The 288,358-nt window shown below is 39.3% G+C and overlaps 2 protein-coding genes across 8 annotated transcripts; one reads left to right on the forward strand and one right to left on the reverse strand.

Moving 5' to 3' along the window:
- Positions 1-32,562: 32,562 nt before the first annotated feature.
- HIBCH (3-hydroxyisobutyryl-CoA hydrolase) lies at positions 32,563-149,995 on the forward strand. Of its 2 annotated transcripts, none has more exons than XM_033230851.1 (14): positions 32,563-32,703; positions 41,769-41,811; positions 55,182-55,322; positions 57,523-57,607; positions 61,739-61,819; positions 64,888-64,940; positions 91,274-91,352; positions 100,164-100,309; positions 102,742-102,828; positions 106,219-106,277; positions 107,612-107,693; positions 141,256-141,375; positions 145,430-145,463; positions 149,386-149,995. In XM_033230851.1, exons 1-14 carry the CDS (start codon positions 32,669-32,671, stop codon positions 149,499-149,501), a joined length of 1,161 nt encoding a protein of 386 aa, XP_033086742.1. In that variant the 5' UTR covers positions 32,563-32,668; the 3' UTR covers positions 149,502-149,995. The 2 variants fall into 2 exon arrangements, with proteins under 2 accessions (XP_033086742.1, XP_033086743.1); XM_033230852.1 differs by lacking the exon at positions 41,769-41,811 and adding an exon at positions 135,453-135,521 and having other exon boundaries at positions 32,588-32,703.
- Positions 149,996-151,106: 1,111 nt separating this feature from the next.
- CUNH2orf88 (chromosome unknown C2orf88 homolog) lies at positions 151,107-219,348 on the reverse strand. Of its 6 annotated transcripts, XM_033230858.1 has the most exons (3): positions 219,236-219,348; positions 188,843-188,967; positions 151,107-154,888 (listed from the first exon to the last, which is right to left on the reverse strand). In XM_033230858.1, exon 3 carries the CDS (start codon positions 154,723-154,725, stop codon positions 154,438-154,440), a length of 288 nt encoding a protein of 95 aa, XP_033086749.1. In that variant the 5' UTR covers positions 154,726-154,888; positions 188,843-188,967; positions 219,236-219,348; the 3' UTR covers positions 151,107-154,437. The 6 variants fall into 6 exon arrangements, with proteins under 6 accessions (XP_033086749.1, XP_033086748.1, XP_033086747.1 ...); XM_033230857.1 differs by lacking the exon at positions 188,843-188,967 and having other exon boundaries at positions 219,236-219,320; XM_033230856.1 differs by lacking the exons at positions 188,843-188,967; positions 219,236-219,348 and adding an exon at positions 170,856-171,162.
- Positions 219,349-288,358: the final 69,010 nt, after the last annotated feature.

Consider the following 288,358-nt stretch of genomic DNA (forward strand, 5'->3'; position numbering starts at 1 on the left):
TTACTATTTACGTTTTATTGAGCAAACATTTTTTCCCACGATTCTGTGATGATTGATGTATCATAAATTAACTTCTTTTATGCGCTAGGCCATATTTCTGGATCCTCTATTTAGTTTCATTCATCCTTCTTTGGATTACTGTATCCATGGCATAGCATTTTAATAACAATAGGGTAATTTCCTGCTCAAATTCACTTTTTCAAAATATTTTTAATATTTATACCTTGAGGTGAAATGTATTTACTCTTTTCAAGTGACTTGTGTATGTTTATAAAAGTAATACATTGCACTATTCACAATAGCAAAGACATGGAACCAACCCAAGTGTTCATCAATGATAGACTGGATACGGAAAATGTGGTACATATGCATTATGGAATACTATGCAGCTGTAAAAAGGAATGAGATCATGTCCTTTGCAGGGACATGGATGAAGCTGGAAGCCATCATCCTCAGAAAACTGACACAGGAACAGAAAACCAAACACCTTATGTTCTCACTCGTAAGTGGGAGTTGAACAATGAGAACACATGGACACAGGGAGGGGAACAACATACACCAGGACCTGTGGGGGGTGGGGGGTTGAGAGGAGGGAGAGCATCAGGACAAATAGTTAATGCATGTGGGGCTTAAAACCCAGGTGACGGGTTGATAGGTGCAGCAAACCACCATGGCACACATATACCTATTTAGCAAACCTGCGTGTTCTGCACATATATCCCAGAACTTAAAGTAAAAATAAATAAATAAATAAATAAATAAGTAAATAAGTAATGCATTATGAATAAAAATTTGTGGAAACTGAAAAATGTGAAAAAGTATAAAGAAGGAAATAAAACCTACTCTATCTACTATAAATGTAACATTTTGGGGTATAACTTTCCAGTCTTCTGTCTGTGTTTGTATTGTTTTTACCAAATATTACTAAACATATTGTTTTGTAAACTGTTGTCTAATCACTACATATGAGCACTTCATTGTCATGAAGTATTCCTTCAAAATACATTTTTTAATGACACACTAGCCAAGGCCTCTAGAATAAGGAAGGGTGAATGGTAGCAATGTCAGTAGGCAACTCTCAACCCTTCTGGACTCAGTCATATCCTTTCCTCAATCATGTCAATCACATCAAACTAGAATTGAAGTTATCAACTGTCACGCAGATCAGCATGGTGGGCTTGCCACTGCTTCACCTCATAACTTGAAATCAGCTACTGGAAACTTGAAATGGGTATTGACTGTAGCTCACTGGACTATAATAAGTTTTGCAGGCCGGGCATGATGGCTCACACCTGTAATCCCAACACTTTGGGAGGCCAAGGCAGGTGGATCCCTTGAGGTTAGGAGTTCGAGACCAGCCCGGCCAACGTGGTGAAATCCAGTCTCTACAAAAAATACAAAAATTAGCCAGGCGTGGTGTTGTGTGCCTGTAGTCCCAGCTACTTGGGAGGCTGAAGTGGGAGAATCGCTTGAACCCAGGAGGCAGAGGTTGCAGTGAGCCAAAACTGTGCCACTGTACTCCAGCCTGGGCAACAGAGTAAGACCCTATCTCAAAGAAAATAAAATAGTTGGCCGGGCGCGGTGGCTCAAGCCTGTAATCCCAGCACTTTGGGAGGCCGAGATGGGCGGATCACGAGGTCAGGAGATCGAGACCATCCTGGCTAACCCGGTGAAACCCCGTCTCTACTAAAAAATAAAAAAAATTAGCCGGGCGACGTGGCGGGCGCCTATAGTCCCAGCTACTCGGGAGGCTGAGGCAGGAGAATGGCGGGAACCCGGGAGGCGGAGCTTGCAGTGAGCTGAGATCCAGCCACTGCACTCCAGCCTGGGCAACAGAGCGAGACTCCGTCTCAAAAAAAAAATAAATAAATAAAATAAAATAAAATAGTTTTACAGCACTTGTCACCTATATCTCTTTTGTTAAGAATATGTAAAAATGACTTGACCATAGGCTATTAGGTAGTTTAAAAATGTGGTTGACTCACAAGGGCCGGACTTGAACTGATATAGTTGTAAGAGATTCCTAATTCCATATTGCACAATCTTATTTTTGTGTTCCTTTTAAACCATTAACTAATATAAATCATTGATACCTGCCTTAGGAAAGATTGAATAACTGTAATGAAAGCAAAGCATATTTATGATTCAGGGAAGGAATCCTTAACATTTGTGGTAGAACATTTAAAACTCTGAGTGCTTTTAAGGTACAGTGCCAGGTTACTAACCCATATTAAACTAGTGGGAGTAGAATGTGGCCCTGAGGGATACAAGTAGCTGAGATATCAAAAGCAAAGGATACATTTCTAGTATAAGTCATAGCGGATATATTTACAGTCATGAAGGCATGGAAATATAGGCATCTCTCTAAAAGCTTTCATTGGGCCTTGAGTTTTCATCTTTATTTTATCACACTCTATCCACACACACATATGCACACACACACGCATATATGTTAAACTTCATAAAATAGAAATTATCTTTTTTTTTACTTACCTTTTCACAGAAGTGATGTTTACTAAATTCCCAGATGTTAAATATAGTAAATGCAAAAGCCTTGGAGTTTATGGATCCTTAGTATTTGAATTCCCCCATCTCAAGGCAATTAAAGGCTGACATCGAAGAGTAAAAAATTCAGGGAAGGATCACTGGACTGCCTTTCCCTGTGCTCCTTCTAGACATTCCTTCGTAAACTGCCAAGGCCAACCTCTGCTGATTAGATGTCAGTTCTCTGCTGTTTGGTACAAAGGTTATCCTCTGGAGCAAGCATATTACCAATGACTCATTTCCTCCCATTCTTAAACTTCCCTAGATATTTTCTTGTTTACTTTAGTTTTCCACAGACCACTCTAAAATCAACTTATTCTTGGATCCTCTCTGATACATTTTAGTTTGTAAAATAATTTTATTGCATACTTTGCTGTGTTGAATATTTACATCCTGATTGCTTACCCTGTTTTGTGTATTTTGCTTTCGAATAAGTTTGCCTAGCTTTATTTTTGGAACATTTTGGCAGTCTATCTTTCGATATTTTGTGGCAAGTATGAGTATGTATTTAATTTCATAGGGAATTGTGCATTTAAAAGTCATTTAATTTCTTAAGCATTAAAAGTTGAGCTTTAAGAGCCTTCTTTAAAATGTCCAATACTGTCCCGACCTGCAGGACAGTCGAACGGACCCTGGAAGGGGGAGTGGGAATGGAGGAGACAAGAAAACATGAGAAATGGAGACAAGACAAATAGCCTGATCAAGTCTCGTTTAATGGTGGCGGTGCAATGCCTTATATAGGCTGGCAGAGGAAGAGGTTGGGCCAGGGCGGTGACAGGAGGCTGGTTTTACTCAAATTACAATTGCGCATGCGCCCTTGGTTGATGATTTTCCCGGGCGTGGGATCGCGCCTGCGCTGTAGGCTGCATATCTTCCTGGGCGGGAAAAATGTTTGTGCATGCGCGGGAAATGTTTGCGCGCGCATGGGAAAGGTTTCTAATAAAGAACCCAGAAATGTGCCGTCTTGTCTCCGCTTTGCGGAGATCAAGCAACAGAGGTCGGCTAATTCCGGACCTCATGGCTCCGGACAGGTCCCCCCTTTTTTATATATAATTATGGCTAGAAGATTGTCCCTCAGGAACTGCGCCTGTCTTAGGTTGGAGTAATGCATCTCATCACTGGTACCCGTCATGGGATTAGGCAGTAGCTTATGACGGCCCTCCTGTCTTAGGTTAGTGGGAGATGATACTCTCTTACCCGTCATTGGCTGTCCAGTTCAGTGCATAGGGAAGGTGGTCATAACGGGTGTGAGTGTGAACCACCGCGATCTTCTTGCTCTAGGCGATGATAATGGACCTGTATAGGTTTCGCTTGGATAGCCTCGACCTGTTGCTTAATGAATGTCATGAGCTTATCGAAGACCAAAGGTCCTACAGAGAGTAAGAGCAATAGGCAAAGCAGGGGGCCCAGGAATGGCATAAGATAGGGAAGGAGTCCATGGAACCCAGTCCAAAATGGGTTATCGGTTATTTCTTTTCGTCGTTTTTCTAGGTCTTCCTGTAGACGCCTGATTTTGTCTCTGACGATCCCGGATTTGTTGGCATAGAAACAGCACTTCTCCTGTAAAGCCAAGCAGATGCCTCCCTGTTCTGCAGTTAGTAAATCTAGGCCTCTTCTATTTTGGAGCACTACTTCTGCCAGAGAATCTACCTGATCTTGTAAATCTTGTATAGTACTTGAGATGGCCTGCATATCTGAGATCAATTGGCGAGACAAATTGGTGTATTGAGTAACAGAGACCCCTAGGCCTGTAGCCCCAGTTGCTACGGCAGTAGTTATGCCTAATCCTGCAAGTAAGGGGATAAATTGTATTGCCCTTTTGTTTCTTCCTAAAAAGTGATCTATAGCTGGGATAGGTACAGGTTCATCTCCAGGGATAATGTCTATGTCTGGCAAAAGTGTGGCTAAGACACAGCGTCCTGTCCAGTTAGTAGGTAAATAGGTATAAGCCCTATTATTGCCACATATAAAAGCTGAGCTGTTTGGGGCACACACCGGTTGGGAAATATTTGATATGGTGGAACAATTATTGAACTCATTGAATCCTACATCGAGGTCGTAAGTGTTATTAAGGGGAGGGGAGTAGATGCAAGAGGAACTAGGAAATTCTAAAGGTTGTACTTTAAGGATGGTGCAAAGGGTACTGGATGTATAATTTAAGTCATTGCTGGGTATGGCAAGAGGAACGGGATCTCCTGATTGCAGATACAGCCAGCAGTCATTAGCTAGACTAGAGCTGGAACTGTTAAGCAGGTTATGAGTAGCAGTGAGGAGGTCAAAGATCTGGGCATCAATTTTCTCTTTCCCTTGGGCTTTGGGCAAGGCCAAGGGGTGGTAGTGAATTTCCGGGTACAGGGACCTTTGCAACTCCTCAAGTTTTTTGTATACCATAATTTCTCGGACCTTGTCTTGTGGTCCTCCTCCATCAGAGATATGAAGAGGGGGGCAAATATTCCAGCAGACAGGCTGTCCTACAATTCCAGTACAGCCAGCTGATATAAGGTTATTGGTATTTCCTAAAACTGTAGGGACATTGCTGGCCCCTATAGTGGGATTTCTAGTTCTTGTTAAGATAGCAGTATAGTATGTTTTACCGCCAGAGGTACATTCTTGATAAGTAGTGTAGCAGGAACTATGCATAGCAGCCTTAAATGTGTCACAAGGGCAAGTTGTGGTACCCCCTCTGCTAGATATTCTTGGGGTTGACACACACCTCCACTTAAGGGAGTTACTAGACAGGTATGCTGTGTAAGCAGAGCAGGACACAGCTGAGAGGTACTTATTTGGAGGGGAGGTCTCATATCCCCCCAAACAATCACAGGGCTTACCGTATCATTGTCGTATATGTGTACGGGCCTCATGGGGATTACCAAAGCCGGCATATACCTGGAATGCTTGGCAAATCAGCACCATGGTCCAGAGGGGCTTGTAGTTGAAGTTCATCTCTGCAATAGAGGAAAAGAGTACTCTCAGGGAGAAAATTACTCCCTGGATTGGCTATTGTTAGGTACCTGTCTCACCAGTCGCTCTGGTAGCCATCTGGCTGCATCATGAGTTTGAGAAAAAACACAAACTGAGCCTCTTCCCCAGATTAACACTGGGTCTGGACCATGCCATGTGTTGTCTAAGGGTTCTTTCCATTTAACCATGGCAAATTGTTTTTTGGACTCGGAATGCCAAAATCGATCTGCTGCTGATCTGTTCAGGTTGTCCAAATTTAAAAAATTTAAAATAAAAAGTGTGTGATTAAGGATATTTCTAGGGGTGCCCTTAGTAGGGTACCATTCTCCCTTTTTTATTTTGTCAATGGTGGTTTTTAAGGATAGGTGTGCTCTTTCAACTATTCCTTGTCCTTGTGGGTTATATGGAAGTCCAGTAATGTGCTTTATTTGTAATTTAAGACAAAGGTCTTGAAAGGCTTTGGATGTATAGCCAGGACCATTGTCTGTTTTTAGTTGTTTAGGCTTTCCAACTATGGAAAAACAGTGTAGTAAATGAGCTATGACATGTTTGGTAGCTTCTCCTGTTTGTAAGGTGGCTAGTATAAATCCACTAAATGTATCTATACATACATGGACGTATTTTAAGTTACCGAATTCTGAATAATGAGTGACATCCATTTGCCAGATCATGTTGGGAACTAGTCCTCTTGGGTTAATACCTAAGTGAGGGACTGGCAGGTATGTTATACAGGTCTGACATTGTTTAACTATTTGTCTTGCTTGTTCTCTAGTTATTTTAAAAATCAGTCTCAAAGTTTGAGCGTTAAGATGGTGTAAGGCATGAGTAGCCTGTGCTTGGGCTAGGTTTGTATTTGTAGCTATGGCTACCGTCTTGGTTGCCATATCAGCCAGTTGGTTGCCCTGGGATAGAGGTCCTGGTAATCCTGAATGAGCTCTAATGTGTCCAAGAAAGAAGGGTGTTGTTCTATTATGTATTAATTGTTGGCATTGTAAAAATAACTTGGCTATATGTGACACATGCTTAATTTGTGCTACTGTCTCAAGTAGAGGCATTGAGTGAACTAAGTATGCGCTATCAGTATAAATATTAAGAGCCTGATCAGGGAAGGCTAACAGCACCGCGATCAGGGCCTGCAGTTCTACTAGCTGAGCCGAAGTATGGCTGGTTTTGAATTTAACAGTGGTGTCAGCAAAGGTATATGCAGCAGTTCCTGTGGATGACCCATCAGTGAATACTAATAAGGCATTGTCTAAAGGTGTTTTACTGATGACATGAGGAAAGACAAAAGCATGTAGCTTACAAAATTGGACAAGCTTGTTTGGCGGGTAATGGTTATCTAAGTTACCGGCATAAGAGGCGCAAGCAATTGGCCACGTTTCAGTGTTTTGCATTAGCCAATGGATTTGCGGCTTAGAATAAGGTTGTATGATTGTAAAAGGTTCAATTCCAAAATATTTTTTGCTATTGTCTCTACCTAAGATGACTAAATCTGCTATGGCATCATAATAGGGGAGTAACACCTTTTTGGGTGATGAAGGCAAGTGGACCCACATAATAGGGTTATTTTGCCAGAATAAACCAGTAGGCGTCAGTGTTGTGTTAAATATTAAAAAGGTTAATGGCTGTGAATAGTCTATGTTAGTAACAAATTGCTCAGCAATGGCCGCCTCTACTTTATTAAGTGATAAAAGAGCTTCTTTTGATAACGACCTAAGGGACTTAGGGTTGGGGTCACCTCTCAGGGTGTCGAATAAAGGTTTTAAGTCTCCCGTGGTGAGTTTTAAGTATGGCCGGAGCCAATTTATGTCTCCAAGGAGACTTTGGAAATCATTAAGTGTTTGTAACTGATCTTTACGGATAACGGCTTTTTGATTGGTAATTTTAGGTCCATTTATTTGAAAACCAAGGTAAGTATATGAGTCTTGTAATTGTATTTTTTCTGGAGCTATTTGTAACCCTGCTGTGGTTAGTTCTTGCTTGAGTTGAGCAAAACACTGTAAGACTTGTTCTCCTACTTGTCCTGCTATAAGAATGTCATCCATATAGTGTATAATATACATTTGTTTCCATGTCTCTCTAACTGAGTGTATGGCTGTAGCCACATATTTTTGACACAAGGTGGGACTGTTGACCATACCTTGAGGTAACACTTTCCATTGGTATCACTTCATGGGTTCTTTAAAATTTATAGATGGTAAGCTAAAGGCGAATCGTTTTTGGTCAGCAGGATGAAGGGGAATTGTAAAAAAACAGTCTTTAAGGTCTATGATAATTTTAAAATATCTTTGAGGGATTGCAACTGGAGAGGGTAGTCTGGGCTACAGAGCACCCATAAGTATCATGGTAGTATTTATTGCTCTTAGATCTTGTAAGAGTCTCCACTTTCCGGATTTCTTTTTTATGACAAATATGGGGGTGTTCCAAGGAGAGTTGCTTTCTATAATGTGTCCTGCCTCTAATTGTTCCTGCACTAACTGTTGGGCAGCGGCAAGCTTCTCATTGGTTAGTGGCCATTGATCAACCCAAACGGGTTTATCTGACTTCCAAGTGATTGGGTCAGCACTTTTTTGGGGTGCAGGCATGTCAATGGCCACGGTTAAAAATTTCCAAGCCCCCTTTTATCCAATTTTCCTATGGCTGGGATTGGCTGTAAAATGCCATCTTCTCTTTTTCCTAACCCTTTCCCAGGGTGGTAGCCCTGAGCCAACATTTGTGCAGTGACTATATCATTTGGACTACACATCATGACCCTCATTTGGGAGAGAAGATCTCTACCCCAAAGGTTAACAGGCAAATCAGGGATAACAAATGGCTTAATGAGACCGGAATTACTTTCTTGATCTCTCCAGGTGAGATATTTGGAACTTTGTCTAGGGTTATTACTTTGCCCGATTCCTCGTAAATTTGTTAAGGTCTCTGAAGTGGGCCAACTGGAGGGCCAATCTTGTTGTTTAATAATTGTTACATCAGCCCCGTGTCTATCAGTCCGGTAAATAATTTTCTGTCTAGCCATAAGGTGAGAGAGGGTTTTTGATTAGTAATGGACTGTACCCAGTGGATGTCTGAGGATCTGAATCCTCCCTTTCCCCTTAAGGGTGATTGGACTTTATTAGCTGTTTTTAGCGATGGTAACAGGAGTAACTGCGCTATTCTATCCCCTTGAGGAATAATAATGATGTTGTCAATAGCCTTGGCCATGATTTTGATTTCTCCTATATAATCACTATCAACTATTCCCGGAAAGACCTGTAGGCCTTTCATGGTGATGCTGCTTCTCCCTAGGATTAATCCAAACATGTTTGAGGGTAGGGGTCCATATACCCAGTACCTAAGGCTTGGGGTCCCATTTCAGGGGTTAATACTGTGTGGGAGGCAGAACCGAGGTCCAATCCTGCACTTCCTGGGGTTGCTCTACTAGGTTGTGAAACGGGTTGTGGTTGGTTGGTACAAAACTGACCACCCCATAAGCTTGTTTCGGGGCCTGGGGCCGGCCCCTCAATCCGTTTCCCTGTTGAGGTGTTAGGGGATTTCCTTGATTGTCAGTTTTAGATTTACATTCGTTGGACCAATGTTTTCCTCTTTTACACCTAGGGCAGAGGCCTGGAGCTTTTGCCTCCAAGGTCTTAGCTAGCTCTCCCTTACAATCCCTAGCGACGTGTCCCATTTTTCCGCACTTAAAGCACCCCCTGCTATTCTTATTTTTACTAGCGAGGAAGTCTTTTATGGTTTGTCCACTAAAGGCAGCAGCCATAGCCAAGCCCTGTTGATATGAGGCCCTATGTCTGAACAGAGGCGGATGTAACCTGTTAAGTCTGTTTTCTTTCTATAAGGTCTGATTGCTGCCTGACAAGCCGGGTTAGCGTTTTCGTAAGCTAATTGTTTTACATAATCCACCCCTGCCTTGGCATTTCCAAATATTCTGCTGGCTGTGGTTAAAAGTCTATGTACAAAGTCTGCAAAGGGCTCATCAGGTCCTTGTTTGACCCCCGTGAGCGAGGCTCCTGGATCCCCCTTAACAGGAAGTTTTCTCCAGGCTTTGGTAGCCGCTGCTTGGATTTGAGAAAACAGTCCAGGATCGTACTGCATCTGAGCATCGGTTTCTGTGTAATTACCCGAGCCAGTTAGCATGTCAAAATCCCAACCATTTCTGGCTTGTTGGTTTCTCTTGGCCGCATCTCTACAATTTTCATAAAATTCTGACTTCCAAATCAGATGGTCGCCTCCGGAAAGAACTGCTCTCACTAAGGTATTCCAATCTATGGGAGTGAGCCAATTTTCGGCCACAGATTCGACTATGGCCAGGGTATACGGGACAGTAGCTCCGTATTGCGAGACAGCAGTTTTTAGTTCTTTTATTACAGTAAATTCAAACCCATTGTGGTGTCTCCAGGCTCGGCCCTGCGCATCTGTAGTTTCCGTTACTAGAAAAACATCTCGAGGAGAGGAATCCTCCCTATCCCTACTACCAAGCGACCTTCCTTTTGGGACATGCTGTCTGGGTCTCTGAGGGTGAGAGTGTTTCTCTATTCCTTTAGGGTATTGAACGCTCTCACTTCCTGTCCTTAATTTCTGCAATCTAGTGATTAAAGACTGATGTAGTTCTTCAAGCTGTGCAATTTTTTCTCTAAGCTCCTCTTTTGGGTCTATTACTGCCATAACTACGGGGGCAGAAGCCTTAATATAGGGAGGAGGATAAGCAAGAATTTGTGGCCAGTCAGAATTATGATATTTTGCTGCCCCTTCCTCTAAATTATCCCAGTTTACTTCTGAAGGGTTAAGGTTATTTTTACTTTTGCTTTCATTAGTTGTAGGTAAAACTGGGTATTTTTTAGCCTTTTCCTTATTTGATGTTTCTATATTTGTTATTGAGGGGACCCCAGCCTCTTCCTCGTCGCTTTGTAGCGATATAAGGTCTATTTCTTTGTTAGGTATGGATTTTTCGAGGTCGGTTTGGGAACTGCCTCTTAATATTTCCTCAGTCTGAGTAACCACCGCCATTACCTCAGGATCTTTTTCTTTTTCCTTTTTATCTATTATATCTTTGATCAGATTCCAATAAGAAAAGGCTGTTATCGGAACCTTTTCTGGTCCAAAAGTACTATAGTAATCTTGAAAACAATCTCCCACCCTACGCCACCTCTTTATGTCAATGGTTCCCTCTTGTGGAAACCAAGGGCAGGTATCTTTTACGAAATCAAAAAACTTAAATAAATCATTACTTTTAACCTTTACTCCTCGTGTTTTTAAGGCCTCTTTTAATTGCCCTACATAAATCTGATGCTGGCTTAATTCTTGTCCCATAATCAGACACTGTTACTTACCTCTGGTTCCAACGCGGCAGGTTCCCGCGACGTCCGGAGGAATTTCTTCCACTTTCACTTTCGGCCGACTTTAGTGCCTTCTTCCTCACTTTTTCCCCCGTGTCCAGGTCCCTGTTCGGGCGCCAGGTGTCTCGACCTGCAGGACAGTCGAACGGACCCTGGAAGGGGGAGTGGGAATGGAGGAGACAAGAAAACACGAGAAATGGAGACAAGACAAATAGCCTGATCAAGTCTCGTTTAATGGTGGCGGTGCAATGCCTTATATAGGCTGGCAGAGGAAGAGGTTGGGCCAGGGCGGTGACAGGAGGCTGGGTTTACTCAAATTACAATTGCGCATGCGCCGTTGGTTGATGATTTTTCCCGGGCGTGGGATCACACCTGCGCTGTAGGCTGCATATCTTCCTGGGCGGGAAAAAATGTTTGCGCGCGCGGGAAATGTTTGCACGCGCACGGGAAAGGTTTCTAATAAAGAACCCGGAAATGTGCCATCTTGTCTCCGCTTTGCAGAGATCAAGCAACAGAGGTCGGCTAATTCTGGGCCTCATGGCTCTGGACACAATACACAGAATCAAATTCTTTTACTAAACCACACCCATTCTATCTCCTCCACACTTCATATTACCAAATCATTCTGGTAAAAACTTAAGCCAACAAGAGACTGGAAAGGCAAGAGGAGACAAGAAGTAGATTTCTCATATGCTGATTATACTGTCTTATTAATTTGTTAAGTAATTTCCTTCTGTGATATAAGGTGTGTCATTTAGGTAACACTGTAGAGACATTTTAAATATATTTGGGAAAATGGGATTGTACTGTTACCTCTAACACGTCACAACTTAAAAACAATTTTAACTTTCAAATCCCTTCATATGTATTGAGTATTTGATCCTAAATGCTTTTCACAAGTCTTGTAATAGAATGTGCCAACAGTGAAATATTTACTTATTGTGATTAATCTAGTTTCCACAAATGAGCTCTTATAAATGGAAAGAAAACACTGGAAAGTCAGAAAGAACACACACAGTTATTTTTGAACTTAGTTCACATAGTTCCTTTCTCCATAACATTCCCCCTCCCCCCTACTCCCTCATACACATTTTTTCCTTCTTTTACTCTTTCCACAAGGTCATGAAGAAAGGTTAAATACAGTTACCCCTTGATATCCACAGGGTACTTAGTTCCGGGATCTCAAATATGGATACCAAAATCCTCCCACTATGGATACCAAAATCCGAGCATCCTCAAGTCCAGCAGCTGGCTCAGCAGAACCCGTGTGTACAAAAATTCAATCCTCCTTATAGGCAGGTTTCACATCCCACAAATATTGTAATTTTGATCTGTGTTTGGTTGCAAAAACTCCACTTGTAAGTGGACTCACGCAGTTCAAATCCGTGTTGTTCAAGGGTCAACCACATATTACTTGACCTATGTGGTTAAATTTTATCTTGGAAATAGCAACAAATGCAGTTATTAGTTACTTCTGTGAGGATCAAGGAGTTAATGAAAGTTAGAGACCCACTGCTTGATACCAAGATGAGGAAAAGGAAGCTAATTCCCTGTCACCCCTTACTTCACTGCATCTCTGATCTCCCATTCTCCATTCATTTAGATAATCTTATCTATGGGTGAGTACAGAGGTTTTGACTTTGACTTCAAAATACTCCGGAATCTGGGAGACGGTGTACAGCAGCAGCTGTGTAATTTGTTTTCAAACTTGGAGGGAAAAATGCTTTGATATTACCATTTATCATAAATCTTTCATCAGATGAAAATTATTTGACTTTGAATTTTTTTTTTTTTTTTTTTTTTTTTTTTTTTTTTGAGACAGAGTCTTGCTGTGTCACCCAGGCTGGAGTCAATGGTGCAATCTCAGCTCACTGCAGCCTCTGCCTCCTGAGTTCAAGTGATTCTCCTGCCTCAGCCTCCTGAGTAGGGACTACAGGCACATGCCACCACGCCCGGCTAATTTTTTTTTTTTCATTTTTAGTAGAGATGGGATTTCACCATGTTAGCCAGAATGGTCTCAATCTCCTGACCTCATGATCTGCCCGCCTCAGCCTTCCAAAGTGCTGGGATTACAGGCGTGAGCCACTGCGCCCTGCAACTTTGAATCTTAATAACACATATCAAACATTGCTGTCTTGCCTTCCACTGTCTTTGTGCTCTGATTTTTTTGCTCCTAAATGTAGGCAGAAATTATACAAATTAAATTAATTTTACCACTAGTATTGTGGGATGAGTCATTTTTCCTTTTTAATTTAGGAGTTTGAGGCAAGAGTTTCAAAGGAGGATTTCTGAACTTAGTAGGTGAATATCAGAAAACAGAATATCAATGTTTACTATTTTCTTTTTCCTTACCTCCTTCTTTATCTGCCATAGGAAAAGATAATATAGTATTTAGAATAGTAGAAAGCCTCAGCCACTTAAATACCAAGACAATATAAATGAGACTGAAAAGGACTCAACGTTTTCCCATGTAAGTGGAAAAACATACCATTTCAACACTCATTTGCTTTTATTTCCCCTTCCTGAAAGAAACAGCAAATATTGAGGAATCTAGGGTCCATCAGAGGGAAGTATATACATACTGTAACATACTGTAAAAAAAATTATATACCACTTACATATTATTGTTATGTATACATACATACAAACAATTACAGGGAAACCCAGTGGAGCTTAATGGCCATAATTTTTACAGAGGATCTTCTTGATTACACTTCCCTGGGACTTGCTAATATCAGAGAATTGGGTTGTTCTTTCTCTTTTAAAAAGTGTATTTACTTATTTTAGATTCAGGGGTACATATGCAGATTTGTTACATGGATATATTACTTAACAGTAAGGTCTGGGCTTCTAGCATACCCATTACCCAAATAGTGAACATGGTACCTAATAGGTAAATCTTTTTTAACCCTCACCCCCATCTCAACCTCCCCCTTTATGGAGTCCCCAGTATCTATTATTTTCATCTGTATGTGCATGTGTACCCTTGGTGTAGTTCCCATGTATAAGTGAGAACATACAGTATTTGATTTTCTGTTTCTGAATTATTTCACTTAGGATAATGGCCTCCAGCTCTATCCATGTTGCTGCAAAGGACATGATGTCATTCTTTTTTGTGGCTGCATAGTATTCCATGGTGTATATATACCACATTAAAAAAAATCCATTCATCCATTGATGGACACTTAGGTTGACTCTGTGACTTTGCAATTGTGAATAGTGCCATCGTAAACCTACAAGTGCAGGCGGCTTTTTGGTATAATGATTTCTTTCCTTTCGGGTAGATGCCCAGTAGTGGGATGGCTGAGTTGAATGGTAGGTCCTTTGAGAAATCTCCATACTATTTTCCATAGACATTATGCTGATTTACACTCCCACTAATGGTGTATAAGGGCTCCCTTTTCTCCACATCCATGCTACCATCTGTTGTTTTATAATTTTATTTTATTTTATTTTTATTATTATTATTATCATTATTATTTTGAGTCGGGGTCTCGCTCTGTCACCCAGGCTGGAGTGCAGTGGCGCTATCTCGGCTCACTGCAAGCTCCGCCTCCTGGGTTCACGCCATTCTCCTGCCTCAGTCTCCCTAGTAGCTGGGACTATAGGCGCCTGCCACCACGTCTGGCAAGTTTTTTTTTTTTTTTTAGTAGAGATGGAGTTTCACCGTGTTAGCCAGGATGGTCTCCATCGCCTGACCTTATGATCCACCTGCCTCGGTCTCCCAAAGTGCTGGGATTACAGGCGTGAGCCACCGCACCTGGCCTTATAATTTTTTAATAATAGCTATTCTTACTGGAGTAAGATGATATCTCATTGTAGTTTTAATTTGCGTATCTCTGAAAATTAGTGATGTTGAGCATTTTTCGTATGTTTGTTGGCTTCCTGTTTATCTTGTTTTGAGAAATGTCTGTTCATGTCCTTTACCAATCTTTTTTTTTTTAATTTTTTTGGCAAGAGATTGCCCTGCTATGTTGCCCAGTGTACAGTGCAGTGGTATAATTATAGCTCAGTGTAGCCTCAAACTCCTGAACTGCCCACTTTTTAATGGGATTTTTTTGTTTTTTTCTTGTTGAGTTGAGTTCCTTGTAGATTCCAGATATTAGTACTTTGTCAGAGGCATAATTTGCAAATAGTTTCTACAAGAGACTGAAAGGGCAAGAGGAGATAAGAACTAGATCTCTGATATGGTGATTATACTGTCTTTTAATTTGTTAAATAATGTCCTTCTGTAATATAAGGCGCCTCATTATTTAGGTAATATTGTAGGTTGTCAGTTTATTCTGCTGATTATTTCTTTTGCTGTGCAGAAGCTTTTTAGTTTAAGTCCCATTTGTCTATTTTTGTTTTCATTGCATTTGCCTTTGGGGTGTTAGTCATAAATTCTTTGCCTAGGCCAATGTCCAAAAGAGTATTTCTTAGGTTTTCTTCTGGGACTTTTATAGTTTCAGGTCTTAAATTTAGGTCTTTAATCAGCTTGTGTTAATTTTTGTATATGGTGAGAGAAAAGGGTCCAGTTTCATTCTTCCTCATATGACTAGATAATTTTCCTAGCACCATTTAATGAATAGGGTGCCCTTTCCCTATGATTTATTTTTGTCAACTTTGTCAAAGATCAGCTGGTTGTAGGTATATGGCTTTATTTTGGGTTTCTATTCTGTTCCATTAATCTATGTGTGTTTTTTTGTACCAGTACCATGCTGTTTTAGTTACTATAGCCTTTTAGCATAATTTGAAGCAATGTAATGCCATGCCTTTGGCTTTGTTTTTGTTGCTTAGGGTTGTTTTGGTTATTTGGGCTCTTTTTTGGTTCCATGTCAACTTTAGGACAGTTTTTTTCTAATTCTGTGAAGAATTACATTGGTAATTTGATAGGTATTATGTTGAATCTGCAGATGGCTTTGGGCAGGTTATTTTAAGGACATTGATTCTTTCAATCCATGAGCATGGGATTTTTTTTGTCTGTTTGTGTTATGTATAATTTCTTTCATCAGTGTTTTGTAATTTTCCTTGTAGAGATCTTTCACCTCGTTCGTTAAATATATTCCAGTATTGTATTTTTTTCTGTGGCTATTATAAATGGGATTGAGTTTTTGCTTTAGTTCTCAGCTTGAAAATATTTGGTGTATAAAAATGATACTGATTTTTGTACATTGCTTTTATATCCTAAAACTTTACTGAAGTTGTTGATCAAGTCCATGAGTCTTTTGGAGGAGTCTTTGGGATTTTCTAGGTATAAGATTATGTCATCAATGAACGAAGATAATTTGTTTGGATGGCCTTTATTTGTTTCTCTTGCCTGATAGCTCTAACTAGTTATTTCAGTACTATGTTGAATAGCGGTGGTGAGAGTGGACTTCCCTGTCTTGTTCTAGTTCTTAGGGGGAATGCTTTCTACTTTTCTACTTTTCCAGTATGAGTATCAGTTGGCTGTGGGTTTGTCATATACAGCTTTTATTATTTTGAGGTATCTAGTTTGTTGAGAGTTTTTATCATAAAGGGATGTTGGTTTATATCAAATGCTTTTTCTGTATCTATTGAGATGATCAAATGGTTTTTGTTTTTAATTCTCTTGATGTGGTTAATCACATTTATTGTTTTGAGAATGTCGAATCATCCTTGCATCCCTGGAATAAAGTCCACTTGATCATGATGAATTATCTTTTTTATGTGCTGTTCAGTTGGGTTTGCTAGTATTTTTGCTGAGGAGTTTGGCATCTATGTTCAACAGCGATATTGGCCTGTAGTTTTATTTTTTTGTTGTGTTCTTGCCTGATTTTGGTATTGGGGTGATACTAGTTTCATAGAACATCATAGAATTTGTAAACCAACTTATCAAATTTAGTAGGACAGATCAATTTACTCATTTGGGAATTTTTTTTCTTTTTTTTTTTTTTATTTTTCTTTTTTATTTTATTTTATTTTATTTTTTATTATACTTTAAGTTCTAGGGTACATGTGCATAACGTGCAGGTTTGTTACATATGTATACTTATGCCATGTTGGTGTGCTGCACCCATCAACTCGTCAGCACCCATCAATTCATCATTTATATCATGTATAACTCCCCAATGCAATCCCTCCCTCCTCCCCCCTCCCCATGATAGGCCCCAGTGTGTGATGTTCCCCTTCCCGAGTCCAAGTGATCTCATTGTTCAGTTCCACCTATGAGTGAGAACATGCGGTGTTTGGTTTTCTCTTCTTGTGATAGTTTGCTAAGAATGATGGTTTCCAGCTGCATCCATGTCCCTACAAAGGACGCAAACTCATCCTTTTTTATGGCTGCATAGTATTCCATGGTGTATATGTGCCACATTTTTTTAATCCAGTCTGTCACAGATGGACATTTGGGTTGATTCCAAGTCTGTGCTATTGTGAATAGTGCCGCAATAAACATACGTGTGCATGTGTCTTTGTAGTAGAGTAATTTATAATCCTTTGGGTATATACCCAGTAGTGGGATGGCTGGGTCATATGGTACATCTAGTTCTAGATCCTTGAGGAATTGCCATACTGTTTTCCATAATGGTTGAACTAGTTTACAATCCCACCAACAATGTAAAACTGTTCCTATTTCTCCACATCCTCTCCAACACCTGTTGTTTCCTGACTTCTTAATGATTGCCATTCTAACTGGTGTGAGATGGTATCTCATTGTGGTTTTGATTTGCATTTCTCTGATGGCCAGTGATGATGAGCATTTTTTCATGTGTCTGTTGGCTGTATGGATATCTTCTTTTGAGAAATGTCTGTTCATATCCTTTCCCCACTTTTTGATGGGGTTGTTTGTTTTTTTCTTATATATTTGTTTGAGTTCTTTGTAGATTCTGGATATTAGCCCTTTGTCAGATGAGTAGGTTGCAAAAATTTTCTCCCATTCTGTAGGTTGCCTGTTCACTCTGATGGTAGTTTCTTTTGCTGTGCAAAAGCTCTTTAGTTTAATTAGATCCCATTTGTCAATTTTGCTTTTGCTGCCGTTGCTTTTGGTGTTTTAGACATGAAGTCCTTGCCCATGCCTATGTCCTGAATGGTACTACCTAGATTTTCTTCTAGGGTTTTTATGGTATTAGGTCTAACATTTAAGTCTCTAATCCATCTTGAATTAATCTTCGTATAAGGGGTAAGGAAAGGATCCAGTTTCAGCTTTCTACTTATGGCTAGCCAATTTTCCCAGCACCATTTATTAAATAGGGAATCCTTCCCCATTTCTTGTTTCTCTCAGGTTTGTCAAAGATCAGATGGCTGTAGATGTGTGGTATTATTTCTGAGGACTCTGTTCTGTTCCATTGGTCTATATCTCTGTTGTGGTACCAGTACCATGCTGTTTTGGTTACTGTAGCCTTGTAGTATAGTTTGAAGTCAGGTAGCGTGATACCTCCAGCTTTGTCCTTTTGACTTAGGATTGTCTTGGCAATGCGGGCTCTTTTTGGTTCCATATGAACTTTAAAGCAGTTTTTTCCAATTCTGTGAAGAAAGTCATTGGTAGCTTGATGGGGATGGCATTGAATCTATAAATAACCTTGGGCAGTATGGCCATTTTCACGATATTGATTCTTCCTATCCATGAGCATGGTATGTTCTTCCATTTGTTTGTGTCCTCTTTGATTTCACTGAGCAGTGGTTTGTAGTTCTCCTTGAAAAGGTCCTTTACATCCCTTGTAAGCTGGATTCCTAGGTATTTTATTCTCTTTGAAGCAATTGTGAATGGAAGTTCATTCCTGATCTGGCTCTCTGCTTGTCTGTTACTGGTGTATAAGAATGCTTGTGATTTTTGCACATTAATTTTGTATCCTGAGACTTTGCTGAAGTTGCTTATCAGCTTAAGGAGATTTTGGGCTGAGACGATGGGGTTTTCTAAATATACAATCATGTCATCTGCAAACAGGGACAATTTGACTTCTTCTTTTCCTAACTGGATACCCTTGATTTCTTTCTCTTGCCTGATTGCCCTAGCCAGAACTTCCAACACTATGTTGAATAGGAGTGGTGAGAGAGGGCATCCCTGTCTTGTGCCAGTTTTCAAAGGGAATTTTTCCAGTTTTTGCCCATTCAGTATGATATTAGCTGTGGGTTTGTCATAAATAGCTCTTATTATTTTGAGGTACGTTCCATCAATACCGAATTTATTGAGCGTTTTTAGCATAAAGGGCTGTTGAATTTTGTCAAAAGCCTTTTCTGCATCTATTGAGATAATCATGTGGTTCTTGTCTTTGGTTCTGTTTATATGCTGGATTACGTTTATTGATTTGCGAATGTTGAACCAGCCTTGCATCCCAGGGATGAAGCCCACTTGATCATGGTGGATAAGCTTTTTGATGTGCTGCTGAATCCGGTTTGTCAGTATTTTATTGAGAATTTTTGCATCGATGTTCATCAGGGATATTGGTCTAAAATTCTCTTTTTTGTGTGTCTCTGCCAGGCTTGGTATCAGGATGATGTTGGCCTCATAAATGAGTTAGGGAGGATTCCTCTTTTTCTATTGATTGGAATAGTTTCAGAAGGAATGGTATCAGCTCCTCCTTGTACCTCTGGTAGAATTCAGCTGTGAATCCATCTGGCCCTGGACTTTTTTGGTGGGTAGGCTATTAATTGTTGCCTCAATTTCAGAGCCTGCTATTGGTCTATTCAGGGATTCAACTTCTTCCTGGTTTAGTCTTGGGAGAGTGTAAGTGTCCAGGAAATTATCCATTTCTTCTAGATTTTCTAGTTGATTTGCGTAGAGGCATTTATAGTATTCTCTGATGGTTGTTTGTATTTCTGTGGGGTTGGTGGTGATATCCCCTTTATCATTTTTTATTGCGTCTATTTGATTCCTCTCTCTTTTCTTCTTTATTAGTCTTGCTAGCAGTCTGTCAATTTTGTTGATCTTTTCAAAAAACCAACTCCTGGATTCATTGATTTTTTGGAGGGTTTTTTGTGTCTCTATCTCCTTCCGTTCTGCTCTGATCTTAGTTATTTCTTGGCTTCTGCTAGCTTTTGAATGTGTTTGCTCTTGCCTCTCTAGTTCTTTTAATTGTGATGTTAGAGTGTCAATTTTAGATCTTTCCTGCTTTCTCTTGTGGGCATTTAGTGCTATAAATTTCCCTCTACACACTGCTTTAAATGTGTCCCAGAGATTCTGGAATGTTGTATCTTTGTTCTCATTGGTTTCAAAGAACATCTTTATTTCTGCCTTCATTTCGTTATGTACCCAGTAGTCATTCAGGAGCAGGTTGTTCAGTTTCCATATAGTTGAGCGGTTTTGATTGAGTTTCTTAGTCCTGAGTTCTAGTTTGATTGCACTGTGGTCTGAGAGACAGTTTGTTATAATTTCTGTTCTTGTACATTTGCTGAGGAGTGCTTTACTTCCAATTATGTGGTCAATTTTGGAATAAGTGCGATGTGGTGCTGAGAAGAATGTATATTCTGTTGATTGGGGTGGAGAGTTCTATAGATGTCTATTAGGTCTGCTTGCTGCAGAGATGAGTTCAATTCCTGGATATCCTTGTTAACTTTCTGTCTTGTTGATCTGTCTAATGTTGACAGTGGAGTGTTGAAGTCTCCCATTATTATTGTATGGGAGTCTAAGTCTCTTTGTAGGTCTCTAAGGACTTGCTTTATGAATCTGGGTGCTCCTGTGTTGGGTGCATATATATTTAGGAGAGTTAGCTCTTCCTGTTGAATTGATCCCTTTACCATTATGTAATGGGCTTCTTTGTCTCTTTTGATCTTTGATGGTTTAAAGTCTGTTTTATCAGAGACTAGGATTGCAACCCCTGCTTTTTTTTGTTCTCCATTTGCTTGGTAGATCTTCCTCCATCCCTTTATTTTGAGCCTATGTATGTCTCTGCATGTGAGATGGGTCTCCTGAATACAGCAGACTGATGGGTCTTGACTCTTTATCCAGTTTGCCAGTCTGTGTCTTTTAATTGGACCATTTAGTCCATTTACATTTAAGGTTAATATTGTTATATGTGAACTTGATCCTGTCATTATGATATTAACTGGTTATTTTGCTCGTTAGTTGATGCAGTTTCTTCCTAGCCTCGATGGTCTTTACATTTTGGCATGTTTTTGCAATGGCTGGTACCGGTTGTTCCTTTCCATGTTTAGGGCTTCCTTCAGGGTCTCTTGTAAGGCTGGCCTGGTGGTGACAAAATCTCTAAGCATTTGCTTATCTGTAAAGGATTTTATTTCTCCTTCACTGATGAAACTTAGTTTGGCTGGATATGAAATTCTGGGTTGAAAATTCTTTTCTGGCCGGGCGCGGTGGCTCAAGCCTGTAATCCCAGGACTTTGGGAGGCCGAGGCGGGTGGATCACGAGGTCAGGAGATCGAGACCCTCCTGGCTAACACGGTGAAACCCCGTCTCTACTAAAAATACAAAAAACTAGCCGGGTGCGGTGGCGGGCGCCTGTAGTCCCAGCTACTCGGAGGCTGAGGCGGGAGAATGGCGGAAACCCGGGAGGCGGAGCTTGCAGTGAGCCGAGATCGCGCCACTGCACTCCAGCCTGGGCGACAGAGCGAGACTCCGTCTCAAAAAAAAAAAAAAAAAAAAAAAAAAAAATCTTTTCTTTAAGAACGTTCAATATTGGCCCCCACTCTCTTCTGGCTTGTAGAGTTTCTGCCGAGAGATCTGCTGTTAGTCTGATAGGCTTCCCTTTGTGGGTAACCCGACCTTTCTCTCGGCTGCCCTTAAGATTTTTTCCTTCATTTCAACTTTGGTGAATCTGGCATTATGTGTCTTGGAGTTGCTCTTCTGGAGGAGTATCTTGTGGTGTTCTCTGTATTTCCTGAATTTGAATGTTGGCCTGCCCTACTAGGTTGGGGAAGTTCTCCTGGATGATATCCTGAAGAGTGTTTTCCAACTTGGTTCCATTTCCCCCTCACTTTCAGGCACCCCAATCAGACGTAGATTTGGTCTTTTTACATAATCCCATACTTCTTGCAGGCTTTGTTCATTTCTTTTTCTTCTTTTTCTTTTGGTTTCTCTTCTTGCTTCATTTCATTCATTTGATCCTCAATCGCTGATACCCTTTCTTCCAGTTGATCGAGTCGGTTACTGAAGCTTGTGCATTTGTCACGTATTTCTCGTGTCATGGTTTTCATCTCTGTCATTTCGTTTATGATCTTCTCTGCATTAATTAGTCTAGCTGTCAATTCTTCCACTCTTTTTTCAAGATTTTTAGTCAAAGTCATTCTCTGACCAGCTTTGATCCATTGCTGGCGATGGGCTGTGCTCCTTTGCAGGGGGAGATGCGCTCTTATTTTTTGAATTTCCAGCTTTTCTGCCCTGCTTCTTCCCCATCTTTGTGGTTTTATCTGTCTCTGGTCTTTGATGATGGTGACGTACTGATGGGGTTTTGGTATAGGTGTCCTTCCTGTTTGATCGTTTTCCATCTGACAGTCAGAAGGACTGTCTGTTGGTCTGTTAGAGATTGCTTGAGGTCCACTCCAGACCCTGTTTGCCTGGGTATCAGCAGCAGAGGTTGCCGAAGATAGAATATTGCTGAACAGCGAGTGTACCTGTCTGATTCTTCCTTCGGAAGTTTCCTCTCAGGGGTGACTCCACCCTGTGAGGTGTGGTGTGTCAGACTGCCCCTAGTGGGGGATGTCTCCCAGCTAGACTACTCAGGGGTCAGGGACCCACCTGAGCAGGCAGTCTGTCCGTTCTCAGATCTCAACCTCCACGTTGGGAGATCCACGGCTCTCCCCAAAGCTGTCAGACAGAGTCGTTTGCGTCTGCACCGGCCCCCGCTGCTTCCCCTGTTGGACTTCAGCTGTGCGCTGTCCCCAGAGGTGGAGACTACAGAGACAGGCAGGCTTCCTTGAGCTGCTGTGAGCTCCACCCAGTTCGAGCTTCCCAGCGGCTTTGTTTACCTACTTAAGCCTCAGCAATGGCGGGCGCCCCTCCCCCAGCCTCGCTGCTGCCTTGCGGATAGATCGCCGCAGACTGCTGTGTTAGCAGTGAGGGAGGCTCCGTGGGCGTGGGACCCTCCCGGCCAGGTGTGGGATATATTCTCCTGGTGTGCCTGTTTCCTTAAAGCACAGTATTGGGGTGGGAGTTACCCGATTTTCCAGGTGTTGTGTGTCTCAGTTCCCCTGGCTAGGAAACGGATTTCCTTCCCCCTTGCGCTTCCAGGTGAGGCGATGCCTCGCCCTGCTTCAGCTCTCGCTGGTCAGGCTGCAGCAGCTGACCAGCACCGATTGTCCGGCACTCCCTAGTGAGATGACCCCAGTACCTCAGTTGAAAATGCAGAAATCACCGGTCTTCTGTGTCACTCGCGCTGGGAGTTGGAGACTGGAGCTGTTCCTATTCGGCCATCTTGCTTCGCCCCCGGGAATGTTTTAATGCTAAATTTAAATATTTATTTTAAATTGAGGTCAAGACTATATCTACATAAAATGAATATTTTAAAATAATAAAGATAATTTGGCATTCATATTAGAAATAAGTAAATTATGTTAAATCTACAAATGGACATTGTACTATTTCTGTGCACCAAGGCTTGTGTTCTTGGAAAATACAGTACAAAGTCTTTATGTCAGTGTTATGTTGTGAATGTGTTATGTATGTATTTTCATTTTAATTATTAGAGACATAATTTGGTATGCCATATCTCAAAGTTGAAAAATGTATTAAGACTTTCTTTTCTAAGAAATTTCATTTGGAGGGATTAGCTTATTGAAAAAATGGAAGCCTTTCAATCTTGTTTGATGTAGTATATTCACCATCTAGTGGCAACTCCCTAGAAATCAAGTGCATGTAGTAAAGACAAAAATTGTCCAAAAGGTATTTTGGGAATTAGCCATAGGAAAAATGTGGCAGATATGTGTAATGCTCCCTGATTTCCTTAAAAACCACTTTTATTTTTGTTACAAAACAACTATCTAGTCTCAAGTGACATAATAGAAAATGTAAATAATTATAGAGAAGAAGTGAGTCACTTGTATTTTCACCACCACCCAAGGATAACCACCGTTAACATTTTGGGTGTGCAGTTCTCTAAAATGTTTCTGCACATATATACATACATTTCTTGGTCTAACAGAACTATCTTTATTTAAAATTTTCCCAATTTTATAAATGCTCCTATCCTGATCAGCTGCTATTTGAATAAATACTCTAAGCATGGATACTGGTTGATGATCTGAGAAAAAAGCCATAATTGCCTGCCAGACCCACATAATCTTGGAACCTATGAACATTCCCAGTGTGCAAATGGATGAGTAAACTCCATGACCTCTTGATCCAAGTTGGCCTATGCACAGCTCAAAAAAGTTACACTAGGCTAATCAGATTGCTCTGCTGACTTCAGAAAATGAGAGACAGATTAATCAATTAGCAAGTGTGATAAAAACAAAATAGAAATGTAAAAAATAACTATTTAGAAGCAGTATTATGAGATGATGTTGTGAGGTAGAGTTGGACTCAGACAAGCCAAGGCAAATCAAAATCTCTTGCAAGTCAAATTAGTATGAAGGTACAGAAAACATATAGGGAGATCAGTTTCCTCTGGTCCACTGACCCTGCTTCAAAGTGATACTGATAGAAGTCAAATCCGATTATGTCATCTTTCTGCTTAAATACCCTTAAAGAGGCTTCATAGTCCCTAGAGACCTGATTCTTCCCTACCTCTGTTGTGCCACTGTCAAAATGCTGGAGTCACCTATTATGCTTCATCTGTGCAGAATTTCTCTATCTAAAACAGTTACCTTTCCTGGGAAGCTTTCTCTGATTCCAACACTATAACAAGTGGCCCTACTGTGTGCTTCCATGGCTCCATGTAAGCTTCAGAGCCTAACACTAACACATAACCTGGATCGTAATAGCCCCTCCATGATTAGACAAAGCACCAAATAGAAGCAGACATTCCACAAGTTTGCATGAGGTTCCATCTGGCCAACGAGAGAGGGAGATAGACAAGAAACGGCCCCAGATGTGGCTCCCCTTCCAAAGACTTTCAGTTCCCAGTTTAACCTATGTGATCCTTTCATTAATGCCACCATAATGCATGTGGTCCAGTCCTGTTCTTTGGGTTGCACAAAATTATTAGCACAAGCATACAAAAAGGCAAGAGTAATATTCAAAATGCTGAAGAGCTATGGTACATTAAACTGCCCTGGGGGTAAGTCTGTGTGTGCCAGCCTGCAGCAGGTAGTTTCAGCCCTGGAAGGAACAGCCTGATGGACAACATGCATCCCTTCTGGTGTGCAAGCACTATCGCAAGGAGCGCCATCTCCAAAAGGATCTGGGCCCACTGTGAACACATGGGATGGAGTCAAGTGTAGTCAGCTATGGCCAGTCACCTGGCAGGTGCCAGGTGGTTTCTTCATCAGTACCCTCTTGGGGATCCTTTGAGCCCGAGGAAATTGCTCACTGTCAGTGAGCAGCGGCTATTTACCAATCATTTTGGAAGTATTTCAATGTCTTAACAATCACATAGCCATACTGATGTTTATCTGATGAATATTAGACTCGCAACAGGGCTGATTTAACTTGCTTTGGATATGAAGCAAAAAAGAAGGGAAAGGATCCAGAGGAATTCATTACTTAACTGCTGGTACCTCCAAAACCCTGGGATCCATAAGGATACTCATTCATGCCCATAGTGAAAAGGAGGGAATGGCAAATCCCTTAAGTGCTATTGGGTTACAGCCCTCACAGTATCCCATACCACCTTTTTTGTGATTGATAAATTGAAATGAACATTGCTGTCTGGAGTCAGTGAATCAAGCTCTATTTTCCCCAGTTCTTGTCTGTAGTAGTTGGACAATGCCCTACTTCTTGGCCTTTAGTTGTATGACCCAGGTCTCTTTGTTTGGGATGACACCAGGGACTTCTTGCAGGTGGTCTACATTCCGTACATCCATGTATCCCACAGTTGGCCTTGGCCAAAGGGGTGACTCTGAGACTTCCATGCTTACATCCTTGGGGTGGTGACCAGTGAGCTCACTGTGGGTCAGAGAACCTTGCTCTGGCTTGGCAAGGAACGTTGGTGTCAAATACACTCTTCACTCAAAAGACCATTTTGTAAATTTTTGGAAAAACCACAAATGCAAAGGAAGGAAAACGAGTAGGTTTTAGCACATTTCTAAGAGGCATGAAAGGAGTAGAGGGCTGAGTCTTGAGATTTCCTACTCACCCCATGAACGAGGAGGCAGAGTAGAGTTGACTAGGTAACACAGCCCGTTAGAGTTAGGAAAAGGCAGGATCTCAGAGGTCCTTCCAGGAGTGGACTATTGGGACAATCAAAATAAGCATCTTGCATTTCATTCCTGGCATTCTCAGACATCCTTCATTGGTAGTAGAGCTTCAGGGAGAGGGGTATGGGACAGGGCTGGGTGTGCTGAGGGGCCTCAGTCCAACAAAAATGACTTTTTGGCGGGTTCTCCAGAGCCTTCATTGATTGCCAATCATTGATTTCCAAAAAAGGAAAGTAGGAGGGAGTCACTTTTCTATCCTTCAGCCCTTGTGCTGGATCCTGGATAATCTTTCACATGTTATGGGTACTTATATCAAGGAGCACTTGCATTCTGACAAATAAATTTTACAACCTTATTTTTTCCACATTAATGCCAGGTTTCTACTGGTTAGAAGATAACAAAGTTATTTGTACACAAATTTCCTTCATAATTAGTATATCAAATTTGTAAGCCCTCTTACCATGTCCCAGCACTAGGTTTTTGAAAGATTCAGACAAAATATAAGATACAGTTCATATCCTCAAGGAATGTACAATTTGAGAGACAAAATTAGCATTCAATTAAGACAAAAATTATGTAAGAAGTAAGTCATAAGCCAGGTGCAGTGTGTGTGGCTGTAGTAACAGCTACTGGGAAGGCTAAAGTGGAAGGAACATTGAGCTCAGGAATCCGAGTCCAGCATGGGCAGCATAATGAGACTTCATCTCAAAAGAGAGAGAGAGAGAGAGAGAAGTAATGAACTATGAATTAGAAGTATAATTGAAATTCAGGTAGGAGAGCTCAGTAGAGGTTACAGTAAAATACTACTGCAGAAAGGTAAGACTTGAGCCTTTAGGATTGACAAATTTTAGAGGAGGATAAAAGAAGAGTGGCTTTCCCGGTATAAGGAATTGCATGGACTGAGGAGCAGTGGCAGAACGTCAACATTATATACTCAGAGGCATCCAGGAGAGATGCATGTGACAGGAAGAAGAGCAGGTAAATGGTAAATAAGGTTGGGTAGCTAAGGTGAAGCCTCGTTTCTGGTGCCTTAAAAGCCAGTCAGTTTGAAGGGAATGTTCTAGACCACTGTTGTTTAATACAGATACAATGTGAGCTGCATATGTAATTTAACTTTTTTTTTTTTTGAGACGAAGTTTTGCTCTTGTGGCCCAGGCTGGAGTGCAATGGTGTAATCTCAGCCACTGCAACCTTCGCCTCCTGGGTTCAAGTGATTCTCCTGCCTCAGCCCTGGGAGGAACAGCCTGTGGCTTGGATTACAGGCATGTGCCACCATGCCCGGCTAATTTTTGTATTTTTAGTAGAGACGGGGTTTCACCATGTTGGCCAGGTTGGGCTTGAATTCCTGACCTCAGGTGATCCACCTGCTTCAGCCTCTCAAAGTGCTGGGATTACAGGCATGAGCCACCACCCCCAGCCATAATTTAATATTTTCTAGTAGTCCCATTGAAAAGGTAAAAAGACACGGGTAAAGTTAATTTAAATAATATATTTTTTCTAACCCAATACATCCAAAATACTGTTACTTTAACATGTAATCAATATAAAAATTTTAACACTGCTTTAGTTTTTAAATGTAAATTTTTAAAAATTCAGTTCCTCAGTTATACTAGCCACATTTTAAGTGGACAGTAGTCAACTGTGTCTAGTTTTGGACAACATAGCTATAGACAATTGTGAGATTATTTAGCAGCTGAATAATACATCAAAAGTTGTATCTTAGGAAAATTTATTTTCAGTAAAATGCAGAATGAATTGAAGGGTGTGATGGCTGAGGGACAAGAGAGAAGTTAGATCTGGAATGAGTTACAGGTAGGTACTAGAATGGTAGCAGTGGAGGTGTTGAAAGGATAGAACAAATCTGAGAGATCTTTCAAAGAAATAACTGGCATGGCTTGATGACTGATTGGCAATGAGGAAAGAAAAAATAAAATCAAGTGTGATAGCCAGGCTCCAAACAGCCTGAAAGGATCCTTGCATCTGAGTATTTGAACTCTTGTAAAATCTTCTATACTTTACCAGGGTTGGTCCACATGATCAATAAAATAAACAGCAGTGATGGTTACAAGATACCGTGGCTTCTGTCTTTGTGGCTCTTTCTCTGGGCTCTTTCTCTCCAGAGGAAGCCAGCTGCTACACTGTGAGCAGCCCCATGAAGAGGCCCATGTGGCAGGACATGTAACCTGCCAACAACAACATGAGTTTGGAAGCTGAGCATTCAGATGACTGCAATCCCAGCCAATGCTTTGCAGTCTCATGAGAGACTCTGAGCCAGAACCACCTGGCTAAGTCTCTCCCTGATTCCTGAGCCTCGGAATCTCTGAGAAATAATACACGTTAGTATCTTTAAGCTGCTAAATTTTAGGGGTAATTTGTAACAGAAATAGATAATTGAACAATAATTTAAAAAGACAATATCAAACATGAATAAAAAGATAACCCAATTAGGCTGGGTACAGTGGCTCACGCCTATAATCCCAGCACTTTGGGAGGCCAAGGCAGGTGGATCACCTGAGATCAGGAGGTTGAGACTAGCCTGACCAACAGGGAGAAACCCTGTCTCTACTAAAAATACAAAATTAGCCAGAAGTGGAGGTTGCAGTGAGCCAAGATCGCGCTATTACACTGCAGCCTGGGCAACAAGAGCGAAACTTTGTCTAAACAAAAAACAAAACAACAGCAACAAAAAAAAACCCAATTTAAAAATGGGCAAGAAAATTAAAAGAAGATAATAAGCATACGAAAAAGTGCTCAACATGGTTAGACACCAGGAAAATGAAAATTAAAATCACAAGGAGATAATACCACACACGCACCAGCATGACTAAAATTAAAAAGATTAATAAATACAAAATGTGACTGGGAATATGGAGCAACCAGAATTCTTTATTTAAAAATTAAGATGTAATTTACATACCACACAATTCATCCATATAAAGTATATGATTCAACCAACCATCACCACTATCCATTTTAGAATATTTTCATTACTCTACCAGAAAACCCTGTACCCCTTAGCTGTCACTCTCCAATTCTCCCACCTCCTCTCCAGCCTTAGGCAACCTGTAGTCTACTTTCTATCTGTACAAATTTGCTTATTCTAGACACTCATATAAATGGCATCATATAATATGTGGTCTATTATGACTGGCTTCTTTCATTTAGCACAGTGTTTTCCATGGTTACTCATGTTGTACCATGTATTGATACTTCATTTCTGTTTCTTGCCAAATAATACTTCATTGTACAGATATATAACTTTTGTTTTTACCTATTTATCAGTTGATGGACATTTGGGTTATTTCTGCTTCTTGGCAGTTATGCTGCCATAAACATTATGTACAAGTTTTGTGAGGACTATGTTTTCATTTATTTTGGGTATATACCTAGGTATGGAATTGTTGGGTCATATGGTCACTCTGGTTAGCCATTTGAGGAACTGCCAGACATTTTTCCAAGATAGCTGTACCATTGTACATTCTCACCAGTGGTGTCTGAGGATTCCAAATTCTTCTCACTAACACTTGTTTTTTAAAAAATGACGGTGGGTGTGAAGTCATTGTGGTTTTGATGTGCATTTCCCAGATGGCTAATAATGTTGAGCATCTTTTCATATGATTATTGATCATTCATATATCTTTTTTGGAGAGCTGTATAGTATATTCAAATGTTGTCCATTTTAAAATTCGGTTATTTAAATTGTGATAGTTCTTTACATATTATGGTAGCCTTTTATCAAATATATCATTTGTAAACATAATTCCTCATTCTGTGGATTGTATGCCACCAGAATTCTTGTCCAAAATGATACAAAAGGGTCTGGCTGTTTCATATAAAACTAAACATTGACATACCCTATAAACAAGACATTCTACTTACAGATAAATATACTCAAGAGAAAAGGAAACATATGTCTATAAAAGATTTACACAAGAATGTTTACAGCAGCTTTATTCATAATAGCTCCAAACTGGCAACAGCCCAGGAACCTATCAGGAGGAGCATAGATCAGTAAACTATGGTGTATTCATATAATAAAATACTACTCAGTAATAAAATGGAGCAAATTACTGATACACATGACACACATGATATGGACATTTTGCTAAGTGAAAAATGCTACACACAAAAAGTGCACACTGTATGATTCCATTTTATATGAATTTTTAGAAAATGCAAAACTAATTGATGGTAGAAAAAATCAGACTGGGTGCAGTATTTAACACCTGTAATCCTAGCACTTTGGGAGATCGAGGCGGGGAGATCTCTTGAGCCCAGGAGTTGGAGGCCAGCCTGGGTAACATGGCAAGACCCTATCTTGCAAAAAAAAAAAAAAAAACTAGCTGGGCGTGGTGCATGTGCCTATAGTCCCATCTACTCAGGAGACTGAGGTGGGAGGATTGCTTGAGCCCAGGGAGGTTGAAGCTGCTGTCAGCTATGACTGTGGCAGTATACTCTAGCCTGGATGTAGAGTGAGACCCTGTCTGAAAACAAACAACAGTGGTTCTCGAGACAGAACAGTGGTTGCTTCTGGGGTGGGGGTTGGGTGGGGAAGGCAGTGATAGGCAGAGAATGTCTGGAAAATCGTGAGAGGAAACTTTTTGGGGTGATGACAATGGTTTATATCTCAGGAATTTTGGTTACACAAGTGTATATGTTTGTCAAACTCAGTGAATGTACACTTAAGATTTGTGCATTTCATTGTATGTAAATTTTGTGTCAAAAGGGAAAATATGTAAACAAATATTTAACTCTAGATAATAAGACACATGCCATATTTTGGGAGAAGTAAAACGATGCCTGTAATTAACTTTGAAAAGCATTTAAAAATAAGGTATTTGGGATAAGGAATAAAGCAAGATAAAATGTAAATCTAGGTAGAATCTATGTGGTGAGCACATAGGTGTTTGCTTTAAATTTTTATAATTTTGCTATATGTTTGAAAATCTTCAGAATAGAATATTAAGATACTTTTTTTTAAAGGACTAAGGTTTCTAGAGCTGGAGACCAGAAGACGATAGCATCATTAGAAGAAATAGAGATTTTAGGAATAGGAAGGACAGCTTGGTGGAAGGTGTGGCATAACTGACAGGTCTTGATACCTACGAGGTCCTAAGTAATTTATGCACATATTTCCTTCTGTATTTCAATGGATCTTCACAAACACCTCTAGTCTTTAATCATCAGCACATCCATTTTCAGATGAGAAAATGGAGGTTCTGAAAAGCTATATAATTTGCTCAAGTCATTAAACTATTAGTGTGCTAGGGATAGGACTGATTACGTAATTTGCAGGCCTAGTGTAAAATGAAAATTTGTGGTTCCTTGTTCAAAAATTATTAATAGCACAACATTAAAACAAGCACAGGGCCCTTCTAATGATGAGGCCTTCTGAGACTCAGGTTTCATACACATGAAGCTAGGGCGGCAAGGAAGGTTTGAATCTCAGTCTGTCTAACAGGAAAGTCCATACTTTTTCCAGTAAACCATGCTAGGTCAGATGCCTGGTTCATTTCTGTCCTCAGTGAATGAGGCATGATGGTGATGTCAGATGGTGATGTCCTGTAGCCAGTTAAAAACCAAATTACAGGTAAGGAGTTCCTTCTGTGATGTCTGTTGTCTGTCCTCTTCTCAGTGGGCATTTGGTTATTACATTTGACCTAGGTTGGCAATGTAATTTTTGATCAAAGTCTCAACAGTGTATCTCTTTAGGTATCAAGGTACTAAGAATAACTCCTTTCATGTGTCCTCTCTGAAATTTGTCACCGGATTTCTTCTTTCTGATAAATGTTTCAGTACTTACTAGTGGCGATGAAATGTCTTCTGCTAGACATCTGGGTGAATCTGGAAGCAGAGGAACGTTTTCCTCAATTTAACAGTGGATCCTAGTAGTTGAGTTAAATGTTGGTTTCATTTAAGAGTAAGCTACTTCCTGAATGCATTTAGGTTTTCACTGATAACAGTAACTTTTACTTTAGTTGGGAAGACATATCTATTATCTCTTAATCAGACAACTCTTTTCTGTCTTTGAGGAAGAGTGGGGGGTCTATAACTTTTCCCAAGAAAACTGAAAATGTCTCAATCCTAATGTTAAAGGAATTAGGCTATATTGGGTTAGGAATGAATAAACTACCCCGATGTCCTTTATCAAGTGTAATTCCTCTACTTGATTCTTAAATAATACTAAGTTTACATTTTAATAAAAAATTACTAAAATTTGAGAAAAGTCTTTCACATTAGTTCCTGCTGGTCAAATTTGCAGGTCAAGCCCACAACAGGTTGCGCTTTGGGCTAAGACAGCCTCTAGAGGGCAATCTCCTTTCCTGCGAATCCGCCCTAGTCCGCTCTATCCTCCCTCTCCCCGCTCCGCCTCAGCTCGCTCTCCGCCTTCTCCCTGGCCCAGTCCCCGATTCCAGGCCCGCCCCGCACCCGTCCCATCTCCCTTCACCGCCCTCAACTATTTCCTCCAGGCGTCGTTCTTGCCCCGCCCCTCCCTGCCGCGTAGCGGAAACGGTCGCTCTAGCTTTCTGGAGGACTTGTCAATCTGTGCCCGGCGGGGGAGGACGGCGGTGGGCGGGGCTCAGGCGAGGCGCTGGAAGGGTGCGCGTGATTCGCGTTCCGTTGCTTTAGCTCCGGAGTGTTTGGCGATGGGGCAGTGGGAGGTTTGGAGGCTCATGTCGAGGTGAGTGAGAGAGCGAGCAGCCAAGGGCAGGCTCTTCAGCGGCGCTCGCCAAAGTGGGAAAAGGGCCGGGGGTGGAGACTGCTGGCCTCGAAGTTTCGAGTCGCGCTCAGAGGCGCAGTTGTGAGACCCCAACCTTGGCCCACCCCAACCTTGGCCCTCCCCAAGCCCCAGCCTCCGTCCCTGTCTTTCCTTTTTCCCCTCTAGCATCTTCTTGGCGGCAGCACTCTCGTTTCCTGCCACTCTAGCTCTTAATTCAGCCTTGTCCCCACACGACTTTCATTCTTTTGGCCTCAATTACTTTTCTTTCTTCAAAGTTGGGTGCAGTTTGGGGACACGGAGGGATTCAGCTTAGAGGAATTGTGCGGCATGTTTTGTGCAGCCAACACACACAGGTGCTTTGCCACTTGCTGCATCTCTCTCTGCCCGTGGTGTGATTTTATTCAACTTTCTTGCATGGCTCCAGCGTCAGTGCAGGCATCTGGAACTTAAAGGCTAGTGTTGAGGGACATTTAACGTGGCATGGGGGAGCATGTTTGCAAACGTTGTTTAGCTTTTCAAAAGTACCCCTCACTGCGTCTTGAGCTCAGCCTAAGAAATCTGGTAGCCACATCTTTAGGAAGTTAGGCTGCATGCGTCTTCAACAGCCCACTGTCTGGCCCTGTACTGTCATGTCAGGTAGCAGCTGTGCCCACTTGAAGGGAGAAGCATGTTTATTTCCTTAAAATAAGGACAACTTAAATTACTGGATTCTTTAAGCCTTAGAGTTTGCCTTCTGGGTTTCCTGAAAAGGGATGGAGGTGTTTCTTTGACTGAAGAATAGTTTCAGGGGAAAGTGTCTAGATGTCTAACACTGTATCCACAGACCTAATTCTCACTAAATATTTGTTATACATGTAAGAGTTGCTTTTCTGCTTGTTTTTTTAATACCTTAAAATTAGTCCTTGCACGAGCTCATGGAGAGATTTAGTAAATACTAAGAAAATCAGTACACGTAATCGTTACTGCCGCATTTTCAGTGTTGTCAGCAAATAGCAAATAGAGAAACAAACTGGAAAGACATGTTTGTTAAAGTTAACTGACTTAGGAAAGGATCTGCCATTTCCACAATTCAGCTTGGCTTTCTTCCACCCCACGTTCCAAGATGCAGACTCTGTAGGTGAGGCCAGGACCATTCTGGGGGCTTTGATCTGAGATACCTTTTCCAGACTCAGCCCTGGAGTGGGCATTATCTTAGAAAGCAGAGGCCAAGGTGGTCCAGTCCGCAGTAGCGTAACCCTCAAGCGTATAAGGGAATACGGTGTCACGGAAAGTGTTTCTGAGAGGAGAAAAGGCCTTGGACCATGGTTGACAATGTTAGGCAACCCCACTTGAACTCTGGCCTCCCTTGGCTTCTTTGGTACTGGCCTATTTTTCTAATGCCACTCTCCGCCGCCTCTCCTCTTACCCCAGTGCCAGTTTAGCTCTTGGACTTTTTTTTTTGGTTCTCAAATCATCTCTCTTAGCGTAACTCGAATCTTTGTCTAGTCTGACTTTCTCTGAGCTCTAGTGCTGGTCACAACCCTCTTAATGTCTCAGCTGCAACTCACATGTAAATTTACACTTAAGGGCTAGGCGCGGGGGCTCATGCCTGTAATCCCAGCACTTTGGGAGGCCGAGGCGGGCATATCATATGAGGTCAGGAGTTCAAGACCAGGCTGGGCGACATAGTGAAACCCCCCGTCTCTACTAAAAATACAAAAAAAAAAATTAGCTGGGCGTGGTGGCAGGGGCCTGTAATCCCAGCTACTTGGGAGGCTGAGGCAGGAGAATTGCTGGAACCTGGGAGGCGGAGGTTGCAGTGAGCTGAGATTGCACCACTGCACTCCAGCCTGGGCGACAGAGTGAGACTCTGTCTCAAAACAACAACAACAACAAAAAAAAAAAAAGGAAAAGAAAAACAAATTTGCACATAAATATAACCCTTATTCTTTATCTCTCTTGGCACTATCATTCTTCTAGATTCTCAAAGTTACCTAAGTTCTTCCACACTCCTAAACCTTAACCTCTTCCTGTGGATTCAAGTTTCAACAGTAGTCTCAAAGTTACCACTTTTTCCTCTTCCCAGTGTGAATTGTTTCCGTACAAGAGTGCCAGAGTTAATCTCGCTGAGGTTTTACTTCAGTGACTGCCATTCTTCTCAGAAGCTCACAGAGGTGCACTTCTGCTTATGCAACTAAATACAGTTTTACCAGCCTGAATTTCACAGATTCGACTCCAGTATATTCATGAATGAACAGTTACCTACTATTCTGTTCTACTTGCTGGGAAGCATGGTTCTAGGCATTTTTGTTATCCTATAGCCACTGTGGACTACTTGGTGTTCCTACTGTTCCTTGGAGTCTGAAAGGAGAGCAGATAGGAAACAAATAATTAGACAAAAGTAATTTTTAGTTACCAATTCTGATAAGTGTCTTAAGGGACACAGTTATGAGAGCCAGATTAGGTAGGGAGAGGGAGTCAGGAAGCCTCATCAGAGAGGTTGCTTTTCGCTGGGTGTGGTGGATCATGCCTGTAATCCTAGCACTTTGAGAGGTCAACGTGGGAGTTCAAGACAGTTCTGAGCAACATAGCAAGACCCCGTTTCTACAAAAAATAAGAAAAAACTAGCTGGGTATGGTGGCATATGCCTATCCTTCCAGCTTGGGAGGCTGAGGTGGGAGGATCACTTGAGCCTCAGAGTTCAAGTTTACAGTGAACTATGATTGCGCCACTGCCCTCCAGCCTGGGCAACATGGAAAAACCTAGTCTCTAAAAATAAAAATGACAGGAAGAGATTACTTTTTAGGTTGTTAATAGGCCTCATTGCCTTTTCCATCTGCTCTGTACTCTGCTGAACTCTATTGTTTTGGTTCTTGCTCTTTGACTGCCTCTCTTTTTTACTTCTACTTAGTTGTTTCTTAGTTGATCAAAGGCCCCATCTGTGATGCTCTGTTAGGTTGTTTTCTGTGTTAGGAATCATGAGCCTGAATGCAGAGGCTGAGAAGGAAGCATTGAAAGATGCTGGCTAGATGGTAGCGTGGGGAAACTGGTGAGCTGGATAGAGTGCTCTGGAGAGGAGGCAGCTTCTCAGCCGCAGGTATTGTTGCCCTTATGGAATATATAGACTCAGGGTTTCCATTACTACTGATTTTTCTGGAAAAGCTGGAAAAACTGCATTTTTAGGTGAAATCTCTTGATTTTTAAATGTTAGTCGTTTTCTTTTTCTTTTTCTTCTTTTTAATCTCTGCCGTTCCATCCAGATAATGTTAATAGTTTTAAAACACTGCTCGGCTGGGCCTGGTGACTCAAGCCTGTAATACCAGCACTTTGGGCAGCTGAGGCTGGAGGATCACAGCCCATGAATTCAAGACCAGCCTGGGCAACATAGACTGTGTCTCTACAAAAGATTTAAAAATTAGGTGTGGTATGTGCGCCTGTAGTCTTAGTTGTTCAGGAGGCTTTAGTCCAGGAGATTGAGGCTGCAGTGAGCCCATGATCATACCACTGCACTGCAGCCTGGGTGACAGACCCTATCTCTAAAAATAAATAAATAGAATACAGAAATGAAACACTACTGACCAATACCACAGTTGCAGTTGGCATCCTTCTGGCAGTTAGTTTTCAGCTGTCGCCTTCTCATGTATTCCTTACAGAAAACGGAGAGATTCCAATGCCTCAGTGATTGTACGTGCATGTGGCATGAGACATACCTTTAGTTCTAACTTTTCTTTCAAGCTCTAGTCTTTCTTCTGTTGAATATTTCTGCTTATGTTAGTACAAACTCAAGTTCAGAATTGAATTTGTATTTCATCCTGCAAACCAGCGAGCTTCTTTCCCTGTCTTTTCTATATTCTCCTAGTTGTTCTGGTCTGAAATCTTAAAGTCGTTTTTGACATTCTTTTCCAGTGAGTTTTTACTCTATAATAACTCATAATAATATCCCTCCCTTCTGTTTCCACAGCTGCTGTTCTTCATCACCCCATGCCTAAATTATTGGCCTCCTGGACTTGATTTTCTGCTCTGTTCACACCTTGCCTATTTCTGGGATAATAATTTTCTCTAAGCACTACTTTGTGATGTCATCTTCCTGCTTAAGCAGTTTCATGTAGTTGTTTAATTGCATGAGGCCATGTTTATTTTATTGGATAATTGCAAAAAGTTCCTGAGTGATAAAGTTCTCATCTAAGACAGTTGTTTATTTAAACTACACATATCATAACCACCTGGAGGGTTTGTTAAACACAGATTTCTGGGCCCCACAGTTTCTTGTTCAGTAGGTCTGGGGTGGGGCAGAGAATTTCAGTTTCTAGTAAGTTTCCAGGGGATGTTGATGGTACTTGTCCAAGAACCATACTTTGAGAATTGTTCTAAAAAAAAAAAGCCAAGTTAACATCAGCTGAAGGAAATAAGCCTGATAAAGTTAATTAAGAAATTAGAAGTAGCAGGCTGGGCGCAGTGGCTCACACCTGTAATTTCAGCACTTTGGGAGGCTGAGGCGGGCGGATCAAGAGGCCAAGAGATCATGGCCATGCTGGCTAACGTGGTGAAACCCCGTCTCGACTAAAAATACAAAAAATTAGCTGGGCATTGTGGCCGGCACCTGTAGTCCCAGCTACTCGGGAGGCTGAGGCAGGAGAATGGTGTGAACCTGGGAGGCAGAGCCTGCAGTGAGCCGAGATTTTGCCACTGCACTCCAGCCTGGGCGACAGAGAGAGACTCCTTCTCAAAAAAAAAAAAAAAAAAAAAAAAAAGGAGATGTGTGTGCCCTCTTCCTCTCCACCAGATGGCAGTTTTGGAGCCAGTAGAAAGGAAAGATCATAAATTCAGAATTACTTGGGGACACTGAATTCTCAATTACATTTTGAGATATAAAAGCTAATATCAAATTTTAAATGACAGCTGAATTTGAATTAGAACAAGTGGGCCAGGTGTGGTGGCTCACGCCTGTAATCCCAGCACTTTGGGAGGCTGAGGCAGGCAGATCACCTGAGGTTGTGAGTTAAAGACTAGCCTGGCCAACATGGAGAAACCTTGTCTCTACTAAAAATACAAAAATAAGCTGGGCGTGGTGACGCACACCTGCAATCCCAGTTATTCGGGAGGTTGAGGCAGGAGAATCGCTGGAACCTGGGAGCAGAGGTTGCAGTGAGCCAAGATTGTGCCACTGCACTCCAGCCTGGGTGACACAGCAAGACTCCATCTCAAATAAAATCAGTCAACCAACCAAATGGAAGCAATATGATTATGTAGTATTTGGCAAGGATATTTGGTTGTATATATGTATTTTTTTGTAATTGGTCCACAGATTTTTGTGACCTATAAATTTTGTGTACAGTGGCTTTGTTTGATAGGTTTACATTAACTTTGAGTTAAATTCTGCCTTATATATGAAACTGGGACTTGGAGTTCTCTTTGTTTACTCGTTAAAACACTGCAGTTAGTACTTAAACTATTACATAAGAGTTGCAAATCTGGCAACACCTTCTTGAACCGACATTTGGGTACTGGCCTCATCTAAGGAATCTAAAGTCATTCTGGATTTTTATACTTAAAATTTACAAAAAGATAAAATTGAGTCAAGTTGAAAACATTTTAGAAATGGTGTTTTAGGGTAGTGTAGTTCACACTTTAAAAGTAATTATGAAAACCTTATTTAGAAAGTATCCCTAAATAAGATACGCTTTGTTGCTTCAGTTTCATAATTATAAAGTGTTAGTGTTGATTTTTAATGACAGCTTCCTTCTTTGAAATCATTTAGGGGAGCTTCAAAGTATCTGTGCCTGTGCCCCACCTTCAGAGTTTGATTTAATTGGTCTTGGGTGTGACCTGAGCTTTGGAATTTTTACCTGTCTCCAGGTGATTTTTTTTTTTTTTTTTTTTTTTTTTTTGGAGACAGAGTCTCACTCTTGTCGCTCAGGCTGGAGTGCAGTGGCACAGTCTCAGCTCACTGCAACCTCTGTGTTAGAAATACCAAAATTGGGCCCGGTGCGGTGGCTCAAGCCTGTAATCCCAGCACTTTGGGAGGCCGAGATGGGCGGATCATGAGGTCAGAAGATTGAGACCATCCTGGCTAACACGGTGAAACCCCGTCTCTACTAAAAAGTACAAAAAAAAAAACTAGCCAGGCGAGGTGATGGGCACCTGTAGTCCCAGCTACTCGGGAGGCTGAGGCAGGAGAATGGCGTAAACCTGGGAGGCGGAGCTTGCAGTGAGCTGAGATCCAGCCACTGCACTCCAGCCCGGGCGACAGAGCGAGACTCTGTCTCAAAAAAAAAAAAAAAAAAAGAAATACCAAAATTGTTAGATCATTGGTGCTGTGAAGAAAAGTCAGCATAGAGACAAAAAGATTTCTCAGCAAGCCATTTTTACTTTCTACAGAAGGGTGCTCAATTGCAGATGGAACAATGGCGAGAGCACATTTGACAAAGGAAAAGCAGACATATTTATCCCTTACGCATTTATGTTGTCCTTACTGCTGTGTCGTGCTTCCTTTGGCTGGAGCGGGACCTCACACTCTTAAACTGATACCCAATATGCTAATAGCGTAAATAGGTAAGTGCAGGGAAGAACAAAGAATTTGCTTATGAAAGGTTTAAGGAAGCGATAACATTTTTAAATAAGGAAGGGGCATAGGCTGTGAGCTGGAACGTGCCTGTGAGCATGTCTAATAGTTATGCAGGATAGAGCTTAACAAGGAGTTATTAGCACAAAGCAAGGAGACTTGAAGAAAGTCTTTAAAATAAATTATTATTTCTAACACTTATGATTTATTCTTTAACAAGAAGAAAAACTTTGAAGACGAAACTTTTTACTTTCTACACTCTGCCTCCCAGGTTCAAGCTATTCTCCTGCCTCAGCCTCCTGAGTAGCTGGAATTACAGGCGCCTGCCACTATACCCGGTTAATTTTTGTACTTTTAGTAGAGACGGGGTTTCACCTTGTTGGCCAGGCTGGTCTGGAACTCCTGACCTCAGGTGATCCGCCTGCCTTGGCCTCCCAAAGTGCTGGGATTACAGGCATGAGCCACCATGCCCAGCCAAGTCTCCAGGTGATTCTAATGCACAGACTAGTCTTGGAATCACTGGGCTAGGATGAGAACACTTGTGGTGAGACAAATTCAAAAATGCTAGTTCAGGAATGTGAACTGTGACTGACTTAAATTGTGTAATTCAATTTGAATGTTATATAAAAAGAAAGAAATATAAATTTTGAAAGGTAAGTTGGATTACAAATATTTTTATAAATCCAGTCATCCAAGTTGTGGTTACAAGTGGTAACTGGTCATACTGCCTTTTGTGCAACCTCAGGCTGTTGGTTTTTTATAATCTCAGAGTATCCTTGAAAAATTAACAGATTGTCAGTTTATCAGTTCCATTAGATAGTATATGTATCTGTACATGTGCACAGCCCTTATCAGGCTGCTGTAGCTACTGATTCTAGCTTTGACCTCTTTCCATAGGTCTTAAATTTAGTTTCTTAAACAAAAAGCATGCATCTTAGTATATTCTAAGTATAGTATTTTTATGTGCACATCTGTCATTACATTGTGGGTTTCTCAAGGGCAAGAGCTATGTCTTTTAGGAAATTTTTTAAAAAGCCCAAAGCATAATGATACAACTTGATGAATTTTCACGAACTAAACATACCTAAATCACCAGCACCTGGATCAAGAAACAAGCTTTCCAGAGGCCCTCCTCATGCCTCTCAATCAATGCCCTTCCCGGTGTTGCCTTTTACTTTCTTATTATAATGTACATAAGGCACTTGAGTACACTGTTCTGAAGTTTATAGCTTAGTGAACTTATACCTGCAGTCCTGTAATTAGCATCGGGATAGGGACAATTTGCAATGTTCCATGTTTGTTCATGCCCCTTACCAGGTGACCCCACCCTCACCATTTTCATGTCCATTATCAGTGGTCACTTTGGTCAAGCTGTGTCTCGGGCTTTGTATTCCTAGCCTAACAAGCACTTTTAAAACAGCAAAAATAGAAGTGTGTTGTGTTTATTGTTTTGTAGCCTGCTCTCCTTTTGTGATTTGTCGTGACTGCTTTTCCATGTTAGTATTTTTAGTGGTTGTGTAATGGCTGTGTGTATTAATAGACACAGTCTTTAAAATAATGCTCTATTCTTAGACATTTACTTTGTTTTCAGTTTTTCCATCATGTAAATAATTGTGAACATATTAACCAAACTTTGGTCATATTTCTGAGATTTCCCTAGTGCACATGCTTGCAGAATTAGTGGATTGAAGGGTGTGATCATTTTAAAGGCTGTGGATTTGTGTTTCCAAACTGTTTACCAGAAAGGCAGTACCAATTTATACCTCTCTCTGCAGTGTCTGAGAATGCTGTTTGTATTGCATCTTTAACAAACGTTTTTTCTTAAGAGTAATGACTTTATTTTTTAGAGTAGTTTTAAGTTGATGGAAAAAATGACCTGCAAATTTGAGCAGAAAAGTTTGACAAATAATAAGGACATGTATCAACCATTACACTGTCGTACAGATAAGCTTCACTGCCCTAAACATCTCCTGTGTTCCAACTGTGCATCCCTCACTCACTCCCCCAAACCCCTAGCAACCACTGATCTTTCTACTGATTTCATAATTTTGCCCTTTTCAGAATATCATACAGTTGAAATCAGAGTGTGTAGCCTTTTCAGACTGGCTTCTTTTGCTTAGTAGTATGTATGTATTTAAGTTTTGTCCAGTTTTTTTTTTTGTGGCATAATAGCTCATTTCTCTTTTTCATGGCTGAATAATATTTTATATGGTTGTATTGAAATTGGTTTGTCTTCCAGCCATTGAAGAACATCTTGGTTACTTCCACATTTTAGCAGTTATGAAAAGTTACCATAAAATTCATGTGCCAAGTGGCTATACCGTTTAATGTTCCCACCAGCAGTGAATGAGAGCTAAACCTTTTAAAACTTTTTGTTCTAATAATACCTTTTAGAAGAGGCTGAAACAAAAGGTGATATACTATTTGTAAACTGAAGCATGACTACCCACATTACTGTTCTCATTTTATTCCACATTTGTTTCAGGTTTAATGCATTCAAAAGGACTAATACCGTACTGCACCATTTGGTAAGTTTTGTGGGCATTATTTGTATGTGTAACTTAAAATGTCATTGTTAGAGAAGTAGAGAAATACTGGTATGGCAGGTTTCCTTGACCTTGGTACATCATGGTTCTCAACTGTAGCGTCAAGACATGGCCCATATACCTTGTAGGAGGTGGCATAAAATTATGGTTAAAACCATGGTTCTTACAAGTCAGAATGCCTGGGTTAAATAATGGGTTCACTACTTCATCTTGGGTGGATTACTTGGTCTCTTACAGCTTCCCTTTTGATATATATAAAATGAGAATAATAATAGTGTCTACTTTAGAATGCTTTTAAATGATAAATAAGATAATTGTATTAATCAGCATTCTCTAGAAGGACAGAACTAATAGGACATATGTATATATGAAAGGGAGTTTATTAAGGAGAATTGACTCACATGATCACAAGATAAAGTCCCATGATAGGCCATCTGCAAATTGAGGAGCAAGGAAGCCAATGATGGATCACCCTGAGTCCTAAAACCTCAGAAGTAGGGAAGCTGACAGTGCAGCCTTCAGTCTGTGGCCAAAGGCCCGAGAGCCACTGGCAAACCACTGGTATAAGTCTAAGAGTTCAAAAGCTGAAGAACTTGGAGGCTGATGTTCGAGGGTAGCAAGCATCCAGCACCGGAGAAAGATGAAGGCTGGAAGACTCAGCAAGTCAAGTCCTTCCAACTTCTGCCTGCTTTTATCCTAGCCATGCTGGCAGCTGATTAGACGATGCCCACTCAGACTGAGGATGGGTCTACCTCTCCCAGTCCACTGACTGAAATGTTAATCTTCTTTGGCAATACCTGCACAGACACACCCAGGAAAAATACTTTGCATCCTTCAATCCAATCAGGTTGACACTCAATGCTAACCATCAAAATAATGCATTAAAAAATCTAGCATAGTCTTTGGGAGGCCGAGGCGGGCAGATCACGAGGTCAGGAGATCGAGACCATCCTGGCTAACATGGTGAAACCCCATCTCTACTAAAAAAATACAAAAAATTAGCCAGACATGGTGGCGGGCACCTGTAGTCCCAGCTACTTGGGAGGCTGAGGCAGGAGAATGGTGTGAACCCAGGAGGTGGAGCTTGCAGTGAGCCGAGATCGCGCCACTGTACTCCAGCCTGGGTGACAGAGTGAGACTCCATCTCAAAAAAAAAAAAAAAAAAAAAAAATAGCATAGTGCATGGCATGTAACAGTCATTTTATATGTTAGCTATTATTGTAATGGTACCCTTGCAAAGTTAAATATCCATAGTTTACCAGATTGTAAGGAGGAAATACATTTTATTCACTTTTATATCTCTTATAGAGGCTGACAAGTAAATTGCACATAAAAACAATAACAGGTCATCTGATTTCACTGTATTCTAGGTGGTACTGTAAGTATTTGTCATGTTATTAGCTCAGTTAATTCTCATGATAGTCCTCTGGGGTACATACTACAGATCTCTTATTTGCAATTCTAAAACCCTAAAACCAAAAGTTTTTTGTTAGTTTGTGGTAAATGCATTGGCAAAATCTGACCTGGATGTACTTGAAGCTCTTTTAGTTTTTATCCTAACTAGTGTGAACACTTATGGTTTGGTGCATAAATATAAAAACACTTTATTACTATGTAATCAAGTATTACAAGGACCTAGACTCCTCTTGGGGTATTTTATAAAGCATTTAGTATGTACTGTTTTCAAAATCTAGAAAATTTTAGGAATTAAGGGATTGTAGCCTTATCTCTGTATAACAGGGCAGAAATTGAGGGACAGAGAGGCTAAGTAACATGCCCAAATGTCACAGCTAGTAATTATGAGGTGTGATTTGAGTCCTGGCTATCTGTCTTCATAGATTTGCTTTGTACGCTCTATAGCCTCTGACAGAGTGAGCACTAAGTAACTATTGCAACTGTGCCTCTGTTAAACCTAAGTGGAGATGGGGATACAAAGCCTGGCATATCCCTTCCTAACTGTGTTAGTCTGTTTTTTTCTGTTGCTTATAACAGAATACCTAAAACCGAGGAATTTGTAAAGAAAAGGAACTTATTTCTTATAGTTAATGTAGGTTGAGAAGTCCAAGGTCAAGGTGCTGCATCTGGCGTGGGCCATTTTGCAAGTGAGTCCTCTCTGTAGAGTCCCAAGGTGGTACAGGGCATCATGTGACGAGGAGGCTAAGTGTGCTAGCCCAGTTCTCCCTCTTTCTCTTATAAACCCACAGTCTTACTCCCATACTAACCCATTGATTCATTAACTCATTAATCCATTAACCCATTAATTTATGAATGGGTTAATCCGCTCATGTGAGCAGAACTGTCATGCCCAATCACTTCTTAAAGGACTCACCTTTTAGTATTGCCACATTGTTTGGAGGGGGCAAATATTTGAACTACAGCACTACCCTTACTTATTTTATTCAGCTGTTGTACATGGAGGCTGAGGATTTTCCTAGAAAAAAAACTAGGAGCGGTGTCAGTGACTCATATTTAGACTAAGTACATAGGTGGAATGGGAAGACATGACAGAATCCAGATCACATGGCGACTATGGTGCATGGGGCAGAAAACACCTGGAAAGAAGATAAAGACTCTCAGGGTCTGGGGGTTGAATAGTTCTGAGTCTCAGTGTTTGCTTTTGTGAGTGCCTCAGGGGTAGAGAAAATGTATCCCAAGCAATTCTTCTGTGGCCTTTCTGAGAGAGTGAGAGAGAGAGAGACAGAGAGAGATCCTTTTTATTTCATGGTGGAGTGATGGAAGTATGCCATTGATGGCAGTATTGCAGGCAGAGTTATGAGAAGTGGACAGGATTATTTTGCGTTAATAGCGTGACATTCGTGGTGACGCTTCCGAGATAGAGGTAGGGAATAGAACCCAGAAGGGAGGACAGAATTCTGCATTTCTGCATATAAGGTTTGTCAAGCTAATGAAAGCCAGTGGAACCTGTCAGTGAAGCCTCATTTGTATCTGTAGACTAATTTGGAAATATTCTTACTACAAAAATAGGGAAATACTTTTTTTTCTTCTTTCTCCATAATCTATTTTAAACTCTTTTTTTTGTTTGTTATTGTTTGAGACAAGGTCTTGCTGTGTTGCCCAGGCTGGAGTATAGTGATACTAGCTCACTGTAGCCTCGAACTCCTAGGCTCAGGTGATCCTCCTGCCTTAGCCTCCCGAGTAGCTAGGACTACAGGTATGGACCACCAACCCAGCTAATTTTTAAATTTTTTGTAGAGATGAGGTTTCTACGTTGCCCAGGCTGGCCTCGAACTCCTGGGCGCAAATGATCTTCCTGCCTTGGCCCCTCAGTGTGCTAGAATTATAGGTGTGAGCCACCATGCCTGGCCTATTTTAAATTCTTAAACACCATTTTAATTTAGTGAGCAAAAGGTCATTTAATTTTGATCTGGATATGGAGAAAACTTCTATTTTCATTTTCTTTTTTTCCTTTTAGAAAGTAGTTCTATTCAGTATTAAGGGTATAGTGTTTGGAGTGCATGAAATGATACTGTGCATATCATTTTCATGACAGCACACATGTTCTTATTATATATGTCTAGATGGTGTCCTAGAATTATTCATAGCCCTTTTAATCCTACATCTGAATCTCTTTTCCTCCACATTTAGATTCCTAGTTCCCAAGAATACAGTGGATGATAGTGTTTTAGTCCATTTGAGCTGCTGTAACAAAATACTGTAAACTGGGTAGGTAGCTTATAAAAAACAGAATTTATTTCTCATAGTTCTGGAGGCTGGGGAGTTCAAGATCAAGGGGCCAGCAGATTTGGTGTCTGGTGATGGCCAGCTTCCTGGTTCATAGACAGCCTTGTTGGCCATCTTCTCTCTGTGTCCTCTTGTGGTAGAAGGGGTGAAGAAACTCTCCAGGATTTCTTTTATAAGGGCATTAATCTCATTCATGAGGGCCAACGTGACCTAATCACCTCTCGAAGGTCCCACCTCTTCTGCCATCACCTTGGGGGTTAGGATTTCAACATACAAATTTTGGAGGGACACAAACATTCAGTCTGTAGTACTATACAAGCTAATAGTTAGCTTGTTAATGTTTCATGGATGCTGGCAGAAGACGTGACAATCTTGGATTAGAAAAATAATTTTTTGTGAGTGGTAGAACGAGCAACACTGAGCAAGTTTTCTCTTGCTCCTCAAGCCTCAGGGGAGTGATACAGAGGACCCATATGAGTGTCTGCATTTGCAGAATATTGCATGACAGTACAACTGTCATGCGATTTGGGAAACCTGCTGGTTTTAGCAAGCTGTAAATAAGTCTGCTGTCTGTCTCAGAGGAAGACATTACCTTCTTCTTCATGGTGGCTCACAGCTAAGACCTTCTTCTTCACGGTGGCTACCTTGAAAATGACCTGGGCAAGGAGTGGTCAGGCCCTTGGGTTCATGGCATACCCATTCATAGCATACCCAGCAGTAAAGTACAGAGAAATTCCAGTGCTCATGCCAGATAGCATCTCTCAGCAGCTAAGTTCCATTTCTTGACCTAGGTAGTGGTTACAAGAGTTTTGCATTATAGTAATTGACTAAGTTCTGTATTATACTTTGGGTGGTTGTCTTTGTGTGTGTGTTTTATTTTACCATAGAAACATAGAAAAAAAATAAGACAGCTTTATCTGTAGTAGTGACATGGAAAGATGACCATGGCAGGTTGCTGAATTAACCATGAGAGGTGCAGAATAACGTACAGCATTCCATTTTTGCTAATAGTTTATGGAAAAGTGCCTGAGAAAGATAGACACTAAATCAGTAGTGTTGCAAACCAAGGCAATTTTGGTTTTCACCATTTTACCTGTGGTTGCCCCCTTGAGTTAAAAACAAAAAATCTTACTGAAATTATGCGTTCAGCTGGATGTGGGAAATCTATTTTGCTTATTAAGAAAATGTTATATTTTATCAACTGACTTTATAGAAATAAGTTTTTAAGATAATTTTTAAAATTATTTTATAGTTTTAGATCTACAGGTAAGTTTAAAAGATAGTACAGAGTTCTTACATACCTCTTACCCAGTTTCAGTTTCCCCTAATGCGTTTCTACATTGCTATTATGGATTGAATTGTGTCCCCCAAAATTCATATGTTGAAGTCCTAGTCCTCAGTACCTCAGAATGTGACCTAATCTGGAAGTTGGGTTGTTGTATGTGTAATTAGTTAAGGTCATAATTGAGTAGGGTGGGCCCCGATCCGATATGACTGGTATGCTTATAAAAGGGGAATTTGCAGATAGTCATGTACACAGGATAATGTCATGTGAAGATTGGAGTTATGCTGCCGCAAGCCAGAAAACTATCCGAAGCCAGGAAAGAAGTCTAGGATAGATTCTTCCCTAGCACCTTCAGCAGGAGCATTGCACTGCTGACCCCTTGATTTCAGACTTGTAGCCTTCAAAACTATGAGACAATAAGTTTGTGTTGGTTAAGCCACTTAAGTAGTGGTACTTTGATATGGCAGCCCTAGCAAACTGCCTAAACTTATCAAAACTGAGAACATTGGTGTTGTGGTTTGAATATTTGCCCCCTCCAGAACTCATTTTGAAATTGAATCCCCAGTATGGATATATTGAAATGTAAGGCCTTTGAAAGGTGATTGGGTCACGAGGCCTCTGTCCTCACGAAGGATGAATCCATTCATTGATTAATGGGGTTATGGGAGTGAGACTGGTGGCTTTGTAAGAGAAGTAAGAGAGACCTGAGCTAGCATGCTTAGCTTCCTTGACATATGATGCCCTGTACCTCCTTGGGTCTCTGCAGAGTCCCCACCAGCAAGAAGGCCCTCACTAGATGTATCCTTTTGACTTTGGACATCAGCCTCCGTAACTGTAAGGAAAGGAATAAATTCCTTTTCTTTACAAATTACACAGCTTCAGGTATTCTGTTGTGAGCAACAGAAAATGAACTAAGACAATTTGTGTATCACTGTTAACTCCAGACTTTATTTGGATTTTACCACTTTTTTTTCATTAATATTCTGTTCCAGGAATCAATGACACTGCATTTACTTGTCATGCTTTTTAGTCTCCTCTAGTCTGTGATAGTTTCTCAACTTAGCTTTCCATATTTTTCATGCCCTTGACAGTTGTAAGGAGTACTGGTCAGGTAGCCTGTAGAATACCATCTCATCTGGGCTTCTCTGTCGTTTTTTTCACAATTAGACTAGAGTTAAGGTTTTTGGCAAGAATATGACAGGGGAAAATTGCCCTTCTAATCACATCATATCAGGGAGTTTTTGTGAGTTTTGATAAATGCATCAGGGAGTATATGATATCTACATGACATCATTGATAATGCCAACTTTTATCCCTTTGTGTAAGTATCATTTATTGTTTTCCACTTACATTTTTCCCTTTCATGCTCTGCTTATTGAAAGCAAGTCAGTAAGTCCAGCCCACCCTCAAAAGGTGAGGGGACAAAGCTGTGTCTCTTGGAAGGGAGATAACTGCGTATGTCATTTAGAATTCTGTAAGGAAGATTATCTTTTCTCCTCCATTTATTTATTCTGTGTGGACTCATGGATATTTATTCTTTGGGCTATCATCTAATATCAAATTATTGATTGTTTCATTGTTCCAGTTCTGGCCATTAGGAATTCTTTCATTTTGGCTTCTGTATTTCTTTCACGTGACCCCATCCTTTTAATTTTTTTTTTCTTTTTGAACATTTCCTTTCTGGTGCTAGAAGGTGTGCTCTGGACTCATTTTATGTTTTCCCTATCTTAGTGCTGGAATCAGCCATTTCTCTAAAGAGCTCTGGTTGCCTTTATTGGAGAATTGCATTTAGAAATCAAGATCTAGACTCTGGGAGTGCTCTTTGCTACTGAGTGTCATGGCTTTCTCTCAGAGAATAGAGCTAGGATAATGTATGTATGTGTAATAGAATACATATACACTATGTACTTACCCATATATTCATGCATATCTATAATTGTTTCTGTACTTATTCTGTGTATGTATATTAAACTAAACATGGGTTCATAGTGATGTCTTTGTCTTTAATCCAGTACCATAGTTCAAGGTTCATTCTGTCTTTCTCTTCTTGTTCTAACTGTAACTCTGCTCCTGACAGTGAGAGCCAGGCTCCATTACTTACTAATTTAAGCCTAGTATATATGCAAAGCAGTTGCAGAATTGTTACCTGCTCCCCACTACCAGGAAAAGCCGTGTTGATAATAGTACACTGTTGATGTACAGTTCCTTTATCATCCATATAGTTTTCAGTCATTTCACTGATTTCCAAAGTTAGTTAGCTTCCTCATCACCACAGTCACTTCACTGAGGTTATGTCATAAAGTGTAATTCAGTTAGGTTCTGAGAAAGAAAAAATCCTGTTTCCTCAAATGACTAGATCCCCCTCTCAGCCAAGGGGACCCCAGAGAAAGCTGAAAAAATGAGTTCCTGGCCAAGATGGATTGGGAGTTTGGACACACTTTGTAATACCTCCTCCCTCGTTAGCCACCATTAGGCTTTCTTCCCTAAGAGTTACACAGAGACTAGCCTAAATTTTTCCCCTGCTAATTTCAAGCAACCACCTAACTGTTGTTCCTTCTTTTTGCAATTTTGACACAGCAGCTGACCAGCATTCCTTCCTAATAAAAGACCAGGGATGATGGGAGTGGTTCTGGCCAGTCTGTGGAGGGAGGCTGCACACAGTGGGACTCCATTTCCTCTGCTTCATCTTTTGATGTATAGGGCCTAATTGTGATACATTTAATTGTTAAGTCTCCACCCCAGAGTTAACATGGCGTGCATGTTGCATACATGTTGACTTACTGTACAAGCATGTGCCTCCTGTTTGTGAATATTCATAGCTCATCCTTAACTTGTTGAATATGTTTGTGTAACCAGCCAGTTCAGCATAAATTCCCGTTTCATCTTTCCCTGGCTAGAAATGCTTGCTCTTGGCTTCTGCCAGAGGCTGTGCTTCCCAGCCTATGGGTTGGTCAGCCTGCAGCCTCTTTTATGAGAAGTAAAACTGTCTTTTCCAAACTTACGAATCTCTGATTCTTCAGTTGACAGTTCATCTGTCATAGTCTGCATTCCATATTGGAATTCCCTGATATCCTGGGTAATTTTTTTCCTTTTTAAAAGATAGCTCATGCTATGGTTTGAGTGTATGTGTCCCTCCAAAATTCATTTGTTGGAGCCTAATACCAAATGTGATGGTATTAAGAGGTGGGGCTTTTTGGGAAGTGATAAGTCATGAGCACCCCACCCTTATGGATTAGTGTTCTTATAAAAGAGGTTGAAGGGAGTTAACTAATCCTTTTTGCCCTTTTCCTTCCTTGTGCCGTGTGTGGATACACAGAACTCATGAAAAATAGGGTCTTACCAGTCTCTGAATCTTGAACTTGAACTTGCCTTGATCTTGATTTTGAACTTCCTAGCCTCTATAACTGTTAGAAATAAATTTCTGTTCTTTGTAAATTACCCAGTTAAAGGCATTTTGCTGTAGCAACAGGAATGGACTAAGACAGTTGGTGTACATTAAAGTTCACTGTGATGCACATTTCTGTGAGTTTTGACAAATTTATAAATCATGTGCCTACCACCCCAATACCATGCAGAGGAGTTCCATTCCCTTACAATTTTCCATGCTTCTGCGTTGTAGTCAGCCACTTCTCCTTCCCCCAACTCCCTCTCCCTCCTCTGGGGATTGAGATTGACTGCCTTGTTAAGTTTTCCTTTTCTTTTGTCCCCAATTCCTTTTCTTCAGCTGTTGTTGACAAACACTAAGGTCCTTAGGCTATGGTCTTGAAGTGCTTCTCTTTTGAGATGAAGACTTTTATTTATTAGGCCTCTGTTTCCTTCCCCCACTGGAATGAGACATCAGAGCCCTAGGGCTACAAGCTTGAGGTTTTCCTTCCCCTCCCTGCAGATAAAGCCTTTTGTTCTGTATGGGAGATAAAGGGAAAGGATTTAGCAGTGATCTCTGTTTCCCTCCTGAGCCAGCAGCACCCTCTGGCTCCAGTCTTTGCTAGGAAAGCCTGGTTGGGTTCCAGGAAGAAAAGTCAGCAAGAGAGTGGGAAATGTTAACTAAGATTAACATTTTTAGTTAATCTTTCTTATGGCTTATGCAAACCCTGGTAAGCAGGGGCGGCTGCTTCACTTCCAATTACAACATTCATGTAGATTTCTCTTTAGACTAATTTACAGCCATTGAGACAGACAAGTGTCTAATCTTTGACAAACCTGACTAAAAGAAGCAATGACAAAAGGGTTACTTACTCAATAAATGGTGCTGGGATAACTGGCTAGCTAGATGTGGAGAGATGAAACTGGACCCCTTCCTTAGACCATATGCAAAAATTATCTCAAGACGAATTAAAGACTTAAATGTAAAACCCAAAGCGGTAAAAACCCGGAAGACAACCTAGGCAGTATCATTCTGGACAGAGGAATGGGCAAAGATTTCATGACACAGATGCCAGAAACAGTAACAACAAAAGCAAAAATTGACACATGAGATCTTATTAAAGAGCTTCTGTACAGAAAAAGAAACTATCAACAAACATACAACCTACAGAATGGGAGAAAATGTTTGCAACTATGCATCTGACAAAGGTCCAATATCCAGCATCTATAAGAAACTTAAATTTATGAGAGAAAAAAAACTTTTCAGAAGAAGATACACATGCGGCCAACCACATATGGAAAAAAAAAAAAGCCCAGTATCACTGATCATTAGAGAAATGCAAAACAAAACCATGATGAGATACCATCTCACACCAGTCAGAATGACTATTATTAAAGTCAAAAAATAACAGATGCTGGGAGGTTGTGGAGAAAAGGGAACGTGTATACACTGTTGATGGGAGTGTAAATTAGTTCCACCGTTGTGTGTGGAAAGCAGTGTGACGATTTCCTCAAAGAGCTAGAAACAGAACTATCATTCGACCCAGCAGTTCCATTACTGGGTATATACTAAAGGAATATAAATTATACTACCATAAAGACACAGGCACACATATGTTCACTGCAGGACTATTCAAAATAGTAAAGACATGGAATCAACCCAAATGCCCATCAGTAGCAGATTGGATAAAGAAAATCTGGTACATATACCCCATAGAATACTATGCAGCCGTAAAAAAGAAGAAGTTGTGACCTTTGCAGGAACATGGAGGGACCTGGAGGCCATCATCCTTAGCAAACTAATGCAGGAACAGAAAACCAAATACCGCACGTTCTCACTTATAAGTGGGAGCTAAATGACGTGAACACATGGACACAAAGAGGGAAGCAACAGACACTGGGACCTACTTGAGAGTCGAGGATAGGAGGAGGGAGAGGAGCAGAAAAAAATAACTATTGTATGTATTCTAAGTTTATGTGGCAGTCTGTACAACAAACCCCCATGACATGAATTTAATTATGTAACAATCTTGCACATGTACCCTGGAACTAAAATAAAAGTAAAAAAAAAAAAAACAAAAACTTAACACTGTTTCCTAGCATTTAGAAAAATAAATCCATGTGTATCTATCTGTGAAAAAAAGTATGAGACTGTTTTTTTCAGGTTCTGTAAGTTTATCCTTCCCCAGTACGTTTACTTATACTCAAGAATATATCAGATGTGTGTGTGTGTGTATCAGACTTTGATAATTGTCAGTATGATTACAAAATATATCTTATTATTGGTAAAGTTTTGATTTAAATTTCTCAGTAGAGAAACTCAGAAATTCAGATGAAATTGAAACACAACTTTTTCTGTTTAATAATTGTTCCTGTAACTTTAAGTGAATATAAATTATTTCTATTTTTATCTGATGATTTTTACAAAAATTAACTCCAATAATAAATGTGCAACTTGATTTCATAAAGGAGAACTTAAACATTGTGTAAACATGTTGCTTAATGCAGTCAAAATATGTACTTCTAGTTCTTAGATTTTTGCTAATAAGTATGCTGTTTAGTTTTAATTGGCATTCTCCAGTTAAAATTTTCCAATTTCAATTTTCAGTTTTACATTACACACTTTTCCCATGCAAGGTTTTAAGTGTTGCCTTTACATAAAGGAATGTGTTAAGAATGGTGGTGCCATCTTCAACATACCTGACACAAACAAGCAATGGGGAAAGGATTTCCTATTTAATAAGTGGTGCTGGGAAAACTGACTAGCCATATGCAGAAAGCTGAAACTGGACCCCTTCCTTACACCTTGTACAAAAATTAACTCAAGATGAATTAAAGACTTAAATGTAAAACCCAAAACAGTAAAAACCCTAGAAGAAAACTTAGGCAGTACTATTCAGGACATAGGCATGGGCAAAGACTTCATGACCAAAACACCAAAAGCAATTGCAACAAAAGCCAAAATTGACAAATGGGATCTAATCAAACTAAAGAGCTTCTGCACCACTAAAGAAACTATCATCAGAGTGAACATGAACAGGCAACCTACAGAATGGGAGAAAAGTTTTGCAATCTACCCATCTGACAGAGGTCTAATATCCAGAATCTCCAAGGAACTGAAACAAATATACAAGAAAAAACAACCCTATCAAAAAGTGAGCGAAGGGTATGAACAGACACTTCTCAAAAGACGACATGTGTACGGCCAACAAACATGAAAAACTCATTACTGGTCGTTAGAGAAATGCAAATCAAAACCTCAGTGAGATACTATCTCACGCCAGTTAGCATGGCGATTATTAAAAAGTCAGGCAGGCTCACGCCTGTGATCCCAGCTCTTTGCGACGCCGAGGTGGCCGGATCACGAGGTCAGGAGATTGAGACCATCCTGGCTAACACGTTGAAACCCCGTCTCTTTAAAATTACAAAAAATTAGCCTGGTGTGGTGGCAGGTGCCTGTAGTCCCAGCTACTTGGGAGGCTGAGGCAGGAGAATGGCATGAACCCAGGAAGCGGAGCTTGCAGTGAGCCGAGATGGAGCCACTGCACTCCAGCCTGGTCGACAGAGTGAGACTCCGTCTGAAAGAAAATAAAAATAAAAAAATAAAAAGCCAGGCAACAACAGATGCTAGTGAGGCTGTGGAGAAATAAGAACGCTTTTACACTGTTGGTGGGAGTATAAATTCAACCATTGTGGAAGACAGTGTGGCGATTCCTCAAGGATCTAGAACCAGAAATACTGTTTGACCCCGCAATCCCATTTCTGAGTGTGTACCCGAAGGATTATAAATCATTCTGTTATAAAGATACTTGTACACATATGTGTATTGCAGCAGTATTTACAATAACAAAGACTTGGAGCCAACCCAGATGCCCATCAATGATAGACTGGATAAAGAAAATGCGGCACATACACACCATGGAATACTAAGTAGCCATAAAAAACAATGAGTTTGTGTCCTTTGCAGGGACATGAATAAAGCTGGAAGCCATCATTCTCAGCAAAATAACACAGGAACAGAAAACCAAACACCATATGTTCTCACTCATAAGTGGAAGTTGAACAATGAAAACACATAGACATAGGGAGGGGAACATCACGCACTGGGGTCTGTTGGCGGATGGGGGGCAAGGGGAGGGAGAACTTTAGAACAAATACCTAATGCACGCAGGGCTTAAAACCTAGATAACAGATGGGTACAGCAAACCACCATGGCACATGTATACCTATGTAACAAACCTCCACATTCAGCACATGTATCCCAGAACTTAAAAAAAGAATGGTGATGCCATGAGTCCTGATGGTTGGGTATAGCAGAGTCCTGGGAAATCACTGTGTAGTTAAAACTGTTCCTTACAGGTGTTTTATTAGTACTGCAAAATCAATTATTAAGTCTGTCGTATTATAATCTGTCTGCAAACTACTTATTCTGCCTACCCTTTCACCACTCATTTCCTCAGCTAGCCTTTGTTCCACTAATGTTTTAACATCTTAACAAACATTTCCAAATAATCATTGCTTATGGCTTAGCATGTGCAGTTTCCTCTACCTGGAATTCTCATCTCCCCTTTTTCTTGGGATACATCAAGCCCCAACTCAAATATCATCTCTATTTTCAAGTTGACCATAGCTACAATAGTAAGAATTATTTGCCCTTTCTTATTCATCTTTGCTTTCTCAGCATGTAACGTAGAGCTTGATATACAGTAGTAAATTAAAAGATTTAAGAGTATTTCAAAGTCCAAGAAATTCTAGACTGGTGTCTATAGTAAGTCAGTTTATTAAGTTGGCTCAGAAATAAAAATTTAGGAGGTGTGTATGATTTGCTTTGGAATTGTCCATCTACATAATCTAAATAACTTTAGAAACTTGTAAGATGTACCTATTCATTCCTTTAGTTGCCATTAATATGCAAGATTTGCATTTGATATGTATGTTTTGATGTTGGCTTGTGATAAAAACTTAAGAAATTTTATCATAAAGTTATTCTTTGTTTATACAGAGAATGTCCAAGCACACAGATGCAGCAGCAGATGTGCTATTGGAAAAAAAAGGTTGTGCGGGAGTCATAACACTAAACAGACCAAAGATCCTCAATACACTGACTCTTAATATGATTCGGCAGATTTATTCACAGCTAAAGGTTTGTAATTTTCTTATTGCAGTTATATGGATTCTTCTCAAAGTATATCATAATAGGACACTTCTGGTATTTTCTCCCATAGAATCACATAATTATCTGGGATCTGCATCTCAGTAAGTCCCATTGATTCTTGAGGTTTCAGTGCTTCCCCTGTGCAGTTATTCTTGAGCATCCCTGGTGATAGGGAGCTCACTGCCTCCTGAGGCAGATTCTTTGACTTTTATGTAGCACTGATTTGTTTGCAAGTTTCTTTTTGTATTCTGGCACTGTGTATTTCTCTGACCTTTAAACTAGTGATACTTTTTCTGCCTCTGAGAGAATGAGTGTACAAATCTAATCTGCTTCCACCTGATGACCTTTTCATTTGAAGACAGCTGCTTTTTTTTTTTTTTTTTTGAGACAGAGGAGTCTTGCTCTGTCGCCCAGGCTGCAGTGCAGTGGTGCCATCTCGGCTCACTGCAAGCAAGCTCCGCCTCCCAGGTTCACGCCTTTCTCCTGCCTCAGCCTCCGGAGTAGCTGGGACTACAGGCACCTGCCATCACACCCGGCTAATTTTTTGTAGTAGAGACGGGGTTTCACCGTGTTAGCCAGGATGATCTCAATCTCCTGACTTCGTGATCCGCCCACCTCGGCCTTCCAAAGTGCTGGGATTACAGGTGTGAGCCACTGCGCCCGGCCAGACAGCTACTTTTAAACTGCCTGCTTTTTCTCAGAGAAGGCCATAAACTTTCGTAAGTGAACAGCGTGGAATAGTAGAAAAACAGGACTTAAAGTCGGACTGTCTGGTTTGAAACTCGGATTTCTATTTATTAACTGTGTAAGCTGGGAAAGTTAATCTGTCCGTGCCTCAGTCTCCTCAGCTCTGAAATGAGGATGATGATATGTAAAGATTAAGTGAATAGTGTATATAAGTACCTAATGTAGTCTGCCATGCAGATGTAGAACAAATCCTAGTTTTCCCCTGGCTACCAATTCCTTAATTCTTCATTCGATGAGTCTGTCTTCCATTCTTGTGTTTCTGTTTGAGATACCATTATAATATGTCTCAAAATGTGATACATAGAAATAAGCCAAATGTTGCAAATAATAGAGTTGGGCCAGAGTGGAAGAAATTAGAAATGTTCATGTTAGAATAACATTTCTATTAATGTAATTAATATAGTCCAGCATTGAACGAACCTTTTGGGCAATCACGTCTGTCCAGCTACGTCTTCCTTGTGCGTTACATATTTATTCTGTAGTACAGGTTGAACATCCTTAATTCAAAATGCTACAAAATTCAAAAACTCTTTAAGTGTCGACATGACGCCGCAAGTGGAAAATTCCACACCTGGCCTCATGATGGGTTGCAGTCAAAACACAAGTGCACAACACACTGTTTACTCAGCATCCCTAAGGGAAAAAATTAATTACCTTCAGGCTATGTGTATGAGGTATATATGAAACCTAAAGGAATTCCCAATCCCCAAGATATGTCATTCTGTATATGCAAATATTCTAAAATCTAAAAAAGTCTGAAACACTTCTGGTCCCAAGCATTTCAGATGAGGGATACTCAACCTGTATAGATTGATAGAACCCCTGTTAAGTTTTCTGTCTGTAGGAAACTAATTTTTCATTTCGTCCATTGTTCTGGACTTTCACATTTTCATTGGCTCTTGATTCTTTCATCCTACTTATTTGTTAGCTGTCTTTACCAATCCCAAATCACTTGGATTTTTTTATCAATATTATATGTGGTTTCACTCTGTTGCTTACACATTAAGAGTAAGACAGTGAGCCCTGTATCAGCACAGTAGAAAGGTTATTGCTATATTTATCAGCAGTCTTTGGGTTGATTTGTTCTCCAGATTTATACGTTTATGTAACATTATTATTATGCCCATATTTGTTCATCTTGGTATCAAAGTTATGGCAAAGATTTCAGGTGCCATCTTGAACTTTGGATCACACAGTGTACTCATCTAGCAACCTTTTGAAATAGCCTAAGCCTCTACTTTATCTGGGAAAAGCAAATGAAGTTCATTCAATGAAGAATGGGATGAGATTTGTTCTTCTGGATATCCCTTATATAAGAATATGTACTGTCACACACACATATGTATATGAATATATTATTGTGTATATGTGTATATACATATAACTTTAATGAGTTTGTGTTTATAATATGTTTATACCATCTTCTGTTACATTTGAATAGAAGTGGGAACAAGATCCCGAAACTTTCCTGATCATTATAAAGGGAGCTGGAGAAAAGGCTTTCTGTGCTGGGGGTGATATCAGAGGTAAAAACTTTTCCCTTTCACCTGAATGCTGTTCCCCGCCCCACTAAAACTGATCAAGTATTGTCAAATTTTTGTAGTAATTTGTAATTTGCTTTACTTCTTAGAATTTTTTATTATAAAGTTAATACATTCTTAACTTAGAAAAAAGAAAAATTTGAAGACTTTCTGCAGTTAGTATTAGCAAATGAGGAGAATAGCTGATTTTTTTTCTCACTACACAAATACCCTTTTGAAATTTAAATATGTTATCTCTCTCCCTGAACCATCACAAATAAAATGTCCAGTTAGGGTATATGGGTCCACTTTATATTTTAGAAGAGCTGATACTAAGCAGTTCTGTTAGTCTTATGACCTGACTATCTGGCCATGTTGACTTGCCATTCTCCAAAAATGACCTGCTCTCATATGTTCATAATTTTTCCTATGCTTCCCACTACTCATGATCCCAAACCAACCGTCTTCTATGTACTTATTTATAGCATTTATCCTGTTACATTGTAAATATACTTTACATGTGTTTAAACATGCTGAGATGAGAAACTGTCTTTATTTTTCATAATTGTTCAGGTCAGTCTGTCTATACACATTTAAATGTTAAAGACAAAAGAGAAGAAATGTCTGTTCTCAGCATCAGTGTCATGGTCATAATCACTATAATCATGATTGTAGTATAATCATGAGATTATCCTATATAATTTCTGATTATATATAGTATAATATACTATATATAATATACTCTGAGTATATATAGAGACACTGATGCTGAGAACAGACATTATAGTATAATCATGATTATAGTCATAATCACTATAATTGTCCATATTATATATACAGTATATTGAAACTTTTTACATTTTGTATTTTGTTCCTTGTGGAATTGGTAGAGTTCGGGGATTGTTTTTTTGTTTGTGTTTTAATTTTATTTGTTTGCTGTATTAAGACAACCATCTTTGGGCTTGTTCACCAAACTTAACGTAAACCATTACCTTAGGAATAGGAAAAAAGCTGGATTCAGGATATAATTTCAGATACTTATTAATGACTTTTAAAATTGCAATTTAATGAAAACTTTGCTTAAACTGATCTGTTAACCGAATTGTTTTTGAAATCTGTTGTTTTGCCTACAACATGCATTTTATTATCATTATTATTTTATTTATTTATTTTTTTGAGACAGAGTTTCACTCTTGTCACCCTGGCTGGAGTGCAGTGGCGCGATCTCTCCTCGCTGCAACCTCCACCTCCTGGGTTCAAACAATTCTCCTGCCTCAGCTTCCTCAGTAGCTGGGATTACAGGTGCCTGCCACTATGCCCTGCTAATTTTTGTATTTTTGGTAGAGACGGGGTTTCACCACGTTGGTCAGGCTGGTCTTGAACTCCTGACCTCAGGCGATCCACCTGCCTCGGCCTTCCAACAACGTGCATATTTTAAAAATACTGTTTTTCAGCCTTGAGTTAGCCTTTCGTCTGGCCTGTGATCTTGTCAGTGTACAGATGGGCAGAGCTTTGTGTGTTGAGTTTATTAGCTTCTTCTGACTGAGCTGTTTCTGCATATAGGCCTAATTTTATACTGATGTTTGGAAATAACAGTTACAAATTGTAGAATTATTGTAGTTTACACATATAAAGCAGTGGATTCAAGTCCAGGAAATGTAGTTTCTTGAAAGATTGTAGTCCAAAACGGTAAGTGGACACTCAGAAAATTTTCAAAAAATGATTGTAAAGGACATTTAATTTTAATTTAGATGAAACTAATTGATTAGAATAAAAATTAGGTCGGAAAAAGATTTGAAGGAAATTTGAGAAGGTTTTTGAGGTAAAAGAGTTTCATTCCAAAGGCGATAAAACTTATATTCCTTTCCTTTTAGAATTGGTAAGCAGTGATTAAGAGCTTAATAAAAGATGATAGACAATGACAGTCATTTTTTATTTGTTTGTTTAGGTATATATCAGTGAAACCTCAGAGTGGTAAAAGTAGATGTCAGATCTTTCTTTTAAAAACCAGTAAAAGGGCTGGGTGCAGTGGCTCACACCTGTAATCTTAGCACTTTGGGAGGCTGAGGTGGGAGGATTGCCTGAGCTCAGGAGTTTGAGACCAGCTTGGGCAACATGGTGAAACCCCGTCTCTACTAAAATACAAAAAAGAAAAATTATCTGGGTGTGGCCACCTGCGCCTGTATTCCCAGCTACTTGGGAGGCTGAGCCAGGAGAATTGCTTGAACCTGGGAGGTGGAGGTTGCAGTGAGCTGAGATCGCGCCACTGCACTCCAGCCTGGCGACAGGGCAATGCTCCGTTTCAAAAACAAACACCCCAAAAAACCAGAAAAAGAAGTCAACATATGAAACATTTTGAAGGAAGAGATACCAGAATTCTAGAGTTAGGAGGCCCAAGCCGGCAGATCACCTGAGGTTGGGAGTTTGAGACCAGCCTGGCCAATATAGTGAAACCCCGTCTCTACTAAAAATACAAAAATTAGCTGGGCTTGGTGGTGCATGCCTGTAATCCCAACTACTTGGGAGACTGAGGCAGGAGAATTGTTTGAACCCAGGAGGTAGAAGTTGCAGTGAGCCAGGATTGTGCCACTGCACTCCAGCCTGGATAACAAAGCGAGATTCTGTCTCAAAACAGACAAAAAACAAACAAGAGAATTCTAGAGTTAGTGTAAAAGTCAATAGACAACATTTTGTGTGTAATACCTACCCGTAAAGGAGGAAACATATTTATGAAATGTTTGGTTTGTGTTTTAATAGAGAAATCTCAAAGGACTTAAAGATAGGAAAGGCATATGAGTTGCAGTATATAGAAGAGGAAACTTTGTTAGCAGTCTTGAAATTGACTGGAGGAAGAAATATGGTAGGAGATGTGAACTCTGGGTAATAGAAGATTGCAATAGAAGTGAAACCATTTGATAGTGTTCACTATTCAGTAGATATTTACTGAGCATTTGTTTTTTAAGCCAGGTAATGGTATGCTGTAGCAATGTCTTTGAGAAGTTACATTTCTATTGATGTTAGTAAATAAGAATGTCAGTATATTATTTACCTGTCTAGCCTCACCTTTTCCCTTTGCCCTTTAGTCTTTTAAAACTGTTTGATTCTTGATTTTACTCTTCTTTCTTGACTTTGAGGCTTTGTAGGGTACTGCTTCCCCTACTCAGAATTTTTCTTCCTGTCATTTTCTAGGAAATTCCTATTTACCTTTTCAAACTTGGCTTAGGGTTACCTCTTCTAGGAAGCCTTCTTTTAATTAATTACACATCTCCTGCTCCCATTCTCACAGCACCCCAATTCTTATAGGAGAAAGAATATGTTTTAGTATCAATCTGAACTCCAGGACAGCCATCTTATGTTGCTGTCTTTATTATCTGCAACACCTAAAACATTACTTGGTGTGTAGTAGATGCTCAGTAAATGTTTCATGGGGGAAATGAATGTGACAGAAATATTTAAGGACATGGGATATGTTGTAGCGCTATACACATACATGTATAATACATTTTGTATTAAGATATATTACCAAAAGATATGTATGTCTAGCAAATGTTAATTTAAGTGCTAGAGAAAACAATCAAAAGAAAATGTGGTTTACTGCAATATATTATTATTTTTTTTAAAGAGACAGGGTGTCACTCTTCTGTCCAGGCCAGAGTACAGTGGTATGATCCTGGCTCACTGTAGCCTCAGTGTCCTGGGCTCAAGTGATCCTCTCAGCTCAGCCTCCTGAGCATCTGGGACTACAGGCACGTGGCACTGCAGCCAGCTAATAAAACATTTTTTGTTGAGTCTCACAAGGCTGATCTCAAACTCCTAGCCTCAAGGAATCCTCCCACCTGGTTTCTCAAAGTGCTACAATTACAGGTTTGAGCCACCATGCCCAGCCTGTAATTTCTAATCTAACATTTTGTAAGAAGCGTGGAAAACAAGAATAGGAATTTTTGCCTCAAAGCTTTGACACTGGACTATGGATCTGTGACTATAATATAATTTGTGTGGCAGGGGCAACTTCAAAACTTTAACAAGTCATTTTAGAGTACTCCCTTTCCCCCAGTATTTAATTATCTTAATACTTTTGATCTAGTTGACAACGTTGACTATTAAATCTTTTTTTTTTTTGTAATCTTTCCTTCCTAGTGATCTCGGAAGCTGAAAAGGCAAAACAGAATATAGCTGCAGTTTTGTTCAGAGAAGAATATATACTGAACAATGCTATTGGTATGTGTGTTCTGCTCAGAGCTTTGGAAATGGAATAAAGAAATGAGGTGGACAGCCGGGTGCGGTGGCTCACGCCTGTAATCCCAGCACTTTGGGAGGCTGAGGCGGGTGGATCATGAGGTCAGGAGTTCGAGACCTTTCTGGCTAACACGGTGAAACCCCATCTCTACTAAAAGTGCAAAAAATTAGCTGGGCGTGGTAGTGGGTGCCTGTAGTTTCAGCTACTCGGGAGGCTGAGGCAGAGAATGGCATGAACCTGGGAGGCGGAGCTTGCGGTGAGCTGAGATTGCGCCACTGCACTCCAGCCTGGGCGACAAAGCGAGACTCCGTCTCAAAAAAAAAAGAAATGAGATGGGTGTATGTACTTTGTTCAAAATGTAATCAATAGGCAGTCTTACTTAAACTTTTAATACCATGTGCCAGGCATAAATAAAGTTGATTAAACATTTTTGAGTGCTTATTTAAAAACAGTAACCCTTTAATATTAGTAGGCTATACTTAACTGCTGTTTGTTAAAAAATCAATATGAGGCCGGGTGCGGTGGCTCACGCCTGTAATCCCAGCAATTTGGGAGGCTGAATGGGTGGATCACCTGAGGTCAGGAGTTTGAGACCAGCCTGGCCAACATGGTGAAACCCCGTCTCTATTAAAAATACAAAAATCAGCTGGGTACGGTGGCACGTGCCTATAATCCCAGCTACTCGGGAGGCTGAGGCAGGAGAATCAGCTTGAATCTGGGAGGTGGAGGTTGCAGTGATTCGAGATCCCACCACTGCACTTCAGCCTGGGCAACAAAGCAAGACTCCGTCTCAAAATAAAATCAGTATGAGAATATGGATTTCTGATCATGTGGTAGCTTTAGCTTTCTTGGGGAAAAACCTTGGGTTCCAGTTTTCTCTATAAAATGAAGTATATAGTATCATTTCCTAATTCTTAAAGAACTTGGGAATAAAAATTTCTTTATATTCAAGGTTCAAGGTTTCATTGGAGGTGAAGCAGTGTTTTTATCAAGCATGTGTTTCAAAAGTTAAGATACAGGAAGTAACATAAGTACGTGTGTACCCTCTAGCCCAGAATTAACAGACATCAATATTTTATTTTTGCTTCATGATTTAAAATGTCTTCAAAAGAAATATAATACTGCAAGTCTGGAAGTTACATTTCAGTTCATTTTTTTGCTTTCCTCAGTGCCATTACTTTCCCCAGAAGCAACCATTTATCCCTCCTCAAAAACAACCATTGTCATTAATTTTCAGTGTATTCTCCTAGACCATATTTGACATTTTTACTAAATATTTGTGAACTAAAAGATTTTAAGTTAGAATTTGATTGAATACGTGATATTAAAGTATTTTGACATAGTTGAAAAAATAAATTCAGGTTTTCTCATGTGCCTTTTAGACAAACATTTATATATTGGCATAAAAACATGAATTAATATCTAGTAGATTAAACACATGGGGATATATATGTTTTTGTGAAAACATGAATTGATGAAAATAATTACTAAGTGATGAAAAAAGAAGCTGTGCAATAATTTAACATTTAGTAAAAGTATTTAGTAAAACATGTTTAATTTTATTATTTATTTATTTATCTTTCAAGACAGAGTCTTGCCCTGTCACCCAGGCTGGAGTGCAGTGGTGCGATGTTGGCTCACTGCAGCCTCTGTCTCCCAGGTTCAAGTGATTCTCGTGCCTCAGCCACTTGAGTAGCTGGGATTACAGGCATGCACCACCACACCCGGCTAATTTTTGTATTTTGATTAAGGACAGGTTTCACCATGTTGGCCAGGCTGCTCTTGAACTCCTGACCCTAGGTGATCCACCTGCCCAGGCCTCCCAAAGTGCTGGGATTACAGGCGTGAGCCACCGCACCTGCGGTGTATAAGTTTAAATGTATAAGTTTAAAGACAAAATAGAAATGCAAAACATTGTATCATATTTTATACAGCAAAGTAGACAAATAGAGGCTGCCACTTTTTGAACTTTCCAGTTCCTTTTGTTTTTTAGCTTTTATTTTAGGTTTGAACGAAAAGATTTTTACTTTGTGTTTAGAAATTTATATAAATACTATCTTACTGTGTATACCATTCCATAAATTGTTTTTAACAACATGGAATATAACTGTTCTGTGGTATCCAATATTATGATTATATCCCACATTAATTATCTGTTTTACATATTTAATGGATATTTTAGCTTCCAATAGTTACTGACATAGTTGTACTCGTGTATGTGCTCCCTTATTTCCCATGCGCAAAAGTTTCTCCAGAAATAATATGTAGAATGGATAGATCATAGTGTTTATGCATCATTACTTTGTTTCCAAATTCTTTAAGATGCGTTTTCTACATGTCTTTTGTCTTGGCTGCTGTTGGACTTTGGGTCTTCCATATGAATTTTAGAATTGTTTTACCTGGTTTCACAAAAGTTTCTACTGAGATTATGATTAGACTTAGAATGAATAGAGGGAGTTGACATCTTTCAGATTGAATCTTCTCAACCATAATTTGGCATAGCTCTTCCTTTTTTTTTTTGTTTTTTTAAAGATAGGGTCTTGGTGTGTTGCCCAGGCTGGAGTGCAGTGGCATGATCACAGCCCACTGCAGCCTCAACCTCCTATGCTTAAGTGATCAAGTGTTCCTCCCACCTCAGCTTTCTGAGCAGCTGGGAGCACAGGTGTTTGCCACCACACCTGGCTATATATTTTTTAAGAGATGGGGTTTTGCTGTATTGCTCAGACTTGTCTCGTACTGCTGACCTCAAGCAATCCTTCCACCTTGGCCTCCCAAAGAGCTTAGATTACAGGTGTCAGCCACCACACTGGGCCCTGGTTTTTTGTTTAAAATCAAAGATTAAGTTGTTAAATGATAACGAATAGATAGGATTGTGTTGGATTGACATTTAAAAATACGTATTTTATAAGCCATACATTTAGTCATCTTTGGTGTTTCTTGCTAAAATTTCCTAGGGAGAATCTTGAGTATATATAATGTGGGTTTTTTTTTAGAAAAAGGGAATGTATTATAAACACTGTAACTAAAATTACAGCTCTGTTTCTTTCAGGTTCTTGCCAGAAACCTTATGTTGCACTTATTCATGGAATTACAATGGGTGGGGTAAGTAAACTTTTTACTCTGATCATTGATGTGAGTTGTATTAAAAATAAGTTAATAATTATTAAACAGAAATGAGCTGATGAATGTAATATAATAGACCTCATTGAAACATAATTGTGTGGATTTTGGATCCTGACAGATTTGAGATATAATATTTGCTTGTAGCACTTTTAGACTATCCCAGCCCAAAAGAATATTTTCTGTTCTTAATTATATTATGTGGCTGGGCATGGTGCCTCACATCTGTAATCCCAGCACTTTGGGAGGCCAAGGTGGACGGATCACTTGACGTTAGGAGTTTGAGACCAGCCTCGCCTACATGGTGAAACCCTGTTTCTATTAAAAATACAAAAATTAGCTGAGCGTGTGATCTCAGCTACTCAGGAGGTTGAGGCACGATAATTGCTTGAACCCAGGAGGTGGAGCTTGCAGTGAGCTGAGATTGCACTGCTGCACTCCAGCCTGGGTGACAAAGTGAGACTGTCTCAAAAAAAAAAAATATATATATATACACACACACACACACATTATATGCTATTTTAATTTTTTGAATTAGCAAGTTATTTTAAGCAATGGAAACTGTTTTTATCTTTTAATATGTAGAGCCTTTTTTCTACTTAAACTGTTTTCAGGAGCTTCAGAAGAGAAACTAGAATGTTGAGTTGTTTTTTTTTTTTTTTTAATTCAGTATTAGAGATTTGGTTGCCTAAATTGTACCTATTACTCAAAATTTCACCTTAGTGGAAGTGTTTGGATTCTTTATGAAGTTCTCTATAACTGCATTTCTGTCAGTTGACAAATATTCTGCCTCTGTGCTATTACAGAGAAGTCTAAAATGTAACTGACATTGATTAACTTGACCTGGAGTTAGAGAAAACATGAAATAATTACAAAACAATTGGTAAATTGTAAGGTACTGACAAAGATTAGCCTTTAAAGAAGTGAGGGGTCAGAATGGATCTTCATGGCAGGAAAGGGCTGCATGAAGAAGATGGTGAATTGAATTGAGCCTAGAAGGGTAGTGGAGGAGAGAAAAAGTAATGTCTTTTTCTCACCGATTGCAGGAGTCATGGCCAGTATCCGTATTAACAAAAGACAGATAAACAATAGAGGAGCATAACACATTTATTTAATCAAAGTTTTACATGACATGGGAGCCTTCAGAAATGAAGACCCAAAGAGCCACAGATCCAGGGAAAACTGTGTTTTTGTGTGTAAGTTCGATGAACAATGGATGGTCACATAGAAGTATGATTGTACAAAAACGGTATTACTCATTAGTAATAAATGGGGGAACTTAGGTAGGCTTGTTTGTTGAGATTCTTCTTGGCCTCTCTGTGTAACATTCCTTTCCTCCAGGTATAGAATGGGGCCCTTGTCACATGAGGGTTTAATGACTTTCAAGGCCAGGTGTCGAGGCTCATGCCTGTAATCCTAGCACTTCGGGAGGCTGAGGTGGGTGAATCGCTTGAGGCCAGGAGTTCGAGACCAGCTTGGGCAACATGGCGAAACCCCATCTTTACTAAAACTACAAAAATCAGTTGGGTGTGATGGTGCGCACCAGTAATCCCAGCTACTGGGGAGGCTGAGGCACGAGAATTGCTTGAACCCAGGAGGTTGTAGTGAGCTGAGATCATGCCATTGCACTCCAGCCTGGGTGACAGAGCGAGACTCTGTATCAAAAAAAAAAAAAAAAAAAAAAAAGACATACTTTCAGAAGAGGTAGGTTAGAGAACTTCTTTATGGCCAACTGTCCCACAAAAAGGTGGGGGAAAGTCACAGTGGCCTCCAAGTGGCCATAGTTTGGGGTAGCATGTCCTGAGCCATGACAATAGGTAGGACATAGGTAGGTAGGGCCCAGGTAGGTAGAGTCTAGGTAGGTAGGTAGTATGAAGCCAGAAGGTGGAATTTTTGAAATTCCACCTGTTGAGTGTTTTAAGGAATGATTTGGAATACAGGTAGTTCCCCACTTTGTTCTAGTAGAACCACCCTAAATAAGGACCGGGAATTGCTTAGATCTTGCACATCATTTTGGGAAGGGATTCTACTAGCAAGGGCAATCTGTACCTCTGCTTGGCAGAAACTGAGTGTGGGTTGGTTGTGCTTTAACCTGGGGAAGATGAAAGCTCTCTGAAAAAAATACTGTAGAATAAGAGGAAGGGAAAGAATCTGAAGCATTGAAGGAAGAGCTGCCCTGTGAATGTGAAAGAAACCAGGAGGAAATGAAGACAAAAACAATGGGCATACCCAACAGCGTGAAAAATAAATGTGACCCCATTAAAACAGGAAAGAAATCCCATAAGGAGAGAGCAGACTCAGATGAAAGGGCTACAGGTTGAAAAAGGGAAACAGATAACAGGGAGGATGACGGGGAACTAATACACAGTAGCAAAACTGACATTCTATTTTAATGGCATTAGATTAGAAAGAGATGAATGTAATATTACAGATAGTGAAGTATCTGTGGAGAGTAAACTTGAGAAACTCTCACAAAGCATTAAAAAACAATACGTAAGTGATGAAAATGAGTGTTTTGAGGTAATGACTATGAAAGAAAATTACTGGGAACCCAAAAAAGGAGCGATAAATACTCCACTGAAAGTAAATCAAACACTTGGAACAGAAATAATGATCAGATATGATGAAATAAGACTTTAAGTAAAAACAAAAACTCCCAAACTCAGATATATATAATTAAAGGAAACACAGAATTTCAGATAAGCGAAAAGAGACCCACACTTAGATAAAAGCTCAGGTAAATTTTTTAAAATTATAAACCTTAAGAGAAAAAAGCTAACTGTGAGTAGTCAGGCCAAGGAATCAAGGTAAATGGGGTGATTAGTGAATGCATGTTATATACAGATTTCTTCAGATTGCTCTGTTACACAGTGTGACAGAATTCAATGGGTTGAGAAGTTGTGAAGTAGTTAGGATCCAGGAGTTTTCTCCCCAACTAAGTTGTTATTAGTGTAAATATAAAATAAAAATATTATCAGGAATGGTAAATATATTGCTGACATATTATTGAGAATATTTCAATAACTATTTGGTCTAGTTGACCAAGAGATCACTTAAAGTTATAACTCAAGACTCTTTCTGATATGAAAGGATTGGTGAACTGCCGTTGGTGCTATTAAGTGGGCAGAACTTCCATTTTTTTACAGAAGCCTGAGAATTATATTGCTTTAGCACAGCATGTCTGAATGCACTGGCCATGTTCTTCAGTACTGGGGCTTGTATAGCTTGGTATAGTGTTTGTATATTATTCCTCATGTGTAACAACCAAGAATATTTATTTCAAAAGAAAGACTGCAGTGAAACAGACCAAGATAATGTTGTCTTGAATAGATGAACATGCTGCTGCTGCTTCATACTGGTCTCTGTTTTCAGTATTTAAAGAGCATAAATAACTTTCAAATAAATATATACTTTATATCAGCCTTTCTTAACCAGAATTCCACCAGAGGATTAAGTCTTAATGCCCTAAAATGTTCTTGGGTTTGCCTAGAGAATCCGTCTCTAGACTGGGGCCTAGCAGTCTGTTTGAACAAGCCAAGCTCTCCAAGTAATTCTGAGTCATGTTAATTTGAGAAATAGGGCTCTAAGCCATCCTTGAATATAATAAATTATATTCATTCCTATTTCTGTTTCATTCCTATATTCATTCCTATTTCTATATTCACAGTTCCTATTTCTGTCCTGTGCTTCTTGAATGGTACTAGTTATGTACTGTCCTTGGAAGAATTGAGAATATAATCACATCATTTGCGGTGATCTGTGGTTCAGATGAGGAACCCCTGAGAAAGTTTGTTTTATACTATATTTTATCTGCTCCCTTAAAAAAATTGTGTCTTTTCTTCCATCAGGTATGCCCAACCACATGCATCCTTAAAGACTGAAGTTCTACCCTCTTTTTTAATAGTCATACATAGTATGGATTGAGCATCTCTTGTCTGAAATGCTTAGGACCAGGAGTGTTTTGGATTTTGGAATATTTGCAATATGTTATAAATAAAGTTTCAGTGCTGCAGAAGAAATAGCACTCGAATATAACATTTTATTTTTAATTCTCAGCAAGGTGATGTACTTCTGTAGAAGGGTGTGCCCTTACAGATGGAGCAGTGGTGAGCACACACCTGGAAAAGGAAGGGGGAAGGAGCTCTTATTCCTGATAAACATGGCCCCTGCTGCTGTGTCATTCCCCTGTTGGCTAGGGTTAGACCAGACAGGCTAAACTAATTCTGATTGGCTAATTTAAAGAGAGTGATGGTGTGAGTGGTTTGGCAGAAAAAATGGTTATGGCAGAGCAGTAAATTGGAATGAGTCAGGGTGGAGCAGGTAATCGAAAAAGGTTGCGTTATGGGGAAGTTAAGTTTAAAAGTAGAAGGCAAAGAATTGAACATACTGACACTGATCCTTTGAAGAGAAATTTAGAACTCATATCTAACAAATCTTAAATCCAAAAATCTGAAATCTGAAATGTTCCAAAATCTGAAATATTTGGAGCACCAACGTGATACTCAAAGGAAATGCTCATTGGAGCATTTCAGATTTCAGAGTTTTGGATTCAGGATGCTCAACTTACACTACAATTAGATGTGATTTCTTCTTCCATTAAGTCAGTGCTTTCAGTCTGTACTCTAAATTTGGTGTTTGTACTTTATTGTTACTTTATATCTCATCTTCCCAATTGTATTAGATGGTCTGGAAAGGGCAAGGATTATCCTACCTTTTTTTTGTTTTGGCCTTCCCATAACAACTAGGAATGTACAGTTATAGAGAAATTTTTAAACAATTATACCCTAAATAATAAACATCTTGTATAGCCTTTGAAAGGGTAAACAACAGGCTGGAAGTGAACAGTCTCTTTTTTTTAGTAGTGGGGTTTTGTGTTTATCTTGGTTTTGAAGGCCACACTTTTCATGTCTGATTTACAAACTTCTGTGATTTGAGCATGGGTTGTCCCCACCAAAACCCATGTCGAGGCTTGTTTCCAATGTGGTGGTGTTGGGAGGTGGTGCCTTTAAGAGGTGATTATGTTGTTAAGATGGATTAGTATCTTTCTTGCAAGACTGGGTTAGCTCTTGTGGGAATGTTAGTTTCTGCGAGAGCAGGTTGTTGTAACATGAGGTTGCTTCCTATGTTTTGGGCTTTTTACATGTGCCTGGTACCTCTTCTGTTTCTCTGCCATGTTTTCATGTAACATAAAGCCTTCACTAGAAGCTGCCAGATGCAGCCTCTCAATCTTGAACTTTTCGGTTTGTAGAACCATCACCTAAATAAACCCGTTTTTAAATTTTGTTTTATAAGTTACCCACTCTGTGTATTCTGTTACAGTCGCACAAAATGGACTGAGACGGAAAATTGGTACTGAGAAGTGTTGCTAATAACAAATACCTGAAAATGTGGAAGTGGCTTTGGAATTGGGTAATGGATAAATACTTGAAAGAGTTTGGAGGAGCAGGATAGAAAAAACCCTGTATCGCTGTGAATGGAACATAAGGGTGATTCAGGTGAGGCCTCAGACAAAGACAAGGCTGGGGAAAATGTGGAACTTCTTAGAGATTATTTAAGTGATCATGGGCAGAATGCTAACAGTAATGGCCATTTTGATGAGGACCCAGATGACAATGAGGAACAAGATATTGGAGTAAAGGGCATCCTTGTAATAAAGTGGCAAAGAACCTGGCTGGATTGGGTCCATGTCTGAGGGCTTTATGGAATTCAGGATTTTAGAGCCGTGAATTAGAATGCCTGGAAGAAGACCTATCTAACCCGCAAAGCATTCAGGCTGCTGCATGGCTACTTTTAATAGCTTACATTAAGCTGTGAGAGGGAAAAAAATGACTGAAGATGAAATTTATAATCAAAAGGGAAAGAAAGCAGAAAGATTTGGAAAACTCTCAGCCTGGCCTTGTAAAGAGTGAAAAAAATTTTTGGGAGAGGAAACCAAGGTGTGGCCCAGCAATTTTTGCTAAGGAGAGTAGTACTTAATAGAAGGGATTATCAAGACAATGGGAGAAAGACCCTCAAGGCATTTCCGAGATCTTTGAGCCTCCCTTTCTCATCACAGGCCCAGAGCTCTAGCACAAATGGTTTTGGGTCATGGACTTGGGCCTCTGCCTATTAGCTTACTGCCCAGGGCTGCTTTGGGCCTCTGCTCCCAGAATTACAGCACAGTGCTCCTCAGTTGTCCCCACTGTGGCTCAAGTGGCCCCAGGTGCAACTTGACCTGCAGCTCCAAAAGATAAAAGCCATAAGCCTTGGTGGCATCCATGTGGTGCTAATTCTTCAGGCTGTCAGAAAGCAGAGCTAGGAAGTCATGTGAGCCTCTACCTAGATTTCAAAGGATATATTATAGACAGTCTGGTGTCCAGGCAGAGACTTGTTGCAGAGGTGGAGCCACCACAGAGAGCCCATTCTGGAGAATGCCAAGTGGAATTGTGAGGTCAAAGCTAGAGCTGCCCTTGAGATTCTAGAACTGTGACCCACTGGCAGCACATGGCACCAGTTTGTAACTTCAACTGGAGAGAGCTGAAGTGTGGACTTGTTAGCAGTGGTGGATCCGTACAGGTCTGAAGCAACTTGATTCTTGCCTCCTCGAAGGAAAGAATTTGTCCAAGGGGCGTAAGGCAGAGTGAGAGACCAAGGCAAGTTTTTGAGCAAGAGTGAGAGTTTATTAAAAAGTTTTAGAACAGGAACAATGGGAAGTAAAGTATTCTTGGAAGAGGACCAAGCAAGCAATTTGAGAGATTCAGGTGTTCTGTGTAGCCCTTGACTTGGGGTTTTATACATTGGCGTGGTTCCGGGGTTTGAGTTTCTCCTGCCTTGATTTTTCCTTGGGGTGGGCTATCCGCATGTGTAGTGGCAGTGGCCTGCCAGCACTCCAGAGGGGCCACATCCTCAGTATGTTTACTCAAGTTGTGTGCATGCTCATTTGAGGCATTTCTGCCTTGTTAAGTTGAACATTTTTAGAGGAAGGTCATATACCAGTTAAACTCTGCCATTTTGCGTCTTAGTGCACATACTTGGGCCCACTGGCCCAACTCCTGAGATCTTAATGGGAAGCTGCTGATCACCAGGTTCAGGTGTTTTCTATCTGCTGGGAGACTGCCTTTCCCTGCTGCCAGCTGCGACCAGTTATTTTAGGAAGACAGTTTAACAACCACCTGACCATCACTTGATGGTCACCTGACATTCTGGGTGTGGGGGAGTCCTCTGCCCTGCTCATGTCTGCCTAGCTACCTACTCTTAACTGGTTGAGCTCAGAAAGCTCTAGGAGTAGGGTTGCTTGATACCTTGGGAGCCCACCTCCCCAACCCCACCCCAGTGTGCACAGGATTCAAACATGGAATGGAGATTACTCTGTAGCTTTAAGAGTTAATGTCTTCTTTCCCAGGGTTTAGACTTACTTGAGGCCTGTTACTCCTTTCTTTTGGCCTATTTCTGCCTTTTAGAATGGGAATGTTAGAAATGCTTGTTCCCTGGTGCTGCAAAGAAATAGCACTTGAACGTAAATTTAATTTTCTCAGCAAGGCCATTTTACTTTATGCAGAAAGAGTACACTTGCCAGCAGTTTTGCCATGAGAGTACAGCGAACAGAGGAGACAGGGTCATTTATAACCTGACAATTCACCCTACTGCTGTGTCTGGTTTCCATTGACTGGAATGGGACCTCACATTCTGTGTTTGTCCTGATTGGAACTTTCTAAAAGAAGCAAAGGCAGAGGAGAACAAAGGAAGGAGGAGGTAACTTGTGGAATGCTGAGCAAGGTAAAAACCCCTCCAAATAAGGAAGAGGAACAGGCTATGACCTAATGCTTGCTTGTGCCAGTATAAGCATGCCAGGGCAAATATTTAGGCTAAATTGTGGGAGCTAAGAACACAAAGTACATTGATTTCTTTATTAAGGCTAGCAGGTATCTAAGAATGTTAGCACAGGTCTTTGAATAAATTTTGCTTCTAAGAGAATTTACTACTTATTCCTAATTAGACAGGGAGGAAAGTCTCTTTGAAGAGGAACCTCTACTTTAGTTTTTACAGGAATGTATACCCTATACCTGTCCTACCATTGTATCTTGGAAGTAGATAACTTGTTTTGATTTCACAGGCTTCATAGATGGGACTCTGGACTTTGGAATTTCGAGTTGGTGCTGAAACAAGTTAATACTTTGAGGATATGGAGCTGGAGTGAATGTATTTGTATGTGAGAAGGATATGAGTTTGGGAGGTCAGGGATGGAATGCTATGGTTTGAATATTTGTCCTCACCAAAACTCATGTTGAAACTTAATCCTGAATATAACAGTATTAAGAAGTGAGGCCTTTAAGAGGTGATGGGGTCCTGAGGGTAGAGTAGTTTGATCCATTCTTGGATTAATAGGTTATCACAGGAAGAATGGTTTAATTACCATGGGAGTGGGTCTGTTTTAAAAGCCAGTTTGGCATGCTTTTGCCCCCTCACCACATGATGCCTTGCACTGCTGCTGGGCTCTGCAGAGAGTCCCCACCAGCAAGGAGGCCCTCAACAGATATGGCCCCTCAACCTTGGATTTCCCAATCTCCAGAAGAGCTGTAAGACATAGGTTCCTTTACTTTGTAAATTACCCAGTCTCAGATATTCAGTTACAGCAACAGAAAATTTAAGACACCAGCATTTCTTAATATAAGATGTTTTATGAACTCTAACTTCTGAAAATGTAATCCTCTAGATCAGTGGCACTCAACCTTGTTTGCACTTTAGAATCATTTGGGAGTCTTTTTAAAATTCCAGTGCCTAGGCTTTCCTTATCTCCCATAATCATCAAATTGAATAGTGGAGTGATACCTAGGCTTTTTATTTTTTATTTTTTATTTGAAATGGAGTCTTGCTCTGTCGCCCAGGCTTTAGTGCAGTGGCGCGATGAGACCTAGGATTTTTAAAGCTCCCTGGTGTTACCAATGTGAAGGTAAGGTTAAAAACTGCTGCTCAGCAGGTTCTTGTGTGTGGTTGTGTCTCCTGTGACTTTTTTCTAAATCTCCCAAATACTGTTTTTCACATTTTAGTTTGTATCAGAATAACCTGGAGGGCTTGTGAAAAAGCAGATTCTAGGCTGGGCACGGTGGCTCATGCCTGTAATCCTAGTACTTTGGGAGGCCTAGGTGGGTGGGTCACTTGAGGCCAGGAGTTCAACTAGCCTGGCCAATGTGGTGAAATCCCATCTCTACTAAAAATACAAAATTAGCTGAGTGTAATGGCAGGGTCCTGTAATCCCATCTACTCCAGAGTCTGAGACAGGAAAATTGCTTGAACCTGGGAGGTGGAGGTTGCAGGGAGCCAAGATTGTGCCATTGCACTTCAGCCTGGGCGACAGAGTGAGACTCCATCTTAAAAAAAAAAAAAGCAGATTATTTCCTTGCCCCATTTCTAGTTTAGTCTGGAATATGGCCCAAGAATTTGCATTTCTAACAAGTTCTCAGATAATGATGATTCTAGGGGGAGAGGAGTTCACTTTAGGAACAATTTTTGTAAGGTGTTCAGACTATAGTTTGTTAAAAAAGCCCTTATTTTCAGAATTTTTAGTAGAATTTTAGAATTACACATAATTGCTTAGTGTAGGCTTAGTATAGATACATTTTTAATCTGTTAAAAGAAAAACTTCATACAAATTTAACACTTTATCTGAGCAAAGAACAATTCATGAATCTGGCAGCATGCAGAACCAGAAGAGGTTGAGAGAGCTCCACCTTGCAACATGAGCAGTGAGCTTCCATAGGCTGAATGTGGAAGCAAATTAGAGAAATTACCTGATTGGCTACCACAAGGCATTTGCCTTATTTGGGCATGGTGTGATGAGATGTTCACCCTGTATGGGTATGGTCTGACCAGTTGGCTGCCTATGATTGGCTGAAACTTGGCTGTTTGTTACAAAACTATACTCTTAAATTAGGTTTCAGTTTATTTCTATACTAAGTTTGCAATTTTTTATGCAGGAACTCAAAGTGCAGAGAGACAGTCTCAGTTCAATGACTTCTGCTTATTTAACATACCCTAGTACAGAAAGAACTGTGAGAATAATATGGAGCTGGGATTACAGGCCCCTGCCACCACACCCAGCTAATTTTGTATTTTTAGTAGAGATGGGATTTCACCACATTGGCCAGGCTGGTGTTGAACTCCTGGCCTCAAGTGATCCACCCACCTTAAAAGGCATAGGAATAGTACTTGTTTGATTCTGGTCAATAAATTTTTTCTTACAATAATGTAAGAAAGAATTTTGTTAAGAATTTGTACGGTCCAAAAGATGGCGCCATAGAGCTTGGTTCCCCCTGCTTTCCTTTTGTTTTTATTATAAAAGGTATTATTTTTTTCCAGTATAGAAAATGACAGTTTTATTTTCTCTCGTTACCCACCATGAAGAGTAGCACAGCATTTTGTAGAGTCCCGGGATTGCTAAATTCTGTTATCTTTAAGATTTCAGAAATTCATTTACTCAGTTTTTTGAAATACAGTAAAATAAAAATGTTACTGAGTTCTCCACATGGTAGATCAGAATTATGTGAAATTATTCCAATGTTTCTGAAATAATTTTTTTATGAATAGATACTTAAATGACTAAATTTATTCTGTTTCTGGGGAAGACAAATTTTTTTATCCTTTTGCCCTTTATATAAAACATCTAGGGTTGCATTTTCTTAAGCTAATATGACGGGACTTCAAAAAGTTTGTGGAAAAATGGAATTAATTAAGATAGAAATAAAAAATAATTTTTTCCTCAACATAAGCTCCATCAAATTTAAGATACTTCTTTTGTCAGCAGTGATACCAGTCATTTAGTCCATCCCTAAATAAGTGAGGGTCCTGGGAATTTAAGTAAATGCAGTCTTTTTTATATTGGCAACTGAAGATAAAAGGGTGCTATTTACAGATTTTTAAAGATTGGTGTGTTACTCTGTTTGGGTTGCTATAAAAGAATACCTGAGGCTGGGTAATATATTTGGCTCACAGTTCTGCAGGGTGTACAAGAATCATGGCACTAGCATCTGCTTCTGGTGAGGGCTTCAGGTAACTTCCAGTTATAGCAGAAGGGGAAGGAGAGCTGGCATATCACATAGCGAGAGAGGGAGTGAGAAAGAAAGGAGACGCCACATTCTTTTAAACAGCCAGCTTTTGTATGAACTGATAGAGCGAGAACTTATTCATTACTGGGGGGATATACCAAGCCATTAATGAGCGATCTGCCCCCATGACCCAAACACCTTCCATTTGGCCCCACCTCTAATGTTGGAGAATAAATTTCAACATGAGATTTGGAGGGTACAGATATCCAATCTATATCAATTAGGAAACATAAAGGAGTCAGAAGGAACCAGATCAGGTTATAAGGTGGATGCCTAATAATTTCCCATTGAAACTCTCAAAATTGCTCTTGTTTGATGAGCAGAATAAGCAGGGGCATTTACATAGTGTATAAGGAGTCTCTGACGAAACTTTGGGCGTTTTTCTGCTAAAGCTTTGGCTACGTTTTTATGATAGTTCTTTGGTGCTCCAGGAAGTCAGCCAGCAGCCTGCCTTGAGCATCCCAAAAAATTGTTGCCAACCTTTGCTCTTGACCAGTCTGCTTGTGCTTTGACTGGACCACTTCTCTTGGTAGCCATTGTGGTTGTGCTTTATCTTCAGGATCATACTGGTTAAAGCCAGGTTTCATCTGCTGTTACAATTCTTCAAAGAAATGCTTCAGGATCGCAGTCTCACTCAAAATTTCCGTTGAAAGATCTGTTCTTGTCTGCAGCAGATCTGGGTCCAATGATTTTGGCACTCATCGGGTGGAAAGTTTGCTCCGCTTTAATTTTTTAGTCAGAATTGTGTAAACTGAACCAATTATAAAAGAATTGTGACATTAGCTATTGTTCATGCCATTAACCATTGATCATCTTCAGTTAGGGCACAAACAAGATGAATTTTTTTTCTCACAAATTAATGTGGATGATCTGCCATTGTTGGCATCTTGAACATTTTCTCATGCCTTCTTAAAATGAGTTATCTATTTGTAAACTGTTGATATCTTTGAGGCATTTTCCTCACAGACTTTTCACAACTCACCAGTGATTTTACTTTTCTTCCACACAAGCTTTACCATAAATTTGATACTTGTTCTTGCTTCAATTTTAGCAGAATTCATGTTGCTCTGATAGGGGCTCTTTCAAAAGCGCTGTCTTATCCCTCTTATGACCTCAAGCTAGATCTCCCTCTTATGACCTCAAGCTAGATCCTGTTCTGGTATGTTATGGCAAGTTAGTAAGAGTTTATGTTCATACAAAAAAATTTGAAGTTCATGCATAGTTTTTTTGTAATAATGCATATTCTGTGAACTTTTTGAAGATTCCTTGAATATAACAGAAATGCAGATTTGTTTAAAAAATAAAATTAAGTAGATATAGAACAGAGGAAAATCCTTAAATTTTTGTTTCATACATGTAGTACCACTCCTATTTCCCTCCGCAACTGAATTGGGTTTAAAGAACATTTTAGGTTCTTCTCTCCTTCTCTCTCTCCCTCTAGTCTTCCTTTTCTCCACCACCTCTTGCATTTTAGAATAGAAATGAAGTTGGCTACCCAACCTAACTCAAAATACGGCACAGTATGGTATTGTTTTTGTGATTCTCAAAGTGCTCTTAAGATGCTGCTAGTGAGAGGATTTTGTGATTATAGGAGACCACAATATGCCACCGTAAATATGCCACTTTGGCGTAAGGATTATTTTGAGCAGATTATTTTGAGAACCAGCAGACACAGGGTCATCTCTGAAAACAGTACAAGTTACTTTTTTGTAAGAGAAATGTGTACCTAGAAAGGAAATCTCTATTTGTAAGAGTGTCTCCCTTTCTGGGGAAGAGAAGGATGGCAAGAGACTCCTATCAACAGAGGCACCGACTTAAATCTGCAAAACAATCGTTTCTCTTATTTACCATGCTTTTTGTGGTTACCTTCCTTCACATTCTTCTTTCTAGTTGAAGTTGCTATGTAAGCTGGAGTTCTAGGCCCCCTCTTGGAGAGTTCTTCTTTCTTCCTGGATAATCTCCTATGTATACATGAGGTGTACATGTTAATAAACTGTTTTTCTCTTGTTGGTCTGTCTTATTACAGCAGTCCCAGCTAAGAACTCAGAAGGGTAAGGGGAAAATCCGTCCCCCCCCGCCCACAATCAATAATAGAAAATTAAGTTTTAAAGCGTATTTTAGAAAGGGCATGTTGTCATGACTAGAGAAGTGGGAACTGGAATGGAATAAAAATAATGAGCATATACATTACCCAAATGACTTTATTGCAGTACAAACCACCCACATGAAAGTTGACTAGTGCTCAGTTAAATGGGAACTACTGAATCAGATTATGTTTAGCCACTGATTAATGTCATTGAAGACATGTTCTTATTTTCATAAAAAGAATGAACAGTGCTCAAAGATTGAATTATGTTAATATATTGCAAAGATTTGTTAGACATAATAGGTACCTTTTTCAGTTTTAAAAGGTGTTCTGTTTTTTGCTATTAGTGACAGCTGAATAGAAGACATTTTAAGAAACCATTTTTAAATTAAATAATAAAGTGCTGCGTTTTTCATAACAACATTTATTTTACTTAGTATGGAACCTGAGAGGCTGGGTGCAGTGGCCCATGCGTGTAATTCCAGCGCTTTGGGAGGCCAGCATGGGAGAGTCACTTGAGACCAGAAGTTCAAGTCCAGCCTTGGCAATATAGCTCGACTCTGTGTCTCCAAAAAATTAACCAGGCATTGTGGTGCATGCCTGTAGTCCCCGCTACTTGGGAAGTTTGAGGCAGGAGGATTGTTTGAGTCTAGGAATTCAAGGCTGCAGTGAGCCATGATTGTGCCACTGCATCCGAGACCCTGATGCAGGGAAAAAAAAAAAAAAACCTGAGAGTTTATGAAAGAAGAGATGAAATAATTTTATTAAGTTAAGATTTTTAGAGAAACTTGTGAGTTCAGCTTCCTTTGGTATACTTCTTCCCACTCACCTATGTCATTTAAATCTCTTTTAAAAAAAAAAAAAACAAAAAGTGGAAGATAATGAAAAGAGCTTTCTTTAAGACTGAAATATCAGTAACACAGCAGGAGCTGAGAGAGGAAAGATAAAGGGAAATTTCCCTTGGACTTCTAAGTGTTTAGGGTGTATTTTTATATGCATTTGTTTTTATCTATATTGATTATTGAACTTTCTCCAACTATGGATGGATATCTTGTTTTGATAGAGAGCGGTAGATCTCTCCTCATTCCTAGATGAGATTCTCTTAGATTTCCTTCTGTCTTATTAGGGGAGAGTTAGGATTGCTTTTATTTATTTATTTATTTTTATTTTCATTTATTTTTGAGACGGAGTCTTGCTCTGTCACCCAGGCTGGAGTGCAGTAGTGTGTGATCTTGGCTCACTGCAACCTCCACCTCCTGGATTCAAGCAATTCTTCTGCCTCAGCCTCCCGAGTAGCTGGGATTACAAGCGTGTGCCACCACACCTGGCTAATTTTTGTATTTTTAATAGAGTTGAGGTTTCACCATGTTGGTCAGTCTCCCAAATTGCTGGGATACGCCTGGCCGTAGGATTGCTTTGAGTTGCGTAGTTTCTTACAGTAAATTTTCAGGGTCATTTAGTGTCTTAATGAGATTTTTTTTTTTTTTTAACAGGTAAGCATTGGGTTATATTGATTTTTCAAGACGTAATGGATTATCATCTAAGTGATGTTCCTCTGGTGCTTGGCAATATACCACAGATGGTCTGTTTAATTGTATTTTACCACTTGTCTTATTAGATAGAGCCCCGTTTTTTACTTTCCTATACCCCATTTCCATCTACCCTTTAGCCCAGGGATGTCTAAGTTGGAGAGCACTTTCATTTTCTTACCAAGAACTTGACTGCACTGCCTTCTGTCCCCCTGCCTCCCCATTAAGGTATTGTATTCTGGGAAATTTTTGACTTGCTAGGAGTATAGATATTCTTGGCAATTTTGACAGACTTACAGATTCTGAGATGTACAGGGAGTTTTTTTTTTTCCCCCGTGGCCATTTCCTGTGGCCATATTGGTCAAGTTTTGGGTTCCTTTCATTTGTAATATGAAACCACCCTAGATTCAAGGTCAAGTGGCAGGCACCTTTTGCCCTGTGCCGTTCTCATCTGGCCTTGATTCTGCCCCAACCATGTTGGTTTGGATGATTTTTGGTCTAGAGGTTTCTGTTTCTTATTGAGGCATGAAAGTATTTCAGAGAAGAAAAGTGAAGGAGAGCTCTTTGCCTGTAAAACGAGCTCATTCCCCTGAGGATATATGGATATGTGAGCTTTGAAACTAGCTAGAGCCTCATTATTAATGACTTTAGCCATCATTTGAGATTGTTCTCAACTATTTTACTCAAGAAAGGATGTCTACATGTGCTCGATACTGGTTGGGCTCTGGTGATAAAATGCTGAACAAAACAGGCATGTTTTCCTTTCTCCTAGAGCTTACTGTCCAAACAGGCAAATATGGGGTAGTCTGGAAATACATTAAACAATACTAGCCTTAACTGTGTGTATGTGTGAATAGTGTGATGGGGGTAGTGTAGGGAAAGCCTCTTGGAGGAAGTTATATTTAAGCTGAGACTTAAGGAAGGAGGAATTTAATGAAAAGTCGAGAGTAGTAAAAGAATGCAATATGGTTGGTTCATTTGTGTAAGGGTTGGATGCAGTGTTGAATGACAGTGTGTGAGTGGGAAGATAATAGCATATGTGAAAAAGAGATAAGAGAGGATTCATATTTGAGCAGAGTTCAGTGTGCCTACATTTTAGACTGTGGAGGAGATAGGGGTTAAATTCTGAGGCCATAGAGGTAAACAAGAAGCCAGATTAGCTCTCTTACAGGATGTGTTAAGTAGTTGATCTTCAGATCAATATGGAGAGCTAATTAAGTGCTTTTTAGCAGGGGCAATGTCTAGAACAGATTTGCATTTTAGAAAGGTAACTCTGGTGTGAAGAATTGACTGGAGGAGGGTGGGATTGGAAGTAAAGTGATTAGGAAGCTGTTGCAGGGAACTGGGTGAGAGATTATGGTGATTTAACGTAAGATAGAGGCCAGACTCGGTGGCTCACGTCTATAATCCCAGCACTTTGGGAGGCTGAGGCAGTGGATCACCTCAGGTTGGGAGTATGAGACCAGCCTTGCCAACATGGCGAAACCCTGTCTCTACTGAAAATTCAAAAAGTTAGCTGGGCCCAGTGGCACACACCTGTAATCCCAGCTACTTGGGAGGCTGATGCAGGAGAATCGCTTGAAACCCAGGAGGTGGAGTGAGCTGAGATTGCACCACTGCCCTCTAGCCTGGATGACAGAGCGAGACTCTCTCTCAAAAAAAAAGAAAAAAGAAAAGTAGGGTAGAGATAATGAAAGGGTAGATAGTTAGATTTAAGAGGGAGATTTTGGAGAAGACTTGATGGATTTTGATGATGGGTTGATTTTATGTGATGGATAAAGGTGAGTAAGAATGACTTTTAGGTTTCTAGGCTGGGCCATGGGATGAATGGTGGCACTATTTACTAAGATTTGAGAAGAAGAGTGGCTGTGGAGTGAGCTGGGGAGAGTGAAGGGAGATGAATTTAATTTTGGGCTGGACCTCCTAGAATAGTAGACTGTTAATACGTAAATAAGTTTAATATTTTCTCTCAATTATTTGTTGTTGGATATCATTTTTGTCTAAAAATAACATGAATTATATATACCCAATAGCAAAAACTGTTTGGTGCTAATCTCTATGTGTTAGTCTATTAAAATATATTATTATATAATCAATATATTAATATGTATTAAGATGCAATATGAGCCCATTAATATGAGAAACATAGTAAAAAGCCTTTGTTTTTACTTTGCAGCCTGCTGTTCTGTTAATCTAATGCATGTGGTCCCAGAGATTCATTAAGAAACTTGTTTAATAGTCATAATGGTAACTGTTATGCCATACTGAAAGCATGTGTGATGACAAATCTACTTGAATTTCTAACAAAAGAAATTGAAGTGGTGCTATTTCAAAGCACCATTTATCCTGAGTGATAGTGGTAGGCTATCACATACTCTCCAATACTGTGATGCAGTGTTTATTCTGGGCAGGAGCTTACTCATTCCCTCTGGTTAGATTTAAATCCATGACTTTTTGTGTAAACATCAGTCAGGTCGCCCCATTGTGTATCTTTCTGAGTTTGTTGTCTTCTTTACTCTGGTTATCAACTGTTTACTTTGGAATATTTACCTTTCGAGCACCAAGCTGAATTGTTTATGTGTGTCTGTGTTTATGCATTGAGGGATTAATCTTGCCATTAATATAAATCATGGGTGGTTAACTATGCCTTAAAATAACTTTAAATATCTTTTTTAAAAAAAAAAAAAACGTGTAATAACTAAATTCATTTTTGCTAGTACTTTTTAAAATTTTTATTTTACTTTAAGTTCTGGGATACATGTGCAGAACATGCAGGTGTACATGTCCCATGGTGATTTGCTGCACCTGTCAACCCATCATCTAGGTTTTAAGCCCCGCATGTATTAGGTATATGTCCTAATGCTGTCCATCCCCCTTGCTCCCCGCCTCCTGGCAGGCCCCCGTGTGTGATGATCCCCTCCCTGTGTCCATGTGTTCTCATTGTTCAACTCCCACTTATGAGTGAGACCATATGGTGTTTGGTTTTCTGTACCTGTGTTAGTTTGCTGGGAATGGTGGCTTCCAGCTTCATCCATGTCCCTGCAAAGGACATGAACTCTTTTTTTTTTTTTATGGCTGCATAGTATTCCATGGTGTGTATGTGCCATATTTTCTTTATCCAGTCTATCATCGATGGGCATCTAGGTTGGTTCCAAGTCTTTGCTATTGTGACTAGTGCTGCAGTAAATATATGTGTGCGTGTGTCTTTATAGTAGAATGATTTATAATCCTTTGGGTATATACCCAGTAATGGGATTGCTGGGTCAAATGGTGTTTCTGGTTCTAGATCCTTGAGGAATCACCAAACTGTCTTCCACAATGATTGAACTAATTTACACTCCAACCAGCAGTGTAAAGCGTTCCCATTTTTCCCCATCCTTGCCAGCATCTGTTGTTTCCTGACTTCTTAATAATTACCATTCTAACTGGTGTGAGATGGTATCTCATTGTGGTTTTGATTTGTGTTTCTCTAATGATCAGTTATGATAAGCATTATTTCATGTGTTTGTTGGCCACATAAATGTCTTTTGAGAAGTGTCTGTTCGTATCCTTCGCCCACTTTTTGATTATTTTTCTTCTTGTAAATTTGTTTCAGTTCCTTGTAGATTCTGGATATTAGACCTTTGTCAGATGGATAGGTTGCAAAAATTTTCTCCCACTCTGTAGGTTGCCTGTTCACACTGATGACAGTTTCTTTTGCTGTGCAGAAGCTCTTTAGTTTGATTAGATCCCATTTGTCAATTTTGGCTTTTGTTGCCGTTGCTTTTGGTGTTTTAGTCATGAAGTCTTTGCCCATGCCTATGTCCTGAATGGTATTGCCTAGATTTTCTTCTAGGGCTTTTATGGTTTTAGGTCTTACGTTTAAGTCTTTAATCCATCTTAAGTTAATTTTTGTATAAAGTGTAAGGGCAGTCCAATTTCTGTTTTCTGCACATGGCTAACCAGTTTTCCTAGCACCATTTATTAAATAGGGAATCCTTTCTCCATTGCTTGTTTTGTCAGGTTTGTCAAAAACTAGATGGTTTTAGATGTGTGGTGTTATTTCTGAGGGCTCTATCCTGTTCCATTGTTCTGTATATCTGTTTTGGTACCAGTACCGTGCTGTTTTGGTTACTTTAAATATCTTTGTAATTAACCAGTCTTTGAAAATTAATATTGGGCTACTCTGGGCATATTGCCTATGGGTTAGCCCTGCTCCACAAGGAGCAGTTATAAAAAATGGCTTTTTGTCTAGAATAGTAATATCTGGACATGTGGGAGCGAATGCTGATTCCTAGTTGCAGATGAACATATTTATATGTTTGAATGGATTTAATTGTCTTTTTAAAGTAATTATAATGAGATGTTCTTTTAAAGCCAAAAATAAAGCTGTGTCAGCTTTTTTCTCCTATTGAACAGTCTGAAAACTCATCTAGCTAGGTTTCTTAACTAAAAAGTAGAGTCTTAGGTTGCCTAAATTTTGCCTTTAGGGATGCCAACAACTTAAATAGGAAGTCATTTTTACAGCGACAGAGTAGGAGTTTGACTACATTCACATCCTTTTTCCATTTTTGTTCAAATGTTAGTTATGCTTGTCCATATTAACATTCTTTATGGTAGATTATATTACTACGTGAAGATGATTGTTTGATAATAACGCAGTTAAGAAACAGTGAATATCAGAGTGCTTGGGACACCATAAATATAAGGCACAGAAGGGTTAAAAGAAAGAAGATAGCATACCACACCAGCTAGAGGAAAGTGGTATAACTTTTTAAATATCACATGACGTACGTTTTATGACAAAAACTTTTATTTGAGGTAGGACATACCATAATTGCAGAATGGTTAGATAGTACCTTTAAATTTTAATGTCCTGTGAGTCTGTTTCTGTTGTGCCTTTAGCTGTGGTCTTTTCTCATATGTCTGATTATTTCTGAGTTATTTCTGAGTATTTAAAATGCAGATATTTTTGAGTCCTAGGATGATATTCTCTCTCCAAAGAAGATGGACCTTTGTTTCTGGTAGGTGTTCAGGCTAAGGGCGCTAGCAGTCCCAGATCATCTCAGTCTAGTCAGGACTTCAGAGAATTTGAAGCTGGACTTAATTCTAGGTCATCCTAGAATGATGGTTGAATTTAGGCTATCCTAGTTCCTAAGGTGTAGCCCTTAGGGACCAAACTTAGCAAGCCCTTGATTTCCATTTTTGCTCCTTTAGAAGATAAGGCTTAGCTCAATCTGTTTCAAACTTTATTCAGCTTTTTACCATTTTAAGATCACTGATTATTGAGTGCAGTCAATACTTTATAATCAATCAACTGCAGAAAGATACTTTGTAAGTACTTGTCGAAGAGCCTTGGTTTATAACTAAATATGAAGCAGAATTACTTAATGAGTTCCACAGTGAACAATACGACACTAGTACTAAAACGGAGAAGCTATAGGAGCAAACCTTTGCCTATCTGAAATAACTCTCCTGGTATGATATTTTCAAACATTTAAAAATGACTAATCTCGGTAGGGTGCGGTGACTCACGCCTGTAATCCCAGCACTTTGGGAGGCCGAGGTGGGCGGATAACCTGAGGTCAGGTGTTCGAGATCAGCCTGACCAACATGGTGAAACTCCGTCTCTACTAAAAATACAAAAATTAACAGGGCACGGTTACATGCGCCTGTAATCCCAGCTACTTGGGAGGCTGAGGCAGGAGAATCGCTTGAACCCAGGACATAGAGGTTGCAGTGAGCCGAGGTCACGCCACTGTGCTCCAGCCTGGGTGACAGATGGAGATTCTGTCTCCAAAAAAAACGGAACAAAACAACAACAAAGTCATGAGATTTATAGATGCTGTCTTCACCTCACTCTCCCCATCACCCCAGCCTCACCTAGAACATTCATACGCTGTGGACAGACTTGGTCTTCTAAAAATTAAAAATAAAAATAATAAAAATAAAAATGACTAATCTTGGCCAGGTGCAGTGGCTCATGCCTGTAATCCCAGCACTTTGGGAGGCTGAGGCAGTTGGGTTACCTGAGGTCAGGAGTGTGAGACCAGCCTGGCCAACATGGCGAAACCCCGTCTCTACTAAAAATAAAAAAATTAGCCTGGTGTGGTGGTGGGTGCCTGTAATCCCAGCTACTCGGAAGGCTGAGGCAGGAGAATTGCTTGAACCCAGGAGGCGGAGGTTGTGGTGAGCCGATATTGCGCCACTGCTCTGCAGCCTGGGCAACAAAGCAAGACTCTGTCTCAAAAAAATAAATTAATTAAAAATAAAAATAAAATAAAAATGACTCATTTTGTGACCAGGTGCGGTGACTCATGGCTGTAATCCCAGCTTTGGGAGGCCGAGGTGGGTGCATCACCTGAGGCCTGGAGTTGGAGACCAGCCTGGCCAACATGGTGAAATCCCATCTCTACTAAAAATACCAAAATTAGCTGGGTGTGGCAGCATACATCTGGAGTGCCAGCTGCTCTGGAGGGTGAGGCAGGAGAATCACTTGAGCGCAGGAGACTAAGGTTGCAGTGAGTAAAGATCGTGCCGCTGCACTGAAGCCTGGATGACAGGGTGAGACTCTGGCTCAAAATAAATAAGTAAATAAAAATGACTGATCTTGTAAACAAGTGGAAAGCTCTAAAAGGGGAGATATGTAAAACCACAATCATAAGAAAGAGAAGATTCAAACGTATTTCTTTCAGTAACAGATAAAACAAAGGCATATTGAGTATGTATATTTTCATGCACATATTTTATATGCACATATGTGATTTGAATGAACATTGTTTAATAAGCTTGACCTAATGAACATGCACTCAGTAACTGCAGAATTCACGTTCATTTCATGTGTGTATGAAACACTTGCCAAAATAGGCCATGGAATTCGTCTTAATATATTTTAAAGGATTAGTTTTACAGAATATATTATCTGTCCCCAGTGGAATTAAGGTTGCAATCTGTAATAGAAAGATAACAGGGAAATCCCAAATGTTTGCAACATGAGCAGTAACCTTATATGACATCACAATGAAATGATCAAAATACAAAAAAAAAAAAAAAATTAAAATCAATAAGCAGTAAATATCAAAGCTGAAAATTATTTTTATAGACTATTAAAATTGATAAATCCTTAGTGATAAGTTGTTAAAGACAAAGGTAAAAGCAGAGTGTGTTACAAATCTAGAAATGAAAAATAGCACATCCCTATAAAACCCATAGCCATAAAAAAGATTACGAGAGGATGTTATGTACAACTTTATGCTCATATATTTCAAAATTTTGATGAAATGGTCAAATTTTTATATAATCCGTAACTGTTAATGAAAGTAAATCTTTAAAAATGCTTTCACAAAGAAAATTTCAGTCCCAGGGGTTAGGGAGGGATTACTTAAATAATACACTAAATGTACCATAAGCAAAGTGAACAAACTGTAATATGTGAAGAATGAGAACTTCTGTTCATTCCAAGCCATCCTTGAAAGAGTGAAAAGGCAAGCCATAGACTGAAAGCATATTTGGTATACATCTGATAAGGGAATCATGTCTAGGATATATAAATTTCTACCAATTCAAAAATCCAGTTTAAAAAAAAAAGAGCAAAAGATTAGAACAGACTTTTCACAGCAAAAGGTTAGACATTTCACAAAGATACCCAGATAGCTAATAAACCTGAAAAGCTCTCAACTGCATTAATCATCAAGAATATGCAAATTAAAACTGCAGCGAAATACTAACATATAGTCATTAGAATGGCTAAAATGTGAAAGACATCTTGAAGTGTTGGTGAGGATGTAGAACAGCAAACTCGTATACAGCTAGTGGAGTAGAAATTGGTACTACCACTTAGGAATTTTGATATATTTTAAAGTTGAATGAGTCAAAAGTTTTGTTTTTTTTTTTTTTTTTTTTTTTTTTGAGATAGAGTCTTGCTCTGTCCTCCAGGCTGGAGTGCAGTGGCGCAATCTCAACTCACTGCAACCTCCACCTCCTAGGTTCAAGCGATTCTCCTGCCTCAGCCTCCCAAGTAGCTAGGATTAAAGGCACATGACACCATGCCCGGCTAATTTTTGTAGTTTTAGTAGAGACAGGGTTTCACCATGTTGGCCAGGCTGATCTCGAACTCCTGATCTCAGGTGACCCGCCCACCTTGGCCTCTGAAAGTGCTGGGATTACAGGCGTGACGTGAGCCACCATGCCTGGCTGATTAATAACTCTTTGACCTGACACTTTTACTCATATCTGACCAAAATGTGTGCACTTATGCACCAAAACATATGCAGAATGGCCACTGAATTGTTATTTGCAATAGCCAAAAACTGGAGACAACACAAGTAGCCATTCATATTAGAATGGATTAACAAATTGTTTATTCATACAAAGGGATGCTATACAGTGAAAAAGAACAAATTACTGCTATATGCAAGAACATAAAATCTCACAAACATAATGTTGACTGAAAGAAGTCAGATAGTAATATATATTCTGTGATTCTATTTATATCTAGCTAAGCCAGGAAAAGTTCTAATCCTTTGTTAGACGTCAAGATAGTAGCTACTTGAAGGATGGAGGGTGTAGTGACTGACAGGGTGCGTAATGCAATTTCTGATAGTTTTTATCTGAGTTTTGGTTACATGGGTGTGTTCATTTGGGGCTAACTCATTGAAACTATATGCTTGCGAACTTACTATTTGTTACTGTTTGTGTACCTTTGAGTGGATATTATACATCAAGAAAGTTTTTTTTTTTTAAAAAAAGGAAAGCCCGTGTGGCTTACTGGAGAGAAAGTGAGAAAGTGGGGAATGGTAGACTATAAAATCAGGGAGGTAGAAGGGGACCAGATCATATGGGACCATATCAGTCATGATAATATTTTAGTATGATGGGAAGTCATTGGAGACTTTTGGGCAGGAGAAGGACATGATATGTTTTACATTTGAATAAGCGTGTTTTGACTGGTATGGAGATGATAGATTGTGGCAAGAGTAGAAGCAAGATACACAGCCCAGGCAAGAAAGGATAAAGGCTTCAAGTAGGGTTGTAATGGTGTAGATGGTGAAAAGTGGCCCAGTCCAGGATATATTTTGAAGTTAGAGCTCTCAGGATAGTTCATAGATTACATTGTGGGGTAGGAAGGAAAGAAGGTAATGCTGAGATGTTTGACCTTGAGCGGCTTGGTAAATTGTGGTGCTGTTTACAGAGATGAAAACAGAGGGAGGAGCACACTTAAGGATAAATCAAGAGATATACTTTTGATATGTAAAGGTTGAGATACTTATTAGACATTCAAGATGAGATGTTAAATAGCTGAGTAGAGAAATCAGGGATGGGGAAATAATTTATTAGTGTTTTAGGTGGTGCTTAAAATCCTAGGGCTGGAAGAGATCTCCTAGGGAATGAAAGTAGACAGGACAGAGTTCAGTGGGGTAGAGTGAAGTGGAGTAGAAGGATGGCATCTAATCATTGTGGCAGATCGACACTTTGATATCAGGGAGAAATGAAAGAGCAACTAATGAGTTAGATTTTAAAACAGGGATGTATGGTGTCTCAAAACCCAGTAAAGCATTTCATAAAGTAGGAATGAGCAACTGTCAAATATTGCTGAGCTATTTAGCTAGTGGTCAGCTTGATGAAAAATGAGATTTGACTACTGGGTTTGGTAGGTTTGGGGGAGAGTATTTGGGGAGAGTAGGAATTGGAATAAAGTATTGTATTTGGAGAATGAATCTGTATAAAAATTAGCTAATACAATAAAACTTGAAGACTTTGGAGCCTTTTTAATCTAGCAAAGGAGTATCAGCTAAGATTAATGGTCAAATAAAATGTAAAATTTCAGAAGTTAAGGGGGACTGCTTACAAGTAACCTATAATAGATTCTTTGATGTAAGATAGAAAAATTAGTTATGAATTTGCCATTAGGGTTTTACATTTGAAATGGTTCAGCGTATTCCTAGTATCTTCAAGTGAAGTGGCTTGACTATTCTGAACCTTCATCTTTATTGAAAGACTTCGAAATTGGCTCTTAATGATACTTTTGTCTGTGGTCTCTTATTCTGATAGTTTTTCATTAATTAACTTTTTACTCATATCTTGATATATTTTCTTTAATTCACTATTATCAGCCAATGCTGAAACAAAACATAGTATGTAATACAAGATAACGAATGGAATCAATGGATCAGTTACCCTGCATGGATCTGTAGTTTCTATGTGAAGTAATATGGAGCTTTTAAGTTTCTTTTTCCATAGAGTTCAGGAGGTGGAGAGGGCCCTCTGTAGAGAATTTGGTCTGTTAGGTTGTTCTTTTGTAAAGGAATGAAGATTCCAGAAGATGTGATGGGAATGGCTAGTCAGGGACAGCAGTGTTAGGAGGTTGTGTTGGGAGGGAAAGCACAGGACAGTATTTCAGTGAATATATGCTGGGGGCCCAAATACTTACGTTGTGTGTTGCTGACGACAGGATCTGGGTCTAGTTCTAACTGAAAATGTGGTGAAGAGACATTTTAGTTGGAAAGAACAGAGACTCACTCAAAAAGATCCACAAAAGAGAATGGGGCAGTTATTAGACAAGTTCAGGGACCATAAGCATTGCTTATGTTCCTGAAAATTGGACTGCAGGTGTGGGCTTAAGGCAAATTTAAGTTGTGTGTTTATTTTTCTATCTCTGCTTCTTTTTATGTGTTTGTTTTGTCTTTTGTCTTGTATAGACTGCAGCATTCTCAGGGTTGTTTTTTTTTTTGTCTCTACCGCATATAGTAACAACTTTTACTTGGCTATCATGTCATCTTTAACTCAAATGTCAGATGACCTTTAAACTTCACTGCCTGTCATTAGCTGACAACTGCGCACTGTGTTTTAGTTTAAATACCTAGGAGTAAGAACCTTGTCTAATTCACCCCTGCCCCTTTGCGCCCTAGGCCTCTGAATTCTGGTTAGTCTCCATTGGCTGCCCTTGGGTCCATTGCCCATCCCTAGTTCAGCCCCTCCTGGGGAAAGGAAAAAAAAGTCTCTGGGCAGAGCAGATTCCCTTAGAGAAAAAACAGTGATTGAGCAGGCAGTGGCCTTCTCTAGTATGTCTTCTTATCTTAGAAGTTTTATGATTAATTGAAATTGTAAAAGCTTAAAATTTTGGAGGAATGGCATGAAGCCCCCATGGCTAGTGGAATGAGTGCGGGAAGAGTGATGGGAGATAAAGTCAAAGAGTTAGGCTAGGCCAGGTGATGTAGCCTTGCAGGCCATGGAATAGAGTGTGAATTTTATATATGTATAGTTGTATATATTATTATATATAAAATATGTATCAGATAAGTAGATACATTCGTTCAAATATAAGAAATACATAGGGAAAAAAATCTGTGGGTTACTTACCAAATTGATAATAGCTATGTGTCTCTGTGGAGGAAGAGAATGACCAGACTAGGATGGGAGTATGGTCAGACTTCATGTGTAAATGTTTAATAAAGGGGAATATAGTCATGTGCTGTTCGTGGAATTCAAAGTTAATTGAAGGAGGTGGGGACAACCTATCCCCTGAATCAAGTTCCTGTGGAGTATGAAGATAATTTACTTGCTTTGTAATGTTTGTGAATTTGTTTGCTTTTTAACAATATTTTTAATCCCCCCCTTTCTTTTTTTGCCTTTTTTCTCTAGGGAGTTGGTCTCTCAGTCCATGGGCAATTTCGAGTGGCTACAGAAAAGTGTCTTTTTGCTATGCCAGAAACAGCAATAGGTAAACAACCAGAATTTTTTTAATAATTACTTTTAGCATCATCATCTTTTGATACGTTTCAGAGTTTACTGTTGTTGAAGGAATTGAGGAATCTTGTGTGAGATACAACAATGAAAGGATTTTTAAAAAGAAATAGGAAGATAATTAGAAGTCAGTATTAGCTCAATAATTGTATCTGAAAACACAAAACTGAGAACATTAAAGGAGACATTAACATACTATAAATAAAACATTAACACTATAGATAAAATATCATTAAGGGAATATATTTTTGCCTTTAGATCTGTGCAGTTTTGAGTTGTGATCAAAACTCTCATATGATACTTTTGAGTTAATTTTTGTATATGGTGAGGGGTATGGATCATCTGTATAAGTCAAAGTTTATTTCGTATATGGAAATACAATCATTCCAGTACCAACTGTTGAAAGAGTATTGTTTTGCCACTGAATTGTCTGTGTAGCTTTGTTATAGTTGTCTGTAGATCTCAATCATGGTGTTAACACCATGTTGTCTTGGTTAGTGTTGCTTTATAGTAAGTCTTAAAATCAGGTGGTGATAATGTTCCACCTTTGTTCTTTGTATCTCACCAAGTTGCTTTGGCTGTATAGGTTCTTTATATTTCCATATGAATTTTAGAGTTACTTGTCAATTTCAACAAAAAAAACTGCAGATGAATTTAGAGAGAATTGACATCTTAACACTATCGAGTCTTTTCAGACCTGTGATCAAGATATATTTCTCCATTTATGTAAGTGGTCTTTAACTTCTCTGAGCATGGATTTTTAGTTTTCAGTTTATAGATCTTATCTTTTGTCATATCTATCCCTAAGTATTTCATATTAATGATATTTTTGAAAAAAACTTTCAGTTCTAATTGTTAGTTACCAGTCTATAGAAATACAGTTGATTTTTGTATTTACCTTTATCATGCAGACTTATTAAATTCACTTATTAGTTTTAGTTGCTTTAGAATTGAATAGAATTTTATTCTACTGTACTGGAATTCCTAAAGAGACAATTATGTCATTTACAAGTACGAGCAGTTTTACTTTTTCCTTTCTAATCTGGATACCTTTTATTTCTTTCTCTTGCCCTATTGCGTAGAATAGAACTTCCAATACAGTGTTGAATATAAGTGGTGAGAGTGGACATTTTTTCCTTGTTTCTGATTTTAGGGGAAAGCATTTAATCTTTTACCAATTAAGTTAGATATTAAGGTAAATATTTTTCATTTAAGATCAGGAACAAGACAGTGATTCCTGCTCTCATTGTTTCTATTCAATACTGTATTGAAAGTCCTTGCCAGAGCAATTATGCAAGAGAAGGAAATAAAAGGCATCCAAATAGGAAAAGCAGAGATGAAACTGTCACTGCTGATGACATGCTTTTATATATATGTAGAAAACTGTAACAGCTCCAACAAAAAACTCTTTGAACTAATAAATATATATAGTAAAGCTGTAGGATATAAAATCAACACATAAAAATCAGCATTTCTATACACTAACAGCAAACTATTTGAAAAATAAGAAAACAATTTCATTTACAAAAACATCAAAAATAATAAAATACTTAGAAATAAATGTAACCAAGGAGGTAAAATCTGTATGGCAAAACCCCATCTCTACAAAAATAACAAAAAGTAGCTGGGTGTGGTGACATGCGCCTGTGGTCCCAGCTGCTCAGGAGGTGGAGGTAAAAGGATGGTTTGAGCCCTGGAAGCAGAGGCTGCAGTGAGCTGAGATCATGCCATTGCACCGTAGCCTGGGCAATACAGCCAGACCATGTCAGACACATACACACACACAGACACACACACACCTGTATACTGAAAACTACAAAACTTTGATGAGAAAAATTGAAGACGCAAATAAATAAAAAGATATAGTCCATGTTCATGGATTAGAAGAATATTTTAAAAATGTTCATACTGCCCAAAGTGATCTACAGATTCAGTGTAATCCCTATCAAAATCCAAATGTCAGTCTTCAAAAAAATAGAAAAAACAATTCTAAAATTCATATGGAACCAAAAAAGACTGCAGATAGCTACGGTAATCTTGAGCAGAAAGAACAAAGCTAGAGACTTTGTACTGACTTCAAACACTATTGCAAAGCTTTAGTGATCAAAATAGCATAGTACTGGAATAAAGATGGATACATAGACCACTGGAAAAGAATAGCAAGCTCAGAGACAAATCCATATATTTGCAGTCAAGTGATTTTTAAGAAAGATGCGAAGAATACATAATGGTGAAAGGACAGTTTCTTCAATAAATGATGTCAGAAAAACTGGATATCCATGTGCAGAAAAATGAAATTAGACCCATACCTCATATTATATTTAATAAAAAACTCAAATGGATTAAAGATGTAGTCATACAACCTGAAACTGCAAAACTACTAGAAGAAAACATATGGGAAAATGATATGACATTAATCTGGGCAATAGTTTTTTACTTTGACCCCAAAAGCTCAGGCAACAAAAACAAAAATACACAATTTCCTTTGATTCCATCCAACATCCAGTCTACACTGATGCAAGGGGTGGCTCCCAAGGCCTGTGCACAGACAAGTAGAATTACATCATGTAAAATGCTTCTAGAAGCACAGCAAAGAAAACAGTTAGCAGAGTGAAGAGGCAACATCTTCCAATCTCTGCTTGTTGCCTAGTTCCTAAGTCACTTCTACATTTTCAGTTATCTTTATAGCAATACCCTACTTCTCTGGTACCAGTTTTCTGTATTAGTCCATTCTCACATTGCTATAGAGAGCTACCTGAGACTGGGTAATTTATAAAGAAAAGAGGTTTAATTGGCTCACAGTTCCACAGGCTGTACAGGAAGCATGATTGGGGAGGTCTCCAGAAGCTTACACTCATGACCAAAGATGAAGGGGAAGCAAGTGCATCTTCACATGGCTGGCAGGAGAGTGAAGGGGGAAGTACTGCACACTTTAAAACAACCAGATATCATGAGAACTCACTATTATGAGAACAACAAGGGGGACATCTGCCCCCATGACCCAATCACCTTCCACCAGGCCCCTCATCCAACACTGGGGGATTACAATTCAACATGAGATTTGAGTGGGGACGCAGAGCCAAACCGTATCAGGGCCTTTCAAGTAATTTGTCAATTTGTTAGCATAAAGTTATTCATAATTGCTTTTTTGTATATATCCCCTGAAGTTCATGTGTTGGAAACTTAATTCCCAACTCAGCAGTGTTGAGAGTTGGGACCACTAAGAGGTGAGTGGGTCATGAGGGCTCTTCCAGTTTTTGCAGGTTGGTTCCTGATACAGGGATGACTTCAGCCCCCTTTCCTCCTGCTCTCTTGTCCTATCTCACCCTTGCCTTTTGCCATGGATGATGCACCAAGAAGGCCCTCGTGTGATGTTGGCACCATGATATTGGACTTCCCAGCCTCCAGAACTGTGACAAATAATTTTTTTTTTTCCTAAATTACCCCAGTCTGTGGTATTCTGTCATAGCAACACAAAATGGACTAAGACAATAATATTCCCTTATTATCTTTTTAATATCTGTAGACTCCGTAGAGATTTCTGGCTCTCTTATTCTTAATATTGGTCATTGTGTCTTCTCTTTTTTTCCCTGATCAGTCTAGTTAGAGGTTTATTAATTTTATTGATCTTAAAAAAACAGATTTTTGTTTTCATTTATTTTTTATTTTGCTTATTTCTGCTCCAGTATTCATTCCTCCTTTTTTTCTGCTTATTTTAGATTTTGTTTGCTCTTCTTTCATTTCCTCAGGTGAAACCTGAGTTCACTTGTATGAGATGTGGGTATGGAATTCGATTCTACTCTGGTTTTTAATTTCAGTAATTTAAAGATGTTACTACACTGTCTTCTCATTTCATTTCCTACAAAAAGTCTTCTTTGTTTTTGTTCCTGTGTCTTTTTATTTTCTCTGGCTGCTCTTAACATTTTCTCTTGATCACATGTTTCAGGCCATTTGGTTATGATGTGCTTTGGTGTTCTTCGCATTTCTAATGCTTATGGTTGTTAAGCTACTTAGGTTTATAATTTCTGTCAAATTTGGAAAAATTTTTGCCATTATTTCTACAAATACTTTTCTTCCACCCATTCCCTTTTCAGGAATTCTGGTCATACTTCTGTAAGGCTCACTTATGCTTTGTTCATTAAAAAAAATTTTTTTCTCTCTTTCATTTTAGATAGTTTCTGTTCCTGTGTCCTTAAATTCATTAATCTTTTCTTCTACAAGATCTAATCTGCCCTTAATCTCATCCAGGTATTCTTCAGCTTATACATTCATTTCAGTTTTCATCTCTAGAAGTATGATTTGGTTCTTTTTTAAAAAAGAAAAATCTTCTGTGTCTCTATTTAACTTCTTGAATATATAGGTTATGTTTGTGATAACTGTGTTAATGTTTTTTTCTGCTAGTTTTTATATTTATGTCAGTTCTCTTTTTTTAAATCACCTCTTTATGGTTAGTATTTTCCTGCCTCTTTAGATAGCTCATAATTTTTTATCAAATTATAGATATTGTAAACTTCATTGGGTGCTGGATATTTTTGTATTCTTTTAAGTATTTTTGAGATTTCTTCTGAGATGAATTTAAATTCCTGGGGAACATCTTAATATTTTCAAGTGTTATAAGATTTATTATTAATTTTTTTTGCAGGATTGGAGCAATGCTTCAACTAGGGCTAATTATTTCCCACTACTGAGGCAAGATCTTTCTTTGTGTTCTGTGCAGTGCCCCATGACATCAATCATGAGTTTTTCTAGTCCAGATGGTGGGGAACATGCTGTATTTAGTCCTGTCGTGGGTTCCCAGTACTGTTCTCTGTAATCATTTTCTGTGATTCTTTCCTTAGTCTCATGTAGTGGTATGGTGAGGCGTTGTGTCCTCACCCAAATCTCATCTTGAATTGTAATCCCCATAATCCCCACGTGTCCAGGGAGAGATGTCGTAGGAGGTGATTGGATCATGGAGGCAGTTTCTCCCTTGCTGTTCTCATGGTAGTGAGTTCTTACGAGAGCTGATGGTTTTATAAGGGATTCTTCCCCCTTTGCTCCTCACCCTTTTCGCTCCTGCTGCCATGTGAGAAGATCCAAGCTTGCTTTGCCTTCTGCTATGATTGTAAGTTTCCTGAGACCTCCTTAGCCATGTGAAACTATGAGTCGATTAAACCTCTTTCCTTTACAAATTACCCAGTCTTGGGCATGTGAAAACTGACTAATCATGTTTCTTCACACACACACACACACACACACACACACACACACACACAGTCCATTCCTAAGCTAAGTACTTAAAAGAGACACCCTGCAGATCTCCAGAGCTTTTTCTCTGCAGCTCTCTCTGCTCTGGTACTCTGTTCTGGGAATTCTAGCTGTCTTGGTTTCCCTAGACTCTTAGCTTCATCTTCTCAAATGAGGGACTATACTGGGCCTGGGAACTCACTCAAGGCATGAAGTTGGAGCTGTTCTAGGGTTTACCTTGCTTGTTTTCTGATATTCAGAGACCACTTTTCTTTATTGCTTGATGTTCGGTGTGTTGAAAACACTATTAATCCATATATTGTGTTTGTTTTTATAGTTGTTTCAGGTAGGGGGATAAGTCTGGTTCCTGTTACTCTATCATGTCCAAAGTGTAAGTCTCCCAGATAGCTACTTTAAATTTGATGATTAAAGATGCTCTCAGAGGAGTTGTCCTTTAAGCTGAGATTTGAATGACAAGAGTCAGCTGCATGAAGAACTGAGAGAAGAATATTGTGGCATTGAGAAAAGTTAGCTCAAGACCCTTAGGTAAGAATGAACTTGGCCTGTTAAAGGAACCAAATGGAGGCAATCTGTGTCTGAATCGAGGGCAGGAGTGATGTAACATGCTCTCAAAAGGGTACATGGGGGCCTCTGGTGAGGAGTTAAGGTTTAAACCTAAATATGGGAATTTGTGGAAGAGTATAAAACAGGCAATGACATAATCTAGTTTGTATTTTAGTACCATGATTCTGGCTGCTTTGAGGATAATGGATTGTAGGGGTTGCAGAGTAGAAGCAGTGAGATTGGATAATAGGTTATTACATTAGTCTAGAGCTATATTGTCCAATACTGTATAGCCACTAGTCACAAGTGGCTTTTAAAATTTTAATATAAATTAATTAAATTTAAAGAAAACAAATTCAGTTCCTCAGTCACACCAGCCATATTCCAGGTGTTTAATAGCTACATATGGCTAGTGACTATCTTATTGGACAGCAGAAATTATAGATTTCATCATTGTAGAAAGTTCTGTTGGACAGCATGGTCTGGAGAGATTTTGGCTTTGGAGTAGTGTGGAGGTATAGAGTTGAATAGAGTGAATAGATTTGAAACATGTTTTGGGCTTAACTGACTTGCTGGTATGATGAATCAGGAGTAACTCCAAGGTATTTAGCTTGTTCTACTTGATGGGTGAGGCTGATTAGGGAAGGAGCAGGAGCAGGTAGTTGGAGGTTTGTGAATCAATAGTTGTACTTTTGCCATGTTAAATGTGAGATACTTATTATCCATGTGTTCTGTTTAGGTGGCAGATTTAAGAGTTCGGTATTCAAGGGAAAAGACATGACTGATTTCATAGTATATTATGCTTCTAGGGCCGCATAACAAAATACCACAAACTTGGTGGCTTAAACAGCTGAAATTTTTTTTCTCACAGTTCTGGAGACTAAAAGGCTGAGATCAAGGTATCAGCAGATGGTTCTCTTGAGCCCTCTCTCCATGGCTTATAAACTGCTGCCTTCTTGCTCTGTCCTCATATGGCCTTTTCTCTGTTCACATGCATCCCTGGTATTTCTTCCTCCTCTTATAAGGACACCAGTCCTGTTGGATTAGGACCCCACCCATATGACCTCACTTAACCTTAATTACCTCTTCAAAGGCCCTGCTTCCATATACAGTTACATCAGGGTTAGGGCTTCAACATAGGACTTTTTAAAGGGACACAATGCAGTCCATAGCAGGGAGTAATCAGCGTATAGATGCTATCTAAAGTCATAGGAGTTAAGGGAAATGTGTATGTAGGAAAGAGGAGATAGCCTAATATGGAGCTTAGGCGCAGTGAGCAAGAGGTCAAGCAGAGGAGGTGGTGTCAGTGAGGGAGACTGAAAAGAAGCAGAATTGGGGCAAGGGGGAAAAAAAGAGAGAATGTGGTACCCTGGAAGAGAAGAACGTGTTGTCAGGATGGAGCGTTTTTCCACTTGGGCAGCATGCTGCTAAGGCTCTGGGGCAGGAAAGAGTGTAGAATGTTAGGGAACTGAAAGAAGACCAGAGTGGCTGGAGTATAGGGAGTAAGTAGTAAGGGATGTAGTGGAAAAAATGGTAAGGGGCCTTGAAGACTTTGATAAAGGTGTTTGTTTTAATCCAGAAGAAATAGGCAGCCATGGGAGGGTTTTAAGCAGTGGAATGCAAGACTCTAGTAAGGATTTGTGTTTTAAAAAGATCAAATTTGGCTATTGTGTGGAGAACAGTTTAGAGGGGAAATCAATAAGATGTGATCACTGATGGGGATTAAGGGGATGGTGTGAGAAGGTGTCAAGGCTGGATGGTTGCATCCTTTATTGAGGTAGGTGATGCTGGAGGAAGATTGTGGGAATGGCACGGGGAGGTTATGAGTTTAACTTGAGACCTAGCTAGTTTGAGGTACTAAGAGATATTTCTGTTTACAGGAGCATGATGCTTTTTCTTTTAAGTCTAGAACCTTTTTGTAAAGTAGAACTGGAGAGAATTTTAGTGTTTGCATTTTTATCCCAACATAATTAAAGGAAACTTCAGAACAGATACATAAATTATAAAACCAGAGGGTCACAGTTGTTTAAGATCTTAAACACCCAAAGGAATATGCTGGTAACTACTTGTATATACGCTATTTTCTTTATTTTATTATTATTATTATTATTTATTTGACATGGAGTCTTGCTCTGTTGCCCAGGCTGGAGTGCAGTGGCGTGATCTCGGATCACTGCAACCTCTGCCTCCCGGGTTCAAGCGATTCTCCTGCCTCAGCCTCCCCAGTAGGTGGGATTACAGGCACGTGCCACCATGCCTGGCTAATTTTGGTAATTTTAGCAGAGATGGGGTTTCACTGTGTTGGCCAGGCAGGTCTCGAACTCCTGACCTCAGGTGATCTGCCCTTCTCGGCCTCCTGGCCTCCCAAAGTGCTGGGATTACAGGCGTGAGCCACGGTACCTGGCCTTATATGCTATTTTCAGTTGTTACCAGTAGAGAATTTTAAAATACTGGTGGTTAAGAAAAAGGTAAATGCAAATGATTTTATTAGGTATAAACCTGTTCATTTAGTAGGACTTGTGGTTATTGCATCAGTATTTAAACATCTTGAATATTAGATAATTGACTAAGTTTGGGAAATGATTTAAATGGTAATAATTTTGCTATAATAGGCCGTAGATTATGTATTTTTTTCCTATGCTGATTTGGAAATAGTTTTTTGAAATTTTTACCTATTTTGGAGATTCTTCAAAAGTAAATCAGTGGTGAGAAAATTTAGGTAACATATACTTCTAATATACAAAACATTGTGTCGTCAAATACTTTACTGACTTCTATAGAAATGAGACATGAAGGTTTTGAAAAATACCCAAGTTAAGTTAGCACAGTTTATAGCAAGTCTTTTGTGATATTGATTGCACTGTATAGTACTTAGTTTAATAATATTTGTAATGTATATTCAAGCTCCAGAGATGGTTGTGTGATCTACAGCAAAGAGGTTATATTTATCTTTTTCATTTGAATCACGATTATCTCTTCTTGTTACATTTAATTACAGGACTGTTCCCTGATGTGGGTGGAGGTTATTTCTTGCCACGACTTCAAGGAAAACTTGGTTACTTCCTTGCATTAACAGGATTCAGACTAAAAGGAAGAGATGTGTACAGAGCAGGAATTGCTACACACTTTGTAGATTCTGAAAAGGTACTTTTTCGGATGTTTGCATTTTGTATTGTTGGAATAACAAGACAAAATAGTGCGTGGGAAGGTACAGTGGGTGGTTGAGATCCACAGACATTTGGTGAAATCGTGGTGTGAATCCTGGACCTGTTAGTTTATAGCTGTGTTACCTTGGAGAAAGTGCATAAGCTCTCTAATTCTGTTTCCTCATATGCAAACTGGAAATAATGATACCTGGATTCAGGGTTGGTACCTTCAGTGAGTATTTTTAAGTGAACAATTAGAGTCTTTTAAATAAAAAGTCATGCCTACCTTAAGAAAATCTAATATGTACAAATCTAAATTTATATATAAAAAGATAGCCTTTATTTGAAGACATTTTGAAGGCTTCTTTTGGGTTGTGAGTTTCCCTAGTGCATTGAAAGTAATTGCATTTGACTTTTCTGAAATACATCTGTTACAAGGAACACATGTTACTTATCTTTGCTTTTTAAAAAAAAAAAAAAAACAGCGTGGCCAATTTTCTCAGCACAGGATAACATAGTGGAAAAGAATATGTAAATAGTCTGAGTTTAAATCTTAACTGGAACTTAGCCTCTTTTGCCCCCCATTTTCCCATCTGCAGAATAGAGATGACGCTATTACATAGTTGTTGAAACTCCTTGTGTTACATGTGACAGAAGACCCAATTCAAGGTAGTTTTGCCTCAGAATTCCCAGCAAGAGACTTAGGATGTATTTTGCTTCACCTGGCTTAGTTCACTCTGACTGAACTGGCTTATCTCATTCCTGAACCATATGAGTACGTACAATATACCTTCTGGACTATCCTAGGTAGTGCATGCTCTATCCTTGGATCTGTGGAGTAAAGTCAGCTTCCAAGGAAGCACATAGTCATCAGATGAATAGTTGATCTGAAGGGAAGGGTGTTTTAGGATATGGGAAGGAAAGCTATGAAAATTAAATTAGAAAATTTATGTTACATGCCTAGCCCAGTAACTGACATATAGTAAACACTCCAAATTTAATTATTATTAATACTTTTAATGCAGTTTTATATTTTTAGAGGTGACCAGATTTTTCATTGAGAGTCCCTTTTTTTTCACAAAGGATGGCCCTTTTTATCCTTATATCTGTAACAGTCTTCTGTTTTGGGTAAGGGTGCCAGAGATTATACTGACAGTTGGACTATCATGTGAGTCCCCCCAAGGACGTTTTACAAATAATGAAGATTTATTCTCACACGTCCTCTTTGGCCATTGAAGTAAAACAGCTGGATAGTATAAAAATGTACTGTTTGGTCACTAATAGAATTATCTTCACAAACTTTATAAATTGGCTGTGGAAATTTTTATGTTGATAAGCTTTGGTCTTGTTTCTCACACTGTTACAGATTCTGTAAAATGTATGAAGCATACAAAATTGAAGGTTGTCTCTGTACACTGTTACGAAGGCCTTCTGTCATGTTTGGCCGAAGATTCAGATCTTTGTGTTGTGGGCATCCTCAGTCACATTGAGTAGTCTCATGCTTCCCTTGAGCTATAACAGGAAGCAAACATGGGCATGCGATTATCCTGTCTGAAAGGGACACCCTTAATTACAGTGGAATTTAGTTTAGGATAAGAGAGAGCTGATGCATAACCCCTTTCTTTGTCAGTGTGTTCAATACTAGTATCTGCAGTGAGTAGACCGACATCCTCAGGGCCTATAGAGGATATGAAAAAGAGGAATATACTTTGGGGATGTGATTAGAAGTGGGTACAAAAGATCAATAAACATCTCTCTCATCTGGCAGAGGTAAAGTGGTAAGTGTAAAAACAATACAAAGAAAATACTCAAAGAATTGAAAGGAGGAAGAGCTTACCTAAGAAAGGACTAGAAGCCTTTTCATAAAGGTTGCAAGACAGCCGGCCTTAAGGTGAGTATTATCAGGAAAAGGTATTGTCAGGTAAAGGAAACTTTTAATGAAATCACAGGGGCAAGAAAGCATTAACTATGTTTTGGGAACAGTAAAAAGTCCTATTTGGCTCAGTGTAGAGTAGATTAAGTGAGGGATTAGATGGAGAAATAAGTGAAGCTGCATTATAGTGTTGTGCGTTGACTGTGATAACCACTAATCATTTGTGGCAATTTTGGTTAAAATTAATTAAAAATAAAATAAAATTTATGATGTAGGTCTTTGGTTCTAAGTACTCAATAGACTGAGAGAAACAAAGATAAATGTCTCTATTTCTCCTCCTTAATTTCTTCCATCTTTTTAAATTCCTTTGAAGGCTATATTTGCTGTGTGGGAATACCTGTTCATTCAACTTAAGTCAAAATTTCTTTCAGTGATTCACCTGAAGAGAGAGCATCATAATTTAAAGTCAAGAATTCTAAAAAAGAAGATGAGATTTTATAAAACTTTCTGTTTCTATTGGATCTCAGATCTTTCCTTTTTTTCCCCCTCCCCTTTAGTTGGCCATGTTAGAGGAAGATTTGTTAGCCTTGAAATCTCCTTCAAAAGAAAATATTGCATCTGTCTTAGAAAGTTACCATACAGAGGTAATCTTGTTAATATTCTAACCTCAGGTTTTAATTCATGGAGAGGGGAAGTGATTTAAAAACTGGCAATTGGTGAATATTATAGTTTGTAAATATAAATAAATGTACTAAGGATTTATTTAAAGCATGGTGGAAGAATCAGTGCTTCACAGTTGTTAGTATAGGCAGCTAATAAGATGACTTCTTTCCTGTGCAGCTGCATAGCTGTCTTCCCACTGCTGGTTAACTTCAGTGCATAGCCTTGTGATCAATCTTTGCAAAGGTTTTGGCATTTCTGTAAAAGGTGTTCAATGTTAACACTATTTGTGGAGCTGCAAACTCTTGACATTTATATTTAATAAAGCATATTGCGGCATGTATTTTTAATTCCTTACTTACGTTGTCTGACTTAAATTTTCTTGTAAGAGCCAAGAATCTTTAAAAATACTCTATAACTTCTAGTTAAACATGATTGAATACATGCTGCCTCCTAAAACACCATTCAAAATTGTAATAAGTGAAGAAAAAAGGCACAAACCCACAAAGACAAGTAGAACAGAAGAGGAGACAGTGGCAGACATGAGATGTTAGTATTTTGGAAGCTTGAAATCAGCAGGATGAGTGCTGCTAACTTAAACCAAAGAACTCTGAAAGCCAATAAGAAGTCAGCTGATTCTTGCTGTAGACCCTTTAAAAGGGACCAAGTCCCTCTGAAGACTAGGGTGTAGAATGGGGCAGAAAAACAGGAGGATTTACTATAAGTTTTTTTTTTTTTTGAACCAATCTAGCTCTGTCACCCAGGCTGGAGCGCAGTGGTGCAATCTCGGCTCATGGCAACCTCCGCCTTCCAGATTCAAGTGATTCTCATGCCTCAGCCTCCTGAGTAGCTAGGATTACAGGCGTGCGCCACCATGCCCAGCTAATTTTTGTATTTCAGTAGAGACAGGGTGTCACCGTGTTGGCCAGGCTGGTTTTGAACTTGTGACCTCAAATGATCCACCCTCCTTGGCTTCCCAAAGTGCTGGGATTACAGGCATGAGCACTGGGCTGGGCCCCTCCATAAGTCTTCTTGTACAACTAAGAGTAGCTATCTTTCAGTAGCCTGGCAGAAGAGTAGAGACTTACTCCTTAGAGAAACCAAATCAGGCAGGTCTAGCTGACAGTAGAGATTGGCGAAGTACTGTACTGAAGAGAGGTGAGACATACTGAATTGGAAGACCTCTGTCCCTTTTCCCTAGTTGGCTTGCAGAACCGCTGCATCCCACCCCACTCCTAAGTGATACATTGGAAGAAAAAAAACCCCATAGACATTGAAATTAATGGATCCCTTAACACATCTTGCCTGATCATCTTACAGTGTATCATACAATTGAGAATCCCATAACTGCAATTGACATTAGACACAAAGCTTCCTAATTTTAGTGTTTTGCCTAGAAAAACAAATATTCCTAGGCCAAAACAAACAACAAAGGCACTGGAAGGAAACAGTTAATGCAAGAAGAAGGAAACTTAAAAAGACAAACACCAATCTATAACTGTTATCTTGAGATAAGAGGAAAATGTTTTACCTGTTAACAACAGATGTTATAAAGATAATTCAAAGAATAATATAGGCATGCCTCAGATAATCTGAATTTGGTTCCACACCATGGCAATAAAACTAGTCACGTGAATGTTTTGGTTTTCCAGCAGTCATAAAAACTTTTACACTGTACTGTAGTCTGTTGAGTATGCAGGAGCATCATTTCTAAACACAGGTACATATCTTACTAATTTATAATTATAAAATAATTTGGCTAAAAATACTAATGATCATCTGAGTTTTCAGTGAGTCATAATTGTTTTGCTGCTGGAGGGCCTTGCCTAGATGTTGATGGCTACTGGCTGACCTTGGTACTGGTTATGCCTGTAAAATTTTTAAAATGATAACAAAAGTGGGAAATAAAAAACCCAGAACAGATGAAAATCCTTGGTTGAGGAAAACTCTAACAGAAAAGGATAATGAAATAGAAAGGGAGAGAATGGAAAACTAGAGGTATTATTCCAAGAGGTCCAAAATCTAATTATTAGGAATTCATAATAGAGAAGATAGAGGGGAGGAAATATTTAGAGAAATAGTACCAAAATAATTACCCGGAACTGAAGAACATGAGTACAGATTGGCGGGGCCACCAAGTACTTGGTGGAGAGAATATGAATACAGAGCGCATGAGGATTTCACTTGTTTTTATCAGAGCATTTGATAGTCTCCTGCTGTTGAATTGAGTAAATATGGGATGAATTATGGTTTGTGGAGGTTGACAGGCTTATCAAAGAGTTCTACTAAATGTATAGGAGTTAGTTTGTAGGGAAGTCATCTTAGACTTATTCAGTATTTTTCGCAAGTGATTTGGAGACATTTTGATCAAGTTGATTTAGAACTAAGAAAAATAAATTAGGAAAAAGAATATGGATGAAAAAACAACCCTTAGAGTTTAGAGTGATCTGCTCAATAGTAGCAATGTGAAATTTAAAAAAGATAAGTGCAAATCTTGTGTTTTAACCCAAAGTACTAAATTCATTAAGTACAGAGTAGAAGAAACAGGCTACATGGCACAGGTTAAAAAAAAAAAAAGTCTTATATAATTGGAGCTTAGTGTGAATCAGTTGCAATCATAGGCCTGTCTCAACACTAACTCAAGAGTTAGTCCAGTTAAGAAAAGTATATCCAAAGCAATCAAGGGCCTGCAGAACCCTCTTGTACTTTGCTACCATCCAGCCACACCTGCAGCTAAGATAAGTGTCCCGTACTTGGAAGAATAACCTTGATAAACTGGAACTTGACCATAAGAAGGACCTGGATCATGAGGGGACACAAAATTGTGTCATGTGAGAAGTGGTTAAGGTGAAAGAGATTAACTAGAACTATAAACATGGTAGCATTGGGTTTTGTTCCAGAATTAACAACAGAAACCTAATTATTCAATTGTTCCAGCATTTGTGAGCTCCTCCTTGAGAGGTGCTGTTTTCTCTCCCTGAAGGTCAGAGCTGTAGGCATACCAGGCATATGGTGGGAATTTCTGACTAGGATGGAAATTTGGGCAGGTTGACCTTTCAGGTGCCTTACAATCCTTAAATTCACAGATAAATTTTAGAGATAATGTATTAAATGTAATAGTGGTTACATATATTTATACATGTAAATAATAATACTAAAACATTTTTGCTGTTGATACTTTTAAGAGCTAGTCTAGAGTTCTACGTGCTGTCTGAATTTTGATCATACAGTGGTAGTTATTCATGAGACAGTTAGATGTAATTTGACTGAAAGTGACAAGTGACAATCTTTCACAAAGGGTATCATTAAATATGAATTTTTAAGGATTAAAAAATTGTGTTCAAAGTTATTAAAAATTTTTTCTTTTCAAACAGTCTAAGATTGATCGAGACAAGTCTTTTATACTTGAGGAACACATGGACAAAATAAACAGGTACCTAAAAAGAGATCTCAGTTATATATTCCTTTGGAAAGACTATGTTAAAATGAATTTGCTAACATTGTAATTACCATTTTAATTACACTGTGTTTGTTAGTGCACTGAATTCTGAGATCAGATAGTATAGAGTTTTCTTTCCTTCCTTTCCTTTTTTTCTCTTTTTTCTTTTCCTTCTTTCTTTTCTTTTTCTTTTCCTTTTCTTTTCCCTTTTCTTTTCTCTTCTCTTCTCTTGTCTTGTCTTCTCTTCTCTTCTCTTCTCTTCTCTTCTCTTTTCTCTCCCCTCCTCTCTCTCTCTTGTCCTGTTCTGTCCTGTCCTGTCGCTCTGTCCCCCGGCTGGAGTGCAGTGGTACAATCTCTGCTCACTGCAACCTCCGCCTTCCGGGTTCAAGCAATTCTTATGCCTCAACTTCCTGAATAGCTGGGACTACAGGCACCTGCTACCATGCCTGGCTAACTTTTGTATTTTCAGTAGAGACGGGGTTTTGCCATGTTGACCAGGCTGGTCTCCAACTCCTGATCTAAGGTGATTCGCCCTCCTCGACTTCTCAAAGTGCTGGGATTGCAGGCTTGATGCCTGGCCAGCATAGGGCTTTTTTTCACTTACCTTTGAAAGTAGCTTCTTTCCCTCTCTTTCTGGGTGAAATAAATTCATTATATTTAAGTCATCTACCATGAGAATTCATCTTAGTACAAAATATTTTTTTTTAAAGTGGGGAAAGAGCAGCTAGAAAATAATAATTGAATTAACTTTTATTTTTGTAAATTCATCTTCTCTGAAGATCTTAACAAGCTGAACAGCAAAAAGATTTTGTGCAGTGATTTGAATTTGTATTTGTGCAAAATATCTTTTTAAGTGGGGAAGAGAAGCTAGAAAATAATAATTGAATTAACTTTTACCTTTTTAAATTCATCTTGTCTGAAAGTCTTGACAAGCCGCTCAGCAAAAAAGGTTTTGTGCAGTGATTTGAGAGATTGACAGACTGGCTTTGGGAAACAAGGGGAGGAAAAGTATTAGAGAATAAGACAACCATCTCTACGATTTAGAAGCATCGATGTTTCATTGTTGAATTATCTCTTTACATGGAAATATAATAGATGCAAAAATGCAAAAGAAAAAAATAAAATTTAGATTTTATTTTGTTAGTGAAGGTAGACTGCAAATGCTTACCCAGGGAAGCAGTGCTCTCTTTCTTTTTACGTCCTATTAAAGAGGTAAGACAATTCTTCATTATTGAAATAGAGGTGGGGGAAAACCTATGTTCAGATTCATCAGTATGAAACAGGAAATCACTTACACATTGGTGAAGTCACATTTCGTTTTTTTATAGTTGTTTTTCAGCCAATACCATGGAAGAAATTATTGAAAACTTAAAGCAAGATGGTTCATCTTTTGCCCTGGAGCAATTGAAGGTAATATTGGAATCCTTTCTGCCCTGACTGAACACAGTGAAGTCCGGTGACAGGGAAGCCTCTCTAAGGGGGTATTCGTGCTCCATTGGTGGTGACATAGCCCACACATTGTGTTTTCTTTTTTCCCAAATTTAGGTGAGCTTCAGAAATCAATTCCACTAACCTTGACCTAAATCCAAGTGCCATGTCTACCTGCTGGTCGTTGAGGGCAAAGCCAATCTAGTTTTATCTCCTTTGAATGTAACAGAGGACTTTAGTAAGCATGCTTCATTTCCAAATAGTTCTCCTTGTCCTGTGGAGGAAGGTTTTTAGGGACACTTTAATTAGAAGGGCTGGGTCACTGGAGAATAGTCACCTTATGATACATTGCAATTGTGACATCAATCTATAAATTCTACTTAATATGGTCTTTCTAAACAGGAAGTTTAATTAAAAAGTGATGTTTTTAAACAAGTGAGAGACTCCATCTCTTGCCATAGCTGAGTCTTATGTAGTGTTTCTGTGTTAGGTACACTTTGATCTTTTTGACACATAACTGTTAGCAGAAGAGCCATTTTTGTATAAATGTGTACATACTAGGTATTGACATTCATGGACCTCTAGTATGATTATGAAACTTGGAATATTTCAGACTTCTAGACAAAGGAACGAAAAGATATGTTTCCTTTTACTTAAAAGGTGTTTTAGCTTGTCTTCATCTGATTGCATTTTTCATATATATATATATATAAATTACTTTAAGCTCTACATCATGATTCCATAATGTTTTTCTGTTTATAGATGTAATCATAGCATTTCAGTTGTCAAGAAACATATTGAGAAAAAATTTTAATAGTCTTACCTGTAAAGGTGAAAATATTTCCTCCATTGTCACTGTATTTTTTTGTTTGTTTTCCTTTTTTTGAGACGGAATCTTGCCCTGTTGCCCAGGCTGGAGGACAGTGGTGCAATCACAACTCACTGCAGCCTCAGCCTCCCAGGCTCAAGCAATCCTCACACCTCAGCCTCCTGAGTAGCTGGGACTATGGGTGTGTGCCACCACGCCTGGCTAATTTTTTGTATTTTGTTGTAGAGACAAAGTTTCACCATATTGGCCAAGCTGGTCTCGACCTCCTGGGCTCAAGTGGTTCACCCACCTCTGCTTCCCAGAGTGCTGGGATTACAGGCGTGAGCCACCACACCGGGCCTTTTACTCTATTCTTAGGGGGGAAATCCAAAATTAATTTGTTCCATGGGATCTTATACAGTATTAGAATTTTATTAAACTTTCAAGGATAGGCATAAATTAGAGCAGGTAGACCAGCCATTTATTTCCCTAACTCACAAAAGTAGATTGTTATTGTTAACAACTTCCAGGAATGTTTGCATAGATAGGCATTTTGTAATTCAAGGAATCGGACTTTAAGTTGGTGTATTAGGGTGCTCTATAGGGAAAGAACTAATGGCAGATACATATATAAAGGGGAGTTTATTAAGTATTAACCTGCATGATCACAAGGTCCCACAGTAGGCTGTCTACAAACTTGAGGAGCAAGGAAGACCAGTCTGAGTCTCAAAACTGAAGAACTTGGGGTCTGATATTCAAGGGCAGGAAGCATCCAGCATGGGAGAAAGATATAGGCTGGGAGGCTAGGCCAGTCTCTCCTTTTCACATTTTTCTGCCTGCTTTATATTCTCTGGCAGCTGATTAGTTTGTGCCCATCAGATTAAGGGTGGATCTGCCTTGCCCAGCCCACTGATTCAAATGTTAATCTCTTTTGGCAACACCCTCAGAGACACACTCAGGATCGATACTTTGTATCCTTCAATCCAGTCAGGTTGACACTCAGTATTCACCATCACAAGTCCACCCCTTGTCAACTTGAACCCATACACATCTCCTGAGGCTTCTAATAAAGACAGTAATAAGGTCATAATTATGCCTAACATAATGCAACTATCCTTTGTACAACCAGAAACGCACCAATTCCCAACCCAAATACTATTACATAAAGTTAGCAGTACTTAAATGCCAATATGAAGTCAGTAAATCTTTGTCACGTGATAAAGGAAAAGGAAATAAAGATATTTTCTTAGTACAAGTATATACATGCACAAACATGTTTTTAGCAAAAGATGGAGGAAATACTCATGACAATTATAGTCTCCATTTCTGCAGCTGATCACATGGTCATAACTAGTATTGATGACTTCCTCCTTCTACTACCCATTCTGTATTCCCTTTGTCTGCAGCAAGCACCTCACATCAACAAAAAGGACACCCATACAAAAAACCCCATTCAGAAGCCATCAGAATCAAAGATCAAAGGTAAATAAACACACGAAGATGAGGAAAAGCCAGTGCAACAATGCTGAAAATTCCAAAAACCGTAATGACTCTTCTCTTCCAAATGATTACAATTCCTCTCCAGCAAGGGCACAAAACTGGATGGAAATGAGTTTGATGAATTGACAGAAGTAGGCTTCAGAAGGTGTGTAATAACAAACTCCTCTGAGCTGAAGGAGCTTGGTCTAACCCAATGCAAGGAAGCTAAGAACTTTGATAAAAGGTTACAGGAACTGCTAAGTAGAATAACCTGTTTAGAGAAGAACATAAATCTTGAAGAACAAGTATCAATAATCGAATCAATCAAGCAGAAGAAAGGATATCAGAGATTGAAGATCAACTTAAATAAAATGTGAAGACAAGATTAGAGAAAAAAGAATGAAAAGGAATGAACAAAGCCTCCAAGAAATATGGGACTATGTGAAAAGACCAGACCTACGATTGATTGGTGTACCTGAAAATGACAGGAGAATGGAGACAAGTTGGAAAACACACTTCAGGATATTGTGCAGGAGAACTTCCCCAATCTTAGCAAGACAAGCCAACATTCAAATTCAGGAAATACAGAGAACACCACAAAGATACTCCTTGAGAAGAGCCATGCCAAGACACATAATCTTCAGATTCTTCAAGGTTGAAATGAAGGAAAAAATGTTAAGGGCGACCAGAGAGAAAGGTAGGGTTACCTACAAAGGAAAGCCCATCAGACTAACAGCAGATTCCTGTGCAGAAACCTTACAATCAGAAGAGAGTGGGGGCCAATATTCAATATTCTTGAAGAAAAGAATTTTCAACCCAGAATTTCATATCCAGCCAAACTAAGCTTCATAAGTGAAGGAGAAAGGAAATCCTTTCCAGACAAGTAGATGCTGAGGGATTTTGTCACTACCAGGCCTGCATTGCAATAGCTCCTGAAGGAAGCACTAAATATGGAAAGGAAAAACTGGTACCAGCCACTGCAAAAACATACCAAATTATAAAGACCACCAACACTATGAAGAAACTGCATCAACTAATGGGCAAAATGACCCACTAGCATCACGATGACATGATCAAATTCGCACATAATAATATTAACCTTAAATGTAAATGGACTAAATGCACCAATTAAAAGACACAGACTAGCAAATTGGATGAAGAGTCAAGACCCATCAGTGTGCTGTATTCAAGTGACCCATCTCACATGCATATACACATATAGGTTCAAAATAAAGGGATGGAGGAATATTTGCCAAGCAAATGGAAAGCAAAAAAGCAGAGGTTGCAATCCTAGTCTCTGATAAAATAGACTTTAAAGCAAAAGCAATAAAAAAAGACAAAGGCATTACATAATGGTAAAGGGATCAATGTAACAAGAAGAGCTAACTATCCTAAATATAGATGCATCAATACAGGAGCACCCAGATTCATAAAGCAAGTTTTTAGAGACCTACAAAGAGACTTAGACTCCCAGAGAATAATACTGGGAGACTTTAACCACCCTACTTTCAATATTAGATCAATGAGACAGAAAATTAACAATGATATTCAGGACTTGAACTCAGTTCTGGACCAAGTGGACCTAATAGACAACTATAGAACTCTCTACCCCAAGTCAACATAATATACATTATTTTCAGTACCACATAGCACTTATTCTAAAATCAACTATATAATTGGAAGTAAAACACTCCTCAGCAAATGCAAAAGAACGGAAATCATAACAAACAGTCTCTCAGACCACAGTGCAATCAAATTAGAACTCAGGATTAAGAAACTCACTCAGAACCACAAAATACATGGAAAGTGAACAACCTACTCCTGAATGACTACTGGGTAAATAACGAAATTAAGGCAGAAATAAATTAAGTTATTTGAAACCATTGAGAACAAAGACACAATGTACCAGAATCACAACACAGCTAAAGCAGTGTTTAGAGGGAAGTTTATAGCACTAAATACCCACATCAGAAAGTGGAAAAGATCTAAAATTGACACCTTTACATCACAGTTAAAAGAACTAGAGAAACAAGAGCAAACAAATTCAAAAACTAGCAGAAGACAGGAAATAACTAAGCAGAACTGAAGGAGATAGAGACACAAAAAAACCCTTCAAATAATCAATCCAGGAGCTGGATTTTGAAAAGATTAACAAAATAGACCACTAGCCAGGCTAATTAAAGAAAAGAGAGAAGACTCAAATAGACACGATAAAAAAAATGATAAAGGGGATATCACCACTGATCCCACAGAAATACAAACTACCATCAGAGAATGCTGTAAACACCTCTCCACAGATAAACTAGAAAATCTAGGAGAAATTGATAAATTCCTGGACACATACACCTTCCCAGGACTAAACCAGGAAGAAGTCGAATCCCTAAATAGACCAATAACAAGTTCTGAAATTGAGGCAGTTATTAATGGCCTATTAACCAAAAAAAGCTCAGGACTAGACAGATTCACAGCTGAATTCTGCCAGAGGTACAAAGAGGAGCTGGTGCCATTCCTTCTGAAAATATTCCAAACGATACAAAAAGGGGGACTCCTTCCTAACTCATTTTATGAGGCCAGCATCATCCTGATAGCAAAACCTGGCAGAGACACAAGGGTAAAAAAAATATTTCAAGGCCGGGTGCGGTGGCTCATGCCTGTAATCCCAGCACTTCAGGAAGCTGAGGCGGGCAGATCACCTGAGGTCCGGAGTTCGAGACCAGCCTAACTAACATGGAAAAGCCCCATTTCTACTAAAAATACAAAATTAGCTGGGCGTGGTGGCACATGCCTGTAATCCCAGCTACTCGGGAGGCTGAGGCAGGAGAATTGCTTGAACCTGGGAGGCAGACGTTGTGGTGAGCTGAGATTGCCCCATTGCACTCCATCCAGCCTAGGCGACAAGGCAAAACTCTGTCTTGAAAAAATATATATATGTGTGTGTGTATATATATAAAAACAGGCCAATATCCCTGATAAACATCAATGTGAAAATATTCAATAAAATACTGTCAAACATAATCCAGGGTCACATCAGAAAGCTTATCCACCACCAATCAAGTCGGCTTCATTCCTGGGATGCAAAGCTGGTTCAACATAAGCAAATCAATAAATGTAATCCATCACATAAACAAAACCAGTGACAAAAACCGCATGATTACAATAGATGCAGAAAAGGTGTTCAATAAAATTGACCCCTTCGTGTTAAAAACACTGAATAAACTAGATATTATGGAACATATCTCAAAAAATAAGAGCTGTTTATGACAAACCCACAGCCAGTATCATACTGAATGGGCAAAAGCTGGCAGCATTCCCTTTGAAAACCGGCACAAGACCAGAATGCCCTCTCTCACCACTCCTACTCAGCATAGTATTGGAAGTTCTGGCCAGGGCAATCAGGCAGGAGAAAGAAAGAAAGGGTATTCAAATAGGAAGAGAGGAAGTCAAATTGTCCCTGTCTGCAGATGACATGATTGTATATTTAGAAAACCTCATTGTGTCAGCCCCAAAACTCCTTAAGCTGATAAGTTCAACAGAGTCTCAGGATACAAAATCAGTGTGCAAAAATCACAAGCATTCCTGTATACCAATAATAGCCAAATCATGAGTGAACTTCCATTCACAAGTGCTACAAAGAAAATAAAATAGGAATACAAGACGTGAAGGCTGGGCACGGTAGCTCACACTTGTAATCCCAGCACTTTGAGGGGTGAGATGGGCAGATCACCTGAGGTCAGGAGTTCAAGACCAGCCTGGCCAACATGGTGAAACCTTGTCTCTATTAAAAATACAAAAATTAGCTGGCTGTGGTGGTGCATGCCTATAATCCCAGCTACTCAGGAGGCTGAGGCAGGAGAATCACTTGAGCCCGGGAGGTGGAGGTTGCAGTGACCTGAGACTGTACCATTGTATTCCAGCTTGGGCAGAGGAGGGAAACTCTGTCTAAAAAACAAAACAAAAGCAAAAACAGAAAAGGAGAACTGCAAATCACTACTCAAGGAAGTAAGAGAGGACACAAATGGATAAACATTCTATGCTTATGGATAGGAAGAATCAATATCATGAAAATGTCCATACTGCCCAAAGTAATGTTTAGATTCAGTGCTATTCCCATTAAGCTACCATTGACTTTCTTCACAGATCTAGAAAAAATTACTTTAAATTTCATATGGAATCAAAATAGAGCCCGTATACTGAAGAGAATTCTAAGCAAAAAGGACAAAGTTGGAGGCATGCTACCTGACTTCAAACTATACTACAAGGCTAGAGTAACCAAAACAGCATGGTATAGTGGTACCAACACATATAAATAGACCAATGGAACAGAACAGAGACCTCAGAAATAACACCACACACCTACAACCATCTGATCTTCAACAAACCTGACAAAAACAAGCAGTGGGGAAAGGATTCCATATTTAATAAATGTTGTTGGGAAAATTGGCTAGCCATATGCAGAAAACTGAAATTGGACCCCTTCCTTACACTTTATACAAAAATTAATTCAAGATGGATTAAAGACCTAAACATAAGACCTAAAACCATAAAAACTCTAGAAGAGAACCTAGGCAATACCATTCAGAACATAGTCATGGGCAAAGACTTAATGACTAAACCACCAAAAACAATTGCAACAAAAACCAAAGTTGAGAAATAGGATCTAATTAAATTGAAGAGCTCTGTGCAGCAAAAGAAACACTCATCAGAGTGAACAGGCAACTCACAGAATGGAAGAACATTTTTGCAGTCTATCCATCTGACAAAGATCTAATATCCAGAATCTACAAGATTCTTAAATTTACAAGATAAAACCCCATCAAAAAGTGGGTGAAGGATGTGAACAGACACTTCTCAAAAGAAGACATTTATGGCCGGGCGTGGTGACTCACGCCTGTAATCCCAGCACTTTGGGGGGCCACAGCGGGCAGATCACGAGGTCAGGAGTTCAAGACCAGCCTGACTGATATGATGAAACTGCATCTCTACTAAAAATACAAAAATTAGCCAGGCATGGTAGTGCACGCCTATAATCCCAGCTACTGTGGAGGCTGAGGCAGGAAAATTGCTTGAACCCGGAAGGCAGAGGTTGCAGTGAGCCAAGATTGCCCTACTGCCCTCCAGCCTGGGTGACAAGAGCAAGACTCTATCTCAAAACAAACAAAGACATTTACGTGGCCAACAAACATACGAAAAAAAGTTCATCATCACTGATTATTAGAGAAATGCAAATCAAAACCACAGTGAGATAACCATCTCACACCAGTTAGAATGGAGATCATTAAAAAGTCTGGAAACAACAGATTCTGGTGAGGATGTGGAGAAACAGGAACGCTTTTACACTGTTGGTAGGAGTGTAAATTAGTTCAACCATTGTGGAAGACAATGTGGCAATTCCTCAAGGATCTAGAACCAGAAATACCATTTGACCCAGCAATCCCTTTCCTGGGTATATACCCAAAGGATTATAAATCATTCTGCTATAAAGACACATGCACACATGTGTTTATTGCAGCACTATTTATAATAGTAAAGACCTGGATCCAACCCAAATGCCCATCAGTGAGATACTGGATAAAGAAAATGTGGCATATATATGCCATGGAATACTATGTAGCTGTGAAAAAAAGAATGAGTTCATGTCCTTTGCAGGGACATAGATGAAGCTGGAAACCATCATTCTCGGTAAACTAATACAAGAGCAGAAAACCAAACACCGCATGTTCTCACTCATAAGTGGGAGTTGAACAGTGAGAACATATTGACACAGGGAGGGGAACATGGCACACTGGGGCCTGTCAGGGTAAGGGGCAAAGGGAGGGAGAGCATTAGGACAAATACCTAATACTTGCGGGGTTAAAACCTAGATGACAGGTTAATGGGTGCAGCAAACCACCATGGCACGTGTATACCTATGTAACCTACACATTCTGCACATGTATCCCAGAACTTAAAGTATGTGTGTGTGTGTACATGTATATATATATGAACTTAAAGTGTCTGCGTGTGTGTGTATATATATATATGAACATGGGGCACCTAGAATTACACATTGCAGCAAGAATGCAGTTTGGCATTTTCTTATAAAGTTAAACTTACCAAGACCTAACAGCCCCACTCTGTGAGATTTATCCAAGAAAGTGTAAACATGAATCCACACAAATGCTTGTATTTACAAGTTCATTGGAACTTTGTTCATAATAGCCAAAATCTAGAAACAGCTGAATGCATATTAATTACTGAATGAATGAACTTATTGTAATTTATTTATACAATGGAATACTACTCTCTAAGAAGGAATGAGCTACTGATACAACATGATAAATCTTGGAAGCAGTATGTCAACAAAAGATGGTGTATGCAAAGGACCACTCCTTGTATGGCTTTGTTTTTATGAAATTCTAGAAAAGATAAAAGTATTTGAATAGAAAACAGATCAATTGCTAGGGGGTAAGGAGAACTCTTTGGGGTGTTAGAAATGTTCTATATCTTGATTGTGGGGATAATTATACAACTGTATACACTTATCAAAACTCATAGAACTATGCACTTAAGCTAAGTGAATTGTATTATATATAACATCAGTAGAACTATTTAAAAAATAAAATGACATACTAACAGTTTGACCTATAGATGTATGCATTATATTTGCTGAATATACCCATTATAATATACCATTTATTGCTACTAATAAGAGCAGTTTAATGCCAGTGTTGATGGATACATTGTGCTTTGGGGAAAGCGTATGATAAAGGGAAAAATGCATCAGTTGTATGTAGACAAGAAGAGAAAACAGTTTTCTAGTTCACTGATGGGCCTTAGTGACCTTTAAATGCTATCATTGGCATTTAGGAAACATAAAATAGTAGTACTTGCATCTTTAGGTAGTATCTTTTCGTTTTATATAAATTGTTAATATCTTTAAGAAGTTACCAGAAAAGTCTTAAGATCAGGTTGCAAAAGGCAGCCTTCTTGCACTAGCTCTAAACCTTTTAGTATAAGATACAAAAAAGAATATTAGTACCATGTTTTGAAGGTCTGTTTTGATCTTTGTATAGTAATATGACGTTTCAGATTGGTGAAAATATACTAAAAAATAGAAATACTTCTGTGAAACTGAACTAGTTAGTGAAATAGACATTAACTTGTTCTTAAGTATTTTGTATTTGTATCAGTTTATTGTCAGTCGGAACACTTCTGGAAATGATTTATAGATATATGTATATAAGGTATAAGATGATTACTTAGAAAAATATTTACAATTAAAAGCAGAATGTAACTCTTAAATATGGTTGATTTAAACTGGTTTAAAAAATTAAAGACCATTTGACAGAGTGTAATAGAGCTTTTGTCGCTTGGTTTTAATATAACAGATGATATGACTTGTTATTAAAATACTTGTGAATTAAATTTGACCTTCAGCTTAGTTTCATTTAACCCTGAGGACAAATGCCAAGAGACATTTCCCATATAAACCTTACAGCAACACAACACAGCTCCAGATCTTTAGTGGCAATATTGTAAAACACCTTAAAATGGCAATGTTACTCCATGAAGGTCTGTGCACCTCTGTCTGCTTGTCTCCATTCTATTATGTGTCTTTTTCTCTCAACCTTTTACCTTTTTGCTTTATTGAGTGATATCTAGCACACACCATTAACTCCTGGAAGCTTGCTTAACCCTTATCTCCTGGCACCTATGACAGAGTATTTACATGGTAGGTATGATGAATGAATGAATGGGTAAGGTGCCATAGCAGCCTCTGAAGTATGAAAATGACAATCCAGTATCTGTTCTCAGGGAGTTGGCAATCTAGTGAAACACACATATAAATGAACAATTACAATGCAGTGTGGCAAGTGCTGCTAAAATAGAGGCACAAATTATTATGGATGTCCATAGAACGATGGAGGGATTCTGAGAGGCCTCATGAGGAAGTGAAATCTGAGCAAAGTCTAAAAGATGAAAGTGAGTTGCCAGGTGCCAAAGGGTATTCCGGAGAGAATACCACATACACAAATGTTTGGAAAGTGCAGAGCAAGGAACAAGGAGTAACATACCAGGAAATACGGCCAAAAAGATGACTGGGGGCAGATCGTAATGGTCCTTATATTATACTTAACTGCTTGAATTCTGTGAGTTTTTTCCGAGTATGCATATTTTAAGAACTCACATTTTTAAAGTGTAACATACAGAAAAATACAGAAATCTTGTATGTATACCTCAATATTTTTTCACATGAACATAAGAAATGTTGGAGGCCAAAAGATTGAGAGTCGAGATCCACTCAGTATACCACTGGAGGCCATATGAGTAACAGCAAACTGTTCTCATAAACGCAGAATGTTGGCAAACTGACCAACTGTGTATGCCACCCATAAGGAATGCTGAGGGCAGTCATGCCCAAGTGCAGTGTTTCTTTTGATTAGGTACATCTGAAGCCTGTTAGTAATAATATGAACCTGTGATCAATTAAGCAGCTAACCAATCATTACCTCTTCCTCCTTGCTCTTGTTACCCAATAAATACAAAGGGCTGTAGAAGCTCAAGCACTGCCTTTGCTCACTAGAAGCAGGGAGCCCTCTTCTTCTTCCCCAGCCCCTTCCTTTAAAATAGTTACTTTTGTCTTAAGTTTTCACTTCTGTGTTCCTCCGCCTTCATTCAGTCTGGTAATGACAGTCTCAATTAGTAACAGTAGTAATTGTCATAGTGACGGTCTCAAGTAGTAATTGTGGCAGTCTGCCACAAAGAAACATTTACAGAATGCCCCAGATGTCTTACTTGTGTGCCCTCCCACTCGCCGCCTCTTCTTCAGGATAAATAACCATTGTACTGGCTTCTCACATGGTACATTTTGTTTGAGGGTTTTTTTTTTTTTAGGACATAGACTTGCTCTGTCACCCAGGCTGGAGTGCAATGGCACAATCTTGGCTCACGGCAACCTCCGCCTCCCGGGTTCAAGCAATTCTCTTGCCTCAGCCTCCTGAGTAGCTAGGATTACAGGTGCCCACCACCATGCCTGGCTGATTTTTGTGTTTTTTAGTAGAGATGGGGTTTCAACATATTAGTCAGGCTGGTCTCGAACTCCTGACCTCAGTTGATTCACCTGCCTTGGCCTCCCAAAGTGCTGGGATTACAGGTGTGATTGTTTGAGTTTTATATAAATGAAATTGTATCATTTTGTGTCTAGTTTCTTTTGCTCAGCATATTTGTGAGATTCATCCACATTGTACCTACATAACAGTAGTTTGTTCATTCTAAGATGCTCCATTGTTTGATGTGTTGCATTTCACTTACTCATTTCTACTGTTGGACATTTGAAGTTACTTGCAGGATTTTACTGTAAGAAATGATTCTGCTATAAACAGTTTTGGCCTTGTGGTAACATAGATACAAACTTCTATGGGTTATATACCCAGAAGTAGTGCTATAAAATCATCAGGTAGGTGTATATTCCTCTTCAGGAGTTATTGTTAAATAATTTTCTAATATAGTTGTATCAGTTTACATTTAAGTACTAGTTGCTCCACATTCTCACCAGCATTTTTGTTGTTGTTGTTGTTGTTGTTGAGATGGAGTTTCACTCTTGTTGCCCAGGCTGGAGTGCAATGGCGTGATCTCAGCTCACTCCAACCTCCGCCTCCCAGGTTTAAGCTATTCTCCTGCCTCAGCCTCCCAAGTATCTGGGATTACAGGCATGTGCCACCATGTCCGGCTAATTTTTGTATTTTTTAGTAGAGTTGGGGTTTCACCATGTTGGTCAGGCTGGTCTTCAACTCTTGACCTCAGGTGATCCACCCACCTTGGCCTCCCAAAGTGTTAGTATTACATGTGTAAGCCACCATGCTGGCCTGAAATTAAATTTTATGTATCGACCTTGTATCTAATGATATTGCTGAACTCACTTATTTTTTAAGTGAGTTATTTATGGTTTGCACATTACTTTGAATTTTCATCATTTGTATACATAATGTCATATTTCCTTCTTCCTTTATTCCTTCTTTTCCTTTTCTTCTCCCTTTCCTTTCTCCCTTCCTACCTCCCTTTCATACCCCTGTTATTTCCGCTTTCTCACCAGCTTCCTGTACTGGCTAGCACTGCCAACAAAATGTTCAACAGAGGTGATGATAGTGACAGCCATCTTTGTCTTATTTCCAGTCTTAAGGGGAAGGCTTTTAAGAATATTTAAAATGTTGATTTTTGTAGGTTTTCTGTGGATATTCTTCATCAGTGTGAATAAATTGATTCTATGCCTAGTTGGTGAAGAGCTTTTTCGATAATTATTGTTTTGAACGAGTGTTGGATTTTATCTTGCTTATTTTTCTGCATCTATTGAGATGATCGTATGTTTTTTTTTGCCCTTTATTAATGGAAATTACAATAATTTTTGATGATCAAATGTTTTTAACTTTGAGGAAGTCTAATTTATCTTTGTTTTTCTCTTTTATGGGTATTGATTTCTGTATCCTAAGAAAACTTTAGCTACTTACAGAATATCTTCCTGTGCTTCTGGAAGATTTCTAGTTACTGCTTTTTCGTTTAGGTCTAGATCTACCTCACATTAATTTTTTGTGCATAGTGTAAAATATAGAAGTCCAGGTTAATTTTTTCTCACATTGTTATATAATTGTTCCAGCACAGTTTGTTAAAAAGACTTCTTTCTCTTTCTTCCCCATTGCATTGCATTGGTGCCTTTTGTCAAAAATCAAATGACATTGTAGATAGATGGGAATCTGTTTCTGGGATAATGGCTTCTGAAAGAACAAATTTTTATATTTTTGGAAGAAGCCTTATTTTTTCATGATATGTGTTTTACATATTGTTGGATTTGATTTGCTAGTATGTTTAGGATTTTTGCATTATGTTTATGAGAGATTGGTCTATAATTTTTCTTGTAATTGTCATGTCAAGTTTTGGTAATAAGGTTATGCTAGACTCATACAATAAAGTAGGAAAGATTTCCTTTTTCCCCTGTTCTCTGGAAGAGTTTATATAAATTTAAAATACAAATTTTATTAGTAAAGCCATCTGGGACTGAAGTTTCCTTTGTGAAAAGGTTTGTAATTATAGATTATATTTCTTTTTTTTTTTTTTTGAGATGGAGTCTCGCTCTCTTGCCCAGGCTGGAGTGCAGTGGCGCAATCTTGGCTCACTGCAACCTCTACCTCCTGGGTTCAAGTGATTCTTCTGCCTCAGCCTCCTGAGTATCTGGGACTATAAGCACGCACCACCACACCCGGCTAATTTTTGTATTTTTAGTACACGCACCACCACACCTGGCTAATTTTTGTATTTTTAGTAGAGACAGAGTTTCACCATATTGGCCAGGCTGGTCTTGAACTCCTGATCTTGTGATCTGCCTGCCTTGGCCTCCCAAAGTGCTGGGATTACAGGCATAAGCCAAGATTATGTTTCTTTAATAAAGAATATGTGACTTTTTTTTAAGTTGTCAAATTTATTGGAGATGTTGTTCATAATATTTTTTGATGTCTGTGGTACCTGTAATGATTCCTTTTTTACTATTACTGTTTTTTTCTCTCTCGTCTACCCACCATCCCCATTTACTTTATCTTTCCATCTTTATATTTTCAGACTCTTTATTGGTCAGAATTCTTAGTTGTAGAAAAGAGAGTTCACGCCAGGTACTTTTAAGCAGAAAACGTTTTATTAAGGGACACAGACAACACAGACAACTTACAAAAGCATTAGGGGACCCAAACAGAAACTCTTTAATTTTACTGATTAGAATGGGGAGCTTACAACAGAGGCAAGTATTAACATGTGGAGACGGTATTCAGAAGATTGTAAGCAGGCATATATGAGAGATTTCATTACAAGCTCTCTGCGGTAACCAACCACAATGCAGAATAGAAATTCATTACTTTGGGCTTTTGCTACCTCTCAATTTAACTGTTACGTTTTTACAGACTTGTTAAAAAAGTGATTGGATAGACTTTTAGATGTTCCTTTAAAAAAAAAAAATCCAGCCATATAAGATGCTTCTAACAGTAGTGTCTCTTAGTTTAGTTTTATTTTCTATGCGCTGTTTGCCCTTGTAGAAAACATTGTTTCTGCTGAAAATGCTTTCAGGTAATGTATGTTTTGACCTGTTTTGCATTGATTTATTTCTCTTGTGCCTTGCAAGTGTTTAAAAAAATTGCAATTCATATTATTTCTGTGGTATAATATGAACAAATACTTTATCCTGCCCTCTGACCTCTGTAATGGGGAAAGAACATTCAATATTTCTTAATTGGTTGCCGTCTGTGGCTTACTTACACTTTTTTCTTGATGGTATTTTTAGCAGTTCAAAGAAAGTTTTTAGAAATAGTAAATTTGGTTTCTGAATTGAAGGATTAGAAAGTTTATCTCACAGCATGTTAGCAGATTTGAAATATTCTATGGCCTTTATTCAGAGGAGAGCAAAATTACATCCATGTATATATTCTTCCTACACCTTTAAGCGTTCCTTTGAGTTGGATAGGAGGTAAGCCAATTTTTTTTTTCTTTAATTAGGCTCTTAAGCCCTCATTTGCTGTTCATTGTCTCTATACTTAATGGAAGTTAATATCAGTTCTGTTTTTAATGCATTTTTTTAAAGTAAATTGCTCTTAAGTAGAAAGCTGAAACTGGATCCCTTCCTTACACCTTATACAAAAATTAATACAAGATGGATTAGAGACTTAAATGTTAGACCTAAAACCGTAAAAACCCTAGAAGAAAACCTAGGCAATACCATTCAGGACATAGGCATGGGCAAGGACTTCATGTCTAAAACTCCAAAAGCAATGGCAACAAAAGCAAAAACTGACAAATGGGATCTAATTAAACTAAAGAGCTTCTGCACAGCAAAAGAAACTACCATCAGAGTGAACAGGCAACCTACAGAATGGGAGAAAATTTTTACAATCTACTCATCTGACAAAGGGCTAATCTCCAGAACCTACAAAGAACTCAAACTAATTTACAAGAAAAAAACAACCCTATCAAAAAGTGGGCAAAGGATATGAACAGACACTTCTCAAAAGAAGACGTTTATGTAGGCAACAGACACATGAAAAAATGCTCATCATCACTAGCCATGAGAGAAATGCAAATCAAAACCACAATGAGATACCATCTCACACCAGTTAGAATGGCAGTCATTAAAAAGTCAGGAAACAACAGGTGCTGGAGAGGATGTGGAGGAATAGGAACACTTTACGCTGTTGGTGGGACTGTAAACTAGTTGAACCATTGTAGAAGACAGTGTGACCATTCCTCAAGGATCTAGAACTAGAAATACCATTTGACCCTGCCATCCCATTACTGGGTATATACCCAAAGGATTATAAATCATGCTGCTATAAAGACACTTGCACACATATGTTTATTGTGGCACTATTCACAATAGCAAAGACTTGGAACCAACTCAAATGTCCATCAGTGGCAGACTGGATTAAGAAAATGTGGCACATATACACCATGGAATACTAGGCAGCCATGAAAAAGGATTAGTTCATGTCCTTTGTAGGGACATGGATGCAACTGGAAATCATCATTCTCAGCAAACTATCACAAGAACAGGAAACCAGACACTGCATGTTTTCACTCATAGGTGGGAATTGAACAGTGAGATCACTAGGACACGGGAAGGGGAACATCGCACACCGGGGCCTGGTGAGGGGAGGGGGGAGGGATAGCATTAGGAGATACTCCTAATGTAAACGACAAGTTAATGGGTGCAGCACACCAACATGGCACATGTATACATATGTAACAAACCTGCACGTTGTGCACATGTACCCTAGAACATAAAGTATAATAAAAAAAAATAAATTGATAAAAAAAAAAGTAAAATGATCTAAATATACATGAATTCACGACAATTAGAGTTCTGTTTTAGGGTTCTCTAGAGAAATAGAACCAATAGGAGATACATAGGAACTCTCAGGATATAGCCTCTACCTTTGCATACCCCATACAGTATGCATGTCACACTGTGTGTTATTGGATGTTCTGGGAGACTTTTGAAGGGAGCGCTAAGGGCAATATCCTGAGTTTTCCTCTTTTTTTTTTTGAAATGTCCCATATCTTGATAAAACTTGTCAAAGGAAGGGTTCTTTGGGGTGTTACCCAGAGGGCAGTGATTATAGTTCTGATAATGCTCTTTAAGTGCAAGAACCACGTCCTGTTTGTTATTGTCTCCCCTGTAGTGCATTGTAGGTGCTCAGCAATATTTTTGAATTGAAATGAGAATATGAATTGTTTGATAAAGGAGAAAAGAAGTTGTCTGTTTGACAATAGGAGACAACTGATTTTCCTTCCCCCTAATTTTTAAACAAATCTTTAAAGGATCAGATAAATGGGTTGGGCCACTGACCAGTGTTCCACAAGAAGTAGAAATGTGTTTACTAGGTTGTGTGGGTACAAAATTATATCAATATACATTTCTGGCATAGCTAAAGATCCCAATAATTTATCAAATATTCTAGAACAGTCTATGTTCTGTTTTTAAAATTATACTTTAAGTTCTAGGGTACATGTGCACAACGTGTAGCTTTGTTACTTATGTATATATGTGCCATGTTCTTGTGCTGCACGCATTAACTCGTCATTTACATTAGGTATATCTCCTAATGCTATCCCTCCCGCCTCCCCTCACCCCACAACAGGCCACAGTGTGTGATGTTCCCCAACCTGTGTCCTAGTGTTTAGTTCCCACCTATAAGTGAGAACATGTGGTGTTTGGTTTTCTGTCCTTGTGATAGCTTGCTCAGAATGATTTGCTATTGTGAATAGTACTGCAGTAAACATACATGTGCATGTGTCTTTATGGCAGCATGATTTATACTCCTTTGGGTATATGCCCAGTAATGGGATGGCTGGGTCAAATGGTATTTCTAGTTCTAGATCCTTGAGGAATGGTCACACTGACTTCCACAATGGTTGAACTAGTTTACAGTCCCACCAACAGTGTAAAAGTGTTCCTATTTCTCCACATCCTCTCCAGCACCAGTTGTTTTCCTGACTTTTTAATGATCGCCATTCTAACTGGTGTGAGATGGTATCTCATTGTGGTTTTGATTTGCATTTCTCTCATGGCTAGTGATGATGAGCATTTTTTCATATGTTTGTCGCCTGCATAAATGTCTTACTTTGAGAAGTGTCTGTTCATATCCTTCATCCACTTTTTGATGAGGTTGGTGATTTTTTTTCTTGTAAATTTGTTTAAGTTCTTTGTAGATTCTGGGTCAGATGGGTCATTCTACCCCTTTGTCAGATGGGTAGATTGTAGAAATTCTCTCCCATTCTGTAGGTTTCCTGTTCACTCTGATGGCAGTTTCTTTTGCTGTTTAATTAGATCCCATTTGTCAATTTTGGCTTTTGTTACCATTGCTTTTGGTGATTTGGTCATGAAGTCCTTGCCCATGCCTATGGCCTGAATGGTATTGCCTAGGTTTTCTTCTAGGGTTTTTATGATTTTAGGCCTAACATTTAAGTCTTTAATCCATCTTGAATTAATTTTTGTATAAAGTATAAGGAAGGGATCCAGTTTCAGCTTTCTACATATGGCTAGTTGGTTTCCCCAGCACCATTTATTAAATAGAGAATCCTTTCCCCATTTCTTGTATCTGTCAGGTTTGTCAAAGATCAGATGGTTGTAGATGTGTGGTGTTATTTCTGAGGCCTGTGTTCTGTTCCATTGGTCTATATCTCTGTTTTGGTACCAGTACCATGCTGTTTTGGTAACTGTAGCCTTGTAGTATAGTTTGAAGTCAGAGAATGTGATGCCTCCAGCTTTGTTCTTTTGGCTTAGGATTGTCTTGGCAATGTGGGCTCTTTTTTGGTTTCGTGTGAACTTTAAAGTAGTTTTTTCCAATTCTGTGAAGAAAGTCATTGGTAGCTTGATAGGCATGGCATTGAATCTATAAATTACCTTGGGCAGTGTGACCATTTTCACGATATTGATTCTTCCTATCCATGAGCATGGAATGTTCTTCCGTTTGTTTGTGTCCTCTTTTATTTCGTTGAGCAGTGGTTTGTAGTTCTCCTTGAAGAGGTCCCTCACATCCCTTTTAAGTTGGATTCCTAGGTATTTTATTCTCTTCATGATTTGGTTTTCTGTTTATCTGTTAATGGTGTATAGGAATGCTTGTGATTTTTGCACATTGATATTTGTATCCTGAGATTTTCCTGAGGTTGCTTATCAGCTTAAGGAGATTTTGGGCTGAGATGATGGGATTTTCTAAATATACAATCATGTCATCTGAAAACTGGGACAATTTGACTTCCATTTTCCTAATTGAATATCCTTTATTTCTTTCTCCTGTCTGATTGCCCTGGCCAGAACTTCCAACACTATGTTGAATAGAAGTGGTGAGAGAGGGCGTCCCTGTCTTGTGCCAGTTTTCAAAGGGAATGCTTCCAGTTTTTGCCCATTCAGTGTGATAATGGCTGTGGGTTTGTCATAAATAGCTCTGATTATTTTGAGATACGTCCCATTGATACCTAGTTTATTGAGAGTTTTTAGCGTGAAGGGCTATTGAATTTTGTTGAAGTCCTTTTCTGCATCTATTGAGATAATGTGGTTTTTGTCCTTGGTTCTGTTTATATGATGGATTACGTTTGTTGATTTGCATATGTTCAACCAGCCTTGCATCCCAGGGATGAAGCCAACTTGATCATGGTGGATAAGCTTTTTGATGTGCTGCAGGATTCAGTTTGTCAGTATTTTATTGAGGATTGTTGCATCAATGTTCATCAGGGATATTGCTCTAAAATTCTCTTTTTTTGTTGTATCTCTGCCACACTTTGGTATCAGGATGATGCTGGCCTCATAAAATGAGTTAGGGAGGATTCCCTCTTTTTCTGTTGATTGGAATCGTTTCAGAAGGAATGGTACTAGCTCCTCTTTGTACCTCTGGTAGAATTTGGCTGTGAATCCGTCTGGTCCTGGAGTTTTTTTGGTTGGTAGGCTATTAATTATTGCCTCAATTTCAGATCTTGTTATTGGTCTATTCAGGGATTCAACTTCTTCCTGGTTTAGTCTTGGGAGGGTGTATGTATCCAGGAATTTATCCGTTTCTTCTAGATTTTCTAGTTTATTTGCGTAGAGGTGTTTATAGTTTTCTATGATGGTAGTTTGTATTTCTGTGGGATCGGCGATAATATCCCCTTTATCATTTTTTATTGCATCTATGTGATTCTTCTCTCTTCTTTATTAGTCTTGTAGCGGTCTATCAATTTTGTTGATCTTTTCAAAAATCCAGCTCCTGGATTCATTGATTTTTTTGAAGGGTTTTTTGTGTCTCTGTCTCCTTCAGTTCTCTCTGATCTTAGTTATTTCTTGCCTCTGCTAGCTTTTGAATGTGTTTGCTCTTGCTTCTCTAGTTTTAATTGTGATGTTAGGGTGTCAATTTTAGATCTTTCCTGCTTTCTCTTGTGAGCATTTAGTGCTATAAATTTCCCTCTACACACTGCTTTAAATGTGTCTCAGAGATTCTGGTATGTTGTGTCGTCGTTCTCATTGGTTTCAAAGAACATCTTTATTTCTGCCTTCATTTCGTTATGTACCCAGTAGTCATTCAGGAGCAGGTCGTTTAGTTTCCATGTAGTTGAGTGATTTTGAGTGAGTTTCTTAATCCTGAGTTCTAGTTTGATTGCACTGTGGTCTGAGAGACAGTTTGTTGTGATTTCTGTTCTTTTACATTTGCTGAGGAGTGCTTTACTTCCAACTATGTGGTGAATTTTGGAATAAGTGCAATGTGGTGCTGAGAAGAATGTACATTCTGTTGATTTGGGGTGGAGAGTTCTGTACATGTCTGTTAGGTCCACTTGGTACAGAGCTGAATTCGATACCTGGATATCCTTGTTAACGTTCTGTCTCGTTGATCTGTCTAATGTTGACAGTGGGGTGTTAAAGTCTCCTATTATTATTGTGTGGGAGTCTAAGTCTCTTTGTAGGTCTCTAAGGACTTGCTTTATGAATCTGGGTGCTTCTGTATTGGGTGCATATATATTTAGGATAGTTAGCTCTTCTGGCTGAATTGATCCCTTTACCATTATGTAATGGCCTTCTTTGTCTCTTTTGATCTTTGTTGGTTTAAAGTCTGTTTTATCAGAGACTAGGATTGCAACCCCTGCTGTTTTTTTTGTTTTCCATTTGTTTGGTAGATCTTCCTCCATACCTTTATTTTGAGCCTGTGTGTGTCTCTGCATGTGAGATGGGTCTGCTGAATACAGCACACTGATGGATCTTGACTCTTTACCCAATTTGCTAGTCTGTGTCTTTTAATTGGAGCATTTAGCCCATTTACATTTAAGGTTAATATTGTTATGTGTGAATTTGATCCTGTCTTTATGATGTTAACTGGTTATTTTTCTTGTTAGTTGGTGCAGTTTCTTCCTAGCATCGATGGTCTTTATAATTTGGCATGTTTTTGCAGTGGCTAGTACTGGTTGTTCCTTTCTATGTTTAGTGCTTCCTTCAGGAGCTCTTATAAAGCAAGTTTGTTGGTGACAGACTCTCTCAGCATTTGCTTGTCTGTTAAGGATTTTATTTCTCTTTCAGTTATGAAACTTAGTTTGGCTGGATATGAAATTCTCGGTTGAAAATTCTTTTAAGAATGTTGAATATTGGTCCCCACTGTCTTCTGGCTTGTAGAGTTTCTGCCCAGAGATCCACTGTTAGTCTTACGGTCTTCCCTTTGTGGGTAACCTGACCTTTCTGTCTAGCTGCCCTTATCATTTTTTCCTTCATTTTAACTTTGGTGAATCTGACAATTTTGTGTTTTGGAGTTCCTCTTCTCAAGGAGTATCTTTGTGGCGTTCTCTGTATTTCCTGAATTTGAATATTTGCCTGCCTTGCTAGGTTGGGGAAGTTATCCTGGATAATATCCTGAAGAGTGTTTTCCAACTTTATTCCTTTCTCCCTGTCTCTGTCGGGTATACTAATCAGACATAGATTTGGTCTTTCCACATAGTTCCATATTTCTTGGAGGCTTTGTTCATTTCTTTTCACTCTTTTTTCTCTAAACTTCTCTTCTTGCTTCATTTCATTCATTTGATCTTCAATCACTGATACCTTTTCTTCCACTTGATCAAATCGGCTACTGAACCTTGTGCATGCGTCACGTAGTTCTCATGCCATGGTTTTCAGCTCCATCAGGTCATTTAAGGTCTCTACGCTGTACATTCTAGTTAGCCATTCATCTAATGTTTTTTCAAGGTTTTTAGCTTCTTTGCTATGGGTTCGAACATCCTCCTTTAGCTCAGAGAAGTTTGTTATTACCGATCATCTGAAACCTTCTTCTCTCAACTGCTCAGAGTCCTCCGTCCAGCTTTGTTCTGTTGCTGGCGAGGAGCTGCGTTCCTTTTTAGGAGAATAGGTGCTATGATTTTTAGAATTTTCAGCTTTTCTGCTCTGGTTTCTCCCCATCTTTGTGGTTTTATCCACCTTTGCTCTTTGATGATGGTTTAGTACAGATGGGGTTTTGGTGTGGGTGTCCTTTCTGTTTGTTAGTTTTCCTTCTAACAGTCAGGTCCCTCAGCTGCAGGTGTCTTGGAGTTTGCTGGAGGTACACTCCAGACCCTGTTTGCCTAGGTATCAGCAGTGGAGGCTGCAGAACAGCAAATATTGCAGAATGGCAAAGGTTGCTGCCTGATCCTTCATCTGGAAGCTTCGTGTCAGAGAGGCACCTGGTTGTATGAGGTGTCAGTCGACCCCTACTGGGAGGTGTCTACCAGTTAGGCCACTCGGGGGTCAAGGACTCACTTGAGGAGGCAGTCTGTCCATTCTCAGATCTCAGACTCCATGCTGGGAGAACCATTGCTCTCTTCAGAGCTGTCAGACAGGGACGTTTAAGTCTGCAGAAGTTTCTGCCGCCTTTTGTTATTTTGAGGCCTATGTGTGTCTCTGCACTTGTGACGGGTCTCCTGCATACAGTACGCTGGTGGGTCTTGACTCTTTATCCAATTTGCTAAGCCCTGCCCCAGAGGTGGGGTCTACAGAGTCAGGCAGGCAGTCCTCCTTGAGCTGCGGTGGGCTCCACCCAGTTCAAGCCTCCCAGCTGCTTTGTTTACGTACTCAAGCCTCAGCAATGGCAGACTTCCCTTTCCCAGCCTCGCTGCCGCCTTGTAGTTTGATCTCAGACTGCTGTGCTAGCAGTGAGCAAGGCTCCGTGGGTGTGGGACCCTCCAAACCAGGTGCAGAATATAATCTGCTGGTGTGCCATTTACTAAGACGGTTGGAAAAGCGCAGTATTAGGGTGGGGGTGTCCCAATTTTCCAGGTACTGTTTGTCACTGCTTCTCTTGGTCGGGAAAGGGAATTCCCTGACCCCCTGTGCTTCCCAGGTGAGGCAGTGCCCCTCCCTGCTTCAGCTCACACTCCATGGACTGCACCCACTGTCCGACAACCCCAGTGAGATGAACCCGATACCTCAGCTGGAAATGCAGAAATCACCCTTCTTCTGTGTCGCTCACTCTAGGAGCTGTAGACTGGAGCTGATCCTATTGGGCCATCTTCTGTGTTCTCTTTTTTAACAATTGAAGATATATTCCATTAGCTCCTTTAGCTTTCTTCATCTTCCCTTCTTTGATTTTCTCTAACATGTCCCTCACTTCTTTGCCAAGGGAAATAGCTCTTTCCATGCTCTCATTCTATCCTTTCCTGTCTCCTCTAAGAACTAATTATATTAATTTTCTCCCTCTTTCAGTCTCTTCATTTTTGCCTTCTTGGATTAGTGGCACATTTTCTTCTACCATTATTTTCAGAAAGCTTTTGTAAACAAATCAAAAAGCCTTCCCTTGACTCTGTTTTTCTTCAAGCCTACCATCCCAACTCAGCAATATTTATTGAGTGACTACTACTTATCAGGCATTGTTCTTGGAGCTAAGGAAATAGTGGTGAACCAAAAAGCAGTTTTGGTGGCATGCATGTAGTACCATATACTCGGGAGGCTGAGGCAGGAAGATCCCTTGAGCCCAGGAGTTTGAGGCCAGCTTGGGCAACATAGCAAGACCCTGTCTCTTATTTATTTATTTTATTTATTATACTTTAAGTTCTGTTTTACATGTGCAGAACGTGCAGTTTTATTACATAGGTATACATGTGCCCTGGTGGTTTGCTGCACCCATCAACCTGTCACGTACATTAGGTATTTCTTCTAATGTTATCCCTCTCCTAAACCCCAACTCCCGACAGGTCCCAGTATGTGATGTTCCCCTCCATGTGTCCATGTGTTCTCATTGTTCAACTCCCACTTATGAGTGAGAACATGCGGTGTTTGGTTTTCTAATCTTCTGATAGTTTGTTGAGAAGGATAGTTTCCAGCTTCATCCATGTCCCTGCAAAAGACATGAACTTACCCTTTTTTATGGCTGCATAGTATTCCATGGTGTATATGTGCCACATATTCTTAATCCAGTCTGTCATTGATGGACCTTTGAGTTGATTCCAAGTCTTTGCTATTGTGAATAGTGCCGGGTAAACATACGTGTGCATGTGTCTTTCTCGTAGAATGATTTGTACTCCTTTGGGTATATGCCCAGTAATGGGAGAGCTGGGTCAAATGGTATTTCTAGTTCTAGATCCTTGAAGAATCGCCACACTGTCTTCCACAATGGTTGAACTAATTTACACTCCCACCAACAGTGTAAAAGCATTCCTGTTTTTCCACAACCTCTCCAGCATCTGTTTTTTGCTGACTTTTTAATGATCGCCATTCTGATTGGCATGAAATGGTATCTCCTTGTGGTTTTGATTTGCATTTCTCTAATGACCAGTGATGATGAGCGTTTTTTAATATGCTTGTTGGCTGCATAAATGTCTTTTTTGAGATCCTCACTTCTAATTATTACCTGATTCAATGTTCTCTTCTTGGGTTTTTTTCCCCCCTCCTTTTTGACGACTTCTGCCTTTGACATTCTTGAACCTTAGACAAATTCATATGGAAGCAGGAAATTTTCCCTGATGCCTTCATGGGTGGTAACTATAGTGCACAGGTGCTAGGACTAGCTGACCGTTTCTGTGCCAGCAGGGACAGACTCCATTCGCTTGGTCCTGCTACTTTCTACCCCTCACAGGAGGTGGGAAACGCAGGTGAGTGGGTGCAGAAGCTGGGGTGAGTGCTTTTGGGCACTGACAGGAGCAAAACTATGCAGCCCAGCAGCAGCGTCTTGAGGGGTACCTGTGACCCTTGAAGCCCAAAAAGAGTGCAACAGTCAGTGCTTTTTTAGCTTTGCCATCTGCTGATGGCTGAAGTGTTAGCAGCTCAGTGGAGGGTCAGTGTGCCAGACTTTGGCACCTGCATCTGAGTGAGTTCTTGTCCGATATCCAGGGGGAATGAGGTCTCCTGAACATACTGGAGATGGTAAATGCAGGAGATTTTATTGTTGATGGAAGTGTCTTTCGAGGAAGGGGAGTTGAAAAGGGAACAGAGCGGGAAGATAATCTTACCCTGGAGTCTGGCCGTCCCTGGCCAAATTCCTCTCCAAAGCAACGCTGTCAAGCCATCCCTCTGAAGTCAAGCGGCTTCTCTCCAGCGTCCATCTGTAGTCTCCGTCATCTTGCTGCTTCTCCTCTCTGCTGACTGAGGTTTTTATGGGAACTGGATGGGGGCCGGGGCAGGCCAAGGGTGATTCTGGAAGAGGCAACATTCGAGCAGAAAAACGGGAATGTGTATTCTCACTTTGGGCCATGGTTTCACGCTTGAGGGTGGGGCCCTTACGGGGGGACCCACCCCTTCCCAGAATTTCTGTGCCTCCTGTCCCTATCAGTATCATAGCCAGGTTTCCTCATCTGTAAAATTTGTATGCTGCCATGCCCTTTCCCAAATTGTGATTGAACATGTTAAAGTATCCTCATGATAGCTAAGGGAAATGTGTTTAATAAATATTTCTTCTCGTCCCTGTTTTGCCTGGTTTCAGTGCACTGTCATGCACTGCCATATCATTTTTATGAGGTTGGCAGTATTATTATCCCTGTTTTACAAATGAGGATACTGTGGTCAGTCATCTAGAAGGTGGTGAAGCCTAGGATTCTAACCCAGTGCTCTTTGACCGTAGAGTCCAAACCCGAAGCCTCTGCTAAATTGCCAGCATACTAAGAGTTGTTTACAAACTGTAAGGATCCTTAATTAGAATTTTATGAAATCTCTGAACGAACAGAGCTTTTAAAAGAAGGTTTTCTTCCTATTTGTGTGTGTGTGTGTGTATGAAACAAGCACAGATAAATGGGCCCTGTGTGGCCTTTCTTATGAAATTAATTGATAACCAACGGAGGAAATATAGCAAAAGACAGATTTTTGTGTTTTGAGAAATCCAGGTTACATATAAAGTGCCAAACCAAGAAATGGAAACCATAAGCAGTAAACCATAATGGTAGTGCTGAGGAACAGTTGTGTACTTGCACCTGGCAGCACTGTTAGAAAGGGTATTGGAGCTTCATTGACCTTGCAGATGAAGCCAGAAAGTGGTCATGTCACTCCCTTAAACACACCTTTTAGCATTGTCAGTGAAGTTCTTCCAGGTTTTCACCTAAGGTAATAGGGGTATTGTTCCCTGCTAAAGAAAACTAGTGATTTTGTCAGCAAAATGGATTCAGTGTCTTCTGCTTGCCTATGGAAGGGGTGGGGCCTGTTAGCACACTGTGCAGACTGTCATGGATGCCCTGCAACCAGAAAGGCCAGTGGAGTACACTGTAGTCAGGGGCATTAAATGAGATAATGTTCATAAAGCACCTAGGGCAAAGATTGAGTTCCATGAAGAACCAGTTTTATCAATGCCCTTAATCATTTTTCTTTCCTTCTCATCTTTTATCTTTAGCAGCACTGTGACTGTAGGTAGGATACTGATTTTCCTTGAACTTTTCCTGTACAGCAGTCATCTGTTTAAAGCTCTGGCAACTGCTGTGTAAGATACTGTCCTATCCATTTACTCTTTCTTGAATCTGGTTGCCAGAATTAAGGATGCTGCAAAGAATACAGAATCTTGAAGTAGGGAATTCTTGAACTCAGGTAAAGTCTAAACCTTTGACATAATCATTCAACAATAAACTTGAAAAGTATCTGTTGCAATTATAAAGGAAAGCACAGTCATCATATGTACATAGCATGTAATAACCTCTTGCAGCAGCTGTTGAAGTCACCATCATAGATACGTCTTGGAACTAGTGATAGCACATTTAAATTCAAAAGGAGTGACATAGCATTGTAGCCAACAAGTCAGGTCTGTAATTTTTATTTTATTAAATACTTAAATGCTATAGAAGAGTGCTGTATGCTATCTTGAATTGTTTTCTCTCTTTCCAAGGTGAGTAGATTTATTTTTAGGTGAAGACTATAGTTAAGACACTTCTCTGGAGTCACAGAGTAGGAAAGAGCTACTCTATTTCTACTCTTTCATCTTCTTTACATTGTAAAATAAAATATCCTCTGTTTGAGAAACAAATAAAACATCCTCTGTTTGAGAAACAAACTCACTCATCCAAACCCACAGAATGGACTTAGAGACCTGGACAATAGTGAAAGTGAGACTTTTAATGACGGTCTTGCAAGATTGTGTGTCTGGTATGCAGGCACACCCAGCACGGTTTTAACAAGCAATTTATCCCCTGGTGCACAGGACCCTCCCCCGATTCCTTATAGGCTAACTACTGTAGTAGGATCACAGTCTTCCCGGACGTCACCTATTGATTGTTAGGGCTTTAGGTGTGTTTTTAGGGTTGTCTTGCTGCATTTAGTTGCAGCCCACAATGCACTGCAATTCTAGTTAGCTCAGGGGCTCTTCAAGTATTTGATTTATGACCTAAGTTGCTGGGCAGGCTGAGAAGAACAGACAAAGTGAGCTATCTTGCAGACTAATAAAATTTTATTTTAGACTAAACTTAACTTGGTTCGGGTGAGGGAAACAAAGTGGTGGAGGAAGTGGGAGGCCGACAAGCAGACATCAGCTATCCAAGCAGGGGCCTGGTGTATCCTGTTTCTTCTGTGGTTTGCTGACCTAAGCCGATTCAGGGCACTTTGTTTTGGAAATGGACCATGGTATATGTTGTTTCCTTCAATTCTCTCCTTTTTATCTTTCTACTCCTATTTGTTCCATTTCTGCATTTATTTTTGTATCCTTTAGTTCTTAAATGTATTAGGTACTCTTTTAGGGACTCCTATTGAGTTAATATAAATGTTAGAATTAAAATAATTCATTAGATTTCTCCAAATTCAGTGGCCACGTGGATTCTTGGAGATTTTATGGAATGCCAATGTGAATGGAATGGCCAAGTGAACTAAGGTACAAGTCCCAGTCCAAATGGACGGTAACAGGCTACGAAGGTTCCCTTTCCCATAATACCACCAGACATTAGCCTGGGGTATATGAAGAGCTGAGTAGTTGCCTTTGTTTGACTTACCAGTAACATTTAGGATGTGGGTACAAGTTGAGAGTTTTCATACCGACTTACTGAACTCTGCCCCCTGTCTAGAGAGGCAAGAGGAGTGGTTTATGTTCCCTATGGAGAAAGAAGGGATTGCTCTAGGATTTGAGCTTTGCAAGGTAGGAAAGAGCAATAATAAACTTTTCCAGTCTCATTGCGCCATGCATCCCTATCCTGTTACAGAGCCAACATGCAATGTATTCCTTTGGGATTGGTATCCCATTTTAGGGGAAACGGAACTACCTGTGCTTGAGGCCGCCCAGCAGAGCATGTGTAACTGTTGAGCATGCTAGTACTGAAAATTTGACCCATTCAACCCAGGCAGTTACATCCCCATATTTTTAATTTTTAAAGTTTGCCTTAAGTTAGTTGTCTTAATTATTTTTACTCTTTTAGGGTCATTGTCTGGTAGGTTAAAGGAAGTAGTGAGACCAGGAGTTCTGGTAATTCTAGGTGGGCTTGGGGTGAAGTTGGTGATTTGTCTAAGAGCTAACCGTCCCACGGAATCCCTTCCTGAGATATTTATTCCTAATTTATACCTCCAGGGTTCCTGGTCTAGAGTAGCTGGGTTGTTTATGGTAATTAATATAGGATTGCATTTTAAATTTTTACAGCTAAGTAGCATAGAGCCCTTATCTTTTATTCTTTAAGGGTTTGTTTTCGGAAGAATGACTCAGCTGGCCTTAATATTGTGTGGTCCACCAGACTTGATTCCAGCTAGCACAGGGCTTTTTTGAGAGGGTCCAATAGCGGTCTGTTTTAGGACATAGATATTTGTCTGCTTGTGACAACTGCCTTTGGTTCCATAAATTCCCGCAAGGTAAGACTTGACAGGCATTAAATTTTATAGTTTGGGGGTTGGGGGTGGAGGTTTTAGTTATGTTGACTATTAGTTTGATTAGATGTTTCCTACTTTTCACCCCTAGTATTGGGCTCTATCCAGTACTTAGGTTTCCTTTCACCCCTTGTGTTAGGATTAATCCTAACTGTATCCATCCCCAGTGATGGAGCCTGCTCCTAGCTTCCTTTTAGGTTTTCCTTAGAGTTAGCTTTAAGGCTTTCTTAGGTGATTTATACACTCCCCATTCACCCTTTTTCCTTTCTTTTGGGGGTTCTTTTACCAGTCTCTTGACCCGAGTGTAATGTGCTCACCCCTGTTGAGCTGTTCCTATGGCTGTTTTAGTGATCAGGAGGACTTGATACGGACTTTCCCAGCTTGGGTGGAGCATGTCTTCTTTCCAGGTTTTATTTAGCAACAAGTCGCCAGACTGGAAGTGGCTAACTGTGAACTCAAGAGGCAGGGTTCAAGTTAGAAGTTTTTTTAACCTAAGGGATGACAGGGTGGAGGATATGTCGAGTATATAATTCTTAAAAAATTGGTCATTGGTTTTCATAGTAGAAAGGTTAGTAGTCCTGCCTAAATATGGCCTTAACCCAGGAGGTCTTTTTCCAGTAGTCTGTTTTTGTTGTTGTTGTTAGACAAAATCTCGCTCCGTCGCTCAGGCTGGATTGCAGTGTGATCTCGACTCACTGCAACCTCCAGCTCCTGGGTTCAAGCTATTCTTCTAACTCAGCCTCCCAAGTAACTGGGATTACAGGCACGTGCCACCACACCCAGCTGATTTTTGTAGTTTTAGTAGAGACAGGGTTTCGCCGTGTTGGCCAGGCTGGTCTTGAACTCTTGACCTCAGGTGATCCACCTGCCTCAGCCTCAGAAAGTGCTGGAATTACAGGCTGGAGTTAGATTAGGCACTTTCCCAGGGCCCATTGCCCCCAGAAGGAACTTGGGGAGGCAAGGGACTGATCAGCTGACTTCCCAGGGTACCTTTGATCAGGCCCTGCTGGGTCTGGCACTGGGCCGAGAGCTGCTGGTTTGAAGAACTAACAGCCTATGGCACCTTTCCCGAGGAGCACTTTCATTAGTAAAAGCATCCCCAGCTCCACCCTCACTTCCTCTCTCTCTGCTTTGAAGACACCATTCCTCTCCCTGGCAGGCCGAGAGCTGCAGTTTGTATTCCACACCACCCTTGCTGGTGACCCAGCAACTGCAAAGGGTCTCCCCTTTGTCCTGCTCTGGGAGGGGACTTAGTGGCTTTTCCTCCTCCTCAGCTTCAAGGATCCTCCCCCAGGCCCAGCCAAGCTCTGGGAAACAGAACTTTTATATATCCCACCTAAAGCGTCTTGGCAGACTTCTCCCCAGCAAGAGCTCTGTCGACTTCAGGGATTGCAAACTGGCATCCTCTTTTGCCTGTATTGGGTTTTTAGGTTTTTTGAACTGATAACCGGCATTTAAAAATCCCATTTTACATAAAAAGTTAGAATTCTGGCCTCTGACAAAGCAGACAATTTGGCATCACAGCCGAGCAGCTGTGGCCCCTTTAACAGAGTGTGCCCTCTTCAGTTAGCCACAGTCCCCACACAGCCCTGCAGCCCTCCTTCTTATCATTTACTGGCCCTATAGTCATTTGAGTTTACAACCCTCTAATCTAATTTATGTAGCCCCCCAGACCTTCTGCAGCCTTACTGACAGCTGCCCCTGGTGGACTTACAGCCTCTCAGTAAAACAGCAACAAAACCTTAATGGTCATTTCATCCATTTACCCTTCCATAACCTGAAGCCTTTCTACCACCTTCTGACAAACAGCCATCTAGTCTTTGCCATATGCAACCCACTACTCCTGATCCTAAACTTTCCTCCACATCCCTTTCTCACTTGCATCGCCTAGTTCCCGGGCTCTGTCCCTCCTCAGTGGCCACATTGCACCCTTTCCCTGCACCTCCTTGTTGCTTGAGCCTCTAGAACCTTCCCCCAGCCCTGCCAACCTCTCCACATTCTCTCACCTCCTCTTGTACTTTCTTCCTTTTACATTATTTCTCTCCCCAGTCTCACCTGTGTCTCTCTTTGATCTTTGTCTTTTCCAGTCTCTCTCTCGCTCATTTTCTTCTTTTATCTGTCTCTGTCATCCCTTATTTCCTTTTTCCCTCACACTCAGTTTCTTCTTTCCCTCTCTGGGCATGAGCTGAGCCTTGCTGTGCCCTGGCTCCCCCATGTCTGACAGACAGTTCTGACTCTTTTTCTCTGGGCACCCAGTGCACCTGCACAGTGTCTTACACTGCCTTACACTGCCTTCCCTGTCTTGGCTGCTTAGTCCAGTAGCTCCCCCACACACAGCTGTGTACCGGGCTTTCCCTTGCTTTCAGGGTCACCAGCTTACCTCTTTTTCTGGCCCTCTACATTTGCTGTTTCCTCCCCTTTATCTTTCCGATTTCCTTTCTTTGTATTTTCTCCCTTCTTAAAAAACCTTCTGAGCTTCCCTTAGTAATTCCTTAATTGGTTTTTCATTCCATCTATTAACGTTTTGCAGTTTCTTAGTAATATCAGGCCAACTTTTAGTCAGAAAATTAACCTTTAAAATTAAAGGCCTTGCCCTACTGGGTCCTCTGGATTTAATCCTGAATATTTTCTCATTTGATCCCTGAGCCTCTGCAGCAACACAGAGGGAGTCTCCTCTTTTTTGCTGTTGAATCTCAAATGCTTTTGAGACGTTTTATGACGGAGGAGTGGACTTTTTAATCCCTGTAATTATTAGTTCCCTTAGGTCCTGCATGTGGGCCCGATCTCTTTATTGTTATCCCATCCAGGATTTGCATTTGGGAATTTCTGCTCAGTTAGCAGGACTTCTTACCCGGGAGGATGCTTTCTTTCCCAGATGGTTATGGCTGCCCTTATAATTAATCCCCTCTCTTCCCCAGTAAACAGGATATTCATGATTGATGTCATCTCAGCCCAAGTATAAAAATTGGGTCCTAAAAATTGATCTAGCTGCTTTGCTAAACTGAGGGGATCTTCCAAGAATGGCCTCATTTCCTTTTTAAAATTCCTAACCTCAGTACTTGTTAGAGGCGCGTTCACAAACCCAACTCCTCCCTGTCCCATAGGGACTTTTCTAAGAGAGTACATATTAGATGTCTACTGTTCAGAAGAAATAGGGAAATTCTCAATGTCCTCCTTACATTGTTCTAATTCTTTCCTCAAGTTTGGATAAGGATTTAAGGAGCATTGGGTTTAGCTCCTTTATGACCCCCAGATTTCTCTTTCTCCAATCTTCCTGTTGCCCCCTGATCTCTCTGTCCTCTACCTTGTGAGATGTTTGGGGGAGGGGCAAGCGTGTTAGGGGATCCTAGGGCTTTTCATTGGGTGAGGGCTCTTTGCTCTTCCTCTTTAAGGGGGAACAGGGGGTTCATTCACTAATCCAACAAAGAACATAACCCACATCCTCTTGTGAGGATGGGTTTTATCATTCACGTAGAAAATTAAAGCTTGGCACACCCAATCCTCATCTGAGCCAAACTTAGGCCAAAAGACCGAAGGCTGACATGGGCTTTTTGGGCCAGATAAAACAGCAATACTGTATCATTTTTTTGCTTTTCCTTGTTCCTGGTTTGAGGATTATCCATTCACACCTGCAGCATTCTCCCCAAGGGACTATCTGGGAGAATGTCAGGGGGTCTTTTTAGTTCCCGCTTTCCTTTGTTCTCTAGGCCTAGAATTCCTGTTTCACATTTTCAGTTAGTCTCTGTGTCTGAGATTTTCCCTGTGTACTCAGCGCCACTTACTGGAGGTTTCTTGCACACCCCGGGTTCTCTGAAAATGCCCCACCACCAAGGCAGGGCTCATAGTCCAACTTTTCTACCTTGAATCATGCACAAAGTTGGCTGGTTGCCATGGTGCCTGCATTTCTCCCTGTGTCACCTCCGCTGCCTCCTGAATAAGTCTCGGGTTTGTGGCTTCTGTAGGGAGCCAAGACATCCAGAGCAGGCCACATAAATCAAGTGGGTTGCGTCTCCCTTCTCGGCTGGAGTCTTAACTCCATACAGGCACAGAGATAGCCATATGGGCCACCAGGTTGTGAGAAACAATTCACCCGTCCAAACCCACAGAATGGACTCAGAGACCCAGACAATAGCGAAAGCGAGACTTCTAATGACGATCTTGCAAGATCGGGTGTCTGGCGTGCAGGCACACCGGGCACAGTTTTAATAAGCAACTTACCCCCTAGTGCACAGGTCCCTCCCCTGGTTCCTTATAGGCTGAATGCTACAGGGTCATAGTCGTCCTGGACGTCACCTGTTGAGTGTTAGGCAGTGGCTTTAGGTGTTTTTTGGGGGTTGTCTTGCTGCATTTTGTTGCAGCCCACAATGCACTACAATCCTAGTTAGCTCAGGGGCTCTTCAAGTATTTGACTTATAACCTAAGTAGCTGGGCAGGATAGTAAGAACAAACAAAGTGAGCTATTTTGCAGACTAGTAAGCTTTTATCTAGACTAAATTTCTTTGGTTTGGGTGAGGGCAGCTAAGTGGGGGGAAAGGGGATGAAGGGGGAGGCTGACAAGCAGCCTTTGGCTGTCCAAGCAGGGGCCTAGTATATCCTGTTTCTTCTGTAGTTGGCTGACCTATGCCGATTCAAGGCACTTTGTCTCGGAAGTGGACCACTGTATGCATTATTTCCTTCACTCCATGAATATGATTGGTTTGTAAGGTGTGTATTGATTTTATTTAAGTGTAATTGCTGTTTGCTTAACTAGTTGGCATAATTTATGCTAGGCAGACTACAAATATGGATTTATTTTATTTAGTCACAGGTACAGAATTTATTTCACTTGTGGAATGATGTTTCGTTTTTGTAGCAGATTAGAAAACTTCTGTTTGGTGCTTTGGCAGGATTAAGCTAGGGTATAATCTTTTATGAGATTTTTGCATTTTTTAATATTGTTTACATAGATACTCTGCTCATTTATTATAGACAATAAAGGAACTATTGGACTAACAGTAGTACATTTTTTCCCCCAAAAGGTAATTAATAAAATGTCTCCAACATCTCTGAAGATCACACTAAGGCAACTCATGGAGGGGTCTTCAAAGACCTTGCAAGAAGTACTAACTATGGAGTATCGGCTAAGTCAAGCTTGTATGGTAAGAATTTAAAAAAAAAGTAATTGTCATTTTTTAGTTCTGAAAGTAACACACGTTTATTGTAGAACTTGTAAAATATACAAGTGCAAACAAGAAAATTAAAACCACCTGTAAATTTACTCTACAAAACCACAACGGGCCAGTTAGTTTTAGATGTGTGGAAGTATTGCTATCCAGATTGTTAGTAAGCCTTTATAAAATAGCAATTACATTTGCATGGCAGTGTAAGAAGCTGTCTAACTTCATCTTAGAGGAATTCAAAATAGAAATTAATGTCTTTCAGTGATGGTCTCTGTGACCTTGGGCAAGGCGTGTAAACTCTGTAAATGTGAATTCCCTCATGGGTAAAATGAAGAGGCTTATTTGTAAGCAGATATATATAAAGTAAATGCACAAGTGGAAGTTATTCGTCTGTTACGTGTTTAAAATAATGAGCATTATTAAAGTACCATTGTAAACATAAAGTGGACAATAATCACATGGAATATTGATTTCATGAAACATTTCATATTTATATTTGTTTCTTCTTCCAGATGACAAACTCTTTAAAGGCAGAGTCATCCTTTATTTTCAGAGGGCCCCTAAGAAGCATCTTATTATTTAGACTAATATATGGACTAAAGGGAATATTTGGCTTAATAGCCAGAAAGCAGACATTCCTAATGACTTTAATTGTTATTAAGATGTTCAGTGTAGTTCATCTAGTTAGAAATAACTCTATCAGCTATGTCTTAAAGTTACTCCTTGTGGGATGTAAATGGCAGCTGATGTCTATTGTTTATTATGTGCAGGTACTATGCTAGGCACTTTATATGCATTTGCTCTATTAAATCTTACAGTATCTCTAGAAGGATAGGTACTGTTACTGATTCCATTTTACAGATGAAGAAATTGTGATATAGTGGTCATAGTGGTGTGACCGGCCTAAGGTTTTGCTGCTATTAAGTGACAGAGATATGGCATATGAAACCAGATAGTCTTACTCCAGTGCCCGCAGTCTTGACTACTGTCCTGTATACCTCACACATTCCATGTTTTTCATTACACTTTTACTGCACTTTCTAGATTGATTGATTCTTGCCTTCATTCTCTCAGCAAATATGTTAGCTATATGCCAGGCACTATGCTTAGTGTTAGCCTTATGTTGTTGAATCAGAAGACAAGTCCTTTATTTTCATGGAGTTTAGTCTACTGAGACTATAAAGAACAAGTAAACTAAGTAAAATAATAATAAATTGTGGTAAGTACTTTAAAGGAAAACATACAGGGTTGGTGATAGATTGATGCAGGGACAGGAGGGAGTTGGGGGGCAATGGGAAACTTCCTTTAGGTAAGTAGGTCAGGGAAGACATCTTTGTGATGTCACTTCATTTGTGACCTAAAGGATGAGAAAGGAATATGTTGAGAAGCCTCTTAGGCTTAAGCAGGAGGTGATTTGATTTTTCATTTGATTCGGTTCAATTTGCTTTAAGAAGGAAATTATTGCTGCTATGTGGAGATAGAGTTGGAAAGGTTCAAGAACAGTTTAGAGACCAGATATAGATTTCCTGCAGTGATCCAGGTGTGAAATAGTAGTGCTTAGACAAACGTGGTGGCATTTGAGAGAAGTAAATGGATTTGAGACACATGTAGGAGATAGAATTGATAGGACATGCTGGATGTGAGGGAAGGAATGCATTTAGGAGTTAGAGATTAGAGGAATGCGTTGGAGATTTAAATCTGAAAGACACCAACAGCAATTAAGAAAACCTTGGGGATTCATTATTTACTAAACAAGAGTGCTTACTATGTGGTAGACATGTTAGAGATACCCAGGTACATAGGTTCCAGGTACATAGGTGTGCTCCAGAGGTAGAGGCTGAAAAGGCAGAAAACAGTTTAAATCATTATCTTGGGGAGTAGGGAGTAGGTTAACAGACAAAATCCCTGCCCTCATGGAACTTACTTTATAATGGGGAAATAGACTGTAAACAAGATTAATACATAAAATATATATTATATGATTGTAACTATTAAGGAGAAAAAGGAAGCAGGATATGTGATATAGGGTAATGGGGATGAATTGTAGATGGGATGATCAGAGGAGGCCTCACTGAGATGTTCTTTGAGTGAATTCCTGGAAGAAGTGAGGAAGTAAGCCATGCAATTATCTAGAGGAAGAGCATCCCAGGCAGAGGGAACTGCAAGAACAAAGCTCTGAGGCAGAAGCATGACTGCCTATGCTAGGGACCACAAAGAGGCTGTGTGGAAGGGGGTGGGGGGCGGAGGTTGTGGTGAGTGAGAGATGAGGCCAGAGTAGAGAAAGGCTGTGCAGAGCATACAGAGCCTTGAAGGTCTCTATAAGGACTTTGGCTGAGTAAAATGGGAAGCCACTAGATGATTATGAGGAGAGGAATGCCATGATCTTACACTTTAAAGAACTGATCACTCAGGCTGCCATGTTGAGCACTGAATAGATAAAATCATATAGAAAGAAAATGAGAGTCCAGACCTGAGCCCTAAGGAACTCCAACATTTTGAGGTATGGTAGAGAAAGAGCAGTAGGAAGGAAAAAAAGGATGGAGAGGTAGGAGGACCAGAGAGTGTGGCGTCACAAAAGAAAGAGAGGAATGTTTCGGGGAGGAGGGTATAATGGACAGTGTTGAACACTGTTGAAGTGTAGATGAGGTTAGAAGTGTCATTTGACCTTGGCAATGTCGACATCATGGGTGGTTTTGGCAAGCCATTTTAGAGGAGTGGGGGCAGAAGTTAGAGAGTAGTAAGTTGGAGAGGGAAAATGGAATGTGAAGAAGTGGAGAGAATATGTGTAGATGAATACTCTTGAAAGTGAAATAGGAAAGAAACTGGGACTGTGGAGTCAAATGAAGTTCCTTTTTTATTTTGTAAGATGGAAGGTACTAGAACATGTTTAAAAATGATTGGGAATGATCCAATAGAGAAAAAAGATTATGTTGATGATACTAATGGTAGTTAATATTTACTGAACACTTAGTGTCAACCACTGTGCTTGGATGTGGATTAAAATAATCCTACGATGGATGTATAAATTACCTTTTCATGTAAAGAAACTGGGGTTGGAGAAATTACTAGTCCAAGGTCACATAGTTAATATGTAGCTATCAGGATGTGAACCTAGACATTTGAACTGCATGCATTTAGCCACTCAGTTATATTGCCTACATTGATGATTCTAGGAAAAGAAAAGTGAATGACCACATCAAGCAAAGTCCGTCCTTGAGAAGGCAAGAGGAGATGTGAATTGGAATGCAAGGGAGGACTGGTCTTTGAAAAAGGGTTGGTCCTTTCCTCCACGACATTGAAAGGGAAGGCAGGTGCAGATGGCCGCAGTTGCCTACAGGCGTTTTAGTGGTGGGAAGACAAGACTTCATATCTAAGGGCTTCTTGTATTTTTAAAGAAGTCAGAGGTTAAGGAATTGACTGAGACTATAGTAAGAGTGTGCTCTATGGGTAGAGGTTGAGAAGGCAAAAAACACTTTAAATCATTATCTTGGGGAGTTGGGAAGAGATCTTTGATTGTTTGGCAGTTTTCTGTGCCTGTTTGAGGTTTTTGATCATGAATTTTAAATGAAACCAGTCACAGATGTATGATTTTCTGCAGCAAGACTTAGCTGCTGAAGTGCAGGCAGGGGCACGTGGTAGGGTTTAGTTGTTGCCAGGATTTTGCTAGGATTGTAAACAAGAGAAAAAGGTTTGAGGGAGATGATGGCATTTTGACAGGAAAGTGACCATATTAAAGGACTGGTGAAATTGGGCTGGATGAAGAGCAAAGTGAAGCCAGCCCAGATGGGGAAAAAGTCATAGGATCAGTGGACCTCAGTAAGATCAAGGATTTGTAGCAGTGGAGATACTTGAGCAAATAAGATTAGGAGGTGGTGATCAGAAAGTGGGCTATCAGAGGTGGTTCAGTCTCTGAATGTCATGATTCAGGTTGTGGCCGTGGGAGTGGAAGGCTGAAGTGAATAGAGGAGAGACAAGATAACCCAGAATAAGGATACCCAGAAATTATCCCCATTTAATCTCAATTTTCTTTCAGAGAGGTCATGACTTTCATGAAGGCGTTAGAGCTGGTAAGTGGCAAATGGGAACTTACCATTTTGGGGAAATGGGATTTGTGAGCATATGCTGTTAATTAAAGAAGATACAGATTGTGCATCCCAAATCGTAAAATCCAAAATGTACCAAAATCTGAAACTTTTTGAGTACCAACATGACACTCAAAGGAAATGTTCATTGGACTGTAAGTATAATGCAAATATTCCAAAATCTGAAAACAACAAACAACAAAAAACAAACCTGAAACACTTCTGATCCCAAGCATTTCAGATAAAGAATATTCAACCCATAGTTGTTTTAGTAGTGAATGTTAAACTTTTATGAAGGTTGAAAAATTGTGTATGTTTTTAAAAAATATGTTACCATCTGGGATATGAAAAGGAGGATCAGTCTTTGAAACTGATAATTGTTGTAAAAATTCACATAACTTGGCCACTGTTCCCTAATTTATATATAAGGTAATCCTGCCCCTACAATCATGGACTACCTCTTATAAGTGCAGCATTGAGCTTGTAAACTCATCCTGCTGCCATCCTGCTGCTGTGGCCTTTGAAACATGCATTTATTCCCTTACAGAAAGCCCTCAAATCCCCTTCCCTTTCTCCCTCTTTTGTGCTGGCCTGGCAAAACTGACCAGTGGACTAACCCTACTTTCCACCTGCCTGTACCTCAGCAGTTAAACATTGCTGGGGAAAAAGACTGTATGACATCATTAGTAACATCTGCACATTGTCTTATTAATACTTTCCATTTTGCTTATTATCTCCAGTGTCAGCAGATTTAGAAAAAGTGAAGTGCTTGACTGTTTTTTCTAGCAAACTTGCAATAATTCCTTTGTATGTGTTACTCTTAGCCCTATAAAAAGCTGTTATTTATGTTGTATAAAATGAGTTGTTCCCTCTCCATGTATTTTGCATATCTAATGTTCCTGTTTTTATTATTTTACTATAGCAGTGCAGACTCTGGATAAATTTTTTTTTTTTTTTTTTTTTTTTTTTTTGAGACAGGGTCTTGCACTGTAGCTCAGGCTGGAGTGCAGTGCTGCAGTTTCGGCTTACTACAAACTCCACCTCCCTGGTTCAAGTGATTCTCTCATTCCTCAGCCTCCTGAGTAGCTGGGATTACCAGCCCGTGCCACCATGCCTGGCTGATTTTTGTATTTTTAGTAGAAACGGGGTTTCACCATACTGGCCAGGCTGGTCTCGAACTCCTGATCTCATGTGATCTGCCTACCTCGGCCTCCCAAAGTGCTGTGATTATAGGCGTGAGCCACGGTGCCCAGCCTGGATATATTTTTTTATCTTAATAAAAGGTTATGTTATGTTCTCTGAGCTCTTAAGCTTTGATAGACAATCACTCTTCATGGAGTTATTTTCATTTCTGACATGATACAATATCAGAAATAAGGACTTGATTGAAATCTTTTTAGGATTCAGCACATGGAGTTGATCAGAGGAGATGGCAGTGTGTCTTGTAGAAACTAAGTAACATAGGCGTTTTCCTCACGAATTCTCTGCACATTCTTGCTGCATGTGGATTACAGCCTAGACCTCTGATTTTAGAGGACCTGTAAGCATACAGGGTTATGTTGTTAAAGTATTCATTATATGTTATAATAGCCCTTCTTTAAAAGAAAGATATGTTTTTAGATAAATACTGTTATTTTGAGGAAAAAATGTTGAAACCAGTCAGCATCAAAGTTCAGATTCATAAAGGAAGTGCTTATTATGCTACTTTTTTTGTTTTGTTTTTTGAGATGGAGTCTTGCTCTGTCACCTAGGCTGGAGTGCAGTGGCAAAATCTCAGCTCACTGCAAGCTCCACCTCCCGGGTTCACACCATTCTCTTGCCTCAGCCGCCCAAGTAGCTGGGACTAGTAGCTTTTTTTTGTATTTTTAGTAGAGACGGGGTTTCACCATGTTAGCCAGGATGGTCTCGATCTCCTGACCTCGTGACCTGCCCGCCTTGGCCTCCCAAAGTGCTGGGATTACGGGCGTGAGCCACCGGGCCTGGCCTATGCTGTTTTTTAATGAAGAGCAAGTATATTGCCACCTCTTTCAGAAAGCAGTGTCTGTTCTTGAGAGTGAAAACTGTAGTGTTCTTACATAGGCAAATGTTTGCTGCAGTTTGCTAATAATAAAAACACATTAGCAAGTTAAAGTAAGTTAGCAAATTTAACCATTGTTAAAAATTCTTACTGTTAACATCTAGAACAAATTACTTTCTGGTTATAGAAGGAAAAAAAAAGACTATCTTACTGTAGCTGGATACTCACTCAAACTCCATGTAGTGCTATCTCAGGAGACTTGCAAAACCTGAGCTGCCTACATGGCACAAACTTATGTTATATCTATTCTAGTAAAAAAATTGTTAGCTTGAAATAAAATAACAAATTTGATTAATAGTCTCTTTCCTCTGGTCCTTCAGTGGGATCTCAAGGAGACAGGTAGTATTGACCAAAAGACTTAACAGTGAAAGGGATTCTGTGGAAAGAATGTGCCAGGGTTGTTCTTCATTTATACTGTCCATGGAATATAAAACTTTCAAATAGTAGGGGTCAGAACATCAGTATTCAATATCCCACTGATCTGATACCAGAATCTCATAGTAGGCAGTTAAATCTCAAAAACAAAACCTCCAGTATCTGCATTTAATTGTGTGTAAAAGCTTCCCTCTACCTACCAAGGCAGCCTTCTTCCTTGGTTCCCATACTGCTTCTTTAACTATTTTAGCCTTTAAATGCTAAATTAGGTTTTTCTAATTCACTATAGTTTGCACATTTAAATATTTCCATTCTTCACAAGAATTATGTGCATTTTAAGCATGGTTGAAATTTGCTGCCACAACCATAACTTTAAAAATTTGAGATCATTGTAGATTCATGCGGTTGTAAGAAATAATATAGAGATCTTGCATACCTTCCTCCCAGTCTCCCAAATGATAACGTTTGTATAACTAAAGTATACTGGACATTCCTCCCCCCTTTTTTTTTAGAAGTTACAGATTGCCTCATAATCCTGTGGGGATACTATGTGGCTATAATAAGTGATGACTACACTGAAATAGGAGAACTAGAAGGTTTCATGATAACCTGATTTTTTTTAAATCCATAGCTGTCTGAACTGGAGGATTCAGCAGAACAACAGTATCCACATTTAATTATGCATGAAGTCCCCTTTTGTCTACCTTAAGCAATTAATTTCCTCCCAAAATTCAGTGTGGAGGAGGTTAGAAGGCATACCTGGTCCCTCTGCCCTCCCCTGCCTTTACTTTAAACCAGTGGTTTTAGCTGTTTTGTAATGTGGAGGTTTCATATGCAATTTTTTTTCAAGAAGAAAAAAAGAATTCTAGCCAGGCACAGTGGCTCAAGCCTGTAATCCCAGCACTTTGGGAGGCTGAGACGGGTGGATCACGAGGTCAGGAGATCGAGACCATCCTGGCTAACACGGTGAAACCCTGTCTCTACTAAAAAATACAAAAAACTAGCCGGGCGTGGTGGTGGGCGCCTGTAGTCCCAGCTACTGGGAGGCTGAGGCAGGAGAATGGCATAAACCCGGGAGGCGGAGCTTGCAGTGAGCTGAGAACCGGCCACTGCACTCCAGCCCGGGCGACAGAGCGAGACTCCGTCTCAAAAAAAAAAAAAAAAGAAAAAAAGAATTCTATTGTTTAAACCACTGAATTAATTTAGTAGGCTTTATTAAAGCTAAGACATGAGGCTTAGGAAGTTAGAAAATATCCACCCAGTCATCAAAAGTATATTGCTGTCCATCCCTGGAGGTTTAATTTAAAATAAAAATAGAAAACATATAAAAACTTTGCAGGAAAAAAGTATTATAGAAAAATGTGCCTAGTATAAGAATTTCTGTCAATTCAGTAAGTAAAATCTGGTAATATTAGAAAAAAAAATAGTACTAACATTTGTATCTTCTCTTGACAGTTTTAATTGATAAAGACCAGAGTCCAAAATGGAAACCAGCTGATCTAAAAGAAGTTACTGATGAAGATTTGAATAATCACTTTAAGTCTTTGGGAAGCAATGATTTGAAATTTTGAAGTGACAGGCTTTTAAGGTGTATTTTGTAGCATGGGTTGGCAATCTACAGCATGTGGCCCAAATCCAGCCTGCTGCCTGTTTTTATATACCCTGCAAGCTAAGAATGGTTTCTGCATTTTTAAATGGTTGGGAAAAGAAATCAAAGACTAATATTTCATAACATGAAAGTATATGAAATGTCAGAGTTCACAAATAAAGCTTTATTGGAACTAGCTATACTCATCTGTTTATACATTATCTGTGACTGCTTTGAAATGAGTAGTTGCAATAGAGAAGGTAAAGTCTACAAAGCCTAATTATTTACTGTCTGGTTTTTGTCAGAAAAAGTTTGTCAATCCCTGCTTTAGAAGATGGAAAAATGTGAAGGTCTTTAGAGATTCTCTAGAGTAGTATATCTAGTTGAAATGGGATCTTTGGCTTTTGGTAGTGGCTTGTATGTTGATGAAATCAGGTATAGAATATAAAAAATAAAGACCCTGAAAATTGTTTTGGATACTGTGTTAATGCCTCATAGAATTTTCTCCATATGTGAGTGTTTTAAAGTAACTGAGTTACTGTAGCAGAAGAGCTCCTTTTATAAACATTAGAGCTCCTTTTATAAATATTAGAAACCAAAGGGAAAAGATTTTTATTAACGTCCCTCTTCAGTATTAACTCAGACTTGGTCTTCCCTAAAATAATCAGAATACCATCCCATGGTGAAACTGAAAGCATTATTTTCGTGTTATTTGTGATATTTGTTAATCTGGTATAATGAGAAATTAGGAATCTCCAATCTCTTAGAGACACTCTTTTTTTTTATAATTTACATAAGACTTTTGTGTGATAATTATCCTTACAAACAAGGTTCAAGTCAGGAGAAAAAAGTTAATTGAAAGCAAGAAGACTTTCATTCAAAAGATACATTCAATAATTGATATTGTTAATGAAATAAGTACTTTTTAAGGTATGAAAGAACTAAAAGGTATTCCAGACTCAGAATCTTAAAGTTCTAGGCAAGAATAATTTTTAAAATAAAGGTAAGTTTATAAATTAACAAAATAAAATTTATGATTTTGTTTTTTGTTTGTAATTTTTGTTTAATTTTAAAAGTAAGTTTATAAATAGACAAAATTTATAATTTTTTGTTTGTAATTTTTGTTTATAAACAAAATAAATTTTTTGTAACTTGTTATAGTTTCTCCTTCATCCCATACTCTTTAGAAACTAAGAGAACTTCAGGTTTGTAAGAACAAAAAGCCAACAGAACTGAAAAAGACATTAAAGATCATGTCCTGCACCCTTCTCATAGATGAGGAAATGGCAGCCCAGAAGGTACTGCTTTATGTTTTCTCAGTTCTTACTCCGTTTTACGTGAAGCATTTTTCTTTCAAATAATTCAGTAACAGATCTGGAATAAAGATGCCATGATATTGGATACCTTTACGTTTATACTCTTAAAGATCCTAAATTGGACCTGAATGATCTAAGAAATTATTTGTATAAATGGATTTTTGTTTTCTGTATTTATTAACAATGCAGAAAATGTCTTTTATATTGTTAAAAAATTCAAAGTACACAATGTCAGAAAGCATTTGCTTCAGTTAAATAAGAACTCACACTACTTAATTGCAACTGGACTTTTATTGTGCAGTTACAACAACAAATGTTTTCAGAAAAATATTTGGAAAAAATATACCACTTCATAGCTAAGTCTTACAGAGAAGAGGATTTGCTAATAAAACTTGAGTTTTGAAAATTAAGATGCAGGTAGTACTTCTGAACTAATGCCCATAGCTCCAAGGAAGACATGTCCTATTTAGTCATTCAAATACAAGATGAGGTCATTGTGATTAAGCAAACAATGTATTTGTTAGAACTTTGTTTTTAAATTACTGTTCCTTGACATTACTTATAAAGAGTCTCTAACTTTTGATTTCTAAAACTATGTAATACAAAAGTGTAGTTTCCCCATCTAATAAAAGGCCAATGATACTGAGTAGAATATATGCGTATCATGCTACTTCGTTCAGTGTGTCTGTTTTTAATACTAATAAGGCAGTTTGACAAATTATTTTTTTGGGACTGAGGTGATAATTATTTTTGTCCCCTTGAAAATTGTGCTTTAAGTGCTAATAACCACAGGCAGATTGCAAACTGATAAGGCAACAAAAGTAGAGAATTTTAGGATCAAAGGCATGTAACTGAAAGGTAACAAAAGTACGTAAGAGACAACTGGGGAAGGCAGCAGTGAAGCATATTTGTGGGGTTGAGTTGTTGTAAATAAGGAATTTGCACATTTATTTTCTCTGATAACCTGCTTCAACAGTTGCCACCTGGAGGTTCTTTGTTGTGCTGGTAGAAGCCCATTTGCCCTTACATTGGATGTTCCAAATGTTTCCCTTTCCAGGAGATAGTCTTTCAGATTTCAGTCATCTGTTTTATATGTCTCCTGCCTTCTCAGACTGTCCTTCTACTCTATTTTATTGTTCATGGAAGACCTTCAAATTGAAGTAAAACCCATGAAAGAAGGCTAATATCCTATTAGTGATATTCTCATCCATCTTGTCATGAATGCCAACCTATATCGTGATAACTGTCACATGTAATGTAAATTTGTTTATTCATCTCTTATTCATTTATTCATCTTTTTTAATTCATTTGTTTGTTCATCTTTCTCCCATCTATTCCTGTCTTGATTTATCCACTAGCTCACTGATTATTCAAGCCTTGTAGTTCATGTATGTCATGGGTTGACATATAATACAGCATATATTTCAGACGTAAGTTTTTTGGAAATATTGTACACAAAATATCGTACTCTATTAAAATGTGATTCAGGGACAAGGGAATGGTGCTTGGTGATAAAACTATACTGCCATAGTTGCTGAGGAAGGGCAGCAACAGAGATCAGACTTCTAGCTGATATGGATCTGGCAGGCATTCCCTGTTACACCCCTGGGAAATAGTGGCCCAGGGCACAGAAGGAACCTGAAATTAAAATATTTAGATACAACCAAAACTCACTTGTCTCTGTCCCTATGTACACTGAAAAATTTAGTGGGACATGCTGCTTTATGTGGCTTTGTGTTTTCACCATTGTACTTATTTTATATACCTAATCGTACATTTTAAGCAGCAAATGACCTTGCAGCAAAAAATGTCTTGGCGTGAGATGCAAAATGAACGAAAAACAACCACACCTATGCTTTTGTCACTGAACCTAAACTACTCTTCATGACCTGGAAATGTTTTATACTTATGGGAAACTTTCTGCCCTTAACCTTATAACTTCAGATCCTTGTATGAATGGGTTTGGTTGTTTTTCTATTATATAAATCGTAGATTGCAAGTACAATGGGACAGTACAAATCCCGGGACTTGGTAAAATTAGAGTTGAATGATAACGTGTCCAAAGGCAACTGAAATATGACATATTTCAAATAATGTTTTCCTTGCTCATGCAACTTGGAGAATTCACTCTATTTGATTGTGGGTTTCAAAGTATTAGTGTTAAAATTAGAGGTAGATTTTCTGCCTGCTTACAAGACAAATACATATTTATCTCATTAAAGAGGTAATAAGCCTTTTTTTAACCTTTATATTTTCAATACTAGTGGTGTATTGTGGATCTAACACACACAGGCTTAAATAATTTCCTTTCCATTTAAACTCATAGTGTACCAAATCTTGATGAAAAGATAATTCTAGAAAGTCAACTCTTAATTTTCCAACAAGTTATGTCTTAATTTCTTCTTCCCCCTTCTAAATTTTCTTTTACCACTGATCTTCAAACAGTACTTAATCCTTTAAAACAAAAAGGTGTGTATGTGCCGTGACAGTAAAAATGAAAAAGAAAAAATAGCTTTCCTAAAAGGTAGCTAGGCTTATGGAAACGGTATAATAGGTGACTATAAATGCCCTATAGGCTTGTGTTACCACTAAAAAATAACAAAAACCCAGAAAACGAGTACTCTCCTCAGAGGACAGTTTTATCTTTTCCGTTTTGCAATACAACTGTAAATCTTCATGCATCATCTGGTCTCAGTAATTTTAATGGCGACCACCTCACTAGTCAAGAAAAAACTGGGAATAAATGCCCATATTCCAGCTCTCTGTACCTCTGAGACAGTAAAGCTTAATAAACACACAAAACTGAAACTTTCTACCTTGCAGACTTAAGTTTCTGTTATTTTTAAGATTCACTGGATTGCTCTTTATAAACGGTACCCATACTTGTTTTCTTGTATAGTTATATCACTGGGCTTCTTAATTCAATGCAATAAACACTAATGTCATGGCTTCTATAAACTGTTATCTTTAAGATGGCTTTAGGCACAAAGTCGGCAAAGTCTGAGTTGTCCAATAACAGCTGTAATTAGTTAGGGCCCTGAGGTCCAAGGTGATAGTTACACTTCTCATCTACAAAAATAAATATCTTATTAAAGACAGGGTTCATTTGTGTCAAGAAGGAGAGATCCTTGACAAAGACTTACTGTTAATCACTATGATTTGAGTGCCATTCCCGAGCCAAGAAATTTTAGAAAAGCCCTTTTCATGTCTGGACTTTTTTGGGTATAAATTAACAAAATTGTCATTTTAAAAACCTTTAAAATAACCATTGGAATTTGGGGCAGTTTTTATTCCTTAGCATTTTCTTTGGTGATGCCATTACTTAGGAAGAAGTGCTATGACATTCAGTTGATTATTGGGTATCACAGGACCTCTGTTCAGCCCTTCAGATGACTAAAATCTAAGACTAAACAGAGAGAAATTGTTGTTAACATGGAAGTACTTAAAATACATTTCATCCTAGGTGTTCTTATACTAGTGACATTATCGTAGACACATTTTTAAATCCAGATAAGTATTTGTACTTTTTCACACCAGTTTTTGCTTTTGTCGCATGTATTCAAACTAGCACCTCCACAGTCAAAGTGTTGTCATCCTACAGCCTCAAGGCCCCTCACTCTCAATGTATGGAATGTCATGGTACTTGATGTTATTGCATGCCCATTGCTGCAAGGCATCACACAAGATATCCTGAGACAGGCGGTGTGCATATTCCAAGATCACAATATTGGTCCCTGGGGGTTCCTTCACTTCCTCTTTGACATTAACTGGAGAAGGCATCCTAGGTAGACATCTCTCTTCTGGCATAAAGGGTTCTTCACTCTCATGCTGCTTCTCACCTTCATATATGGTAGGAAATGGGAAAGTTTGCTTTGATTTCATGCAGCCCATGTTATGAAGAGCTGTTTGTGGAGGAAGCAGTGGCAGACTACTTCCAGGCCATCTTTAGAAAACAATGAAATTTGTCCATGTGATGTTGACCAGTGCTTTCCCTCTCCAGGCCACTTCAGTATTCAATGTTCCCCTTTCACCACTCTTCACGTGTAGTGTTTACCTGTCAAGAGAAGGTAGGTTTCATTTTGAAGTTATAGAATGCAAAATAGTGTATGATTGAGTAGCATGTAAAAATCCTTTCATCACTTTGGTCACATGGAAGAAATCTGAGGTAAAAACAAACAGCTTTATCTTACCAGTGGAAGAAAAAGATAATCACTCAATAAAAATGGCAACTTGCAAAATAGGAAAACATGTTTTTCAAGATCTTGCAAATTTTATAAAACTGAAAACAATTCAATTTTTGCTAGCTTAGATTTATCTATACCAAGGGTTAGCAAACCATTGGGCCAAATTCCAGCTACCTATTTTTATACAGCCATGCTCACGTGTTTACATGTGTCCATGGCTGCATTTCATACTACGACAGCAGAAGTGAATAATTGTGACAGGCTATGTGCCCCACAAAGCTTGAAATATTTACTGTCTGACCCTTTACAGAAAATGTTTGCTGAGTCCTGATCTATACTGTCAAGCAAAACAAGCACATCAAAATTTGTTCCTCCCGAAACCTCATGAGCCTACAGACCTGCGACTACTGTAAGAGTCTGGCTTTAAAACCCTGGTCACATATTTACAACTAAAAGAGTAGTAAACAATGTTTGCTTTACTCTAGTGCCACTTCTAAACAATATAGGTTACATATAGCAAAGCCACCTGTTTTTCCTTCTGACTGTTCCCTGTGAAATTGTACAGAAGCTCAGATTAAAGTTAAAGGTTTTTCCTCCTAAATATATCATTCCTACCCTTGTTTGATGTTTGGTCAGTAAATAGATGACAATGTTTGTGACGTGCCTTCTAAGCCTCCCAAGTGTGTGTTATCACAGAATGAACTTCTCTTAAGGGACTTAAGGATAACTAACACAATATAAGACCAACTTCATTTTAAAGAGGACTAACCTGTAAGAAGCACAGGTAATCTCTATGAATGAGATTAATGGTCCCTGACTGTATCTTAGTTTTGGGACTAAAAACATAGCTCTAAAAATTCTAAAATTTGTTTCTGAAAACACTTTTTTTTTTGAGACAGGGTCTTACTCTACTCTGTTACTCGGGCTGGAGTAAAGGATGCAGTCATGGCTCACTGTAGCCTGGACCTCCTGGGTTCAAGTGATCCTCCCACCTCAGCCTACTGGGTAGCTGGCCTGCAGGCACAAGCCACCATGCCTGGCTAATTTTTTGTAGGGACAGGGTTTTGCTATTTTGCCCAGGCTGGTCTTGAACTCCTGGGGTCAAGTGATCTGCCCACCTTAGCCTCCCAAAGTGCCTGGATTACTGGCATGAGCCACTGTGCCTGGCCTGAAACCACTGATCTTAAGGCAAAAGCTTGCGTGCATCTAATTCATTTTTTTAATAGTTTGTAATTAAAGGTGTCCAGAGGAGGTGATGTTTGCCAGGTCTACCACCATATATTATTCTATAAATTCTACCCAGTTTCTCATAATACTATATCTGTTTCTACCCCTAATAAGAGTGATATGAGAGTAAGAAAGGAAAGGCAGTCTTCTGCTTTTAATTGCCTTTAGTTCCGTATGCCCTGCTTCATGCTGCAAACTCAGAGACGTTAATTTTAAAAAGGAAACAGATATATGTGGTGTCTGTCTTGCTTACTAGCCGGAACTGAAGATGGGGACTGTCTTGGTTGTTCATCATCACCGTGTTAAGATTTTTTGTAGTGTCTATTTTTTACTGTGAGTGATGGTTAAGGGAATTGGACATGGTTAACCTGAAAAAAATTACTTAGAGAACTCAATGAGTGTCAGATAAATGAAAGGCTGTGAGTGGAACCATCAGTGGAACCATCAGAATATTCTGTGTTTTTTAAGACCTTTTGTTTTGCAAAAACAGCCTTTTCTTACCCTAACAAAGTAACTAGTGCCAGATTTGTGCATTTGCCAAAACCAGTTTTAAAACTGGACAAAATATATGTTGCCATGTATTTTCAGGCATAGAGCAACAAGCAACACTGGATTGTGATCCCTGAGAGAAGAAAAACACAAGATGTTAAATCCCCCAGATGGTCATTGTGGGATTCTACCTGGGGGTATTTTCCAGCATTACCATGGGAGTTGAGCCCCAGGAGAGTCAGAGAGTGGCAACTCTGATGGAACAGAGGTTTGGGTTACTAAAACAGCTGAAACTTATAAGATAGAGTTCAAGATTGGGAAGAGAGGCAGAAATCTGCATGAGACTTGTCAAAGGTACTGGGATGTGCATGTCCAGGATGAGGCTCTGCAAAATCTTAGCAAACGATTACTTCCTCTAGGACTTAAGGGTTGAACAGTGACACCAGCAGTTATACAGTACTTAGAATCCTTGGAATTGCAGCCTGAGTGGAGCAATCTCATTGAACACTTCTGTATTTAGTTACTACTCAAGAAATGTGACACCTTAGGAATCAGTAGCATACCCTATGCAAGGGTTGGCAAGTGTTTTCTTAAAGGGCTATGACTTAGGCTTGTGAGCTAGGATGTTTGTGGCTTCTCCAAATTCATATATTGAAACCTAATCCCCAACGTGGTGGTATTTGGAGGTGGGGGCTTTGGGTGATGATATTAGAGTATTAGTGCTCTCATAAAAGAGACCCCAGAGAGCTCCCCTTGCCCCTACTGACATGTGGGGCCACACTGAAAAGCTATGAACCACAAAGCAGGCCTTCACAAGATACCATATATGCTCATGCCTTAAACTTGGACTTCCCAGCCTCCAGAACCATGAGAAATAAATCTGTTACTGATAAACACTAAGTCATAATAAATACTCCATACTAGTCTCTGGTATTTTGTTATACCATCCTGAATGGACTAAGACACATAGGGTCTATGTCACAACTACTCAGCTCTGCTATTATAGCACAAAAGAAGCCAGATAATATATTAATATTAAACAAATGGCCATGGCTATATCCAATAAAACTTCATTTACAAAAATAGGCAGCCACCCTATGGACCACATTTGACTAAGTTCAAACAGAAATAGTCCCCTTTAACAAGAAATAAAACAATACCATTTAAAGAAAGATAACATAAGCCAGATGCCTTACAAGTTATTATTCACAATGCCTACCGTTCAATTAAAAAATTACTAGCCATACAAAGAAGCAGGAAAATCTGACCCATAATCAAGGAAGAAAAAAAAAAAGACCCAGCATTTCTTAATAGAAATGAATAATAGAACTTTAAAGTAGCTATTTAAGTATGCCCAAGAAAATAAAGGAAAAAACTAGTGAACAAAAAAAGAATTTCAGAGAAATGGAAATTTTAAAATAAAAATGGAAAATCAATAACTGAAATGTACACGACATGAAATGAAAAATTCATTGTGTGGACTACTGAATGTTGGAAAAGATAGGATTAGTGAACTTGAACATAAATCTATAAATGTGTCCAATCTGAAAAATGGAGGGAAAAGATTTTAAAAATAGAGCAGCAGCCACTAAAGAGATAATGCACGTATGACTTATGAGGAAAGGAATTAGACACGTTTAACCCAGAAGAAGACAGGAAAGGAAGAACATTGGGGGTTGGGAGGGACAATTAGAAAACCACCATATGAAAAAGCCTTCTATATATAATTACCTGAAAGAAAAATGGACTAAAAATAACAATTGAAAGGCAGAGATGATCAGACTAGTTTAAAAATCCAAACCACACATATATAGTCTTTTCAACGAGTGCTGGAACAACCAAATCATCCATATGCCAAAAAAAAAAAAAAAAAAAAGCCGGACACAGATCTTAAATCCTTCACAAAATTAATTTGAAATGGATCACAGACCTAAATATAAAATAGGACTCCTAGAAGATAACATAGGAGGCAATGTGGATAACCTTGGGTTTGGTGACAACCTTTTAGATTCAGTGCCAAAGGCATGATGTGTTAAAGAAATAATTGATAAGTGAGAGCTCACTAAAAATCTGCTCTGTTTAAGACATGGTCAAGAAAATGAGAAGACAAGCTACAGACTGGGAGAAAATATTGTAAAAGCATATTTGATAAAAGATTGTTATCTATATTTGATAAAATTGTTATCTAAAGTATACAAGAACTTCTAAAAGTCAGCAATACAAATATGAACAAGCTAATTGAAAAATGGGCAGAAGATCTGGACAGACACCTCACCGAAGTCTTCTTACATATAGATGGTACATAAACGTATGGAAAAATGTTCAGCATCATGTAATTCAGGAATTGTAAATTTAAACAGTGAGATAATGGCAAAAGCAACAGAACTCTCATTCATTGTTAGTGAGAATGCAAAATGGTATGGTTATCTTGGGAGGACAGTTTGGCAGTTTCTTACAAAACTAAACATATTCTTACTATACGATCCAACAGTTACACTTCTTGGTATTCAACCCAGTGAGTTGAATGCTTAAATCCATGCAAAAATCTGCACATGGATGTCTGTAGCAGCTTTATTCATAACTTTGAAAACTTAGAAGCAAGCAAGATGTCCTTCTTGGTGAATGAGTAAACTGTGGTACATCTAAACAATGGAATACATTCAGCATTAAAAATAAATGAGTTAGGCTGGGCATAGTCGCTCATGCCTACAATCCCAGCATTTTGGGAGGCTGAGGCAAGTATCACTTGAGCCCAGGAGTTCAAGACCAGCCTAGGCAACATAGCAAGACCCCGTCTCTACAAAAAAATTAAATATGAAAAAAATTAGCCAGGCATGGTGGTGCACACCTACAGTTTTAGCTACTCAGGAAGCCGAGGTCGCTCAGGCCCAGGAGTTGGAATTGAAGGTTGTGGTAAGTTAAGATTGATTGCACCACTCTACTCCAGCCTGGGTGACTGAGCAAGACTCCATCTCAAAAAATAATAAGCCAGCCATGGAAAGAAATGGAGGAACCGCAAATGCTCATTACTAAGGTAAGCCAATCTGAAAGGGGTGCATGCTGTATGATTACAACTATATGACATTCTAGAAATGGCAAGACTCTGGAGGCAGTAAAAAGACCAGTGGTTGCCAAGGGTTATGGAAGAGGCTGAGATGAATAGGTGGAACAGACAGATTTTTAAGGCAATGAAACTATTCTATATGATACTAATAACAGATTTCTGTCATACATTTGTCAAAAACCATAGATTGTACAACACCAGGAATGAACTCTAATATAATGTGGACTTCAGGTGATTGTGATGTGTCTAGTGGGAGATGCTGCGTGTGTGTGTGTACACAGGATATGTGGGAACACTGTATTTCCTGCTCCATTTTTCTGTTAAAACTACTCTGAAAAACAGTATTATTTAAAAAAAAATACACCCACTATATGCTATCTATAAAAGATACACAACTTAAAACTGACAAAGAAACCCAGAAGCATAGCTGGAGACTTAAAACATTACTAGAATATTCAAAGAAAAAATAATAACGCATTCTGAACAACATTATGCTCCAACTTGAGTTGATATTCACAGAACACTATACCCAACAACTATTACATATTCTTATCGACTGCATATGGAACATTCACCAAGATAGACTATTGATAGTCTCAGCAGATTTCAAAGGCTTAAAACATTACACAGTATATTTTCCAACCACCCCAGATAGTAAAATATCTAGAAAAGCCTCATATATTGGGAAACTAAACATATTTCTAAGTAACCCATGGGACAAAGAAGATAATCACAGGAGAAATTAAAATATATTTTCAACTAAACGAAAGCCGAAACATCAGAATTTTGAAATCCATTAGTTAGAGCTTAGAAATAAATTTATATATTTAAATGCTTAGAAAAGAAGAAAAGTTTAAATCAGTGATATAAGCTTTTACCTTAAGCTTAAAAAAGAAAAGCAAATTAAACCCAATATAAGTAGACAGAAATAGGTAAGAACAGAAATCAGCATATGATAGAGACAACAGAATGAATGCTGGTTCTTTAAAAATATCTAATAGATACATCTCTATACAGACTGATCAAGAAAAATAAGTCACATATTAAGATGTGTAATGGGTATTGACATCTATATACATTTAAAAGGCAAACAGGAATAATATAAACAATTTTATGCCAATATCAAATTACCAAAATTGGCACAAGAAGAAAATCTGATAGCTCTCCATCAATTAAAGAAATTGTATATTCAGCAAAATTCTAGCAGGCTTTTCTGTAGACATTGACAAATGGATTCTAAAAGTCCAATCAAAATCCCAGCACTCTGTTTCTTAAAAAGTTAACCATGCACTTATCCTGTGAACCAGCCATTTCATCTCTAGATATCTATCTAAGACAAATGGAAACATAGGTATTTTAAAAATCTGTATACCAACATCCATAGCCTCTTTATTCACAATAGCCAAAGCTGGAAACAACCCAAATGTCCATCAGTAGGCAAATCAAATGGATAAACAAATTGGGGATATCCTTAAAATGGAATATAGCTTGACAATAAAAAAAGGATTGAACTATTGGTATGTCAGACCACATGGATGAATCTCAGACATGTTGAGCCAGATAAAAAAGATGGATCATATGTGAATTTCAAGATTGGACAATAGTGACCCTATGAATAGAAATCATAATAGTGATTCCCTTTGGGTGGGAGGTAGTAAGGACTGTTTGGAAGAGGCCCTGAAATACTTTCTAGGCTATTAAAAATATTCTGTATCTTAATTGGTATGTTAATGAGGTATATGTTTGTTAAAACATGTTGGATCGTACCTTTAACATCTGTGTACTGTATTTCACTGTAATTTTTACTTTAAAAGTATAAGAACAGTTTTTGAGAACATTCTGGGGCACCTAAATCCAGGGGACTGATGTATTTTATCTGAAAAAGACTGTCTATGGGCAGCATCCAGAGCAGACTAGCTCCCGGTGCTGGAGGATTCCAGTGTGAGGCCTGCTGCTTCCTTTCTGCCCCGGCCTAAAACCAGCCCAACTCAGTGGTCATAGTCTTCTGGGCCTACCGAAGAACAAAAGCCTACTTCTAGTTCTTCCAGTTGCCAGTTAAAGGGCTTTATTTATCTGTCACTTCCTTTGGGAACAGGTAGAATGCTTTGATTTAGAATGATGGCAATAAATGAGAAACCAATTTGAAATTGGATGTGAGAGTCTTCTGTCCTTTATTGTGCTGTTCCTGAACTTGTAGCTAAGGAGGGTAGAGTAGGGAGAGGGATCTATAACCTTATCCAAGGAACCAGATTAGTAATACTTCATCCCCACCACACTTTAATTTGCACATATTTCTAGAGTATAGGACATCAAAAATACCTAGATAGTAAAATATTTATGTTGTTAACCTTCAGATGGTTTAGCCATATCAAGTATAGAGAACAACCGTTCTTCAGTTACTTATCAAATCTGCTTACTAATTTATGTTGTTTATCATCTCTTCCCATCTAATAGATGAAACAGGCAGATAGGTCTAGCTCTTCCACTTGCTGACCCAGAGTTCACATGGCAAATAAGAATGGAGCTGTCAGTGCTCCAACAGTACTTTATCCAGTCCAGCCTATGTTTTTAAGTGTTAACTTTCTCTCTTTCTTGAACTTATAGAACCTCTGTCCCAACTTTGAAGTTAATTCTTGCCAGTAAAGACCAAGATAGCTCCTTCCCAGGGTCTCTGTTTCTCTCTTCTCATTGCCCCTGTCCTTGACCTGATCTCTGGACTATCAGCAAGAACATGATGGCCCAGACCTTCCCAGTCTCCCAAACAGGTCTCTGGGTACTACTGCTCCAGGACTAGCTGTCAAATCTAGCCTTCAAGTCCTGTGTTGGGAAAAATGACACTGATATATTCATGTAATTAGGTAATCATCTGATCCAGTAACTAGCTATCTAATGGAATTGCTCGTGGCATGTTGAGAAGATGCAATTGCCTTAATTGAATGGGATTAGTAAACTGCCACCACATATTTGTTAATCAGATTTTCATGCTATAGTTTCCATCCCACAGAAGCCTCTTAAGTTTTATCATGAATAAAAAAGCATGATCCTTAAAGTAAGGGCCGGGGGGCAAAAAGGTTCATGTGCAGCATCTACTGTTCATGGTAGCAGCTGTTTAAATACTTTTAAATACTTAAAAGGCAGTTACAATACAGAACTTTAAATACTTAAAAGGCAATTACAGTACAAGCCTGCACACCACTGAAGAACAGACTTTGTATACTTTCAATCACTTCTAATAAGATAGTTGATTCATAAGGAGGAAATAAAGTTTCAACAATGTTAGCCATTAATGCAAGTCAGTGGCTAGGCAGCTATGATTAGCCTTAACACACAGCCTTAACAGGTGTGATCAGCTATCCTGAATTAATTTTTAGTCTTATTTGGGAAGTTACTATGGTCATCAGTTGAAGGTGTGATACATTAAATGCTGCAGATCAACTAGAAAAAGTGTTTTGGCCTTCTTGTCATTTTAACTGGCTAATTACAGAAATATAAAATGTTTAAAAAACACAGTTTCTCAAAAATATTTAAATCAACCTTTTATACCTTAGTTCTCAAGATACACCAAAAAACTATCAGAGCATCCCTTAACCATCCAACCAGTCTATATTGAGTGTCTACTATGTGTTTGGAACCTGTGTCCATAGAATGTAAGTGCTTCCAAAATTAACAATCAAAAGGAGAAAGGGAATATAATTTATTCAGGCTGTAAGTAATAACATCTAACAGTGCCCTTCCACCCACCACTCCCTTTCCCTCTGACCCCTACCCCTCAAATCACAATGCACAGACACATACATACACATTGCAGTCATACATAACGAAAAGAACGCCCCTTTATGTGTTTCAATGTTATTTGAAGCCTCAAAGCACTAAAAATATAGAATGAGCCCTGACACTATCCTCAGGAAGAGATCTAGTAACAACTGGGGCTTCTGTTGGGTCCGTCAAAGAAAAAATGTGATTTACTACAACTCCCCACCTTTTTTCCTCCTAGAGCCAGGATCTCAGTCCATCGCCTGGGCTGGAGTACAGTGGCCAGTTGTGGCTCACAGCAGCCTTACAAACTCCTGAGTTCAAACTGTCCTCTGGCTTCAGCCTCCGAGTACTTGCGACTATAGGTACATGCCACCATGCCCAGGTAAATTTTTATATTTTTTGTAGAGACAGGGTCTTGCCATGTTGTCCAGGCTGGTTATGAACTCTTGGCCTTAACTGATCCTTCTGCCTTGGCCTCTCAAAGTGCTGGGATGATAGGTGTGAGCCATCATGCCTGGCTAGCCCATTCTTTGTAGTTAATTTTGTAGCTGTGTTCCTCCATTCTGGGTGCAGTGTCATCAAAAGGAGTAAATTTCTTGGGAATATGCCAGTGGAAGGTATCACAAAAAGGCCATAATTTGGACATGAGCTGGACCCAAACACAAAACTAGCCAAAAAAAAAGTAACTTCTAAAATCTGCTCTGTAAACGCATAAGCTGCTACCTCCCGAGAAGCCCATCTTAAACACTAGATTAACAGAGATGGTTTGTTTTACCATTGTCCCATTTTATGTCATATTCTTAAGCCTTTACACAGGTTTCTAAGATGCCTTATATCTCAAGTTATGGCTTAAAATTGGTCTCACCCTGAATTAATGTAAATATATAATAAAAACCATGTTATGGTCTTTCAAAAAGTTTTATGCATATATATACATATATATATTTTTTTCTTTCCAATTTTTCCAATTTCAGTCTTTCCAATTTCAGTGTAGATGTGATTAATAGAAATACCAATTCATTAAAACATAACTCAAAGCGGGCAGATCACCTGAGGACAGGAGTTCGAGACCAGCCTGGCCAACATGGTGAAACGCTGCCTCTACTAAAGATACAAAAATCAGCCAGGTGTGGTGGCAGGTGCCTGTAATTCCAGCTACTCAGGAGGCTGAGGCATGAGAATCGCTTGAACCTGGGAGGCAGAGCTTGCATTGAGCCACTGCACTCCAGCCTGGGTGATAGAGTGAGACTCAGTCTCAAAAAAAAATAAAAATAAAAAATAAGTTTATAAAAAATATACATAACTCAGTTTCTAGTAACATGTTTGTCATTATGTGTTCTCTAATAATGGATACTGAGAAAGAATATACTTTCTTGTAGGGCTCTGAAAACTGGACAGTAAATGGAAGTCTTTGTACTGGGAGTATTGAGAATCATTCACTTGGACTATAAATTCACAGCAGGATCCAATGACATTGGTTAAACTGGCAAACAGAAATGGACACAATTTAAACGTAATGTTCTTTGTCTTTCACCAGAAAGTAAAAGCTACAAAATACTGTAAATATGACTTTGGTCAGTATGAAGGTCACCAAAAGAACACTACTATAGGGTCCTTAGAAATGGAGAATTTGGTTTCGTCCTCAGGCAGTTAGAGCACACACAGTGTACAGCTGCTCACTGACAGGACGGGCTCAGGATGACTCCATGTGGTCACTCTTGGGGCCAAAATTTCTCAATAGAGAGGCAGAGAAAATAACCTTGTTAAGAAATGAGACAATGTTTGAGATTCTAATAAACCTGAATAAAGCAGTATGGTATGATTTTATCTGTAAACGGCTCTACCTCAGTCATCTAAAAATTGTGATTTTGGTCGGGCACGGGGGCTCACACCTGTAATCCCAGCACTTTGGGAGGCTGAAGTGGGTGGATTACCTGAGGTCAGGAGTTCATGACCAGCCTGGCCAACATGGTGAAACCCCATCTCTAATAAAAATTAAAAAATCAGCTGGGTGTGGTGGCACACGCCTGTAATCCCAGCTATTAGGGAGGCTGAGGCAGGAGAATCATTTGAACGTGGGAGGGAGAAGTTGCAGTGAGCCGAGATCGCACCACTGCACTCCAGCCTCGGTGACAGAGCAAAGACTCCATCTCAGAAAAATAAAAACTGTGATTTTATATGTAAAGCATCTAGAACTTCCTTGGAACATGGAACATGTTCTGTGTTATTTCCATTCCTTATCTCTCCAGATTGTCTCCTAAAGCTACTAACATCTAATTATTAAGTGTTCTATTATATCTCCAGATTATAATTGAGGAAAGAGAAGTATAATCTAAGAATGACAACAGTAATTTAGGATTTTGAACAATTAGATGATAGACTAACTGTTGAACAGGTGATAGATGTCTTAAGTCCAGGTATCAATACTTCATCTTATTTACCAGGTCCTCCAGGTAGAGGATAAAAACCACACACATACACAAGCAAGTATTTCCCTAAGCCCTTCTGGGCTTCACTCTGGCTACCAGGTGGCTTCATCTGGCCACTCCTATTTATGACCATGAATGTTGACCTTCAATCTGCAGCAACTCCTCCAGCACCATAATATAAATCCTCACAGAAAAATGAAAAAGAGCTCTGACCAACTAGTTAAGAAAACCTCATCTAGAACCTCTCCCCGTTTTATCATTTTGTTAAGTTGATAGATAAGCCCCAAATTATAACCACCTCCTTGAGTCACATTTCTTTTGCAAACTCCTGTGCATATGTGTGTTTAAATCTGTTCTATTTATGCCATTACTCTTTTATCAGTTTGATTCACAGGCCTTGGTCACAAACCTAAGAGGCTAGAAGAGCTTTTTTTCCTCCCCTACAGATTCAATTTCTATTAGTCTTTAGTAAAACCACTTCATTTTAGAACAAGTAGGAGGCATAAATTAATAAAAGTGTTAAGTGCTATGCACTGAATTAAGTTCTAGGCAGCAGTATATGTAATTTCGAGCACTGAAAAGAATCATTACTCTGGTATAGAAACGTGGAAGAACATAGTATTCAAATTCACTAGGACTCTAAGTCAGAGGACCAAGAATTCAGAAAATTTTGCCATTTAAAGTTTCATAGTTCTTTCATGATCCATATACTCCACTTCTTTACCTAAGGAGTTATTGTAGGGTTTCTATTTTCTGTGGCCAACAGTACAGTGTCTCGGGGGGAAGAGAGGTACATTTAATATAAACCTTTTTTTAAAGCTCTGTTTTTACCCAATGGACTTAATTTCTCACTAATACAAGGAAGTTTCCTCTCCCATCACGTGAATCTCCTTGGCTCACCCATGCTCATTTCCTACTCCTAGTCCTCCTTTAAGCTGAAACACACCACCTCGCCTTTATCTCCACCCAGCACCCTTTTCCCTGTTCCCTACTTAAACCCAAGTACTATCTTTGAGGATAGGGGAAGCCACATCTCCTTCCTGCAGACTTTCCAGTCCTCCTCCCACCCTTCCTCAGAATTCTGTTCTTGAACTGAAGTCTCGTCTTTAATGTATAAATGCTGTCTCCCCAAATGAGATTAGATATTCCTCAAAGGCAGGAGTTTATTTTTTTCTTTATTTTGTACAGAACAGTTCTCTACATCAAGGCGACTAACGAATGCTTATTAAAGTTTTCCCATTTGTCAACTCTCCATATGCCTGTAGTATGTTAGATGTTGGGAATAAAACAGTGACATTTACATAGTTCTGCCTCTTGCAGGCTGTTTACATGCAAAGGCTACAAACTTGCAGTAGTGCTTGGGCCAGTGTTTTGTTGGGCCAGTGCAGTGTTGAAACTGTTCTGAATTAGAATACTTCCAAGCTAGGCATTCACTCTTGGAGTCACATATCTGTTACTCCCTCCCATTCAGCTTCAGTAATTTATGTTACCTTCAGCCCCTTGTGAAACACTCCTAATTTCACAACTTTTAACTTACAAGGAATAAATTCATTCTTAAAATACGAGGCTCTTCACATGTGAGGTACTGATTAGAGTTATTTACTGCTGCCAAAACTTTCAACATTGTAACACCTTGAGTGGTTCTATTTCTCAACCACCGACTTAGTGCATGTTGTGCATAGTATACTTACTATACGGAAAGTGTAGTAAGAAAGGCTCATTTTAAAATTCTCAAATCCAAGGATAGATGGCGTATTAACTAATGAGAAAGAAAACAAAACTGCTCAGCAACTGTTTTGCTCCCTTAAAAGCAAATGATTTCAAGCTGGAAAGCATGGAAACCTCACTAAGAGATAACTAAGGTGCAAGAAGAAGAGGTCAATTTAAAAGAATCCATGCCTTGACATTCTGGTGATATTCCAGGGTACCAAGAGAACCTGCGGATGTCAGCACAGAACTATCCTGGCAACCTCTGGAAAAACATGGAGAAGACGGGCAGCCTCAAGAGGCTAGAGATTCAAACACAACTTTTTTCCCCCAGTGTGTTTATTTTTAATATTCAAAGCTAAAGGAAAGAATTAGAATTCCTAGACTTTACAGACTAATAGTTTGACATCTATCTCTAGCAAAATTCAAACTTAAACATTAAACAAGGAACAATGGGGGTTGGGGGGGAAAGACTGGGGATTTCTAGGAACTAGCAATGTGCTAAGAATCATTCATTTTTTAACTAATGTTATTTACTTTTGTGGTAGATCAGGGAATATGCAAGATCTTTACTTTTCAGCAAGACATTTTTCTCATAATGTCTTTATGGAGAAGACTGCTCTATGGACTAGAATAGTTTGATAAGAAAGGGCTGAGTCCAGCTAATTCATTAGTTCAAGCAAAATCTACTGAAGGCCAACTAGATGTCCAGCCAGTATTATACTTGGTGCTTTCATTACTTTGAATTTTGACAACCACCCTGAAAGGCAGATGTTACCTCATTTTATTGATACTGAAAATAAGTTTCTCAAGGTCACAAAGCTAATAGGTATCAGAGCCAGACTCCAAAACCAGCCTCCAAAAATCCAGGACCATTCCTACTGTGCCACAGGTTTCTAGAGGTACCACGGTCATAGCAAAAGGACTTGTCCTATCTGTTGTCAGTGACTTGAATGTCTGGTGAATAAACTCAGCAAATGTGTAGGTGACACAAACCTGAAAAGTAGAATTAACATGATGAATGACATAAGATGAAAACATCTATCTAACAAACTGCAAATCATACAGAGGCTTTAAGTAATACAAGCCAACAGAAAAAAGAAATTCAGATTCAAGAAATGCTTCACTGCATAATTTAAAAATTAATAAGGCCTACCTTTATTTTTGTCTCCTTTGCTTGATAGCAAAGCACACGGGGTATGGAGGTGAGGTTTTTAGTCAACTTCTGTGTATTTACTACAAATGCCAATTAAGCAATAGATGATTTCATTTGAAGATGGCAACTCATTGCACCCTGCACTATTTGGGTTAGACTGACTTATATTGAATTCAATTTTAGGCTAAGGATCTTTAGCACAGAGAAGGGTCTTAGGTAAGGAAGGAAACATAAACTAGTATTTATTGAAGATAACTAACATTTACCGACTCCTAGGCACCTCTACTAAGTACTTTATTATTAATTTAATCCTCACAGTAACCCTAGGGTTAGACAAAGCATATTATTCCCGTTTTACAGATGAGAAACTGAGGCTCAGGGATCTGAAAAGCTGTCAAGCAAAGGAGACAAAAATATCATTTTGTATCACTTTAGACCTTTCTTTTTTTTTTTTTTTTTTTTTTTTTTTGAGACGGAGTCTTGCTCCGTCGCCCAGCCTGGAGTGCAGTGGCGGGATCTCAGCTCACTGCAAGCTCCGCCTCCCGGGTTCACGCCATTCTCCTGCTTCAGCCTCCCGAGTAGCTGGGACTACAGGCGCCCGCCACCTCGCCCGGCTAGTTTTTTTGTATTTTTTTAGTAGAGACAGGGTTTCACCGTGTTAGCCAGGATGGTCTCGATCTCCTGACCTCGTGATCCGCCCGTCTCGGCCTCCCAAAGTGCAGGGATTACAGGCTTGAGCCACCGCGCCCGGCCGACCTTTCGTTTCTTAACTATTTCTGGGTCACGGACTCTTTTTAGACTCTGACTAAAGTTTTAGATCTTTTTTGCAGAAAAATCTTGTTTCTAAGTTCACAGTTGGAGCGCTATTGGCCAGGTAGGACTAATGAGAAACAGGTACTGCTTCCTAAGCGGTTGTCAGTTCAGTGTAAACAAGGCCTTGCTAACAACAGAAAAGGAGGAACCCCTCAAAATGTAATGAGCTCCCTGTTACTGAAGTGTTCAATCAAAATGTGGCTGGCCTGTCAGGAGTGCTACAGAGGAGATAATAAAATGGATTGGAGGTTGGTTTACAATTTTAAAGCACCTTTTTGTTACAAGATTGTGTGGACCTAAATAAGTAATGCTTATAATTTTTGTTTAATGGCAAAAGAAAATTAAAAACTGAAATTATTCTTCCAGACCATGCTCCTTGAAAGCAGAATGCGTAAATATTATTTCCCATCTATTTATGATAGCCATATTAAGTGCTTGAAAACAGCCTCATCCAAAGGGAAAAAGGAAGAGCCAACTGTTGATCTTGGTTTGATTTATACTTTGTCATAATACAAGTAGATTCCATATTCCTCCTAATTCTTATCTAAAAATTTCCCTGAGAGAGCTGCCACATACACTAGATCCTAAAAAGATGGTCTTTGATAAGAACCTTTACTAGTTTACAATTTTATGTTAATTCCCTAAAGGATAGGGGAGGGACTGGTGTCAGACCAGAGACAACTCCAATTGTTCTGCTTTGCTTCTTTGACCCCTTCACTCATGGCAGGATCTTACCTGTCTACTCCTCTTAATTTCTTATTTGCATCATTTCACCTCAATATTCAGCCTCCCACAGCTCCAAAGAGCACAAGAGTTAATACTTTGCTCATGATATGCCATTCAGAGCACAAGCCTGACAGCTTGGCATATCAATGCAATGTTCATGGGCAAATCTCTCACCTGAAAATCTTCACTCACTCTTCAGGTAGGAAGCAGGGTGGAATTGCAACTCATAATGAGATACCTTGCATTGGGAAGCCCAGAACAAGATTGAAGCGGTGGGGGCTAACTCTTCTCCATTAGGGGACGGAGATGTGAGGCTCTATCCACGGCAGCTGGCTGAGAAAGGTCTCGTTTAATTAAAGCCTCCTGTAACTTATGGGTTTCTGCCATTGAAAAATCTAAAAGGCACAGCTGACAAAGACCGACACACACTCGCCCTTCATCAGTCACCCACCTCCCAGATGTTCACTTACACATCGCCTGGCAGCTGCGCGCCCATGGCACGTCCGGACAGCCGTGCGGACCCCGGAGGCAGCCTGCGATCAGGCCCGGGGCGGGTCTCCGAAGCTCCCGGGGCGGCGCTGCAGTGTGAGGGGGGCTTGCTGGCGTCTGGGCGGGCGGCAGCTGAGGCCCGGCGGGGGCAAAGGGCAGTCCAGCTGCCAGGGCAACGGCGCCGCCTTCTCGCCGGCGCCCGGCTCAGCCAAGTGGCAGCATGTGGAGGACGGGGCGTCCTTCGGCTGCGCTTGGGCTCCCGGCCCCTCCTCCTGCCGTCGCCGCCGCGCCCGCCGCGCGCTCCTCGCGGGTTTGCGCCCCGCATCCGGCCCCAGACGGCCGCCTAGGGGCGCTCAACTTCAGGGCGCGCCCTCTGGGAGCGGCCCACGAATTTCGGGTGGCAGAGGGTTGCCTCCATACTTCCTCAGGCGCAGGGTCCGAGGCAGGGACGGGAGGGGCGGAGCTAGGTTGTCAGCCGGTCGGTCTGGGCCACCGCCCTCACGCCCCCCGGAACTACCAAGCAGCTGCCGGCGCCGCAGCGGGAACAGACCCGCAAAGATCAATGAAAGCAGAAGCCAGCGAGGCATCGCACAGGTCAATGAAAGTAAGAGCCAGGGAGGCATTTCGCTGTCCCGGCCCCTGGCCTTGCCCCTGGTCTCGGCCACCTGGGCTGCGAACTCTCCTGAGCTCCGCCCTGGTGGGAGGGGGCTCTGCCCTCCAAGGCCTCTCCGCCGCGGGGCCTGCCTTGGGACAACAGGTGCTGGGCCACGGCGCTGAGCCCGCCTGCAGGGGGCCCTGCAGCCTGGCCGCGGCCTTCCCAACTAAGGGTTCCGCGCTTGGGCCGGGCTGAGCTGCCAGACCTGCTTTGACCTGAAACCCCACTCTTGCAGAGCTGGGCCAGGGATTCCGCCCTTCCACCTCGTTTGCACCATGAGTATGCAAACCAAAAGTGTTGGAAGTACTTAAACATTTAAAGGACACATCCATTTTATACTTTTCTATACAGAAATACTCAAGAACATTTTCCAAGCTTGTTTCTCTTTCAAACAAAGTATCTCTAAAGGCCATTTTCTCACTTTTTAAAGCATTGAATATCACTGTCTCAAAACATGGCCATTATTCAGTTACACTTCCCCGCACAATCCATGTGATGCCTGCATCTGCCCAGCATGATTCTTAGCAATAGTAAAAGTCCCAAGAGAACTACAAAAGAACCATTATTTTCCTTGTGTTCTACAAGGGATTATTCAATGCGAAATTCATGCTTGAAGGGACCTTAGTGATAATTTTGACTCCACATTACAGATGAGGACACAGAGGCCCAGAGTTCAGCAGTACAATGAAAGAGAATGGAACTTAAAAAACTAACAATCTATAAACTGAGACTTAGCTCTTTGAAGGTACATTATAGTAAAAAATAAACCTAGATTGCAGAAGAGTTGAGAAATGTAAGTTATAAAAAAATCTAGCTCAGAATCTCTTAGATTTTAAATGAATCAAGCATTCTTATTTTTCTCCAGGCTTAAATTAGCTAAGGTTATATTCAAACGCAGTGGCCCAGAAATGTAATTTTTCTTCATGCTAGTATGATTAATGGGATTGGAGTTGGTACATCCTGGCAATCATAGAATGTGAGTATACCTATATTAATTGATTTGTCTGATAAGTATCAATTCTTTTTTTCTTTTGAGACAGAGTCTTGCTCTTGTCACCCAGGCTGGAGTGCAATGGTGCGATCTTGGCTCACTGCAACCTCCGCCTCCCAGGTTCAAGCAATTCTCCTGCCTTAGCTCCTGAGTGGCTGAGATTATAGGCGCCTGCCACCATGCCAGGCTAATTTTTGTATTTTTAGTAGAGACAGGGTTTCACCATGTCGGCCAGGCTGTTCTCGAACTCCTGACCTCAGGTAATCCACCCGCCTCGGCCTCCCAAAATTCTGGGATTACAGGTGTGAGCCGCAGCGCCCAGCCAGTATCAGTTTTAATGTATACAAATTGATTATACTTACATAAAACAAATTATTCAGTTCTATGTATTTCAGGCACACCATGCTAAATAATTATGCTCAAATGCAAGGTTCCACTTTTAGGCCTAGTTCTTCACTTAAGTTATATAATTTTCTTGTGCTCTTCCTTCCCCAGCTTTAAACTTCTATCAACCTAGTGCTGGAATCATCCTTAGGAGACCCCTGGGTTCCACACTGAGGGGACGGTGTCAGTTCTTGATGTGATCTAGGCAGAGGAGACACTTAGAAATTTGTGTTTTTTACTTCCCAGTTACCAGGTCAGAAGGAAAGAAAAAGTGGGTGAGAAGGTCTCTGGCCTCCATCAAAAGAGAAACCCATGAACTTGCAAATTTCTTTCACTCAGTTTGAGAACAAACTGGACCAAGTGTTAGTCCTAGTCAGCCTTTGGTCTACAAATGAAGCGGGCCACGAGGGAGCGAGGCCTACACATCACGCCGAGCTGCTCCTGCCAGGCTGGAGCCGGACCCTTCCTTCACCATCTCAGGGCTGGCCAAGGCGATCAGGTCTGGCAGGGATGACTAAGGGAGGACCTAGCCCGTGGCCTCTGCCATCTGTCTGGCTGTCCTCATGGGTGTGCACTGGAGAGAGTGGAGCAGGGGGGACAAGCCTGGGGCTGGTGGGGAGACGGCACTACCACCCTTCTGTGAGCGGCCCTCTCCACTCTCCTCTCTGTGGAGCCTCCCTCAGGTCCAGGCCAGTGTGAGCAGGTCCTTGCGGGTTGGGCCTGGAAAAGAGCCTTGACTTCTCTCCTCAGGACTGCAGGCCATGCTTCTGGTCAAGATGGTGCCATGTAAGACTTGGAGGGAAGATGCGTCGAGGGAGCATGGCGCCCTCTGCTGCTGGGATTCGGGAAAGCTGACTCTCCTCCCAGCCGCCCAGCCTAGAACTGGGAGTCATGGCACAGCATTTCTGCCCCTCTGTCCTCACCTGGGCTTGAACAAGGATAGAGGCGACAGGAACCAAGAACTCCTCAAACTGGTAGTGGCAGAGACCAACTGCAGGATTTTGAAAGTGCTGATACAACTTTTTAAAAGCTGGGGAATGAAGTTGGGGTGAGGAAGGACCCAGCAATGGCCTGAGGCGAATGTGGTTAGGGCGAGGGGCTCTAGCAAGTGTTTAGTGGTTTTGTTTTCTCCAGAGTTCATGGGAGTAAAAGCCATAAAAACAGCAATGATAAAATCCTGGAATTTGAACATAAGCAATCTCACCCTAGGGTCCATGCTGTTGACAGGAAAGAAGTACTCAGCTGGATTGAGGATTGCGTGTTAAATAGTAAACTTGCAGTTAACAGAATCAAATCAAGGCACTCACTTACTCTTTGCTCTGTAAAGAACTCCCATTTCCATCCCCGGCCCCATAAAACTTCCACATCAGACAGACCACAGAGGTACATAGCTGACTCCCTCCACTGGTTTCTCTACTTAAAGGAGCGTCTTTAACTTCCATTTTTGCCTCAGGGAGACCAGTCAGAGCTTGCACCTCTGGGAGAAGCAAGGGAGGTTATGCCAGTGAGGCAGAAGGGACCTCCTTTCTAAAAGTACTCTAAGCAGTGAGATGATGTGACCTTGTCAGGAAGGATCCAGGCCCTGGGATTCTTACAAGCATATCAGAGAGTCAAATGTCTCAGTTGTTTTCTGATAATGAAGTGGTGAGGACTGGATAGGGGGTTGGCATAGTTTGCGAGTGTTCATTCACATGGAGGCTAGAGAATTCATGTACGCTAGAGAGAGGTAACGCAAATCACAGAAAAGATTTATAAAGAATAGAAAATGACACTAATTCCCCACCTGCTCCCACCACCTCCACTCCTACCCCCAGAACTTATTTCAGGTTACAAAATAAAAAGCCAAAGCCAACTGAGCGGACAGATGAAAATTTAAATGCAAACAAGATAAACTTACTGAGGAGACAGAAAAAAAAATACCATTATGGGATATGAACCCTGATAGAATAGCGCATAGGTATGACCATTGAGGAAAGTCATTTTGAGATTCTACCTCTTCATTTCTCATATAATAATAGTCCACTGGTCTAGGGGGAAAAAAAAAAAAAACTTTTAGTGGTTATTGGAAAACATGGCTATTTCTTACATATATTTCTCATTGATCCAGGTTTTATGTGCTAGTTTTTGTGTGTTCAATCTAAAATGATCTCTCCAAAACAGTGAACTTATCTCATATTTGCTAAGATTTTATTTGGATTTGGCTGAGAGGCCCAGATATCTTCTCTGAGTAGGCAACAGACACATTTTCATGTCAGACCCTAATTAAGGTTTTAGGATACAAAACTTTAAAAATTCAGAAGCAAAAATAGTGTATTGATTCTTTAACACTTTCTGTAACTCAAGACACCTGAAAATGTTTCTTGATGCAGAACTAGGAGTAGGTATGAAAATGATGTCTTGGCTGGATGTGGTGGCTCATGCCTGTAATTCCAGCACTTTGGGAGGCCAAGGTGGACAGATGACAAGGTCAGGAGTTTGAGACCAGCCTGGCCAACATATTGAAACCCTGTTTCTACTAAAATACAAAAAATTAGCCAGGCGTGGTGGCAGGCACCCATAATCCCAGCTACTTGGGAGGCTGATGCAGGAGAATCGCTTGAACCTGGGAGGCAGAGGTTGCAGTGAGCCAAGATCACGCCATTGCACTCCAGCCTGGGTGACAGTGCGAGACTCTGTGTCAAAAAAAAAAAAAAGAAAGAAAGAAAGAAAAAGAAAATGATGTCTTATCCTTTACTCCTGAAATTTTTCCTGAACTCTTTTTTACTACTCCTAGTTGTTTCTATGCCAAGCAGTCTTTAAAACCTTGCTGTCGGCCGGGCACGGTGGCTCAAGCCTGTAATCCCAGCACTTTGGGAGGCCGAGACGGGCGGATCATGAGGTCAGGAGATCGAGACCATCCTGGCTAACATGGTGAAACCCCGTCTCTACTAAAAATACAAAAACTAGCCGGGCGAGGTGGCGGGCGCCTGTAGTCCCAGCTACTCGGGAGGCTGAGGCAGGAGAATGGCCTGAACCTGGGAGGCGGAGCTTGCAGTGAGCTGAGATCCGGCCACTGCACTCCAGTCCGGGCGACAGAGCGAGACTCCGCCTCAAAAAAAAAAAAAAAAAAAAAAATCTTGCTGTGAACCTTAATGACACTGTCGGAAAGACCTCTTCTTATTTACCATTTTCCCAGTATCAAATTGGAAATCATTAGATTACCTTGTATAGGTACAGCCAAACAAGTGAAAATGTAAACCTACCAGCAGAGTTTCTGTTCTAGTATATTCTGTGCTACTGTGACAGAATACCTGAGACTAGATAATTTATAAAGAATGGAAATGTGTTTTCTCACTGTTCTGGAGGATGGGAAGTCCAAGATCATGGCATCAGCAGGTTTGGTAGGTTTTCTGGTGAGGGCTGGATCCTCCAGAGGTGGGGAACCCCAGCTAAATGCTACAAAAAGCCTCGTTTAAAGGGGTCTTAATCCCACTGACAAGGGAACAGCTCCAAAGGCCTAATCACCTCTTAAAGGCCCTACCTCTTAATCCTATCACATCGGCAACATCTGAATTTTGGAGGGAACATTCAAACCATGACAGTTTCCCATAATATTTTAATATATATCATGATATGATTAAAAGCTCTTATGAATTAAATTTTCCAAATGGTACTGTAGGCCCTTGTAGTCTTATTCATTATGTCACTGAAGTGAGAAGTGATTGACATTATCTTCCTTATGTGGAAGACAAAAATCAAATAGCCCCTCCAAGCTTCTCATTCCTGAAGAAAAAAAAAATTCTCTAGTTTTTCTCACAGAATTTTCTTTACTCCCATTTGTCAGCCTTCTCTAGACCCATTCTGGTTCTCCAAGTGTAAAAATGTCTGGCAACCCAAACTAGGGAACAGTTCCAAATAAGAGTTTAATGCAGAGCATGAGAGTATTGTGGAACAGTATCCCCTGACCGTGTCATGTATAATCCAGTTCTGTTCATTATATTTACAACTCTATAAGCTGTCGACTATACTGTCAGTCTATTTTCTATCACTTGTTTGCTTCTTAAAGTTGTTCTGCATTCATTTTTCTGTTGAGTTTGGTCTTTAAGTTTACTGATGTGCATCTGTCAGTAAACAAGCCTCATGTTCCTATACAAGATCTGTCAAAAGATCTTTATGCTGAACTTAAATACATTTTGAAATCTTTAAATCATCATTAATAGACACTATATTTCTATGGTATAAGTAGATTTAATAATCCCCAAAGAAGTCGACATGCCTGGAAATAAAGAAGCTTCTGATATTGTTGTTACTGTTGTTGTCTTTTATGGTTACCTATATGTGTTCTACCATTCCCCCCAACCAAATTCTGAGCATCTTGAGGATAGGAACTATGTGCTCTATGTAATCTATGTATCTTATATACTTATTTCCAGCACCCAACATATGGAAGGTATGAAATGTTTGTGGAGTTGAGCATGATTCTTTGCTTTGGTGCTTTATATCATTTCATCTCAGTTTAAACAGAGAAGAAAAGCATTACTGCTTAGGCCCATGAATCCAAACTTCTATAAGTCTTCACCTACATTTATTTTGATAACCATTTTTGGCGTTAAGATGGGGCCAACTTTTATTTGCTTACAAATGTGAATATAAGACATAGTTAAAAATCAGATAAATACTGCAGTAACCATTGGTCCAAAATTTACTATTTCAAATTTCATATTATATTGCATGTTTTGTTTTTTTACTTAGGGCATATGTGCCTTTCAATATGAGTCACTTTCCATTGTCTCACTGCCTTGGGTGTTAAAAACAATCTGTCCCAATTTGATCAAAATAGTTTAGCTTCTCCTTGGAATTATGGACTCTCACATATTTATTAGCTCATGATTTTTAAATTAAATATTTGACTAATATACCTTGAAAGGGGCATAGCCACATAACTGAAGACATTCGAATATTTATCCTGAAGAAGTTAAGGGGAATGAGAAGAGAGATCTGAGGGGTATTCGTATGGACAAGGGACTGTATTTAATCTACATTGCTCTGACGGGCAGTACTAGAACCAGCAGGAAGAAGTCATGGCAGTGTTGGAAGTAAATGCTCAGTGCCACCAAGTGAAAATAGCACTCAGGCAAAAGTTTTCTCAGCAAGGCAATTTACTTCTATAGAAGGGTGTGTTTTGCAGATGGAGCAATGGTGAAAGCACACTAGACAAGGGAGGGGAAGGGGGCTTATTCCTAATGCAGCTAGTCCCTACTGCTATGTCTTTCCCCTATTGGGTAGGGTTGGACCACACAGTCTAAGCTAATTCTGATTGGGCTATTTTAAAGAGAGCAAAGGTAGGAGCCGGAGTGGCAGGGTGAGTAGTTTTGGTGGGAAGGATGGTTACAAAGCAGGTGACTAAGAATGACTAAGGACAGAGCAGGTGACTAAGGATGACTAAGGACAGAGCAGGTGACTAAGGACACAGCGGGTGATAGAGGCTAGGAGGGGGTTGTTTACTGAAACTAGGGGCAAAGAGACGTAAAGAACAAGAAAGCCGAGAAGGGCGGATCACGAGGATAGGAGATCGAGACCATCCTGGCTAACACGGTGAAACCCGTCTCTACTAAAAAATACAAAAAACTAGCCAGGCGTGGTGGCGGGCGCCTGTAGTCCCAGCTACTCGGGAGGCTGAGGCGAGAGAATGGCGTGAACCCGGGAGGCGGAGCTTGCAGTGAGCCGAGATCCGGCCACTGCACTCCAGCCTGGGTGACAGAGCGAGACTCCGTCTCAAAAAAAAAGAACAAGAAAGTCAGACTTTAAGATGGAGAACAAAGAACAGGGAAGCTGAATATACTGACATATTGGTTCTTTGGAGAGGAACTCAGAACTCATTGTACTTAACAATTTTCTCCGTGTTGAATTTTAAAGGAAGTTAACAGGCTAAACTTTGAAGAGGAATTTACTGTATCCTACAGCAGGAAGTTCTGGATTTAATTAACAGAAGACTGTCTATTGGTTATAACTTAGAAGACGATGGTCTGGTTTGTGAAATGGTGAGCTTCCCCTTCAACCAGAAGTCAGATGATCTATCTGGGAAGCTATGAGGGAGATTTTTACAAAGAAGAATAAAATTTCTCAAAGCCAAGATTCTATCATTTTAGGAGTTGTTTCGCAATATAAATTCATGTGCACTTGGCATTTGAAATGCATTCATCCCAGCACTACAGGCATTATCTTGACGTCTTACAGTGTATGCTCTCTATGAGGACAGAGTGAGTTCTGCTGTGGTCCTTGGCTAAGGAGGCAGTTTTCAATCTTTTGAACATTTTTCCTTAGAAAGCAAACCAACTGCCAAATGTTGAATGAATTGGTATTCACGAATTCCAGATAATTCAACATAAGAAACTATCTATGTAGTCGTATTTTATGGCGTGTGATATTTCACCTAACTGCTAACCTTATTGGATATAGTGGAGAATTAACTCTAACTTAGAGATAATAATAATAGTTACTACTTATTGAGCATCTACTATGTGCTGAGAACCATAACAGCCCTTCACATGCCATCTCATTTTTATTTTATTAACTTAATTTTTTTTTGAGATGGAGTCTCTCTTTGTTACCCAGGCTGGAGTGCAGTGGCATGATCACAGCTCACTGCAACGTCTGCCTCCAGGGTTCAAGCGATTCTCCTGCCTCAGCCTCTAGAGTAGCTGAGGTTGCAGGTGCCCACCACCACGCCCAGATAATTTTTTTGCATTTTCAGTTGGGATGGGGTTTCGCCATTTTGGCCAAGCTGGTCTCCAACTCCTGACCTCAGGTTATCTGCATGCCTCAGCCTCCCAAAGTGCTGAGATTACAGGCGTAAGCCACTGCACCCAGCCATGCCATCTCATTTAATCGTCACACTAGCATTGTGAGGTATGTATAATTTCTGTTTTAAATATGAGAAAATGGAAAAAAATAAGGTAACTGTTAATATGTACTAGAACTTGAATTTGAACCCAGGCCTGAGTCCAAAGCCAGTGCTCCTTCTATTATTCTATGTTGTTTTCCAACATCTCAGGTGTCCTCAGAATGGCCTGCTAAATCTGGCCCTAGTTCTAGGCAGCAAACCTCCTATCTAATTCCTAATCCCTTAATTGTTATGAGCGGTATCCACTGTAAAGGTGTGGAGATTTGGAAAAATGATGGGTTGTCAACAAAACTGGTAGACTTCTGATGGTAGAATATTTGGCTTGAATAGGGTGATAAAGTATTCTGAACAATGATATTTTCTAGGTTTTCTGTATTTCTGGACAAGGATCTATACCATGGATATTATATTTCATATTACATGGGCAATTCCAACATACAGCCAGCCACAGAGATAAGATAGTTATAAAATAACTAAAGTGTAGCTATAAGCAAACAAACTAGTAAATGCATAATAGTGGGAGAGGACAGAAAATACTGTAAAATGCAAGTAACAGGTCAATGAGAAGTGGGTAAGTTTGGATCTGAACCATGAGGCAATCCTAGCATTTAAATTGTTGAAAGAAGGGAATGAGTGCATATAGCCTATGCCAAAGAACAGGTGTGGCAATGAGCATAGAGCAGATAGAACACATATGGACAGGAAAAAATGAATCTATGAGAGAATAAACTAGCAAGGCATGTTCAACCCACTGGTGCCAAGCTAGGGTGATTTGTTAACATAAGTAACAGACACCCACTGAAGGTTCTTAAATTGTAAAAATGATGTAAAAAATTGTTCTTGAATAGATTTAGGGTTAATCTGGCAACTCTGAGCATGTGGGTAGAGATCAGTGGCATGAACCAATCATGCCACAGAAATCCAGATGAAAAAGTATATTGACCTGGCCTACCACAATGCCTGAGACAATAACAAAGAAATCAAAGAAAATGTTTTGTTTTCCCTAGCAAGTTATTTCCCTCCCTAAACTTAGTCTATTTGTGGATATTCTTACCACTAACTACCAAGATCTGAAGCTCTTAAAACTTAATGGAACCACTGTCCATTGAGTTTAAGTATTTCCAGTAATATGAAATTTTTTCTGGCCAAAAAAAGAGAAATAAATATCCACCAATTATATATTTATTGAATAGAGTTGAAAAAAAATGGAATCACATCAGTGCTCAGTAAAGTAAGGTAAAGTTATTAGCTGAGACTGAGGGAACTAAGAATTTTAGAGAAAGGCTTGTATTTTTTGAACTTATAAAAAATGTTTACAACACAGATTGATTATACTTGTAGTCAGAAGAAAAGTGCAATAAAATGATTTTCATTTTGAAAAGTTGAATAGAATAGTTTTGAATTGCCTCTAAGAAAACCATGATCATTTTAAGGGGTCCTTAGGTGGGAATGAGCTACTAGTGCAGTTTTCCCACCTCTTTTGGCCTCATTTTCAGGCCTTCCTTCACCTTCACCTTCAGTAAAATATTTGAAACAGTATGAGAATTGCACTTTTTTTTTTTAACTTTTTTTCTATTTTACTTGCATTTTGTAATAAAGAATTGGAATTATTGTTACAAGAGGCAATTTATGGATAACCCATTCTCTATATGAAAGGACACAAGGTGCTTGTTTGATTGGCTTCCTAGAGGTCTTTCTAAGAACCCAAATATACTTCCTGGTTTTGAACTAAATTACCATCTCAATTTAAAGGACTAGCCACCAATTAAAGACAGTTCCTGGGAACCCATCAGATAGTTAAATTAAAATTTTACTTCCCAAGAGAGTGGTTAGCTCAGTTCCAAAGATAGTTCAATTCTTGAGACATTGCTACTTTATCTGATCTAAGACTACCCAGTTTTTATGTACAAGGAAGTTCAATGTACACAGTCTCTTATCACCATTCCAGACTCCCAACCAGCCTGATCTGAAAACTGAGTTTGACTCTACACATCTAATTTACGTAAAGTGATGAGAAAGTAGTGAATCTAACCTCTTTATCACAATATATCATCCCAATTTGAGATTACATGTGAACAATTAGGCTGCTGTCTCATTGAAAAAAAAAAAGCTTCATAGGAATTTCTATGATTAATATCAGTTATCTTCTCTTTTCTAAGAGCAAAAGTAAAACCCATCAATATGACATAGTCCATCTTTGGGTCCTGATTGGGATGGGGGATGGGAGACAGCAGGTGAGGAGACAGAAACATAAGGAAACTAACATTGCTTGGATTGAATCCCCAACAGCAAAAACCCGAAACCATGAAAAACAGGTAATAATATATGCATATATAAAAAATGAAAAAACAGTTCAGAGAGCTAAGTATGTCTCTTCCCAGTTCCAAAGTTGATGTTCCTGGCAATATGCCACTGACAGAGAAAATCTATACCACATCTGATCATAATAACTCAGCTAGGAATCAGCCTTGTAAGTCTATGATGGCCTAAGTGTTTGTGTTCCCCCCTGCTCCCAAATTCATATGTTGAAACCCTATGTGATCATATTTAGAGATGGGGACTTTAGGAGGCAATTAGGTCATGAGGGTGAAGCCCTCAGGATGGAATTAGCACCCCTATAAAAACAGAAACCAGACAGCCTGCTTGCCCTGGCTCCTTGACAGCCCTCACTAGAACCCAATCATGCTGTCGCCCATGATCTCGACTTCCCATCCTGCAGAACCTGGACATAAGTTTCTGTTGTTTAAGGCCACCCAGTCTGTGGTATTTTTGTTACATTAGGTTGGTGCAGAAGTAATTGCTGTTTTTGCCATTACTTTTAATTGCAAAAATACATTTGAACAGCTCCTATCTGCTTATGTTCTCTTCTTCAAGGACAAACAAGTGTCTTGGCAGGCTTAATTTCAAAACAACCTGTACCAGTTTAAGGCTATTAATATTTCTCCCACAGAATCACATCTGATAAGTCTTACCACTTAAAGCCATTTGTTCTACTCTTAAGCATCCAGCTAATATGCTGTATCTTAAGCCCAAACCACCTAAGCCTAATCAGTGTTACCACGTTGAGTCATGCTAACCCAAGTCCCCAAAGGCAAATGCATATTACCTCACTGAGGGAGTAGCTGATCATATTTCATAATGCTTAAACATCTTCTCCTAAAATGTGGTGGAATAGGAAATGCAAATATCCAACGTGGCTTACCTGTTATTTGTTCATAAGAAGCCTGGCTACCTAATTCTCTAATGTCAAATTTTGGACCTTTTCTCTATCTTATAAATCACAGCAAGTGTTAATTACTCTGCTATCAGTGAAACTGAGACGGTCAGGCCCTAATCTTCCATATCTTTATCAGAGTGCCTCATGCTCTTAGTGAGATAGTCCCTCACATTCAGAGCACCTCAGGAGCTTGAGCTGCAGGATACAAGAGACTATACAGCAATGCTATATGATATGGTTTCGCTGTGTCCCCACCAAATCTCATCTTGAATTCTCATGTGTTGTGGAAGGGACTCGGTGGGAGGTAACTGAATCATGGGGGCAGGTCTTTCCTGTGCTCTTCTCCTGACAGTGAATAAGTCTCATGAGATCTGATGCTCTTGAAAAGGCCTTCCCTTGTCCAGCTTCCCTGGACAAGCTCTCTTTTCTTTTGTCTGCTATCATGTAAGATATGCCTTTCACCTTCTGCCATGATTGTGAGGCCTTCCCAGTCATGTGGAACTGTAAGTCCAATAAACCTCTTCCTTTTGTAAATTGCCCAATCTCACATATGTCTTTATCAGCAGCATGAAAATGGACTAATACCGGTAGAGTAGGGCACTGCTGAAAAGATACCTGAAAATGTGGAAGCAACTTTGGAACTGAGTAACAGGCAGAGTTTGGAACAGTTTGGAGGGCTCAGAAGAAGACAGGAAAATGTGGGAAAGTTTGAAACTCCTAGAGACTTGTTGAATGGCTTTGACCAAAAATACTGATAATGATACGGACAATGAAATCCAGGCTGAAGTGGTCTCAGATGGAGATGAAGAACTTGTTGGGAACTGGAGCAAAAGTGACTCTTGTTAGGTTTTAGCAAAGAGACTGGTGACATTTTGCCCCTGCCCTAGAGATCTGTGGAACTTTGAACTTGAAAGAGATGATTTAGGATCCCTGGTGGAAGAAATTTCTAAGCAGCAAAGCATTCAAGAGGTGACTTGGGTGCTGTTAAAAGCATTCAGTTTTATGAGGGAAGCAGAGCATAAAAGTTCAGAAAATTTGCAGCTTGACAATGCGATAGAAAAGAGAATTCCATTTTCTGAGGAGAAATTCAAGCCAGCTTCAGAAATTTGTATAAGTAATGAGGAGCCAAATTATAATCCCCAAGACAACAGGGTGGGGAGGGCAGTGGAGGGGTGGGGGTGGGATGTCGCCAGGGCATGTCAGAGGTCTTCACAACAGACCCTCCTATCACAGGCCCAGAGGCCTAGGAGGAAAACATAGTTTTGTGGGGCAGGCCCAGGCTACCCATGCTGTGTGCAGTCTGGGAACTTGCTTCCCTGCGTTCCAGCCACTGCAGCCATGACTAAAAGGGGCTAAGGTATAGCTAGGGCTGTTGCTTCAGAGGGTGGAAGCCCCAAGCCTTGGCAGCTTCCACATGTTGTTGAGCCTGTGGATGCAAAGAAGTTAAGAATTGAGGTTTAAGAACCTCCACCTAGATTTCAGAAGATGTATGGAAACACCTGGATGTCCAGGCAGAAGTTTGCTGCAGGGGCAGGGCCATCATGGAGAACCTCTGCTAGGGAAGTGTGGAAGGGAAATATGGGGTTGCAGCCCTCACACAGAGTCCCTACTGGGGCACCACCTGGTGGAGCTGTGAGAAGAGGACCACCGTCCTCCAGACATCATAATAGTAGATCTGTTGACAGCTTGCACAGTGTACCTGGAAAAGCTGCATACACTCAATGCCAGCCCATGAAAGCAGCTGGGAGGGAGGCTGTACCCTGCAAAGCCACAGAGGCGGAGCTGCCTAAGACCATGGGGACTCAGTTTTTGCATTAGCATGTTCTGCATGTGAGACATGGAGTCAGAGGAGTTCATTTTGGAGCTTTAAGATTTGACTGCCCTGTTGGATTTTGGACTTGCATGGGGTTGGTAGCCCCTTTGTTTCAACTAACTTCTCCCATTTGGAACAGCTGTATTTACCCAATGCCTTTACCCTCATTGTATCTAGGAAGTAACTAAGTTGTTTTTTATTTTACAGGCTCAGAGGCAGAAGGGACTTGCCTTGTCTCAGATGAGACTATTGACTGTAGACTTTTGAATTAATGCTGAAATGAGTTAAGACTCTGGGGGACTGCTGGGAAGTCATGATTGGTTTTGAAATGTGAGAACATGAGATTTTGGAGGGGCCAGGGGCAGAATGATGTGCTTTAGCTGTGTCTCTACCCAAATTTCACCTTGAATTCCCACATGTTGTGGAAGGGACCCAGTGGTAGGTAAGTGAAACATGAGGGCAGGTCTTTCCTGTGCTGTTCTTGTGATACATCTCATGAGTACTGATGGTTTTAAAAAGGGGAGTTTCCCTACACAAGCTCTCTTTTCTTGTCTGCCACCATGAAAGATGTGCCTTTCACCTTCCACTATGGTTGTGAGGCCTTCCCAGTCACATGGAACTGTAAGTCCAATAAACCTGTTTCTTTTGTAAATTGCCCTGTCTCGCATATGTCTTTATCAGCAGTGTGAAAAACAAACTAATACCCTATATTTTTCTTATATTTTGGATGGTATCCAAACTTGCTGAACTTTCAATAATTCTAATACATCATCTGTAATTTAAAAATTTTCGATGTAGACAATGTTCCATCAAATAAATAATTGGTCTTTCCTTTCTAGCCCTCATGTCATTCATTTTTCTTTTCTTTTCTTTTTTTGCTGGCTATAATTGCATAGTAGTAGCAATGGCAGAATTATTTTTGTTCCTGCTTTTAAAGGGAATATTTCTGTTTTACTACAATGTTTGTTGTAGGATTTGGCAGTTAAGAAAATCAGATTAAGGAAGTCCTATTCTATTCCTAGTTTCCTAAGATTTTTTTATGAATGGGTGATTTTTAAATGCTTTTTTCCATCTGTAGAGATAAGCAAATGGCTACTCTACTTAGATCTGTTAATGTGATAACTTATATAGATTTTCAAATGCTAAACCATTTATTCATTTCTAGAATAAACCAAACTTGGTTGTAATTCTTTTTAATACATTGCAGGATTTGGTTTGCATATGTATTTTCTATTTTTGTATGATCTTCATGAGTGATATCAGCCTATAGTTTTTAAACAGTTATCCTGTATTGGTATTAATGTTATAATGGTTTTGTAAAATAAGTTGGAAAGCACTTCATTTATTTTAGTCTTTGGAACAGGTTATATAAGATAGGAACAATCTGTTTTGCAAAAGTGTAGCAGACCTCAGCAAAAAAAAAAAAAAAAAAGAAAAGAAAAGTGGATTTTTTTCTTTTTTTTTAATTCCTTCACATATTCAAGTTTCATACTTGCTGGGTCAATTTTGGAAATCTGTATTTTTCCAGAAGATTTCCCATTTTCCCTAAGTTTTAAAGTCTATCAGCATTACATTGCTCATTTTATTTTCTCATATTTTAAATAACTGCTTTGCATGTTTCTCTTTTTCACTTATAATATTAATTTCTTTGTTCACCAGTGCTTCTTATATAATATTCCTTTGTTCTAGATTTAAGTTACTTCTGCAGTTAGTACATTCTTTAGTAATCTTTCTGTCAAGATCTAAGTGGTAAACTCACTTTTTCTTTTTTTTTTTTTTTGAGACGGAGTCTTGCTCTGTCGCCCAGGCTGGAGTGCAGTGGCCGGATCTCAGCTCACTGCAAGCTCCGCCTCCCGGGTTTACACCATTCTCCTGCCTCAGCCTCCCGAGTAGCTGCGACTACAGGCGCCTGCCACCTCGCCCGGCTAGTTTTTTGTATTTTTTAGTAGAGACGGGGTTTCACTGTGTTAGCCAGGATAGTCTCGATCTCCTGACCTCGTGATCCGCCCGTCTCGGCCTCCCAAAGTGCTGGGATTACAGGCTTGAGCCACCGCGCCCGGCCAACTCACTCTTTTTCTAAACACAACTTTCTTTGACATTCTTTCTGAAATATTTTAGCTGGCTTTTCAAGCCTAGACCAATAGGAATGTTCCCTTGGCTCTTTGAAGATATTATTCCATTCCTTCGATTCCTTTGTAGGTAATCTTTATAGTTTCTTTAATATTCTTTCTATTTGGTGCTCTAAAATTTTATGTGTAGGTATGGGTGTTTAATTATTCCGTTTGGAATCTGCTGAGTTCCTTAAATCTGAGGATTAATGTCTATCATCTAACATAAATACTGTTCAGCTATTATCTCTTTGACTATTGCTTCCCCCCATTCTCTCCTCCTGGAACTTCTCTCTGACATATGTTGGACCTTCCCATTCTACCTTCAGTGTCTCTTAATTGCTCATATTTTCCATCTTTATTTCTTTGTGCTGCATATTGAATAATTTCCGTAAATTGAAAGTTCTATAAATTGTCTTCAGCTATGTCTGATTCTCAACTTAGGTCATGCTTTGGGTTAATTTTTGTTACTGTTTTTTTTTTTTTTTTCCGTTTCTTGAAATTCTATTTGGTTTTAGTTTTAGTTTTGTTTCATTTTGTATTGTTTTGGAGATTGAGTCTTGTTCTGTTGTCTAGGCTGGAGTACAGTGGCAGGATCTCAGCTCACTGCAACCTCTGCCTTCCAGATTTAAGTGATCCTCCTGACTCAGCCTCGCAAGTAGCTGAGAGTAGAGGCGTCCACCACCATGCCCAGCCAATTTTTGTATTTTTAGTAGAGATGGAGTTTCACCATGTTTGCCAGGCTGGTCTCGAACTCCTGACCTCAAGTGATCCACCTGCCTTAGCCTCCTAAAGTGCTGGGATTACAGGTGTGAGCCACCAGGCCTGGTCTCTATTTGGCTTAACTTTTTAAATTTAATTCTAATGCTAATAATATAATCAGGGTTCTGGCTCTTATAAGATGAAATAAATGCTTCTGGAATTCTTTTATACCATAAATGAGAGGAAAACTTGGGGCAACCACTTTGGGAAATGCTTAGTGTTATCACCTAAAGCTAATACATACCTATGATGTGATTTAGAAATGATAATTTTCAGATGTATAACCAACAAAAATCGTGCACATGTACTCTGAGAGGTAAGACTATCCATAACATCTGTATTTATAATAGTTCCCAAACTGGAAATGCCTGCTAACATTAGAATATCTGGCAAATATTGTGCACTCAAGGAATGTACGTTTTATTTTTATTCTTTTTTATCCTATGAAAGTTTTTCCATACTTTGTATATTCCAAAAATCTGCCCATCTGAGAACTAATAGCATTCCTCGAAAATATCTGATTAAATATATTTGAAAATGGCTAAATAATTCTTAACTGAAGAATTATTAAACATTTATGGTAGATTGAATCACTGAAAAAATTTATTTTCAAGTACCAATATTCTAAATAAATCACAAATAAATTTTATTTGCCATTAATTAATTAATTAATTAATTTGAGACAGAGTCTGGCTCTGTTGCCCAGGCTGCAGTACAGTGATGCAATCATGGTTCACTGCAATCTCCACCCCACGGCTCAAGCAATCCTCCCACCTCAGCTGCCCCAGTAGCTGGGACCATAGTGCCAACATGCACAGCTAGTTTTTTGTATTTTTAATAGAGACAGGGTTTCACCATGTTTCCTAGGCTGGTCTCAAATTTCTGAGCTCAAGTGATCTGCCCGCCTCAGCTTCTCAAAGTGCTGGGATAACAGGCATGGGCCAATACATCTGACTGATTTGCCTTTATTTTTAAGACGCATACTTTTATCACACTATAGTAAAGCCTTTTCTTCCTATTGAATTGCAGGACTTTTTCAAATAGATATCTTGTAAGGAGACAAAACAATTTTTAAATGAATTTTTTTCACTATAAATCACCAATTAACCTATTCTGTCTTGCAGTTAAAAGTAAGAAAAAAACCCCTGAAGTTACCAGGTTCACTAAACTGTCTCCACCAGTCAGTCTCATTCAGTAGCTGTGAGCCCAATATACGGTTTCTGTGTAGAGCACAGTGCCTTGCTTTTCAGTGCTTCTCATGCTCCCTTTCTAAGTGAAGGCTGAAAAAGATTTAATAGATGCAATCTGAATCCTAAAATCACTGGTTTAAAAACTTATACAATGCAAACATATGAGTACATGGAACTTAGTATAATGTTATTGTTAAAATTCATGCATATTCTTTCTGGAAAATGGGGAAATGAGTCATTCAGCTAGTAGTAAAGGGCCTAGTTATACTAAGTCATTGATTTAGATCTTTCCTCTGTCTTCCTACTACATTTTATGTATGTATCAATAACAATAAATAATTATAATAAATTGTTTGTATTTAGTATCCTCACTCAAATGGCAGAAATGATGTATTTTAAGTATTCCCAGTTCCTAGTTGAGTGCCTGGTAATCAGTGGAAACTCAAGATATATCTGTTAAATAGATGAAAACTAAAGGAAGTTGTAAATATATTAGGAAGTACTATGAATTTCAGGCTAAGATCTCAGATTTGTAAATCACAGGGCAAGACTCCATTTTATAGGACTTGATATCTCCTGGATGATCTAATAAAAATCTAATTTCTACAACTATAAAGTCAAGAAACACATCGGTTGCATAATGTTTACATCAAGATGATCCAATAATCTGGTGAGGTCAATCCTGAAACAGGCTTATACATATTTAGTATAATGCACTCCACTTGCTTTTTAATAGTATTTGCTTATATAAGAACTTTTATTCTTTTATTTTGGGTGGAATATGAAAAATAGATTTACTCTCAAATATCTAGACAAATACATAATTTCTCAGCTATAAATTTACCTTCATTTTTTTCCAGGCAAGAAATATTCTTGTTAAAATATCAAAAAATTGCTTCCATGTGCTCAATGTCTTAAATAAGAAAACTACAAAGGAATCCTCTGATATGTCCATCGGAGCTTAAATTTGAATTGTAATTATTATTGTTAAACCTTAAATAAGGCTCTTAAATAAGCAGCTTACTATTTTCCTGGTATTTTATTAAGCAAATATGGGAATATTATCATTCTAGTTTTACTTATGGAGAACAAAAAAGAAATAAATCCTTATTGCCTTACCTCAATAGTCATAAATGTAGTAGCAGAGATTACAGTAGAATTTGCTTCTCTCTTTTGTGAGAAGCACGGTATTGTTTTTGTGGCACTGTTAGCAATTCTACTTTTCCCCCAAAGCTTCTTTTCATTGACTTTTAATGACAAGCTTCTCTTCTGTATATATTCAACATTATTTTGGGCCTTGTTTTGCTCCAAAAGATTTTAACTCTGTTTTTCCCCAACTTAGACTACTATTACCAAGAGTGGCTGGGGAAAAGAATATTCTGCTTAAACAGAAAGTGGTAAAATCAATATGTGTATAAGCAATTTAAAATATTACTGTATTAGAATTTTAAAATTACTCATATTTACAAGATAATAACTTCTCTATTTCTTTTAAGCTATCCTAGTTAATCTTGCTTATGAATCTACTACTCTACTCGTCATAAAGAAGGTAAGGGTAAAATTATGAGAAGAAAACACGTTTGCTCACATAATCATCTTAATCCAGAGGTATTCTCTGGATTTAAATGTCATGTCCTTTGCACCAGAAAGGAGCATCCTAGGTCACAATTACTTTGAGGAAATTTGATTAATAGAGATGTCAATTATAAACTAGGTGAAATGTCTACCAAAAATAAACACCTTGACTTTAGGATAGTTGATCTGAAGCCATTTTCTTCTTTCTGGCAGTGATTAGAGAATAGAACCAGTAGTCTCTAAGTCACTCCTAGTTCCAGATAATAAACTCATATCATCTGAATATAGGTCTTTGCTTTTTGGTGGCTGACAGGGAAAAAAGTGAATGCAATTTGTTTATCCAAAAGTAAGTCCAGAACACATTCCTATTTTAATGAACTGGCAAATATTTTCTTATCCAACAAGAGAATACTTCTACTGCTCAGTTCCTGCTTCTGCATAAGCATCTGTAATGGGGGATCAATACTGAGCTACTGCATTTTGTTTTATAACTGATTTCTAAGCCAGGAGTCAAAGGCTGATGAAAGATCAACAAAAATAAAAAATAAGGATATTTTATGTTGAGTCTAAGAGATCTCTCTATAAGATGACATGACAATAGTAAATAATGGAATGGGTATACCTAGAGTCTACTTACTTGCTACTTGTTTAGAATGTAGGTCTGAGAAGCTGGGATGTGTTGCTTATGGAAAATAAATTTGGTATGATTTTAGATGCCTATTAATAGGTGTGCTACTTGATAGGGTAAAGAAATGCCTTTTAAAAGCTGGTATAAACTACATTCTGAGTTCAGGCCTACTGGACCATCCATGTAGGACTGATTAAGGCAAATAAAGTGACAAATTAATATGTCACTGTAGGAAGTGACATATTGGTAATTTCTGAAGGCAAGAATTTCCTAGCATGAGGTCTTTCTTTAAGCACCAGCACAAAGACCTTACTGCAATTCATGGAATTCTCTTTCCACTATGTATATTTTATTTTAACAAGTTTAATTTAATGATATCTAATAATCCAGAGAACTGAGTTGAAACCGGTTTTGGCCCTAAATTATTGGGGAGCTTTAAAAAATGCTCCAGTCTCTTAGAGACAGTTTGCTTATCTATAAATCAAGGATTTTCTAATGAATCATCTAAGACCAAATATAAAGTTACATTTAGTGTTCTTCATCTGTAAGTACTCAATTAGATTTCATTTAAAGCAAGTATGATTAGACTTTCATGTAAATGTGAATAAGAAAATGTCACTGTTATATTATGAATTAAAAGTTACTTATCCATGCAATTCTTATACTTTATCTGTCTTGGAATCTTTCAAACATTTCTTATCCCTCATACTGAAATCCTTTTATAGTTAGTATTTAGTATCTGTCTTTAATTTTTCAAAGTTTCTTCTTTTTTAAAAAAAAATCACAAATGAAGAAAGAGAGTTAATTACCTAAAACGTTTGCCTTAACATCACTTTCCTGAATCAGTGTAGGTCAAAAGTCTAGTCATACTTTCATTAAATGGGAAAGAAGTATATCCCAATATTCCAATTTGTTTCCCATTCCATGAGTTAAAACACGAGTTTCATTTAGTCATGTTTTATAAACCTCATGGGAGAAAATAAATTTTAAAGACTACTATTTTAGCACAGATGAGCTATGCAATTTTCATAAGAACTATAAACAAAAGGCCAAGAGACTAATATTTGGGTTTGGCATTTTGACATAGGGATCACTACAGAGAAACATGGACGAATATTACTATGACCATGGTTAAAAAAAAATCTTATTCTAAGCCTAGTGCCAACCAGACAGGTAGGAAAATCAGATAGGAGCAGAGTTTGGGGATATTAGAATAATGTCAAATAGCAGCCCATAAATGACCATGTTATTTACGAACTCTGAGACCATTAAATATGTAGCTGTTTGCAAAGCAACTTAAGAAATAGAAAGAAAAGATCAAAATCACCTAAGATTGAAAGTCACATCAAAACTAGATCCATGAAAACCTCAACTAGGTCCTGATTGTCCCTCTCAAATTCTCATAACTTATATCTTCAAAAATGAACTTCCCCTGCCTGGATCTAAAGAAATGTTTCAACTCTACACTGAAATACTAAAAGAAAGTATTTGATGATGTTTTATTGGCAATGACATTTTAAACTCATAAAATTGCTTTCAATTTGGCATTGGCAAATTCTAGTTCATAATAGCTTAATGTTTTCAGATACAAAGACAGCAGTTTCAAAAGTTAAAAGAACAGACATTTAGAAGGGGCCAACAATGGCTCTTAAGAACAGATTGTTGCAACTTGTCTTTTCACATACTTTCTTCATTGGCTTCCATGTATGCCAAAAGACTGGTTTTATGAGTCAATGAATTTAGCCTTTTTTCTTAAAGTGATCTCTCAGAGATCACAGAGTTACTGGCAAGCTTTGTTGGTTTACATCATGTTGGCTAGAAGAATGTGGTTACGAAGCAGTCATCAGCCAGGGACCTTAGGGACGAGAGAACTTGGAACACTGAGCTTCACAAAACAAAGGGAGCTCAAAGAAATGAGTTTCACTCACAGCCAAGTATGACAGAACCACGACACTCTAGCAGTCCACATCCCAAGTTGAAGTAGGGCACGTCCTGAATTCAGGGAAGAAAACCAAAAATCCCCAGAAATTGAGTCTAAAGAGTTTAACTTGTAAGTAGAGAGTAGATGTTTTATATTCACGAAATAATCATTGTAAGTGATTATATAGACAGTGAGAATACAAAGGCTCAGCACAACAGTACTCATCAACCCAGAACCCTAGTGAGCCTCCTGGGAGACTTTGCCCTTCCGCTCCACTGCTGTAACCGTGCCCATATAACAAATACTGGCGGCAGGTCCAAGTGCCTGGGACCCTTAGGCAGTTATGGCACCAATATCATTTGTACACAGTTGGGTGGAGGCCAGTCCGTGGTAATCATAACTTTCCTTTACAGGGTGAAAGGCAAGTGCCTAATCCCAGCTTAGACCTCCTACCTTGTCTAGTTCCCTACACCCTTCTCTATTTTCTCAGCTTTGGTAACTCCCAATATTATCCTTCCACTGCAGCCTTTGGAATCCTAATCCCTTGCTAATCAACTTCCTACATCCTCATCTTGTCTTAGAAGTCTCTTCATCTCCAGGCTCTACAGGAATCCTGGGCCTCCCCTGAGGACAGCCCTTCTCCTGCAGCCTTCTCTCCAAAATGGATAGCAACAGAAATTCTCCTGCCCACTCCTGACTCCAAACAGGGATGTTTCCCCTGCTTCTGTGAGGCTTCTGCCCTGTGATCATATCTACTCTGCCTCATCACTTTTAGATCTGCCTCTTACACGTGCTTTGCCATTCAAAGAGAACTCTGGGACCTGGGTCCACTATTTCTCTCCCCCACAGGGTCTGCATAATGCCAAAGTGATGATAGCCAGGGAGAGCAGAATCAAAAAAGAAAAAAATATCTTAAATGATAACATGATACTATGAATCCCCTCAGAAATTTACAATGTAATCAATATCATTAAAAGTAATGTAAATACAGCTTGTTTATGGCAAAATTCATTTAAAGTATATAAATATTTGCATAGAATCTATATACAAATTCTTACCATTTCCTATTCAATAGGTTAAACACACTGTTAAATTTACTTCAAATTTGTTAATGTGAGAAATATATCACCAATTTTTTAAAGGAAACTGCTTGTTTGAGAGGTCTGCATACACTAAAATGTAGATTAAATTTTACTTCTGCTAAAAAACCCTGCTTTCAAAACCTGATGTTTGGAGCATTTCATTTTAAGTCTTATATGTAATAATGAAACCTTTTCTTGTCAGCATTAATTTTTTAAGTTCTAGAGACATGGGAGACATAGTCTTGAGGCGAAGTTATAAAATTATCATTATTATGTCCCCATTAATATAAATTTTTCCCACAATGGGTATAGTCTCCCCTTCCCTCAATTATCTATGCTCATTAAAAAAAAATACAATTAAGTAATTAAAAACAAAAGTAAAAATAAAAATTATATAGAATCCATCCCCATCAGATAATCATGAAAAGTGGTCATTCCTTTATACAAAGCTTTATGAAATTATATCCATCATTTTTTTTTACCATGAAGAGTAAATGTAGTTCTTCCAAAAGTAAAAATGTTAAAAACCTAATATTTAACCTTCTTTTCTGGAGTACAAACCTACTCTAGATATATAGCATCCTGTGATGTGTGTGTGTGCGCGTGTGTGTGTGTACAAGTTTAGGAAGTCATTTGTTTTATAATAATGTGATCTTATTTTCAACTGGCATAAAGAGAAAATGGAGAGATTTTGAATGTAGTTCTGTGAGGCCTTGGGTACGTTTTCAAAAACTCTCTGTGCTTTAGTTTCCTATCCGGTAAAATTATTACCATCTACCACATAAGGTTGTGGTGAGGATCAAAAGAGGCCTAGCTCAGGGGAAGTCCTTAATAAGAACCAAATTGATTTCTTTTAATGGCTGTATGATACTAATGATATGAGTGTGCCATAATACAGTATATTGAGCCATTTGTCTACTGAGGGGCACTCTGTCTCCAGTCTTCCATTAGTACAAACAATGATGCAATAAACGTAACTGTGTGCATACCTTACCTAGTAGTGATTTTATTTCCATGGGATAGATTCCTATGATGGGATAGGTAAATGTATTTTTAATTACAATGGATAATACCAGATTACATTTTTGAAAGACTGAAACAATGAACATTTCCACATATATGAGAGCACTCCTCTCCCCCAACCTTTTCAGCAGCAATTTTCACTGTTGATTTTTGCTAGTCTAATGGCTATGACATTATATATTGTTGTTATTTTATTTGCATGTCCCTTACTCCCAGCAAGGTTGAGCGTGATTTCATGTTTATTGGCCATTTGGTCTTTTCTGCAAATCTCTTTTGCCCATTGTTTCTTTTTGGTTATTTATGTTTTATTCATTTGTAAGCACTTTTGTGCAGTCCAAATCTTCTCTGTCATGTGTTTCAAATAAATAATTTCCCCTAATTTATCATTCCCTTTTTAGAATTTTTCATTGAAGCATAGCACTCATTTTCTTTTGATTTAATCATCTGTCACACAGATTTTGAAATTATGTGTGTCTTGTCCTTTATAACTTCTAGGTCCTATCTTGGTTAATCAACAACTTGAAGGATGTTTGTATGTATATAAAATCTATTATTTCTTTTTTCTTTTCTTTAATCAATCTGGAACTTATCTCAATATATTAATACTTTTTTCCAGATTAACAGGATGTTGGATCAGCACCATTTTTAAAATAACTCATCTTTTCTTCTTTTAACTGAAATACCATTTTTATTAAATATCAAATATCCACACGTACTGGGTCTATTTCTGAGCCCTCTATTCTATTCTTCTGACTTATCTTTGTTTAAGCGAAAACCAAGGCCAATAAGGAGGTCATGATATGCTACAATCTGGTGAGGCAGGTCACTCCTCACCAGCTTTCCTTTTTACATTAATTATTCCATATAGCCTTTAAGATCACTTTATCTAATTCCCCAAAACCCTATGCAAATTTAAATTAGAATTGTATTACATTTACTTAATTTGGGGGAGCATTCATGTTTTTATGATAATAAATATACCTAAAAATTTATTATTTAATGTCCTTATGTATCATTTTACTATTTTTCAGGAGGTCCTTTAAAATTTTTTCCTCTTTTATAGCTTGTTGCTAGCATAGAGAAAACTATTTTTAATCTATCCACCTTAGGTTAATTTCAACCTTAGTATTCCAATGACCATTCTAAAGCTCCTCGTTGTTCAAGCTACTCTTTCTCCCCATTCTTACTTCCTACTTCATTAAAAAAATTGAAGTTATTAGCTTTCCAGACTCCTGTCTGCACAATCACACTGAATAGCCATCAATGTACTCTGAGGAGTGCAAGTTCAAGTGCTGGCTTTCTCTTCCAGTGCATGTATGGTTCTTAAGAAAGCCTTAGAAAAGCAGTGGCAGTGTCTCCCTACTGCACATTTTACTCAAGTAGGAGACCTGCCTCCAGACACAGATCTCTTTTATACTCCCCAGTTAGCTCTTACACAGGCAGTCCACCTCACAGCCTGAAGTAGATCTGGTCCCTACCCAAATGGCCACAATATTGTGTAACTTCTCCCTAAGAGTGAAGTTTATTTCTACTCTTTGAATCTAGACTGCCAGGTAACTTGCTTTGGTCATTGGAACATAGTTAGATGTGAATTTTGGGGTTTGTGTGCATGCAATAAGTCATATACTTCTATCATAAAGCAAAATGTAGCCCTGGGTTGTATACAAGAGACACTTCTAAGACATTACAACGATTAATAACAACTCAATTAAGATAACACTATGAGCAAATATGAAGTAAAAGAAAGCACAGGCAGTGATTTTAATCAGTAAATATAGGACCCACACCCAAAAGCGATTTATAAAGACTTTTAAAAAATGCTAAGGGGCGGAGCAAGATGGCCGAATAGGAACAGCTCCAGTCTCCAACTCCCAGCGCCAGCGACACAGAAGACCGGTGAATTCTGCATTTTCAACTGAGGTACTGGGGTCATCTCTCTAGGGAGTGCCGGACAATCGGTGCTGGTCAGCTGCTGCAGCCTGACCAGCGAGAGCTGAAGCAGGGCGAGGCATCGCCTCACCTGGAAGCGCAAGGGGGAAGGGAATCCCTTTTCCTAGCCAGGGGAACTGAGACACACAACACCTGGAAAATCGGGTAACTCCCACCCCAATACTGCGCTTTAAGGAAACAGGCACACCAGGAGAATATATCCCACACCTGGCCGGGAGGGTCCCACGCCCACGGAGCCTCCCTCACTGCTAACACAGCCGTCTGCAGCGATCTATCCGCAAGGCAGCAGCGAGGCTGGGGGAGGGCCGCCCGCCATTGCTGAGGCTTAAGTAGGTAAACAAAGCCGCTGGGAAGCTCGAACTGGGTGGAGCTCACAGCAGCTCAAGGAAGCCTGCCTGTCTCTGTAGACTCTACCTCTGCGGACAGCGCACAGCTGCAGTCCAACAGGGGAAAGAGCCAGGGCGGTGCAGACGCGAACGACTCTGTCTGACAGCTTTGGGGAGAGCCGTGGATCTCCTAACGCGGAGGTTGAGATCTGAGAACGGACAGACTGCCTGCTCAGGTGGGTCCCTGACCCCTGAGTAGCCTAGCTGGGAGACATCCCCCACTAGGGGCAGTCTGACACCCCACACCTCACAGGGTGGAGTCACCCCTGAGAGGAACTTCCAAAGAAAGAATCAGACAGGTACACTCGCTGTTCAGCAATATTCTATCTTCGGCAACCTCTGCTGCTGATACCCAGGCAAACAGGGTCTGGAGTGGACCTCAAGCAATCTCCAACAGACCAACAGACAGTCCTTCTGACTGTCAGACGGAAAACTATCAAACAGGAAGGACACCTATACCAAAACCCCATCAGTACGTTACCATCATCAAAGACCAGAGACAGATAAAACCACAAAGATGGGGAAGAAGCAGGGCAGAAAAGCTGGAAATTCAAAAAATAAGAGCGCATCTCCCCCTGCAAAAGAGCGCAGCCCATCGCCAGCAACGGATCAAAGCTGGTCAGAGAATGACTTTGACGAGATGAGAGAAGAAGGCTTCAGTCCATCAAACCTCTCAGAGCTAAAGAAGGAATTACGTACCCAGCGCAAAGAAACTAAAAATCTTGAAAAAAAAGTGGAAGAATTGACAGCTAGACTAATTAATGCAGAGAAGATCATAAACGAAATGACAGAGATGAAAACCATGACACGAGAAATACGTGACAAATGCACAAGCTTCGGTAACCGACTCGATCAACTGGAAGAAAGAGTATCAGCGATTGAGGATCAAATGAATGAAATGAAGCGAGAAGAGAAACAAAAGAAAAAAGAAGAAAAAGAAATGAACAAAGCCTGCAAGAAGTATGGGATTATGTAAAAAGACCAAATCTACGTCTGATTGGGGTGCCTGAAAGTGAGGGGGAAAATGGAACCAAGTTGGAAAACACTCTTCAGGATATCATCCAGGAGAACTTCCCCAACCTAGTAGGGCAGGCCAACATTCAAATTCAGGAAATACAGAGAACACCACAAAGATACTCCTCCAGAAGAGCAACTCCAAGACACATAATTGCCAGATTCACCAAAGTTGAAATGAAGGAAAAAATCTTAAGGGCAGCCAGAGAGAAAGGTCGGGTTACCCACAAAGGGAAGCCCATCAGAATAACAGCAGATCTCTCAGCAGAAACTCTCCAAGCCAGAAGAGAGTGGGGGCCAATATTCAACGTTCTTAAAGAAAAGAATTTTCAACCCAGAATTTCATATCCAGCCAAACTAAGCTTCATCAGTGAAGGAGAAATAAAATCCTTTACAGATAAGCAAATGCTTAGAGATTTTGTCACCACCAGGCCTGCCTTACAAGAGACCCTGAAGGAAGCCCTAAACATGGAAAGGAACAACCGGTACCAGCCATTGCAAAAACATGCCAAAATGTAAAGACCATAGAGGCTAGGAAGAAACTGCATTAACTAACGAGCAAAATAACCAGTTAATATCATAATGACAGGATCAAGTTCACACATAACAATATTAACCTTAAATGTAAATGGACTAAATGCTCCAATTAAAAGACACAGACTGGCAAACTGGATAAAGAGTCAAGACCCATCAGTCTGCTGTATTCAGGAGACCCATCTCACATGCAGAGACATACATAGGCTCAAAATAAAGGGATGGAGGAAGATCTACCAAGCAAATGGAGAACAAAAAAAAGCAGGGGTTGCAATCCTAGTCTCTGATAAAACAGACTTTAAACCATCAAAGATCAAAAGAGACAAAGAAGCCCATACATAATGGTAAAGGGATCAATTCAACAGGAAGAGCTAACTCTCCTAAATATATATGCACCAATACAGGAGCACCCAGATTCATAAAGCAAGTCCTTAGAGACCTACAAACAGACTTAGACTCCCATACAATAATAATGGGAGACTTCAACACTCCACTGTCAACATTAGACAGATCAACGAGACAGAAAGTGAACAAGGATATCCAGGAATTGAACTCATCTCTGCACCAAGCGGACCTAATAGACATCTATAGAACTCTCCACCCCAAATCAACAGAATATACATTCTTCTCAGCACCCCATTGCACTTATTCCAAAATTGACCACATAATTGGAAGTAAAGCACTCCTCAGCAAATGTACAAGAACAGAAATTATAACAAACTGTCTCTCAGACCACAGTGCAATCAAACTAGAACTCAGGACTAAGAAACTCAATCCAAACCGCTCAACTACATGGAAACTGAACAACCTGCTCCTGAATGACTACTGGGTACATAACGAAATGAAAGCAGAAATAAGATGTTCTTTGAAACCAATGAGAACAAAGATACAACATACCAGAATCTGGGACACATTTAAAGCAGTGTGTAGAGGGAAATTTATAGCACTAAATGCCCACAAGAGAAAGCAGGAGAGATCTAAAATGGACACTCTAACATCACAATTAAAAGAACTAGAGAGGCAAGAGCAAACACATTCAAAAGCTAGCAGAAGGCAAGAAATAACTAAGATCAGAGCAGAACCGAAGGAGATAGAGACACAAAAAACCTCCAAAAAATCAATGAATCCAGGAGTTGGTTTTTTGAAAAGATCAACAAAACTGACAGACCGCTAGCTAGACTAATAAAGAAGAAAAGAGAGAGGAATCAAATAGACGCAATAAAAAATGATAAAGGGGATATCACCACCGACCCCACAGAAATACAAACAACCATCAGAGAATACTATAATGCCTCTATGCAAATCAACTAGAAAATCTAAAAGAAATGGATAATTTCCTGGACACTTACACTCTTCCAAGACTAAACCAGGAAGAAGTTGAATCCCTGAATAGACCAATAGCAGGCTCTGAAATTGAGGCAACAATTAATAGCCTACCCACCAAAAAAAGTCCAGGACCAGATGGATTCACAGCTGAATTCTACCAGAGGTACAAGGAGGAGCTGGTACCATTCCTTCTGAAACTATTTCAATCAATAGAAAAAAGGGAATCCTCCCTAACTCTTTTTATGAGGCCAACATCATCCTGATACCAAAGCCTGGCAGAGACACAACAAAAAAAGAGAATTTTAGACCAATATCTCTGATGAACATCGATGCAAAAATCCTCAATAAAATACTGGCAAACCGGATTCAGCAGCACATCAAAAAGCTTATCCACCATGATCAAGTGGGCTTCATCCCTGGGATGCAAGGCTGGTTCAACATTCGCAAATCAATAAACGTAATCCAGCATATAAACAGAACCAAGGACAAGAACCACATGATTATCTCAATAGATGCAGAAAAGGCTTTTGACAAAATTCAACAGCCCTTTATGCTAAAAACGCTCAATAAATTCGGTATTGATGGAATGTACCTCAAAAAATAAGAGCTATTTATGACAAACCCACAGCTAATATCATACTGAATGGGCAAAAACTGGAAACATTCCCTTTGAAAACTGGCACAAGACAGGGATGCCCTCTTCACCACTCCTATTCAACATAGTGTTGGAAGTTCTGGCTAGGGCAATCAGGCAAGAGAAAGAAATCAAGGGTATCCAGTTAGGAAAAGAAGAAGTCAAATTGTCCCTGTTGCAGATGACATGATTGTATATTTAGAAAACCCCATCGTCTCAGCCCAAAATCTCCTTAAGCTGATAAGCAACTTCAGCAAAGTCTCAGGATACAAAATTAATGTGCAAAAATCACAAGCATTCTTATACACCAGTAACAGACAAGCAGAGAGCCAAATCAGGAATGAACTTCCATTCACAATTGCTCAAAGAGAATAAAATACCTAGGAATCCAGCTTACAAGGGATGTAAAGGACCTCTTCAAGGAGAACTACAAACCACTGCTCAGTGAAATCAAAGAGGACACAAACAAATGGAAGAACATACCATGCTCATGGATAGGAAGAATCAATATCGTGAAAATGGCCATACTGCCCAAGGTTATTATAGATTCAATGCCATCCCCATCAAGCTACCAATGACTTTCTTCACAGAATTGGAAAAAACGGCTTTAAAGTTCATATGGAACCAAAAAAGAGCCCGCATTGCCAAGACAATCCTAAGTCAAAGGACAAAGCTGGAGGCGTCACGCTACCTGACTTCAAACTATACTACAAGGCTACAGTAACCAAAACAGCATGGTACTGGTACCACAACAGAGATATAGACCAATGGAACAGAACAGAGTCCTCAGAAATAATACCACACATCTACAGCCATCTGATCTTTGACAAACCTGACAAAAACAAGAAATGGGGAAAGGATTTCCTATTAATAAATGGTGCTGGGAAAATTGGCTAGCCATAAGTAGAAAGCTGAAACTGGATCCTTTCCTTACCCCTTATACGAAAATTAATTCAAGATGGATTAGAGACTTAAATGTTAGACCTAATACCATAAAAACCTAGAAGAAAATCTAGGTAGTACCATTCAGGACATAGGCATGGGCAAGGACTTCATGTCTAAAACACCAAAAGCAACGGCAGCCAAAGCCAAAATTGACACATGGGATCTAATTAACTAAAGAGCTTTTGCACAGCTAAAGAAACTACCATCAGAGTGAACAGGCAACCTACAGAATGGGAGAAAATTTTTGCAACCTACTCATCTGACAAAGGGCTAATATCCAGAATCTACAAAGAACTCAAACAAATATATAAGAAAAAAACAAACAACCCCATCAAAAAGTGGGGAAAGGATATGAACAGACATTTCTCAAAAGAAGACATCCATACTACCAACAGACATGAAAAAATGCTCATCATCACTGGCCATCAGAGAAATGCAAATCAAAACCACAATGAGATACCATCTCACACCAGTTAGAATGGCAATCATTAAGAAGTCAGGAAACAACAGGTGTTGGAGAGGATGTGGAGAAATAGGAACACTTTTACACTGTTGGTGGGATTGTAAACTAGTTCAACCATTATGGAAAACAGTATGGCGATTCCTCAAGGATCTAGAACTAGATGTACCATATGACCCAGCCATCCCACTACTGGGTATATACCCAAAGGATTATAAATACTCTACTACAAAGACACATGCACACGTATGTTTATTGCAGCACTATTCACAATAGCAAAGACTTGGAATCAACCCAAATGTCCATCTGTGACAGACTGGATTAAGAAAATGTGGCACATATACACCATGGAATACTATGCAGCCATAAAAAAGGATGAGTTTGCGTCCTTTGTAGGGACATGGATGCAGCTGGAAACCATCATTCTTAGCAAACTATCACAAGAAGAGAAAACCAAACACTGCATGTTCTCACTCATAGGTGGGAACTGAACAATGAGATCAGTTGGACTCAGGAAGGGGAACATCACACACTGGGGCCTATCATGGGGAGGGGGGAGGAGGGAGGGATTGCATTGGGGAGTTATACATGATATAAACGTCATGCACATGTACCCTAGAACTTAAAGTATAATAAAAAAAGAAAAAAATGCTAAGTACGAGAATTCACAAGGAAGATAAGTTATGAATATCTGTGTACCAAACAACTTAGCAATTACTTGCATGAAGTCAAAGCTATAGAATATACAAGGAGAAACAGAAATACACTAAAAATAAGACAGATGAATTCACTTTCCAAACTAAAATACAGCAAATGGTTAAAAAAATAAGAAATGAAAAGAATAACAGAAACAAAAGGGATTATGAAGCTGCTTTGCACAACTCTGTGCAAATAAACTTGAAAACCTGGAAGATGAAACAAATGATTTTTCCAGAAAAACTAAATCATTCAAAACTCACCCCAGCAGACTTAGAAATTCCACAGGGGTCAATTACTACAGAAATTAATATATTATAGAAGCATAAGCATAATCAAAAATATCAAGGTTAAATGCTGTAAGATAATACTGAAATTTTGTGATGAAATTGAGGGAAATCCTAAAGAAGAGGTTGCAAAATAGCTTAATTATTGCTTATATATGTTGCAAATATCTCTTCAACTCCAAAATGTACCCATTTCATCTCACAGAGGAATCTTTAGAGAGTAGGCAATGCTATTTGAATTGTTCCAGATTTTAGAAAAATGAACAATTCCAGACTATAAGTTATAACACTGATGATACTAAAACCTAATAGATTGCAAAAAAGAATTATCAATTTTAGTTATGAATATCAATTCAGAAGACTCAATAAAACATTAACAAATTAGCACATTAAGAGAATAATATACCATGATCAAGTGAGATTCCTTCTCAATGCTTGTGTAAGAATACAAGAGTAACTCAATAATACAAAATATATTAATGTAATTTACCATATTAATAAATTTATGGTGGAAAATTGTGTTTATATTTATAGTTGCTAAAAGGAATTTAATAAAAATCAAAACTATTCTTGATTTTTTTAAAAAGCACTCAAAATAAGAATTGATGAAAACTTTATACTATTATACATATTTTATCTTAACTTTAAGGCTAGCTGATTTCCTAGTGGAGAAACACTTAAGATACTCTTCCTAAAGTCTGGAACTAGAAAAAGATGCCCAAAATCACTACTACTAGTTAACATTGTCTAATTGATTCCTATACCTCCAATACCATAGAAAATTAGAGATATAAATATTGGGGAAAAAATATTTCTGTATTTTCAGATGGTATGATTGTACAACTGAAAAATCCAACAGATACCAAATGAAAATGATTATAAGAAAATTCAGCAAAGTAGCAGGATATAAAATTATCAATACACATAAATTAATAGTCTTCATATATGTAAACAATGACATAGAAATAATGGGCACAGTGGCTCATGCCTGTAATCCCAGCACTTTGGGAGGCTGAGATGGGCAGATCATGAGGTCAGGAGATTAAGACCATCCTGGCTAACACAGTGAAACCCCATCTCTACCAAAAATACGAAAACTTAGCCAGGCGTCTTGGTGGACGTCTATAGTCCCAGCTACTCGGGAGGCTGAGACAGGAGAATGGCATGAACCTGGGAGGCAGAGCTTGCAGTGAGCGGAGATAGCCCCACTGCACTCCAGCCTGGGCTACAGAGCGAGACTCCGTCTCAAAAAAAAAAAAAAAAGAAAGAAAGAAAGAATGGGCGAGTAAATCCCATATCAATAACAACAAATGACAAAGTATTAAGAATTATTTAAGAAATATTCAGAACTTAGAGGAGAAACTTTCTAATTAAAAGGATACAAAAGTTAACTTAGACAAATGTAGACTGTGTTCTTTGACAGACTCATTATCATAAAGCAGTTGTATTACATTTATAAGTTACTAAGGAACAATAATAACAAAAAATACAGATTTTCTTTCCTGGAACTAGACAAATCAATTATAAAATTCTTACGGGGTAAAAAGTGAACAAAACATAGCCTATGAAATTCTGATTTAAAAAAGCAATAAAATTACTATTCTTTTTAGGGGTTTAAACATATTATAATGCATCAATAATTAAGAGTGTGGGATTGGCTTATGAAAAGACAGACTAATGAAACAGAGTAGAAAAAGTCCAGAGAAAGACTTAAATGCATATGGGGATTTAGTGCACAATGAAGACTGAATGCCAAATCAAAGTTACAATGGACTTTTAAATAAATAAATAGCATTGGGAAAATGGAGTGGCAAGTTGAAAGAAAAGAAAGCCAGTTCTGTACTCATGCTATGTTATGGGGATACAGAAATAGGTCCAAATGGAGCAATGATTTGAATGTAAAAAAATGAAATGTTAAAAGTATTAGAAAACAACATAGGTGATATTTATTAGAATCATGGGAAGACCTTTCTTTCTTAAATCAAAAATATTTTTAAATTTTTTGTAGTGATGGAGTCTCATTCTGTTGCCCAGGCTGGTCTCAAACTCCTGGCCTCAAGCAATCCTCCCAATTTAGCCTCTCAAAGCACTGGAATTAGAGGAGTGAGCCATGGAGCCAGGCCAAGACCTCTCTCTCTCTCTCTCTCTTTTTTTTTTTTAATTGAGACAGAGTCTCACTCTGGAGTGCAGTGGTGCAATCCCAGCTCACTGCAACCTCCGCCTCCCAGGTTCAAAGAATTCTTGTGCCTCAGCCTCCCAAGTAGCTGGGATTAAAGGCGCCTGCCACCATGCCTGTCTTATTTTTTATATTTTTAGTAGAGACAGATTTTCACCATGTTGGCCAGGCTGGTCTTGAACTCCTGGCCTCTAGTGAACTGCCCACGTTGGCCTCTCAAAGTGCTGGGATTATAGGTGTGAGCCACTGTGCCTGGCCTGGCCAAGACCTTTCTAACTATAAATCAAGTCTGGATAGTTGCTTGGTTTGTTCATTGCAGCAATATTAACAATAGCAAAGACATAGGATCAACCCAAATGCCCATCAATAATAGACTGGATAAAGAAAATGTGGTACATATACACCATGCAGCCATAAAAGAATGCTATGCAGCCATAAAAAGAAACTAGATCATGTCCTTTGCAGGGACAGGGTTAGAGCTGGAACCCATTATCCTCAGCAAACTAACACAGGAACAGAAAACCAAACACTGCATGTTCTTGCTTACAAATAGAAGCTGAACAATGAAAACGCATGGACACAGGGAGGGGAACAACACACACTGGGGCCTGTCATGGGAGATGGGGAAAGGGAGAACATCAGGATAAATAGCTAATGCATGTGAGGCTTAACACCTAGATGATGGGTTGATAGGTGAAGTAAACCACCATAGCACACATTTACCTATGTAACAAATCTGCACATCCTGCAAATGTATCCTGGAACTTAAAATTAAAAAAAAAAAAAAAAATCTGGATAGCATAATAGTCAAATGTAAACACAAATAAACCAAACATTTATTATGTCAAAAATATCCCATTAGCAAAATCAAAACAGAAATGACAAATAGGAAAGACATTTGCAATTCATAGCACAAACTGAGTGCTTATATGTATTCTTATATAAAAACTTCTAGAAATAGTGAATGAAAAGGCCAATTTTATAGATAAGTAAGCAAAGAATATGCACGAATAGTTCACAGAAAAAAAGAAATACAAAGAGACAATAAAAAAATGAGATGATGCTAAACTTCACCGATAAAAATGCAAATTAATATTACACTGAGATAGAATTCCTCAACTATCTCAGTTTGGCAAAATCCAAAACTCCTACAGTACATTATTGGAGAGGCCATGGGGAAACAGACGCTTTTAAATATTTCTGGTAGGAGTAGAAAAATGGAATAATAATAATAAAGAAAGCAGGAGATCTTGGCAGAGGGGAAGCAGGACTAGATTGCAGCTCCGACAGAGCAGTTTGCAGAAGCTCTCATTTGAATTTTAGCTCCAGATTGGCTGCAAGAACAAATCCGCAATCCTGAGAGGACCCACAACCCTCTGAAGGAAGTGGACTGATCCTGCAGGACCCAGGACCCAAATACCGTAAGTGCCCCAACTGCAGAATTGGGAAAGGGAGACCCTCCTCTCCTAAACACCTCCCCACTGGGGAGACTGAAGGTCTGTTTGTGGGAGAAATTTCTGACTTTACCTGGAGCTGAGTCAATGTGGAGAGCCGAGTGATGTACAGTGGTAGAGGAAGCTGCAGAAAGGACCTGGGAGCTCGCTGCATCCCCTAGCAGGCCATTCCTGCCTGGCACCACAGAGATCCATCAGAAGGGTGACCAGAGGAGCAGGGGGTGAAACTCCACAGGGAGAAGGAAATCTCTAGCTGAACTTTGTAACAATTTGAATGGGTTGAGAAGCCTCCTGGCCAGAACTCAGGGGAGGGTACAAATCCAATGTGCAGACGCCACAGGTGGGGGAGGAGCTAAGCTCTTTTCTTTTGCAGCTTGAAGGTGGGTAGCCCAGGGCAAGTTTTCAAACCTGTTATGCTCTCTGCCTGGAAAAAGACTAGGGGCTGTTGTGGGGGGCACAGTGGGAGTGAAACTGGCCCTTCAGTTTGCATGGGAGCTGGTTGAGGCCTGTGACTGCCAACTTTCCCCGACTTCCCGGACAACTTGCATGACTCAGCAGAGACAGCCATAATCCTCCTAGAGATAGGCAGCAACACAATAATAGTGGGGGACTTCAATACTCCACTGACAGCACTGGACCAGCCATTGAGACAGAAAGGCAACAAAGAAACAATGGATTTAAATTATACCTTGGAACAAATGGACTTAACAGATATATACAGAGCACTTCATCCAACAACTGCAGAATACACATTCTATTCAACAGTGCATGGAACTTTCTCCAAGATAGACCATATGATAGGCCATAAAACCTCAATCAATTTAAGAAAACTGAAGTTATATCAAGCACTCTCTCAGACCACAGTGGAATAAAACTGGAAATCAACTCCAAAAGGAACCTTCAGAACCATGCAAATATATGGAAATTAAATAACTTGCTCCTGAATGAACAGTGGTTCAAAAACAAAGATGGAAATTTAAAAATTATTTGAACTGAATGACAGTAATGACACAACTTATCAAAATCTTGGGATACAGCAAAGATGATGCTAAGAGAAAAGTTCATAACCCTAAGCACCAACATCAAAAACACTGAAAGAGCACAAACTCACATTCTAAGTTCACGTCTCAACAAACTAGAGACAACAACAAACCAAACCCAAATCCAGCAGAAGAAAGGAAATTACCAAGATCAGAAAACTAAATGAAATTGAAACAAAAAAATACAAAAGATAAATGAAAGAAAAAGCTGGTTCTTTGAAAAGATAAATAATGGGCATAGTGGCTCTTGCCTGTAATCCCAGCACTTTGGGGGCTGAGGCAGGTGGATCGCCTGAGGTTGGGAGTTTGAGACCAGCCTGACCAACATCATGAGACCCCATCTCTACTAAAAATACAAAATTAGCCAGGTGTGGTGGCACATGCCTGCAATTCCAGCTACTCAGGAGGCAGAGGCAGGAGAATTGCTTGAACCCAAGAGGCAGAGGTTGCAGTGAGCCGACATTGAGCCATTGCACTCCAGCCTGGGCAACAAGCGTGAAACTCTGTCTCAAAAAAAAAAAAAAAAGAAAAGAAAAGTAAAGAAAAGGTAAAATTGATAGACTATTAGCAAAATTAACCAAGAAAAGAAGAGAGAAAATCTAACCTCACTAAGAAACAAAACAGGAGATATTACAACTGGCACCACTGAAATATAAAAGATCATTCAAGGCTACTGTGAACATCTTTACACACATAAAGTAGAAAACCTAGAAGAGATGGGTAAATTCCTGGAAAAATATAATGCTCCTAGCTTAAATCAGGAAGAACTAGATACCCTGAACAGACCAATAACAAGTAGCGAGATTAAAATGGTAATTAAAAAATTATCAAAAACAGTAGTCCAGGACCAGATGGATTCACAGCAGAATTCTACCAGACATTCAAAGGAGAATTGGTACCAATCCTTTTGACACTATTCCACAAGATAGAGAAAGAAGGAACCCTCCCTAATTCATTTTACGAAGCCAACATCACCCTAATACCGAAACCTGGAAAGGACATAACCAAAAAAGGAAACTACAGACTGATATCCTTGATGAACATTGATGCTAAAATCCTTAACAAAATACTAGCTAACTGAATCCAGCAACATATCAAAAAGATAATCCACCATGATCAAGTGGGTTTCATACCAGAGATGCAGGAATGGTTTAACATATGTGAATCAATAAATGTCATTCACCACATAAACAGAATTAAAAACAAAAATCATATGATCATCTCAATAGATGCAGAAAAAGCATTTGACAAAATCCAGCCTCACTTTATGATTAAAACTTTCAACAAAATCAGCATACAAGGGACATACCTTAATATAATAAAAGCCATCTATGACAAAGCCACAGCCAACATAATACGGAATGGGGAAAAGTTGAAGGCATTACTGAGAACTGGAACAAGACAAGGATGCCCACCCTCACCACTTCTCTTCAACATAGTACTGGAAGTCCTAGCCAGAGCAATCAGACAAGAGAAAGAAATAAACGGCATCCAAATTGGTAAGGAGGAAGTCAAACTGTCACTGTTTGCTGATGATGTGATTGTTTACCTTGAAAACCCTAAGAACTCCTCCAGAAAGCTCCTAGAACTGATTAAAAAAAAATCAGCAGTTTCCAGATACAAGATGAATGTACACAAATCAGTAGCTCTTCTGTACACCAACAGCAACCAAGCAGAGAATCAAATCAAGAACTCAACCCCTTTTACAACAGCTCCAACAACAACAAAACCTTAGAAATATGCCTAATCAAGGAATTGAAAGACTTCTGCAAGGAAAACTACAAAACTCTGCTGATAGAAATCACAGACAATACAAACAAATGGAAACACATCCCATGCTCATGGATGTGTAGAATTAATACTGTGAAAATGTCCATGCTGCCAAAAGCAATCTACAAATTTAACACAATCCCCACCAAAATACCACCATCATTCTTCACATAGTTAGAAAAAACAATTCTAAAATTCACATGGGACCAAAAAAGAGCCCGCATAGCCAAAGCAAGACTAAGCAAAAAGAACAAATCTGGAGGCATCACATCAAACTATACTATAAGGCCATAGTCTCCAAAACAGTGTGGTACTGGTATAAAAATAGGCACATAGACCAATGGAACAGAATAGAGAATCCAGAAATAAACCAAAACACTTACAGCCAACTGATCTTTGACAAAGCAAACAAAAACATAAAGTGGTGAAAGGACACCGTTTTCAACAAATGGTGCTAGGATAACTGGCAAGCCACATGTAGGATAATGAAACTGGATCCTCATCTCTCACCTTATACAAAGATCAACTCAAGATGGATTAAGGACTTAAACTAAAACCTGAAACTATAAACATTCTAGAAGATAACATTGGAAAAACCCTTCTAGACATTGGCTTGGGCAAGGATTTCATGACCAAGACCCCAAAAGCAAATGCAATAAAAACAAAGATAAACAGCTGGGACCTAATTAAAGAGCTTTTGCATGCCAAAATGAACAGTCAGCAGAGTAAACAGACAACCCACAAAGTGGGAGAAAATCTTCACAATCTATACATCTGACAAAGGACTAATATCCATAATCTATAATAAACTCAAACAAATCAGTAAGAAAAAAATAATCCCATCAATAAGTGGGCTAAGGACATGAAAGGACAATTCTCAAAAGAAGATACACAAATGGCCAACAAACATGAAAAAATGGTCAACATCACTAATGATCAGGGAAATGCAAATCAAAACCATAATGCACTACCACCTTACTCCTGCAAGAATGAACATAAACAAAAAATCAAAAAACAGTAGATGCTGGCATGGATGTGGTGAACAGGGAGCAATTCTACACTGCTGGTGGGAATGTAAACTAGTACAGCTGCTATGGAAAAGAGTGTGGAGATTCCTTAAAGAACTAAAAGTAGAACTGTCATTTGATCCAGCAATCTCACTACTGGATATCTACCCAGAGGAAAATAAGTCCTAATTTGAAAAAGATACTTGCACATGCATGTTTATAGCGGCACAATTCACAATAGCAAAATCATGAAACCAACCCAAATGCCATCAATCAATGAGTGGATAAAGAAACTGTGATATATATAAATGACAGAATACTATGCAGTCATAAAAAGGAATGAATTAACAGCATTTGCAGTGACCTGGATGAGACTAGAGACTATTATTCTAAGTGAAGTAACTCAGTTATGGAAAACCAAACATCATGTGGGAGCTAAGCCATGAGGACGCAAAGGCATAAGAATGATACAATGGACTTTGGGGACCTGGGGAGAAGATTGGGAGGGTGGTGAGGGATAAACACTACAAATATGGTGCACTGTATAGTGCTCGGGTGATGGGTGCACCAAAATCTTACATATCACCACTAAAGAACTTATTCATGTAACCAAATACCACATATGTACCCCCAATAACTTACAGAAAAATAAAAATAAAAACTTAAAAAAAAGAAAAGTGGAATAACCATCAGGAAGGGGTTTCTGGAAATACCTACTAAAATTTCAGATGCATTTACCTTTATTTCTAGCAATCTCATTTTTAAAATATATATATATAGTTATATATATATTTTTATATATACACATATACATATACATATATATATTACACCCACATATATATATATAGAGAAAGAGAATCATGAGTTTCTTAATAACAGAAATACATTCTGAGAAATGTATTACTATGAGGTTTAGTCATTGTGTGAACTCACAGAGTGTACCTACACAAACCTAGTTAGAAACTTAGGCTGTAAGGTATAGCCTATTGCTCCTAGGCTACAAACCTGTACCACATGTTACTGTACTGAATACCAGAGGCACTTGTAATACTATCTAAGTATGTGTGTATCTAAACATAGAAAAGGTACAGTAAAAATATGGTATTATAATCTTATGGGATGGCCATAGTATATGCAGTCAGTCGTTGACCAAAACATAGTTATGCAGTACATGACCGTATATTAGATAGACAGTATCTGTGCTAATATGATAGTTGTACAATCAATTGCAATGTTTTTGTTCGTAAAGCAAAAAAATTAGAACACAAGTATCTGGCAGTAGGGAACTGGCTGAATAAATCACAGTATATCTGCATCTGCAAAAAAGCAAAAGGAAGAGTTCTATCTACTACTGACTCAGAAACATCTCCAGAACAATGTCTCACTTTGTCACCCGATCTCTGCTTACTGCAACCTCTACCTCCTGGGCTCAAGTGATTCATCCGTGTCAGCCTCCTGAGTAGCTGGGACTACAGATATGGGCTACCAGGTCTGGCTAATTTTTAAACTTTTTTAGTGGAGATGAAGTCTCACTATATTGCCCAGGCTGGTCTTGAACTCCTGGGCTCAAGCAATCCTCCCATCTTAGCCTCTCAAAGTGCTGGAATGGATTACAGATGTGAACCACCATGCCCAGCCTTTCCAGAATAATTTTTTTTTTTTTTTGAGACAGAGTTTCACTCTTGTTGTCCAGGCTGGAGTGCAATGGAGTGATCTCAGTTCACTGCAACCTCCATCTCCCGGGTTCAAGTGATTCTCCTGCCTCAGCCTCCCAAGTAGCTGGGATTACAGGGGTGTGCCACCATGCTTGGCTAATTTTTGTATTTTTAGTAGTGATGGGGTTTTACCATGTTAGTCAGGCTGGTCTCGAACTCCTGACCTCAGGTGATCTGCCCACCTCGCCCTCCCAAAGTTCTGGGATTACAGGCATGAGCCACCACTCCCAGCCCAGAATAAATGTTTATGTTAAAACAAAAGCAAAGAATACAATAGTGTATATTCTAGACTACTTTTATATAAGACCTTTTATATAAGACAGGAGGGAAAAGGATGCATTTATATTTGCATAAAGAAATACTGGAAGAATAAAAAATACATGAATACAAACGTTAAACTATACCAACTAGAGAGAAAAAGGGTGGAAAGGCAAATATTGGAAGGAGATTCCTGTGTTTTTTTTTTAAACATATTTTTATATTTGAATCAAAGAATTAAAATGAATAAAATAGAATATTTTCTTAGAATTTGGTGCCAAGTTTTAGAGCAAAGATATGTGAATAAACTTCAGCAAAGTAATGTGGTTTAGATTACAATACAGGGAAATTGCCAGTTGTTTACAGCCAATTTGCCAACTTTTTATTAGAGTACTTTATTTTTTAGTGAGACTTGAGAACTCAAAAAATCTTGAAGAAATCCTTTATGTCAGACACTGAGAACACAATAATATGGATAGAAGTTCTTGCTCTCAAAGAGTTCAAATCAGGGAGACAAAAACATAAACATATGATTGTAAGGCACAAGAACACCAAGAGCTATACACAAGGTGTAATGTGACTAACTACTCTCATTTGCCAAGGAAGGCTTCCTAGAAGAGATGAGAGCCAAGCTAGATCTACAGGATGACTAGGAGCTTGAAGGTGATCCTGGAAAGGGGGGACATTTCAAGCACAGGGAACGGCATGTGCCATGGTGTTTAGGGAACTATAAAGTTCAGGGTTGATTTTTTTTTTTCTCCCTACAGGATAAAGTTTGACAGGAATAATACAGGGTGGTTTCAGGAGAATAAAAACACTCCAGGCAGCAGTTTTACATGACTAGAGACTATGGGCTGATAAAACCCTGAAAAACAAGGTGTGGACCAAACTGGCTAAGACTGACTGGACCCAACATGGCACTGGATTTGACCTAGGTTTCACAAATAGGACCTTATTATATGCTCATTAACATACTAAATCACACACCCCTGCCCCCCAGTGCCATGACAGTTCCAAGAACATCCATATTTAGTATAAAAATGGGTGGCATTGCAGTTCCCGGAAATCTCCACCTTTTTCCAGGAATTTTCATGAATATTCCACCCCTTGGTTAAGGAAACACATAAAGGTAGCAGCCCCAAATCCCCTTGTGGGTGACTCTCTCGAGTACGCCCACATCCCTTTTATTGAGGGTGTACTTTTCCCTTTGCAATTAATCTGTGTAACCTTCACTATTTTCTGACTTGTCCTTGAATTCATTCTTGCAATGGTATCAAGAGCCTGCACAGTGGCTGCAGTCAAGGTCCTACCAGCATTTGGGGACCTCCCCCAGCCTACTGGTATCAAAAGTACCAGTTCGTTAGCCTCAAAGCAACCCTTCACAACTTGGCTTTCTTTTCACCTCATTTCTTACCACTGTGGAGGCCTACAAGTTTACTGGCATATAAGATTTCACAGATGGCCGGGCGCGGTGGCTCAAGCCTGTAATCCCAGCACTTTGGGAGGCCGAGACTGGCGGATCACGAGGTCAGGATATCGAGACCATCCTGGCTAATATGGTGAAACCCCGTCTTTACTAAAAAATACAAAAAACTAGCCGGGCGACGAGGCGGGCGCCTGTAGTCCCAGCTACTCGGGAGGCTGAGACAGGAGAATGGCGTGAACCCGGGAGGCGGAGCTTGCAGTGAGCTGAGAGCCGGCCACTGCACTCCAGCCTGGGTGGCAGAGCAAGACTCCGTCTCAAAAAAAAAAAAAAAAAAGATTTCACAGATAGGGAAGCCTCTGGTCCAGGGAAGCTCCAAAGAGTGGCCCCTTGGAATTGTGGATGTCAAGGAGTTCTGAAGTGGGAACACTGGCGAGCTAATCCAAGTGTGGTGGCAAGAATTTGGGTAGAGAGCAAAACTGTGACCCAGGTACATTATACCTCATAAATATTGGAAAGCAAGGCCCATGTGAATATAACTTCATTTACCAAGTAAGTATTGTGTTCCAAGCACTGTCCTCAGAGATATTTTAATTGCATAAATGATATTACACCTTTACTTAAAATCATTGCTTCTCATGACATTTTAAATGGAAGTAATGAAACTGTGCCACAAAGAGTTAAAGAAGCCCATAACTAAAAGAAATTCTTGAGTTTGCAGGATGGCAGATAAGAGAAACAACTTGCTGAAACACTGAAATTCCCTCCACTTGTAAGATAATGAAGCCGGCTGAAATCAGTTGGAACCAATATGACCGATTGGAGTCTGCACAGAACAAGCCTGCTGACATCACAACCTGAATTTCCACTGCATGTTTCATACTAACTTGCTCTTGAATATGCACATGGGACCCATGAAGTAGCATGAAGAGGTAACTGCACATGCCTGAGGACTTTCCCGACCTCACCTTTCCTTCCGCCAATCACCTGCTAATCCCAGAATCCTCCCACTAAACCTTTTTAAATAAAATTACTGCCTTAAAGTCAGCATGAGGAGAAAGATTTGAGCATGACTTATGTCTCTTGTGAGTCAACTTGCAATATAAAGCTTTTCTCAAAAACCAGGTATCATATTATTGGCTTCTAGCACATTGGGTAGCAAGCCCCCTTTACTCAACAACAGTAAAACTCCTTTGATATGGTTTGGCTGTGTCCCCACCCAAGTGTGATCTTGCATTTTAGTTCCCATAATCCCCACATGTCATGGGAGAGACTCCGTGGGAGGTAACTGAATCATGGGGGTGGTTACTCCCATGCTGCTGTTTTCTTGATAGTGAATGAGTTCTCATGAGATCTGATGGTTTTACAAGGGGTTTTTCCCTCTTTGATTAGCAGTGCTCCTTGCTGCCACCATATGAAGAAGGATGTGCTTGCTTCTTCCACCATGATTGTAAGTTTCCTGAGGCCTCCCCAACCCTGCAGAATCGTGAGCCAATTAAACCTCTTTTCTTTATAAATTACCCAGTCTCAGGTATTTCTTCACAGCAGTGTGAGAAGAGACTAATATAGTAAACTGGTACCAGTAGAGTGGGGTGCTGCTATAAGGATACCTAAAAATGTGGAAGCGACTTTGAAACTGTGTAACAGGCAGAGGTTGGAACAATTTGGAGGGTTCCAAAGAAGACAGGAAAATAAGGAAAAGTTTGGAGCTTCCCAGGGACTTGGAAGGCTCAGAAGACAGGAGGATGTGGGAATGTTTGGAACTTCCTAGAGACTTACTGAATGGCCTTGACCAAAATACTGATAGTGATATAGACAATGAAGTCCAGGCTGAGGTGGTCTCAGAGGGAGATAAGAAACTTGTTGGGAATTGGAGTAAAGGTCATACTTGCTATGCTTTAGCAAACAGACAGGTGGCATTTTGCCCCTGCCCTAGAGATCTGCAGAACATTGAACTTGGGAGAGATAATGTAGGGTATCTGGCAGAAGAAGTTTCTAAGTGGCAAAGTGTTCAAAAAGAAGCAGAGCATAAAAATTTGGAAAATTTGCAGGCTGAAAATGTGATAGAAAAGAAAAACACATTTTCTGGGCAGAAATTTAAGCCCGTTGCAGAAATTTGCATAAGTAATGAGGAGCCAAATGTTAATCCCCAAGACAATCAGAAAAATATCTCCAGGCTATGTCAGAGACCTTCACAGCAGCCCCTCCCATCACAGGCCTGGAGGCCTAGGAGGAAAAAATAGTTTCATGGGCCAGCTCCAGGGCTTCCCTGCTGTATGCAGCCTCAGGACTTGGTGCCCTGTGTCATAGCCATGGCTAAAAGGGGCCAAGGTACAGTTTGGCCTTGGCTTCATAGGGTGCAAGCTCCAAGCCTTGGCAGCTTCCACATGGTGTTGAGCCTGCAGGTGCACAGAAGTCAAGGATTGAGGTTTGGGAACCTCTGCCTAGATTTCAGAAGATGCCTGGATGTCCAAATAGAAGTGTGCTGCAGGAATGGAGCCCTTGTGGAGAACCTCTGCTAGGGCAGTGCAGAAGGGAAATGTGGCATGGGAGCCCACACTGAGATCCCACTGGGGCACTTCCTAGTGGAGCTGTGAGGGGTCCTCTAGACCCCAGAATGGTAGACCCACAGATAGCTTGCACTGTGTACCTGGAAAAGCCACAGACACCCAACAGCAGCCCATGAAAGCAGCCAGGAGGGGGCTATACCCTGCAAAGCCACAGGGGTAGAGCTACCCAAGACAATGGGAATCCACCTCTTATATCAGTGTGACCCAGAGGACATGGAATCAAAGGAGATCATTGTAGAGCTTTAAGATCTGACTGACCCACTGGATTTCAGACTTGCATGGGGTCTGTAGCCCCTTTGTTTTGGCCAATTTCTCCCATTTTGGATAGGTGTACTTACCCAATGCCTGTACCTCCATAGTATCTAGGAAGTAACTAACTTGCTTTTGATTTTACAGGCTCATAGATGGAAGGGACTTGCCTTGTCTCAGATGAGACTTTGGACTTGGACATTTGGGTTAATGATAGAATGAGTTAAGATATTGGGGGACTGTTAGGAAGGCATGATTGTGTTTTGAAATGTGACAACATGAGATTTGGGAGGGGTTGGGGGTGGAATGATATGGTTTGGGTGTCTCCACCCAAATGTCATCTTGAATTGTAGTTCCCATAACCTCCACATGTTGTGGGAGGTAATTGAATCATGGGGGTGGTTACCTCTATGTTGCTGTTTTTGTGATAGTGAGTTTTCATGAGATCTGATGGTTTTATAAGGGGCTTTTCCCTCTTTGCTTGGCACTACTCCTTGCTGCCACCATGCAAAGAACAATGTGTTTGCTTCCTCTTCTGCCATGATTGTAGGTGTCCTGAGGCCTCCCAGCCCTGAAGAACTGTAAGTCAATTAAACCTCTTTCCTTTATGAATTACTCAGCCTCAGGTATTTCTTCACAGCAGTGTGAGAATGGACTATATAGCCTTCATATTCAGGTCCCATAAATTCTGCCCCAGCCTACATCTCTGACTGCACTCTGTAACACCTCTCCCTTTCATAATGGCCTTTTTTCAGTATCTAGAAAGTGCCAAGCTGCCTTATGTCTGTAATGCCCTCTATCCTTTGCTCCTTTGCCTAAATCCTACTTATCCTTCTATTGTAACTTTAAATGCCACCTCCTAACCAAGCCTTTCTCCTAACCAGCTCACCACCATCTAAATTTTACTTCCAGTTAAACACTTGATATACTTTCTTTCATATCAGATTTTGTCATTGTGTTGATGTATTTACTTGTTTAAAGAAGATTTTATTCCCCTCATGAAACTACAAGCTTCATGAGAGTAGGAATTATTTGTTTTGTTGAGTACTTTAAAAAGTGCCTGGCACATAGTAATCCACAAAGGCTTGTGAAAAGAATGTATAAATTTAATCCTCGTAACAACTTTGCCAAATGATATTGTTATCCTTCCTTTCAGATGTGGAAATTGAGGCTCAGAAAGGTTAATATCTCCAAATAAGGGTCTATATCCAAATCCTATGCTCTTAAGTCATATATTGTCTCCCAAATGAAGAGAGGCTTCTCGTGAAAATGGCCTAGAAGTGGCATAGGGAGCTAAAGATGGTAAAACCTATCTCTTGGCTTTGGCTTATGAGGTATGGACAAAGAACAGCCTCTGTTGGAGGGAACTGAAAATGAAGGTCCTTGGGGTTCCAATTTTAAAAGATGTGATGGAGTGCCCTGTAAAAAGGTTGGGGGCACAGAGGAAGTGGGTTTACAGATAAATAGGAATGAGTTTGGAGATTGGACAGCTGTAAGAAAATGAGCAAGGAGAGTGGATGAGACTTCTCGGCAGTCATGGGGATAAAAGGATGAATGCATGGTTGACTGAATGCAAGTGTACACTTAAGTATTTAGTGACTGTGTGAACAAGAAGCTTGGACAGAATTAGAGGAGCTAAACTGCCTAGGAGCATCAGGAAGTACTCAAACAGTATTAGGCTATAGTACTTACTGTATACTCCTTCAATTTTTGTGAGCACTATTCTCCCTGGAGGGACTTCTACTCCACTAATGTGGCCCATCTGCTCCTCATCAAGTTCTGGCATAACCTCTAGTTACTCTACCATCTACTGCTTCACTTCTGTTAACTGAGCTCTATCCTGCTGCAAGGGTCAGGGGCAAGAAAATAAATCATGATCAGTAGGGAAAGTAGTAACTACACAAAGAAGGCCAGGAATGAATTTTTCAAAGGATTAGTTAAAAGTTTCTGAAGGATGTTTCATACCACCTCTTACACTCTCAGTAGTAGGTAGAAACCTGGGTGTAGTCCTAGACCACTTAAGAATGTGCTAGAGTTTAGGCCTAAAAGGAATGGACATCAATGGTTTTTAAAAATATGAAAGTACCCAACTTCAGACATATATTCCATTATAGTTAAAAAGCTGTATAGTTTTTACATTCAGAGATGGGTAGAAAGTGAGGGTTTAGTGTGTCAATCACTAAAAAGCAAACTATTTAGTACTGCCTTAAGAGTTGCTAAGAAAAACTGTACCTTACAACTGGAATCCAAATAATCCAAAACAGATGTAAAGTATGTAGAAATAGGCTGATAGCTCCTGAATGATGACAACAGCTGGCTCCCAGCCACTCTGCCTAGAAACAGTTGCTAGGCAGCACGAGATTTGCTCACAAATGCACTTTTCACCCAATAATCAGTATTATAACACACATGCCACTCTCCAGTTTTTCTGCTCCTGCGTAGTTTAAAGGCAAAAGACTCTGGTAAACATTATTCATGAAGGCTAATGGTCTCAGGGACAGTAAACCAGGCTAGGCTATTTCCTGCACAAAAAGATGAAGACCTTTGTCTTCTAGGTCTAGGAGTGCTTTAGAAAAGTCTGAAAGCTACATATTTAATTTGTTCTTAATTTATTTCAGGCTGAATATAAATGGTATCCAGGGACCAGGATAATGAAATAATAGAGCTGAAACTTACTCTCTTTCAAGTTCTTTTTTTGGTTCACAAAAAGCCAATACTGCAAACCATTTCATTTAAATTCATTTAAAACATATTTAGGTAGACACAATTTGAGAATTTGAACAATACAAAGGAAACAAAGACATAATCATTCCAGAATTTTAAAGTTTTCCTTTGTTTTATATTTTCTTACTGCTCATCAAAAATTTGAAGTTCAAATTTTTATAGATTCAACCATTTTCCGCACAAAATTGACATTGTTAGGATAAAGCAAAGCTGGATTGCCTAGCTTATTGATTATATGGATGACATAATATGACAATTTTGAAAGTTTGATGCTAGTAATGTGCTCAATAATACAAAAAATAAAAGGTAAACGTATGATTGTCCCTGTTCTGAATGAAGTGCATTCTGCTACATCAACACATTTACTGGAAGTACTACCTTCAACACTTCCAAAAGCAATCTTTTCCTCAAAGGAGCTTTTACTATATTCCCATTTTTGCCAAAAGCACCTGGTCCTTCAGACTTAAAATCTTAGAGTCATAATTGCTTCCTGCACTATGTATTCTACAAAATCTAATAACCAAATCTTGGTTCTTATCCCTTTTACTTTCTCTTCTACTAACCCATTCCATCTACTAATGCTTTTCTGTATTTACTTTATTCTATTTGCCAGAAAAGAATACAATTTCTCTATTTCTCATAGTTAAATGTGGGAGATTGGTCAGAGTGGTGGGAGAAACTATAGAGAAAGGAGCAGGCCTTCTGAGCGGTCAGAAGGCTCTGGCTCTGCATGGCTTTGGGGGAGAATAGCTGAAGGCAGCTGTTCTCTGACCCTGAGGCAGAGGGCAAGAAGTAGGTACAAGGAAGTGTAGGGGAATTTATCTGAAACAGGCTTGTTTACTTATGTTGTCCAGAAACCAATCTTTGATCATCTATGTGCGTGACTGCTCCCTGAAAGTGGGAACAATAATGTTAATTACCTGCAGATTGTGTTTGCTCCAGGCTTTTGGCATTATGTCTGTGCTGAATGAAGCAAGCAGCTCCAGCTTATGGAGATACTCACTCTTGGGCTGCTAGAGCTGGGCAGTCCCCTAGCTGCTCTTACACTTCATACCTGTGTCTGAGTACTCCTTTCATCCATTGCTTGGCCAGGGTCTGTGGGACGGACCTGGCAGTTAAAGCTAACATTTTTAAGTTTGGAATTAAGATGATTCAATCTTAGCCCCTTAGCTGCCTAACAAACTTTCTGATTCTAGCCACTCTATCCCTTCCTCAAAATTCCTGACACATAGTAGACACCCATATATTTATTTGTTCACACGTAGTAGACACCCATATATTTACTGGTTCCTTAGAAGGAAGACACCAAATAAATAACATCATTGTCTACTACATGCCAGGAATTTTTGTTTCACCTGGAATGCCCCTAATGCTTTTTTTTCTAATCAGTCTCAAATTTAGTTATCCCATAAAACTGCTCCAAATTTCCACTTTCCCCACGGCACTTTCCTCACTCCTTCAAACTCATACTAATGATGAGAATGCCCCAACTAGTATCTTTCAAGTAAATTGGCGTCTTTATGTGTTCTAGAATGCTAGTCAATCAAGAATCTTAAATTATGAAGAGTTCATGTTTGTATAGTGCTTACTCTGTACCAAGCACTAATCTACATACTTTACATCTATTACATTTAAATATCACAACTTCTTGAAATAGATACTATTATAATCCCTATTTTTCAAATGAGGAAATTGGAGCATGGAGATGCTATATGATCTGCCCAAGGTCACACAATAAGCAGTAGAGCTGAGACTCAAACTCAGACAACACTGGTTTCAGAACCCATGCTCTAAACCAATAATCCTTATTATGAGTTCCTTCCAGTTTTAAAATTTCTACACATTATTTGGCCAACCCCATCATTTGACTGAAGAGAAACCAAGGAGGAGAGAGATTCAGTGACCTGCCGAAAGTTGCATAACACAGAATTTTTCAAAATTTAGTGTGCATATAAATCACACAGAGATCTTTAAAAATGCATATTCTAATTGAATAGGTATAGGATGAAGGCTGAGATTCTACATTTCAAACAAGCTCCCACATGATACTGATTTTACAAACCATGTTCCACACCTTGAGTAGCAAGAACAAAGGGAAATGCTAGCTGAGACTGGAACTCGGTTCTGATTTACAGCATCCAGTGCATCTAGCATAGTAGGTAGGAGGAAGAAAATGTGACTGAGAAGTTACTGGGAAAAAATCTACCTCATTTTCAATCACCCTAAATTTATTCATGCCAAAATAGATAACAAATTCACCTTTTAGTCATCCAAATACTAAACATAAAAAAGTTGTTTAAAATGTTTTTGATTATTAAAGTAGTGACAAATGAATAGTAAATAAGATGCCTTCAATGAAGACCCTGTTAAAATTTTAAATCCTGAAAGTCCCTGAAATTTAAATGATCCCATAGCTTTGAAGAGTTATAATATCAATAATTCTCCTTATAGGAATATATCATAATAAATACTCCAAATAAAGAAAAATATTTATGCACACTGATACTTATCACTGTTCATAATCATTTATAAACAACTGTAAGGCAACTTCAGTATTTAACAATATAGAATAGTAATACAGAAAGATGCACCCTTGGGAAAACATAGATTAACAAAATAGATCAAATTTAACTTAACAGAAGGATAAATTAAAACACACACATTTAAAGTTAACTTCCCTTCAGAGACTTAAATAACCATTGGCAATCTGGGAATAGGAAACAAGATTCTTATTTTTAAATCCATCCTATTTCACTATGCCTTTTAAAATTTAAGAATTTTCTAAAAATATTAAAGGTTTTATTACTGGCTTCTGTGTAAATAATTATAAGATGTAATGGTTACAATAACCTTATGACATTAAGTATTAAACTAAAAGGTACCCATGTTATAAATACATTTTTAAATCATTCAACACCTTTGGTAATAAATAAATTTATTACCAAATAAAGGTATTACATAAATACATTTTTAAGAGCATTTAATAAAATACCAATAATTGATAAACTTAAACCAACCAGTTCTATGTTAATCTTTTCTCAATTTGTATAGCTTATTTTAAAGCTATATCCCACAAAGCATCATTTAATAAAACTATTGCATCCCTGGTCCCAGGAGTAACATCAATTTCTAGCAGGGTTCACCTTTAACAGTAGTATTTTATATTTTCAATGAACGAGACCCCATATAAGTTCAAACACCTTTCCTATGTACCATGTCTTCTAATTCTGTTTTTAGTTCATGGGTTTCATTTGTACACTCTCACTAACCAGTCCTAATACTACAACTATTTTTTAAAAATTGACAAAAATTATATATATTTATGGTGTACAACATGATGTTTTGAAGTATGTATACATTGTGGAATGGCTAAATTAAGCTAATTAACATATGTATTACCTCATGTATTTGCGATGAAAACACTTAAAATCTACTCTCTAAGCAAATTTCAAGTGTATAATACATTTTATTAAATACAATCACCATAATGTACAAGAAATCTCTTGAATTTATTTCTCACAACTGAAATTTTGTGTCCTTGACCAACATTTCCCCAATATCCACTTTCTACAACCCCAGACCCAGGCAGCCACCATTCTGCTCTCTGCTTCTATGAGTTCAACTCTCCTAGAGTCCACATTTAAGTGAGATCATGTGGTTTTTGTGTTTCTGTGCCTGGCTTATTTCACTTAACATAATATCTTCAAGGTTTATCCATGTGATTGCAAATGGCAAGACTATCTTCTTCTTCTTCTTTTTTTTTTTTTTGAGACGGAGTCTCGCTCTGTCGCCCAGGCTGGAGTGCAGTGGCCGGATCTCAGCTCACTGCAAGCTCCGCCTCCCGGGTTTACGCCATTCTCTCGCCTCAGCCTCCCGAGTAGCTGGGACTACAGGCGCCCGCCATCTCGCCCGGCTAATTTTTTGTATTTTTTTTAGTAGAGACGGGGTTTCACCGTGTTAGCCAGGATGGTCTCGATCTCCTGACCTCGTGATCCGCCCGTCTCGGCCTCCCAAAGTGCTGGGATTACAGGCTTGAGCCACCGCGCCCGGCCACTATCTTCTTTTTTTAAGGCTGAATAGCATCCATTCATCTGTTGATGGACACTTAGGTTGAATCCACATCTTGGTTATTGTGAACAGTGCTCAATGAACATAGGGGTGCAGATATCCCACCAACATACTTTCCTTTGCTGGATCATATGGTAGATCTATTTTTTGAGGAACCTTCATACTGCTTTTCATGCTAACTTACATTTTCAGGAACAGTATATAACATTTCCCTTACCTTCCACACTTACCCATTTTTTTGATAATAGCCATCCTGATAGGTGTCAGGTGGTATCTTATTAGAGTTTTAATTTGAATTTCCCTGATGATTAATGACGTTGAGCTTTTCTTTTTTCATATACCTGTTTGGTCACTTATATGTCTGTTTTGAGAAATATCTATTCAGGTTCGTTTGCCTTTTTTTTTTTTTTTTTTGAGATGGAGTCTCACTCTGTCGCCCAGGCTGGAGTACAGTGTTGTGGTCTTGGCTCACTGCAAGCTCCACCTCCTGGGTTCATGCTATTCTCCTGCCTCAGCCTCCTGAGTAGCTGGGACTACAGGTGCCCGCCACCATGCCCAGCTAATTTTTTTTTTGTATTTTTAGTAGAGATGGGGTTTCACCGTGTTAGCCAGGATGGTCTCGATCTCCTGACCTCGTGATCTGCCCACCTTGGCCTCCCAAAGTGCTGGGATTACAGGCCTTTTGCACATTTTTTAATTGGCTTATTTGCTTTCTTGCTATCGAATTGTTTGAGTTGCTTATATATTTTAGATATTGACCCCTTATCAGATGCATGTTTTGCAAATATTTTCACCCATTCTGTAAGTTATCTTTTCACTCTGTTGATTATTTCCTTTATGTGCAGAGCTTTTTAGTTTGATGTAATCTCATTTATCTATTTTTGCTTTTGTTGCCTGTGCTTTTGGGGTCATCTCCAAAAAAATCATCCCCCAAAGCAATGTCGTAGAGCTTTTCCCCTGTGTTTTTTTCCTAGTAGTTTTACAGTTTCAGATCTTATGTTTAAGTGTGTTTCATCTATTTTGAGTTGATTTTTTATATGGTGTGATCTAAGGGTCTGATTTCATTCTTCTGCATGTGGATATTCAGTTTTCCCTACACTATTTATTGAAGAGATTGTTCTTTCTCCCACTGTGTATGCTTGACATCTTTGTCAAAAATAAATTAACTGTAAAGGTGTGGATTTATTTCTGGGCTCTCTATTCTGTGTCTGTTTTTAATGTCAGTACCATGCTGTTTTGATTACTGTAGCCTCGTATTATATTTTGAAATCAGACAGTGTGATGCCTCCAGCTTTGTTTTTTTTTGCTCAAGATTGCATTAGCTCTTCAGGGTCTTTTGTGGCTCCATACAAATTTTAGTATTTTTTTTTCTATTTCTGTGAAAATTGTCATTGGAATATTGATAGGGATTATGTTGAACCTGTAGATCACTTTGTAATATGGACATTTAACAACATTAGTTCTCCTAATCCATGAACACAAGATATCTTTCTGTGTCTTCAATTTATTTCATAATGTTTTATAGCTTTCAGTGTACAGATCTTTCACCTCTTTGATTAAATTTCTTGCTATTTTTTGGTAGCTACTGTAAACTGGTTTTCTGGATTTTCTTCAGATAGCTCATTGTTAGTATACAGAAATGCTATAATTTTTTATATGTTGATTCTGTATCCTGCAAAATAACTTAATTTATTTTTAGTGCAAATTTTTTTTTGGTGGAGTCTTTAAGGTTTTCTATATGTGAGACTGTTGTGATATAGAAAAACCCGAGTGTTTTTCCTACTCTCTACTTTCACACAGTCACTCAACACCTCTGACGTCAGATGTGTGGATATTTTTTTTCCTCTACATACCAAGCAATTTTCTGGCAGATTCTGTGGCAGACACCAGCTCCAATTCAGTTTAATTCTGATACTGTCCCACAGGAGATAGTATCAGATCCTACAGGTTAAGGGTTTGATCCTACAAGACTGCCCCAACTTCAGATGCCGACTGCAAACCCCAGGCTGTTGCCTGATCAGCTGGCTATAAATTGGAGTTCCAATGACTCCCACCTTGAATTCCATTAATTTGCTGGAGCAGCTCACAGAACTTGGGGAAACACTGTATTTACTTCCACTCATTTATTATAAAGAAAGGATACAAAGAGCCAGATGGAAGAGATGCATAAGGTAAGGTATGTGGGAAGGCACATGGAGCTCCCATACCCTCTCAAGTCACTTCACCCTCCAGGAACCTCCACTATCCATTCTGCTATCCAGAAGCAGTTCCCCAAACCCCATAGTTCAGGGATTTTTATGAAGGTTTCATCATGTATGCGTAATCAATTATTAACTCCATTTCCAGCCTCTCTTCCCTTTCCTGATAATGGGGAATAGAGGAGTGAAAGCTCCAATCTTATAACTATGGCTTAGTCTTTCTGGTGACCACTGCCCATCTAGGAGCCCACTAAGAGTTGCCCCATTAGAACAAAAGATGCTCCTATCACCCTGGAAACTACAAGGGATATTTAGGATTGCTGTGTCGGGAACCAGGGTCAAAGACCAAATATTAGAACAAAAGATTCTCCTAGCATCCCTATCACTCGGGAAATTACAAGGATTTTAGGAGCCTTGTTCCAGGGAATGGGGGCAGAGACCAATACATATATTTCTTATAATTTCACAGCCTTCACTCTGGTCTCTGGCCATGGACCCCTTACAGCAAAATGATCATATCTATCTGAGCATTTATATTTAGTGTCACATTTATACAACAGATATAGCAAATACCTAACATTTGGAGAAGCCAGTGTAGGGTAGGGGTAGATTTAAAGAAACAATGAATTCTCCCTAAAAATCCATTATATACAATTTCATATTCTGGCACTAATTTGCTTATTCTCTTTCTCTGTTGATCTACTGCTGTTTGTACCTTACGATAAACTTGTGCAGAACTATTTAGCATAGGAATAAACTGATGGCTAGCTAGATCCAGGTCCTTCTCAAGCCAGTCATTTTCTATAGATATTATATCCTAAGGAGGCTTTACTTCAATCTCTCTGTACATCTGATCATCAATATGGTATTATCCTAAGACTTATTTACATGAGGTAGTTGAATCTTACCAACAACACCTATATTCCACCATACTGCAGGGGCAGCAGAAGAAAACCAGCATGATTTAGCTTTTTAAATTTTTTTTGCACTGCAACTACTGTACGTATCTACTAAATTAGAAACTTGCATCTAACTAAAATGATATGTTTGAATATGACTGGCTTGATGAACGAAAAGATTAGAATTTGATGTTCTCTGTCTCCAATGTGTCTTCCTCCTTATTTGTTCCCAACATCTAACTTTCAATTCTAGTATTAGAAAGTTTCCAGGTCAAGGCCTTTTCCCCAGTTAAAATTCAAATACCTTAGAGACACTAAGACCTAGTCATCAATTATTACACTCCCTCTTTGAGAAATTGAGAAAGAATTTCAGTAGATGGGTGAGAAAAAAATATCTGGAATGAACGATAGAGTAGTAGTTATAAAAACAGTTTATCAAATCTCTCTGTATGATCTGTGATAGGTCACTTAGCCTCCCCTGGTTTCATTTTGTTCATCTGTAATATGAAAAAATTGAACTAGAAGTCTATTCCTGTTGTAACATATTACATCTTCAGGCCCCAAACTCAGCCCAGTTTACAAGAATGAGTAAGCATAGTAAAATAGAAGGGGGTCCCTGTAAACCAAGTAACCACAAGATAGAAAAACATCCTGGGCTGGATGGGAAGGGATCTCTTAAAAGGAGGAGAGGCACTCAGAGGAAGAAGAAGGACAGAGAAGGTTCACAGTCATACCTAGAGCCAGTTCTCTTTAGAGATAGGTCTATCTTTGTGAGATTATTCATGTAGGTATTCTGAAGGTCCTGCTAGCCATAGGATCTTCTGATCCCATGATCAGAAGACTTACACAAGACTCGCATCTCTCTACCTCTCCACTTGTCTGGTTTGGTTACTTGCTAATATTATTGCCTCTGTTTTCTTCTCTAACAGATGCTGAACGCCACCAAGAAGAACATTAGACTATACTATGCCCACATTAATTACTTTCCCCCTCATCACCTTAGAAAATCCTTTCATTTTTCAGTATTGTGTGGACACCTGTGAGCTGGTTGTTTTGAAAAAGGAAAAACCCAACCAATTAAAATGGACTGCTCTATTAAAGAACATAACATGATCATGGCAGACGGCAAGTATTTATTTGTTTTTAAAAATAAGTATGTTGAGGGATGGAGGTGATTCTGACTATCAGATATTTTACAAAGATATTCAGAAAATCATTTATATTTTGTCTGTGAATAAATTTTAATTACACAAATAATTTATGGGTCCAATTTTCTAACTGAAATCTTCCAGCATAACTTTTCACGGTTGCAACTACCCTTTTATAGAAAAAGTTTAGATGTAATCCAGACATCCATAAACAAGGAATTAAATTATGAGGCATCAGTAAATGGAGTACTCTACAGCTATTAAAAAATGAGGCAGATGTACATGTACTGATTTGTACAGAAGCCAAATATATGCCAGTTGATGTACATGTACTGAATTCTAAGACACTGAAATATATGCCAGTTGTAGAACGTTATGTACAACCTAATTTCAATTGTGGTAAACACAGGTATACACATATAATGCTAAGTCATATCATTAAAAATATTCCAGGTTCATAAACAGAGCTACCATATATGGCAGGTGTTTTCTGAAGTGCGAGGAGACATCATTCATAGTCTTCTATGATAATCAATTGACTGGCATCCCCTCAAGGGGGATATGCAACATGGAAATCCTATAAAGATACATAGCTCTTAAGTTTAGTATGTCACCTTTAGATTGTTATACTATTAGAGACTTTTCTTCTTCATACATTTCTACGTTGAGGGGTTTTGTTGTTTGGTTTTGTATAATATGTATTACATCAGTTTTATGAATATATACACATGCAAAGAGGCATGTAAACAAACCAAAAATCTATAATGGCAAATCTAAGTAGGAGGAAAAGCAATGCATTTATTAAGCATTCATTGAAGATGTACATCATAAACATGTATTATCTCTGTGTTTAAAATATCCTGATTTAAATGGGGCTGCCCTGGGGCATATGACCAATCTTTGGCAGAACCAGCATTGGACTCCAGTGCCATTGCGCTCCCTCTCCTTCTCCGTTACAGTTCCTGTAGCACTTGCCCTTTGTCAAGACCACAGATCAGCTGAGTAGAGGTTGGCTGCCTTCTGTGCCTTCTGAATAGGTTTCTGATTAATCCATCTTTAGCTCTAAACACTCTTGGTATTACCATGTCCAGATTCCCCGTAAAAATACCCTCTATATATTCCAAGCATTTTTAAGTTCTTTAGATGCATTGGTTTCTTTTTTGACCTCTCATTGGATTTTTACCAGTTTGATTAGATAGGGCGTGTGGACCCCCTAAATAATGCTCTCTAAGACCCCAGTGAAAATTGCTATTTCACTTTCCTAAAGAGGCATGAGCTCCATTAGAGGACAAAGACACAAATGCTATTTCATACTAAGAATCAGTTTCTTTCTCTATAATATATAGCTGTATTTCCACATTGAGTGCCACCCTCACATTTTTCCCCTCTGGGTGCCACCCCTACTGTTATTTCCTTATTACTTTATTAAATTGACTCACTTTATTTTGTATAAACTTATTTAAATTTTATATCTGTGAATTTGCAGGTTGATGTGTTTCATTATATTGTTTTATTATATATATTGACTGTAAAAGTAAAACCTCCTTGAACCACATAAAACCATCTCAGGTACCATCAGCACCATATGTACCACGCTTTGGGAAACATTGTTTATGGTCATCTGGGACTGCTGGTGGAATGGCCAGAGAAAGGAGAAATAAAAAAGATACGAAACAAAAATGATGTTGATATAAGTTTACAAAAATATAACTCAACTTATAAAATAACTTCAGTGGTAGTAAACACTGCCTTCTTGGTATGGTTTGACTCAGATTTAGATTAACATATTATTCATGTTCTAATATGATACCCAAATACAATTTCCTCCTACAGATCTTGAGTGGCTAATAAACTTTATGGTGCTTTTTTACATATATTTTTATTTCATAGTAGTATAAAAGCTACATTTAGACAGCTTTCATATTTGCCACGTCTCTCAAGTATGCACAAGTACTCAGCTTGTCCAGGATATATTATCCATAAATCCGCTATTCATTTCTCAATACCCCATTGACTTATAACTCTTGGTGGTCATTTGGGGATATGGGGTTAGAGGAGGAAAAACTCTGTGGGTGGAACTGGGCTTCCCAAGATCCTAGAAAGCTAGAGTCAGGACACCATTCACCGATATATGAGCATTCATTCTGCTTTTTCCTCTGAATAAGCTTTCTGCCAAGTTTGGCTTGAGAACCAGAGTTCCAGATGTCTTATTTTCTTTTTTCCAGTAAGGGCACATATTGTTTAAGTTCTTTCTAAATAGTAATCTACATCCCTGGTATAAAAAAAGTATAAGACAAAATTAAGCTTTCCAGATCTGGAAAGACTTACCTTGTGCAGCTATATATCCCTTAACAGTGCTATACCTTGTTTACAGCTCTATATCCCTCTTCGGGCACTCTGGTGGCCAAAGGAAGCTGCATTGAGATATGCTGAAGATGTGGCCAACTGGCTTCCACTAAGCTTGTCTGTCCTTAGCCAAATACATCAGAAACTTGAGGAGAGTGTGTGTGTATACCTTCTTTCCAAACATTTATAGTCTATTTAAACTTACAAAGTTAAGAGAAAGAGAGAGAACATGACAAGTCTTTTGATGTATTTTATTTATCCCTATCATTTAAGTAAAAATCATCTTCACTTTTTTTTTTGCTTTTGCCTGTCACTCTTGCCCCTCCCCAAATCTGTAATTTTGTGGGTCAAAATCTATTTGCTTTATCTTTTCTTACCTAAAGTCCTAATAATGTGCTCTGAAACAATTATGTATTCAAGACTTATTGTAGATAAGTAAATTAATCACCAACTGAAGATTTTATTTTTATAGAACATAAAATAGAACAGCATTTCTTACATTTCTTTTATATGTATTTAGAATGCCAGGTAAAGCTCTTTAAGACCTGAAAAATAAACTCTGTTGATTTATCTCATATGAGAGTCATGGATTAAGCTTTTTTCTTCTCAGGGATATTGTAAAGAATGCTTTCAGATAACTATGCTATTTTATACATATTTACACAACACAATTTTTGTCCGGAGCCATGAGGCCCGGAGTTAGCCGACCTCTGTTGCTTGATCTCCGCAAAGTGGAGACACGATGGCACATATCCGGGTTCTTCATTACAAACCTTTCCCGCGCGCGCCTAAACTTTTCCCGTGCGCGCGCAAACCTTTTCGCGCCCAGGAAGATATGCAACTTACAGCGCAGGCGCAATCCCGTGCCCAGGAAAATTATCAACCAACGGTGCATGCGCGATTGCAATTGAGAAAACCCAGCCCCCCCTCACCGCCCTGGCCCAACCCCTTCCTCTGCCAGCCTATATAAGGCATTGCACCGCCACCATTAAACGAGACTTGATCAGGCTATTCGTCTTGTCTCCATTTCTCGTGTTTTCTTGTCTCCTCCATTGCCACTCCCCCTTCCAGGGCCCTTTCGACTGTCCCGCAGGTCGGGACAAATTTTCTGTTAAGAAAATTGTACCTATATAGTGATAATTTCTAGTGCACAATATACCTTCTCTCTCTCTTTTTTTTTTTTTTTTTTTGCAAGACAGAGTCTTGCTCTGTTGCCAGGCTGGAGTGCAGTGGCTCAATCTCAGCTCACTGCAACCTCCACCTCCAGGATTCAAGCAATTTCCCTGCCTCAGCCTTCTGAGTAGCTGGGACTACAGGTGTGCTCTACCACGGCCGCCTAATTTTTTTATTTTAGGAGAAACAGGATTTCATCATGTTGGCCAGGATGGTCTCAATCTTCTGAACTCATGATCTGCTCACTTCGGCCTCCCAAAGTGCTGGGGTTACAGGTGTTAGCCACTGTGCCTAGCCTATACCCTCATTTTTAATACATTACTTCTGAGATAATTAATCTGAATTATTAAAAACATTATTGTTTTTAAAAAGGCTTTAAGGGTCATTAAAAGTATCTCATGCCATGCATTTTTTATAGCTTTATGTAAGTAATCTGTTGAAAATCTATACCTCTGGGAATTGCCATGCTGTTTTATTAATTTGCCTCCTCCTTCCAAAACCTAATTAAGTATGGTGGGGAAGCATTTATTTTTTTCCTTTCAGTATTACATTCATGACTCTATAGAAAGGCATTTTGCTCCATTAACTTTTATTTCACTAGAAACTGCCTTTAGAGTGCCATGTTATCCACCATGATCTTTGTATGACAGATTTCCCAACAAAGATCCCAGACTGTTTCTCATAGATGGAGTTGTAGGAAAAGAGAAAGCACTTCAGACAATTCACTATTCCAGCATTGATTTTTGTATTGATTACAGAGTGGCTGATTTCTTGGTTTGCCTCATTTAGATCAAATCCAAAATCAAGTGAAAAAATCTGTACTTTGCAGAAAGCTGTTCTAAAGACCAATGGAGATCCAAAACAGCTTCATTAGAATGACACTGGATATAATCTCTGAATTACGTACAGGGCATCTGTATCAGCGTTCTCCACTGAGACAGAACCAACAGGACATAGACACAGTCATGTACCATATAACTACGTTTCAATCAACAACGAACTGTATATATGAGGTTCCCATATGATTATCTGCAGCTGAAACATTCCTATCACCTAGGGATGTCATTGCAGCCATGTTAATGTCATAGTACAATGCACTACTCACATGTTTGTGGTGTTGCTGGTGTAAACAAACTTACTGCACTGACTTTTCATCATTAGAGTGTATTCCTTATACTTCCAAAAAAAAGAAGTTAATTGTAAAACAACCTCCGAAAGGTCCTTCAGGAGGTATTCCAGAAGCAGGCATGTTGTCAGAGGGGATGGCAGCTCCATGTGTGTTACTGCCTCTCAAAACCTTCCAGGAGGACAACATATGGAGGTGGAAACAATGATATTGATGATTCTGACCCTGTGTAGCCTAGGCTAATGTGTGTGGTTTTGTCTTAGTTTTTAACAAAAAAGTTTAAAAGTAAAAATAAAAAATTTAAAATATAGAAGAAAAGTTTATAGAGTAAGGGCATAAAGAAAAAATATTTTTGTACAGATGTATAATGTGTTTATGTTTTAAGCTAAGAATTATTACAAAAGAGTAGAAAAATCTTTAAAAATTAAAAAGGTTTCATAAAGTAAGAAAGTTACAGTAAGCTAAGAGACAGGGTCTCTGCTATCCAGGATAGAGTGCAGTGGTTTGATCACAGCATACTGCAGCCTTGAAATGCTAGGCTCAAGTGATCCTCCCATCGCAGACTTCTGAGTAGCTGGGGCTACAGGTGTGCATGACCATGCCTGGCTAATTTTCTTATTTCTTGTAGAGATAGGGTTTTACCATGTTGCCCAGGCTGGTCTTGCGCTCCTGCCATTTTAAAATCTTTTATACTGTAGTTTTAAAGTATTTTTTCTCTATTTAGATACACACATACTTACCACTGCATTACAGTTGCCTATAGCATTTGGTACAGTAACATGGTGTACCGGTTTGTAGACTAGAAGTTATAGGGTATACCATATAGCCTAGGTGTGCAGTAGGCTACACCCTCTAGGTTTGTGTAAGTATACTCTGTCATGTTTGCAAAGCAATGAAACTGCCTAACAATGCATTTCTCAGAACATACATCTGTTGTTAGGTGACACATGACTGCATAGATATGACAGGGGACTTATCAGGGGAATTGGCTCACACTGTTATGGTGATTAAGAAGTCCCATGACAGGCCATCTGCAATCTGGAGACCCTGAGATGCCGGTAGCGTGGCTCATAGTCTGAAAGCCTCAGAACCAGCGCAGCCGATCGTATAACTCTCAGTATGAGGCAGAAGACCTAAGAATCAGGGAGACTGCTGGTGTAAATCCTTGAGTCCAAAAGACTTGAGTCCAGAAATCCATGGAATTCTGTTGTCCAAGGTAGGAGATTAGTGTATCTCAGCTCCAGGAGATAGATCAATACATTCATCATTTCTGTTTTTGTTCTCATGTGGTCCCCAGCTGATTGGATGGTAGCCACTCACATTGAGGGTGGATCTTCTCCACCTACATGCGCTCAGACTCACATGCTAATTTCCTCTGAAAACACCCTCTTAGACACAACCAAAAATAATGCTTTACCAGGTTGCTAGATTTTTCTTAATCTAGATTAGTTGGCTCCTAAAATTAGCCATCACAGCATCATTTCACTGACAGGGGTGGGCTTTCTGTACAATTTACTGTGGTAAGTCTTGCAATCCTGAGCTATCAGCAAAGCTATGGATTCACATCTTCCAAACTTAGAAGCATATACATTTGAGATAATTTGACATTTTCTGAAAATGCACTTAAATTAAATGTGGAAGATCTGAAGTGGAGAAAGAATTTAAAAGCTAATAACATTATCTTTTGATAATCCTTCTGAAAGCACAGGACTGATTTTACAGTATACAGAATAACCAACCTTCACACCTAAATATCAAGCTTTGCCAGGGAAAAAGATTTGGAAGGAGGAAACAAACAAATCACAGGTAGTTTTGCAGGTAAAATAAAATTATATAAAGGAAAGTTAATATAAGCTAAGTCAAAATCAGAGTGCTAAGGAGCAAGGATGATTTGACAATAAAAATCAAGAAATGGGGGGGCGCCTAAGATGGCCGAATAGGAACAGCTCCAGCCTCCAGCTCCCAGCGTGAGCAACACAGAAGACAGGTGATTTCTGCATTTTCAACTGAGATACCGGGTTCATCTCACTGGGGTGTGTTGGACAGTCGGTGCTGGTCAGTGGGTGCAGCCCGACCAGCAAGAGCTGAAGCAGGGCAAGGCATCGCCTCACCTGGGAAGCGCAAGGGGGAAGGGAATTCCTTTTCCTAGCCAAGGGAAACTGAGACACACAACACCTGGAAAATTGGGTAACTCCCACCCTAATACTGCACTTTACCAAGGGTCTTAGTAAACGACACACCAGGAGATTATATCCCACACCTGGCCCAGAGGGTCCCACCCCCACAGAGTCTCCCTCGTTGCTAGCACAGCAGTCTGAGATCTAACTGCAAGGCGGCAGTGAGGCTGGGGGAGGGGCGCCCACCATTGCTGAGGCTTAAGCAGGTAAACAAAGCCACCAGGAAGCTTGAATTGGGTGGAGCCCACCTCAGCTCAAGGAGGCCTACCTGCCTCTGTAGACTCCTCCTCTGGGGACAGGGCATAGCTAAACAAAAAGCAGCAGAAACCTCTGCAGATGTAAAAGTCCCTGTCTGACAGCTTTGAAGAGAGCAGTGGTTCTCCCAGCACAGAGGTTGAGATCTGAGAACGGACAGACTGCCTGCTCAAGTGGGTCCCTGACCCCTGAGTAGCCTAACTGGGAGATATCCCCCACGAGGCGCAGATTGACACCTGACACCTCACACCACTGGGTACACCTCTGAGACGAAACTTCCAGAGCAAGAATCAGACAGCAACACTCGCTGTTCAGCAATATTCTATCTTCTGCAGCCTCCACTGCTGATACCCAGGCAAACAGGGTCTGGAGTGGACCTCAAGCAATCTCCAACAGACCTGCAGCTGAGGGTCCTGACTGTTAAAAGGAAAACTAACAAACAGAAAGGACACCCACACCAAAACCCCATCAGTACATCACCATCATCAAAGACCAAAGGCAGATAAAACCACAAAGATGGGGAAAAAGCAGTGCAGAAAAGCTGGAAATTAAAAAATCAGAGCGCATCTCCCCCTCCAAAGGAACGCAGCTCATCGCCAGCAATGGAACAAAGCTGGATGGAGAATGACTTTGATGAGTTGAGACAAGAAGGCTTCAGTCGATCAAACTTCTCAGAGCTAAAGGAGGAACTACGTGACCAGCGCAAAGAAACTAAAAACCTTGAAAAAAGAATGGATGAATGGATAACTAGAATAATCAATGCAGAGAAGACCATAAAGGAACTGATAGAGATGAAAACCATAACATGAGAACTACGTGACAAATGCACAAGCTTCAGTAACCGACTCGATCAAGTGGAAGAAAGAGTATCAGCGATTGAAGATCAAATGAATGAAATGAAGTGAGAAGAGAAGTGTAGAGAAAAAAGAGTAAAAAGAAATGAACAAAGCCTCCAGGAAATACAGGATTATGTGAAAAGACCAAATCTATGTCTGATTGGTGTGCCTGAAAGTGACAGGGAAAATGGAACCAAGTTGGAAAACACTATGCAGGATATCATCCAGGAGAACTTCCCCAATCTAGTAAGGCACACCAACATTCAAATTCAGGAAATAGAGAGAACACCACAAAGATACTCCTCGAGAAGAGCAACTCCAAGACACATAATTGTCAGATTCACCAAAGTTGAAATGAAGGAAAAAATGTTAAGGGCAGTCAGAGAGAAAGATTGGGTTACACACAAAGGGAAGCCCATCAGACTAACAGCAGATCTCTCGGCAGAAACTCTACAAGCCAGAAGAGAGTGGGGGCCAATAATCAACATTCTTAAAGAAAACAATTTTCAACCCAGAATTTCATATCCGGCCAAACTAAGTTTCATCAGTGAAGGAGAAATAAAATCCTTTACAGATAAGCAAATGCTTAGAGATTTTGTCACCACCAGGCCTGCCCTACAAGAGATCCTGAAGGAAGCACTAAACATGGAAAGGAACAACCGGTACCAGCCATTGCAAAAACATGCCAAAATGTAAAGACCATCGAGGCTAGAAAGAAATGGCATCAACTAACGAGCAAAATAACCAGCTAAGATCATAATGACAGGATCAAGTTCACACATAACAATATTAACCTTAAGTGTAAATGGACTAAATGGTCCAATTAAAAGACACAGACTGGCAAATTAGATAAAGAGTCAAGACCCATCAGTTTGCTGTATTCAGGGGACCCATCTCTCATGCAGAGATACACATAGGCTCAAAATAAAGGGATGGAGGAAGATCTACCAAGCAAATGGAAAACAAAACAAAACAAAAAGGCAGGGGTTGCAATCCTAGTCTCTGATAAAACAGACTTTAAACCATCAAAGATCAAAAGAGACAAAGAAGGCCATTATATAATGGTAAAGGGATCAATTCATCAGGAAGAGTTAACTATCCTAAATATATATGCACCCAATACAGGAGCACCCAGATTCATAAACCAAGTCCTTAGAGAATGACAAAGAGACTTAGACTCCCATAACATAATAATGGGAGACTTTGACACCTCACTGTCAACATTAGACAGATCAATGAGACAGAAAGTTAACAAGGATATCCAGGAATTGAACTCATCTCTGCACCAAGAGGACCTAATAGATATCTACAGAACTCTCCACCCCAAATCAACAGAATATATATTCTTCTCAGCACCACATCGTACTTATTCTGAAACTGACCACATAGTTGGAAGTAAAGCACTCCTCAGCCAATGCAAAAGAACAGAAATTATAACAAACTGTCTCTCAGATTACAGTGCAATCAAACTAGAACTCAGGACTAAGAAACTCAATCAAAACCGCTCAACTATATGGAAACTGAACAACCTGCTCCTGAATGACTACTGGGTACATAATGAAATGAAGGCAGAAATAAAGATGTTTTTTGAAACCAATGAGAACAAAGATACAACATCTGGGACACATTTAAAGCAATGTGTAGAGGGAAATTTATAGCACTTAAATGCCCACAAGAGAAGGCAGGGAAAATCTAAAATTGACACCCTAACATCACAATTAAAAGAACTAGAGAAACAAGAGCAAACACATTCAAAAGCCAGCAGAAGGCAAGAAATAACTAAGATCAGAGCAGAACTGAAGGAGATAGAGACACAAAAAACCCTCCAAAAAATCAATGAATCCACGTGCTAGTTTTTTGAAAAGATCAACAAAATTGATCGATGGCTATCAAGACTAATAAGGAAGAAAAGAGAGAAGAATCAAATAGACACAATAAAAAATGAGAAAGGGGATATCACCACCGACCCCACAGACATACAAACCACCATCAGAGAATACAATAAACACCTCTACGTAAATAAACTAGAAAACCTAGAAGAAATGGATAATTTCCTGGACACTTACACTCTCCCAAGACTAAACCAGGAAGAAGTTGAATCCCTGAATAGACCAATAGCAGGCTCTGAAATTGAGGCAATAATTAATAGCCTACCTACCAAAAAAAGTCCAGGACCAGATGGATTCACAGCTGAATTCTACCAGAGGTACAAGGAGGAGCTGGCACCATTCCTTCTGAAACTATTCCAATCAATAGAAAAAGAGGGAATCCCCCCTTACTCATTTTATGAGGCCAGCATCATCCTGATACCAAAGCCTGGCAGAGACACAACAAAAGAAGAGAATTTTAGACCAATATCCCTGAGGAACATCGATGCAAAAATCCTCAATAAACTACTGGCAAACCGGATCCAGCAGCACATCAAAAAGCTTATCCACCATGATCAAGTGGGCTTCATCCCTGGGATGCAAGGCTGGTTCAACATACACAAATCAGTAAACGTAATCCAGCATATAAACAGAACCAAAGACAAAAACCACATGATTATCTCAATAGATGCAGAAAAGGCCTTTGACAAAATTCAACAGCCCTTCATGCTAAAAACTCTCAATAATTTCGGTATTGATGGAACCTATCTCAAAATCATAAGAGCTATTTATGACAAACCCACAGCCAATATCATACTAAATGGGCAAAAGCTGGAAAAATTCCCTTGGAAAACTGGCACAAGATAGGGATGCCCTCTCTCACCACTCCTATTCAACATAGTGTTGGAAGTTCTGGCTAGGGCAATCAGGCAAGAGAAAGAAATAAAGGGTATTCAGTTAGGAAAAGAAGAAGTCAAATTGTCTCTGTTTGCAGATGACATGATTGTATATTTAGAAAACCCCATCGTCTCAGCCCAAAATCTCCTTAAGTTGATAAGCAACTTCAGGAACATCTCAGGATACAAAATCAATGTGCAAAAATCACAAGCATTCTTATACACCAGTAACAGACAAACAGAGAGCCAAATCATGAATGAACTCCAATTCACAATAGCTTCAAAGAGAATAAACTACCTAGGAATCCAACTTAAAAGGGATGTAAAGGATCTCTTCAAGGAGAACTACAAACCACTGCTCAGTGAAATAAAAGAGGACACAAACAAATGGAAGAACATACCATGCTCATGGATAGGAAGAATCAATATTGTGAAAATGGCCATAATGCCCAAGGTAATGTATAGATGCCATCCTCATTAAGCTACCAATGACTTTCTTCACAGAATTGGAAAAAACTGCTTTAAAGTTCATATGGAACCAAAAAAGACCCTGCATTGCCAAGACAATCCTAAGCCAAAAGAACAAAGCTGGAGGCATCATGCTTCCTGACTTCAGACTATACTACAAGGCTACAGTAACCAAAATAGCATAGTACTGGTACCAAAACAGAGATATAGACCAATGGAACAGAACAGAGCCCTCAGAAATAATACCACACATCTACAGCCATCTGATCTTTGACAAACCTGACAAAAACAAGAAATAGGGAAAGGATTCCCTCTTTAATAAGTGGTGCTGGGAAAATTGGCTAGCCATAAATAGAAAGCTGAAACTGGATCCTTTCCTTACTCCTTATATGAAAATTAATTCAAGATGGATTAGAGACTTAAATGTTAGAACTAAAACCATAAAAATCCTAGAAGAAAACCTAGGTAATACCATTCAGGACATAGGCATGGGCAAGGACTTCATGTCTAAAACACCAAAAGCAATGGCAACAAAAGCCAAAATTGACAAATGGGATCTAATTAAACTAAAGAGCTTCTGCACAGCAAAAGAAACTACCATCAGAGTGAACAGGCAACCTACAGAATGGGAGAAAATTTTTACAATCTACTCATCTGACAAAGGGCTAATATCCAGAACCTACAAAGAACTCAAACTAATTTACAAGAAAAAAACAAGCAACCCCATCAAAAAGTGGGCAAAGGATATGAACAGACACTTCTCAAAAGAAGACAATCATACAGCCAACAGACACATGAAAAAATGCTCATCATCACTCGCCATCAGAGAAATGCAAATCAAAACCACAATGAGATACCATCTCACACCAGTTAGAATGGCAATCATTAAAAAGTCAGAAAACAACAGGTGCTGGAGAGGATGTGGAGAAATAGGAACACTTTTACACTGTTAGTGGGACTGTAAACTAGTTCAACCATTGTGGAAAACAGTGTGGCGACTCCTCAAGGATCTAGAACTAGAAATACCATATGACCCAGCCATCCCATTGCTGGGTATATACCCAAAGGATTATAAATCATGCTGCTATAAAGACACATGCACATGTATGTTTATTGCAGCACTATTCACAATAGCAAAGACTTGGAATCAACCCAAATGTCCATCAGTGACAGACTGGATTAAGAAAATGTAGCACATATACACCATGGAAAACTATGCAGCCATAAAAAAGGATGAGTTCCTGTCCTTTGTAAGGACATGGATGCAACTGGAAACCATCATTCTCAGAAAACTATCGCAAGAACAGAAAACCAAACACCACATGTTCTCACTCATAGGTGGGAATTGAACAATGAGATCACTTGGACACAGGAAGGGGAACATCACACACCAGGGTCTGTTGTGGGGTGAGGGGAAGGGAGAGGGATAGCATTAGGAGATATACCTAATGTAAATGACGAGTTAATGGTTGCAGCACACCAACATGGCACATGTATACATATGTAACAAACCTGCACGTTGTGCACATGTACCCTAGAACTTACAGTATAATAATAATTTTAAAAAATGAAGAAACACTGAACAAATTCTTAAATATATGCTTAAAAAGGATTGATGAGAAAATGAGAAAAATTAAACTAAGATAGATTTTAAAACTCAGAATAAGTTATATAACAATTAAAATATTCAAGTTCTTATACTATATTTCTTGAATATTCTATATTTAGTGTGTGGGGGAGGCCTGTAATCCCAGTGCTTTGGGAGGCTGAGGCAGGAGGATCACTTGAGGCCAGGAGTTTAAGACCAGCTTGGGCAACATAGTGAGACCTTGTCTCTATAAAAAAATTTTTTTAATTAGCCGGGCATGGTGGCATATGCCTATAGTCCCACCTACTCAGGAGGCCAAAGTAGGAGGATAGCGTGAGCCTAAGCGTTCAGGGTTACAGTGAGCTATGATCATGCCACTGCACTCCAGCCTGGGTGACAGAGCAAGTCCCTGTCTCTAACAAAAAAAAAAAAAAGAGAGAGAGAGAGAGGTGATCATCATTAAAAGAACAAAGTCTGAGCATTACCATGTCAATAATATTTTCCATATTAATACAACTCAATGTGAAAATAATAAATATAGTTAGTAATAAGTGTTTGCAAGGAACAAAGGCTACATTAAACAGTAAAAACCCAAGGACTATTGGGGAGTCAAAGAATGAGAATGACATTTAGAATCATCTTGGAATCCTCTCACATGAAAAACTTACTGGAATTAAAGAAGAATATGATCTGAATTACCTTAATTACAAAAATAAAAGGAAACAGAAGTCTGTTGTAAAGTGAAACTGATTAAACAAATAAACTAAGTTAGTGCAACCAGTGTGAGAAGATAAACTACGGTGGTTTTGTCAAGGTCTTCATCTTTAAAGAGACAAAGAAACTGACGTAAGTGAGCAGAACCTTCAGATAAGGTAGAAAATACACAAAATTAACAGCCTCAAGGATATAGTAACAGCCATCCTTTCCTCATTTTTAGCCCTGCTCCACCATGATTTCAGATCAGTCTTCAGAAGGGCACAATGGACTTCTGCCTGTTCACTCTCATCTTGAATTCAAATGACCCTTTTATCAATGGCCTAGAATGAATGCAGTCACTTTTTTTCAGTTACAAACTCACCACTAGGTTGCAGTCTTAGCTCAACTGCTTCTTTTAAAATATCTATCCACAAGTACTTTGCCATTTTATTAGTTAAATAATTGTTACTTCTCCCTTAAGACAAAAGCTGATACAAGCCATACTCAGTTTATCAATCAGTTCAGTAGCCTACCTAGATCCTGTTAACAGATACATTGTTTTTCAAGAGCATTAAAACTCACAAATTTCCCCTCAAAGAAGTTCTCATCCATCAGCAAAACACATGATCATGTAGTTAAAAAAAAAAAAAATCCCATGGGTATTTTAAGCTTCTAATTTCAATATAGGGCCAACTTCTAAGTAGTAAGGATATACTTACTGCTCTCTTTCTTTCCATTGCTTTCTTTGGGTCCTAAAATTTCCAGGTAAGAATCAGTCTTGCTGACCAGATTCCTTTGAAAAGTCTACCTGTCTATAATCATTATGGTACTTCCATTAGTAGTTCCCCAAATGAGCTTCATGCAATATTAATTCCTTAATCCCCAAAAGCATATTTTAAAGGAACTTGGCACTTTTTATTTTTAAAGGGAAAACCCAGAGATAAATGAAAATAAAGTAAGGAAATGAAACAATATCATATTTATAATTCATTTGAATACTTTTCTAATGGAAGTGCCCATAAATGTGGTGTTTCCATTCCATGAATAACTCATAAGTTTTGTGAATATTTTGGAGGGGGTAGATAGCTATCAAAAATTGTTCTGAAGAAAGTAATAGACTAGGCCTGGTGGCTCACACTTGTAATCCCAGCACTTTGGCAGGCCAAGGCAGGAGGATCACTGGAGCCCAGGTGTGCATGACCAGCCTGGGCAACATAGAGAGACCCTGTCCTTACAAAAAATTTAAAAATTAGCCAGGTGTGGCGGCACATGCCTATAGTCCCAGCTACTTGGGAGGCTGGGGTGGGAGGATCACTTGAGCCTAAGAAGGCAAGGCTGCAGTGAGCCGTGATACACCACCGCACTCCAGCCTGGGTGACATTGCAAAACCATATCTAGAAAAAAAAAAGAAAGAAAGAAAGAAAAAACTTAGATTTTTAGTTTGGAATACATTTTTTAAAAAATCCGACATTAATAATCTAACAAATTTTAATTATCAAATAGGTCATACATAATCACACGAACTCCCCCAAATTCCTAAAAGAATAAGCCACTGGTAATAGTCACACAAAATAGAGAACACTCATAAGAACCTAATGCATATCAGATCTCATAGTTGGTGTTGACATGCACTACTTCTTTTAATCTGCCCAACAATCCTGTAAAGTAAATTCCTTTAACATCCGAGCAATCTCTGCCTTGCATGGAAGTGTGGGACTTTAAAAATGACTGTGCAACCTGAAACTGTGCCAAGAGAGCTTAATAATCAAAGTCAAAAATTAGAGTTGCTCTACAACTTCAAAAACTTCTGTCAAAACTTTAAAAAATTTCCTACTGCTGGTTATAAATATATAGGGAAATTAAAAAATTTATGAAACAAGTTAGCATACTGCAATTTAAAGCATCAAAAACATAGAGAATTAAAGTGATTTATGTCTTCGAAAATAATCAAGAGTAGTTTGGTTCCAGTCTTGTTCTTCCTATCATGTAACACAATACAGAGCAGGTATTTCTATGCCTTGGCAAATTTTTATACTCCTTTCTAAGTTTGTATCAGCTTTAATTTTATCCTTTATGCTTTCAATGTCATCAAATATCTCTAAGACTGCCTTTCGTGTGAAGTTTTCTTGCCAGCGCCACTTCCTCTGAGACAGGGCCCTCCAACCTTTTTGGCACCAGGGATTTGTTTCATGGAAGTCCATTTTTCCATGAAAAATTAGGGGGTGGGAGTGGTTAGTTTCAGAATGAAACTGTTACACCTCAGATGATCAGGAGATTCTCATAAGGTGTGTGAAACCTAGATCCCTCTAGGGGTCTTTAAATTGTAAAGCAGTTTACAATAGGGTTTGCCCTCGTATGGGAATCTAATGCTGCAGCTGATCTGACAGGAAGTAGAGCTCAGGCTGTAAACAAACTTGCCCGCTGCTCACCTCCTCTTGTGTGGCCTGGTTCCTAACATGCCATGGACTGGTACCCGCCCGTGGCCCTGGGGCTGGGGACCCCTGCTCTGAGACAGCATCATCTTTTCCATTACAACTACTTTACTCATTTGTGTTGATAAGTTTGCCTGTACAAAGTTCCCCTAGTTATATAACTAGGGTCTTTCACATGGCAATAATAACAACATTCCCTCAGTCTACTATTTCTCCTATAACTCCATTTATGTTCGATTTGAATTTCATTTCCAGCATTACCACTTTTCATTTATTTGCTGCACTTCATCTTTTTGGCCAATTTTTTCTTTCGAATATCTGTTTTTTTCAAAATGTCACATGGGTTTGTCACTGGGAGCCAAGGAGTTAACACTAACTGTGGTAGGAGTTAACAAGAAATTATTTTAGGCAGAGAGAGAGGAAAAAGGAGTCCTTGGAAGGTTTTTTCCGCAGCTCTTGTCTAGCATGAAAGCCCTGGCTCTTAGACTCAGGCTGGCAATCTTTAATATGCAAATGCAAGCCCTTAGAAACTGGGTCCAACATGGCGATTCCCACTGCTGTTCTCTTCCCTTGCCCCGACATGTGCCTGGCAGCATGGCCGCCCCCACATATCCCTAAGTGTATGGAATATCATGGTGCCCTGCATTTGCGTATTAAAAGACTAAGGTGGGAGGGCCAGTTTTTTTCCAGGGGGGCGGCTACCTGAATGATGTGTCTAGTCAAAGCAATACCCTGAGCCCTATGCAAATCAGACACCGCCTCCTCCAGTCATCACATATAACTGGCTGATATTACCTAAGCGCGGGGTTCCCCCTTTAGGCTTTGGAGCCTGCCTCCCTCTATCTCTGTACAGGGGAGCTTCTTCCTTCTGCCTTCTCACCTATTAAACTTTCTGTTCCTTAAAACCACTCCACGTGTGTTCATGTCATTTTACCTAATTCCGCGTGAAGACCAAGAAACCTGGTGTTCCTCCACTCATTGGAGCTGTATCACAACTGCATGTTTTACTGTTTGAGTGTGAACTGAATGATAGATGCACAGTGACTAATGGCCATCAGGCTTTTAAAAAAAAAGATGTGACTTGTCAAGATATGCATTATTATTTACATAGTGATTCGAGGACTTAAGGAGCTGGTAGCAGTTTGTATTTTATGCAATTACTCACAGTTAATGTATCATGGTAACCAAAGTTTGAATCTTGCTGTTGGGCACTGGCATTATTTCACTAAACCATGGTAACTGAACTGCACACATAAAAGAAATGTGAGAAGTGAGGATCACCTTATTGATTTTATGTAGTAAGGAGGATTAAAGAAATTAAGTCATTTTCCCAGTATTATACTGCAAGTAAGGGGCTAGGATTCAAGCCTAAGTCTTTCTAGCTGTAATACTCAGGTTTTAATAGTTTTAATTGCTTTGATGATAGTTGCCTTTTATTCCTAGAAGTACTTGAGTTCTGTTTAAAGATGTGCCTTTTACCTTTCAGTTTAACAAAGTGATAATATCTCATATTTTGAGGAATATTGAACTATTCACTAGCCTGTTTTCCAATCTGTGTTCCCAGGAAGTTACTAATAGTTGTGGCAAAGGCCTTAGGGCAGTGTGCCTGGGGGTTCAAGGGGGCATGAAGGAGGCCAGTGCGGCTGGAGGAGGGAACATGGAAAGAACTAGGGATGCAGGATCAGAGGTACCAGGGGCCTAGGGATGCAGGATCTTATAGGCCTTGGCTTTTATTCCGAAAGAGATGGGAAACTACTAGAATATTTTTAACCGTCTGGGCATGATGGTTCATGCCTGTGATCCCAGCACTTTGGGAGGTCAAGTCAGGTAGATCACTTGAGGCCAGGAGTTTGAGACCAGCCTGGCCAACATGGTGAAACCCTGTCTCCACTAAAAATAAAAAAAAGTAGCAAGGCATTGTGGTGCATGCCTTTAATCCCAGCAACTCGGGAGGCTGAGGCAGGAGAATCGCTTGAACCCAGAAGACAGAGGTTGCAATGAGCTGAGATCATGCCACTGCGCTCCAGCCTGAGTGACAGAGTGAGACTCTGTCTCGAAATAATAATAATAATAATAAATAAAAACAAATGATTATGGTGTAGAAAAAAATAAAAGAACATCCTTCCCTTTCTCAGGTCTGGTAGTTAAGGGAAGGAGATGCAACGGAGAGAGGAGGAGAGTGACAGAAACAAATATGTGAACCACCTTCTGCTCTCTTGGCTTTGGCCTGGAGATGGAGAGGAGTGTTCAAGAAGTGAGGGGAACACCATGGGCAGAGGAGCAGCTCTTGTCCACTAGCAGGCATTCTCTCAGGCTTCCCCCAGGCCAACATGGAGCAGTTGTATCCAGGAAACCTTGATATGGCATGGTCAGGCAGAGGGAAGCCAAGAGGTCGAGCTTTCCTGAGCTACCTTGAATCCTGGGTGTTACTTAGTCTGGCTGAGAATCTTTCCAACGGTGGTTGTGGCAGGGAAGGTACCACGAAGCACCATAGCCAGAAGGTGGCTAGAAGGTGGACTTCTTAGGCAGGCCTTTATGGGAGTCACAGGTTTCAGAGGGGAGCCTTACTATCTGGAAGTATGCAGAAAACTTTTATTTTCAGTTAGCATCAGCATCAGCATGACCTAGGAGCTGCTTAGAAGTTTAAATTTGCAGGCCTCACCCCCAAACCTACTTCATCAGAATCTGCAGGGGTAAGGCCCACGAATTTGTGTTTTAATTATTTCTCCAGGTGATTCTTATTCATGTTCAAGTTTGAGAAGCACTAGTCTATAGCACCAACAGGAGCTAAAAGGCTGTTAGTCAGTGGGTATCATAGGAAGCTTTGCCTAATCCAAAAGTACCAGCAGCCTGCGCTAGCAACCAAACAAAAACGGGACCTTCCCAGACTACAAAGGAGACAGCGAATGTAGCACATTCATTGTGGATCCAAAGAGTCCCTCTTCCCATATGCCTTCAGATTCTACAAGCCACACACTTCTCTCCTCATATATCTGGCTTTCTTGGGGGAGCAAGAGGCTAGATAAGAGACCGAGGCTAGATAAGAGACAGTATTTTATGCAAGAGAAGTTTAGTGCTATCTAAAAGAATTATTTAAAATATTGGATAGAACTTTAGATTGGATTGGGCATTGTTGTTTTTGTTTTGTTCTTCTAAGCAGTGGATGATGGGCATTGGGAAGACCAGATCCACTACAAAGTAAAGAAGCTACAAATTATCTGCACACTTAAATTACTGTGTTACAATTACAATATGTTAACATGTATTGTGAAACTCTAAGAATGAAAGACTGTGTGTGTAGCATTTCCACATGAATTTAAACACAGAATCCTACTTTTTTTTTCCTTCAAGAATAATGAAAGCTAACCCTATCGTATACTTACTATTTGCCAGGTCTATATTAATTAAAAATATTTCACAAAAACATTATAGGATAACACTAAGTTAGAATCTATTTTCATTCCCATTGTAGCCTAGGAAATTTGCAGTGAGGCTCGTGAAGATTTCAGTCTCGGGGGTTCTTATTTGCACAGGCCCTTTTATAATTTTGTAGTTTTCTCTTTAAGAAAGCCACTATATTTCAGCTCCACAACACCTTGCCACCTGACTGCTGCCTACATGATACAGAAGGTCCACAACACAGCCTAGCTGGTAAAGAAAAATAACAAGGGGAAAAGATCTGTATTAGCCACTTACATTTTAGAGATCAGAAAACTGAGATCTAGAGAGATTAAGTAACTCCCATTAATGAGTCTCATGAGCTGGGATGTGAACCCTGGTCGGCCATCTGACACCATACCTTCATACCATTAATCACTAGGCTATACTGCCTCTCTTCAGCTGGATCTATTATTTTCATAGTAAGCTAGTTTTTAAATTCATGTAGTAGAGTAGTGTGATAGGTCTTGGGGAAAAAGTATGAATCTGCCTAAATATATTCCTAGAAAATTAAATAGCCATACAAGAGTTTAAGAATAAATCAAAACCAGTTCTGGGCCAGATGGGAAACTAACACCAGGCTGCCAGTTCCTGTCTCACACCCAACTCTGGGCACACCAGAAGAGAGAAATGGAAATTTGTAAAACCCAGAGCCATGCTCGGTAGTGAAAACAAACCCTGTGAGTGGTCCTTAGGAATTAAAAAGTAGTCCCAATGTAGAGAGAAAATGATGGTGAGGATGGAGGGGAGGGCTAGCAGGCTACAACTGGGATATGGATTGAGGTAGAAAATGTGCTATAGTTTAACTGTGTCTCCCAAAAGGCATGTGTTGGAAGCTTAATCCCCAATGCTACAGTGTTGGGAGATGGGGACTAGTGAGAAGCATTTAGGTTTATGAGAGCTCCACCCTCATGAATGGATAAATGATGATTATAAAAGGGATTGAGGCTGCGAGTTCAATCTCTTACTCTCTCACATGTACTCTCTTGCCCCTTTATTTTCTGGCAGGGAATAACAGCAAGAAGGCCCTCACCAGATGCAGTTCCTTGATCTTGAACTTCCCGGCCTCCAGAACCATGAGCCAATAAATTTCTGTTCATTATAAATTACTTGGTCTCAGGTATTTTTTAATATAAGCACAAAATGGACCAAGAGTGCTAATGGCATACTGTTATTTTTCCCCTTTTTTTTCCTGTGGTATCACAATACTGGAGGTACAATCAGAGTCAGTCAAGCTGTGGCCAGAGTGAGAACATACCTCTTCTATTTAATGTTGAAAGTTTGACAGGGGATTGCAGGTTTGCATAGAAATTAGAGCTGTGCAAAACAACATTTGGAAGGCATCAACATGTACACATACACATGCATATAATGCATGAGTATGAACTTCCTAGAACATTGCCCATTACTTTCATCTCATGAAGATGGAAAGCAAGAGTATCAACTGGGGGTGGCCATGTGAAAATAGGATAGAGCCTGGATCTAGCTGGAGTGAGAAGTCAGAAGAGGTGTTGCCCCATAGGCCCCTGACCATTTCTCCCATTCCTCACCTCATTCTCTGACGAGGAAAGGACATCACAAAGAAAGGCATTGTTCTGAGACATGAACAGTGTCTCTAGTGGAGGGACTGAGAATATTCCAAGGGTTAAAGAAGTAGACCCTTGAAAGGGAAAATAGGAAACAATGGAATCCAGATTAAAATATATGCTCTTGCCTTGTCTCTCCTTCCCTCTCCTTTCTACTTCTCCTTCTCTCCCTCTGTCTCTCTCTCCCCCCCTCTCTCTCCTCCTTCTCCCCCCAACACACACTCACACACACATACACACACACATACACACACTCTCTCTCTCCCCCCACCTCCCATAAACCAAAGCCTAGGCTTTTGTTCCAGGTAAATGTCATTAACCAAGGGAGTAGATTATGCCAAGGAATAAAGATGATCCTAAGGTGAAAAACAATTAGATGTCTAAGGAACATGAGCATTTTGAAATAAAGATAACAAATTACAACAAAATTTAACAATATGAAAGACTAAAAGAAAATTCTAAAAGCTTCCAGGCACAAAAAGAAGATAACAATTTCAAAAAGATCACATTAAAAAAATAAAAATTAGGCATTAGACTTTTGAATAGCAACACTGGTTAGAAGAAGACAATTATATTTTCAAAGTTTGGAAGGAAAATACATTTACTCTTAAAAACTTTCTTTTTGGCCAGGCGTAGTGGCTCATGCCTGAAATCCCAGCACTTTGGGAGGCCAAGGTGGGTGGATCACCAGGTCAGGAGATCAAGACCATCGTGGCTAACATGGTGAAACCCCGTCTCTACTAAAAATACAAAAAAATTAGCCGGGCGTGATGGTGGGCGCCTCTAGTCCCAGTTACTCGGGAGGCTGAGGCAAGAGAATGGCATGAACCCAGGAAGTGGAGCTTGCAGTGAACCAAGATCACGCCACTGGACTCCAGCCTGGGCAACAGAGTGAGACTCACCTCGAAAAAAAAACAAAAAACAAAAAAAATCCAAACTTTCTTTTCTGGCTAAACTATAATTTAAGTGTGAGGAGAAATAAATTTCAGAAAATGTATTATACATCCCTTTTGAAATAACTATTATAGGCCATACTCCAGGAAAAAAAAGAGAGATGAATCCAGGAGTAGGCAGTGAGATATGAGTATGAATGAGTAAAGAATTATAGAGTTTCTTATTGTCTAAATGAGAAATTACTACAAATAAACCCACTCAATCTTTATGAATCCAGAATTAAAATGCTAAATGACACAAACAGGAACTTGGGGCATACGGATATAAACCAAAGTATAAGAACCAATGAAGCTTATTGATTTGTTTGGGGAAAAGACTGAGATATCAATAAGCTTCAGCTATTTTCCCTACTCTTAGGTGGTGCAGTGACCTAAGAGTAACCACCAGAAGAATAAAAGTAAAATAAGAGTAACTTTCAGAACAACGTAAGCAAATTGATTATCCATTAGATGGTAGGAGAGGAAGAAAAGAAACAAAACCCAGGAAGAAAGCAGTGTCTCATCCTAGTTTCCTTTAAAAAGAGAGACTGAATCAGGGTCTTGTATGCAGGCAGATTACTTTGTAAAAGTATCTCAAGGAACAGGGGCAGGGGACTGGGAAGAATGAAACAGGAAAGGAAAGCCAATTTATGGGTGCATCAAGTTGATTACCATAGTGGGCAAACTAGGACTCCATCCTCTACGGAGGGACTTCTGAGGAATCATGCAGAATGCACTCCAGAATTGTCAACTCCTGGGATAGAAAAGAGGAATGTTTATCTCCTAGCCCCTATACTTCACTGAGTAATGGTTATCCACGGGTGTTAATTCCCCTGCACTTCTTGGTTTGTCCATATGTCGTAAGGGTGAGAGGTTCTTGCAGGTATGCCAGGCAGTAGTGATAAAGAAGGCCTGAAGTAGAACTCCAGAGATCCATAGTGCAGTTGAGACGATATGCTGCCTGGAGTAAAATGATGACCCAAAAGATGAGAGCAATAATTATAACGCTGTTAATGGGCTCAACTGATCATACTGTTAAAGAAATGCAGTACTACGTTAAACTTTGAAGAATGCCTACAAATATATTAACATACACACACACATAAGTTGAGTGTCTTTTGTGAATCTCTTGCCCATTCTATTAGATTGACCCTCTCTCAGTTACTGATTAAAGAGATAACAAATTAAGGAGAACATCACGAGGAAAATTTCAAAAGACTTCAAACTAAATGAAAATGCTAAACAAGAGAAAAAGGAAGGAAGGTGTGAATAAATAATATAATGCACAAAAAAGTGAAAATAGCTGAAAGACTTATAGGATTTCTTAAATTTTGAGAGAATACCCTGAATTTTAAGTTAGTAAATCTGAAAAAACAATTGATGAAACAGAAACAAGTTTTAGAAAAAAATAAAATTTCAAAATTTCCCAAGGTGAAAGGAAACTTGAATAGACTAATGGAACTAAGAAAATCTGGCCAGTTATTTAATAATAAAAAAGATCTTCCAAAATTGGCCACGTCTAGACTGTTTTACAGTTTTCCCAATTAGTGGGAAAGCTACTCAATTCATTTTGTAGTACTAGTATAGTCTTCACACTAAACCTGATACAGATAAGAGAAGAAAAGAAATTATGGGCAATTTCACATATAAGCATAGATGCAAAAGTCCTAAAAATATTAACTGAATCCAAAATGCTGTAAATAATAATAACAATAACACCACATCATGATCAAGTATGGTTAAAATCAGAAAGGCCAGATCTAAAGGAGGAAAGTCGTTTGACTAACTCAACAGATGTAGAAAAAGAATTTGATAATGTTCAACAACTACATGTAATAAAAAGCTTATCAGAAAATTAAAAATGGAAGGGAATTCCCTTACTTTGATACTTATCTATCAAAAACCTATTAAAAATCATATTAACAGAAAAACCTTGGAGGCATTCCCTTTACATTCAGCATTTGGGAATAAGACAGGTCCTTATTTTTGACACAGAACACTGTAGGTCCTGGCCAAAAAAAGACAAGCCTGAAACTAAGTAAATACAAAGAAATAAGAAGTAAATTTGGGATCAACATATAAGAATCTATAGTGTTCCTCTTTCTGACAATTAGAAAATAAGATATCACTTACAACTGTAACAAAAACATTAACAAGTCTCCCTACATAAATCAACAACAAATAAATATAAAATTATATTAAAGGTTACAAATAAGGCCAACATAAATGGATGAATATACAATGTTCTCATGCAGAAGTAGGAAGAAAATACTTTTTTGTAAATCTAACAATATGAAAAAATTTTAAAACATGATGTTGATCCTGGCTAACACGGTGAAACCCCATCTCTACTAAAAATAGAAAAAAATTAGCTGGTCGTGGTGGTGGGCGCCTGTGGTCCCAGCTACTCAGGAGGCTGAGGCAGAGAATTGCTTGAACCCGGGAGGCAGAGGTTGCAGTGAGCTGAGATCGCGCCACTGCACTCCAGCCTGGGTGACAGAGCAAGACTCCATCTCAAACAAAACAAAACAAAACCAAACCATGATGTTGAATAAAATAAACAGAAACAAAGTATATAATGTGTGTAAAATTTAAAACAAACACAAGAAACAATTGTTTTTAGGTTTTGTGTGTGTGTATATGTGCACATTCTGGTATGAACTCTGCTACTTTCCCCCACACCCCCAGGATATAGATCCTGAGAACTCTGCTTCTTGATATCCTTCTCTTTTTTTCTCTGTCTCTCTATCTGTCTGTCTGTCTATCCATGTAATTTTAAGGCAGGGAGGCTTATTATTGCCTGCATAAGTGCCTTAAATGGTAACCTAGGCTGGTCCTGGAAGACTTAATCTCTCAAAATACCTAGCGCAGTTTATCTAAGGTTGAAAGAGACTATGCTGGCACTTTCGTTAGGTTAGAATGATAATAAAAATTCTCCCAATGCATTTACAGTGTAATATCATACCTCTACTTAGGTTTATTAATGTAATATCACTTGATGGCTAATGGACACTGGGCACTCTAAGGCTCAGTCTTCTATTTGAGATGATGCACCACTCAGTAATTTGATTACTGAGTCCCAGTATTGGGACTCAGCCATGAGAAGGAATCTGATTTCATTTCTGGGGTGGAAAGAAGCAAAGCCACAGATATGTTCCAACACAGGTTTTGTTTTGTTTTCAAAGTAGGCATTTTCGTGTGATATCTGGGTCACCTGGTAGATCCTATGCCTTTCTCAATTGGTAACCTCCTTGCTGCTAGCAATCCCCTTGCTATGCCCATGTATGCGTCAGGGCTTTCCCTGTGCTCTGGTGGAGGAGGAGGCGGGGGGCTCTCTGCTCTCCCAGAAGCCTAAATCACCTGCCTTTGGCACAAAATTAGAATCACTGCTTTCCATTTCTCTACCCATTCCCTTAGAAAGATTAAGAGTCATAAAGAAATAGTTCTGATCTTGCACCCTGTCTTTAAGCTTCTAAGTGCTTTGAGATTAGCACCTGGGGCACGGTGAAAGCTCTCTGCCCTACAGTGACAGCACCCTACATTCTTCATCTCCTCCTTATGGTAGACTTAAGAGTGCGTAATAGAGACGAAGGACATTCTCAGAGATGGGCAACACGGCATCGCAAAGTGCCAGCATACATTAACAGCTGTAAGACATGACCAGAAGCATTTCATTCTCCAACTTTATCTTCCTATGTGTCACTGATTGCAACTTCTAGATCATTCTTGAGACAAGGTAAATCTGTGATAATAAATGGTGATGTTATTTAAGTGACAAAATTGTCCTATGTAAGAGAAGGAAATAAATGGCCAAGTTTTCTTACTATTCTGTTATCTAAAACTGAATTTATTCAATAATATTATTATTTATTCTCTTTATTATAACTCTGGTTTCAACTTATATCTGAGCAGAATCTGGGCTAACTCCAGGATTAGCTATTGGGAAAGAGCCTTTAAAGAAAAACATGCTTAATTCACTTCCTGATACACAAGGGAAAATAGTATTACAATAGAATGCAAAGACCACTGTTTTGTATGGCCCTGAAAAACAATGCTCTTTATTCTCTGTGAAAATTTGAGTACAGTTGATGCAATGGGGAGGCTTGGCAGTTTTTGAGATGACTCACCATCTCATACTGTGATATTTTATCTGAAATGTTTTCCGTTTTTAAGATAAAGGTAGTTTTCAACTTACTGCAAACAGCTTTACATTCCTTGGCTAAATATACCCTCACTATGTGACACTTACGAAGCAGAATGTTTCACTGAGTAATCCAGACATTCTGATGTTGAATTACTACATTTTGTTGTGATTTTCTCTAGATCTCATCTACACCAGGACTAGAATTTTTCAAAATGTGGTTCTTGAGCCATCAGGATCACTGTCATCTGGGAACTTGTTAAAAATACAACTCTCTCACCCTACCCCAGACCTACTGAATTAGAAGCTCTGGAGCCGGAGTTCACTGATTTCTATTTTGTAAACATTCCAGGTGATCCTGACGCATACTAAAGTTTGAAGTAAGTCAGGCAGTAAGATACTGCCCTAGGCCAATCATACCTTCAATTGTGGCACCTAATAGTAGCACCATGGATATCTAAGTGAACCAGATTTTCTGATGTTGGATTATTTCATTTTGTTATGTGAGCCCTGTTTCCCTAGGGCTCGCAGGGCAAGTCCACACTCTGAAGTTACAGGTTTCTTTAGAAGAAAATGGACAGTACCATTTTAAGGACTCTAGAAAGAGGCAGATCCTGAAATAGGCAATAGTGACCAAGACACCTTAGCTTGCAGGTGAGTGGAGATGATTTCCTTCTCTCTGGACTTGATGATTATTTCGGCCTTGAGGAGTGGAGGGGAAGTCCCCTTCCTGCTTAGGAAGGGTGACCAAGTCGGCAAGAGTCCCCCTCCCAAGAGGCAGGTGTATGGTGGAGCAACATCCCCAGCAGAGGATCTGCTGGAGTTCTGGAGTTCTGAAAGACACTGTCTACCCCATGCAGAGGGATTGCATGAGGCCACTGTCAGCGGAGGGGGCAGCATGGAGGTCTGATTAGGAAGGTGTCTGTGTGACAGTTCTCTTTCTGACACTGTCAGAAAAAAAAAAGCTGAGAAAAAATAGAGGCTAAAGACAGGATGGTGGCTGCAGGTATTGTAATATTGACATCATAAATAAATGTTACACCCACAGACTGGTGAAACCCAGATATACTGTTTACACCTGCTGAAATGCTTCATCAACACAAATTCTTTCACTTCTAGTTTGTTGACCTACAATTCTAACTCTTGATGCCTAGAGTTGGAATCATAGCTTACAACACGCCTATCTTTTCCGTTGGCCCTGGCATAACATAATGCAAAATCAATGAGAATTGAAAGGCAGAAAATATAATTTCACAATTAAGTCAAGGATACTATGAAAACAGCTCTTATTAATACAGATTCTTCCTTCATTTCTCTCACAATATTACAAACCGACACCTATGAAGTAATCAGAGCCAAAGAAAGCAGAAATCTCACACAAGAATTTTGTCAACCTATGAAGTCTTTGACTTTTCTTTGTAAGTTAGTCTTCTGTTTAAAGTTTTTTAGAGAAAATATTTTCTCCTATATCTTGAAATGAGGGGTTTATGGAATTTTACTAAGAATTCCAGAAGTTCAAAAAACAAACAAACAAACCACAAACAGGCAAAATAGCCTCTACTACCAGCTCTATCACTTCCTTTCCATTCTAACTTCTTAATCTCCCATTCTCCTTCTGATTCCAACAGACCACTCTTAGAGATTTATTGTGGATTTCATATCCAGGCTGCCAAGACGAAGATCTTATTTGAGACCTTCTCATACTCATTGCCCCTGAATCCAGTCATTTAAATCACTTGAGCATTCTTTCAGGAGATAGCCATATTCTACAGGGAGAATCTGCCATTTAAGCACCAAGGATAATCATAGACAAATCACACCCAGGCAAATCATAAACAATAGCTTGTGGTCTTTGCAAACATTTACAAGAAACTTTTGGCCGAGCATAGCGGCTCACGCCTGTAATCCCAGCACTTTGGGAGGCTGGGGTGGGCAGATCACCTGAGGTCAGGAGTTTGAGACCACCCTGGCCAACATGGCAAAACTCCGTCTCTATTAAAAACATAAATTAGCCGGGTGTGGTGGTGCCTGCTTGTAATCCCAGCTACTCAAGAGGCTGAGGCAAGAGAATTGCTTGAACCTGGGAGGCGGAGGTTGCAGTGGGCCAAGACGGCACCATTGCACTCCAGCCTGGGGACAGAGTGAGACTCAAAAAATAACAACAACAACAACAACAAAAAAAACCCCAGAATTTTTTTACAATAATCAATTTAACAACCTTTATATAACTAGAAATGATTGCATTGGTTTATTATCGTTTTGAGTTTCCTTATGTAAAATTTGGACAACTTCTTAAATTTCTACAAGGACCAGAAATTGTTTCATCAGAAGAGTTGCATGGCAAATGTACTGGATTGTCAGTAAAGAGAAATGCCTTTGTTAACTTGAGCAAGTTACTTAACTTCTCTAAGCCACAGTTTCTTCATCCATAAAATGAAGGCATTGGGTGCTGAAAGGAAGGCATTGGACTCTGACCCTTCACAATGTTTAAAATCTAGGAAGTCTAGTCCAAAGATAAATATTTTGAAGCTATAAAATTATATTATTTGATCTGTTCTTTTGCATCACTTCACGTTGTCTAGTTAAGTTTCTTTGCACAGAATAGCAATAAATGTTACTGGATGACCCATGTTTCCAAAACTGTGCCCTGGCATTGATTTCTTGAGATACCCACGCCTGACTTTGTATGACCCCACTCTTTCAGCAATACACTTCTGGAACAAGCAGTACTCATGCTGCTGAAGGATGAGGCTGGACATCATCCTGAAATCAAATAGACTCATCTAAATAGCCTACTCCTATTGGCAAACCAGTTCATTTCCATATTTCTTAAACTACAATGAAAATCCATTTAACTTCCTTCTCCAACTTGAAATGTTGAGACCAAGTACATGTGGATGAGTAAGAAGACAGAAAAAAAAAAAAATGAAATCACAACTTGAATGAAAACTTGTTTAAGTAATTGCCTATTTTGTACCAGATGTTCTGTCAGGCACTTTGAATTTCTTTTAAAATTATTATCTTAGCAAGCCAGTGAAGTGAGTATTTTTTCCCATTTTACAGATAAAGACATAGTCTCAGAGAAAGTTGGTGGCTTGCTAAAAGTCACACACCTAGTAAATGTCAGAATCAGTTAGAACCCAGGTCATTCTGAAGGTTTTTTCCACTACATCACCCTCCTCTCACATTTTAGATATTGAGTAATAAACATTTAATATTAAAATACAGAAGAATATCACAGATATTTGAGTAAGAAGAGCATTATTTCATATAAATATGGCTCTTCTCCTCAGTACACCTAGATGTGGCCCACATCATTGCCAAAGATTACTTGGCAGTCTCTAATTTCAACTCTTCTCTCTCCAGCTTATGTTTCTTGCTGGCAGAATAGTAGGATCTAGGAATAGAATCTCCTCAGTTGGTGAATTTAAGCTGTTCCTCAGTGATGGTCACCACTTAACATTACCACAACAAAAAACACACTTATTGAGTTGCTAGACGATTGTTTACCCTAAATCCTAATGAGAAAATATACATTATAGTGAAGTAGTAGTACTTATTTTTTTAAGATTTTTAGACACAGACAAATAATATAGTCCCTGAAAAGCATATTGTTGAATCTGCTGAATTTCCTGGATATTTAGGATGATGATTGCAATAAGATACCTCAGTTGGACTATGACTAGGATTTGCACAGACAAGAATTAATCTCTATCAAAGAGATAAACGCCCCATGGTTAGCAAATTCAGAATAATCTAGAAATTCAGATAACTGGTGATAAGGAGAGAGGCCAGGAATTTAAGACTACTAATGGTCAAGAGCTTGAAAACAAATTAAGAACAGGAAAGTCACCAGAGGTAGGATAGGAAAAACAAACAGTGAACAAGCAGAATTAGGATTAGGATTAGCCTGAGTACTTCCACATAATGGCCCACATGGTTAGAAATGTAAGAAAGAGATTTTCTTAAGGTAGAAAGTAGAGCAACCCAGGAAAACTGAATGTATTTTACAAGGTTGAGAATATATTTTGAATATATAAGCTAGCAACCTCCAGTGACAAAATGTTCAGATATCCTTGAGTCTCAATGTAATGTAGGCTCCTCAGAACAGATATCATAGAGGCATATGAGGCCATTTAGATGTAAGCACAAAAATACAGTTAAATCCTATGTTGATGTAACTATACTTTCAATTATTATTATGTCTCACATACCTTATAAATAAGAAACAAAATGTATGTTTGTCTCTTTTGCCATAGTTTGAAAAGTTTGTCAGGTGTTAATGTTGTCACACAATATGAAAATTGCAATTAACTTCTTTTTTCTTACTTATGCTTCTTGCATTAGTACCTTGTTATTCATTCCAGTCCTCATTCATTCATTTTTCATGCACTTATTTCTTGCACTTACAACGTGCTAGGAAATGTGCTAGATGCTAGAGGAATAAAGATGAATAAGAGAAGGGCCCTATCCCCAAGGAATTCTGTTTAGTGTGATAAACAGATTTACAAACACAAACCCCAAAACAGTGTGATCAGTGCTAGGGCAGAGTCATGTCTGAGGTTTGCCAGGATTTCAGAGACAGGAACCACATGGGAGCATTACCAGGAAGCCCCGAGAGCTAAGCTGAGATCGGAGACAATGAATTCATGGTGACATCAACTCACTCTGCTGCTAAAGAAAAATTACAAAATATATCAATGCAGGTAAAGAAGCAAAGAAATCAAGTGTATTATTTCAGACACAGAGATTTTGCAAGGTTGTAAGGCAGAGGAAAAAAACAGGAATAGTGAAATATAGGGTACTTTTCAACAAAGAGCTCAGTCTAAACTGGCTAGGTAAGAAATAAGGCTAAAAGATGTCTGGGGAGAGTTTGTAAATTAGAATAAAATAAGAGGAATCCAATAAATCAGGAGTCTCAATGAGGTTTTATGAGAAGGAATAGGAGACAACAAATTAGGTATTTTGGTTCAATAAATCAATCAGCCAGTAATTATGGTGTTCATACAACTTATTACTCAAATTGAGTGAAAAAGAGTGAAAGAGACTATTAATAATTAGTTGAGGCAGCCAAGTAGAAGCTGGGATGATCCCAGGTGTATACGTTAAGTTGTCCAGGCCAGGTGTGGTGGCTCACACCTGTAATCCCAGCACTTTGGGAGGCCAATGCCAATGGATTGCTTGAATCCAGGAGTTCAGAACCAGCCTGGGCAACATGGTGAAACCCCGTCTCTACTAAAAATACAAAAAGTTAGTCCAGGATGGTGGCACATGCCTGTAATCTCAGCTACTCAGGAGACTGAGGTGGGAAAGTCACCTGAGCTGGGAGGTTGAGGCGACAGTGAGCCAAGATTGTGCCACTGCACTCCAGCCCTCTAGCCTGGGAAACAGAGTGAGACCCTGGTTCAAAAACAACAAAACAAACAAAACAAGCTGCCCTGTCAAAATTCTGTGTTAGGCACTGGGCATAAAGTGGGAAACAAGGCAGAAATTGTCACTGTTATTATGGAGTTTACAGTCATCCAGCAGACACACTTGGAAAAAGAAAGTATAACTGTAATAAGTATTACTAAAAAGAGAGGTTAAGGAACCACAGGAGTTCATAACAGAGGAAACCAACATCTTCTTTCCAAAGGGTCCCCTTAAGAAATGACATTTAAGCTGAGACTACAAAAATGAGTGGAGTTTGAAGGTGAGGAAATGAGGCGTTAAGTGTCTGGGCAGAGGGAGGAACATTTACTACACTCTTGTGATGGGACAGAACATCATGTTTGATTTCTCAATTTTCTACCATGTTTTTTAAAAATTATTTTTTCTTTTTTAAATAACTTCAACTTATATTTTAGATTCAAGGGGTACATGTGTAGGTTTGTTGCATGGAAATACTGCATGATGCTGAGGTTTGGGATATGAATGATCCTATCACCCAGGTAGTTAGCATAGTAGCCAACAGTTTTTCAACCCTTGCCCCTACCATTGGTCTCTAGCTTCTATTGTCATATTTATGTTCATGAGTACCAGATGTTTATGTCCCATTTATAAGTGTGAATATTGGCATTTGGTTTTCTGTTCCTGCATTAATTCACTTAGGATAACGGTCTCCAGCTGCATCCATCTTGCTGCAAAGGACATGACTTCATTCTTTTTTATGGCTGTGTAGTATTCCATGTTGTATACATACCACATTTTTCTATATCCAATCTACCATTGATGGGCATAGGTTGATTCCATGTCTTTACTACTATGAATAGTACTGTGATTAGCATATGAGTATACGTGTCTTTTTGGTAGAAAAATTTTTCTTTTCGATATATACCCAGTAATGGAATTGCTGGATCAAACAGTAGTTTTAAGTTCTTTGAGAAATCTCCAAACAGTTTTCCATGGTGGCTGAACTAATTTAGATTTCCACCAACAGTATATAAGCATTCCCTTTTCTCAGAAGTCTCACCAGCATTTGCTGTTTGTTCATGTTTTAATAATAGCCATTCTGACTGTCATGAAATGGTATCTTATTGTGGTTTTGATTTGCATTTCTCTGATGATTAGTGATATGGGGCATTTTTTCATGTTTGTTTGTCTTCTTTTAAGAAGTGTCTGTTCATGTTCTTTTCTCACTTTTTAATAGGTTTTGTTTTGTTTGAGACAGGGTCTTGCTTTGTCACCTAATCCAGGGTGTGGTGGTGCAGTCATGGCTCACTGCAGCCTCAACCTCCCAGGCTCAAGCAATTCTCCTACCTCAGCCTCCTGAGTAGCTGGGACTACAGTAACACACCACCATGCCTGGTTAATTTTTGTATTTTTTGTTGAGAAGGAGTCTTGCCATGTTGCCCAGGCTGGTCTCAAACTCCTGGACTCAGAGATCCAGCCACCTTGGCCACGCAAAGTGCTGGGATTACAGGTGTGACACACTGTGCCTGGTCAGGGTTATTTGTTTTTTGCTTATTGAACTGTTTAAGTTCCTTATAGATTCTGGATATTAGACCCTTGTCTGATGCATAGTTTGTGAATATTTTCTCCAATTCTGTAGGTTTCCTGTTTACTCTGTTAATAGTTTCTTTTGCTCTACAGAAGCACTTCAGTTTAATTACATCCTACTTGTCAATGTTTGGTTTTGTTGCAATTGCTTTGAGGACTGAGTTATAAATTCTTTCCTAAGGTCAATGTCCAGAATGGTGTTTCCTAGGTTTTCTTCTAAGATTCTTACAGTTTGAGGCCTTGCATTTAAATCTTTACTCCATCCTGAGTTAATTTTTGTATATGGTGAAATGTGGGGGTCCAGATTCATTCTTCTGCATATGGCTAGCCAGCTATCCTAGCATCATTTGTTGAATAGGGAGTCCTTTCCTCATTGGTTATTTTTGTCAACTTTGTCAAAGATCAGATGGCTGTAGGTGTAAGGCTTTATTTCTGGGGTCTCTATTCTGTTCCATTGATCTGTGTGTCTGTTTTTGTACCAGTACCATGCTGTTTTGGTTACTGTTACCTTATAGTATAGTTTGAAGTCAGGTAACGTGATTCCTCTGGCTTTTTGTTTTTGTCTTTTTGCTTAGGATTGCTTTGGCTATTTGGGCTCTTTTTTGTTGCATATGAATTTTAGAATTTTTTTTCTGATTCTGTGAAAAATGACATTGGTAGTTTGATAGGAATAGTATTGAATCTGTAGATTGCTTTGGGCAGTGTGGCCATTTTAATAATATTTATTCTACCAATTTATGAATATGGAATATTTTTCCATTTGTTTGTGTCATCTATGATTTCTTTCATCAGTGTTTTGCAGTTCTCCTTGTACAAATCTTTTACCTCCTTGGTGAGATATATTCGTAGGTATTTTATTTTTTGTGTGGATATTATAAATGGACTGTGTTCTTGATGTGGCTCTCAGCTTGAACAACATTGGTGTATAGAAATGCTACTGATATTTGTACATTGATTTTGTATCCTGAAACTTTACTGAAATTATTTACCAGTTCCAGGGCCTTTTGGCAGAGTCTTTGGGACTTTCTAGGTATAGAATCATATGGTCAGCAACGAGATAGTTTGACTTCTTTTGATATTTGGATGCTTTTGATTTTTTTCTCTTCCCTGATTTCTCTGGCAAGGAATTCCAGTACTATGTTGAACAGGTGTGGTGAGAGTAGGCATCCTTGTCTTGTTCCACTTCTCAAGGGGAATGCTTCCAGCTTTTGCCCATTCAGCATGATGTTGGCTGTGCATTTGTCACAGATGGCTTTTATTATCTTGAGGTAGGTTCCTTTCATGGGTAGTTTGTTGAGGGTTTTTATCATTAAGGGATGTTAGGTTTTATCCAAGGCTTTTTCTGCAACTATTGAAATAATCATAATGCTTTTGTTTTAAATTCTGTTTATGTGGTAAATCACATTTGATTTGCAAATGCTGAACCAGCCTTGTATCCCAGGAATGAAGATAGTTGATTGTGGTGAATTAACTTTTTGATGTGCTGCTGGATTTGGTCTGTAGCATTTTGTTAAGGATTTCTATATCTATGTTCATCAGGCATATTGGCCTGTAGTCTTCTTTTTTTCCTGTGTCTCTGCCAGGTTTTGGTTTCAGGGTGATGTTGGCTTCATACAATGAGTTAGGAAGGAGTTCTTCCTCTTTGATTTTTTGGAATAGTTTCAGTAGAATTAGTACCAGCTCTTCTTTGTATGTCTAGTAGCATTTGTCTGTGAATCTATCTGTTCTGGTGCTTTGTTTGGTTGGTAGCTCTTTTTCTTTTGAAGCTCAGTATTGGTCTGTTCAGGGTTTCCATTTCTTTCTAATTCAATCTTGGCAGGTTATGTGTTTCCAGGAATTTATCAGTTTCCTCTGGATTTTCTAGTTTGTGAGCATAGAGGTGTTAATAGTAGTCTCTGAGAATCTTTTGTATTTCTGTGGGATCAGTTGTAATGTCGCTGTTGACAATTTCTGATTGTGCTTATTTGGATCTTTCTTTTTCTTTGTTAATCTAGCAAGGAATCTATTGATTTTGTTTATCTTTTCAAAGGATCAACTTTTGATTTCATTGATTATTTGTGTGAATTTTTGGGTCTCAATTTCATTAAGTTCTAGTCTTTTTTTGGTTATTTCTATTCTGCTAGCTTTGGGGTTAGTTTCTTGTTTTTCTAGCTCCTCAAGGTGTACGCTAGATCATTAATTTGAGATCTTTCTAATTTTTTGAGGTAAGTGTTTAGTGCTATAAACTTTCCTCTTAAGACTGCTTTTGCTGCATCCCAGAGATGTGGGTATATCTGTTTTCATTTATTTCAAAGTATTTTTTATTTCTGCGTTGATTTCATTGTTTACCCAAAAGTCATTCAGGAGCAATGTGTTAATTTCCATGTGTTAGTGTGGCTTTGAGAGATCTTCTTTGTATTGATTTCTGTTTTTATTCCACTGTGATCTGAGAGTACGGCTGGTATTATTTCCATTTTTAAAAAATGTATTGAGATTAATTATGGCAGAGCATGTGGTCAACCTTGGAGAATGTTCCATGTACAGATGATAAGAATATATATATTCTGTGGTTAATGGGTGGGGGTATTTTGTCAATATCTATTAGATTAGATAGGTCAAGTGTTGAATTTAAGTCCAGAATTTATTTGTTAGTTTTCTGCCTCAATGATTTGTCGAATGCTGTTAGTGGGATGTCCAAGTTCCCCACTATTACTGTGTGGCTGTCTGAGTCTTTTTATAGTCTTTTTATATACTAGAAGTAGTTTTTTTTTTTTTTTAATGAATCTGGGTGCTCCACTGTTGAGTATATATATATATTTAGAATAGTTGTCTTCTTGTTGAGCCTTTTATCATTATGTAATGACCTTTGTCCTTTTTGACCTCTGAATGCCTGGTGATCTGCCTGAGCATAGAGGGGAGAGAGCCCTGCTGCTCCAGGAAGGTGGGATGCTGAGGCTGCTGGGGCAAATGTGTGCTCTAAATGCCTGGATTTCTGCCTGGTGGTGGAGTGGAGAGAGCCCTGCTGCACCACAATCTCAAGGGAGCAGGGTAAAGCACCCAACAATGACACACACAGACTGGTTCCAGGTTACCAAGCTGGTCCTGGCTGCAAGACTTGTTGCCCAGGAGATGCCACAACTGTAGCAGCTCTCCTCCTGCCACAGGCCTGTGACAGGGGAGAACACAATTCCAGGGCCTACTGGTGAGGTACTTTCCACAATTCTGGCCTGTGGAGGCCCCTATCTCACTCCAGAGCAAGCACTTCAATCTCTGGCCTGAGACAAAAATGTCTGCTTGGCCACACTGCCAGGTTGCCAAAGAATGGCTGACTTTCTATGTGTCTAGATTAAAAATGGCATCCTGCTGTCAATCCTAGGTCTGGGAAATTGCCTGCAGCTTTTCCCAATGTCTTTCCCTCATAGTATCTCCAAGCCTCTCCCCAAGTTAGCTCCAGGGCTTGGGAGGAACAAAGTACTCTTTCTCAGCCTGGGGTGCTTGGATCCCCAGTGGAAGGGTGAGTCATAGAGGGAGGCTCTCTGCCTCTCTCACCTACTAGGGCTTCACTCACTTTTATCAGCTGGACACCATCATGGGGCCAGTGTTCTCCTCCCTATCTGCAGTATCTTTCACAATTCCAGTGGATTCTGATTTTCCTTCTTGAATTAAAGCTCACAGTTGATCTCTCTGTGCTATCTTGCTATTTCCAACTGGCTGAGGCATGCTAAAACCCTCTAATCAGCTGTCTTGGAAAGAAAAAATTCTTATTGTTATTTTCTTCCCTTATGGTTTATAATCCTTCCTTCAGCCCTATGCATATTTTAAACATACTTCGTAAATATTTCTATCAGGTTATTCTACTTTTTAAGCCTTGGCTTCCACTTCTTTCATCTGCTGAGTCTCAAACGTAGTTATTTGTTTTATGGTATGATTTACAATGTTTGACTATGACCTACTCATTAGAAGAGAGTTCTCTGTGGAAAGTAGTCTATAGGATACTTTTCCTTTGTCTCAACTTGCATGAAAGAACTGGATTCCTTACAGAAGGAGCAGGACAGAAAAGCAAACCAAACCAAAACAACAAAAACGAACTGGGTCCCTTTTTAGCTGATTTCCCGGCTTCAAAGTCCTTCCACATAGGCAGCATGATTTCAGACTCCCCATCTGGGCATGGCACATACCTGGGTTTTTAAAATTTCTTGCAGGTGATATTTTCTCATTCATCATCCTGGGATACTAATAAACCTTCTTGTTGCTTAACTGGGCTGATGGGCAGAGTTCCCTTAGTCTCCATTTCAAAGTCAGCCCAACGCTTTATGACTCCCAGATTTATCTAAATAGCTGTTTCAGCTTCAATCCTAGAGTCTGAAGCCTGTAATCTCCTTTTGGGGAGACAATTAGTAGAACCAGCTCCAGTGTTTAAGGCCTGTATCTGATTGCAACAACTCTATGAGCAGTTTGGGCATAAGATTCTGCTTAGCACTCTGACTTTAAGTTCCCTTTTTAATTCTAATACTTGGGGGACTTTCTTTCTTGATTTCAAACTCAGCTTCATCCCTAAAGAAGTTTTAGCCATATGTTATTCTATGTTTAGAGCAGAAGAGTTAAGGATTCATTCCCATCAGCTCATGTTATATCATAATAAGTTTGAGAAAATTTTCAGAAAATGTATTTACTTATCAAGAAAAGTATGGAGCATCTACAATGTTGAAGCACAAGCACACCTCATTTTATTGCATTTCACTTTATTGTGCTTCACAAAGACTGTGGTTTCTACAAATTGAGTTTGTGGCAACTCTTCATCAAACAAGTATATTGGCACCATTTTTCAACAACATAAGATCACTCGGTGTCTCTGTCGCATTTTGGTGATTCTTGCAATTGATTTCAAATTTTATTATTATTATTGTATCTGTTATGGTGATCTATGATCAGTGCTTTTTTGATGTGACTTTTGTATTTGTTTTGGGGCACCTTGAACCGTGTCTGTATAAGACAGTGAACTTAATAAATGTTGTATGTGTTCTGACTGCTCCACAAACTGGTCATTACCCTGTCTCTCTCCTTCTCTTTAGGCCTCCCTAATCCCTGACATACAACAATATTGAAATCAGGCCACTTAATAACCCTACGATGGCTTTTAAGTGGCTGAGTGAAAGGAGCAGTCACATGTGACTCACTTCAAATCAAAAGCTAGAAATGATCAAGCTTAGTGAGGAAGGCATGTCAAAAGCTAAGACAGGCTGAAAGGTAGGCCTCTTCTGCCAAATAGTTAGCCAGGTTGTGAATAGAACAAAAAAAGCTCTTGAAAGAAATTAAATGTGCTACTCCATTGAATACACAGATAAGAAAAATGCAAAACAGCCTTTTTGCCGATATGGAGAAAGTTTGAGTGGTTGAGACAGAAGATCAAACCAGCCACAACATTCTCTTAAGCTGAAGCCTAATCCAGAGCAAAACACAAACTCTTTTCAATTCTATGAAAGCTGAGAGAGATGAGGAAGTGCCAGAAGAAAAGTTTAAAGCTAGCAGAGGCTGCTTCATGAGGTTTAAGGAAAGAAGCAGTCTCCAAAATATAAAAGTACAAGGTGAATCAGTGAGTGCTGATATGGAAGCTGCAGTAAGTTAGTTAGCCAGGAGATCTAAACAATATCATTGATGAAGGTGGCTACACTAAACAACAGATTTTCAATGTAGATGAAACAGTCTTATATTGAAAGATAACATCTAGGACTTTCACAGTTAGAGAGAAGTTGATGCCTGGCTTCAAAGCTTCAAAGGATAGGCTGACTCTCTTGTTCTAAGGGCTAATGCAGCTGATGACTTTAAGTTGAAGCCAATGCTCATATGTCATTCTGAAAATCCTAGGGCCCTTAAGAATTAGCTAAATCTACTCTGCTTGTGCTCTAGAAATGAAAGAACAAGGACTGGATGATGGCATATCTGTTTACTGACCATTTTAAGTCCACTGTTGAGACCTACTTCTCAGGAAGAAAAAGATTTCTTTCAAAATGTTACTGCTCATTGACAATGCAACATTGGTGCATTGCTCTTGGGTTACCAGAGCGTTGGTGTACATCTTCAGAAATACAGGGAGCTCAATGAAGATGTACAAGAAGCTTAAAGTTGTTTTCATGCTTGTGAACACATTCATTCTGTAGCCCATGGATCAAGGAGGAATTTTGGCTTTTAAGTTTATTATTTAAGAAATACATTTTATACGGCTATAGATGCCATAGATGGTGATTCCTCTGATAAATCTAGGCAAAGTAAACTGAAAATCTCATAGAAAGAATTCACCATTCTAAATGCCATTAAGAATTTTAATTCATGGGAGGATATCAGACTCTCACCATTCACAGGGGTTTGGAAGAGGTTGATTCAAACCTTCGTGAATGACTTTGAGGGATTCAAGACTTCACTGAAGGAAGTAACTGCATATGTGATGGAAATAGCAAGAGAACTACAGCCTGATGATATGCAGTCTCATGAGAAAACTTGAACAGATGAGGACTTACTGTTGCTTCTATCTTTTTTTCTTTTTCTTTTCTTTCTTTCTTTTTTTTTTAAGTAGAGACCAGGTCTCACTATGCTGCTCAGGCTGGTCATAACTCCTGGGCTCAAGTGATCTTCCCACCTTGGCCTCCCAAAGTGCTGGGATTACAGGCATGAACCACCACACTCAGCGAGGACTTGCCCCTTATGAATGAACAAAGAAACTGCTTTTTTTTTTTTTTTTTTTTTTTTCTGAGACACAGTCTCGCCCTGTTGCCCAGGCTGGAATGCAGTGGTATAATGTCGGCTCACTGCAAACTCTGCCTCCTGGGTTCAAGTGACTCTCCTGCCCCAGCCTCCCAAGTAGCTGGGATTACAGGTGTGCGCTACTACGTCCAGCTAATTTTTATAGTTTTAGTAGAGATGAGGTTTTACTATGTTGGTCAGGCTGGTCTTGAACTCTTGACCTCATGATTCTCCCGCCTTGGCCTCCCAAAGTGCTGGGATTATAGGCATGAGCCACCACGCCCAGCCAGAAGCTGGTTTCTTGAGATAGAACCTACTCCCGATGAAGATGCTGTGAACATTGTTGAAATAAAAGAAAGAATTTAGAACATTCCATAAACTTAATTGACAAAGCTGCAGCAGAGTTTGAGAAGATTGACTCCAATTTTGAAAGAAGTTCTATGGGTAAAATGAAAGAAGTTCGATGGGTAAAATGCTATCAGACAGCATTGCATGCTACAGAGAAATCTTTTGTGAACGGGAAAGTCAATCTATGTGGCAAACTTCATTGTTTTCTCATTTTAAGAAATTGCCACAGATACTCCAGCCATCAGCAACTACCACCCTAATCAGTCAGCTGCCATCAATATCTAGGCAAGACCATCCACCAGCAAACTAACGCAGGAACAGAAAAACACTGTATGTTCTCACTTATAAGTGGGAGCTCATTGATGAGAACATATAGACACATCGGGGGAAAAAACACACATTGGGGCCTGTTGCGGTAGGGGTTAGGGGGAGGGAGAGCATCAGGAAGATTAACTAATGGATGCTGGGGTTAATACCTAGGTGATGGGATGATCTGTGCAGCAAACCACCATGGCACACATTTACCTATGTTAATAACCCTGCACATTCTGAACTCGTACACCTGAACTTAAAAGTTGAAAAAAAAATAAAATTTTGAGACTTGGAAATTTGAGAAGGGAATTGCTCTGGTTTGAATGTCTGTGTCTCTCGCCAAAATGCACATTAAAACTTAATCCTAGTGTAACAGTATTAAGAGGTGGGTCCTTTAGGAAGTGACTGAACCACAAGGGTCCTATCCGCCTTCATGGATGGGACCCAAGGGAGTGAGTTGGGGTGTCTGTCGCCTTTCTGTCTTCTACCATGTGAGGATGCCATGAGAAGATGATACCGATGGAACAGGCCCTCACTAGATATTAGACACAGCTACGGCAGAGTTTGAAAGGACTGACTCCTACTGGTGCCTTGATCTTGGGTTTCCCAGCCTCCAGAACGGTGAGAAGATACATTGTTTAAAAATAAATGATCCAATCTGTGATATTTCATAATAGTAGCATACATGGACTAAAACGTCAATTATCGGGGAAGAAGAAAGGGAAGCAAAATCAGAGCAGAGTCAGTGATAGCATGAATTAGTTAACAGTAGCGAAACAAACACAGCACCTTGCTCTCTAGGCCAACACACTGACAGGCAGCAAACTCCCTGAAATAGGGCTACATGACCTAGGCTTCATAACTGCTAAAGGTGCAGGGAGACAGCAAGACCCCTAAAAAGAATAGCTGTGTGCTGTGTTAATCAGAAGGCATCTGAATTCGTCTCATGAAGAGTTCATTCTATTTTGGCCAAAAGCATTTTGTCTATTTTATTCTAGTGCTATACACATAATAATCATTTCATTTACTGTGGTAACTTTGTAATGTACCAACATGGCTAGCCTGAACTAAATTCTCAAGTTTCTCTTTCCTGTATGTTTCTCTTGTTAGGTTGGGCCACAGGAGACTTTCGTGGGAGACATGGAGGGCAGACATGAAGTGGCAGCCATTTTGTAGCCCAACCATGTTGCCACTTATCTGGGAAGTATTAGAGGCCATGGACACTACCAAAACTGCCTCACCTTCTCCTAGACACTCCTTTAGCTTCTTTGACGCCTGAGACCAGGATAGGTGTTTAGCTACATGAAGAAAAGCCCAGCTTCTGTAGGCCACCCACACCACCAAGGTCTAACACAAGAACTGACGTGGTTTCAGTCTGTCCTGTGGGCTCCACCTTATTTATGCTTGTGGGGTCCAGCTTGTTCTTACTCTCCCCTTCTTTACATCTATCTTGCCTTCACACCTGCCTGCCTTGTAGACTTACAAGTTCCATCGTCAGATGTGAAGACAGCAGCCTTACAGAGACTCCCCAGTTACATAAGCTCAAATTATTGTGATAAATTCCTTTGTGTATATCATATATAACACACTACAAGACAATATAGAAATACATACATCCACTCTGCTCCTCTGATTGAATCCTGAGTTCCCACCATATTTGTTTCTGATTGTGTCAGTCCATTTGGGCTGCTATAACAAAGTACTATAGATTGGGTGGTTGATAAACAACAGAAATTTATTTCTCACAGTTATGGAGCCTGGAAGTCCAAAACACAGTGCTAGGATGGTCAGGTTCTGGTGAGGGTCCTCTTCCAGGCTGCAGACTGCTGTCTTCTCATTGTGTTCACACACGGTAGAAAGAAACAAGACAGCTCTCTGGGGTGTCCATCATAAGGGCACTAATCCCCTTTGCGAGGTCACTCTCATGACCTAATCACCTCCCAAAAGTCCCACCTTCAAATACCATCACACCAGGGATTCGGATTTTGGCATATGAATTTTGGGAGGGACATAAACATTCACTCCATTGCACTGATATTACCAAAGGTACTTTTCAATTTCTGTGATTTATAGCAATTATATTTAGTACCTTTCATGGATCATTGTCCTGGTTATTTACTTTTTTTTTTTTTTCTGAGACAGAGTCTCGCTCTGTCGCCCAGGCTAGAGTGCAGTGGTGCGATCTCGGCTCACTGTAATCTCTACCTCCCGGGTTCAAGGATTCTCCTGCCTCAGCCTCCCGAGTAGCTGGGATTACAGGCGTGGGCCACCACACCTGGCTGATTTTTGTATTTTTAGTAGACATGGGGTTTCACGGTTTCACCATGTTGGTCAGGCTGGTCTCGAACTCCTGACCTCAAGATCTGCCCACCTCGGCCTCCCAAAGTGCTGGGATTACCGGCATGAGCCACTGCGCCCAGCTTATTTACTCTTTCAATTTATTCCTCACTTTCTTTAATACTATTTTTCTTGAACCAGCAGAATTGGAATGATCCATATTCAGAAAAAGTAATCATTTGTTTCCTACTTAAAGTTATCTATAAAATGCCTGGCCCTACCTCTCCCTTATCATCCTTGCAAAAGCCTTGAAAGGATCATTCAAAATACATAACTCGGATATAATGCTAATGAGGAACCAACAATCTATAAATTATGAATAGTGACAGAAGGCAAGGCGGTGTTTGTGATTCAGCTCAATAGGCTTTGCTGGCAGGAAAACATCCTGTAATAAATCCTTTGATTGCTGAAAAACATGGTTCAAATAAAAAATCAAGTAATACTGCATATCTAAACAGAAATATAAGAATAAACACTTGCAAACTTTGAACTCCACTCCCCTGACCTTTTTAAACAAAGCTTAAGCTGCATGGAAAGAGTAAGGAATTTTGTAATCAATCAGGCGTGGGTCTCAATCACAGCATTTTTGAGCTCTGTGACTTTAAACCAGTGATTGAACTTTTCAGAAGCTGAGTTTTCTTACCTACAAAATGGCAGTAACAGTATCAGCCTCACAGGACTGGTGAAAAGATCAGAAATAATACACAAAATTCTTGGCACACTAAAGGCACTAGGGGAATGCTTTAAACAGCATGTTTCCCCTTTTGAAAAAAAACTTTAAAAATATTTCTCTGAAAATGATGTCCTAGAAAATCCCTACAAAAGGAGATATACTTTCCTGTTGCTCAAGCCCACTCATCTTGGTTTCCAGCCACAAGATTCCTATTTACCAAACCTTTCCCCAATTGGTGGGAGGTCAAACTAAAGAAACCTAGGAGCTTACTCTGTCGCTGTGGAGAGGATAAACATTCTTGCAGGGATGTGGGGCCTTAGAACATGGAAGGCTCTGGTCCTTAATAAAAGAGCTGCTGCTTTTGCAACAGCACCACGTGCTTGGTCACAAGACAGATGAGGACAAATAGAGGGTAGGTCCTTCTTGGCCTAAGCTGGAGATGAGTGGGTGAGTAGACTGCTATCGTCTCTGACTGCTGCTAGCCATGTTTCTACCTTCCTGATTGTGGTCAAGCTACCAACGCAAGAAATTCCCAAACTGAAAATATACTGACAGCTGTGTTTGGAATCTATTAACAACCTTTCAACAATTACACACAGGGGCAAATTTGACCTTGACATTGCAGAATTCATAGTCCCAAAAGACTGAATGAAACTGAAGAGATCACATAAATAAAAATAATCCAAAATGAAATGAAATTACAGATGAAGAAGGGGAAATACGAAAGCAAAATATTATCCTATTAGAGACAATAGTTTAAAATTTTATCAGGCCAAGAGTATAAATCTTTATTCTATAACCTTAAACAAACTCTGTTTTCCTCTACTTCTGCTATAAGTCATCCAACAATGTTTATTTTCTGATTCTTGTCTTATACATTACTGTTTTAGTTTAGTATTTAATTACTTTTTTTTTTTGAGACAGAGTCTTGTTCTGTCGCCCAGGCTGGAGTGCAGTGCCACAATCTTGGCTCACTGCAACCGCCACCTCCCAGGTTCAATTGATTCTTCTGCCTCAGCCTACCAAGTAGCTGGGATTACAGGAATCCACCACCACTCGCGGCTAATTTTTGTACTTTTTTTTAGTAGAGACGGCGTATCACCATGTCCCAGGCTGGTCTCAAACTCCCTGACCTCAGGTGATCCACCTGCCTTGGCCTCGCAAAGTGCTGGGATTATAGCCATGAGCCACCACGCCTGGCCTTAATTACTTTTTTAAATGTAAGCATTCATCTAGTACCCTGATACTTATACCTATACTAACCATATACTTTCTACCTATAGTTTGAAGTTTCTTCAAATGTGTGGTCTAGAAAAGCATCATCTTCATGAATACAAAGTATTATATTCCTGAAAAAGAAAAATTTACAACAGAGTATTTCTGGTACTTTCCTTTTCCTCTGCTTCTAGCAATAGACTCGCTGTAAGTAAAACTCATCACAGAATTTAGAATTAGTCAGTAGAACTCTGGTTTTAGTACCTAGTTCTCTCCTTTGATCTGGTATAAAATTATCCTCACAAGAAGGAAATAATATTTTTCACAGATCAGACCGACAATGATTTCTTAAAAGGCTATTATTCTGGACTGGCAAGGATTTGGGGGAAACAGGTGCTTTGAATACTTCTGTTAGACTTCTAAATCAATACATCTTTCTGAATGATAATTTGGAAATTTGACTCAGATTCTTAAAAATATATATATTAAAATGTGTATGTTTTTAAATAATACATATACATGTTGTTTTGAGGTGGACAGGTCTATGCAAACCTACCCCAAAAAGTCCAAGGAAGCAGAGAGGCCAAAGAAAGAGGCTGACACTCCAGTTTCTCAGAAAGAAACATTTGATAGGGACTTAGGAACAGAAGCCATGCCTGTGTCTCAGGACTGGCGAGACAAAATGGTGGATCCCTGTGCCCTTAGCCCCGAGACCCAGGACTTACAGAATATAAGGTAATGGTAGGTATGATTCAGAAGGAATGTGTAGGACAACTGATGTATAATATCAAGGTTGTTTTGACCTAAGGGCAGGATTTACAGGAAGTACATTCTCTTACACAAGGAACAATCAATAAACTGGAAATCTTAGAGGCCTTCTTGGAACTGGAGTTAATCAGCAGTCAACATAGCAAATTAGCATCCAGATAATGTTGCTTTAGCCTCCACACACGTATTTACAAAAAGATTTGCCATTAAGTATGTGTTTTGAATTTTATTATAACAAAAATTTGAAACAATCTAAGTGTCCTACTGTAGAATATTAATGAAATAAATTGCCATATATTAACATGACATAATATAATATAGTATAGTCATGTTTAGTGATAATACAGTCATTAAAATATGTAAAAATATTTAATTTCTGAGGAAGATATTGTAGTCAGTCAATTTTAGTTTACTTACTGAGTAGATAAACAAAAATATTAATATCAATTATTCCTGAATAAAGGAATTATGAGTGATTTTTAGTTTTGGCTTTGTGTTTTCTATATTTTATAAATTTTCTGTGATGAATATGTATTACTTTGTAATCATATTATTTCAAGTACTAAAAACTATTTTAGAAACTAAGAATTTTAAGCCCACTTACATTTTCTGTGTTTATAATTAGAATCCTAAAATTTTGTAGTTGAAAGAGATCACAGGGATATTCTGGTACAAACTCAAGATTAAAAGTTTGGCCTCTAGAAATTTAAGACATAATTTACACAATCAATTAGGCTTTGTAATCAATAAAGTAAATTACATGGCCTCTTCAGTTCTTAAAATGGTTCTATTTGGGCTACTTGTGTGTGTTCTTTTTTAATAAAAAGAGGATAAACTCTACTAATTTGATACAAATAAATTATTTTACTTTAAGAAACATAGGAAACAGTTCTTTACTTTCAAAAGTAGGTCACTCTTGTAGCATATTTTAGTACAGCTTGAATAAATTCTTTTCAATAATTATCAAAGTACCTTAGTGTTAGAATTCCTGTGAGATAGCAGACTTTCTGAAATAAATTTGTATGTGTCAAACTGAAAATTTCTGTAATAATATTTTTTCAGTCTTTTAGAATTAAATTTAAAATGAGTTTCTGTTTCAGTCCCTGAATGTAGACATGTGCCACTGACACGCTGACAAGTTATCTGATTTACATGGCATTAAAAAGTTTCTTTTTAAAGGCAGTACATTGTTGAACTTTATAGGCATTTCCTATTCTTAGAAATATTAAGCAAAGTGTCAATTGGTAAACAGTAAACTTCAGTTCTCAAATTGTGTGGATGGTTCTTCTATTAATGTGTTAGCAACTATATGGTAAAAATATCAAAGTTTTTTTTATAAGGTGCATGCATTCAAAACAAAGTTATTCATTTATTACAACAAAAATTTATGTTATTACCTACTATGTGCCAGGTATTGTGCTAGATGCCAGGATATATCTGTAATAAGCTAGAGTCCATGCCCTTCAGGAGCCTAAAGAATAGAGTGAATATTAAAAATAATCAGGCAATTAGACTACAGTACGTACGCTAAGTATAAGTAGTGTTATAAGAAAGTACTAGTGATAGGGGAGAAGCAGGACAGGGCATTGATAGAAACTATTTGAAGGACCTGTTTGGCTCACACACTTTTCCCTGGGAGTCACCTTCTGCCTTTTATCAGAGCCTTCTCTTAACTATGTAACTCCATCTTTCACACATGATCGGGCAAGGGATATAAACCTTACGCAGGCTAGGACTCAAAGACACGTGATCAGTTAGCTATGGCAGATAGCTTAGTTATATAAAATCAAGACTGAGGTGGTTGTTTGAGGCTATACATAAGTAGAAAAAAGACTGTTCTGAAGAAGTCTGGAGAGGAGAGGAGACTCAATCCTCTTGGGAAGAATCTGCTTTGAAGGTATCTCACTAATGTGCCTGGCAAATTGGTGCTGGCTATTGATAGGAGGCCTCAGATCTTCTCCATGGCACTGCTTGAGGCATGGCAGCTGGCTCTCAGTGAGCAATCCGAGAGACCAAGGCAGAAGCTGCAATGCCCTTTATCACCTAGTCTCAGCAGTCATACACTATCACTCTCACTGTATTTGTCACCAGGCCATCCCCCACTTACTGTGAAAGGAGTGTATAGAAGGTTTTCCTCACTTGTTAACAACTGGAAATAAACCCAACTACCTGTCTAGATGAGGATTTTAACACAATAATATTGGAAATAGCAGCAGCAGCAGTGCTGCAATTGAAAAGGGTAATATCAATCTCTCCCAAAGGAGCAGGCAGGTAGTTAGGAGGAGGAAAAGGGACAATGAGATTACATTTGCACAACATACACCTACAAAGAACTACTCTAGGTTAAGTAGTGTCATTTGGGGAAGGGGGCATATACTCCAGGCCAAAGGACTAGAAACACTGCTCTTCATGGTGTAAGAAGTTAACTCTCCTTGACTCCTAGCACAATTGAACCACTGTTAGGTTTTGCATAGTATATGGAATTTGCGGAGGGCATTTGGGGCAGACTGAACCCCTTTGGAGTAGTCCTAAATTGAATCATAGTCCTAAAGAGTCCTAAGACTTAGGATATAAGCCTCAAGACTTACTCTTAAAACTTAGGACTCTGGGGAGTCCCATGGTTTTTTGGGAGTAACATTTTGCTGAATGTCTACCTTTGAGCATCAACAGTGATCCTCAAATTCTTTACGGTGTATGTACAGTCACTAAGTTTTTAGGGCAAAAACATAATATTGAAATTAGAACTGGCATTGAAATCCTTACCCTGCTCTTGGATATATGAACTAGTCTATTCTGGTTTCATGTACATAGCAAGCTAAGTATGGAAGAGTAGAAGCAATTAAAAGAATTCTAGAAGGGGTTCAAAGGAGCTGAATACATTTTTCAGGTGTACATAGACTTTTTAAAAACCTTCAGGATAGGACTGAATTTTGTGTTTTGTTTTAATGTAATCTCATATATTTGTTTTTAATTTATTTATTTATTTTTTTTTTGAGGCGGAGTCTCGCTCTGTCGCCTGGACTGGAGTGCAGTGGCCGGATCTCAGCTCACTGCAAGCTCCGCCTCCCGGGTTTACGCCATTCTCCTGCCTCAGCCTCCCGAGTAGCTGGGACTACAGGCGCCCGCCGCCTCGCCCGGCTAGTTTTTGTATTTTTAGTAGAGACGGGGTTTCACCGTGTTCGCCAGGATGGTCTCGATCTCCTGACCTCGTGATCCGCCCGTCTCAGCCTCCCAAAGTGCTGGGATTACAGGCTTGAGCCACCGCGCCCGGCCAATCTCATATATTTGAAGAAATACACTTACTCATCACAGTTCTCAGAAGCAAAAAATTGAACACAGCTAATTAAATAAAATACATTTTTCTGAAGGACCTCAGAGTCAAAGGAAGTAAATGATCTCCAATTTCAGAGTAAAAATAAATAAATAAACAAACAATAAACAAACAAATAAAAAGAATTGGAGAACGACAACAACAAAACCTAGTTGAAATGGATAAGCTGAGTACATTTGAAGATCGATTTGGTTACATTTAGGTACAAAGAGAGTCTATGTAGTCTCAAATGGAAAATCAAGACAAAGGGCAACTGTGATGTGCACACAGTCGACTACAACATGAAAGAGCATCGGACTTAAAGCTCGATGTGGCTGTAGTGACCCCTGCTGGAGCCTATCTTTTAATTTTTCAACTAAAAACCTAAGTCAGGGCTTTTATGAGGATAACTAAAATTTTCATAGAAAAACTGAATTTGAGAGTTGGAAGAACGCTTAGAGGACATTTAGCATAACTTCCTTACTTTGTAATTGATGAAACAGGCCTTTGGCCCAGAGAGGTTAAATGACTTGCTTTAGGTCACACAGCTGGGATTACCAGAATGTAAAGATGTCTGCTCAATTCTTGGGCCTGTTTCCCTCAGGGCAGTTTTCTGTTACAACAAATAAAAGTATCTATAACACACAAAATGAGATGTCCAGGAAAAATCTCTTACATTGATTTTAAAATGTTCACTTGATCTAGTTAACTAAAACTCAATTTTGCTGAAGAGAGAATTTCTAATTGATATTAATATGACACTTTTTTTTTCCTTTGGCCTTTATGAGTTTATACAACTTTGAATCTAACTCAGATTTATTTTTGGAATGTTAAGTAGTTCTGTCCTTCACTAGGTTACCTATGTTCCACATCTCTATTTTAATCTTTTTGAAATATTTATTTGGATATTCTTTTTACATTCTTTTCCATTCTTTCCCTCTAAAACTTGTTGATAATGTACTAAGCAAAAGGACAAAAAGGAAACAATGGTAAAGGACCTTACGCTGGGATTTTCTGGAAGGCCTGACTCTGATTCTTACCCTCTACTCAGAGCTCTGGGATCACCCACTCATCAGTGCTCTTTGCATCTTCATTTTCCTTCCACCACTCAATAATTCTCTTTCTCCACTCCTTAAATCAGAGGTCTCCAGACATATCACGATCATGGGGTTTGTGTATTTACTCTCCTCTCACTCTACCGGAAGGCATAATCCTGGTCCCTGCTCATATTAATAGGGAGTTATGGAAGCTGTGGCAGAGTCACTTTACTCCTTCCACATTTCCTTTCCGCCACCTTTAAAATAGGTATAATAATATCAGCTATACATACTTCACAGTGTTTCAGGGAGGATCTCTGTAGTTTTTTCCTCTCCAATTATTCAAGCAGGTAGCCAGGTTCGTTTCTATTTTTTTGTGTGTGTCTGGAATTTTTTGCATGGTGAAAATTTAAGCCATCTGAGGTTTTAAAAATCCTTCTTATCTTTTATAGAAGAGATTGTAGTAGGAGCCCTGGAGAAGGAAGGGAGAAGAGGGCTTTAGGTAAAAAGAACAAGAGAGAAGATTGTCCCATTCTGACCAGAAAGGTTATAGAGGTTTATTGGTTTCATGACCAACAGGGAACACTATAGAGCCCGCTCTGAGGATGTCGCTGAGCAGGGTGGAAAGACCTCAGGGTGGAAGGTTTATGATGTATGTTTCAAAACCTAACCGGAAGAGAGACAGAAGTAGAGATTGACATTGATTCATGGGCAAGTGGTACTTTGGCCAAGGAGTCAGTGGGTTGAAAAACAGACTTGGAAGAATGGTTAAAGGGAGGCCTGAAGAAGAGTTTTAGGATGGGCCTCTCAGAGTAAGCAGAGTGAGAATATGTATCCCAAATTAATGCTTACTAAAAGGTATCCACTGTAAAACAGATTCTCAGTAATCAAGTAAAGAGTATGGCCAATCCTGTGGATGCCAGTTAGCTGCCTCCCCTAGCCACTGGCGCTTGTACAATGGGCCCAGGAACCCTGTGGCCCTAGCAACAGGCATGTTGATTATGTTTGGGCTTAAGAACATAGGATTCCTTTCTCCCACTACGATCTGGCTAGTCTCACTGATGAGAAATTTAAGGAATCTGAGTTGAAGAAATGGTTTCGTGCCCATTGGAAGAAGCTGACTTGATTAAATGGTAGAATAATCTATTGACAACTTATGTTGCCACTTGTAAGGCTAGGGAGCTGTCCCACAAGTAATAGCATATTCCCCAAGAGAGGAACTAATATATAGTGCTCTTTCTTCCATAGCCAGAATACTTAGATCCAAAAATGAAAGTGTGAAAGTATTGATGGTTCCATTATTATTCCTAATGACCTACTCACATAACTTTTGTTTCCAACCTCACAATGTTGTGCTCTTAGTTTCCATGGAAGGAGTACTTTTTCCAGGAAACACTAGAAGGGTTCCTTTGAATGGAAGCTGAGACTGCCACAGCAGCCACTTTCAGGTCTTCAAGGCTCTGAACCATCAGGAAAAGAAAGGGATTACTATATTCACTGGGACAATTAATCCTAATCATAAAGTGGGAAAAGGGTTGGTACTACAAAACAGAGGAAAGACTATGTCTCAAAGGCAAGAGATTCTTTGAGCAACTCCTTTCATATCCATATCTGAGCAATTCCTCCCATATCCATGGTAAAATTTATAAGATTAGAGCAAACAAAGCCAAGTAAGAACCACAATGGTTCAGATATTTCAGGAATGAAGGTTTAGGTCACTCTGACTGATAAATAATAACACCTAGCTAAAATGATAACTGAGCAAAGGGAGCATGGGAAGGGGAGTGGAAGAGAGAGTTACAAATACCTACTATGGCCTCATAAAGTGTGTAGACTGCAACCATCATGCATATTTTCTAATTTTTCTCTTTTCCCATCTTCCCTGAAGTCTTTGAGGATTTGAAGCTAATTATGGAATAGGTCAGGGTCTGGAAGCGATAAGTAGTGGGAATTAACATTGAGGAGATTCATAATCTTCCGGCAAATAAACCACCTCAGGTGAAATTATTACAGGTTATCAGATGGAAGAGGAGGACTGCTCCTATTAACAACTAAGACTCAGTGGAGTTTGTTAATTCAGGCAACAATTGGCGATATTTTAAGGAATGTTTTGTCATTACATTGTATAAATTATCAGTGTCCTATTTTCCATTGATAGTGAGGTCATTACTGATTTCAAGTCTAATCTATGTGTATGTTAACATCCACAATGTGCTTATACTATGTGATAGATTTCTTTGGAGGAAGGGAAACAAAGTGAAGGATTTGTCGTTGGATTCATCAGAACTTACCCAAACATTTCCATTCACAGGTTCCCACTCTCCTAATCTATGCCTAGGAAGGCTGTACTGTAATGCTGAAAGCTGTAGAAGCAAATTTAGGTTTGTTTTTTGGATATTTCAGCCCCCTTAGTACAAGAAATATGACAGTCTTTTAGGTAGTTTCTAGTGCAATCAGAACCTTTCCCATGGCCTTCATGCTCATAATTTCCACCATAATATTTTATTGCACCAGTTACTTCAACTCTTAAGCCTTACTGCTGAGAGGCACCTGGTTACCAGCAACAAAAGCTGATCATTTAAGAAATGTTTTGTCACTGTATGGTATGCATGATCAGTGTCCTATTTCCCATTGACAGTGAGGTCATTACCGATTTCAAATTTAATCTATGTATATGTTAACATCTACAATGTGCTTATACTATGTGATAAATTGTTCAGGGGGAAGGGGAACACAAATGAAGGAAAGCAATGGCCCATGGCCTCAAGTATGTTGTGATCTTATAATCAGGAGCTAAAAGAGTTCTGCTAAGCTTCAGAGAGGAAACAGGATTCTTTCAGCTGCCTCATCCCCTCTTTGCTAGATGATCGGTGAACACTATATTTGTTAAACTGAGTTAGAGACGAGAGGATCTGTTTCTTGGAGTCCTAAGTACTGATCTAGTATTTCTCATAGAAGTGGTGTTATAAATGACGGTTAAGCTTTCACATGAATTCTTCAAAGTCTATTGAACCCAGAAGGTTACTGAAATACACTGTTATTTACATATAAAATATTGTAAATATCTGGCAAAATTATGAATAGGCTTTAATTGAATAACCACAGGAGACCTAATTACCATCCAGACATTGTTCCTATGGTAAAATATATTTCATGTCTAATCTAATATGGTATTGAAAATATCCTTTTCCTTTCCCTCCCCTCAAGCATATATTGCCTACCTTGGCATCTATGGTTAAAAGGGAGTCCTCCTCTCCTGGCCACTTCCCAATAATGCCATGTGGTCTGGCAATGAAGGAATCACCCCTGACGGTGTAAAGAGAAAGGTGGCTTGGGAAATGGTTGGCAGCAGTGGTAGAAAGTAGAAGATGGGCTTCACAGCCAGGCTGACTAGGAAAACTAGAAAAGTTTTCCCATGGCTTTTCAATGCACTATACGCATCTGACCCCAACAGGAGGCCACCAGAGGCAGCATTCCCTCCATCTGTCCCCAGATAAAACCCTTTTCAAGAATACCTTTTACTTCTTTCACAATCAATATTTCACAAAATGTTAAGTAACTTGTCAAAGTCCATTTAGCAAGAAAATATCAAAACCAACGTTGAAAGTTAGGTTTATCTTACTCCCATGTCACTTCCTGTATGTTTTTCAGTACTTTCTGGGAAAATGTAATCACCTTAAAAACAGTCAACAAGTGGGTTAGAAGAGGGGATGTCAGTTAATTAAATGACCGAATCTCAGTTGTTTAACTACAATCTCTGTAGACTGTAATCTGATTAAAGGAATTTTATTGGTTTTTTTTTTTGACTCCATGAATACATTAAAGAGTTATATAACATAGCCTCAAAAAATAGTTAATAAGGGGCATTTTCCACCAATTTATCATGATAGATAAACTATATTTCCCATCAGTGGTCTCAAATCAGCCAGCACATTAAAATCACCCAGAAGCTTTAAAATTATCTGAGTTTTGGCCAGGTATAGTGGCTCATGCCTGTAATCCCAGCACTTTGGGAGGCCAAGGTGGGTGGATCACTTGAGGTGAGGAATTCGAAACCAGCCTGGCCAACATCATAAAACTCTGTCTCTACTAAAAATACAAAAATTAGCCGGGCATGGTGGTGGGTGCCTGTAATCCCAGGTACATGGGAGGCTGTAGCAGGAGAATTCCTTGAGCCCAGGAGGCAGAGGTTGCAGTGGGCAGAGACCATGCCACTGCACTCTAGCCTGGGGCAACAGAGCCGGACTCTGTCTCAAACAAACAAACAAACAAAAAAACCTGAGCTCTACTCCAGACCAATTAAATTAGACTCTCTGGGGGTAGGGCTTTGTGCACATTTACCCATTTGACTCGATGTATGCCCAAGGTTGAGAAGCTCTGGTATAATATATTATAAAGAAAATAGGCTTCGGAGTCTCAGACCTAGGCTCGAAGTCAAGATCCATAACTTGCTTGCTGTGTGACTTCAACAAGCAAGGTACTTAATTGCTTTAAGAGTGAGAAAGCAAAGAAACCTTCTCAGAGGAATGTGAGTCTCCTCTAAATTATCAGGCCCAAAGAGGCATGGAAGTAAGGCAGCAGTGACATCCCACTTTCCCTGCTTGAGCTCATCACCTCTTGAAGCTGCTTGCTATGTGGACTCTAGACTGACTGTCGCTGCAAATAACTGTAATTCACCTAACAGTGTTGCATGATGGACACTATAACTCATGCCCTAGAGTTCAACAATGTATAGCTAATCACTAATCAATGTCATTTCTGTAAACCAATGAGAATTCCTGAAAAACAACTTTGTATCAGCCCATGGTCTCCCTTTTTTGCCTTTAAAAACCTACTTTTCACAAAGGTCAAATGGAACTCTTATGCAAGGTTATCAGGTCTGAGTCTTCTGGGCAGCTGTCCTCACCTCGGCTCAAGTAAATTCATTAAAATTAAATTTAGTGCCTCAGCTTCTTCCTTTAGGTTGACAAGAGAGTAGATTTTTAAAATTTTATTTTGAGACAGGCTCTGTCACCCAGCTTGGAGTGCAGTGTGATCTTGACTCACTGCAGCCTCCACCTCCCAGGCACCAATCTTCCCACGTCAGCCTCCCAAGTAGTTGGGACTACAGGTGCACACCACCACACCTGGCTAATTTTTTTATTTTTAGTAGAAACAGGGTTTTGCCATATTGCCCAGGCTGGTCTCAAACTCCTGAGCTCAAGCAATCTTCCCGCCTTGGCCTCCCAAAGTGCTGGGATTCCAGGCGTGTGCTACCATACCCTGCCAAGAGAGTAGATTTTAAGTGTTCTCACCACATACAAAAAATAAATATGTGAGATAATACATATGTCAAATAGCCTGGTTTAGCCATTCCACAATGTATACATGTATCAGAACATCATGTTGTCCACCATAAATATATATAATTTTTACTTGTCAATTTAAAAAAATTTTAAAAGTGTTAAGTTTTATGAGGATCAGGGAGAATGTATTTGAGCATCTCACATTGCGTTTGGAATATAGTAGAAACACAATAAATGGTAGCATTAATACTGGAAAACTGCTATAGTGGAGAGAAAGTGGGTTTAGAATTGGATATACCTGGCTTCAAATCCCATTTCTACCATTTTACTCTGATAAGTTAAATGTTCTCCGTGCCTTAGCTTCCTAATTTGTATAATGGTTAGAATAATTCCTATTTTAAAGAATTGCTATGAGAATTAAATGAAATAACATTTGTAAAACATCTAGCACATTACTTCTATTGTTTGCAACCCAGCTGTACTAGTAAAACCGCCCTTGAAAACAGTCATAGAATATTCCTTACATTTAGAAATGTTCTCTTTTAGATGTAGCATATGATGGTTCTGTGTTAATCTACATTAGATGGGCATATGTAGGTTCTGTGTTTAGTGTAATAAATGTATATAACAGAATACATTCTATTTATTCTATACTATTAACTATATCAACTGAAGAATGATGAAATTCAGAAATTTGGAAAGGAGAGTTTTATTTCACATAAACCGTTGTAGCCTGCAGGTGGCCATCCTGACAGGCTGGGAAGCATAGCCTCTGGCCAGAAGTCAGAAACAGATACTTCAAGGGTCAGAAGAGTAAGACAGGAATTTATGCTGAATGGGGTGGCCAAATGTGCATATTTAATAAGCTATAGGAAAAGTCATGAATATTTATGAAAGGAGAAACATACGCATGCTCACATGATCCAAGGTTGGAGTTTTCAGCCCTCTTGCATCAAAAGGTAAAGTAGAGAGCACAAAAACCCTCACTGTGCACACTCCATAGACTGGCCAGAACCACTCCACAGTCAGTGGTCTCTTATCAGGTAAAAAGGAGGGGCAATGTCAGGTAAAAAGGAGGGGCAATGTCAGGTGGATAGCTGTATCAGTGCTAGTCTTCAGAAAGGGCTGGTTTCTGTTTAGCCCCTAGGGGAGAAAGCCCATCCCATCATGGTTGGGAACTCAGTTTTCAAAGTTTCTCTGGGGTTCCCTTGGCCAAGAGGTAGTTTTGTTGAGTCAGTTGTGGAGTGGCGGGTGCTTAGGATTTCATTTTTATTTCTTACCTACTATACCATAGAATAAAGCTTCAAGATTTGGTGGCTGGATATAATGAAGGGACTTACTGAGGAGAGGGCAAGTGGAACCCATTGAGTTAGTGAGCTGGAAGGGAAATGCAGGCATCTCGCCCTTCCATCTATAGGGGAGTTTAAATTTTTCCCCCAAAGGGTCTAATAATTTAAGTCTTTAAAACAAACTAATAGAGTAACAGAAAAAATATATACAAATTGACTAACATGCACATGTATGCACAGGAGTCATATACAATATGAAAAACTCAAAGAAAGGCAAGATGTTTAATACTTAAATATTTGCTTCACTGGAGAGAGGTAAGATGGGGGTTAGGGGTAAATTATTTTCAGGGGAAAAGAATGAGCCCAAAAAACAATTCCCTGGAACTAAGTTCCTCTGGGCTCTGGGGGACATGGAGTCACAGGGTATGGGAGCGAGAGAAGAAGAAAGGCATGGATTAAAGGAGGTCTTGTAATGCAGATGAAAATATCTCAGGTAATGTCAGAGATGCCCTCAGAAAAAACAGATGGTAGCTTGTGGTTGAGTTAATCTTTCCTAGATCCAGAGAGGGAGGTGTCAGGGAATAGGGAGGTGTCAGGGAATGGGGGAATGGGGATTGGCTCAGAGAAAGCATGGCTGTTGATTTCACTGATGCACATTTTTCTTTACAAATACAAATCTTCTCCACAAAAGACAACCTTGCAGGGCCATTCCTTTCTGCAGACCCTCTCAATATCCATCTTAAAATATGTTTTTTAAAGTATATTTTGGAGTAAAATAGTTTTAGTTTCCTTTACATCTGTGTTGATCTGTGTTGTTAGGAAGAGCTGCTGTTTGGACCTGATCCCCTAGTGAAGATCAAAGTGACCCAGAACACAGGGGAAGCCAGGCTAGATTGTCATCACTGCTTTCGTGAAATGGAATCTTGTACAGTCATTAGCTTCTTACATCTCAGTGCTTCAATGCTATAGTAGTAGGGGTTTGTAATCAAGACACATTGTGTCAGCAGTGTTAAAACATCCCTGCTCCATTATGACAACAAAATCTATAAATAGTTGATCTGGATATGGCTCACACCAGACCCTTGTATAATTCTCTGTCTTCACAAGATGTGCCTGGCACATAAGGCCAAAGAACCTGGACCAATGCCTGACATATACAAAGTACTCAATAAATGGCCCTTGAATTCAACTGACCCGTGTCCTCTGCCTGGAACACTTCTTTAGCTGGAACTAGATGTGAACATTTATTGGGTCTTACCAAGTGCCTGACCCTTTACTAGGCACTTTATATAGAGATCACCTCATTCACCTGGCAAACTCCTGCCCATCCTTCAAGATCCAGCTCAAATGTCACCTATTCTGTTAAACCTTGATTCCCTCCAGCAAAGTCCTCTGTGCTTTTGCATTGACAGCTCTTTGCTCAATCTCTAGAAGAGCGCTCACCACCTTCTATGTTAACATATCTGTTTACAAGTCTGTCTCCCTCACTGGAATATGAGGTCATCGGGGGCATTGTGTCTTTATTAATTTTTTTGTGTGAATGGTATATAGCACAAACATGATGAAATTAATTTGTAAAATACTCTTGCAAGTTTGCTAGCTGTCACACTGAATATATTTATTTAAAAAACTACATTCTTCTAGACATAAAGCTAGCTAATTTTTATATAACTGAGGAAGAAAGGGAGTTTCTATATAACCGAGGAAGAATGAATTCTATAATATCTGCACAGATCAGCTGTGAGAATCAACACCTCACAAGAAATACATAATATATTTCTGCTAGCACCAACCTTGGAATCAAACAGGTGTGCTCAGGATATCTATTTCACCTGGTCACCTTCAGCAGGCAGTTCCAATAGGCTGCAACAAAAAAAAGAAGGATGAGAAGATTTGTATCTCTCTCTCTCTCTCTCTGACATACACACACACACACACACACACACACACAACCCTCATTTTTCACTAAAGCATTATTGTCCAAAATCTCTTTTTTTTTTTTGGGAGTCTTGCTCCAGCTCCCAGGCTGGAGTAGAATGGCCCAATCTCGGCTCACTGCAACCTCTGCCTCCTGGGTTCAGCAATTCTCCTACCTCAGCCCCCTGAGTAGCTGGGATTACAGGTATGCATCACCACAACCAGCTAATTTTTGCATTCTTAGTAGAGACAGGCTTTCGCCATGTTGGCCAGGCTGTTCTCAAACTCCTGACTTCAGGTGATCCACCTGCCTCAGCCTCCCACGGTGCTGGGATTACAGGGGTGAGCCACTGTGCCCAGCCCAAAATCGTTAACTCAGATATAAAATGGAGAAAGAACACTCACAGAGTTTTGTGAAGATAAAATGAGATAATGTATATGAAGTGCCTGATACCATGACTAATTCATTGCCAGCTAAAAAGTGGTAGTTATGGTACTTGTGGGTTCGGCGGCCCACACTAGACCACACTTTATTAACCTTCTGGCTTTCTGATTCCTTTGTTTCCACTAAATGGTGTGGAGCAGGAAGCTTAGTGAGAAAAATTTCTTGACTCTTAGGTGTTTGACATGAGCAAGCAACTGGTTGAACTGTGGCACCATTTACTGAAATAGAGAAGATTGCGTGGGGAGGGTAGTGTTGATAAATCAAGAGTTCTGCCTTGTACATGTTAAGTTGAAAATTCCTATTAACTATCCAAAAGGGGTGTAAAATAGACTGTTGAATTTGAGTCTGGAGCAGATCAGCAAATAATTAATGTTAAAAGTCAGACAGTCGGATGAAATATCTATGGAAAAAGCATACATATAATACATGAAATTTTTTTTTCACAGTTATAAAATGGATTCTGTTCTAAAATTTTCCTTTCTACTTGTATTTGATATTCACCTTTCTATGTCAGTACATATAGATTCAGCTGGAGATACTGTAACTTATTTAATTTCTAATAGTTGTACGTGTATTTTGTTCCCAACTTAAAACATTACATGTTTTACAAATATCTTTGAGAGTTTATGCAAGTTGATCAGAGGGTACAATCCTAAAAGATGGAATTGCTGAGTCAAATGCAATGGCATATTTAAAAATTTAAAAGATAGGGCCAGATTGTCCTGCAAAATGGATAAAAAGTAAAACTTATACTCCCACCAAGAGGGAAAAAAGGGGATATTTTCTCATGCTTGTCCTCACTTTGAATGAGAAATGATATTTCACTGATCTTTTAATTTTGTTCTTATTTAACTATGAGTGAGGTTGAACATCTTTTCAGAGGTTTATCGGATATATATATATACATATATATGTATATTTCTTTTTGCCATTTTTCCATTGGGTTGTTAACTTTCTTATTTTTAAGAGTTCTGGGCTAAAGGTAAGAAGAAAGCCTTTTTTACCCTATCATAAGTGCTTCATTTTCACCCCTTTGCTATGTTTGTATTCTAGGACTTCTATTTCAGGCCACATTTAATAACCAGGTAGTTTATTTGTCTTCCTGCTGTAAACAATTAGAACATAGGGTAAAATATAAGAAACAACTTTTCAGAAATTGGACACTGGCAGCATAAGACTGTAATTCCTAAGAGAAGGGAAACAAATGATGTGATGCACAGAATTGTCCTAGAGGCAGATTTTGGATCACAGTGAAGGGAGGAGAAAACTAAGAGAAAAGCCATCTTGCTAAGTCAAGGAAACAGATCAGTAATTGGAAACGCTAAGGAGACTAGGTATTGTGGGGCAAAGGGCCAGAGAGGAGGGATCTATGCAAAGAAAGGCTGTAGAGGTCCCCTTGAATCTGAAATAGGCTGTAAATGAATAGAATGAAAGAAACTTCATGAGCCAGGCAAAGCACTCCTTAAGAACAATAGCTGAACACTTACTTGAGTTCACAATGGGCTCTAAATTCTGAGTAGCCAGAGTAGGAAGACTAGTGAACGACCAGGGCATTAAAAAACCTAGAAAGGTCTTGCATTAGTAATCAGACTAAACTAGTCCCAGAGTAAAGGTTACTGTAGACCAACCCTAGTAAACTTAAAAGTCAGCCTTTAAAACATTAACTTGATCTACAAGTAACTTAACTCCTTGTCTAAACCAACTTCATCACTCTTCAAAGGAAGACAAC

This window comes from Trachypithecus francoisi, unplaced genomic scaffold (assembly GCF_009764315.1).
Source record: "Trachypithecus francoisi isolate TF-2019V2 unplaced genomic scaffold, Tfra_2.0 Lachesis_group13, whole genome shotgun sequence".
NCBI classification, from domain to species: Eukaryota; Metazoa; Chordata; class Mammalia; order Primates; family Cercopithecidae; genus Trachypithecus; species Trachypithecus francoisi.

What these genes read in the sequence shown, in the direction of transcription:
- CUNH2orf88 (XM_033230853.1), bottom strand. Translation starts at nt 171,199, where the DNA reads ATGCGGGGCGCAAACCCGCGAGGAGCGCGCGGCGGGCGCGGCGGCGAC.
- HIBCH (XM_033230851.1), top strand. Translation starts at nt 32,669, where the DNA reads ATGGGGCAGTGGGAGGTTTGGAGGCTCATGTCGAG. An exon ending in TATGCCAGAAACAGCAATAG is followed by an intron (nt 91,353 to 100,163) that starts GTAAACAACCAG and finishes ATTTAATTACAG; the next exon opens with GACTGTTCCCTGATGTGGGT. An exon ending in TAGAAAGTTACCATACAGAG is followed by an intron (nt 102,829 to 106,218) that starts GTAATCTTGTTA and finishes CTTTTCAAACAG; the next exon opens with TCTAAGATTGATCGAGACAA.